Consider the following 286,479-nt stretch of genomic DNA (forward strand, 5'->3'; position numbering starts at 1 on the left):
CCCGTGCTCCGCAACGAGAAGCCACCGCAATGAGAAGCCCGTGCACCACAACAAAGAGTAGCCCCCGCTCGCCATAACTAGAGAAATCCCCGCGCACAGCAAGAAAGACCCAATGCAGCCATAAATAAACAAATAAATAAATAACTCTGTGCCTCTGTTTAAAAATTAATTAATTAATTAATTAATATATTTGTTGATGGACTGAAGATGTACATCCCAGTGAGGAGATGCTCAGAGATGGAGCACCTGAGCTACACATGTGTGGGGTGGGGAGATGCCCACTCATAAAGGCTCACGGCCTTTCAGAGATCAAACTGCTGGAGAAAGACCAGCACCACCAAGGAGGGGAAGCTGATCTGCTTTTTCTACAAAGTTGTCTTATTTTATCCTCTCCCTGGAACAGTGTGGCAGGACAGGTGAGGTAAATCTAGCTGTGACCCTCACAATAATATCGGGGGCTGAGGAAGGCGGGGCTTTGGGGCTGGGCAGGACGGCAGGTAGGCCTTTCCTCTCCCACCCTCTGCAGCTCAAGGCCTTTCCCATGGTTCTATTAGAACAGGAGGGAGAAGGAATTAGGCTTTGCACCTGACACTGAGGGTTTGTGGCTGAGGCTGGTTTATTTCTGGGCCTACCTCAGGAGTTGATATCAACTCTACAGTTGCATGGTAGAATTAGACAAGATTTGACAGGGGGTGCAATTAGACAAGATTTGACAGGGGGTGCAAAATCCAGGGCCTGGGTGGATAAAATTAAGCTAAATCAGCTCTATTCAAAGTCAGCAGAGAGTAATGAGGGCTGTGTCTGGACAGAGAATGAATGACCCATCAATAAGCATTCCAATGTAAAACAGTTTAAAAATATTAAAGGCAAACAAAATGGGGCTGGGGCTGAATTTGACCTACTAGTACTTTGCAACCTCTAATAAAGTAACAAGTCTGACCATGAGCAAGTCTCCAAAGGTCTCTCATTCTCAGGTTCCTCATTTATAAAACCAAGAAAGACGAACTTCCTCATGGGGTTGCTCTAAGAGGTACAGTGAGAACTTGTGGGGAAGCACTTGGATCTGTCAGATTCTGAACTGTGTCACAGTTCAAGACCGTCTGTTTATATTGTTTTAATTGTTTATATTATATCATTTATAGGATTTCTTTTAAACGACTGTGCAGTTGTCACTGGTGGAAATGAACAAAATAAGCCCCCAAACATCCCATGACATTTCATCTCTCCAAGCCAGTGGCTGGAGCCATACCTGAAGCAGGGAGTTGCAGGGGGTGACACTTCAGGTTGGTAAGCAGTTCAGAGACAGGGTTTTGGCTGCACAGTCAGGTACCCATCCCGAGGGGCCTGGGGTCTAGAGGAGAGATCAGACAGGCTCTATCAGAGGGCTTCCGTGTGGCCATGCAGGAATCCACACAGTACCAGTACAATTAACAACTCCTCTCTAAGTGAGTGTGAAACAGCCCACTGAGTAAAACTCACCCTGTCAAATCTGATTTTACAAAGGAATGTCAACTGAAGCAATAGTGAGGGGTATTTTTGGCTTATCAATTGAAAAAGACTAAAAAATTTAATATCTAGTGCTGGTGAAGACACTGGGGATAGAGGGTAAATCTGATACAGCAGCACAAGTGACGCTGTTAAACTGTAAGTGAGATCATGGCTCTCTATATTCCAAACTTTCCAGCGGCTTCTCACCTCAGAGGAAAAGCTCCAATGATGGTCTGCCAGCATCGCCTGTAAGGCAAAAACTGAAATCTATCTAAACATTGATGGAAAACTGGTAACATAAATGATATCACATCTTTCCAATAGTCAATTACATAGCAATTAAAAGGAATGAATATACACACTCACACACGCATAGGTAGAAACAACTTTGCAAAGACTACGTAAGAATAGCTGTACTTTTGTCACCAGTAGATATAGACTGAATAGAACCAACCAAACAAAAAAGACCTGGTACTTCATCTCTCAAACCCAGCGGCTGGAACCATACTTGAGGCAAGGAGATATATATGGTTACTTCTAGGAAAAAAACACTAATTTCTCACTTCATGTACTTTGAAACTGTTTGAATTTTTCCCATATAAATGAATTACTTTTATAACTTTTTTAAAACTAGTTTTGTTTTGCTTTATCTGCTTTTTCATTGAAATATACTACCAAAGTTTTAAGAGGGTGAGGAGTGAGCCTGGCAAGACAGATGCAGGCCCAGATCATGAGAGGCCTTTAAAAATTTAGAGTTTATAACATTTTTCAAAGGAGAGGGGGTCCTAAATAAAAAAGTTCAGTTCTACTTTCTTAGACAAATGTAGTACCCACCAAATTTTCTCTGTTTTCTCCCTTTGACCTTTCTTCTAATAACCTCTCTTCCTTCCCTCCTATCTTCTTTCCACAAATGCATATCGAGTGTCACGTGCCAGACCCTGAGGATCCAGTGGTGGATAAGATTCACCCTTATTTACAGAGCAGAGATGAAGTTAATTGAAACTGGAATTGTACAAAATCGCTTCTTTGTTCAATGAGTCTTTCCATTATTTTAGACTGGGGAAGCTCTGTGGTTTTCTCAAATGCTGTGGAAAAGACTGAAGGAGGATTGAGAGGGAGGTCAGAGTTTCTTCATCAAATACGTTGCAAATGAAGAAAGACATGGAGGAATAAACCTATAGATTAAGAGACTTCAGAGATATATCAAGAGATTGCAATGATACTTATGAGACAACTGGATATCTGAAAGCTGACTCGGTATTTGATGATATTCGGGATTTATCGTTATTTTAAATGTGACAATGGTAGTGTAATTGTTGTGGGTTTAAGTCTCTCTCTGTCAAGAGAATGAGAAGACAAGTCGGACTGGGAGAAAATATTTGCAAAATACATGTCTGATTAGGGACTGTTATCCAAAATATACAAACAACACTTAAAACTCAACAAGGGGGACTTCCCTGGTGGTCCAGTAGTTAAGAATCCACCTTCCACTGCAGGGGGCGTGGGTTCTATCCCTGGTCAGGGAACTAAGATCCCACATGCAGCCAAAAAATCAATCAATCAATTAATCAATCAATAAAAGATGTTTAAAAAAAAAAACTTAACAAGAAGAAAACAAACAACCTGATTAAATAATGGGCAAAAGACCTGAACAGACACTTTACCAAAGAAGATATACAGATGGCATGTAAGCATATGAAAAGATGTTCAACATCATGTATCACTAGGGAACTGCAAATTAAAACAACAATGAGATACCACTATACAGCTATTACAATAGTGAAAATCCAGAACACTGACAACATCAAATGCTGGTGAGAATGTAGAGCATCAGGAACTCTCATTCACTGCTGCTGGGAATATATAATGGTACAACCACTTTGAAAGACAGTTTGGCGGTTTCCTACAAAACTAAACATATGCTTACCATACAAGCCAGCAATCTCTCTCCATGGTATTTATTCAATTGAGTTGAAAAACCTATGCTTATACAAAGCCATGCACAAGGATGTTTATAGCAGCCTTACTGTTAACTGCCAAAACTTGGAAGCAACCAAGATATTCTTCAGCAAACTGTGGTACTTCCAAACAGTGGAATATTATATAGCACTAAAAAGAAATGAGCTATCAAGCCATGAACAGACATAAAGGAAACCTAAATGCATATTACTAAGCAAAAGAAGCCAATCTGAAAAGACTACTTACTGTATGATTCTAACTATATGACCTTCTGGAAAGGGCAAACCATGAAGACAGTAAAAGATCAGTGGTTCCTGGGAGTCATGGGAGAGGGAGGGATAAAAAGAGCACAAAGGATTTTTAGAGCAGTGAAAACTACTCTGTATGATACTAATGGTAGATACATGTCACTATACATCCGTCAAAACCCATAGAATGCACAACACCAAGAGTGAACCCTATCATAAACTATGGACTTTGGGTGATAATGATGTGTCAATGTAGGTTCATAGAGTATAACAAATGTATCACTCTGGTGCTGGGATGTTGATAGTGGAGGAGGCTGTGTGTGTGCGGACAGAGTATTTGGGAACTCTCTGTACTTTCCACTCCACTTTGCTGTTAACCTAAAAGTGCTCTAAAAATAAAGTTTATTAATTTAAAAAATCCTTCTCTTTTAGAGATACATAATGAAATACTTATGGACAAGATGTTATGCTATCTGTGACCTGTATCAAAACAATATGTTGGGGAGAAGTGGGTAGGGGTATAAATGGAACAAGACTGAGAATTGAGTTGACAGTAGAAATAGGGTGAAGGGTACATGGGGATTTATTATGCTATTCCCCTATCTTTGTTTATGTTTGAAAATCTTCAATAATAAAAAATTTTAAGAAGACAAAAGGGTCATATCTACAATTTCTTTGGACTTCCACTTTGGTGAAAATAGAGGAATGGGGTAGGATGATGAGGGAAAGAAGATAGCCTGGAGCTTGGAAGTATGGTTTGGAAGTAGACACGGTCCAGACTAGAGGAGGCAGGAAGGAAGACATAGGGCAAAGGACAGCACAGGAGATGGAAAGGGAGGGAAGAACAGAAAAGGAATGTGGGCTCACCGCCTTCCCCTAACCTCTCTCTTCCCCTTTTCCTCACTCACTCACTCCTTACCCTTCCTCTCTGTAGGTGAGGAAGGAAATCATCTTGGGAACTTAACAGTGAAGATTCCAGGCACCAACCCATGAAATTCCAATTCAGTCAGCATGGCCTGGGAATCTACATTTTCAACACGTGCTGTTGGAGAACTGGATGGGTATATGAACCTCCCTTGAACCCCAGTACCTGGCTTCTGTGAGCAGCTTGCTATTTCTGTCACTAACCTTTACTCTGCCAGACTGGAGACCAAATCACTCTGCCTTTCAAAGCCTCTGTGACAGCTGTCCACTGTTTCAAAGCAGGAAAAAATAAAGGGGATGATAGATTATGCAAAGGAGGTTGTTTACCGACTTCCTTTAATGTATGTGTGGAAACATGCAAATGCTAAGGGTCTCTTGACTGGGAAAAAGCAATTTATTAGCCAGCTATGGCTTGAAAGACCTCTCCTTTAAGACCTTCTAACTCTTTGTGCTAATGTTCTCTGATTTTATATTCACTGAACAACCTTTTGATTTTTAATGGGATTCTACTAAGAATTAAAAAACAAAAACAAAAGCACCTACCAGTTGCCCTAAGTGATGTGGTCCTCTTGGTAGTCCTACCTTTTATCATCAGTTTTAATCGATTGCCTTTTGCTTCCCTGGTCTCCTGAAAGCCTGTATTCAGAAGAACTAGAAGATGTGATCACCCATCAGCAAACTAATAAACTTAATCTTTAGGACTGGGTAAGGTAATGAATCAGTCCATGGAGCTGAGCTGGAACTACCAGGAGAACAGTGACCACAGGGCTAAGTCATCAGCACATTAGGGGTAGCTCGAAAACTCCCTTGCCCACACGTTCTTGGCCACATCCCTCCCACTAAGGAAAGAATTAGAAACTACAACGAAGTAATCAGGATGCAGCCTTACTTACCTAGATTCCAGTGCCTGCTCAAGCATAACAGGGTCTTGAGATGGTGAAACCAGCCAAGTTGGGGAGAGACGTTCTGAAGCAAATAGGGCAGTCTGCCTGCCCCTGGGCCCTGATGCTGACAGGGACATTCCCATGGAGTGATGCACCTTCCTCTGCCACCTCTGATATAAGGAGGGGACAGGAAAGAACTACAAGCAACTGAAGCCCACACTCTCCCACAGAACAAGCTGTGAAAAGTCAGACAGACTCAGTTGTTCGGTTCAAAGCATCCTCCCTCCTTGACCCACCTCCTACCTCGCCCCCTCCCACCAACCAAAAGAAAAGGAGGCAAAGGCCTAAAGCCTTCTAGAGGCCTTTCTGTTCCCACTTGTAACCTATGTGGTACAGCATTGTTTTTTGAACCATAACTACCCAGGGGCCTGCTGGCATCCATTCAGGCCTACCTCTAGCTGGCATTTGCTAGCTCTCTAAGAGGTTAGAAAGAAAGTCACTCCTTGTCCCCTCAAGGACCTCGCTGAGGCACAGGCTGCTATGGGGACACCAAGTGGCGAGAGGTGAGGTACGCGAGGGTCCATGATGACTCACAGGAAAGCCTAAGTGCAAATCCCTCAGCAGCGCACCTTGGCCAAGGCAGGGGAACTGACTGAACCCTCCCTCTACTTCCCTCAAAGGGGTCGGGGATAAAGTGAGCATCCGGGCTGAGGAGACCAAGAGGGAAAGTCTTGACGTGGAAACTGGCTCACGTCAGCTACGAAAAATACACAGCGTGCTCAGTATGAGCACTTCTCAGGCAGGAATTACAATTTAAAAAGAGTTGGAAGAGGATTCTGTCAAATAGTTCAGAGGATATGAGTAAGGGGTCTGAAGAGGGACGGGGAAGAGGGGCAAATATCAGTGAGGGTCAGGCTGGTGCACCAACGAGCCCAAGTGAGTGAGGAGACGAGTGTGAATTGGTCACGGGGTTACCCAGACAGGTGAGGCCCACGGGCCAACGAGAGGCAGGTGGGCAGGAGGCCAGAAACAAATACGGAAGAGCCCGAAAACGGGGAGGGAGCGAAGAGGCGAACACAGCCCGGGCCCGGCGCAGTTGGGGACTATGTGGGGAGTGGGGTCCTGGCGGCGGTCGCGGACAAAACGCTGCGAAGAGAAGCACTGACGAAGACGCACCGGGCAGCTCCTCTTCTGAGTCAACGCCCCGCCCACGACGTCCTTAAAGCCCCGCCCCAAGCGCCTCGCGCACCCCCGGCGCCGAGTTCCGTTTCGTCGCGCGGCTGTATACTTCCGGCTGCGGCGCGTAGACGGAAAGGTTTTGGTGACGGACTGTGCCGGTGAAGGGCGTGGGGTGAGTGGAGGAGGCTGGAGACCGTAGGCTGTCTTGGATTGCTTGTTGGAGCTGCAGGAGAAGGGGTCGGTGGCGGGGAACAACGCGGTGCCGACGCCCGGCCTTTCCGCCGCCGAGGTGGCCGCCCCGCGCCGTCTCTGCGGCGCCAGTTCCGGGGCACTGCCTTCGGCCTCCCTTCGCTCTGCCGCGCCAGAGCTCCGCACGAGCACCACGATGTCGGCCCCCTGCCCAGGCCCCCTTCGCCTCCTCTTCCCATAAGAGACTTCCAGATCTCAAAGATTTTTGACTGATTTTAAGGTAAAAATACATCCCCAGGCAGACGCGATCCAAATGCAGGAGTTCTGTATTTACAGGTTGGCACTTTAGAGGTGAAGTTGTAACTGAGAACGGTGGAGGGGACTCATCCGGGCAAGAGATGTGAGGCCAACAGACAAACTTAAGAGTAGGTTAGCGGATTCCTAGAAATTCGAGTGGAATCACGCTTTAAGAGCGATACTCCTCAGAATCAGTTCTTTATGAACGAGCTAATTGTCTCCTGGGAAGAATTATAAATGTGTAGCTGATGGAGATGACCAAATCAAGGGGCTAAGGGCTATTCTCAGGAGTAGACTGTTCTTGAGAAAAGAAGACCACTAGTTGTCTTAAGCATTGTATGTAAGCTGTACTTACGAGAAAGCTCTGGGGGTTGGGTGGAGGACCTTAGGGTAAGAATCAACCCAAGAGAGAAGTAACATGGTGTTTTCACAAAATTGCTGGACTGTGTGGGCAGGGATTTTTTTTTTTTTAATCAGGCCTAGGCTACTTGAGTGAACCATACTTCAAGAACATCCATCCATCTTTTACTTCTGTGCTGACAACCTGAGTTCTAAATTGGTTTCCCATGACTTTGCCATTGTTAGGGGGGTGTGTTTGGAGGTAGACACAAATGCATCAGTCTGAAGAAAGAGCCAGCTCCGTAAGTGTCTTGCCAGAATGCAAGCCTGCCAGCTATGGTCACCCATTCCAGTGTTACAGCAGATTTCATGAGCTGGAAATGCTTTCTTATATATGATCTAAATCTGTGTATCCTGATTCTCATTCTCCTAAGAGATGAGGCCAGTACTCCGCATCCCCAGCTTTCAGTAACGTAAAGACCTCTGTGCCTGAATGGGAATACCATAGGAGCTGGATAAAGTCTATATGTGGGCAGAGGTGTAGGAGTTCCTGATATCTCTGCTTGAACGAGGAGAGGAGGAAGTGTGTTTCTGGTGTCCAGAGTTAAAATTTGTAATGTGTTTTGCCAAAAAATTAATGTTACATCTGGTGCTGAGAGGTAGTTTACTAGTCATTATCAAGTATTTGTCAAGTACATACTGTGTGCCCACTGCTGTGATAGGTTCTGAGGAGACATTGGTGGGCAAAATCTCACACTGTCCCTGCTCTTGTTGAGTTTATGGTTTAATGTAGTGTAGTTGAACCAGTATTGCACAGGACCTCACTTCTTGAACAACACAGCGGAGACCCAGAAAGGGTCTGGAAAGACTGAGTAGATGAAATAGCACCAAGTTGATAACGCCTAAGCTCATGCACTTGACAGCAGAAGAAACTCACAGGCTCTCAGAGCCTGTTAACTTTGACTTCGGACACAGTTTTAGCAAGCTGGATTACCTGGCTTTCCAGCTCATAGTAGCCAAGAAGCAGCAAATCGGAAAGAGGGAGGATGATTACAGAGAAAAGTGGAATGCAAAATGATGGTCCAAAAATTAGTTATAAAGAGGAGGCACCAAAACAGAACACAACAGCCTGGATCCCTTGAGTACAAGGCAGTGTTTCTGGGTATGTTCTATATAATACTTGTTCCATGGCACCAACTAATGATCAGAGAAGGGTTAAATGGGAAACACAGAGTTAACAAATTAAACTGGATTCTTTGCTGTAGAGCTTCTCAGTGTCTTTAATAAGACCTGAGCTCATCTTTCTTGGAGCATCCCTCCAGGACAGTGTTCTGCAGCACACACTTGGGAGAATGCTGGTATAAATTAAAACATGAGGGCAGCAGCGTGCTGGGCAGTATTGGTGTTCAGAGTTGTGATGCTAAGTCAGAGTGAATTACGTTTAACATGCTGTGCTTAATGAGGCGCAGAATAAGGATGCACATTTTAGGTTTTTTTTTAATAAATTTATTTATTTTTGGCTGCATTGGGTCTTCGTTGCTGTGCGCGGGCTTTTCTCTGGTTGCGGAGAGTGCGGCCACTGGTTGCGGTGCACAGGCTTCTCATTCCGGTGGCTTCTCTTGTTGCGGAGCACGGGCTCTAGGTGCGCGGGCTTCAGTAGTTGTGGCACACGGGCTCAGTAGCTGTGGCTCACGAGCTCTAGAGCACAGGCTCAGTAGTTGTGGTGCACGGGCTTAGTTGCTCCGCGGCATGTGGGATCTTCCCAGACCAGGGCTCGAACCCGTGTCCCCTGCATTGGCAGGCGGATTCTTAACCACTGCGCCACCAGGGAATCCCACATTTTAGTTTTTTCTATCAAAATGGTTAAACATTTTGGAAAGGAGTCTGGAAGAGTAATTTATATATCTCCTTTAGTCTTTATTGATGTTGGATACATGAGGCATTTGTATTTGAAAGGCCATTATGTGGTAAAAAGGCTTTTCCTACTTGACATGAGTCCCTGATCCCCATTTATAACATTGTTTCCGTGAGGCAATATGCTCAGAGTTCCCAACAGCCTACTTACAAATGGAATTTTAGAATAGCACACGTTTGCAGTTGGACACTGTACTAAAACAAGCCCTCTGACCACTGTTAAGTGTTTTGAAGTAAGTTCCAAAAAAGAAATTAGTGAACATTAAATTTCTAACTTGTTTATGTCCATCCTGAGTGTTCTCTAGTTGTATATATGCAGAATTGTATATATGCAATATATGCAGTATGATTTTTATGAAGTTGTAATCGGTGTATACATACAGACCTGTGACCTGCTTTTCTCAGTTACTAATGTCTATATAAATATTTCTGATATCTGTATATGTATCATTTATTTGTAGCTATATGATATTTCATTGTGTGAGTAGACTATAGTTTGCTTAATAATAGAGTAGCAGTAGCAAGAGCAGATCTGTTTATCTGGGAACTTTTTTCTTTATTTTTGAGCACAGAAATGTTTTCTTCATGCTAATTCTCAATCCATAATTTTAAAAAGCTCTTTGTTTTCTCCATTTCTTCTACATTTTGACTTTTATACAGTTTCAAGAGATAATGCCAGCTGTCGTACATATTCTTTAATTTTGTTCTTTTCCTTCATAGTTAAAGAGCTGTTGCCTCATTTATCTGCAGTGAGTGCTACTGAGGCTAGCAGTTTGTTGTTTTTGTCATGCTTAATGATTTCCAGCTTTGTCTAATTTGGACTATGACTTTACTAGGCTTTTCTTTTTTAAAAAATTTATTTATTTTATTATTTTATTTTATTTTATTTATTTATTTATTGTTTTTGGCTGTGTTAGGTCTTTGTTGCTGCACGCGGGCTTTTCTCTCGTTTCGGCGAGTGGGAGCTACTCTTCGTTGCAGTGCACGGGCTTCTCATTGCGGTGGCTTCTCTTGTTGAGGAGCACGGGCTCTAGGCTCATGGGCTTCAGTAGTAGTGGCACCTCAGTATCTGTGGCTCGTGGGCTCTAGAGCGCAAACTCAGTAGTTGTGGCGCACGGGCTTAGTTGCTCCGTGGCATCTGGGATCTTCCCGGACCAGGGCTCGAACCTGTGTCCCCTGCATTGGCAGGCAGATTCGTAGCCACTCACTGTGCCACCAGGCAAGCCCGACTTTTTGTTTTTATATTTTGCGTTCATTTTAATATTTTTAAAAAGGACATCAAGCAACAAGATAATTCAGCAAACACTTGCCCAAATACTGCTGTATTGAGTAAGATAGTGAAGGTGCCCAAAAAGAATGGTTGATTGTCAAAAAGCACCACCATAAGACAACTAGAAATGTTCTTTAGTAAATTAAGTGTCAGAGAGGTGAAGTAGGAGTGTTTGTTATATTAAGTTGTGTAAGATTTGGAAGTATTCAACTGAAGGGCTCCCTGAATTTAATATTTTGTTTTATTTTGTTTTTACTAGAAACATTTAAGATGGTCCTTGATTTATGGCCATTTAGTGGGTGATTCTAGGAGTGGTCCTCACAGTGAACTAAGCTGCTTGCTTCCCTCCCACTGAATTCCCTGCAGATTTGTCCTCACCTCAACTTAAATGGGGTTTGCCTTCACTTAATTCTGGAAAGTTAGGTTAAAATTATGATTACAAAAATACTTTTTTCTCTCCATGACATGCAAGACCTAATCATATTTATTTTCTACAGCATTTCTCTATCTATAGCTATCTGTTTACATTCTGACTGGGAACATTGGGATCACTTTCATCATGCCTACAGTGGTGGTAATGGACGTATCCCTTTCCATGACCCGACCTGTGTCTATCGAGGGGTCCGAAGAATATCAGCGCAAGCACCTGGCAGCCCATGGTTTGACAATGCTGTTTGAACACATGGCCACAAATTACAAGCTTGAGTTTACAGCTCTGGTGGTTTTTTCATCACTCTGGGAATTGATGGTTCCCTTCACAAGAGATTATAACACCCTACAGGTACAAAAAGGAATGAGTTATTGTATGTACAGGGCCCAAATTTATAGGAAGGAAAACAGTATTATCATATTGCACTGAATATTTAGAACTGGAATTATTTAAAGATAAGTCTATGGGTATAATACCTGAGTATAACTGTAAAACAAGGATTCATAACCAGTAGGCCTTCTGCCTTTGGTAGAGCTATGAGTTAGAGCTGTGAGTTGTTGCTGCAGCCTCCTCTCTTGGTTTTCTGGAATTCTCTGTGGGAGGGGAGCATCTCAGGATGTAGTGCCCTGTCCCCTAAAGTTCAGGATCTTTAGGTTCAACACTTTACTCTTTTCTACTTTTCTATAAAACTTGAGATGAAAAACAGTCCTTCCAGGGACTTCCCTGGTGGCTCAGTGATTAAGAATCCACCTGCCAACGCAAGGGACACGGGTTTGAGCCCTGGTCCGAGAAGATCCCACATACCGCAGAGCAACTAAGCCCATGGGCCACAGCTACTGAGCCCATGCACCTAGAGCCTGTGCTATGCAATAAGAGAAGCCACTGCAAGGGGAAGCCCACGCACCACAATGAAGAGTAGCCACCGCTTGCTGCAACTAGAGAAAGCCTGTGCACAGCAACGAAGACCCAACGCAGCCAAAAATAAATAAATAAAAATTTTTTAAAATAAAGAAAATAAAAATAGGTTAATTATCTGTACCTTATAGCAGGGGTCCCCAACCCACCCCCCAGCCACACAGCAGGAGGTGAGTAGCGGGCAGCCAGCAAAGCTTCATCTGCCGCTCCCCATCGCTCACATCACCGCCTTAACCATCCCCTGCCCCGCCCCACCCACCCCTCGTCTGTGGAAAAATTGTCTTCCACAAAACTGGTCCCTGGTGCCAAAAAGGTTGGGGACCGCTGCGTTATAGGATGTTGTCATGATTAAATGCATGTAAAATGCCTAGAATGATGATAGTATACAGTAAATTTCGTCATTATTTTTGTGATGTCTTTAAACGTTTTTCATTTTAATTATGTCTTTCAAGGTCCACTTAATAAAATACGAACTTGATGGACAATTCACTCTCACCTGATGAGAAAACAGAATAAAGGGAAGCTCTTTTAATCATCCTTTATAGTTGAGGAAATCTGTTTTACCATTTTTCTTTAAGAACGTATGCTTTGGGCTCTCAGAAACACAAGGTCCCCTGTGTAACATTCATGCTTTGAACAGTTTATGTTTTTTTCTGGTAAATTAAAACAGTAAAGAATAATGAGCAATTTTATCTTTCATTCAATCAGGAAGCACTAAGTAATATGGATGATTATGATAAAACCTGCTTGGAGTCTGCATTAGTTGGTGTTTGCAATATCGTTCAGCAAGAATGGGGTGGTGCAATTCCTTGTCAGGTAATGATCAATTCTTTTTCTTTGCCCTAAGTTAAAAACATTAACCACTGAGGTGCTTCAATTTTGTTCAGGCTCTGACACAGCATACATTGTAATTTCTACAAACTATGTTATACGCTTTTGGTATCTTTTTAAAAGAAGGCACGAAATCAACACTAATATACTCAGAAAGCAGCACAAATATGCCTTAAGGAAAGCATCCTCCTAGTAAATTGACTTACTGCAAACTAGCATTGTTTGTATAAAACACAAAGGGCTCACAGTGGAATTTTAGAACACCCCCTAGAAGGGGCGATTATAATTTTGAGTGATATAATTGTAAACATCAGTACAATATAGTCTGTCTTCATTATTCCAGTGTAGCATTTATTCAGCAAACTTTTAACCTTCTCAACTACCTGGGTTGTCTAAAAAGTGAGGTGTATGTCATAAAATCTGTTGCCCTTTCCTTAAGAGTCCATAATAGGTCCACATATAGCATCCAATCAGAGCAGAGTTGTAGCAATTGGAAGTTTGCTATAAACAGGTGCTTTGAGAAGTGGTAGCATATTTTAAAGGAGAAAACAGAAAAGTTGCTAAAAGGAAAATCATAATAGTCTACAACAGGAATCAGCAAACTTTTTCCGTATTTTAGGCTTTGCAGGTGTCTGTGGCAACTCCTCAGCTCTGTTGTCATAGCACGAAAGCAGTCATAGATAATAAGTAAATAAATGGGCATGGCTCTGTTCCAGTAAAACTTTATTTACAGAAACAGGCAGTGGGCCATAGTATATGATTTTTTATTATAGGGTCAAATACGGGATTCCTCAGTAGTGTCAGTAGCATCACCGATATTTGTTTTTTAAATAAATATAAGATTGTGGCTGCCTTGGGGTGAGGAAAGGTTAGGGGCTGACCCAAATAAAACATGAGGGAATATGAGAAGTGATGGAACTGGTCTGTATCTTGATAGTAGAAGTGGTTACATCACTGAATGCATTTGTCGGAACTCATAGAACTAACTATATACTAAAAAGGGTGAATTTTATTGCGTATGAATTATATCTCAATAAACCCAGCTTTTTTTTTTTTAAGCTTTTTTGTTTTTTCTTACTGTTTTTTCTTACTCAGGTAGTTGAGTTGTTTTATACAGTATGAACTCATGGGTTAGTGAAGACCCTGAGCTACTACTAAAAGGTTAAAAATCAGATCACTTTAGTGGACACTTGCTTAAAAAGCCAAGTAAATACCTTTTGATCAATTTCCTTTCAGAAATAAAAACCTTTGGCACCTTGCTTCATAAACATTATTTATTTGGTAAAACCATGCATACAGACTGTCTAATTTCCTAGCAATATAATGAATAAGTGAAGTTTTGTTGTCAGTATCTTCTGAACTGGAAGCTAGCACAGTTTCATTTGCTACTTCTTCAGTGGTTTTAGAGAAGAAACTCAGAAAACACGTAAGAGCCAGACCTTGTGCACCATGCAGACTTCTGCCTTTTAATATTTTTTTCTTCCTTTGCAAAAAGGAGGAATCTGAATTTGAGATATACTGTACCCTGAGGGGAAGGAGCTGGGTCTGGATCCACTTAGACTTGCTTGGTGAGTTTTGGGGTGAACCAGGTCCAAAACACGGTGGACGTTATTAGTGATTGTTTTTGTAATCAGTTACTATCAAACGGATTTGTTTTAATGTGGAATATTTTTAACCAAGTTTTTAAAGAACTGGACTATGTTTTCATTATCTGAGTAAAGTCTGTCTCATTTTGACATTACAAGAAATATTTCATTATCACACAGCATCTGAAAAAGCTAGTGGCAGAAGTAAATCATTATGTAGCAATTGTTGGTACCTAGAAGAGGGATTTGCCTTGACTCTCTTCCTAAGAGATGACATCTCTCCAAGGGACCTCTATTAAGCATTCTTGGGCTTTAGAAGTAAGTGCCAGTCTTGGCACTTCACATGGTGCAACCACCTAATACTGCCTTACTGGTCTGTTATTGTCAAGGTACTAGGCTAGGCAAGGGAGAGCAAAAACAATCCTCCCCTGGATTGCTTGGGAAGTCCACCCAGGACTTCCCAAGGATTGCTTTAAACGGTGAGGAAAAGGAAAATGATTTGTAACTAATGTCTATTGTTGGTATGTTTTGAAGGCTTTTAAAAATTATAGGTTGATTAAGAATGCATTTTAAAGGTCTTGTCCATGTCTGGTTAAATGGCTTTTATAAATACATATTTAATGCAGTTGTCATTTTAGTTGACCAGGGGTAGGTAAAGTTTGTCATCTTTGAAAATAAAGTGTCAAGGTTCAGTCTTCAGACTTCTGTGCTGGTACTTCCTAGGGACACAGGTAAAATAGGTCCTTATGCCATTTTTTTTCTTTTTTTCTTTTTTTTTTTTTTCCGCTGCTTCAGGTCTTAGTTGCAGCATGCGGGATCTTTTTGTTGCAGCACGCGGGCCTTTCTCTAGTTGTGGCGTTCGAGTTTTCTCTCTCTCTTTGTGATGCGCAGGCTCCAGGGCACGTGAGCTTAGTTGCCCCAGGGCATGTGGGATCTTAGTTCCCCAACCAGGAATCGAACCCGTGTCCCCTGCATTGGAAGGCAGATTCTTTACCGCTAAACCACCAGGGAAGTACCCCTTATGCCATTTTTGACACCAGTGTCTTAGGTGCCAACTCCTTCTCTAAGAGATAGGGTTCTAGTTTTAATACAATTAAGTAAGAATTGGTTATGAATAGTTTTGTCTTTTTTTTAAGTGTTCATAGGTAGGTGCTTTTTTTAAAGGTTTAATAAGATAAAATACAGTAAAATGCATAGATCTTAAGTATACAGTTTACTGAGTTTTCACAAATGTATATACCTATGTAACCACTCCTCTAGTTAAGATATAGAACATTTCCATTACCCTACAGAGTTTTCTCATGCCCCTTTCTACTCAGTATCACCCCACAACCCCTATTTGATTTATCTTAGTTTTGTTTTACGTGGTCTGAACTTAATATATATGTGTAAAATCGTATCAATACAATGTGTCTGTCATCTTTCACTTGACAAATGTTGTTGAGATTTATTCACATCTTTGCTTGTATTCCTGCAGAGGTACATTTTTCAGTGTAAATGCAATTAGGGAGAAATGAAAACATTGCCAAATGAGACTGCTTTAAATAAATATGTTATTTCATGTACAAAACTCCTCTCACTTTTTGCAAACAGGTTGTTCTGGTGACAGATGGCTGTCTTGGCATTGGTAGAGGGTCACTGCGGCACTCCCTAGCTACTCACAGCCAACGCAGTGAGAGCAACAGGTTCCCACTACCTTTTCCTTTCCCATCTAAGTTATACATCATGTGCATGGCAAATCTGGAGGAGGTAATGCTTTTTACTAAGTTTTTTTAGTTTGATTAGATACATTTTAGGACTCAAAAATGGAATATGTTTTTTAGTATATTCCATTAATATTGTATTACATATACAGGCATGTCTCGGAGATATTGCAGGTTCCATTCCAGACCACCACAATAAAGCAGGGATCACAATAAAGCAAGTCACATTAATTTCTTGTTTTCCCAGTGCATATAAAAGTTTTGTTTGTACTATACTGTTGTCTATTAAGAGTGCAATAGCATTGTCTAAAGAAAACAATGTACATACCTTATTTTAAAAATAGTTTATTGCCAAAGAATGCTAACCGTCATCTGAGCCTTCAACAAGTTGTAATCTTTCTGCTGGTGGAGGGTTTGAAATATTGCGAGAATTACCAAAATGTGACACAGAGACAAAGTGAGTAAATCCTGTTGGAAAAATTGTGCCAATAAAATTGCTTGACACAGGTTTGCCACAGACCTTTAATTTGTTTAAAAAAAGGCAATATCTGCGAAACTCAATAAATGAGGCATGCCTGTACTATAACATTGAACTCCATTGTTTCAACTGAGACTAATTACTGATTATATTTCAAAAGACTCTATGTCTCAAATGCTCTCTGAAAGTAGAGTGTTGCCACATCTCAGGAAACATAGCTGGAGTTGTTATCCATCCTACTTCCCACAAAGATTCTTCAGATGCTACAGAGTCAGAATGTTCTTTTTGGTGTTAGATGTTTCCTTCACTTAGGAATTCTTATGTCCATCACACCAGAAATGTTGACAGAAGTGTGCTTTGATTTTTTTGTTGTTGTTGTTAAGTAACATTACTCTGATGTATGTTTTATTAAACTCTATCTCCTGGTTTTCCCATTTATTTTGGAAAGTTATTTAACTTTTCTTCACCTCAGTTTTTCTATCTTTAAAATGTAGATAATGATGGTTCTTACCAAAAGATGTTAGAAACACTTGGAAGGGAAGGTGCTATGTGAATACCAACTGTGGTCACCTCTGAATCTTTGCAAAACTACTTGGAGTGAAATAGCTCTACTGGTATAATTTTATATAACATTCCTCTTTGGTAACCTTGAGTCAAAATTGTTAGTTATTTTCCTTCTCACATTGTTAAAAAAAATCATCTTCATTCTGTGACCTTAGTGTACTGATAACAATCTGGCATTTTATGCCACTTTAAAAGAGTCATCTGTTTTGCTTTGTAGCTTCAGAGCACTGATTCCTTGGATTGCCTTGAACGTCTTATAGATTTGAACAACGGTGAAGGGCAGATTTTTACTATTGATGGCCCCCTGTGCTTGAAAAATGTACAGTCTATGTTTGGGTGAGTATATACTTTGAGCATTTTTGCCTTCTTACAATCCAGCATTATAATTTGATGTCAGACAATAATATCTATTTTACTGTTTCTAATTGTGTCATTTCATTTTCCCCAAGTTGCACATTTTTCAGATAAAGTGATTGGTAGTAGTGATTTTTAAGTGTTGACTCCTTTTTAAATTAAGCATGACTAAATCTATAATGTCTATAGGTATTGGCTTCCTTACAATGACAGCAATTTCAAAGATTAACTTGCTTTTGGGCTTTTCAGAACTGAAATTTCCTCACCAAAAATATCAGATTTTGTTCTCTTTCACAAATGGTCAGATCATAGCTTTGGAATCAACTTGAAGGGAAAACAAACTTGACATCTTAAAAAGATTACTTGAAAAAAATTATACGTATCATATTACTCTTTCTGTAACAAATAATCATCATATTCTAGAAAACTGATAGATCTGGCATATACACCTTTCCATGCCGTTCTCAAGTGTGGCCACCTAACTGCTGATGTGCAAGTCTTCCCCAGGCCAGAACCTTTTGTTGTAGACGAGGAAATCGATCCTATCCCTAAAGTCATTAACACAGGTAACTTTTTTTTATACTTCCTTATTAGTTCTTCTGTTATCCCTACTTTCTTCTAACTTCTGACTTTTACTCTCCTCTCTCCAGGAGGGTTGAAAAGAAATGTCAGTATACTTTGGATGGGAGGATGCATTGCCTAAGGGGTGGCAGATTAGTGGTCTTCCATGGTGAGGTCCTGAGTTAATCTCTATTCCTAGATGATTATAACCACAAATTACTAGAGTTGGAAACCAGGGCCAGATTCACTAGCATTGAAATCCTTGAGGTAGTTTTTAATAGAGATAGTAAGACTTTAGCATCATTATTAAGGTCATATATGAAGAGCTAGCTTTTACACGTGGCTGTGTGACTCTTCCTCTGTGACCCTGGACAAGTCACTTCCTCTAGTTCTTATTGGCTAGGTGAGTGGAATCTCTAGGAGAAATGATGGTCTCTCAGGTCTCGGCTCTGATATACTGTACCCCTCTAATCCTGCAGCTTGTATTATGACTAAAAGGAAGCAGTGTGTTATGGCTTCTACCATGTTGCCAGTGCTATGCTTAGGTTAAATTGGCAAAGCCAAGAATCAAAAGTAACAAGGGGTAGTAGAGAAAAGAGTTGTCTCATATTGGCAGGGGGACTCCTTGAGTGGTGGGTATATGTTGAACCATCACTGTTTCTGTCACCATTGCACCCTCAGTGCCTGGCGTAGTGTCTGATGTTTAGTAGATGTTCACTAGGTAATTGTTCAATCAACAAATGATTAAAATTGGACTTCCCTGGTGGTGCAGTGGTTAAGAATCCGCCTGCCAGTGCAGGGGACACGGGTTTGAGCCCTGGTCTGGGAAGATCCCACATGCTGTGGAGCAACCAAGCCCATGCGCCACAACTACTGAGCCTGCGCTCTGGAGCTCATGAGCTACAACTACTGAGCCCGCGTGCCACAACTACTGAAGCCCGCACGCCTAGAGCCCATGCTCCGCAACGAGAAGCCATCGCAGTGAGAAGCCCGCTCACCGCAACTAGAGAAAGCCCGCGTGCAGCAGCGAAGACCCAACGCAGCCAAAAAGTAATTAATTAATAATAAAAGGTATAATGAACATTTTTTAAAATGATTAAAATTAAGTACAGCTGGAAATTCATTTCATTCTTGGGTGTGTAGATTTTAAGGAGTTTTCGAGTGAAGGGCTGTGCACAGGCTTTTTTGTTTTGTGTGCTTTTATTTTCTGCTCCTGGCTGTCTGGAAGTAGGTCATCCATCTCTTTCATTGTGACTAGACAGCAGTGTGCCAAATGTTTTGTTGCCTTCAAACCAGGTAGATTCCACTTACTTCCCTCCTACCCTTTTTGGATGAGTAACTTCGAATAGATCTTTCCTTCCCAGAAGTACATTACTTTCTATGTACTAGATTTCACAAATGCAGTGTTTAGGTGGGGAATTCAAATATGATAACTAGGAAGGTTATTGGAAGTTCTCTGAATGACTCTAATACTTTGCATTTTAAGTAACTAAGAAAATAAGGATAATTGTCTTTTATTTAATGGACTAACTTATAAAAACTTTTAGTCCAAGATTTTTGTTATAGGTTATATTTAAACCACTAAAACGTAGGCCTTTTTCTACTCAGGTGAAAAATAAATAACTGCTTATGCTGATTCATTCGTTACTCAGCTAAAGAAGGTAATGATAGCAAAACTCCAGAGAAGCAGATTTCCTGATGTATAAGAAGTGTGGTATACTCACCATGATCCTGATTTTTTAAAACATTGTTTTGAGAATATGAGTGTGTATATGCCTAGAAGAAAGACTAAAAAGCAATTCAGTAAAATATTAATAGAGGTTTCCTTTGATGAGGAATGATGAGTGACTTTATTTTTCTTCTTTACAGTTTTTAGTGTTTTCTAAGTTTTTATACTACTTATATAATCAGAAAAAACTTCCAGAAAGTACTTTGGGTTACAAGTTTTTTTTTTTTTTAAACTTATTTTAGATTTTCAACAAATACTTTTGGTCTTTAATACAGTTTCTATAAAGCAAAGAAACCATTGTCATATGTAGACCGCTACCTTGGTTTTGTAGAGAATGTATTTCTTTCTCAGGGAAACAGTTTTAATGCAAAAGCCTTACCCTCCAAGCGTAGCTGCTTGCAGTTGTTGTGGAAGTATTTGACTACGACGCCTCGTGGTGACCTGAACATCCTGACTATTAGAGAGACTTAACCATTAAGCTTTTGCCTTGGCTGGGGACCTAGCCTCATAAAAATAGTCTAGCTGATTTGTCGTATAACTTAAGTCCCTTAAATAAAAGACAGTTGTCCTTATTTTCTTAGTTACTTAAAATGCAAAGTATTAGAGTCATTCAGAGAAACTTCTAATAACCTTCCTAGTCATCATATTTGAATTCCCGATCTAAACCTTGTGTTTATGAAATCTAGTACATAGAAAATAATGTACTTTCCCATAACACGAATTAATTCTTTGTTTTTAATTAATTTTTATTGGAGTATAGTTGCTTTACAATGTCGTGTTAGTTTCTGCTGTACAGCAAAGTGAATCAGTTATACATATACATATATCCACTCTTTTTTAGGTTTCCTTCCCATTTAGGTCACCACAGAGCATTGATTAGAGTTCCCTGTGCTATACAGTAGGTTCTCATTAGTTATCTATTTTATATACAGTACTGCATATATGTGAATCCCAATCTCCCAATTTATCCCATTCCCCCTTACCCCCTTGATAACCATAAGTTTGTTTTCTACATCTGTGTCTCTGTTTCTGCTTTGCAGGTAAGTTCATCTGTACCATTTTTCTTTTCTTTTTTTTTTTCTTTTTTTGGCTGCATTGGGTCTTCGTTGCTGGGCGTATGCTTTCTCTACTTGCAGCGAGCGGGGGCTACTCTTCGTTGCGGTGCGCGGGCTTCTCATTGCGGTGGCTTCTCTTATTTCAGAGCACAGGCTCTAGGTGTGCGGGCTTCAGTAGTTGCGGTGCACGGGCTTAGTTGCTCTGGGGTGTGTGGGATCTTCCCAGACCAGGGATCAAACCCATGTCCCCTGCATTGGCAGGTGGATTCTTAACCACTGTACCACCAGGGAAGTCCTGTACCATTTTTCTAGATTCCACATATGGGCGATATTTTACGATATTTGTCTTTCTCTTTCTGACTTACTTTACTCTGTATGACAATCTCTAGGTCCATCCATGTCACTGCAAATGGCATTATTTCGTTCCTTTTATGGCTGAGTAATATTCCATTGTATATATGTGCCACATCTTCTTTATCCATTCCTCTGTAGATGGACATTTAGGTAGCTTCCATGTCCTGGCTATTGTAAATAGTGCTGCAGTGAACATCGGGGTGCATGCATCCTTGTGAATTACAGGTTTCTCCGGATATATGCCCAGGAGTGGGATTGCTGGGTCATATGGTAGCTCAGTTTTTAGTTTTTTAAGGTACCTCCATACTGTTCTCTATAGTGGCTGTACCAGTTTATTGATACATTCCCACCAACCGTGTAGGACGGTTCCCTTTTCTCCACACCGTCTCCAGCATTTATTGTTTGTTATGAGTTAATTCCATGTTGATTCCTTCTTTTCAGATTTGGAAATAGTGGGATTTATTGATATAGCTGATATTTCAAGTCCCCCAGTTCTGTCTAGACATCTAGTCCTACCTATAGCACTTAACAAAGGTGAGTTCTCTTCCTATTCCAGTGATACATATGAAGTATCTTATTATCTAAAGTTATTCTTAAATGTTAGATAGTAGAATAGCCCATTTTGCAGAATTTGGGGGAAAGGAGTAGTTACTGGATTGGGTTTTTAAAAAATAATATGTTGCCTGATATATTAAAAAACTAATTCTGCTGCTTTATAACTATGGAAAGCATTTTGACACATATTTATTGTGTGCTGCTTCGTTAATTTACAGTGGAAATTCTCTTTAGAGATGACAATGCTTAGTCCCTCATCCTGGGCTCTGCCTTTCCCTGTGGGAGCATGCTGGGGAAACCAAAGTAGTTCTCAGAAGGTTGCCTGATAAATGTGGAATACAGCTTTATAAGGGGAGAAACCACACCTGTTCTCTACTGGTGCCTAGCACATAGTAGATACTCAGTAAATACTGTTGAATGAGTGAATGAATCCAGGTCCTTGTGAGGCCTCATTACTGCAGAATGTATTTCTCCAGCAACTATAAAGTCATATCTCCTACATTCAGCATCTCTGGAGAATGTTAGTCTCTAGCACTTTAAACTTCTCTTTTCTCTGTTTTAGGCTGACTGTCTCCTTTATATTCACCAGCTTTCTCCAAGAAGTATATACAATCAGGTTTCCACTCACTGAGTTATGACCACATTCCATTTACTCATGGTTATCTCAGTTGGAGTGTTAGGTATTCTATAACCCTCCATCACATATTCATAGACAGAATCTTTGATATGTTCTCACAGATGGCTGATTATGATCCTTTTGTTTATACTTTACCTTACTGTTATTGTTATTGATATTGATAACAACTGAGTTTACCTTATTCCTAAGGTCCTGGGAATTCTGTGTGCCCATATAAATTGCCAAGAAAGAAAGCGGGCAAAACAAAGAGTTTGTATAGGAAAACAGTGGAAAGAAAAGTATGGGAAGGCAAAATGGAGCCGTGTTGTAAGGGCTGTTGAATGTCAAACTAAACCAGGAAGATCTTTCTATTGAATTAGAAAGTCTTTGAATCAGCTTGAGTACACAGATAGTTCCAGAAGGAAGTTAATTGGAGGAAGATTCATTCATTTGTCAGCAGAGTGTATGAGAGAACCTGGAGTTGAAGAAGCGAGTCAAGAAACTTATGGAGTAGTCACTGTTCTTTGGGGTATCCCATCCACGTGCTGCCTGAAGGCTGTCAGTTGAGAACACTCCTGACATCTCTGAATCTCTGTTTCTGTTTCGATGGTGCCTAAAACCCCCAGAGAGCCTCTAGCTTAGTGTTCCAGTAGAAACTATGGAAAGCTGATTTTTTGTGTAGCAGCTTCACTGAAATATAATTCATATACCATACATTTCACCCATTTAAAGTGTACAATTCAGTAGTTTTTAGTGTATTTACAAAGTTATGCAACCATAACCACAATTTTCGAATCAGAATTTTAGAATTTTCACTACCTCAAAAAGAAACCTTTTAGCTATCAACCCATAACCTTCCATCTCTCTCAGCCTCAGGTAACTACTGATATCCTATCTGTATAGATTTGCCTATTCTGGATGTTTCATATAAATGGAATTCATCTAACATGTGAAAACTGATTTTTATTTGGACATAGGAAAACCAGAATATGAGTTTTTCTTACTTGTTATAATATTCCTTTATAATTCTGTATACTTTCCTTCCAAGGCTAGAAACAGCCAAGAGTACTACTGGAGTTTGGAGTTTTTGTAGCTAATCTCAGTCTGACTGGTTTTCTCTTCTTTTCATAGAAGGTGATGAGGTGGGTACTGGTATAACTGATGACAACGAAGATGAAAATTCAGCCAATCAGATTGCAGGCAAGATACCCAACTTTTGTGTCCTGCTCCATGGCAGCCTAAAAGTGGAAGGAATGGTGGCGATAGTTCAATTAGGGTAAGAAACTTTTTTACCTTTGGTTGAGTGAAAGGGAGAATCAATTTACAGTGAAGTATTCCCCAGACTTTTCTGAAAGAAAGAATAGAAAGAACCTCATCACTTTTTTTCTCTTTCTGCCATATCCTTCCCACCTACTATCACCTTCTACACTACTCTTTAAAGCATCCCCTAGAATAAGTACAGAGTGAGTCTTTTAATTATATTGCCTTTATATTATATCTTTTCTCAGTTTTCCTCTTTTCCATCCTATCTAGGAAACCTGGGGTCAGTTTAAGTAATGCTACTAACTTGTTATAGGATCTTATGCAGTATGCACTCAGTATAGACTCCTCAGCTATAAAATGAGGAGGTAAAACTAAATGAAAAAAGATGCTGATAACATTGAACATTTTACCATGTGCCAGGTACTTCTCTAGGCACTTTATATACCTCACTATACAGGAGGTATCAGTATTATCCCCATTCCTTAGATGAGGAAACTGAGGCTTAGAGAGCAAGTCATGGTACTTGCTCAAGGTCACACAGCTAGTAAATGAAAGAGCCAGGATCTTATCCATGTGTTGTGACTCCATAGCCCCTGCTCGTAACCACTCTGCTGTATTCCTTCCCTATGAGGAAAGCCCTTCTAGCTTTCACTTTTCGCTGTAGTCTCAAAATCTGCAAAACTCTCTGCTTCCCTTTCTATAATACCTGTTGTCAGAGAAGAAGAGGTCATCTTCTGGCCATCACCTGGGATTGACTGGTAGAGAAAATCAAGAGGTTAGGAATGCTCAGAGGAAGCATGGCTCCTTTTCTGCTTGAGTTAAAATTAGCTGATCCAGAAAGAAGAATGCAATTCTTATTAGGTATCAGTTTGCTATATTTCTTGGTACTCAGGCTACTTGTACTGTCTCTGCGTAGGCGAATCATCTGGGGCCCTTTGAGAAGTGAGAGCAGAGCTGGGTGATGGCTTTGTGCCCTTTGTTAGAAGGGCTTCTCTCTGTGGTACTGCTGTGAATGATTCGGAGGCGGCTGAAAAGACCTATAGGTCTCAGCCCTTACTCCTCACCACCCTTGCAGCTACTTGCTGCCCTTGCGATTTTTTTTTTTCTCTTTTAAGACTGCTTTTGATTTCCATATCTACATAATTGAATAATAATACCTGTCCCCAAGGAATGGTAGTATTAGGGGACATCAGTATGCATTTTTAGGTTTAGGATTTGACTTTAGTAAAAGTAATGCACCTAATTTCAAAGCTGAAAACCATGTCTCCCAAGAGAAAAACACAGGCTAGAGTTATTTTACTTGACAGTCCCAGGCTTGATGTTCTTCTGATCTTCCATCTTCTCTCCATCTAGTCCTGAATGGCACGGAATGCTCTACTCCCAAGCTGACAGCAAGAAGAAATCAAACCTCATGATGTCTCTCTTTGAGCCTGGCCCAGAACCTCTCCCATGGCTAGGGAAAATGGCACAGTTGGGTCCTATTTCAGGTATAACCCAGATTAGATTTTATTTATCCTGACTTTGTTTTCTCTCTGCTGTTCAGAATGGCTCTGTCTGTGCAGTCAGAGAGCTGCATGATTTCCCTTATGAGTGCCCTGTGGTTTCTGACACTGGATATGTACACGGAGAACCCCAAGAGAGTTTGATGTTTGCACTTTTAACTTTACAGCTCAGGGGAAACAAACATTTAGGTTGCTTCAAGTAAAAATAAATGCTCTAAATGCTTGGAGTGAAAAGCTATTCTCCATAAACTTTTTTTTCTTTAGTGTACTATTTTCAACCCAGGTACCCCTAGTCATTCTTAGATAATTTAATCCCATTCCTTCTTGAAACTATTTTCCCTTAGTTTTCCTAACATTGCATTCACCTAGTACTTATCTTTTTCCTTGGCAACTTCTCTTTCTTGTCATCTTGTCTTTTCTTCCTCTTGCCTCATGATTCCCAAGGTGTTGTTCTTTGCCTTCTTCTCTTGGGTTATTATTCTTTCTTGGTTATTTCATCAGCTGTTATAGCTTCAGAGTCCCAAAAATCTCTAACTCTGGTGCTGCTTGATCTCTCCCTGAAACTTGCATATTATATTTCCAGTTCCCCCTTGGACCTCTCCACCTGGATATTCTGTCACAATCCTAAGCTCAGCATGTTTGTTGCAGAAACGGTTGTCTCTCCCCGCTTCCCCCATGAACTGTTTCTTCTTCTGATTTTCCTGCTCCCTCTCACTGAGGCCTTTGTACTCCTAGGTACTCAGGCTCCAGCTGTAGTGTCACCCTTGACTTATTTGGGCCCATTTCAATTTTAGGAACATCTGCTATGCAGCCTATTCTGTGCCAGGTATGGGAGCTAAAAGAGTTAGCAGGAGTTACTCAAAGTCTAGCGGAGAGTGAAGTAATAAATATGAGCTGGCACAAGATCAGAGTTGGCCTGAAGGAGGGGATGGTCAGCTCTGCCTAGAGGACTCAGGAAAATCTGCACAGAGGAGAGACACCCTAGCTGAGTTTTGAAGAAAAAGAGGAATTTGCTGAGCTAGTGAAGGCAGAAAGGGCATCCTGCCCAAATGGAGCACAAAGTGTGAGGGAGGGGTGGGAAGGCCAGATGGTAGGTTAGAGGTTGGCAGTGGTACAGCAGGGCAGGCCTCATCTGAAATGGGAAGAGCTGAGACTTAATTCTGCAGATGCTGGGAAGCCACTGAAGGGAGTAATATGATCAGATCCTTCTGGCTGTAATGAGAACAGTGGAGATACCAGTTAGATGACTTTGTATTCTAGGTACTGGTACCCCCTGGAGTTGTGCAGTATGGCTGAAATCCAAGTGAAAGATCATAAATTTTGCATTTAGAAAAAGAACTCTGTGGAGTGTGGATTTGAAAAGGTAAGGGCATCTTGTAGTTAGAAGTCTACTGTGACAGTCCTGGAGTTGTGAAGATGAGAGGCAGAACAGGGGCAGTGGCTGGGGATAGAGACGATGGGATCCATGCAAAAGGTACTTAGGAGGTAGAAACAACAGTATTTAGATATGAGAATAGAGGAAAGAGAAGAGTTGAGAATGATCCCAGGTTTCTGACCAGAGCTATAGGGTGAAAGGTGGTACTATTAATTGAAACAGAACAGAGGAGGAAGAGTAGATTTGGGAAGAACATCTTTTGTGCATGTTAAGTTTATGCCTTTGAGATTTAGGTGGAGGTGCCTATAAACAATTCCTGTGAGAACCTGGAGTTCAGGAGAGAGGGCAGAGTTGAAAATATAATTTTTAGTTTTAAGCATATTGCTGATAGTTAAAATGATGATAATGAGGGAGATTGCTTAGGGCAATAGTTCACAAATTTGAGTTTTGGTATACAAAAGTGAAACTGGAGAACTTGTTTAAAAATTCTGTTTCCTGGGACTTCCCTGGTGGTCCAGTGGTAAAGAATCTGCCTTACAATGCAGGGGACGTAGGTTTGATCCCTGATCAGGGAACTAGGATCCCACATGCCACGGGGCACCTGGGCCCGCACACCACAACTACTGAGCTCACGCACCTCAACTAGAGAGCCTGCGTGCCACAAACTCCAGAGCCCTCGCACCCTGGAGCCTGTGCGCCATAACTAGAGAAGAGAAAACCCGCACACCACAACTAGAGAGAAGCCTGCGTGCCGCAACAAGGGAGCCTGCATGCCTCAATGAAGATCCCACGTCCCGCAACTAAGACCCGATGCAACCAAAAATAAATAAAATAAATTAAAAATAAATAAATATTTAAAAAAGAAATTCTGTTTCCTGGGCCCTACCTACAGAGATTCTGACTCATTTGGTCTGGATTCAAGCCAGGAACTTGCAGGGTTTTTTTCTTTTTTTTATAAATTAATTAATTAATTTATTTATTTATGGCTGCGCTGGGTCTTCGTTGCTGCGCGCGGGCTTTCTCTAGTTGTGGCGAGTGGGGGCTACTCTTCGTTGCGGTGCGCGGGCTTCTCATTGCGGTGGCTTCTCTTGTTGCAGAGCACGGGCTCTAGGCACGTGGGCTTCAGTAGTTGTGGCATCCGGGCTCTAGAGCACAGGCTCAGTAGTTGTGGTGCACAGGCTTAGTTGCTCTGTGGCATGTAGGATCTTCCCTGACCAGGGCTCGAACCCGTGTCCCCTGCATTGGAAGGCAGATTCTTAACCACTGCGCCACCAGCGAAGTCCCTGCAGTTTTAATATTACCCAAGTGATTACAGTCCAGGTCAATAACCGCACTTTAAGAAGCCGTAGCCTCAGGAAAGTATATACATTAAGGAAAAAAGAGAGCCAAGGACCAGACTCCTAAAAAGGACCAACTACTAGCGGCAGTGGAATTGGCACCAGTAAAGGAAGATGAGAAGAGGCAGATGAAAGAGAAAAAGTAGAAGAAAGGGATGTCACAGATGCCAAGAGAATAAAGGGATTCAAGAAAGAAGTACAGTGTCTCATGAGCACATATGAGACACGGCCTACAATGTCTTATACACATGTGCATACATGTTAGTTAAGGTCTGAAGGACGTCTTTTGCCATTGAAGCCTAAAGAAGATTTTGATGGAATATAGGCCCTAGAAGCTAGGCCAAGGGTCAGCAAACTTTTTCAGTAAAGGGCCATATAATAAATATTTTAGGTTTTACAGGCCATTATGGGTTTTGTCATAACCACTACACTGCCATTGTAGCACAATACATAAACCTTTTAAAAATATAAAAAACATTCTTAATTCAAATACAGGCAGCCAGCCATAGTTTGCCAACTCTTGAGCTAGGATCCAGGGGCTGGGCTTTTAAAGTTCACGCAGGAACAGGAGCCAAGACAAAGAGCTGAAATCTGAGTAAAGCTGGGAGTATGGAAGGTCTACCCTCTCAGTGAGAGGATGATAAGAAAAATTCTACCCATTGTTTCTACCTACTTTTCTACATATAAGGAAACATAAAAGTCTCCTATGAGAAGTTGAAGCCCAGGTCCTGCACCATGTGGATCGACATGACCCATTCCCAAACCAAACAGTGCAAAAAGTGGTCCTGAAGCAATGAAATCCATGGTGCATCCTCCAGAAGCTAATATAAATGGCTGTGTAGGAATTCCTCTGCAACCCAGGGCAAAAAGAGTGCTGCAGAAAAAACAATCCCCACTGGAAATGAGTTCATGATTTGAAAAAAAGTTTTAAAATCATGTGAGGATTTTCTCTTCTTTTAAGAAAGACCAGTAGGAGGAATAGCACCTTGAGGACTTAATCTGAAAGAGACTGTAGAATGAGTGTTTTAAATGATTAAAGAGTTTTAGAAAGGAATAGAAACCAAGAGGAAAGAAGAAGACACTATGAATCAAGAGTCATTTGATCTTGGGACTTCCCTGGTGGTGCAGTGGTTAAGAATCCGCCTGCCAATTCAGGGGACACGGGTTCGAGCCCTGGTCCGGGAAATCCCACATGCTGCGGAGCAACTAAGCCCACACGCCTAGAGCCCGTGCTCTGCAACAGGAGAAGCCACCGCAATGAGAAGCCCACGCACCGCAATGAAGAGTAGCCCCGGCTCGCCGCAACTAGAGAAGGCCTGCGCGCAGCAACAAAGACCCAATGCAGCCAAAAATAAAATAAATAAATTTTTTTAAAATCACATTTTAAAAAAAAAGTCATTTGATCTTAACAGATAGGCGATTTCTTGGTGGCTTTGTAAGAGTAGTTTCAGCAGATGATTAGCCAGGAGACAGGTTGAGGAATGAATTAGAGATGAGGAAATGGAAATGCCAGGTTTGACCACAAGAGGACAGAATTAGGACAGTAATTGGAGGAGAACCTGGGGGGGGGGTGTGTGTCTGTTGAAAGAGAGATTCTTCACCTCCTTTACCTGTTCTCTCTACAGCATTCCTACATTAATTCTGCCTTTTCATTCTCATGGCTCTTGCCTTGGTCTGGCTTTCTTTACCTTTCACTTAGATCAGAGGTCAGCTAACTAGGGCCTGCAGGTCAAACTAGCCCACCACTTGTTTTGTAAATATAGTTTTATTGTGCAGTTTTACTACACAGTCACACTCATGCATTTATATATGATCTATGGCTGCTTTCCTGCTTCAATGGCAGAATTGAGTAGTTACAACAAGAGACCGTATAACCCACAAAGCCTAAAATATTGCTGTCTGATCCTTTGCAAAAAAAGCTTGCTCAGGGCTTCCCTGGTGGTGCAGTGGTTGAGAATCTGCCTGCCAATGCAGGGGACACGGGTTCGAGCCCTGGTCTGGGAAGATCCCACATGCCACGGAGCAACTAGGCCCGTGAGCCACAATTACTGATCCTGCGCGTCTGGAGCCTGTGCTCCGCAACAAGAGAGGCCGCGATAATGAGGCCTGCGCACCGCGATGAAGAGTGGCCCCCACTTGCCGCAACTAGAGAAAGCCCTCGCACAGAAATGAAGACCCCACACAGCCATAAATAAATAAATAAATAAATAAATAAAAATTAAAAAAAAAAAAAAAAAAGCTTGCTCACCCCTAACATAGACTACTGTGAGAGTTTTCACCACAGCTGCCTGTCCATAATCTAAGGTAGTAACATTCACATTCCTTTCTGATCTGGCTGCCAACCTAGCAATGCTTGGCTGGTTAACGCGTATTCTTGTCAAGTGGAACTGCTCTTTACTCAGCCCTGTATTCATGTTGTTTTTTCCTCCCGCTGTCTGCTCTTCTTTTCCATGAGGATAATAAGAGCTAACATCTCTTGAATTTAACTTTGTGCCAGGCACTGTGCTAGACAAAATGAAATGTATCATCTCATTTAATTCTCCCAGCTGTCCTAGGAAATTGGGATTGTCATTATGGTAGCAAGTAATAAGTGATAATAAAACCTATCTTTGAGGGTTGTTGGGAGAATTTACTGAGGGAATGTGTATTGGCTACCTGACACAGAGTAGGCACATTTTAATGGTAGATCCTGCTGTTTTGTTTTGTTTTGTTTGTTTGTTTATTTATTTATGGCTGCGTTGGGTCTTCGTTGCTGCACGTGGGCTTTCTCTAGTTGTGGCGAGCAGGGGCTACTCTTCATTGCAGTGCGTGGGCTTCTCATTGTGGTGGCTTCTCTTGTTGCGGAGCATGGGCTCTAGGCACGCGGGCTTCAGTAGTTGTGGCTCACAGGCTCAGTAGTTGTGGCTCGTGGGCTCTAGAATGCAGGCTCAGTAGTTGTGGCGCACAGGCTTAGTTGGTCCACCACATATGGGATCTTCCCAGACCAGGGCTCCAAACCGTGTTCCCTGCATTGGCAGGCGGACTCCCAACCACTGTGCTACCAGGGAAACCTTGCTGTTTTAATTATGTTTTTTAATCAAAGGAAAGCTTGCAAAATAGTACTGTTTATACTTATCCCTTCTCCTAATTCTGTTCCTAGAGACAACCATTTTCAAATTTTAATTGTTTCTTTTGATGTTTACTTACATTTCTAAATAATATAAGTATACAGCTATTTCTTGACAAATTTTTTCTTTTAAAGGTCATTTTTTGACTTTTTAAGGAAAACTAGTTAGCTCTCTTACCGCTACCATCCCTCCCCACCCATCCACCCAAGAAGCACATTTTTCCCTTCCTCAATCCTTGCAGTGTGGTTATAGCGTTCTTTTTGGTTAAATCAGTATTCCGTCCTTGCTAAGTGAAGTCAGTTTTATTTACTACTAAGCTGTGTGGTGTACCACATCACATTTCCTTTGTTTTGCAGCTCTTTGTGGCCTACTCCAGATATTACTTTTTTTTTTAATTAGACTTTTCTAGCAGGTAAGATAAATGTATTCTAACTTCAATTAAAAGGAAAGCTCTCTTGGAAAGGCACTGATGTTCCTCAGAGGATGCAGGAAAGAGCTGGGCAGCCTGGCTATAGGGGAGCCAGCAGCAGATGAGCGCAGCCCTCACTCTAGGCTCTCTCAGCCTTCCTCTACTTCTCTTTTCTTTTCTTTTTTCTTGTTTTTCTTTGCTGTTTTCTTTCTACCTATCACTAATTCCTCCCTAAGTAAAATACATCCTTTACGTATTTTTTTGTCAGTTTCTTCCTTTTTTTTGCTTGGAGTCATCTCTCTCCCTCTTGTTTCATGAATGGACTGGTGGTTCTCTAGGCCGGTTGCATGGTTGTCATCCCGCGTCTTCCCTTCATAGCTCTTCCGTGGCTCTCCTGTTTCATGCATCCTCCTGAGAAAAGGGTACATGGGAAGTGAACATTTGAAATCTTGCATATGTGGAAATGTCTGTATTTCATCCCTTACACTTGATTGATAGTGTGGTTGAATATTGAGTTCTAGGTTGGGAATCATTTTCCTTTAGAGTTTCGAAGCATCACTCTGTTGTCTCTTCTGGCTTCCAGTGTTGCTACTGAGAGTCTAGTGCCATGCTGACTGCTGGGGCTTTGACCCTGATCTCTGTTTCCTCTGCACACCTTGAGGCTCTTTTAGTGTCCCTAGCGTTCTAGATTTTCAGAATCATGTACCTAGTTTTTGGTCTCTTCATTCATTGTGCTGGGGACTCAGTGGGCCCTTCCATCTGGGAATTCATGTTCTTCCTTCCTGGGAACACGAATATGTCTTTGATTTCTCCCCTGTTTGTATTCTCTGTTCTCCCTCTCTAGAACATATGTTTATGATTTGTGTGTGTGTGTGTGTGTGTGTGTAATTTTCTTATCATCTCCTACCCATTTTTTTCATTTTTTAAATTTTTTGTTCTACGTTCTGTAAAATATCTTCAACTTTATCTTGCAACTGATTTTTTTTAAATTTCTGCTATCATATTTATTATTTCTAAGATCTCTTGTTCTTTTTTCATAAATGTCTGCTAAGCCAGTTACCACATATAGGCTCCAAACAATTAGAGACAGTACAAGATAGGCTACAATTAGATGTTGAAATGTTTGGTACTGACACTGAGTGCTGTAGGATAAAAGGGACTAGAGAAATCACTGTCTACCAGAAAAATTTGGGACAACTCCATGGAGAAAGTAGGATAGGATCTGGACCTAGAATTTAAGTAACTTTGGAAAGGTGAGGAACAGCAGTGTTGAGTAGGGGAAGTGTTGTCTTCTAAACGAGGCCCAGCTGAGTCCCTGTGAAATCTGAGCCTCAGTTTCCTCATCTTTAATGAGACTAATAATATCTACCCTCTAGGGTTGCTGTAAGGAGAGAAGTTGTATATGTAAAGTATTTTGCACATAGTTGTAATTTAATAAATTACATTTAATAAATTCTATAAGTTCCTTGAGACCCGAACAATACCTTCTCTAGCCACACTTCCTAGCACAGTGCTTGCTGCATAGTGAGGTCTTACTATAGATGATGAATGAGTATGTGAGGGAGGGAATAAATAAATGAGGAAAGGAGAGCATTCCAGACAGGGGGATAACGGAAACAGTGGCAGGGAAGTTGGAAATAAGCATGTGGCATGGGAAACGACTGTTGGTATCTTGGCCTGACTAGAAAGGTTTATGTATTGACAAGTATTTGTGGAAATGTCTGGAAAGCTGAGCCACTACTTTTTGGAGAGGGTAGGAGGAGAGGGGATTGACAGAGATCGTATGGGGCCAGTATAAGGCATCTAAATTAATGACCAGATTGGGGTTAGAGAGCTTCTGGGTCAGTTAGAGAAGCTGGGCTAATTCCAGTTTTCAACATGAGCATTTGAGCAAGGGATTTAAGCTCCCCAGACTTGTTGGGAAAATGATTCCTGCTTTGTCTACCCCAAAAGATGATAATAAGGATAAAATGAGCCAGTAGATACAAGTATGCTTTGTAAGTTTGTGGCAAAGTTTCAGTGACTTAGGAAATAGGTAGAAAAACAAAAACCCTTGTTTACCTACATGACTATAAAACCAACATGGCTTTAAATCCTTGGAAGCAATAAACTAGTAAGCCATAAGATGAGGTATGTTTCACCAAAAAGGTATTTCTTCCCTTGCTTTTTTTTTTTTTTTGGCTGTGCAGGGTCTTCATTGCTGCGCGCGGGTTTTCATGGCTGTGCAGGCCCCCAAGCAGAAAGGCGACTGAGCACCTCCACCGCCCCAGCTCGCACCCGCCCACAGACTCAGGGCAGCACCAGAGGCCAACCCTGGGCCTTAAGCCCATCTCTGTCCTGCTTGACTTTTTGTTATTGTTGTTGGTTTTTTTAGTTGGTTTTCATTTTTCGTTTGTTTGGTCTTATTTTGTAAGAAACTATTTTATATATAGTAGCCCCTGCGCGCGCGCAGGGGCTACTCTTCGTTGAGGTGCGGGCTTCTCATTGTGGTGGCTTCTCTTGTTGCAGAGCACAGGCTCTAGGTGAATGGGCTTCAGTAGTTGTGGCATGCAGGCTCAGTAGTTGTGGCTCATGGGCTCTAGAGCGCAGGCCCAGTAGTTGTAGCACACAGGCTTAGTTGCCCCGCAGCATGTGGGATCTTCCCGGACCAGGGCTCGAACCCGTGTCCCCTGCATTGGCAGGCGGATTCTTAACCATTGGACCACTAGGGAGGTCCTTTCCCTTGCTCTTTTCCATAGTTTGGCTATACGTAATTTTACTTTTAAATTTTCTCAATGCCTAGACCTATGCTGTCTAATCCAGTAGCCACTCACCACATGAGGCTCTTTAAATTTAATTAAATAAAATTCAGTTCCTCTGTTACACTAGCCATGTGTCAAGGGTTCAGTGGTCACATGGGCTATGGCTACCATTCCTCATCACAGAAAGTTCTGTTGGAGAGTGCTGGGCTAGACTATATAGAATTGTAGTATGTATATATACATATATTTTTATATATACTTTAGTATTCTTGTATGTACAACAATTTTATCCTCTCTGACCTTAATTTATAAAGCAGATAAGTGAAGCTTTTATCCTCTCTGACCTTAATTTATAAAGTAGATAAGTGAAGCTTGTTTCTTTAAAAACATTAAGCTGTTTTTCACTTGTATGTGTCTCAGTTGATTGTTTAGTGTCGGATGTCACTATTGAGAACAGGTTCCCCAACCTGACTGAAGTTAATGGATTTTCTTAATTAGGGAAGTAACAGGATATAGGAGATTGAATGATTCAAAGAGCTTCTAGCCTAATTGGAAATGTAATTGATTGTGTTTTGCCAGATGTCATTTCAAGAATGTCTTTTTCTTTTAAGATGCTAAAGAAAACCCTTATGGTGAGGATGATAATAAGAGCCCATTCCCCCTGCAGCCCAAAAACAAACGCAGTTATGCCCAGAATGTGACGGTGTGGATCAAACCCAGTGGCCTGCAGGTAACATTACCATTCACATTGCTCTCCACTGGGGACAGGAAGAGGGATTCTGGCAGGCAGGCGGACATTTGATTTGATTTTCTTTTCCTTCGATACTTAGTAATTCATTTACTTCTAATGTTTGTCATTATTTCCAAAAAGGATTTGAGGTGGCCTACAGTAAAACACGTATATAGCAGAATCATTTTTTACAAAATTTAGAGCAATATGAAACCTAGAGGAAGAGGAGAGACAATTGTTTCAGGAAGCCAAGGCAAAATGATAATTGTATTTGAGCAATTTGGCTCTGAGCTTCCTGCTACCAAGGTCAAAAAAAAAAACATGTTGGTTATATGGTTCTTCTTGTCTGATAAAAGGAAGCATGTCAGTTCTTCTAGAGAGACACATTTTTCTGGCATTATATTTTAATGTAAAAGTTTTGACATGGTGAGTCATTGAATAACATTATGGGTGTTACCTTTAATAATAATTTTGAGAAATATGTAAAAATCTTCACGTGGTTATTTCTTCCATCCCCACGGGGTAAGCCAAAACATTACCCTGTAATGCCACAGAAACACTTTCATGGGAGGCTAAGATTATCTTGTTATCAATGTGTGCTGCTTTTAGTCAAGATACTCAGTGACTTTCTCATCCCATTAGTCATTTATACCTATTTTTTTTAACTCTTTATTTTATATTGGAGTATAGCTGATTAACAATGTTGTGCTAGTTTCAGGTGCACAGCAAAGGGACTCAGCCGTACATATACATGTATCTGTTCTCCCCCAAACTCCCCTCCCTTCCAGGCTGCCACATAACATTGAGCAGAGTTCCCTGTGCTATACAGTAGGTCCTCGTTGGTTTTCCATTTTAAATATAGCAGTGTTATACCTATTTTTAAAAATCACTTTTGGAGCCTTTTTTATCATTTGAGTGCCTTTTTTTTTTTTCCTTTGTTCTTCCAACGAGTCCAACCTAAGCCAAATGAGAAGAGGCAGTCAGGACACCTGACCACAGAATTAGCTTCTGTTGATGGCATAGTCTCTTCTAGCCCCCTTTTCAGGGAGACTGGACACATCCTGCCATGGCTAAGGGGCTTCTTCCCTTTGTTGGAAATTCAAGTTCTCCCTCCTTCTTGCCATCACTGACCCCAACACTTCCCTGTCAGAAAGAGAGCTGAATTTTTCTAAAATTATTTTTTAAATTTTGTTTTGATCTGGGTGTATTGTTTCATTATGGTGAGGTGCACATAACAAAATTTACCATTTCAAACATTTTAAAGTTACAATTCAGTGGCATTTAGTACAATCACAGTGTTACACAACCATCACCACTATCTAGTTCCAAAACATTTTCATCACCCCAAAAGGAAATCCTATGCCCACTAAACAAGTCACTCTTCCCCCAGCTCTTGTCAGCCACTAATCTGCTTTCTGTCTATAAGGATTTGCCTGTTCTGGATATTTCATGTAAACTGCATCATATTATATGTGGCCTTTTGTGTTTGACTTCTTTCAGTCAGCATAATGTTTTCAATGTTCATTCATGTTGTAGCATGTATCAGTACTTCTTTCCTTTTGATGGCTGAGTAATAGTCCATTGTATAAATAAACCATGTTTTGTTTATCCATTCATTCAGTTGGTGAACTTTTGAATTATTTCCACCTTTTGGCTATTATGAATAATGCTGCTATGAACATTTGCCAAATTTACTTTTTCTTTTGTTGCTCTACTGTTGTCATGAAAAGAATTTTATAGTTTTAGCTCTTACATTTAGGCCTCTGATCCATTTTGAGTCCATTTTTTGTATATGGTATGAAGTAAGAGTCCAACTTCATTTTTTTGCGGGTGGCTATCCAGTTATCCAAGCACCATTTGTTAAAGAGACTGTTCTTTGCCCCATTGGATGGTCTTGGTACCCTTGTCAAAAAGCAGGTTTACTGGGGGTGTTTTGTGACAAGTTCATTATTATCACCAAGGGATTTATCATCATCAAGCCTTTTGAAGGAGGGAGATGCTTTACTAATGTTGAACGATGACATTAACTCAGAAGGGATCCTCATCTTGACATTGTAACTCTTTTCTCATTTTCATTTTTTTAATTTAAAGCCGTCCTTTTGTATTCTTTCCCTCTTTACCGCAGAATTCTAATGTTGAATTCTTTTTACCCTCGATAGACAGATGTACAGAAGATTTTAAGAAATGCAAGGAAACTACCTGAAAAAACACAGACATTCTATAAGGTAAGACTATCAGAATTATAGGGAATGAGGGTGGGCCCCGGGATGTGTGCCAGAAATAAACAGTTCACAGTAATGTGGGGTAACGTTGAACATGGACAGGGATTAGAAATGTATGGTTTGTTTGTGCCTTAGTTTTTTCATCAGTAAAGTCAGTAGAAGTGATAAGTCTGTTGCTGCCCTAAAATCCAGGAATCAGAAGTGTTTAAATGGCCTGGTTCTGTGCAGCGGGTCTTCTCTGTGTTGGTGCTGTTGTGAATGGCTGAGGGAAGGAGCTGAAAGGACCTGTGGGTCATAGCCCTTAAACCTCCTCACTGCTCCCATATGGGTATCCAGTCTAACTCCAGGCAACCAGGGTATGTGACTTCCAGGGATGGTGATTGCTCAGAACATTCTTATTGTACCAGAGGATCTGCTTCCAGGAATGACTTCTAAAATTGCACATTTACGAATTGCAAAAGGATGGCCCTCCAGAATCATACCTAGCTAATGCAGAACCATTGGTGGAATGAAGTTACAAGGGATGGGATGGAGTTGAGGGGCATTTAAGGTCACTCCTTGCTTCTCCCCTGTCCTTCTGGTGTTTGGCTGAAATTAAATTAAGTGGCAGTGTGAGGTACGCTGTATTGGCAATTGTGTCCTAGCTTGCAAATCTTAAAATACGGTACACACAGCCAGCTCCAGGGTAGCATCTCTTCCAGAGAACATATGTGCTTTGTCTGGGTGTTATCTTATTACCTTTATGTCTTCAAACCTAATTATGTAGCGAGCTGGTGAAATCAAGCAGAGTTCAACCAGAGAGCTGCGCAGCCCGCCATGTCCCCCACTAACTGAAGCCCTAGGCCCTTGATGACCACTCCTTGGCTGTAGTCCCTGTCTCCCTGCAGAGCTGTCTATTCAGGGTGGCACACTTGTACTTCGGCCTTCTGAACTTTTCAGTTGTAAACAGATGATAGTAGAGAGGTGGTCAGAAAGTCCGTTTCTCTTTTCTGGTTTTATATAACCTACAGGAAAGGGCCTCTACCAGATGGCTGTGTCAGCTCCTCCAGTGGGCGTGGAAGAGGTTATCCTCATTTTGTAAATGAGGCCACTGACACCCAGAGAAGGCTACACAACTTGCCCAGATCACACTGCTAAGTGATAGATGGGGCATTTCATATTTCTGTGCTTCCATCCACTACTCAACCTTTTGTGGTAATCTTTGGGGTCAGACCTACTGACTCCTCCAGTGCCTCCTCCAAACATGTTCATCGTCATTCAGTCTAAGGCTCCAGCCAGAGAGGCACCAGAGGGTTAAGAGCCCTCTGAGGTTTGGGGCAAGCCTTTTCCGTACCTGAGTAACGGAGGAAAAGTATCCTCCATAGAGTTATGAGTACATGAAATGATGTATGCAAAGCACCTCACCATGTTTGGCCTAAGTGCTCATGCAGGAACGTAGAGAGACCTAGAGGGTATAATGCTAAACGAGATACCTCAGATCAGGAGGATGTCATTTCTATGCAGAATCTACAAAGTACCTCACCATGTTTGGCCTAAGTGCTCATGAACTGTGGTGAGGATGACCTGAGTTTCAGTCACCTGTGTCTTCCTTAGCTTTCTGATCACCTGCAGAGGAACCACTTCCCAGTCATGTCATCACCCTCTCGTTATTGGCATCTCTGTACAAGCATTTGGTCTCATATAAAAATGCTCATTTAAGATTGGGGATCAAGGAGAACTTATACTAAGCTGAGCACTTAGAAAGTATGTGATGAGGAGAACGCACTTCAGGAACATTGGTGTCTTTTATTGTTTTAGGAGCTGAACCGTTTACGAAAGGCTGCCTTGGCCTTTGGTTTCCTGGACCTGCTCAAAGGGGTGGCTGACATGCTAGAAAGGGAGTGCACGCTGCTGCCTGACACAGCTCACCCCGATGCTGCGTTCCAGCTGACTCACGCCGCCCAGCAGCTCAAGCTGGCCAGTACTGGCACCTCTGAGTACACCGGGTATGACCACAACATCACACCTTTGCAGACAGACTTCTCTGGGAGCAGCGCTGAAAGAATGTGAAGCTGACTTCATTCTTTTTTCAAGTGAAAATAATTTAGGGTAAAAACGTTTCTGGTCTGTTCACCTCTGCAACAGCTACCCAAAGACCTTCCCAAGGCTGCCTCAGAAGCACCACTTGCAGGTTTGACTCTGCTACTCTGAGAAGGGTTCTGCAGGGTGGGCAGCTGCTCGGGCTTTGACCTTAGCTTTCTGGAGCTCAGAGTCTTTAAAACCAAAAGACAGCTGTTGCTCCCACAATGGGCACGTCTCCTGAGAAGCCTGAAGGACTGACAAGCGTAGAGCCCTCTCCACCTTCCTCGGGCACCCTAACCACCTGGGTTCTCTGTTCCTGAAATGCCCTTCACTATTCTCCTCTCCCAGCCACAGGGACATTTTCAGGTACCTATGGTTGGGAAAGGAGACTTGCTAAGTACAAGCCCAACATCACTAAGTTTCAGAATTTCCTTAGAACTTGGGCAAAATGTCAGTGGTAACCCTTAGGTGCTTTTGGTATATCTTCAGATACAAACTTTTAAACAGCAACCATAAATGTATAAAATGATTCTTGTTTCTTCAAATTTTTTTTAATGAAAATATTTGATTTTCTATAAAATGGTTTCACTGGGAAATTAATGGGTCTTTGCCTTTTGCTCTGTCCTATAACCTAAGTATAATTTTAACTTCCTAAGTAGCATAGATTCATCAATCTTGAAGGTGCCTTGGGTTCCATACTGACTTCCTTGTTTGTGACACTGGTTAGGCCTCACTGCTTCACTGCCTAAGCCAGGTTCCATCCAGGTAGATTCTGACATCACTGTAGTCAGTTACGGTTCCAGTTCATGAGCTAGCTTCATGACCTTGGGCAAGTCGTCTAACTTCTCCAGGCTTTATTTACATCATCAGTGCTTTTCAGATTGTTCTGTAAACCTCCTAAGGAATGGCTGCTTCAACCCAAGCAACCATGTTTTATTTAACATGCTGAATTGCTATATAGGCATACCTCAGAGGTTTTGCAGGTTTGCCTCCAGGCCACCGCAGTGAAGCAAATATTTCACTAAAGTGAGTCACACGAATTTCTTGGTTTCCCAGTATATAAAAATGTTATGTTTACACTATACTGTCGTCTATTAAGTGTGCGATAGCATTCTGTCTAAAATAAAATGTATATACCTTGATTAAAAAATATTTACTGCTAAAAAATGCTATCCATCATCTGACAACACAGGGTTGCCACAGATCTTCAATTTCTAAAAAATGCAAGTATCTGTGAAGTGCAATAAAGCGAGGTATGCCTATATAATATTTTGTGTAAACAAAGGAATTTATCACTAACAATTTGGAAACCATTAGACTAAATGATCTTTAAACACAAGTTACTAAGATTTTAATTGTAAATGTTTAATAGAAATACACAATCTTTAGCTTTCTCAGACAGCAATAAAGGGGTTTATAACAATCACTAAGAATACAAGATTCTGCCACAAAGATACAGCATAATCTGCTGTAAAGCTGATCTGCCCAATTACACATAGAAAGTCAGTTGAAAGAACACCAGAAATTAATACAAACAAATGTTGACAGAAGTTGCAGACATGCAAAATATCCTTCGGTGCAATGAACTTGTAAAAATATCAGCCAGCCTATGCTAATCAGATGTTTTTACTTAGGTCAAACCAAGTTTCCATCTTGGGCTCAGAGAAACAGCATAACCCACTGAGTCCCCATTCCCCCAAGAACAATGGGAATGGCAGAACAGAAAGAGCCATCATACCTTAAATTCTTATATACAAACATTACTTGGTTTACTTGGAATGTATTAGGGAAAACTGATGTTTTCGACAATGGCCAAATCATAGTGTCTAGATTTTTTTCAGTTCTTCTGTTGGTGGATTTCCTGCCAGGAATTGTTAAAGGCTCAGCTGGTGGTTCTCCAGCCAAAGTTCTCACTCTGTTTTCACTGTCCTACTGCAGACAGGTGAAACAACAGCAAAATAAAAAGCAGGTGTTTTTGAGGCCTATTCAAAAACAGTTCCACCCACTCACTCTGACATAAGAAAATGGACTCAGTCAAAGCAGGGGAAGGAACACTGAGTTTTTTATGTCTGTGCACAGCCTAAGACAGTTTCATAGGTATTTTTACTTGGCCTACTCTGATGTTTCCAGTTTGCCACAGGCTGCATGGCCAGTTTGACCCTTTTGATCCCTGTAGCACCATTTGCATTTGGAACTCTTATAATCTCATTGTTTCCTAACTAATGTTTCATCTTTCTTTCCTGTTGAAAATAGTTCTGAGTTAGCTAGGAATGAAGTAAGTGATCATGGTGTTCCAAGGTTCTGACTGGTTTCTCTCAAATCACCCTGTGCCTCTCCAGTGCCCACGCAGGTTAAGATGTTGTTAGAGAGACCAAAAGATTCAGAGGTAATATGTGTCCTCCAGCCCTACTCAGACTCAGAAATGTTTTATCAATGACTGAGTAAAACTCGATTTCCAGAAAAATCAATGCCAACCCACTTAACAAGTAGCCCCTTGGGTACAGAATATATTAGGTCCTTGTCTGAGTCACTTTCACAGCCTCCTCTACAGCAACGTAGTCTTGCTTTTTTTTTTTTTCACAAGCAATAGCTGAAAAGAACAAATCCCAGCTATAAGAATGGCCAGTAGCTGGTAGCATCAGGGCACTGAAGAAGTATCTCTGGCCTGTGTGAAACAGACTGACTGGACATGGAGTGGGTGGGGGTAGGGCTGAGTCTTTTGCTGTCATTAACGGAATACACAGGAATGAACCTGTCAACAGGTATCAGGAATCCATGTCATGCAAGTACTACACTAAGATAATACAGTAAATTCAGGAATGTTACTGGGGAAAAAGGAAGATAGCCTCACTGAGAATTTAATCATTTAACTTTAAAAAAACTTTTACATCAGTACAAGAAGGTAAAACTGTAAGAATTATAGATTAGGCTCAAACTGGCAAGAAGTCATCTAAATCTCTTTTTAGTGGATCTTTTTCTTTTTTTGTCCAAAGCGCCGCCTGCGCTGTTTATAAAGATGACGGAAATTTATGTATAATCCTGAAAAAGAAAAGAGGCCAATTAGAAATGAGAATCTTTGTCTCTGTTTATAAGCAGAAGCTCTTGGGGCAGGACAGTCCCTAGTTGTCTGTTTTTCATATCCCACAGCCCTGTGCTTACTGCAGTTGCTCAGGAAGTACAACTTAGAACAAATATTAATAATGCACTAGAGACAATTCAATTTTTCCCCAGTGGGTTCTACAGTTTAATTTTCTCCCATATTTTACTATGAAAAATTTCAAATATACAGAAGATTAAACCATTGTACAGTGAATACCACCTAGATTTAAACTTTAACTTTTTTTTACATTTACTTTATCACATACCCATTCCCATCTCATTCTTTATGTATTTCAATGTAAACTGCAGACATCAGTACACTTCACCCCTAAAAATTTCATTAATTAGAGTTCAGTATTCTTTTTTTTCCTTTCTTTTAAGGTAGGATTTACATAAAATGAAATACACAAATCTGTAACAGAGAGAACCTAATTTTTAATTCAAGGCTATGCAATAATATGTATTAAGCAATAGCCTAAAAGGTATGAGACGCTTTTCTAGGAAGCACACAATTCAGTGTACTAGAAAAACACAGGATTTAAGAGCCAGAAGAAAATTTCAATCCTACGTGATCACTGAGTAGTTCTGCAGCTTAGTCTCACCTCAGTTTTCTCACTGTACAACAGGGTTAAAAACACTTATTTTACAGACATTATGAGAGAACGTATGTTTGATCCATACACAAATATAACTGGTTGTTATACTGCTTCTAAATTACGTAGATTTAGGATTTATTTCATTCTGAAGAATAAGAACTACATATTCATTGTAGGCAAACTAAATATGAATACAGAACCTTGTAAGTTAGAATATGCAATAGCTTAAACAACACAAGGAAAAGCCACTAGGGTTAGTGCACATTAAAATACATCTACCTGGGACTTCTCTGGTGGTCCAGTGGTTACAACTCTGCGCTCCCAATGCAGGGGGCCCAGGTTCGATCCCTGGTCAGGGAACTAGATCCTGCATGCCACAACTAAAATCATGCCGCAACTAAAGATCCCACATGCGGCAACAAAGATCCTGCATGCCGCAACTAAGACCCGGTGCAGCCAAATAAATAAAATATTTTTAAAAATACATAAATAAAATACGTCTACCCTTCTAGCTTTTTTAGTAAAATATTTTAAGGGTCTTTCCAACACTTATTCCTTTTTAACACTTTCAGTAGGCCCACCTCATGGAGCCTAATTACAGTAGTACTAGATTTATCCAGTAATAGAGGTAAAGAGCTCTTTTAATGAGTACGTTTTCCAAATTGAAGCTTACTCCCTTAAAGCGCCAAACGTTTTAACATTTTTGGTTTGAAATCTTTCTGAAATGGAGAAGAAGAACAAATGGAATAAAATTTAACCTTTGGCAGATGACCTGCCCCCATAATGTATATCATTTAACTGCACTTCTGCCATGTGCTGATTCCGAGGGGCTCCTCAAGGGTGTAGGTCTCTTCTCCCCCACTTCTAAATGACCAAGATCGGGAATTCCCTGGTGGTCCAGTGGTTAGGACTCCACGCTTTCACTGCCAAGGGCCCGGGTTCAATCCCTGGTTGGGGAACTAAGATCCCACAAGCCGCGCGGTGCGGATAAATAAATAAATAAATAACCAAGATCACTGGGCTTTCCAACTTCTTGGGTTTACTTTTTGTGGTCTCCCTCTCAGTCTGGGGAAGCCAGCCTCCAAGCTGGTCCCCAATAATCCCTACCTCCTGGTATTTCATACCCTTGTGTAGTCCCCTCCCACATTATGCAAGGTTGATCTGTGTAAGAAAGAGAATACAGCAAACGTGATACTATGTCGGGGCTTCCCTGGTGGCGCAGTGATTAAGAATCCACCTGCCAATGCAGGGGATGTGGGTTCGAGCCCTGGTCCGGGAAGATCCCACATGCTGCGGAGCAACTAAGCCCCCGTGTGCCACAACTACTGAGCCTGCACTCTAGAGCCCGGAAGCCACAATTACTGAAGCCCGCGCGCCTAGAGCCCATGCTCCGCAGCAAGAGAAGCCACCGCAATGAGAAGCCCGCGCACCACAACAAAGAGTAGCCCCCGCTCGCCACAACTAGAGAATGCCCGCGTGCAGCAACAAAGACCCAACACAGCCAACAAATAAATAATAAATTCTTTTTTAAAAAAAGTGATAGTATGTCACTTCTGAGTTTAGGTTATAAAAAGCAGTGTGGACATGATAGAAGTGCTAATTATCACTATAATGGCAATCTTATTACAATTGATAAATGTATCAAATCAACATGTTATACCTTAAAGTTATACAATGTTTTATGTCAAATATATTTCAATAATAAATAAATTTTTTAAAGGCAAAAAAAAAAGGCAGTGTGGCTTCTGCTTTCTTCCAGATCACTTGCTTTGGGGAGAAGCCATGTCATGAGCATCCACGTGGAGTACTATGGCAGGAAACTGAAGCCTCCTGTCCACAGCTACATAAGCGAGCTTGCAGCAGATCCTCCAGCCCCAGCCAAGTGTGCAGAAACTGTAGCCCCAGCTGAGCTGACAGCTTGACGAAACCTCATGAGTGTCCCTGAGCCAGGGCCACCCAGCTAGCCTATTTCCTGACTCTCAGAATACATGCGAGATAATAAATATTTTCTGTCTTAGGCTGCTAAGTTTTGGGGTAATTTATTACACAGAAAAAGATAACCAGTATACTATCTGCTGTCACATCCTTCTGTTGCCAGGAGACCATACAGCCATACTTTAAGGCCACCTCAAGACTTGTGAAATACAACAGGGAGAAATATATGTAAGTACATTAAAATGTGTTAGAACTTTATCTAAAGTAAACAATCCTCATAATTAGAAAGGCTTTTAAATCTCTCATATTTGCAATAATTTAGGTTTACTTCTCTTTCCCTTCTTTTAGTGCTTGGTTTTTATGAGTTAAGGCAAAACTTTCTGGTTTTACATAAAAGTAAACTAATAAATAAGCAACGCTTTACATGAGGAGTGGGGGGCTTTCCTATTGTTAGGTAGAAGCCTTCTGACGTCTCTTGGCTGCTCAGAGGCCTTTACTGCCTTCCCTCCTTGCTGCCAGCTGTTATCACCACCTCTGTAATAATTCCTCTGGATAAGGGATCTGCTACTGAAATTAGTAGAAGTAAAATGAGCTTTTTATTCATTTTTTATTCAGTTTTAAAAGAGCTGCATAAATTGTTTTAAACATGAAATATGGTGAAGTCCCAATGACCTAGAGCATTTCAAGAAGATAACTCAATCACTGGAGATGTGGGAAGAAATACTTCCACACATAGCATATTCTCCTAATGGGTCTGTTTTGCACAGTAATCGTTCTCTAACTTATTTCTACTCTTTTGAAAGTAAGAATACTAATAAGGATTTTTAAAACTCTGAATCATTTAACTCTACCTTCTAAGAAGTAACAGAAAAAAGGTCTATTACAGAGCCAATACTTACCTAAAAATAATATTATAAGATAAATCTGAAGAAAAAAGGAAAATCTAACTTTGATTTTCACTGGATATGGCAATGTGAAGCTGAATCTTCCTGTTTCATTAAATATTGGAATGGACTGGATCACTGAGACGGCTGAAAAGCAGAAACAAGAACGTTTTAGAAGCAAATGAAATACAGTAACATCTGTTGATAGAACCTTCTAACCCCTCAAAGTTTCTGGGTTTGTTGAAAATGCTTCTTCCGCCTCTTTGTACAATGGGCTCATGTCTCTTTTTTCTTCCCCCTAGCTTTCCTAGGAAATAAGCCTCCAAGCTGACAACAAGGATAAATGAGGAACAGTCACCTGATAGCACTGGACTTCCTATTCCATAAAATGAAGAGAAAAATCCCTGACTCACTCACTAGGTGTTTGTTGTAATAAAATCAAGTCATCAATAAGAACTTGCTTTGGAAAATTAAAAGTACCATATAAATAGGAAGCATGCAGTGCATGACCACCCAGCTTCCAAACCTTAACAAAATGAGCTACTTCCCTGGAACAGTCTGGATACCAGGAGTATTGTGGAAGGAAGCCACTAGAAAGAAATTCTTGAAAAGTTCAACACCCATATTTCAGACTAAGGCTGGCAGAGGGAGGAAGAAAGATCTGGCCACCCCTTGGAGCTAAGGTGTAAAACCTAGAGTTCCTGAGAGTACCTTCTGCCAAACATCCCAGAGGATATAGGGGAATCCACATAGTGTAACGAAGCCATGTGAGCACCTTCCAATCCATGTCAATGCAGGAAAGCATGTAGAAGGGGTACCTATTGAAAATAAGGAATTAACATGTTAAAAGCCACTGAATGCAACCCTAGAACATCATTCAACAATAATTTCACAATTAGCCACACATGGCTTCTTCTTAGCAGAATTATAAACTCCCATAATGCTCCTCCTCCAATCTTCAAAGGATATGAATTCTCAATAACGGCAGACTAAGTTTAGGTCTCAAAGGAACCCTCTATGAAAAGGTTCAGTATACAGAACAGATGCTCAGAAGCATTTTGGCTTTATTCCTAGTTGATCTACATTCCAAGTAGGTGAAGATGACAGATACTTTGACAGACACTTTATCTCTGCATAAATGAACATTACCAAAATTAAAGTATACAAAAGACCTCTAATCTATAATCAGGAATACTCTATTTAAAAAGAGATAACATAAAAAAAGAAAGTTGCTTCCTCCCAAACAGTAAAAGTTAATATTAAGTACCTATAATCTCTTTCACCTTTGTGTTAAGTAGATTAGAGGGTATACTGGGTGCCATGGGATACAGACTCCATTTAAACAGTCTAGGACTGCTGATGTCTTTTCTCCCTCTTAACTGTCAACTTTACCAAAATACCACCAAAGCTAGAGCTGAGGAGTCAATTTGCAAAACCAACCCTCCACTTGACTGAAAAGTGAAGAAGTATGGAATATGTATGGTCTGGTAAAGAAGAACACATCTACTTTAATTGGATCTTTTTATTTTTTTTAAGATATTTCTTCTACTGACAACTGAGAATGGAAGAATCAGATAAGAGGTCAATTCAAACTTCAGTAATCTTGTAGTAAAAGATTCATTTCTATCATCCCTTCTCGAAGGCTAGTCTTTACTGCTTCCATCCAACCTGGGATGCTCCTTCAGCCCCATGTTTCTTCAGCCCTTTCAAGAATTTTTCCATGTGAATGAGTCCTCTCTTTCTAACAAGACAGCAAGATCCTGAAGGGCAAGATCCTTTCATTTCTCTGGATCTCTCCCTCTGCTCTCCAGTTTCCAGGCTGGTATGATGATCCATTGACTGTTTAAAAAAAAAAAACTGCCTCACCTTTACAGAGCACACAGATGCAGGTAGAACTCTCCACACATAGAACCTTAATCTCAAATCAAATGAGACTCTGGATAAGACAGCAACTCCCTCAAGAAGAGAGGTGCTCCAGAGTGGGAGAAGCACTCAAACACCATCCTGGCATTTCTACCCACCTCAAAATTTCAGCTGTGCTCCATACATAAAACACAAAGAAAACCACAGCTTTGTTTTGCATTTCTTCCATGGTGCCAAAGACGATAAACAAAATGAAGTTTCTTCCAAGAAGCTATTAAAAGGACCCAAAAGAGAGAAAGAAGTTTTAAAATATATTTTTAAAAAACAACATATAAATGTATTATCTGAAACGTAACCCCACTAAATTCAAGGTAAATAGAAAAAGACTGAGAAAACTTAGAACAAGTTAAAGTGCCCAAGCCAGTATTTGTGGACAGACGTGTGTGTGTGTGTGTGTGTGTGTATTACACACGTTCAAACACAGTTTAAAGAATACTGCCAAGTGAACATCTGCGTCTGCATAACACAAGTTACGAAACAGAACGTTACCAGTGTGGCACACCCCCTCCCTCCCCGTAGTAACTATCTTTTTTTTTTTTTTTTTAAATATTTATTTATTTTTGGCTGCTTTGGGTCTTAGGTGCAGCATGCGGGATCTTTCGTTGAGGCATGCAGGCTTCTCTCTAGTTGTGGCGCGCGGGCTTAGTTGCCCCACGGCATGTGGGATCTTAGTTCCCCGACCAGGGATCGAAACTTCGTCCCCTGTATTGGAAGGCAGATTCTTAACCACTGGACCACCAGGGAAGTCCCAGTAACTACTATCTTGCGTTAACCATTCCACTGCTTGTCTTTATAGTTTTACTACTTATGTATGTATTCCTCAACAGTATATTGTTTCATTTTGCTTGATTTTAAACTTTCTGAAATCATACTCTATGTATTATACTCTGACTTGCTTCTTACTCAATGTGACATTCCCAAGATTCATCCATGTTGGCGCATGTGGTATTGCCCAACTCCAAAAGGCTTCACTCACATTGTATTCTACACGAATGGCATGCCCTGGAGGCATGTGATGTGATGACACCGAACTTATCTTGCCCTAGAAATTCTACCCTGATGCTTATTTGTACTAGTCTTTGACATAAAAAAATATTATTCCATATTAGTGGGTCACTCACTATCCGCTTTTATTTTTTTGAACTAAACAAAACAACCTCTTCCCAAGGACGGAAAACCAAGAAATAACAAGGCTACTGTATTAACACCCTTTACCATGCAACTGATACTATCAGAATGCCAGAGCTGATATGCCAGAAAAGGGTTGAACTATAAAAACAGCATCCAGAAGAGACTAGCCAACAGTCACCTGATTCCCCCTGAGTCTGGGTTGGTGGTATCTAACAATGTGTAACTGCATAGTTAGGGAACAAGGCAAGGAGGCTGAAAGACTTTGATGTCCCATTCCTAATAGCAATCTTCCAAATATTAGGAAACAACCTAGATGTACTGGGGGTGGGGGGGAAAACTCCCCACATGAGTCAGAAAAGCCACCTTCATACATGGAAGAAAGTCCAAAGTGAAGAGAGTTCCCAGGTATTACACCACCTTCATTGACCTGAGGTGGTAGGAGACCAGGCACACCCCTATCTAAGAAGAGGTTAGGGTTTTCCACTCCTGCCTGAGAATCAAGCTTCCCTAGTTTTAAAGCTCTTTTTATAACTTTGTGATATCACGAAGATATTATAAACAATAAAATAGACCTGAAATGGCAAAAGTCTATTTTAAAAAATATCCCTCAGGTTTCACATTTTCCAATTTGTTCAGATAAAACAATGCTATTCCTGTGCAAATAGGTATTTTTACTAACTGAGACTTCCCAGCAAAGTGTGGATACCTACTAAATAAACATTGAAACCTTTCATTCCCCACCCTCGAGCTCAACTGTTCAATACCTGGAAAAGAGAAGGTATCACTGATGACTTAGTGACTCCAATTGCTGCATTGATAGCTTCCACAACTGCCAGCATCTGGCAGAAATACATCATGTCAGCCACGGTGTGGAACGTGTCATAGCAGGACTCTATGGGACAAATACACATTAAGGGTAAATCAACTGGCAAATTCCAACAGAAGTATTTTGCAAACTAGATAACTCTTTACACGAAAGGAATTTTAGGAAAAGTATAATAAACATCCAGTCAGATTCAAGTTCACTATTCACCCCTCCATGGGCCTGAATAGTAAATTCTACTGTTTACCAGAAAGTTAACACATAAACCCTGTATGCCCTTCTCAGTTTTAAAAGGCAAGAAGAGACACATACCTAGACTTCAGTTATTATATGCTGAAAAATCTATGTATCAAGCACAATGATAATTCTTTTCAGATCCATTATCTCATTTAACTTAAAGCTAAAACTATATCACATATATCAACTGCAACCTAGCCTTTTAAAATCTCAAAAATTGTACAATCAAATAAATGCAGAAGTATAAAAGTACTGAATAAAATTTTCAAAAACCTTAATTGTATTTATATATTTAATCCTATTAATTCTTATTGAGAACCTATCCTAACTTAAAAATCTAAAATGAAAAAAGAACAAAAGTTTAGCAACAAGATTTTTCTCTGAAATATTACAGATTTCTAAGTGCATTAAAACAGAAATGAGGCTTCCCTGGTGGCGCAGTGGTTGAGGGTCTGCCTGCCAATGCAGGGGACACGGGTTCGAGCCCTGGTCTGGGAAGATCCCACATGCCGTGGAGCCACTGGGCCCGTGAGCCACAATTGCCGAGCCTGCGCGTCTGGAGCCTGTGCTCCGCAGCAAGAGAGGCCGCGATAGTGAGGGGCCCGCGCACCACGATGAAGAGTGGCCCCCGCTCGCCGCAACTAGAGAAAGCCCTCGCACAGAAACGGAGACCCAACACAGCCATAAATAAATAAATAAATAAAATTAAAAGACACAAAACCAAAACTGACTTAAAAAAAAAAAAAAAAACAAATGGTATAAACCTAAGAGTATGGAAAGTTTGAGTAAACCATAGTATATCTATTTCATGGAATATTATATAACAATTTAAATGACAGTTATTCCTTATATGAGGACAACAAATGTGGTATCAATTTGGAGTGGTCCATAATTTAATATCCTTCACTTTTCATACTGATCCTCACTTGACATCCTGCATTCCTACATTCCTCTTTGCAGTGTTTCTCAACCAGGGCACCACTGACATTTTGGGCAAGACAGTTCTTTGTCCTGCACATTGTAGAAGGTTGTAGGATTCTTGCCTCTCTGCCTATTAAAGTAGTGCCTCTAAGAAATGGCAGAGTTAGGCACCTTACCAACAAAGATGACACTGCAGGCACCTCAAAAGAATACAGTTTAAATATCAAATGAATAAAACAAGCCCCTTGCAAAAACTAAAAAAACTCTCTAATATTTTCGCGAAAATGATCCACTTTACAATCCTGCTACAAAGTCAAACGCAAAAAAATGAAGAATGGTATATAGTGTTATTGCATAATTTTGCCGGAAAAATTCCACCAATGTGTAAGTTCAAAATTTGACCAATTCTTTTCTTTGAAGAAGTAACACAAAATTACAATTTAAATTTTTCTATATATAAGATAAAAAATTTATTCATAATTTTAAATGTCCCTTGTCAAGACAAAATCCCAATCAAATCTTTCTGTTGCCATTTACAATGAAATTCTGGTATCCTTTTTCAGGGGATTCACTTATTAATTTCTTGGACAAATTATCTTTGAAAAATGAGGTTCTCCATTACTTTGAACTAGAAAGTTGTGACTTAAGATTCGGCATATGGTAAATAAAAATAAGATCTTGCTGATTTGCCTCTGATTTTATGGGAAATTCATCCTTGTTTCAATTCAGGAATAGAAATCTGATTTCTAAAATGACTGTTATAAAGAATATTAATAACATTAACACACTTATAATACTGTTTTAAAAACAAGATGCAAAATTGTACACACAGTATGACTATAATTTTTAACTGCAGGAGAAAATAAAGACTAAAAGGAAACATATGGAAATATTAACAGTGATGGACAATGGCTTATTCACCTCTCCTTCCATCCCACCGCACCTCCTCTCTGGTTTTCTCCCATTTTCCAAATGTTCTTGAATCAGCCCAATTACTTTTATGATTTGAAAAAACTTTTTAAAAGTTCTAAAAGGCACTCATATGTTAATGGATATAGATTTAAATAGTGGTAGTATAAAATAGTATACTCTTTCTGGGCAGTATAAATCAGAATCCTTAAAAACAATCTGCCCCTAACACATTGTAAAGCAACTATACTCCAATAAAAATTCATTTAAAATAAATAAATAAATAAAATAAGATAAAATAAAATAAAAATAAAAATAATCTATCCTTTAATCTCGTAATTCCACTTTAGGAACTGTTCCTAAGAAAGTTATATGGGTTTAGAAAAATATAGAACAAGGTGCCAAGAATCTGTTGCTCTGATAGATGGGATTATGGTAGAGCTTTTGTTTTGTTTTATTTAAGTCTTTAAGTAATAAACACATTTTTATAATTAGAAAAAATTTTTAATTTATTTAATAAAAAAGTATTAATAGAGAGACAAGAGTTTCTACATAAGCCTAAGAGTTTGCTATTTCCTTAGCATGAGAAGTTTAGCACATACATGTTTACGTGAAAAAAACAAGTACATGTGTAGAATTTGCCATTCACCAACATCCTTTATTCAAAAAGAGATAATTACAAAGGGCAAACTATGACCCTGGGTACCAGGCCCAGGTCCTTATTATACCTTTGAGGACAGATAAGAGAAGAATTACACCAGCAGCTCCATTCCAGTAGGTGGTTTAGGAAGGGGCTCAGAGCCAAAATAGAAATTACAAATCCAGGCAGCTTAAACACATGACCCAGATGACTTAGCAGCTTTTGGAGTGGATCACCTAACAGCTAGCAGGCTTGAACATTTAGAATCGATCCAACTATGTTAGGTTAAATAAATTATTTATGAATTTGAATGTACCTAGTCATTCCATGGGACTTGTGATAAATTCACACTAGTAAGAGCTACAGATCTGAGAACAACTGTCTGAGACTTCCTTTGTTTCTTTAAATAACTCATCTGTAGACCTCTGGTTACACATGACTATAAGATACTAGGCATTTGGGAAGTTGTTCACTAGCCTGCTACTGTGCTTTGCATAATTCCAAGGTATTAAGAAGGCTGGAAAAACAACGTGCACTTCTTTCGCAAGATTCTGGAGCTAACTGCAATTCACCTTTACAAAACTCAGATGGGAAAATTTAGGACTGAAGAGTAAAATAGTCTACAGGATTTTTTTCTCTTTTTAAATAGTTTATATTTTCCATTATGCTCATATTTTTCCTCATATTTACTTTATAAAATAAGGAAAAAATTTTAAATGATCCTTTCAAACCATTTGAAAATGGTGCCTTTTCTTCCAATCATTTCACATTTATTGGTTCAGTTTTTTTCTCCTTTTTATATTGGTGTGATCAAACTGGAAAAACAAATTTATATGTTACCTTTTTAGCCCATCATAAGTATTCTTCCATATTATTATAACCTCTTTAAATACTTTATATTTGCTTTACAACATTCCACTGAGTGAACAATCTAAACCAATCCTTCATTGATGGACATTTAGGTAGTTTGTAATTTGTCACTAATATAAATAATGCCATAATGTGTATCTTTTTGAAAAAGCTTTTCTTGTAGTTTCAATTATTTCTTTAGAACGTATTTCCAGAAATGAAATAACCAAGTTCAAGGATATGAACAGTTAAGGTTCTCAATGCACCTTGCAAAATGATTTTCCCAAAGAGTTGCTGTACTTATGGACCCTCCCAGTAGCCACTGTTGTGTTTGTTTTAGCATATGTTGTCTTGAATTAGGTGTCTTTTACAACTTTGCAAAATTGATACATAAAGAATAATATTTTTCATTTCCTTCACCATTACTGAGTTAAACATTTTCTTGTGTGCTGAATTAGTTTTATTTCCTCTTACGAACTGCCTGTATATGACCCTTATTTATCTATTGGGTGGAATTTTCACATTTTAAAATCAATTTGTACAAGTTCTTTATATGTAAAAAAAACAACCCTTGCCGATATTTGTTGCAATTTTCCACCAACCCTCCATCCCCATTTTGCTCAACTCAATATGCTTTTAATCTTTAATGTTGTTTTGGCTGGATGTTTTTACATATATAGAAATTTAGGTATTTTATGTAGTCAAATACATTGACCTTTTTCTTCATGATTTCTTCTATCACTTTTAAGGTTAGAAACTCCTAACCCTCCACATGTGATTTTATAAAAATTTACTTTATCTTCTATTATGACTTAACTTTTTGATATATGGCTCCTAAATCCTTTGGGGGGATTTATTTTTGGATACAGTGTGAGAAGAGTCAAACAGATTATCTGCCTCCCAAACCTAACCAGTTTTCCTTGGAAACATTATCCATCTAATAAAAAAAAAAATGATTGGAAAATATTTTCCCTTCCACTGATTCATGATTCCTTTTTTTTATCATATCCATAATCTGGAGATATATATATATATAAAATGTAAGACCTATTTCTGAGCCACCTAATCTGCTCTATTAATTAGTCTATTCTTATACTAGCACTATACTATTTTAATTACATTCTTTCATATCAGGTAGAGAAAGTCCTCTCCCATTACCCTTTCTTCCTTCAAATTTTATTATCTATTTATTGTTCACAATAAAATTTCAGAATACTTTAGACCACATTCTCAAAAATGTTCTGTTGTCATTTACTTTGGCCAGAATTCTGTTAAACATATAAATTAATTTAGCAAGAACTAATATCTTTTTTTTTAATATAAATTTTTATTTATTTTATTTATTTATTTTTGACTGAGTTGAGTCTTCGTTGCTGTGCGTGGGCTTTCTCTAGTTGCGGCGAGCGGGGGCTACTTTTCATTGCGGTGCGTGGGCTTCTCATTGCAGTGGCTTCTCTTGTTGCAGAGCACGGGCTCTAGGCGCGCAGGCCTCAGTAGTTGTGGCACGGGGGCTCAGTAGTTGCAGCTCACGGGCTCTAGAGCGCAGGCTCACTAGTTGTGGCACACGGGCTTAGTTGCTCTGTGGCATGTGGGATCTTCCCGGACCAGGGCTCGAACCTATGTCCCCTGCCTTGGCAGGCAGATTCTTAACCACTGCGCCACCAGGGAAGCCCCAAGAACTAATATCTTTATGATAGTCTTTTCATTCAGTTTTACAATAGTCCATTTAGTCTATTTAGGCTCCAAAGGGGTGAGATCCCTTAAGGACTTGTATAACTTTGACACTGTGAGTATCACATCAATTTATTTAGTTATAAATGAACTATCAAGCGTGAATAAGAAAGGGATGTCAGCCCAAGATGTACCCCTGGCTAGCTGTGTGGATGTGGATCATTTCTTTGACCATCTCCAAGTCTGTTTTCTCATCTATTAAATGGACAGAACATCCAGTCTGCCTGTTTCACAAGGCCAAGGGAAGTGAAAGATGTGAACATACAATGAAAGGCATGAAGTGCTACACAAATATGGTGGGGGGGTAGGGGGTGGGAGTGGTGGTATTGTTAATACCAAAGGTAGAGACTGTTACTTCTGGTGAATAGGGGGCCAAACTACTGAAAAAAGAAAACTAGCCTTGAAATTTTGCACTTGCCTTTTCCCAAGATAAGGAACCGCACAGTCATGTTGACAAATATCCAGGAGAATCCCAAGAACTGCACTAGATTATACATGAACAGGTATCCTTTCTTCAAGCTTGCAAGAGCTGAAAAGCAAAGCAAGGTGGTAAGCTGTTAAAAGCAGTAGTCACAGCAGGAGATGGGTACGTGGGGCATACTCGGATGACTTCATCCCTCTTTACTACTTGGGTGCGCTAAGCTCCCCCAAAAATACCTGGCCCAGGTCTGCACCAACCTGGGCTCCTGGTCCCATAGAAAAACAGATAAGGAAAAATTATAAGGAACATTGTAGTCCAAGGTATGTGTTCAGCAGTCTTTCCCCTCACAGCACTGAAGAGTAAATATACAGACTTAACAAATCCAAGAGGGAAAAAGAAAAATTACTTCTGGCAAAGAATGACTGACTAGCTAAGGAGGCATTAAAAGGAAATAAAGCTATACTCAGCTCTTGCTCTTGTCATCTTAATATAATCTACAGTTTCTTCTTTTCTAGAATTTTTTTAGGTCATGTAGGTCAAACTAGCTCAAAGAGATAGAAACTGTAATTTAAAAATTCTGATATTTGCTCATATATCCATCTAAACAAGCATTAACTGAATACCTACAATATACAAGATACTGTGAGTAGCACTACTGAGATTCAAGGATGGTTAAGACATGATGCTGCCCTCAAAGAGTTTACAATCTAAAAACCATATTACAAGATTGAGAGTGATAGGTAATGTCTTGTGAAAATTTCAAGGTGAGAAAAATGACTTTAGGCTGGAGAAGCATGTATCAGGCAAGTCTGCATGGATGAGATGGTATCTTATCTGGGCTTTGAAAGACGGTAGAATGAGGATATAACCAAAGGAGGAAAATTACAAACCAAGAGGCAGGAAGGAGAATAAGGGACATTAATTTTGTCTGCAGCCTGAGTTTGTGAAGACAGAGCCAACTATGGAATTAAGGAAGGAGTAAGGAGCTTAGACAGAGTCATGGTTGAGTCAAAGGAGTAGGGCAAAGGAAAGGATAATTCTTGAGAACTACAGAGTTCGGGTGTTGCTGCTACATATGTATTCCTACCTAAATATTTTTGTAGCCACATATCAATGTTGCTACAGAGATACTCTGCATAGACACTTGGTTGATGCTCAAATAATCACGATTAGTGTGGTCAATCAAAAACAGCCTTATCCTAAGGGGCCAAAAAAGTCAGACTTCTAGCAACATTTAACTAATTAAATTTTTTTACTTCAAAACTACAAAAATTTATTACACTTCCCCATATAAAGAACTTCTTTAATCAGGAAACTTTACAAATTTAGATAAAACTGTTAAAGCTTTTTCTAAGATCCTCAAAAATCCATATTTAAGAATTTTTACATATTTCAGATGCTTATTCCTCTAAAACACCAAAAAATTAATTCAAATCTCAAGGTGGCCTTTTTATGTTGTTATTCTTCACCTCCACTAATCCTCTCCCCTCCTCTGCTTCTCTAAAGCAGAAAATTCCTCTAAATTAGTGGTTATTCAATTTTTTAAAAAAGCAATAAAATGTCTTTTTCAAAGGAAACTTTATTCAGAACCCTAATACATAAAACACAAAAGCCAAGCTGCTCTGATTGAAGTAGACCTGCTTGCTTGGCCTATCCCTCCAAAGCATCTCTGGAAACCCCTGGGGTACCATGGAACATAGTTTGAAAACCACTGCTCTAAAACTTTCCCCTTTCTTACTTATGGCATGCCAAATAAGTGCCACTAAAACTGAAAAAGTTCAATTTAGGACATACGAGAAACCCTTATTTTATTCTACTTTTCAGCATTAGTTTTGTATAGACCTGCATGGTCCTCCTACTAGAACGGAAGCTCTTTGAGCACAGGTGCTCTGATGGAGTCACTGGCTCCACATCTCAAGGGCCTAGTGCAATGCTTTCCATATGCCACAAATTTAAGATAGCTGCTGAATTTAATCTACGATACCCAGACGATAATACACTTACAGAGCTTCTTGCTTGGGTAGAAACAGAAATAGAACTGGATTTTTAAAAGGTTAATGAACAGCAGGACTATACAGAATACTTTCCATCTTTAAGGTTGACAAACACAGCCATTATGATCTCAGTTGGGACAAAAACACCAGGCTGGAAGAAGTGCAATCATGGACCTATGCAGTAATCTCCACACCTCTGCAGGACTTGCTGCCACCTAGCACCCTACCTAGTACCCACCTATTAGGCCAGTCCAGGAGACTGAGGTTCTTCCATTCTGCTATACCAACCTTGGTGTACTCAGATGATGTTAGGCCCCCAACAGAAGGAAAACCTTAAAAGTAAGACTTCTGATGTGGGTGTGCACAGCTTAAGCATTGGACATTAAGGATTTCTCATAAACTCCCCTACACAATGCGAGCACTCCTGTCACATCACACTCATCTATACCCCCATCTCTGTCACAAGTTAACTGGTAACTACCACAGCAGCAAGGCCAACTTACTTTCAGGGGAGCCTTGGCTTTCAATTCTGAGTTTATTTAGGCGTTCTTCTTCCTAGAATTAGGACAGAAGTTTTCCAAGAACACAAGTTAGACTACTGTATAGCACAGGGAACTACATTCAGTATCCTGTGATAAACCGTAATGGAAAGGAATATGAAAAAGAATATATATATGTATAACTGAGTCACTCTACTATATAGCAGTAATTAACACAACATTGTATTTCAACTATACTTCAATAAAAAATAAATTTAAAAAAAAAGAACACAAGTTAGAATTTCCAGATGCTTGCAGAAGTCCACATGCTGGATAAGTGATCTGGCTCCCTCATAGCCACCTCCTTGCTTCCTTGGGGAAAATGTCCTAGCTCATGGTGCCAAAAAGCCTGACTCCTGACTGGGTAGCACTGGTATCACAGAATGCCCATCCAATGCTCACAGGATTAAACCAATCAGCTGGCTTCCAAACTACAAAGTGGGCAGCCTTAAAATCCTGGAGCTGGAAAAGACATCCAGAAAATTTGTCATGGTTGTAGAAACAAAATGGAAATTTAAGGCGGGAAATAGATTGCTATTTTATTTTTAAGACCTCTATAATATAATTTTCCAGAAGCTAAAATCACGTCTCCAACATCAGTGTGAACTTATACTAGGTTAATATAGATATAGATGGATATATATGGAAATATTTATAGATAAGTGTATATGCATGGGTTAGTATACACACATAGATTTCCTTGTTCTATCAGCTGAGAGGGCCTAAAAGCAATGACACCCCAGAGGCAATGAGCGCACCTAGCACCCAGATCTTGGTTTCCACTACCATTCTCCAATAAAAAGAACAGAGCAGGGAATATACGAGATAAACCTGGCGCAGCTTATAGTGCCAGAAATTAAGGATTAATTTCTTTAAAAAAAAAAAAAAAGGCCCATGATGATGGAGCTGTGTCAAAGGGACGCAAGAGCCAACTGCAAGAGCTTCCAGCGGCCAAAGCTAGAACAATTTGAGCAACAAAATAAATAACATAGTATTGGATTATAACCCAAACTATAAAACAAATATTCATGAGTCCATACTGATATATGACTGAATAAATAAATCATAGAGAACAGAAAAATCTCCCATGCAGAAGAATTCCAAATAAAGTATACAGATACTCCACCCTAAGAATGGGAAGTATAACTCCTGACTCCTTAAGTGTGGACTATGCATAGTGACTTCCTTCCAAAGAGAACAGTAAAGGAAGGAGAGGAGTTACATTACAGTAGAGAAACCTTACAGGGGAGAAACCTGCCAAAAATTACCTCAGCCAGATGATCAAGATTAATATCAACACTGATAGGTCATATTGATAGTACATATTCTTGATATGACATGATAAGAACGGCACTTTACCTCTGTGGGCTTCCTCCCCAAAACCCATCGCCCTAGGCTAATCATGAGAAGAACATCAAACAAATCCCAATTGAGGGACAGTCTACAAAATACATGACCAGTACTTCTATAAAACCACATCTCCAGGTCTTTCAGGGAATTTATAACTTTGTCCTTATTCTATCAGATTCTGATAGATATCTGAGGTGGCCCAAATAACTTGGGTTCCTCATGACTTCTGTCTAGATCCTAAGGTCCTTACTGACCTTGGCTCTGAGCTCCATTTCAGCATCAGACTCATCCAGCCAACGATCAAAGTCAGGGGCCAAAAACAGTGGGCGCTTCTCCTGCTTGGTGAGTCTCTCCCACCACTGGCTCACCTTCTTCTGTACCGTGATGTTCACCTGCCTCTGGGTCAGTTTGTAAACCAGCTAGGAGAGAAAGCAAGAACGTGAGAATGCCCTCCCACATCCCCCGCTCCTTCCCCTGAAACTGTACAAACCACTGTGGCCATACAAAGAAGCTGCACTGTATACTTACTCCCCTTCCTTCTTTGTTCCTAAAAGTCCTGAAGCAAAGAAAACATCCAGACCAAGGCTGGTACAAGGAAGAACTGGTAAAAACAGCCATGTCTTTCTCTGGTTCCCCCCGTGAATGACACAGGAGGAAAGCAAGATAAGAAAGGCAGATAGTTCCTGGTTATCCTAGCAGAAACTGGCATGAACGTCCTACCAGATCTACATCATGCAAGGCACTACATCCAATCACCTTCTCAAGTGCACCATTACCTTCCAAATTTTCCTCCCATGAAGATGTCTCAATTCAAATGGTCATTGGTTTCTGGCATTGTTTTAGAAAGGCCTGCCTCAAGGCCAGAACTGTACTGTATCAGTTACAACTTTTTCACAGGGAGTCTTTCACTACAGGGTCTTCTCAACTAAACTCAAATTCTTAGGGGCTGTTCCAGCTCATCATTCTTCTATATGGCCTCTCCCTTTGCCTCCAAAGCAAGCCCCAGACAGATTCTCTACCCCTTAAACCACTGCTGACTATTAAGAATCTCAGAGCTGGAAAGAACCATAGAGATCACTTAACCCAATCCTTCATGTAACACATGAGGAAACTGAAACTCAAAGAGGTGAGGAGAATTATTCACACCACTAATAAATGGCAGAGCCCGGATTCGACTCAGGTTCTCCAACTTTCCTCTTCCTCTGAAGCTAAAACCTGGGCTCTATTCCAAACAAAAGTACATTCTACTTTGTTTTATCTTCTTCTTCCCCAGAATCCTTGCTCCCCATTTCACAAAACTACGAGTATTTATTCCTTAAAATGTACAGGGAAGTGAGGAAGGAAAGAACATACCTCTGGCTTCACAAGGTCTAAGAACTCCAGGTGAAATCCATAAACATTGTCTCCTTTGGCACCATGCCCCTGAGCTATAAAGAAAGAAATGTGGGTTACTGTGAACTTGTGCAGAGCAAGGCCATTCAAATGTTAGCTTAGTGCAGTTCTTTCAGGGGTATGCAAATATTAATGGGTCCTGCAAATGAGTGGGGGCTTGTGAGCAGAGCTACTCAACAGCTAGATAAGCTAAATCCTGGACAAAAGTTTATCTCCTTATGTCTTTCTGGTGAGCAGTTCCAGAGTATTTACTTAATCTTCGAATGCGGCCTCAATGATGCCCAGTACAAATAACAGGCAGGAAAAAGAATACAGAAAGCAAAGCCAAAGGTAACACATAGATATAAATTTAACTTTCACATTTACTTTGGCTCTGAATCCACAGCAGAGAAAAATCAAGTAGGTGTATTATTATCTTGACTGCGGTTAAGGAAAGCCACAGGGTACATAGAAATGCTGGACTGTCTCAAAGAAAGCTGTAAATTTAACACCTTCCAACCAGGGATAGATGATGGAGCAGCTGACTTTTCCTTTAGCACATCCCAAATGGAACAAAAAAGAAAAATAACATTTTCTCAGCTCATTCCTGAGAGGACAAATGGAACTAGCAGGAAAGTCCTCAGGGTGACCATCATGCCATTCCTGTGCCTTGACATGGCTCCTTTCCCCAAAGCAAGCAGGTGCTGTGCCTAGGAGCCAGTGACTGTGGGACGTCCCTGCCCTCTAACTCTCTCACTTGGTTCCCTCCTGCGATTATCTTTCTTCATCTGGCCATACGTGGTATGACTTGCCTAATATGTGCTACAGGTGGCTATCGTTCTCTAAGACCATAAATTCCTTAAGGTAGGACAGTCTATAAGCTTCACGTGGCAAGATACACTTTTATCATTTTAACTTCCTTTCAAATGTTTAGCTCCCCCTCAAAATCTGAGCTGCCACCACCACTGCTCTCACCTGGAAAAGTAGATTCAAAAGCCAGGTTGTGCTTTCAGGCAAGTATATTAAGGTAGATGGAGTCTCATGTAAAGCAGAAACTCTTCAATCTCCCATAATCCCAGTCACTTACTAATGACATTCCAAGGAACCAGAACAGAGAGAGAGCAGGGAGAATCCCACCCTATTATCACTGTTACCCTACTGGGTAACAATGAATCCAGACCTACTCTCTTAGGCACAGCAGAAAATTTGCTGGTGAACTGAGGTGGAAGGAGATGGAGGCAGATTCACAGAATCAAAGACTGTCAGAGTTGGAAAGCTTTTAGATGTCATTGAGAGTGCAGTGCTCATTAAACTGGTCTGTAAGTATATCAGGGAGCCACAAAGTCTCATTAAGAAAATTTCTATTTGGGGGGTTTTGTTATAATATTTTTAAAAAGAATCATATTCTGGGTCATCTAGATGGCTACCTTATAATCAAGTAGTACCGCAGGAGTTCAGTGTTTGCGACTGTGTTCACAGCTGCAATGGAGCTAAATACCACTTAAAGTGACCATATTTAATCCATAACACGTTTCTTAATCTAGGGTCTATGGCCCTGGAGGATCCTGTGGATGTGTGTTCAGGTGTCCATGGATCCTCAAGTTTGAGAAACACAGATTATAACCCAATACCCTCCTTTTATAGGTCCAGAGAAGTGAATAAGTTGTCCAAGGTGGTCGCAGATTTAGAGCTAGAAGATATAAATCTATTTTCTAGCCCATGATACCTTTTCTCTATATCTACTGCCTCTCCCAGGGGAAAACAGGATATTAAACAAATTATTGACTTTTCTAATCATACATCTCAAAACATTCTAGCTTATCCCACAAGTATCAGAGTGGTGAGCATCAACAGAAAGTGAATAAAATAAACAGATAAAAATAAAAAGCAACCACCACTATGTCTCTTTAACTGTGTAGAGGACTGAGAACATTTGCCAGGATACTGACCTTTGAAATGCAGCACATTTTCAGTGATGCTGATGGCAGGATTCTGTGGAAAGAGACCAAGGATGCAAGAACGGCATTTTAATGAGAAAAATGGAATTAAAACCAGGGGCTTACTTCCCTCCATCCATCTGCCTTGGGCACTCGACCTCCTGCCCTGTGCTTCCCCCAGAGAATATATTTGGTCATTTATCCACATCTCTGTGTAGGGTTTCTCTATGTCTATCTGTACCCATCTGAGACTGCAGGCTCCTGCAAGAAGGACCCTAAACTGCTCTGCTGTGAAGAACAATCAGATACTGAGTCAGTCCATTCTGCTCATGGTAAATGGTACATGGTGCCGTGTGAGGTGCTACGGAGGAATACACAGATCTCTAAGACTCAGTCCCTCAGCTGTGGAGGCAGAGAATCTAGTAGAACAGATGAGTCATTTCCTGTGAGAAGAAATGATATAGTATCAAGTAACATATGCTCAAGACCAAAAGAGTAGTAAAAAGCAGTTAAGTGCTACAGTCATTAAGAAGAAAGTGAGCACAGTGGGAATAGAATGGTTGGGGACAGCCTCACCAAGGAGTGAGACCCATGCTGCAACATGAAAAATAAATTAATTCCTACAGGTTAAGGGAAGGGCTGCGGATTACAGGCGGTTGGATGAAAATGAAACATGCAGTGCTTCAGCCTCAGGCTCCACACTCTTAACCCCTATCCAAACCAAGACTAGAAGAGATGGAAATTCTCCAAATTGTTCATTTATTCCCAGAAGTTGCTACATGCCTTTTAGCAGCATAATCTAAAGTGAAACAACTGAACTCTTTTTTCAGTGAATGAGAAACAGTTCATCTCCTAACTCCCAGCTCAAAATTATAAGCAAGAAGCAGCCTGTTTCCAGTGCCACAGCTAGTTCATTCATTTTTCTCCTGTAGGCTCCACTCTCTGTGTTCCATCATGCATCAAAGGAAACCAACAAGACAGACAGAAGGTGAAGGGGGGGTTTATACTAAAAGGCAGTGGGAGCCTAGATGCTCTATTCATAGCCAAGAGCGTTAGGAGAAGGGGGAGCATGAAGGCTGGCTTGGGGGAGCATTTGAGCCAAGCTTTAGGTTAAGAACTTCCCCGGTGAGAGTACAGACTTCAGGCTGAGAAGCTTACCCAAAGGGGCTAACAATCTAGATGATCTTTTCTGTGCCAGGAAGATGGAATTACGGAACCTCATCAAAAAAGTCTACACTTTCAGGGGCATGATTCCTCTATAAGGGAAACAGGGTTTTGGTGTGAATATTATCATGAAAGCTAGAGTTCTGGGAAGTCTTGGTGGTATACTTCCTACCTAAGTCACTTCTTGCCCCACTCTGTGTTCCCCATATCTTAATTCACTTGGAAGGAAAAAAGGAGTCTGGGGGGGCCCAGTTTATTCTCCTCAGACATAGATGTGTGAAACCAAGGTTTAAGCATCTAGCCACAGCACAGGGCCTGGATTTCACTAAGCATTCTATGAGCCAGATTTCAGATGCTAACTCCTACCCAGCAGTACACTGGGCATGTCAGGTTCAGCTTCTCCAAAGGTGGTAGTAGTTAAGGAACACATTTCAGTAAAAAAAAAAAAAAAAAAAAGAAAGAAAGAAAGAAATAATATCAAGAGATTCCTTGTCCTCTTTGCCCACTTTCCCTCAATGGTAACATTTTACAAAACTATAGTATAATATCACAATCAGGATATTGACATTGATACAGTCAACCTATCTGGTTTGAATTTTCCCAGTTTGATTTGTATTCATTTGTGTGTGTCTGTGTAAGTTCTATACAATTTTATTACATGTATATGTTCGTCTACTCAACATCACAGTCAAGATACTGAACAGTTCCAGATCCCTTATGGTGCCCTTTTATAACCACACCCGCCTCCTGCCCCCCTCTCTCAGCCCCCAAACTGGTCGTCTTTATTTCTTTTTGACTATCATTATGGAGTTGTGGATTTCCTTTTTAATCCACACTGCCAAAATCTAATATTATTCTTATTCTTTTTGGTGTTCAAATTGTCACAAATTGTCACAAATTTAAAATCCCTTCAAACCAGCTCCTGTATTATTCTGATATGACCTTGCAGCCTTTGAGGATGTTGTACTTTCTCTGGCACAGACCTGGAATAATTGGCCATTTCTTCAAGGGGCTTCATAGTTCCTCTACTGCGGAATTGTAATTTAGAAGCCATGATCTGGGCACACTGAGGTATACTCAGTGCTCATCTTTAGTGTCTAGCTAGGACTTTAAAAAATCATGTTGTCATACCGAAATGCCCAATTCAAAATTATGGGACTTCCCTGGCGGTCCAGCGGTTAAGACTCCGTGCTTCCAACGCCGGGGACGCAGGTTCGATCCCTGGTCGGGGAACTAAGATCCCACATGCCGCATGGTGCAGCCAAAAAAAAAATAAAAAATTTACATTATAGGGTTTCTCCTTATCTTCTGTTATTTAATATTTGTATCTCCTTATGGTGAATATCTTGGTTCCTAATAACATTAACACATTTACTTCTTTGATCCTAAAGGTTTCAGAATTACATCAATATTTTTACTAACAATAAACTATAAATAAAGTACAATATTTATTTGCAGTTCTTTTTGTCCTTGGAGTATATCTACTAAAGAACCAGAGTACTGTGTTCAAACGTTACTTGTACTAAGTTATTTATCTGTATGGTTATGTTATCAATTTGATATACAGTTAGGTCCTTTTGATTGTATTTAATTTCAAGATTTTTCATTTTATCCTTTTTTATTGAATTTTAGTTTTGAATATGTAAAACATTTACATCATTCAAAAGTCAAACTTTACAGACAGGTATCTTCAGAAGTCCTATTTCCAAACCCATCCCCCTCCACCACATTCCCACTCACCACCCATAGGTAACCACTTCAGTGGCACCTGGTTTATCTTTCCTCTGTGTGTGTATATGTTTGGGAAAATAAATAAATATATTCAGACATTCTTATTTCCCCTTCTTTCTACACAAAAGATAGCACAGAATATACATTCTTAGGCACCTTGCTTTTTTCACCGAAATCAATCCTTACCAGTTCATAGAGATCTCACTCATTCTTTTTGGGTGTATATGACACTACATATTCTCTTTAATCCCCTTTTTGGATCCAAATTCTACTTATACTTAAAAACACAGCTCAAGGTCCACATCCTTGGCTATAGTGATCTCTCTATTCTCTGAACTCCAAGACCACTGATTTCTTTGCTCATCCCTTCCCTCCACCAAGAAAAACTTCTTCAAAAGTTATCTACAATCATCTGTTCTTCCCTACCACAAATACTCTGAAATCTACTCTGATCTAGCCTCCATCCTCACCACTCCACTGAAACCGTTATTACCAAGATCATCAATAACCTCCACATTGCCAAATCCAATAGACACACAATCTCGTCTTACTCAACCTCTAAGCAGCACTGGACACAGCGGACTACACCCCACTGAAATATCCCTCTTTCCTGGCTTCGAGGACACTACAGGACACTGCATTGGATTTTATGCCTCATAGGCTACTCCTTCTCAACCTCCTCTGCTGGTGCTTTCTGCTCGGCTCAACTTCTAAATGTTTAAGTGTCTCAGGACGCAGTCCTGGGCTGCTTCTTATCGCTATCAGTTTTGGGGGGTTTTTTTGTTTTTATTTAGGCTGCACTGGGTCTTAGTTGCGGCATGCAGGATCTTCATTGTGGCATGTGGACTCTTTGTTGCAGCATGCAGACTTCTTAGCTGCAGCATGCATGCGGGATCCAGTTCCCTGACCAGGGATCGAACCCAGGCCCCCTGTATTGGGAGCGCAGAGTCTAACCCACTGGACTGCCAGGGAAGTCCCTCTCTATCAGTTTTTAATATCTATCAGTTTTCTGACATAAATTGGCATCTTGGGCCAAACTGAACCCACAATATTTTATATGGCCTACAGAGAAGATTTTTTTATTTATTAATTTTTAATTTTAATTCACCACAAAGTACTTTGCACCTTGGAATTTTGCAGTAGCTGTTCCCTCTCCCTATAATGTTCAGTCCCCATAATTTTGCACGGCTTCTTAACATTTAGATATCTGCTCAAATGTCACCTCCTCCAAGAGACCTTCCCTGACTACCCAATCTGAAATAGTTCTCGTGATTCCTTCTCATATTTTTTTCTTGCTTTACTTTCTTCATAACATTCATGGTTATCTGAAACTATCTGATGAATTTATCTGCTTCTATTGCCAGTCTTCCTCCACCGCCACCGCCACTCAGTATATAAACTTCATGAGAGCAGGGACCTTGCCTGCCTTGCTCATGCCAAAGTCCCAGAGTCTAGGAGACTACCAAGCACACAGTAAGCATTTATATATTTATTGAATAAATATAAAACTATGAGGTTTTTTCATTTTAAAAACTCTGGATTTTCAGCTTCTTCTTCAAAAATTAGAAGAATTAGATGCCAACCTCAGATCTGCATTCTTGAATGACAATAGCTACCCCCTTAATATGAACCCTATCCTCTCCAATTAGCCACTTTCCTCACCCAGCTCATTTCACTAACATTCATTGAACACTCACTATAGGCCAATTATTTTTCAAAGTGTTCCACATTACTATCTCACACACATACAAAAACCCTATAAAATAGGTACTATTCATACAACAATTTTACATACAAGGAAACGGAGGCTTACAGAGATTATGTAACTAGTTTAGATTACAAAATCAGCAAGTGGCAAAACCAAGATTCAAACCAAGGCAAACAGCCCCAGGCTCCTAATCATGACATGTTTGGGGCATGATTTGGTAATCTCTGATCCATACTCTCTTCCTGGTGATCTCATCCTGCCTCAGGGGTTTAAATACTAAAACTTATTAATTGACAACTCCAAAATGAAATTAATATCTCATTAATTCTAAAATGTACATTTTTCTCAAATTTAATCTCTCTAAAATCAGGATACTTATTAAAGTTGACAGCAGCACCTTACACTTGCTTTGGCAAAGTAGCAACCATGACATGGTTGTCACTGTCTAGCATATGGGAGCTTGGCTGTTATTCCAGATGGCATGACTACACAGCTGCAACTCAATATTTCAGTCAATAAACCACTTAAAAGCCATTTAAGGAAGTAGTATGAGTCCTGGTTTGTGTTGCAAGAATGTGCCAGCATCAAAACTTATAAATAGGTATGGATGGCTTGAAAAAAAAATGAGATAACAGTAGAGCGTTCTTTCAGAAATGCTGCATTTAGTGCTCTTAATGGCACAGAGGATGATACTATATGGAAAAACATGGACAGTGACATCTCTGAGTAGAAATGTGATTCAGAAGAGTGGATTCTGTGACTTCCCTGGTGGTCCAGTGGGTAAGACTCTGAGCTCCCAATGAAGGGGGCCCAGGTTCGATCCCTGGTCGGGGAACTAGATCCCGCATGCATGCCACAACTAAGAAGTCCACATGCCGCAACTAAAGATCTTGCATGCCGCAACGAAGATCCTGCATGCCACAACTAAGACCTGGCGCAGCCAAAATAAACATTAAAAAAATAAATAAAAAGAGTGGATTCTGAAATATGAAGATGGTTTAGGAACACCTCCACCAATTTTTTTGCTTATATTTTCATATTTATGTGTACAAGAGTGAGATTATATAGATAAAATGATAGATTTTATGATTTTTTCTAATTTATTTATTTATTTTTGGCTGCGTTGGGTCTTCATTGCTGCACGCAGGCTTTCTCTAATTGCAGCAAGCAGGGGTTACTCTTCATTGCGGTGCACGGGCTTCTCATTGAGGTGGCTTCTCTTGTTGCAGAGCATGGGCTCTAGGCGCGCGGGCTTCAGTAGTTGTGGTGCACGGGCTTAGTTGCTCCATGGCATGTGAGATCTTCCCGGCCCAGGGCTCAACCCCATGTCCCCTGCATTGGCAGGCGGATTCTTAACCACTGCACCACCAGGGAAGCCCAACCACTATTCTAGAATTGGAGTTTATCATTCCCACTGTATTTCTTTACTCATGTACAACATGTTGGGTATTCATTACAATACAAACTTTTATCTTACACGTTACATAAATGGTTTCATATATATAATATGAATACATATAATTCTTCAACTTGCTTTTTATTTGATATATTTCTAAACTTTATCCATAGATACAGCTGGTTCTGTTTCATTTATTTTAGCTGTTGTACAGTGTGCTGTTGTATAAATATACCACAGTTTATCCATTCTCCTGTTGATAAGTACTGAGGTTGTTTTCAATTTTTTTTGCCGTAATGAACATACTGTCTCCTTGGGCAGATAAGGAAGAGCTCAGTGATATGTGCCACAAATATCTGCCTCAAGCTTGTCTTAAATCTAACATCTTTTTTTTTAGGGTTTATGTTCTTGTGTCTTGTTTAACACATTCTTCCCTGTTTCAGTATCATAAAGACAGTCTCCTGTATTTTCTTTTAGTAGTTTTGCTTTATGCATTTAGTTCATTAGCCCACCTGAAATTGACTTCTGTGCACGGCATAAGGCAAGATCTTACTTTATCTTTTTGCCATTTAGATTACCAATTGTCCCAATACAATCTCCTGAATGGTTCATCCTTTCGCTTATTAATTTGTAAAGCCACCACTGTTGTTCAATACGTTTTCATATATGGATAAATCTGCTAACAGCCTCTATTCTGTTGTATTGCTCTTTGTGCTTCTCTCTCTCATCTAAGGTTTAGTATCACAACAATAATCCCTTACACTTGAATAGCACACTAGAATTCACAAAGCACTTTCAAATCCATTATCCAATTTAAGCCTCAAAACAATCTTGTGAATTAGGTGTTATCATTCACATTTATTTGCATGAAAAGACTCAGGCTCATAAAGGTTAAGTGAATAATCCACGGACACCAGATATTAAGTGGAAGAGCAAGGACCCAATCTCATGCCTTCAGTTACCACTCTTTCCACCAGACTCTCTATTAGGTAAGGTCAAGAACAGTATCTTTCAAACAGCTCCCAAACAGAGCTGTGCACACTGCCCTCATATAACTGAAACAAACAAAAACCTTGATAAATGAACAAATGCTTTAATAACTATGGCTGTTGGCACAATCTGTCCTTCATGCTTATCCTGAAAACAAACTCTATTCTGAAAGTAACCCTGCCCTAGCCCCACTGTCTGCAGCTCCAAAGACAGAGTAGAGATGTGAAAACCTGATGGTTCTCTGTGTCTCAGAAAGGGAAAGGAGCAGGGCTGATGCCCCCAAACTGGAATTCAACATCCAAACTCACTTACACATATGCTATGAAGAGCAGGGGGCGATAGAGAGCTATCCAACAACCCAGCACCTAGCTTAAGGTGAGACAAAAGTAGGTGCTCCACAAACGGTTTTCATTAAACAAGTAAACGAATTGCTTCATCCCAAGCCAGAATCACCAGTTTCACAAGCCCTGCAGAGAACAATTAATTGGGAAATTTTTAAAAAGGAGCAGCCCCTGACATTCAAAAGCTGGCCTGGCACTCACAGCTAGAACACGTTATTCTGCTATTGGACATAATCTCACAGAATACCTTGATAAAATGAGACAAAAACCATTTCATAATTTTGTGTAAGCACAGATAAAAACATGGCCACAATGCCACCCACAAAATACCAGACACCCTTCTTCTCTTGGCCAAAATAAGTGACTGCCACTTCTCTACCAATTAGTTTTATTCTTGTTCTGGTCTCTCTTCCCTATATATAAGATTTATTCAGATACCCAACCATAGAATTGCCCGCTTTCTGACAGCATCTAATCTAAAGCGAATCCTTGCTTCCTTAGTCTGTCCCCCAATCACCAAAGTCCAAATTCTATAATCAATTTTGAGCAAACCCATGGAGTATGCTCGCCTTTGCTGATATGAGCAATAAACACAACTTGTTTAACTAGAGGTGTGTTCCTGGAGCTTTTTGGCTGTAGGGCATTGACACATACAACAAGTTGGACAATCTGAAAGTCTATGCCGTTCTCCTTCTGGGAAGTTCTCCCAGTCTCAGTTTGACAAGAATACTTCATCTTATTTCTGGAAGTCACCTCTAACTAATGAAAAGAGAGGTAACAAATTCCTTTAACACCAGGGACCTGGTTCAGTATTCAACTCTGACTCTACAAATAAACATACTCATGCACAAAACTTTTTGTTAGTATATAATATGCCTCTTCCTAGATAGAATGCCACTGGAAAGCTGAGTCTGACTCATTTTTGTAAATCTGTAGTATTTCACACATGGTAGGGTGTTTCTTTTATGAATGGTATTAACATGTTACTTTAAAACTAATGGTAGTTGAAATGGATGCCTCAGAATTACAGATGGGAAATCCGAGAAAAACCAAAAACTCAATTGGGGAAAAAGATTTATTTTTTCCCAAAGAATAAAAAAAGGATTTCTCTCTCCAAAAGAAAATTCCATTTTTCCCTCCACTGTTACATTTCTTTAACTATAATATATTCCAAACACATACCTTTATGTTTTAAAATATACCAAATATGATTAACACATGTGTTCATGTTTCTTAACTAAAAGGTTTAGATCTTTCAGGAAAAATTTAAGTATGATGCATTCTTTCATTTGCCCAACTAATTTCCATTTTTTTCCACCAACACCACCCCACTTCCCCTAAAAACATCTTTTCTGTTTGTAGCTTCAAAAGTATCCCAGAATATTCCATCCTTATTACAACTAGAGAGAGCCTAAGTTTATTTAATTGGTCTACACAATGTTTAACTGAATACTTAAGAGAGATTGCCATGACACAAGTTCCGTACTTTTCTTATTGACTGATGTTAGAATCCTCTCTAGAAGGACACTTTGATCCCCATCTACAAAGATTTTGTTTGTTTTTTCCTTTTTTATTAAAACACCCTGGAGCAGAGTAGAGGGACACAGCAAAGAACATTTATACATCCTCTGACGCAAAAGTATAATTCAGCCTGGTTTAACACGTTAAATGACACAGCCTATTTAAAGGCATTCTGGTCAGTATTGTCTTAAGTTTCAATTGGAAAACAGGTTTATATTCCAGAAGAAAAGATTAAATTCAACAAATTCAAGTCCACACTCAATGAGCACCTACACCTTCCAAGACAGTATACCAGATGGGCTGACAGATCCGAACATAAACACCTGACTCTGAGGCAGAGAGAGTTAAGGGGAGTGAAGGAGGTTACAAAGTGCCATAGATGTCAAGGAGAGTAGGGAGTAAGAATGTAGAAAGAACATTCCAGACTGAAAACTCCAGTTCCTCAAAAACGGGAATCCTGGATGGTTTGGACCGAGACAAAGGGGTACACAGGTCCTGAGAGCTCCACCATTTAGGAGGCCTCAGCCTGTTCTTATGAGAGCCAATGAGATCAAGCATAATTACTCAATGTAACTTAATTTTGTAGTTCTCTATGCAACTCAGCAAACCTGAGCTCACATCCTTAAGAACGGGGTGGGGGGGGGAATCACTTCTTCGGGGTCTTATGGACTTTAGAACTAAAATTAACAAGAATTATTTCCATCACTTAATGGTTGGGAGGTGGGTGTGACCCCTCCAAGGCAGCGGCGGGCCTCGTGAAGGTCCGAGGGGACCCGCCGGACCTCTCAGGCCAGCGCTAGACGTCCAGCCACGGCCCGGCAAGCCACTGTCACACTGCACCCCCGACCCAACGACATCCCACGCCTCGAAGAGCTTCGGCAAACACGAACTCCGACGGCCAGGCCTCCAGGGCCAGGCTCGGGCTCCACCAGGCCGCAGACTGCGAACAAAGAGGAGGCCCGGGGCAGCCTCCGAGGCCCGCGCGGGGCTCACGCAGCACCCGAGGTACCTGAAGCCTTCAGGGGATCGCGCCCAGGGTCTGCCTCCATGTGGGCCAGCTTTTGCTCGGGCCTGGATGCCGAGAGCGCACCGCGTCCTGGATCCCGTTGGCGCGCTACTGGCTCTCCGGTACACACCCGGACAAAGGGGACTGGGGTCCCAGCGGTTCCCAGGAGCCGAGACCCGCGCACGTCCCGCCGCCCTGCCTTTACCTGCACGTCACTCAGCTCCACGCGCAGATACAGCTCGCGGTGCCGCTGAGCCCAGTAGACGTGCGGCGTCAGCACCTGATTCTCCATGACCACACTGCCCAGGGCGCGGGGAGACTAGGCTCGCTGCCTCAGGCAGGTTGTGCGCGGCTGGAGCTGGCCGAACACAGGCCGCAAGACCACCTCGCTCCGGAGTGCTGGCAGCCCGCTGCCTCTATACGACCCACGCTCGCGGGCCGCGCCTGCGCAGTGGCGAGCAGGGGAAGCAGCGGCGCGGGCTCAGGGCTTCTGGCTTCTGGGCGAGCCGGGTGGGGGCGGGGCGGGGCGGAGGCGGGAGGGGGTGGGCCCAGGAGCGTGTGACGCCCTTGCTTGCTGCTGCCGCCTCCGGAGTCGACAGGTGCTCTGCAGTTACCTCTCTTCTTCTAGAGGACGGTTAAAAATAAGCGTAAAAATTAAAAAACGCTGGAGACTGATGAGGAAACGATCAGCATGGAGAACGGGCTTGGATTGGTGTATCTGGAAGGTTCCTCCCATTTGTCATTCATTAATTCAACATTTACTGAGCGCCTACTGTGTGCCCGGGCTTCAAAGCTAAGCACCGGAGCTTCAGGAGTAAGACACAGCACCTGCCGTCCTGGAACCCTTAGTCTATTAAAAGACACAAGCAATTACAGACATAATAAGGATGATAATGGTTATAGGGGAAGCGGTGTGGGAGAGGATGGAAGAGTGTTCTAAGAGGGGAGAGTAAGCGTAAAGGCCAGAGATTTCCAGCGCTATCCCATAGAACTTCATACGATGATGGAAATACTCCATTCTGCGCTGTCCATAACAGTAGCCACTAGCCATATGGGGCTTCTGAGTACGTGAAATGTGGCTAAAGAAACTGAGAAACTGAATTTTTTTTTCATTTACTTCTAATTAATTTAAATAGTCACAAATTAATAGCTATTCTATGGCACAGCACAAGAGACTTGTCTCTCTTGAAAAAGGAAACCCAAACTATAGACAACACTAATTTATGTCTAATTTAAACTATCTCGTCTGTATCCACTTTCATCCCCAAGTCTGCTTGCAGTGAAGAATTTAATAGGAAGCAACATTACTATGAAAACCAGAAATCTGGGACAAAAATGAACCTTATTATTCAGTTCTGTTAGCATCCATTTATTTAGCAAAGTTCTGAGCCCAGGGATCCAGAGATGAAATGATGCCAGTTCTCAGAAAATATTTAGCTCAGGGGGTAGGTCATATAAAATATAGAGGGTTTTAATATGGGGAATATACTGAGCTCAGAAAGAGGCAGGAAGGTAGGAGCTAAGGGTTGTAGGAACCAGTGGCAGACATTTGAGAGCAAATCCTTGAGAGCTGGACAGTGAAATGGAGGAGGAATTTGATAGAGGAAGAAGCAGAGGTAGGGCAGTGGATGCACAGGGCGGGAGACCAAAGACGAAGAGATATGAAATGTTCTGCATACTGGGGGTTAAGGGCATGGAGGGGAGAGGTTGCCCTGGGTCTGGTAAGACAGATAGGGAGTGGATTAGGAAAGTCTTTGTTTCAATGAGGTGTTTGTACTATATCCCACAGACACATAAGAGTCAAGGAAGTTTGTTACAGGAGATCAGCAAAATCAAATATGTGCCGGGCAAAACAACCTCTCAGTGAGGAGAAACTAGTAGTAGACAAACCAGTTGGAGGTGATGCAATCTGGCTGTTATGAGATAATGAAAACGGTAACCCTGATAGTCTTGAATTTTAAAAATAATAATTTTTTGAAATGATAAAATTATTTTTATTGCATTGCTTTTACTACAATGTAGATGCTATATAGGCACTTTAAAAAAATTGAAGTATAACTTATGTATAGGAACCAGGCAAACTTTAAATGTTCCACTTAAGCTGAATTTTTGCATGTTTATACCTGTGTAATTAATTACTATCTAGATCAAGATCCGGAACATTTCCAGCATCCTTCAGGTTCTCTCATGTCAGTGTACCTTTGCCTCCCATCTCCTACACCCCAATAATTACTATCCTGACTTCAATCACCATAAAGTAGTTTTTGTCTATTCTTGAATTTCATGTAAATGGAATCTACCAGTATGTACACTTTGTGTCTGGTTTCTTTCATTCAACATAATGTATTTGAGATTTATCTATATTGTGTGAATCACCAGTTCATTCTTTTTTGGGTTTTGTTTGTTTTATTTCACTGTATGAATGTATCACAAATTATCCATTCTCCTGATGATGGACATTGTTTTCAGTTTTTAGCTAGGAACATTTATGTACTTGTCTTTTGGTGGATATATGTACTTAATTCTCTTGGGTAAATACCTAGGAATGGAATTGCTAGGTCATAGAATATGTATGTTGAGCTTTTGTAGATACCGTTAGGCAGTTTTACAGAGTGTTTTGATCAATTTACACTCCCACAAGCAATGTTTAAAAGTTCTAGTTGCTCCATTTCCGTGGTATTTTCAGTCTTTTAAATTTTAGTCATCCTGGTGGCTGTATAATAAAGAAAAATAATTTCAGTTTAGCATATTTGAGCCCTGAGATTTATCAACTGACCTCTATCCAAGGCGAATTGAGTCCAAGTCTATTGGTAAGCAAGGAGACTGAATGACATTTTGCCTCATATGCTCCATAAGAAAAGTCCAATGGAAGGGGGTTTATCCAGCCTGGTTCAACCACCACTAACCTACTGGACGACTTCTCTGGGCCTGAGTTTCTATATCCATCAAATAAGAGAGTTAGACTCACTCCCCTCCAATGTTCTTATCAGCTATTCCTAAATTTTCCTGTGAGAAGGACAGCTATTGTGGACCTCTTTCTCCATGAGAAATCCAGTAAAAAAAAAAAAAAAAAAAAAGATATTGAAATGGAGAAGGGAAAGAGTAGCATCCAGGTAAACTATAAAACTAAAAGATGGCAGAGGGGCTAAAAAGGCAGAGCACAAGTAGCCCTGCCAAGCTGAAACAGGTAGGGCTGATGGTTTTATGATAATGCTAGTCAAATTAAAATGCAAATGAAGCACTGTCTTTGTGTTCTCCCTTCCAGATACAGCCTTTCCAGCCTCGTGTGGCCCAGGGTCACCTCTCCCTTCTCTGGCCATCAGAAGCATTTGCTGAGTGTTTCCTCTGGATGAAGCACATGCTCAGTGCATAAGTCTGTACTCCTGCCTTTGGCAAGTGATCATACACATTCTCCTTGTTCACCTTTTTACAGAATCTTTTATTCCTGGAAGAAGTTTTGGAAAATGAGCTGTAGAATTTGGCTGTTTTGTGCCTCACCCAGGATCACCCAGCCAGATATCCTTAACCGAAATCAGGTTACTCTATCTAGATGGCACAAAGCTGAGTGTGGAGAGAGACTGACAGATCAGCCCAGGCATCTACTGGGGAATTCGGGCAGCCAGCTCATATCCCTGTAACCTCCTAACTATGCCAGGAGAGTGGTGAGCATTGCAGCCAGTCATTGCCAGAAAAATCTTCCCCTCAGCCTGTCAATACACAGTTCAGAAGAATGTACAGAGATGGCCCTTTCCTTGAGTGTGGGGAGTAGCCTTTCCACCCTATCCAGTTTGACCTACCTGATAATTCTTGGCTTTCTGGGCTGCCTACATGGTTGCCAGGTACAGACAGTTGGTATGCTACCACTTATGTAAAAATAGTGGAGTAGTGGGAGGAATAATACATTTGTACATAAGCATTTGTTTATGTATCATAAAATATTACTGGACAGTATATGCAAGAAACCAATAACATCAGTTTCTTGTGGGGAAGGAAACTGGGTGACTGGAAGACCAGCATAGCAGAATATTTTTTACTATATACCCTTTTATTCAAAAACTTAAATATGAAAAAGAAAATTAGCTGAAAAGCTCTTTTTTGTTATGGCAGCTTGGTTTATACTATGCCTCCAAAAGGTATAAAATATGGAGGAAGTGGAAAAACAAACTCTAGCCCATCATACCCTGTAATCAACTGTTATTAGTGTGTACATTACATGCTTGTGATCTGTTTCCTCAACTAGATTATAAACCTCCTTGGAACACAGATTGCTTCCTTTTGGTATCCTGTAGCATCGAGTACAATGTTTCAGAAAGTAGATGCTTAAAATATGCATGTTGATGATAATGCCCAGCGCTAGAAAAGTTTTAGTGAAATTGGCACATTCATGCTGAATGTAACTAAGGGCAATATGAATTTGTGGAATCATTTTGGAATGCAGTTTTGCAATATGTAACAAGATAAATGGAGATGTTTATGCTGATTGACCTTGTAATTGGCCTTGTAAAGTTGATTACAACTTTATATAGTGCTAAGATACTGGGGAGTAACTTGTCTTTTTGTTTTCTTCCTTTATAACTCTTGATCCTTCCCTATATAGGGAGCTAGCATGAGGCAACCATGCTTTCTGGGAGTTATAACTCTGGGATTAGAAAACAGAGACATCTGATTCTTCTCTTTTAAGCTCAGTTGCACATTCAAGACAGAAAATATTTGGAATAATATGCAGACTAAATAAAAATTATCCGAGTATAGGAGGGAAGAAAAAGTCATTTTACAGATGAGAGAAATAAAACTTAGAGAGGCCCGATATTAATCTGTTAGTAAGGAGAGGAGCCAGGATGTGAACCCAGGTCTGCCTGACTCCAGGAATCCGTGCTCTGATCCATGAGTACCTGTGCAAAATTACCACTGCCTGAAGATCGTGGACTGGGAGACAGGTTGGTCTCTGATGAGGCTCCGTGTGAAAAGATGTCAGGTTCTCTAAAACATGAGGTCAGAACTGGATGAGGACCTGATTACTTCAAATAGGCACTGATTTCAAGATGCAGCCCAGGGTTCCCTGGGAAGAGTTCTCACTTGTCCACCCTAGCTTTCACTCACACTTACCTGCCTGCTGTCCATTATGTCAAAATATGATTGTTTCATGATGCTTTGCGATTTTTTTCAGTCTACAGCAGGGACGGATTTGTATCAACCCCAACATGCTATTTATTCAGACCACGTGTGCTAGATAACTTGCCTTTTCCTGAGGAGTTCCTAGAGTGTAGGGCAGCATAATATAGCTAAGTAGGCTTTGTCAAGCACACAGAAGTTTGGCAAGGCCCAGGCCTGACTGATTCAGCCAGTAAACATACAAGGAGCCAGTTTAGGGACTTCCATGCTGGTCCAGTGGTTAAGATTCTGCCCTTCTAATGCGGGGGTGAGGGTTCAATCCCTGGTTGGGGAATTAAGATCCCACATGCCACGAAAAACAAAAAACAAAAAACCCAAGGAGCCAGTTTAGCCTCAGACAGTTTATTACTTACATGTATAACAAAGGGAAGAATGCATCAAGGTGCCAGTGGTCCTTGTCCCATATATGAAAAAGGACACTACTGAAGCAAAAGAAGGGGCCAGGTGACTGCAATGTAAGTTCTGGGATAACTGGCTTCTGAGGAGCCAGTTCTAGGCTGCAGCCAGTTCTAGGTTTTTATATTCTCAGCTCTATTCTGACGGGGGTGGGGCAGAAAGCCCACACCTCATCAGAACCTGGGGGGGGGGATGAGAAGCTGTCCCAGGACAGCCTCCCAGGGGAGATTGCCTCAAGGTCTTCATAAGACTGTTCCTTTCCAGTTCTGGAAAGATCACAAAGCATTCTGCTACAACTCAGATAACCGTTGGTTCCAGCCTTTGCCTAGGAGGCCTATGGGGATACATGCAAGGTGGCCAGGGTGCGTGATGGAGATGTTCCCCCCACAGATTTCTCAGGGTTAGAGGCTTTTTAACCCTGCCATAGAAAGAGAAAATAACACTGAAAACCAAGAAATCTGAATTCAAATCTAGTTCAGTCTGTCATTAGACATATGACTTCAGCACATCCTTTACCTCTCTGGAGCTTGTTTTTTTTTTTTTTTTTTTTTTTTTTTTTGGTGTTTTGTTTTGTTTTCCCCTGAGGTTTACTGTTAATCTCTCTCTTTTTTTTTAATTTTAATTTTTTATTGGAGTATAGTTGATTAACAATGTTGTGTTCATTTCAGGTGTACAGCAAAGTGATTCAGTTATACATATACATGTTTCTATTCTTTTTCAAATTCTTTTCCCATTTAGGTTATTACAGAGTATTGAGCAGAGTTCCCTGTGCTATACAGTAGGTCCTTGTCGATTATCTATTGGAGCTTGTTTTTTTAAATCCATAAAATTATATATTTTTTCTTTGCTTTTGGGGAGGTCTTTTTCCTCTTATTCAAATATAAACTGCACAAAGTCAGGGATTTTCCTTACTTTATTCACTGTTGTGGCCCCAGTGCTTGGAACAGTGACAGGCACATGGCAGAGATTCAGTAAACATTTGGATGAATGAAATGAAGTGCAAGATGTTTCATTGTATTTTGTTAGCATGTGCATCTGCATTCAAAGCCTTAAAACCTACTTTCGGGTGTTTTTTTGTTTGGGGGTTTTTTTTTTTTTTTTCACAAAATTCATAGAGGAATCCCAGTGAAAACATGACTATACTTTTAGGGGAACTCAACTAAAAAAAAAAAAAGCCTGAGCAAAGACTCATTTAACCTCAGAGTGAATAATTGCATACTGAGGAGTAAAACATGGCACCCAGATGGATCTCTTATTACAATAAAGCCTAATGACACACACCTCTGACAAATGGTTCCTTGTAATAATAGAAAATAGGGAAGGCCCAGCTTGTCCACTGTTTTGTTCTACACCTTCCACTTTCCCAGTCATCTCCCGAGGCTCCCCTTTTCTCTTTCTCTCAGCCAATGTATGGTGTAGAATAGGAAATAACTTGTGGGTCAAGAGACCTGCCTCTGGTTCTGATAATAGCAAGCCACTCACTTCCCTGCCCTGGGCCCCAGTTTCTTCATCTTTATGTGTTTGTATGACACACGTGGTTTTCCTTAAGTGCAATTAAGTGACGTTATTACATCTGTTTCACAGATAAACCATGGCTCAAAGAGACTGACCTGCTGACGGTCATTAATTAGTACTAGAGCCAAGCTTTCTGACTCCAGGTTCAGGTTTCTTTCCACCATAACAATAAGACACCCAGAAAATCCCCAAGGTCCTGGTCCTTCCCTCTCCATGTCATCTCCATGAAGGGGCAGGGATTTTTGCCTGGCTTGCTCCGTGTTCTAATCTCAGCGTCTACAGCTCTGCCTGGCACATAGGAGGCACTCAATATATATTTGTTGAAGGAAAAAAATACATGACTACGGACATGCCACAGTTCGTCCTGTGATTTCCAGCAAGTTACTGCCCCTTTCTGGACTTCTTCTCTGTCCCCGACCCCCGCCCAGTTTCCTTCCCGCGCCTCGTTCGCTCCTCCGGCCACTAGACGGCACTGTCATAAGGGAACCCCGCCGAGCAGAGAGCTGCGCTTTTCTTGGCCCCGTTGCGCCTTCCCCCGTTGGAGGGCAGCGCGCAAGAAACCGGAAGTGCTGGAGCCACCGCCGCCGCCGCCTTTAAGTGCCGCGTTCACCGCATCGGTTACCGCCGGCGCCGTAGCCAAGGAGGCCGGTGCCCCCGGGTCGGGAGTGGAGGCCGCGCGGCATGAAGCGGCGCAGGCCCGGTCCTTAGCGCGCGTCAGGACGGTCCGGGCGGGGCCGGGGGGGGAAGGTGCAGTATCCGCCCCCTCTCCTTCCCCTTCGCCCGCTAGGCCTGCGCCCCAGCCCACTCGGGCCTCTCCGCCTCACGGAGGAACCGCCTGGCGCATTCTCCCGGTTAGCCCGCTCTGCGGTTTACCCGGCGCGCCGCCCTGCGCGGGCCACAGCCGGTGGCGGGGCCCCACTTGCCGGAAGAGGAAGCTCAGGCTCTCAGATTCCGAGTCAGCCAACGTTCACTGGGCGCCCCCTGAGCGCTGGGTGCTGGCCTCTGGACTTCCACGTCCGTTATCTTAATTGAGCCTTGCTGGGGTTGGGAGCCGGGTATTGCCCGGGCTTACAGATGAGAAACGGAAGCCCACAGAGGCGAAGGGATTTGCCTAAAGTCGGACTGTGGCAGATCGGATTCGGACTGAGATTTTCTGGTTTCCCAGCTGGTGTTCTTTCTACTGCCCCACTCTAGGTCGATTCCCTCCTTGTTTACTGGCCCCTTCTCATTCTGTTTCACCTACCCGGCACAGGATAGGTGCTTTCCTTCCTTTTTTTTTTTTTGTTTTTTCTCCAAACCTCTCCCCTCACACACTTTTCTTCTAAGACTTGGCATCCCCCCAGTCTCCCTTCTTAATATTCTCTGCTACACCTCTCCTCTTCTTCCGCATTCTAGCTTTCAAGATCTTTGCCCACTTTGTGATAATGAACCTCTCAACTAGCTGACGAGTGAAATAGCTAGGCTTCAACGAGGCTTGGGGTGTTTAAGTGGACAGACTGGCGCCTGGATTAAAAATTAAGGAATGACATTTGAGTGGGTCCAAATTCAAGAGTCCTGAGGCTATTTTCTAACCCTACATGCTCTTCTCTGAATGAGGGGCTTAGTGAATGGGAAGGTGTCTTGACATCGTAGTCCGTTGTTGCTGTGTTAGCACAACTTCACTTTTTTCCCTCCATTTGCCACTGAGCCACATCTCTCTCCATCACCTATCTGGGCTCCGAGAGCCCAGAATTTAAACCGATAACAAAGTGACAGGTATAATCACAGACCCTGCTTTTCTTCTTTTACTAAGCCAGAATTTCAACAAACTTAACACTTCCGTTTCTAGAGAAGTTACCTAGTTCAGTTATTTTCAGAGTATACGTGGAAAGGAAATAAGCAAAAATGGAATGCACTGAAAATGGGTAGTACATTCTTTATCTTGTGAAAATCTTGATGTTAACTGGAAGTTAGTTCTCTCCGCAAAAATGACCTGCTCTGTCATTCTTAGTGGTTATTCTGTTGAGTCTATTCTGTCTCCAGTCAGCTAAATATGTATTCTGTAAAATAATACAAATTGGTTATTATGTAAAAGGTAGAAGAACAGGACCAGGCACATAGAAATAAATTTTATTATTAATCAGCTGTCATTTTTGAAGATTTGCAGTAGGCACTGAGTAACCTCACATCTGTATGCCTTTTATACTTTTAAATGTTCTTCCATAATTTACCTTTTAATGTGTATCCGGATGTCAGGATTTACACTACCATTTGGATATTCTTTGGAGTAAATCGAGCTATACATTTCTGAAATAAAATCAGTTTATAATTTTCATAATTAAAATGCAGATACAAAGTAATTCAGGCATTGTATATTATATCAAAAAGAATATGCATCAGTTTCAAGTACTATTTGAGACTTTAGGTTTAATCTTTTTGGGCACGTACGATCCATTTTAATAATGATCAACAGCTTTATATCTTATTTCATTATCCTGGTGAGCAGGATTGGATGGTGAGAAAAGGAAAGACTCCTGTGAGAAGAGAGCAGGATGAGCAGAGGGATCTATGCTTGAAGTTGAGTCACTTCAAAAAGATCTCTTTGAATGTGGAAGAGATCTGAACAGATGAAAATACAATCAGGTAGGCACCAGGGAAGGGCCTTAAGTGAAGAGGTAGGTGGGGCAGTGAAATATATGCACTGTGCTAAGAACATGTACTGACCTATTTTCTAATTTTTGCAATTAGAAAACTCGGGTCACATATTTCGAGAATGTATTTGTATGTAAGGTGTTATGGAAATCTGGAAATTAAATCAGTCAGTTACACATTTGTGTAAATTACTAAAATTATGTAATATCAGGTCTAGCCTAGGAAATGCAGGATATACATTGACCATAAAATACAGAATAGTGTCATTTGAACTGTAAAGTGTGTGTGTGTGTGTGTATGTGTGTGTAGAGAATCAGAGAAATGGTGAGTCCAGGGACCTAGTACTATTTAGGAATACCAGATAGTTTTGCTTAAGTGCAAGGTAATGGCAACTTTTATGTAAGAGACATGTCAAAATAATGACTCAGAAAGCTGGGCAGTAAGCTTGGGAAGTCTGTCTGAGCTTCCCTGTTCCATCCCCAAGCTCTGTTGTTTCAAGCAGTGGTTTGGAGATGAAGTTCCAAGTTTAACACAAGGGGAGTTGAGAAGAATGAGCCCAGTTTGTATATCTCCTTGTCTCACCTATCCCTTACTCTGTTAGGAATCAAACTAGATCCATTGACACATTTGATAGAAAACAGACCTCCACCAGCTTTTAGATGGGCAAACAACCACTACTGTCATGTACTGCTACTTAATATCAATATGCTGAATACCAGTTGAGCTAAATGACTTTTCCTCTGTTGAGCTGTTTGGATTTTAATCATTGGAGGTAAATGCCCAGTTGTAATAATATTACAAGTTGTATACCTATAAAACTCTCCAGTAGATTTTCTGGCTGCTCTTGCTACTGTTATATTGAAAACGGTAGTGTAGTTCACTGTAGCCTGAAAAAAGACACAGTATCGTGACCGTGGCCTCACAGTCCTGTTCCTTTCGAATGCCGTACAGCACACCAGCACACCTGATGGACTAATTCACAACCCATACCTGCTAATGACTTTTTCTCTGTGGTTGGTAGTTTTTACCACGAACTCCTGTTAACCTGTGAAATTAAGGTTTAAAAAAGACATCATGTTAAATATACAGCCATGTATTGATTTTTGTTGTAGAAGTAGTTAATAATTATGTGAATTGGTTACACAAACGCAATCTAGTTTATCTCCTAAGTCCACATGTTTCGGACATTTATTAGTTCAAAAAGAGCAGGTTGCCCCAGAATTTTTGTTTATGTTGCTCCTTTTTGGTAGCGTTATGAATAATGCATGTCAGAGTATCATACAGTGGCTTATAATAACACTTCTTGTTATTTTCTCTGATACTTTGCACCTGTTACATTTAAATATTGAAATAGATAAAGGAAAAAATCATCCTCTTCTGGATTTGTAAAATGGAAGAAACATCATTAGTAGATGAAATCTTAATACTGTTTTGGGGTTGAAGTGGTAAATTGGGTTTGGACTTTTATCAAAATATTGATATTACAAACATTAAATGTTTTGTGCATAAACTACAACTAAAGCCACTTTTTTCTCATTTAATCATAAGAGTAAAAGTTTTATAATCTGTAGTAATAGTCGCATAAATTCCTTATAGTATAGAGTTACACAGGGGATCATCAGATAGTGATGTCTAGGCAAGAGCAAAAGACAAAGAAAAAATGTACCAGCCAGTTAGGTTTTGTTGTTTGGAGTCTCATTTAAAAGGAAACAGTATTTATATTATCTTGGGTAAGTGCCCTGGAAAGGTTATTAGAAGTACATTGTTTGCCACAATTTTATAACTGTTCTAATTGGTCGTGATTATTTCTGTTCTCTGAAGAAGTGCACATTTATCAAATGAGTTACTTTTTTTAAGTGCAAAAACACTTAACTCCCTTGGCACATTTAGCTTCACTATTGACATGCTCTTTGAAGGAGCATAACAGCCAACTGGCATATGGCCCGTTTCCTTCCAGTGTGGGAAAGAAAAAGGAGTTTTGGCAAGAGATACCTAAGGAGAGCCTTTTATAAAAGTTCCCCAAGAGATTTATAGTCAACTGTGAAATAGACATGACCTCAATTTTTTTTTTTTAATCTCATTTTTAAAGAAAAGGGGGAGCTATTGCTTTTCTTACTAAGTTTAATTGCAACTGTACTGAAAAGCATTTTTTCCCCTTTTTGGGGGGGTTGGGGGGCCCTATCAGACTGTCATTCTGATTAATATAAGAGAAGGCAGACCTGTGAACTTCATGTGCCTTATTTTTCTAGGAAAATGCAACATGGCAGCAGCGATGGAAACAGAACAGCTTGGTGTTGAGATCTTTGAAACTGCAGAGTGTGAGGAGAATATTGAATCACAGGATCGGCCTAAATTGGAGCCGTTTTATGTTGAGCGATATTCCTGGAGTCAGCTTAAAAAGCTGCTTGCTGATACCAGAAAATATCATGGCTACATGATGGCTAAGGCACCACATGATTTTATGTTTGTGAAGAGGAATGATCCAGATGGGCCTCATTCGGACAGGATCTATTACCTTGGTGAGTATGAAGTCATAGTTTCTGAAAGGAAATCCTTTCTTAATTCAAACAGAGGCTAGATGCAATTGGCACTCAAATTTTGGTGAATAAATAAGTGAATGAATCAGTGATGGTTCCACAAAAGGAAAAAAAAATAATTAGAAGAACTTCAGTTTTGGTGCTGTTTTCATTTTGTTTTGTCCCATTAACTTGATTTTTATTTGCACATAACAAATCATGAATTGATCATGATCTTACTTTCAAAGTAAAGATGCTAGATATTACTTCTTCCTAAAGCTAGTTCAAAATGCCTTTCCTTAGGAATGGTCAGATTAGGAACACAAATAATAAAACCAGTAGTTTGTTCCCACTCTCAACAGCTACTGCTTTCATTTTTGAAAACCAAGGCTGGTTTTGGTCTCTTCTTCCTGAGCCCATTCACTCCAGGTTTAAGGTCTGTCTTCATTAAATGTACGATACCACTGATTGACTTTTTTGTTTCTTTGTTTGTTTATGCACCTTAAATCCTTTACTAAGATGTTGTGGTAAAAGGAATAGGTAGTAAATCCTGAACAACTATCACGCTTAGGCACAGCTTAGTACTGAAAGAAATGACTAACCTAGCACATATATAGACACAGGGCAGTGGATAAAGAGCTAGTCTTGGAATCAGAAGCCTAGGCTCTGGTATCAGCTCTTTGCTGACTTGTTTACACTGTGGGTCTCAATTTCCTCATCTATCAAATGAGGGTTAATGTCTATCTCATAGGATTGTCTTAAGTATTAAACATTTTACATGAAAACATTTCCAACTTAAATATTAAGAAACACAATACTGTTCTTGTACAGCCAAACCAAGTTTTATTGTTTGGCTATGGCTAGTTTGAGGAAGGAAACTAAAAAGGGAAAGAAAAAAAATTTGTAGACCCCATTCCCATCCCCCAAGCAGCTGTCTTCATTACAGTATTATTTTTTAGGATTGGAAATAATAGTTGTAAATTATAGTATGCTGCCTAGCATTCACCAACTGGTAATTATTATTTGTATTAGCTTAAGTCCCAAAGGCCTATTCATTAATTGTCGCTCATTGAACACATTTATTGAGAGATGATGCTAAAATATTTAGGTAAGTCATCTGAGTAGGAAATATATATATATCTTTCTCAAGAAACTTATGCTATGTTTTTTTTCGGAGGCAGAAAGTCAGACTTTCCTCAGATTGGAGAAGCAGTATAAGAAAAGCCCATCCATACTTGCTAAATCAGGCAGCTTGGTTGGAAGAGAGTTTGGGCACAGTTAGGGGGGGAACCCTTACATTTAGTATAATAGTTAAAAATTATAGCAATACCATCCATAATTCTTAACTATAAACAAATGTCTCACAAAAATGTTTATGAATTAACCATTAAAACTGCTTAAAGAAAGGGATTTCACTCCCAGTACAATAGTTGAAATGGAATCACAAGCCCATAAATTTTGGAGTTTCCTTCCTGTAGTCACGCTATTTTATTTTCCTAACCCAGAGCCTGAAGGGAATGAATGGTTGTTAGAATAAGGAAGAAAGGATGTGAGAGACGGGAACACTGGAGGAACTGAGGCCTGAGTTGAGTCCCACAGCTAGGGGTTGGGTGGGAAAGGACGGCTGAATAGCCAGAGACGTGTCTGAGGGCCGACCTGCTAATGTGCCTTTGTTTATTAAGTTTTTAAAAATAGGTTTTCTCCCCTCCTCCAAAGCTGTTTGACATTTTTTTTTTTTAAAGAGATATTCTCTGCATGAGTCCGCATTAGTAATTATAGATTCATTTTTTTTAAGCAACTCCGGAGTATTCCATTATATAACTGTGCCATCTTTTACTTAACCAGCCCTCTAATAATGGGCATTTAGGTTTTTGCTATTTTGGTATTAACTAAAAATGAGGGAGCAGATATCACTGTATTAGATCATTTTTGTACATGTGTGAATTTACTTAATAGGACTAATTCCAAAGAGTGGAATTATTGGGGCAAAAGGTGTACAGATTCTGAATTTTTATTGATATTGCCAAATTGCCCCTCCATTGAGGTTATAGAGTTTACATGCCTGCCAGCATTGTCTCAGAGTATGTATTTCTCTACACCTATACCAATAGTGAGTAATAAAACTTCTTTTTATCTTTCCCAGTCTGATTGGTGAACAGCAGTTCCTCACTGTGATTTTTTAAAAAATTATTATTGTTTTTTTAATTGACATATTATATTAGTTTCATGTGTACAACATAATGATTCGATATTTATATACATTGTGAAGTGATCACTACAGTAAGTCTAGTTAACATCTGTCACCATACATACAGTTAATAAAAAATTTTCTTTTCTTGTGATGAGAACGTTTAAGATTTATTCTCTTAGCAACTTTCAAATATGCAATATAGTATTGCTGTACATTATATCCCCATATTTCATTGTAGTTTTAATTTTCTTATGAGTGAGGTTGAGCATCCTTTCCCATATTTACAAGGCGTTTGTATTTCTTTTTCTGTGACTGATGTGTTTGTAATCATTGTCTAATTTTTATTGGGTTGTGGGTGCTTTTCTTGTTGACATAAAGCACTTTTTTGTACAAGAAGGGAATTAACCCATTGTAGTATTTTTCCCTGAGATATAATGTCTTTTGCCTTTAGTGCCTTTTGCCCTTCTGTAGAAATCTGTGATTTTTTGTTTTTGGTAGTTAAATTTTTACTTTTTATGTAGTTTTGCATCACATCTAGAAAGGCTTTCTCAGCTCCAAATTATATTTTTTGAAATCTTTATTTACTTTGGACTTCATTTTGTTCCATAGGTCTGTCTGTCAAATCAAGTGCCAATGTTATGCTGCTGTTACTATTATTATTTTTATCGTAACTTTAGATGTTTTACTATTTTATAGTACTAGTCACCCTTCATCACTCTTTTTCATACTTTTCTTGATTATTTTTGTTTGCTTGTTTTTCTGTGAGAACTTAAAATTAGATTAGAGCTCCTTTCTCCCAATCCTATTTATGCTGTTTTAGGATTACATTATATTTATAGGTGAAGTTAGGAAAATTGACAATCTTTATAAAATATTGAGCTTTTCAAGAAAGTTGTATGCCATTTCATTTGCTCAAGTCTTTTATATCCATCTGAATATTAATATTTTTCCATGTAAATCTGTTGTTTCAGAAATTTTAATATATTTTGTACACCAATAAATAGTGTGTCAACAGGAAAGAAACAATGGGAAAAGGTCATTTTGTGTTTATACAGAACTGGTGTGTGTGTACATAGAATGCGTTGGAAATTTTTATTGGTCAAGGTTGAAGCCAAGGAAAGCATTATGGAACAAGGAGCAGTTTCAAGAGGAGCATTTGAAGTGATTGTGGATGGCTCTCATTTGAGGGTAGATGAGAACCAGCTTTTTCATATTTGGAGGTTGAAAGCTCTTAGAAGGAAAAGGCTTAAGGGGGATATGATCATATTTTGTAAGATTATGAATGGTATGGATAAGTGACTACAGTCTTAAGAATTATGTAAGAAAGTAACTCTGGAATGTACAAAATAGATCTAAGACAAAACTAAGTGCTGAAGTAAATATCAGCTGATACCTGACTTTTTACTCCAAAAGGCAACACAAACTAAGAAAGGTTTAAGAAAAGTTTAGGATAATAAAGGGATAAAGGAATCTGTGGGTATTTGGGGAGTCATCCCCCACCTTTGCAAGGGTTAGCATGGAAGTTACCATGCCCTTCCACAGACTGCCTTCTCTGCCATTATCAGAAACACAAGGCTGAGGATTTGTTCCACTAGAGAGGGAGTTTTTGTTCTTCCTGTGTGATTTATTTTCTCTTTCCTTCACTCTCCCCTAGCTTTTTTGGAAGTGATACCTTTCTAGCACCTTTTAGAGTAGAAGGACTTTGTTTTACTTTGAGTTTTCTTTGGTTCACCTCTTCATAACCATGTTGTATTTCTATTACTTCTCTTTCGTATGTAGTTTATTCTACACTGCTGTGATCTTCCCATTCAGTTATTGTATGATTTCACAGAATAGACCTATCTTCTACTTAGTGTAGACCTCTTTCTTTCACAATTCTCGAATAAAGGATAAAGAGACTTTTAACAAATCAGATATCAGATTCTGTGTTGTTTTAATATGAATGTACTTTAATTTGAAACTTATTAGTGATTATAGTGGTAGAACATCTATAGTGAAGAAAAACTCAAATTGTTAGACCTATGTATATTTCTAAGTAAATACTTTAAATGATTCATAAAAAGAAGAAGCTTGGTAGTCTGAAGTTGTCACAAAGTAGCCCCGTTTGGAATCTAATGAGTCTATTGCCAACTTGTAAGACACTAACAATTAAAAAAAAAAAAACAAAAAACTAAAAGTAACACTTATCCTTACATCATCTTATACACTTTTATGTTTGTTTTGAGAGGGACTAAAATTTGAATATCAAAAGGAAACCTGAGGATTTTTCTGGGAGCCTGGGTTTTATTGAAGAAAATTACTGTGGCATATGGCATGTGCATCTCCTACTTGTTAACATTCATTATAGGTCCCATAGAGTACAAAATTTTGCAGTATATAGAAGGCATTATATACTTACTACTACAATTGTGGTAGATTGCTATTTTTTAAAATAACAAAAAATGTTTGTTTTCTTTTGTAGCTATGTCTGGTGAGAACAGAGAAAATACACTGTTTTATTCTGAAATTCCCAAAACCATCAACAGAGCAGCAGTCTTAATGCTCTCTTGGAAGCCTCTTTTGGATCTTTTTCAGGTAGGGTTAAACATTGTTATTCCTATGATTTTGTGTATGTTTTTAGATATTGCGTTTGTTTAGGGACAGAAATTCAGTTGGGGTTTTATATTTGAAGTAGATATGAATCAAGAGGAATTAAAACATTTTTATGTTTTTGCATGTCTGACCCTGAAATTTCATTTAATTCTCAATATCTGAAACTAAGGATAGTAGATATTACAATTCAGATTTTTTTTTTTTTTTTTGGCCGCCCAGTATGGCGCGGCATGTGGGATCTTACTTAGTTCCCCGACCAGGGATCAACCTGTGTCCACTGCAGTGGAAGGGCGGGGTCTTAACCACTGGACCGCCAGGGAAGTCCCCAGATTTTTTTTTGGACTACCTTTCTCCCTGTTTAACCATCTTTCCCTTCTACAAACTTGTAGTTGTGTAGTATTCACATAAAAGAAGCAATGTATATTTCCAGAAAGCTTTTTATTCAAATCTATAAATTGAATTTGTAGTTCTAATATTTAGTAACAGTACTAATGTAAGGGTTAAATAAAGGTACTAAGTTCAGTTTTTGTTTCTAAATAGCATAATTCAATTTATGTAAAATCAAAGGTTAGGTTTTTTTTTTTTTCCCTTCAATATTTTGTCTTTAGACAATATGTAAATGGTTCAAAACATCCCAAGAACAAGATGATAGTTTGGGTGTGATTGTTTGCCTTTTTAGTTCTCATTTATTATTTTTACATTGAATATTGAATAGAATATTTGGACTAAATGAACTAAAATGTGATATTTCTCTTAGGAAGTAAAAAAAAAAAAAAAAAAAAACTTCCATGACAACTAATCATTTTGACTGCAACTATTTATCAGGGATGTTGTTTCTTACATTGGTTTGTGACTTTTCTTTAAAACAAAAAAATTCCTTATTCTAAGAACAGTGTGTTGAACTGAAATAATGGTGGTTTTCTCATGGAAAACGTTGCAAATTAGTGAGTCAGAGTTGTTTTTTTTTTTTAAAGCTTTATTATGGAAAATTTCAAACCATACAAAAGTAGAATCCTATGCAAACTAGTTTTGACAATTATCAGATCTTTGCCATCGGTGTTTCACTGTAGCCTTACCAGTCCTCCCTCACAATCCCTACCCCTACTTCTCAGATTATTATTATTTTTTTTTAGAGAGAGTTGGCATTCTTATTTATTTATTTATTTCATTGTGCCAGGTCTTAGTTGCAGCTCGCCAGCTCCTTAGTTGCAGCACATGGACTCCTTAGTTGTGGCAGGTGGGCTCCTTAGTTGTGGCTCCAGGACTCCTTAATTGCGGCTTGCTGGCTCCTTAGTTGTGGCATGAGAACTCTTAGTTGTGGCATGCATGTGGGATCTAGTTCCCTGACCAGGGATTGAACCCGGGCCCCCTGCATTAGGAGCGCAGAGTCTTATCCACTGCACCACCGGTGAAGTCCCACATCTCGGATTATTTTTAAAGAGTTCCCAAATATGTCATTTCACTCCTAAATAAGTCAGTATGTATCTCTAAAGTATATAGATTCTTTTTAGACATCATCACATCTTAAAAAATCATTGATCATTTCTTCATATAAAATATTCAAATTTCCCTGATTTTTAAATTTCTCTTTTTTTACACTTGATTTGTTAAATCAGAATCTAAGTAAGGTTCATATATTACAATTGATTGATAGGTTTCTTAAGTTTCTCTTACTTTTAATCTATTGCTTTCCTTTCCATCCTTTTTTTCCCACTGCAGTTTATCTATTGAAGAAAGAGGGTCTGTTTTGCTGATTGTATTCCTGTGGTGTTATTTGATATGTTCTTCAGTCTCCTGTATTCTCTGTAAATATAAATAGGTAGTCAGATCTCGAAGCTTCATCAGACCCAGGTTTCCTCTTTTTTTCTCCCCCAATAATACTTACAGATCAAAAGAATTGAAAGCAGGGTCTTGAACAAATAATTCTACACCCATATCCATAGCAGCATTATTCACAATAGGCAAAAGGTGGAAGTAACCCAAGTGTCCATGGACAGATGAATAAATAAACAAAATGTGGCATATGTTGGGTTGGCCAAAAAGTTCATTCAGGTTTTTCCAGAACATCTTTTTTTAAATAAATTTATTTATTTATTATTTATTTATTTTTGGCTGTGTTGGGTCTTCGTTGCTGTGTGCAGGCTTTCTCTAGTTGCAGTGAGTGGGGGCTACTCTTCGTTGCGGTGCGTGGGCTTCTCATTGCGGTGGCTTCTCTTGTTGCGGAGCATGGGCTCTAGGCGTGTGGGCTTCAGGAGTTGTGGCACGTGGGCTCAGTAGTTGTGGCTTGTGGGCTCTAGAGTGCAGGCTTGGTAGTTGTGGCTCATGGGCTTAGTTGCTCCGAGGCATGTGGGATCTTCCCGGACCAGGGCTCAAACCCATGTCCCCTGCAGTGGCAGGTGGATGCTTAATCACTGTGCCACCAGGGAAGTCCCTCCATAACATCTTATGGAAAAATCTGAACTAACTTTTTGGCCAACCCAATACATGTGATGGAATATTATATGGCCTTAAAAAAGAAGGAAATTGTGACACGTGTTGCAGCATTGTTGAACCATGAAGATATCATGATAAGTAAAATAAGCCAGTCACAAAAGGACAAATACTGTCTGATTCCACTTATATGGGGTGCCTAAAGTAGTCAAATAGACTACTAGAATGGTGGTTGCCAGAGGCTAGGGGAAGGAAAAATGAGGAGTTGCTGTTTAATGAGTTTAATGGGTATAGAGTTTCAGTTTTGCAAAATGGCAGAGTTCTGGAGATGGGTTGCACAGCAGTGTGAGTATAGTTAACAGTAGTGAATGGTACACTTAAAAATTGTTAAGATAGTAAGTTTTATGTTATATATATTTTACCACAATTAAAAAAATAATATTTCATAGACAACGTTGTATGCCTCCATCAAAAGTCATATAGAGCCTTATTTATCTTCTTGTGATGATAGCACCCTTTGATCATTACCTAGATCCATTATAAAACAGTGAAATTTTATCATTCCTTCTTCATTTATTAACTGAAAAACTTCTATAAAGAGAAAACTGCTATTCAACAACTATTCAGTTATTCTGAGTTCTAGATCACAATAGAAAGGCAGGATGTTTCTTTTCCTTTATTTCCCATTTTTCAAATAATCTATGTTCTACAATCTTATATACGTGATCAGTTAGGGGTTTTGGAGGGTATTTTGTTTTGTATCTTTATAAACTTACAGTGTAAGCCTGTTTGGTATCTTTTGATGCATTAACAGTTATTATTCTTATTGTACAAATGTCTTATTTTTGGCTGTTGGAATCCTTTTCAACTTGACATGTCAAATCCTTTTGACATGACCCTGGTAATAGTTGATAGCGCTCTTGCTTTCTGCTGTGAAGATGTGTCATGATCATCTTTCACATTGCTTATCCCATGCTTAGAATCAGCCATTTCTCTCTTGTTCCTTTAGGGGAAAGTGATGTTAAGAGACCATGATCTGGGTCTCTTAGAGATGCTTATTATTATTGTGTTGTTAATTGTTTCTAGGTCTTTTTATTGGGCAAACTAGGGAATACATACATTGTGTGTGTGTGTGTGTGTGTGTGTGTTTGAAATGTACAGATCACCATGAAGTCATATCAATTCAGATAAGATATAAGGTCAGACTGATATATCCAGTTAAGATATTGCACTACAGGATTTTTCTTTAACCTCATTTATCCTACATATGAATTTTCTTTCTCTGGTGCCAACGGTCCTGTTTTAAACAACAGTATAATTACTCATTTGCTTTACTCCATACTACACACAAAACAGTTTTAAAATAACAAATGAATCAGTGCTGATTACTTAACAGTAACTTGGAATTGGTCTTCTTTGTGTGGTCATGCTATCAGTTCTATACAATTAGATTCATTTGCTTCATTTTGTTTTCAAGTGTTAGGAATTCCTTTGTTTTTAATTTAATTTTGGTAGAAAATAGTTATATGATTCCAAAGTCAGATCTACAAAACCAGAAGTATTCAGAGAAGCTCTCCGTCTCCTCTACCCTATTTCTCCCCCCTCCTTCTAGATAATCTTTGTGTTTTTAAATGGCTTATCCTTCTTTTTTTAAAAATATAAGCGACTACATAGATATTCCTATCCCCCATTAGATAAATAGTAACATACAGTATACATTTTCTCCACCTTGCAATTTTCAAATAACAATGTATCCTTCAAATCACTCCGTAAAAATATATAGTCAGTCCTCCATAACAACAGGTTCAGCATCCTTGGATGCAGAGGGCCAGCTGTACTAAACCATTTTATAGTCTGAGGGACTTGAGCATCCACAGATTTTGGTATCCATGGGGGTGGGGGGTGTCCTAGAACCAATCCCCCGCAGATTCTGAGGGACAACTGTATACATAATCTTTATTTCTTTTTACATCTGTGTTGTGTTGTACAGACAAATCATGTTCAACCAGTTCCCTCTTGATGGACATTTTAGTTATTTTCAATCTTTGTATTACAGATAGTAGTGCAGTAAAATGGCTTGGGCTTTTTACATTTTTGCCAGTGTATCTTTAAGCTAGATTCTTAGAACTGAAATCACTGGACCAAAATGTATATGGTTTTGTAATTTTGCTAGATATTATCAAATTTTCTTCCATAGGAGCTGTGCCATTTTGAATTTCCATCAGTAAGGTATAAGTGTGCCAGTCTTCCCAGAGACTCTCCAACACAGTATGTGGTCAAACATTTGGATTTTTTGCCAATCTGATAGATAGAAATGGTATCCCAGTGTAGTTTAATTTGCTTTTCTTTTATAGGCAAAGTTGATGATCTCTTATCTCTAACCCATTTTTCTGTGGAGTGATTGGTCTTTTTCTTCATTTTTAGGAGCCTTTTATATACTGGAGATATTAACCCTTTGTCTGTGATATAGTTTCAGATATTTTCCTGAAGTTGTAATTCGTGTTTTTACTTTCTTTATGGTGTGTGCGTGTGTGTACACACGCCATGTGGAAGATTGTTGTGTAATAAAATTTATCCATCTTTTTGGTATTGCTTCAAGAATTTGTGTCTTCTGTCATAGGACAGATTTTCTACACCCAAGTTATAAAATAATTTACCCATGTTTTCATCCAGTGCTTTATATGGTTTCTTATATGGTTTCATGTTTTAAAGCTTTATTGAGGTATAATTGGCATATAAAAAGCTGCAAATATTAAAGTGTACAATTTGATAGATTTGGATGTACATATGATGTACCTGTGAAACCCTTACCTCAGTCATTACCCTCAAAAGTTTCCTTGTACTGGTTTGTATTCTCCCCTACCCACCCATTCAGTTGTACAGGCAACCAATGTACCAGTCTTGCACAGTCCTTCATAAGATTTATCTGTAAGTATTTCATATTTCTTTATTCTATTGTAAATGGCTTTGTTTTCTAATTTCAATTTCTGGTTGATCATTGCTAGTATTTTTCTTTAACTTTCTAAGTGCTTTCTCACTTTTTTTTTTTTTTTAATTGTAGTTGATTTACAATGTTGTGTTAGTTTCTGGTGTACAGCAGTGATATATATAAATATATATATATATTCTTTTTTAGATTCTTTTCCTTTAGAGTTTATTACAAGATACTGAATATAGTTCCCTGTGCTATACAGCAGGACCTTGTTGTTTATCTATTTTATATGTAGTAGTTTGTATCTGCTAATCCAAAACTCCTAATTTATCCCTCCCCCACCTTTCCCCTTTGGTAACCATAAGTTTGTTTTCTATGTCTGTGAGTCTGTTTCTGTTTTGTAAATAAGCTCATTTGTATCATTTTTTTTATATTCCATGTATAAGTGATATCATATGATATTTGTCTTTCTCTGTACTTCACTAGTGTGATCATCTCTCAGTCCATTCATGTTGCTGCAAGTGGCATTATTTCATTCTTTTTTTATGGCTGAGTGGTATTCCATTCTGTGATGTATGTATATCACATCTTCTTTATCCATTCATCTGTTAATGGACATTTAGGTTGCTTCTATGTCTTGGCTATTGTAAATAGTGCTGCTGTGAAAAGGGTTTTTCTTTTTTAATTTGTTAATATGGTAAAACAAAACATCACTTGATTTGTTGAGTCTTAAAACCAGTCTTGCATTCCTGGGATAAAGCCCACTTGGTTCTAATTTATTATCCTTTTAAATATTGTTGGATTCAATATGCTAATATTTTGTTTAGTTTTTTTATATCTATGTTCATGAGGAATATTGGTCTGTAGTGTTCTTTTCTTGTAATTTGTCTGATTTTGGAAATAGCGTTATGCTAGCCGCAGAATAAGTTGGGAGATATTTCCTCTTTTTTAATTTTCTAGAATTTGTTTGGTAGAATTCACCAGTGAAGCCATCTGGACCTGTAATTTTCTTTGTGGAAAGGTTTTTAACTACAAATTCAATTTCTTCCTTAGATGTAGTGCTATTCATATTATGTATTTCTTTTTGAGAAAACTTTGGCTGTTTGTGTCTATTAAGAAATGTTTCCATTTCATCTAAGTAATCAAATTTATTGGCATAAGTTTCATAATATTCCCTAATCTTTTCAATGTCTGTAAGAATCTTTGGTGATGTCCCTCTCTTATTCCTGATATTTTGTGTAATTTGTGTCTTCTCCACTCCCAGCCTTTTTTTTTTCTGATCAGTCTGGCTAAGGGTTTATCAGTTTGGTTTCATTTATTTTTCTCTGTCGTTTTGTTTTTTTCTATTTCATCATTTTATGCTCTAAACTTTATTAATTCTTTTCTTCTGCTTACTTTGGATTTTGTTTGTTCTCCTTTTTCTAGTTTCATAACGTGGTAGCTGAGGTCACTAGTCTGAGACCTTTCTTCTTTTCTTATATAGGCACTTAATGTTATAAATTTCCCTTTAAGTACCACATTAACTGTAGCACATACGTTTTGATATGTTGTGTTTCCATTTTCATTTAGTTCAAAACACTTCCTATTTCCCTTTAACCCATAAGTTATTTAGAAGTGTACTATATAGTTTCCAAATATTAGCATATTTTTCAGAAATTTGATTTCTAATTTAATTCCACTGTGATCCAAGAACATACTTTGTATGACTTAAATCTTTTCAATTTTTTAAGTCTTGTTTTATGGCCCTGAATGTGGTCCATCCTTGTACGTATTCTGTGTTCACTTGAAAGGAATATATGTTCTGTTTTTGTTGGGTCTATAAATGACCATTAGATCAAATTGGTTTATTGTATTGTTAAAGTCTTCTATGTCTTTACTGATTTTCTATTTGTTCTATCAGTTATTGAGAGAGAATGTTGAAATCTCCAACCATAATTGTAGATTTGACTGTTTCTCATTGCAGTTCTATTAGTTTTTCCTTTAGTATATATTTTGAAGCTATGTTATTAGGTGTATAAGTGGATAGGATTGTTATATCCTATTCGTAAATCTACTGCTTTCTTGGTTTGAAATGACCTTCTTTATTTCTAGCAATATTCTTTACTCTGAAGTTTACTTTGATGTTAATATAGTCCCTCTAGCTTCCTTTTGATTACTGTTAGCATAGAATAAGCTTTTCCATTAAAAAAATTTTTTTACTGGCTTTGTTGAGATATAATTCAAATACCATACAATTCACTCATTCAAAGTATACAATTCAATGGTTTTTAAGTGTATTCAAAGGGTTGTGTCACCATCATCACCATCTAATTTTAGAACTTTTTGTCATCTGCAAAAGAAACCCATTAGCAGTCATTCCCCATCCTTTCACCCTCTCTAGCCCCAGGCCAAGGCAACCACTAATCTACTTTGAGTCTCTATAGATTTGCCTATTCTGAACATTTCATATAAATGGAATTGTATAATATGTGGGCCTTCATGACTGGTTTCTTTCTCTTAGTATTTTCTGGATTCATTCACACTGTAGCAGATAATAGTGCTTCGTTTATTTTTATAACTGAATAATATTCCATTGTATGGCTAGACTACATCTTATTTATCCATCAGTTTATGGATAAAGTTGGGTTGTTTCAGCTTTGGGGCTTATATGAATAAGGCTGCTTTTAACATTCAAATGCAAGATTTTGTGTAGATTTGTTTTCAGTTCTCTTGGGTATATATCTAGGAGTGGAATTACTGGGTTATGTGGTAACTCTGTGTTTACATTTTTAAGGAACTACTAAATTGCTTTCCACAGCAGCTGCATCATTTTACATTCCCACCAGCTATGTATAAGGGTTCTAATTTCCTACATCCTCACCAACACTTGTTGTTGTCCATCATTTTGATTATAGCCATCCTAGTGGATGTGAAGTGATATCTCATTGTTATTTAATTCGCATTTCCCTAATGACCAGTAATGCTGACCATTTTTTCATGTGTTTATGGGCCATTTGTGTACCTTCTTTAAAGAAATGTCTGGGGAGGGCTTCCCTGGTGGCGTAGTGGTTAAGAATCCACCTGCCAGTGCAGGGGACACGGGTTCGAGCCCTGGTCCGGGAAGATCCCACATGCCGTGGAGCAGCTAAGCCCGTGCGCTGCAACAACTGAGCCTGCACTGTAGAACCCGCAAGCCACAACTACTGAGCCCATGTGCCACAACTACTGAAGCCCGCACACCTAGAGCCCATACTCCACAACAAGAGAAGGCACAACAGTGAGAAGCCCGAGCACCGCAACGAAGGGTAGCCCCAGCTTGCTGCAACTAGAAGGAAGCCCGCATGCAGCAACAAAGACCCAAAGCAGCCAAAAATAAATAAATAAAATTAATTAATTAATTTTAAAAAAAAGAAAAGAAATGTCTGGGGAATCCCTGGTGATCCAGTGGTTAGGACTCTGCACTTCCACTGCAGGGAGCCCGGGTTCTATCCCTGGTCGGGGAACTAAGGTTCGGCAAGCTGCATGACAAGGCCTTAAAAAAAAAAAAAAGGTCTGTGCAAGTCCTTTGCCGTTTTAAATTGGGTCTTTTTAATGTTGAATTGTAAGAGTTCTTTATGTATTCTTGATACTGGACTTTTCTTTTCTCCCATTCTGTGGGTTGTCTTTTTATCTTTTTCTTTAATTGCAGTAATCATTAATTTATTAGTAGAAAATCAGCCATAATTACCTTTAGCAAGTATTTAATACTATAATCATTAATTTAAATCTATACATTTTTTTTTTTTTTTTTTAATTTATTTATTTTTGACTGTGTCGGGTCTTCGTTTCTGTGCGAGGGCTTTGTCTAGTTGTGGCAAGCGGGGGCCACTCTTCATCGCGGTGCGCGTGCCTCTCACTATCTCGGCCTCTCCTGTTGCGGAGCACAGGCTCCAGACGCGCAGGCTCAGTAATTGTGGCTCACGGGCCCAGTTGCTCCGCGGCATGTGGGATCTTCCCAGACCAGGGCTCGAACCCGTGTCCCCTGCATTGGCAGGCAGATTCTCAACCACTGCGCCACCAGGGAAGCCCCCTAAATCTATACATTTAAACATATTTTGATCTCTCCTGTATCGAGATAAGACATTTTTGTGACTTACCCTTTTTTCTATTCTTCATTTACCTTACTCTGAATTTCTTATACCTTCATTTAAAAAAATTGTGGACATAATACACATAATATAAAATATATCATCTTAACCATTTTTGAGTGTACATTAGTACATCAGTGGCATTAAGTACATTCACATTGTCGCAAGCATCACCACCATCCATCCACAGAACTCTTTTTTGTCTCAAAACTGTAATACTGTACTCATTAAACAACAACTTCCCATTACCTCTCTGCCAAGCCCCTGGCAACCACCATTCTACTTTCTGTTCCTATGAGTATGACTACTCCACGTGCCTCATAGAAGTAGAATCATACAGTATTTGTCGTTTTGTGACTGGCTTATTTCACTTAGCATAATGTCCTTAAGGTTTATCCATGTTGTAGCATATGTCAGAATGCTAAATAATATTCTATTGTATGTATATACCACATCTTGTTTATGTATTCATCCATTAATAGACACTTGAATTGCTTCTACCTTTTGGCTATTATAAATAATGCTCCTATGAACATGGGTATACAAATATCTTTTCATGTCCCTGCTTTCGATTCTTTTAGGTATATACTCAGAGGTGGAATTGCTGGATCATATGATAATTACATTTTTATATTTTTGAGGAACTGCCATACTATTTTCCATGCACCATTTTACATTCGCACTAGCAGTGCACAAGAGTTCCAATTTCTCCACATCCTTGCCAACACTTACTATTTTCTGGCTTTTTGATAGGAGCCATCCTAATGAGTATGAGGTAGTATCTCATTGTGGTTCGATTTGCTTTTCCTTAATGATTAGTGATATTGAGCATCTTTTCATGTACTTATTGGCCACTTGTATATCTTCTTTGGAGAAATGTCTAGTCAAGTCTTTTGCCCACTTTGTTAATCAGGTTGTTTGCAGTTTTTGTTGTTTACTTTCTTGATAATGTCCTGTTGTTTGAATAGGGATCACCAAAAGGATATGTCCAAGTCCTAAAGGTGTCTGTGAATGTGATCTTGTTTAGAAATAGGGTCTTTGCAGATGTAATTAAGTATCTCAAGATGAAATAATTCTGGATTTAGGGTGGGCCCTAAATACAATCATTGATGTTCTTATAAGAGAAGGGAAAGGGAGATTTGAGACAGGAGGTGAAAGCCATGTGAAGAGTAGGCAGAGATTAGAGTTATAGTGCCATAAGCCAAGGAATCCCTGGAGCCACCAGAAGCTGGAAGAGGCAAGGAAGTATTCTCCCCTAGAGCCTTTGGAGGAAGTCTGGCCCTGCTGACACCTTAATTTTGGGCTTCTGCCTTCAAAACTGTGAGAGAATAAATGTCTTTTGTTTTCAGCCACCAAGTTTGTAGTAATTTGTTAACAACAGCCCTAGGAAACTAATACAAGTCCTTTGCCGCACAAAGTTTTTAAATTTTGATGAAGTCCAATCGATCTATTTTTTCATTGATTGCTTGTGCTTTTGGTGTCATACTTAAGGAACTTGCTTAATCCAATATCACACAGATTTCCATCTATGTTTTATTATATAAGACTTTTATAGTTTTAGCCCTTACATTTAGATCTTTGATCTATTTTGAGTTAATTTTTGTGTATAGTGTGAGATAGGAGGCCGAATTAATTCTTTTACGTGTGGAATCCAGTTGTCCTAGCACCATTTGTTGAAAGGCTATTCTTTCCCCTTGGAGTGGTCTTAGCACCTTTGTTGAAAATCAGTTGACCATAAATGTATGGGTCTATTCCTGGACTCTCAGTTCTATTCCACTGGCCTATTTATCTATTCATATGCCAGTATCATGCTCTCTTGATTAATGTGGCTACATTGTACTAACTTTTGAAATTGGAAAATGTGAGGGTTTTTTTCAAGATTATCTTGAAATTCCATATGAATATTATTAGCATCAGCTTATCCATATCTGGAAAGAAGGCAGTTGGAACTTTGATAGGCATTCTAATGAATCTCTAGCTTAATTTGGGGTCTACTGCCATCTTTATTATCTTCAGTCTGTGGACATGGGATGTCTTTCCATTTATTTAGATTTTTTAAAATTTCTTTAAATAGTATTTTACAGTGTTCTGTATACAAGTCTTGCACTTCTTTGGTTACATTTATTTCTAAGTACTTATTCTTTTTGATGAAGTTTTGAATGGAGTTGTTTTCTTAATTTCATTTTCCAACTGCTAGTTGATATTGCAATTGATACTCGTATATCAATCTTGTGTCCTGCAACTTTGCTGAACACATTTATTAGTTCTAATTATTTTTTGTAGATTTTTTAGGGTTTTCTATATATCACGTGTCATCTGTGAATAGAGATGGTTTTCCTTCTTCCTTTCCAACCCAGAAGCTTTCATTTCTTTCCTTACCTAATTGCCCTGGCTAGAACCGCTAGTACAATGTTGAATAGTAGTGGAGAGCAGACATCCTTTTTTCCCCCTGATCTTGATGGGAAAACTTTCAGGTTTTCACAATTAAGAATTATATTAGCTGTGGGTTTTTCATTGATGCCCTTTATCAGAATCAGATAGTTCCCCATTATTTCTTGTTTGTTGAGTGCTTTTATCATGAAAGGGTGTTGGTTTTTGTCAAATGACTTTTCTGGGTCTATTAAGAAGATCACATTTTTCCATTATTGTATTAATATGGTGTATTACATTGGTTGGTTTTTATGTGTTGAACCAAATTTGCATTCCTGGGATAAATCCCACTTGGTCACGTATAATCCTTTAATACGCTTCTGTATTCAGTTTGTCAGTATTTTTTGTTTGATGATGATGATTAAACCTAATTATTCCAGTAAATATGTTAAAAATTGAGTAAATATTCCAATTATCAAAGAAAAATTGTCAGAGTGAATTTTCTCTTTTTTTCCCATGGTTTGAGCAAATATTGCAGTTCTGCAACAATGCTGATCTTATTTGTCAAATTTAAATTTTCCTAAACATATAGCTCTAGAATGCTCTTCTGTTTAGGTTAGATATGGGCACCATATTTAACTGTCCAATTATATTTATATATATATATATATTTCTTTTTTTTACATCTTTATTGGAAGTTTGTCAGTATTTTATTGAGGATTTTTGTGTCTATAGTCATAAGAGATATTGATCTGTAGTTTTATTTCCTTGTTATGTCTTTGTCTGGTTTTGGTATCAGGGTGATGCTGACCTCATCAAATGTTAGAAAGTGTTTGCTCCTGTTCTTTTTCTTTTTTTTAAGAAGAGTTTGAGAAGGATGGGTCTTAATTCTTCTTTAAACATTTAGTAGAACTCATCAGTAAAGCCATCTAGTCCTGGACTTCTTTGTGGGAAGCTTTTCGATTACTAACTCAAATCTCTTTATTCATTATAGGTCAATTCAGATTTTCTGTTTCTTCTTGAGTCAATTTTGGTGGTTTGTGTGTTTCTGGGAATTTAACCATTTCATCTACATTATCTAATTTGTTGCTATTCACTTATTCATACCATTCCCTTATAATCCTTTTTAACCCCATAAGATCGTTAGTAGCAACTCTCTTTCATTCTTGATGTTAGTAAATTGAGTCTTCTCTCTTTTTGTATTTTTGGTCATTCTAGCTAAATCTGTCAAATTTGTTGATCTTTTTTTTTTTTTTAATTTATTTATTTTTGGCTGTGTTGGGTCTTCATTTCTGTGCGAGGGCTTTCTCTAGTTGCAGCAAGCGGGGGGCCACTCTTCATCGCGGTGCGCGGGCCTCTCACTGTTGCGGCCTCTCTTGTTGTGGAGCACAGGCTTCAGACGCGCAGGCTTAGTAGTTGTGGCTCACGGGCCTAGTTGCTCCGCGGCATGTGGGATCTTCCCAGACCAGGGCTTGAACCCGTGTCCCCTTCATTAGCAGGCAGATTCTCAATCTCTGTGCCACCAGGGAAGCCCAAAATTTGTTGATCTTTTTAAAGAACCAATTTTTGGTTTGTTAAGCTGTATTATTTTTCTGTTCTCTATTGTTTATTTCCAATTTGATGTGTATATTTCCTTACTTCTGCTTGCTTTGGATTTAGTTTGCTCTTTTATTCCAGTATCTTAAGGTGGAAGGTTTTGTTTGTTTGTTTGTTTTTTATGCCACGTGGCTTGCGGGATCTTAGTTCCCTGACTAGGGATAGAATCTGGGCCCCTAGCAGTGGAAGCACAGAGCCCTAACCATTGGACTGCCAGGGAACTCCCTTAAGGTGGAAGGTTATTGATTTGAGATCTCTTTTTTAATATAGGCACTTATAGTTATAAATTTCCTCCTGAGCACTGCTTTTGTTGCATCCCTTAAGTTTTGGTATATTATGTTTTCTTTTATCTCAAAGTATTTTTTGATTTCCTGTGATTTCTTCTTTGACCCATTGGCTTCCCCCTCCATGTACCAACATCTGGGACAACTGTAAGGCACACCTCATTTGGTTCCCATTTCTCAGGGATTGCTGTCCTTTGTTGTCTGATGTCCAGTGTCTTGAAAACATGATTTTATATATTTTGTCCATTTCTGAGTTGTTTCAGATATGAGAACATACCTGGTCCCTGTTACTCCATCTTGGCTAGAAGTGGAAGTTGGTTTCATTTTTAACATTTAAATCTCTGACCCTTTTGGAATATGTGGGAAGTGGATCCAGTGTTATCTTTTTGCATATGGCTATGCAGTAATTCCAACTGATAAAATTTAAATCAGTAATCACTGATTTTAACATTTCATCTTTTACCCACCACTTCTTTCTTATTAATTTCTATATTCAGCTTTCTATTTTGGATTTTCTGCTCTGTACCATTGTTCATTTTGTTTATTCATGTTTTAATTTTTTAATATCTGGTAAAGCTGACCTTGTTCCTCATAATAGATCTTTTTCAGGGTTCTTTTTATCATCTTGCTTGATACACTTTCAAATAATAAATTTTATAATCACAAAGTTATAAATGCAGAGTTCTCTTGTGAAAGTTAATTTCTTAGCTCTGAAATGTCTTGTGTTCTGATTATTAAACATTAAGACATGTTAAGGGGACTTCTCCGGTGGCACAGTGGTTAAGAATCCTCCTGCCAATGCAGGGGACACAGGTTCGATCCCTGGTCTGGGAAGATCCTGCATGCCACGGAGCAACTAAGCCCATGCGCCACAACTACTGAGCGCACACACCGCAACTATTGAAGCCCGTGAGCCGCAACTACTGAGCCCACATGCTGCAACTACTGAAGCCCACGTGCCTAGAGCCCATGCTCTGCAACAAGAGAAGCCACCTCAATGCGAAGCCTGCACATTGCCACAAAGAGTAGCCCCCGCTCACCGCAACTAGAGAAAGCCCTTGCGCAGCAACAAAGACCCAAAGCAGCCAAAAAAAAAAAAACAAACCTGAGACATATTAAGTATGGATCAAATCTGATGACGTTCAGGGAGAATAAGAGGGAGAAATTAAAATATAATTATATACTCAAAATTGCTCTTGGTGTCAATGGAAACAGTCTTAAAAGATATTTAAAACAAAAAGATTAGAATTAGGGCTTCCCTGGTGGCACAGTGGTTAAGAATCCGCCTGCCAATGCAGGGGACAAGGGTTCAAGCCCTGGTCCGGGAAGTTCCCACATGCCGCGGAGCAATGAAAGCCCGTGCGCCACAACTACTGAGCCTGCGCTCTAGAGCCCAAAAGCCACAACTACTGAGTCCTCGTGCCCCAACTACTGAAGCCCGCGCGCCTAGAGCCCGTGCTCCGCAACAAGAGAAGCCACCGCAATGAGAAGCCCACGCACCGCAACGAAGAGTAGCCCCCGCTCACTGCAACTGGAGAAAGCACGCATGCAGCAAGGAAGACCCAATGCAGCCAAAAATAAATTTAAAAAAAAGATTAGAATTAATAAAACATTGAATTTTCTAGTTTTTTCTTTTGGAGCCTAACACACACATACACGCATGTATATATACACATATATATGTATATATGTAATTAAACATTAATAAAAAAGTGATACAATGAATATAAAAAAACGAGGTAGATTTTTAGCAGGATTCCAAGGTTGTCTCATTTTTAACTTCACTTGACATTATTTTAAGTTTGCAAGTATACACATGTATTTGCCATCCTTGAACACCGTTTACTTTCAGTATGCTGGCTTAATTTTGGAGACATACATTTCTGCCAATGAACTTGGCTACTTTTATTTTATTTTTTAATTTTTTTGTTAGTGTATAGTTGATTTACAATGTTGTGTTAGTTTCAGGTGTACAGCAAAGTGAATCAGTTATACATATACATATATCCACTTTTTTTTAGATTCTTTTCCCATATAAGCCATTACAGAGTACTGAGTAGAGTTTCCTGTGCTATACAGTAGGTCCTTATTAGTTATCTGTTTTATATATAGTAGTGTGTATATGTCAATCCCAATCTCCCAGTTTATCCCTCCCCACCCCCCTTACCCCCGGTCACCATAAGTTTATTTTCTTTTTTTTTTTGTGTGATTTATTTATTTTATTTATTTTTGGCTCTGTTGGGTCTTTGTTGCTGTGCATGGGCTTTCTCTAGTTGTGGCGAGTGGGGGCTACTCTTCATTACTCTTTGTTGTGGTGCATGGGCTTCCCAGTGTGGTGGCTTCTCTTGTTGCGGAGCACGGGCTCTAGGCGCACAGGCTTCCGTAGTTGTGGCTCACGGGCTCAGTAGTTGTAGCTCGCAGGCTCAGTAGTTGTGGCTCGTGGCTCTAGAGCGCAGGCTCAGTAGTTGTGGCGCACAGGCTTAGTTGCTCTGCGGCATGTGGGATCTTCCCGGACCAGGGCTCGAACCCATGGCCCCTGCATTGGCAGGCAGATTCTTAACCACCGTGCCACCAGGGAAGCCCCATAAGTTTGTTTTCTACATCTGTAACTCTATTTCTGTTTTGTAGATAAGTTCATTTGTACCCCCTTTTTTTTTAGATTCCACATATAAGCGATACCATATATTTGCCTTTGACTTACTTCACTCAGTATAACAATCTCTAGGTCCATCCATGTTGCTGCAAATGGCATTATTTCGTTCTTTTTTATGGCTGAGTAATATTCCATTGTATATATGTACCACATCTTCTTTATCCATTCCTCTGTTGATGGACATTTAGGTTGCTTCCATGTCCTGGCTATTGTAAATAGTGCTGCAGTAAACACTGGGGTGCATGTATCTTTTCGAATTATGGTTTTTTCCGGATATATAAACTTGGCTACTTCTATTTTTTTTATTTTTAAAAAATTTATTTATTTATTTTTAACTTTGGCTGCACTGGGTCTTCGTTGCGACGTGCGGATGTGGGCTTAGTTGCCCCACGGCATATGTGGATCTTAGCTCCCTGACCAGAGATCTAACCTGCGTCCCCTGCATTGGAAGGCGGATTCTTAACCACTGGACCACGTGGGAAGTCCCTGAACTTGGCTACTTTTAAAGTATTAGTCCTTGGTAGTTCTCTGGCAGTCTACTGGTTGGGACTCTGCGCTTCCACTGTGGGGGGCCGGTGTTTGATCCCTGGTCAGGGAACTAAGATCCCGCAAGATATGGCATGGCCAAAGAAAATAAAATAACATAATATAACATAACATAAAATAGTATTAGTCCTTGGTAGCAGAAACCATGTCTGTTTCCCTTATTTACCATTCCTTTATTTATCCCCTTATTTATCATAAAGAGCTCTTAGTGAGGGAAGATGTGGATGTAAATTTTTAAAACTAGCACTTATTAGATTTTTTTATATATATATTTTTAAATTTTATATATGTGTCAAATAATATTTTTAGTTTGGGAAGGTCCCTCTTCATCATCAATCATTGATTACAAATATTCTTTGAGGGAGATTTTAACAGATGCTTTAGGTAGGAAAGCAAAAATCAGACAGATTCTGCTCTCAAGTTTTTGTTGTTTTTTTTTAATCTATTTCTAGTCAGAAATACTGAAAAAAAGTGAAAAACAAAACCATAGCCAAATGAGTAAAAGAGATAGTAACTCATATAAATTTCAAAGAAGAGATCACTGTACACCATAGTGGATCAGGAAACTTTCCTGGCCAACGTTGATTTAGGGCTAAGGTTTTGGGATATCAGTAAAACTTGGATGGATAGAAAGAAAAATGGCCTCGGTTGGGATGGGGGGTGATGGAACAAAGGCCAGGAGCAGAACACCGCATATTGGGTTTTACATCATTGGTGTGACAAGCCTGACCTAAGGTTTTATTAAAGCAGTATTAGTGAATTAGTGGAAAGGTACTAATGACAGCTGATATTTGAGAACTTTACTCTGTGCCAATCATTGTGCTAAACATTTTACATATTTTTATCTAAGTTAATCTTCACAAAGCTGAAGTAGATGATTTATTACTACTTTGAAAGTGAAGAAAATTACTTTTGAGGAAATTAAACTACTCGCCCAAAGTCACACTTCTAATGAGAGTCAAAGCCTAGATTCAAACTGCTTGACTTCAGAGTCTGCTCTTAAGTGCATGCAGAACTGCTATATTACATTTAAGTTGTAGAAGATCTTGAATGCCAAGCCAAGGTGATGAGACTTAATTCTTGCTCTCTAATGTATACAGTAATCGTCTAGGGACCCTTTACCAAGAAATTTTTCAGCAGACTTCCTGAAATTAATCTGTTTAAAGTTGCTGGCAAATTTTGGGATCACTCAAAATGTAAACTCAATAATATTGGAGATGCTAGAATTTCAGTGCTAAAAGCAAAAAGCCACCTTTCAGAAGACTGGAATGTGAGACTTTCTTTCTGTATTAGGCAACACTGGACTATGGAATGTATTCTCGAGAAGAAGAACTATTGAGAGAAAGAAAACGCATCGGAACAGTTGGAATTGCTTCTTATGATTATCACCAAGGAAGTGGAACATTTCTGTTTCAAGCTGGTAGTGGAATTTATCACGTAAAAGATGGAGGGCCACAAGGATTTACTGTAAGTTGATGTTACTACTTGATAAATCTGTTTTTGGGTCCTAAAGTTATTTGTGTCCAAATCAGAAAGGTAATTAAACAAACTAAAAAATTCTTTTCACCAATTGTTTACTACTGATTTAGTAGTAAAGAAAACAAGAAATATGGGTATTAATTTCCAATTTTAAGAGTTAATAATTTTTTCAGTGACATTAGTATACAATTTTTAAAATGCTAAAAATACTTGCTGTGTAGGAAGAATTAGTAAAGGGCATCAGTGCCATTTTTTGAGTAAGTGCTGAGGTGGATTTTCGAAGATAATGATATCACAGGGCAATCCCTCTTTGGTTCCCCTAAAAGCTTGATTCATCTCAGTAAATGGTTTTAAATGTTTGATTTTATTCTAGGCAATTTTAATGTGATATCAGAACTATTCTTCTGATAGAATTGTGATGATTCTAGCTTTCATTACATTTTTATGAGCAAATTATTTTATACTGGTAAAATTAATTAGAAATATTTAATAAGTGAAATAGTCAAATAAGTGTTTAATAAAAGCATGTAACAAACGATAATTACTCTGTTTAAACAGGTTTGGACAACAATTTATGAAGTGCTCTTATTTTGTCTTTATTTCTGCTCCTGTTATGCTTAGCTTATTAATTCATAGAAAAAAAATGAGTCCTTTCTTATAAGTTAAGGCATATGAAAGTACATTTTTCTGGAGAGCAGTTATTATAGTTGATATTGTACTTGGGATTATTATTCATTTTATAGGAAGGGTGCTGGTAAACAAATATGTATCAGCCTGATACTTGCCTTTAAATGTTGTTTACTTTTCTAGCAACAACCCTTACGGCCCAATTTAGTGGAGACTAGTTGTCCCAACATTCGGATGGATCCAAAATTATGCCCAGCTGATCCAGACTGGATTGCTTTTATACATAGCAATGATATATGGATATCCAACATTGTAACGAGAGAAGAAAGGAGGCTTACTTATGTGCACAATGGTAATTCAAGTTCTTCAAACCTACTTTCCTGAAAAGTATTTTTAAAATTTAATTTGCTTTTGCTTACATTTTCCAATTGAAGCATGCTGGGTGATCTTTATATTTTAAACTTAAATCTTTAAAATGAAAAAGGACAAAAGTACAGTGGATAACTGGTATGTGCCACCTATATAATGCTCCCTTGTTTTAAGGGTCATTTTCAGACAGCACAACAGTAGCACCTCTGACCTGATTGTTCTTTTAGCCTAATAAGACTACCAGAATTTCCCCCAAAACTGTTCTTTTTTTTTAATTTTTTTAATTTGTATTTTTGGTTGTGTAGAGTCTTAGTTGTGGCACACGGGATCTTCGTTGCAGCATGCGGGATCTTTCGTTGCGGTGCTCGGGCTCTTCGTTGCGGTGCACAGGCTTCTCTCTAGTTGTGGCGTGCGGGTTCTCTCTCTAGTTGTGGTGAGCAGGCTCCAAAGCGCATGGGGTCTGTAGTTTGCGGCTCACGGGCTCAGTTGCCCTGCGGCATGTGGGATCTTAATTCCCCGACCACGGATCGAACCTGCGTCTCCTGCATTGAAAGGCAGACTCTTTACCACTGGACCACCAGGGAAGTCCGAAAACTGTTCTGATTAAAATAAAATTTAATTTAAAAAATTAATCTTGTTTTTAGGAAAACAAACAGAAAAATCTAGTACACACTATAAGAACTACCTAAAAATTTGTCTCCCCTTTTTGCAGAGCCTGCTTAGTTATTTTGTCATAATAGGAAAAATAAAACTTTCTGTATTGTGGAAGTATTTAATTTTTATTGAAGTGACTATAATAATGCTAAGCAGTACTGAAAGCACAGAAAAGACGTGTATGTTTTTCTCCAAAGCTTTTATACAAATGAAAGATGGGAAATAGTGTACTGCTTCTTTTTTTTTTTTTTTGAACATGTGAAATATACCATTTTAAAAAATTTTTAATTAATTAACTTTTGGGGGGCTGCATTGGATCTTTGTTGCTGCGCGCGGGCTTTCTCTAGTTGTAGCGCGTGGACTTTCTCTAGTTGTAGTGAGCGGGGGCTACTCTTCATTGCCGTGCACAGGCTTCTCATTGCGGTGGCTTCTCGTTGCAGAGCACGGGCTCTAGGTGTGCAGGTTTCAGTAGTCGTGGCTCACGGGCTCTAGAGCGCAGGCTCAGTAGTTGTGGCACGCGGGCTTAGTTGCTCCGCAGCATGTGGGATCTTCCTGGACCAGGGATCGAACCCATGTCCCCTGCATTGGCAGGCGGATTCTTAACCACTGCGCCACCAGGGAAGCCCTAAGTGTGTGTTTAGAGAGAAAGGTAGGTAGAGAGTAAGCAACATTACTCTTACCCCTCTTATTCACAGTAGGTTTCCAAATGAAAGTCCCCTTTGGGGTAGGTGTAGTCAGTTGGCATGTGCATTTGTTTATTCTCTGCCTCCTATAATAGAGGAATTTAAAGGTAACTTAATACCAACCTCTACTCTCAAAGGACATATCTTATTGGGAGAACAAGATGATACCATTTATTCATCTAATTAATCTTAGTAATTGAGGTCTGTAGTAAGTGATAGGGAGATATAAATGAGCGATACATAGTCTCACATCTAAAGGAGAACAAAATATAAAGCAGTAAGAGGGCTTCCCTGGTGGCGCAGTGGTTGAGAATCTGCCTGCTAGTGCAGGGGACACGGGTTCGAGCCCTGGTCTGGGAGGATCCCGCATGCCGCGGAGCAGCTAGGCCCGTGAGCCACAGATACTGAGCCTGTGCGTCTGGAGCCTGTGCTCCGCAACAAGAGAGGCCGCGATAGTGAAGAGGCCCGCGCACCGCGATGAAGAGTGGCCCCCGCTTGCCGCAACTAGAGGAAGCCCTCGCACAGAAACGAAGACCCAGCACAGCCAAAAAATAAATAAATAAATAATAATTAAAAAAAAAAAAAAAAAATATAAAGCAGTATAGAAGGTATAACTTTGGAGTAGTTGAAAGATCCAAGAAAACTGAGTGCTGGTTTTGGCTATATCATTAATTCCAAAATTCAGAAACTCTGAAAACTGAGGTTAGTTTTCATTAGGTTGGTGCTAAAACTCATTTGGTGGCAAAACCTGACCTGAACTGACCTGAGGATATTTATAATCTTAATCTTACTTAGTGTGCCTATTCCTAAATTTGCTGCAGGAATATTAGTATATTTGATTACAGGGTATTTGATTACCCTGCTGGAGATGTGACATAATTATGCGTAGATGTATGAATATGAAAAAATCCCCCAAATTCTGAGTTCTAAGCACTTCTGGACTCAAAATTTTTGGATAAGGGGTTATTGGTTCATATTGCACATTTGTTTCAGACAACATACAGAAAATACAGATAAGAGAACATAATACAGTGAAACTTGCCTATAAAATTAAAATCACTGCAAAATATTACTACACACCCGTTAGAACACCAAATGTTGGAGAGGAATTTTCATACATTGCTAGTAAGAGTATAGAATAATACAGATACTTTGGAAAATTGTGTGGCAGTTTCTTACAAATTTAAAGATAAATTTTTTACAGTACCCAGCCATTCCAGTCCTAGGTACTTTATTCAAGAGAAAGGAAAACACATGTCCACATAGATTCTTATATAAGAATAATCATAGCATCTTTATTCATAATAGCAACTAGAAGCTGCTCAGATGTCCATTAACAGATGAATGGATAAAAGAACTGTGGTATACAATGAAATATCACTCAGCAACAAACATAAAGTGTATACTGTATGATTTCACTTACATGAAATTCTGGAATATTCAAAACTAGCCTATGGTGATAGAAATCAGATCAGTGGTTGCTTCTGAGGCAGGAATGGACATTGACTGGGAAGGGGCATGAGAAAACATTCTGGGGTGTTGGAAATATTCTGTGTCTTGATAGGATGTGGTTATACAAGTATATGCATTTTTCAAAGTAAACAGTACACTTAAGATGTTGTAAATTATAAAGCAATTCTTTTTTAAAAGGTTGTTCATAGTCTCACTATTTGGAGAGGACCACATTTTGATTTATATCCTGACACTTTAAAAAATATGTATTTGTATAACACTTTTATAAATGGAATCAGTATACATGTCATTTAGTAATATGCTTTTTTAAATTCAAGTATATTGTAAACATTTTCCCATGTCATGAAATCTTACGTAATTATGGCTTTGTGGTTTTTTAGATTGATTGACTGATTGATTTTGGCTGCATCGGGTCTTAGTTGAGACATGTGGACTCTTAGTTGCGGCGTGCGGGCTTCTTAGTTGCGGCATGCATGTGGGATCTAGTTCCCTGACCAGGGATCGAACCCAGGCCCCCTGCATTGGGAATGCGGAGCCCTACCCACTGGACCACCAGGGAAGTCCCTAGATTTTGTTTTTAAAGCAAGAGTTCCCTTCAGACTATTTGCTGGAAACCTAAGTGTAAAACAGATAAAAGCTCATCTGCTTTGGTTAAATAAGAGGAAGGGGAGGGAGGAGAAATGGTGAATTACATGATCTGTAAGACCCCATTCTCAGTCTAAAGATGTGCTTCTCTGTGTAGGAGAGTAAAAAGTCACCATGACCCTTTACATGTATTCTTTTTCCCATGGTCCTAGCTAAATGGGAAAATAATAACTAACATTTATGGAACACATACTATGGTTCAGGCTTTGTTCTAAGTACTTTATGTAAAATAACTCATTTAATCCTCATAACAACCATATAAGGTAGGTTCTTATTCCCATTTATAAATGGGTACTGCAGTGGAACGTGATCAGATGCTTTGCCCAGGGTCAGTCATTTAGTAAATGATGGAACCCAGATTTGAATTCAGTCCATTTGGCTCCACAGTTCACCACTATACTATAGCTGCCTTTCAGAATAAATGGAATCATTCTGCTTTGTACCTATGAAAAGATAGAGAACTTCTGTGATAATTTTGCCTTTATGTTTGTCTAGAGCTAGCCAACATGGAAGAGGATCCCAGATCAGCTGGAGTTGCTACCTTTGTTCTTCAAGAAGAATTTGATAGATATTCTGGTTATTGGTGGTGTCCAGAAGCTGAAACAAGTAAGAGGCTTCAAAATAATATATTATAGGTCAATTAAAGTATTATGAGATTCAACTACCAATTAGTTAACTGCACAGATTCTTAATTCTGAATAATAGATTCTGAAGTGATGAAGATTGGATCCCACCAGTAGTTATTTAGAATATTCAGGCTATATCTCACCATAATGAGTTCTCATAAAAAACAGGTGTATTGTGGTTCAGTACCCGAAGTCCTTCAACTCTCCTTGCCAGTTTTTCATCTGGAAGCTGGTTGGTGGCAACATTGGTGGCAAAATAAAAAATACCACCCCTTAATGGGAGTTGCTATAAAAAACATAGGATTGACTAGAGTCTGCATGAACAGATGGCCAAATTAGTGTATGAATGGATCAGAAAAAAAGAGCACGAATTCCTCCTTTTTCTTGGTGTATTCACAAGGATTTTACTAGCTGAGAAACAGCTCTCTAAAGCAGTAGCTTTCAAACTTTTTGACTGATCTGGTTAGAAATTTGTTTTACATTCTAGCCTAATACATTGTACATATACTCTATACATAAAAGGCAGCATGTTTTATGTATAAACTGCTTTTCACTATGGGAGATATAATACTAGAGGGAATGGTCAATTATGATTACTTTCTGGCATAATTCTCCTAAATTTTCAATATTTAATTTCCTTTTAAGCTCCCAGTGGCAGTAAAATTCTTAGAATTCTGTATGAAGAAAATGATGAATCCGAAGTGGAAATTATTCATGTTACGTCCCCTATGTTGGAAACAAGGAGGGCAGATTCATTCCGTTATCCTAAAACAGGTACTGTATTCCATTGGCATTTATATTCACTCATTCCTACTTTTCAAACAAGATTCTTTCTGCATTCATCCAAAGGTATGGTCAACGTGGATATTTTACAGATTTAGTAAGGATGGGTTGTTTAAGTGTCTCTGAAGTAGATTTTTTAATTACAGGCTGATCCTTTTTAATTATTTCAAAGGTGAGGAAGTGCACAAAACTGATTATTTCAAGAAATGAATAAAGAAGTACCTTTGCTTGGAAATAAAGATTTTTAAGGGATTATGTTCTTAATAAATTAGTAATTTTTTCCCATTTTGCTATTTACAGCATTTCAATTGTGAAATGATACGAATTCCCTTTCATTACGTACTAACTCTTGATGTTTTTCAGCTTCTTTTTTTTATAGCCATATTAAAAATTATGAATTGAAAAGGAGTTTTGAGATTCTTGTGCAATAAAGTCCTGTCTATATGCAACATTCCTCATTTGACTAAAGTATAAAAAGGATTGATCTGGCAAAATTCGTTTGAATAATTTTGGATATGCATTACTGTTCATTTATGTCTCTTTCTAAAGGCACAGCAAATCCAAAAGTCACTTTTAAGATGTCAGAAATACTGATTGATGCTGAAGGAAGGGTAAGTATAAAATGTTAACTTTTTGTATCATTTGACTAGTTTGTCAATAGAGATTTTAGATATGCTTTTTTTTTTTTTTAGCAGCTTTTTTTTTAAAAATTATTTATTTATTTATTTATGGCTGTGCTGGGTCTTCGTTTCTGTGCGAGGGCTTTCTCTAGTTGTGGCAAGCGGGGGCCACTCTTCATCGCGGTGCGCGGGCCTCTCACTATCGCGGCCTCTCTTGTTGCGGAGCAGAGGCTCCAGACGCGCAGGCTCAGTAATTGTGGCTCATGGGCCTAGTTGCTCCGCGGCATGTGGGATCTTCCCAGACCAGGGCTCGAACCCATGTCCCCTGCATTGGCAGGCAGAGTCTCAACCACTGCGCCACCAGGGAAGCCCTAGATATGCTTTTTTATTTTTTGGACTTGTTGAGCTTGCTGAGACATCTACAGATCATGATCTCAGGTTGACCTAATTTTCTACTTTGAAAACTTTCTGCTGGTTCCCAAGATAGGAATATGGGGATATGCATATTTACCACTCCTTTCCAGTATTTTTCCTCTTTGCCTGTGTTAATTCTCCAGATCAGTATTTCTTAAATAGTGGTTACTGACTGGTGAGTTACCTTCTGTGTTGACAGTAGATTAAATATCCCTCATTTCTTTTATACTGCTACTTTCCATTTGGACAGATGCTTATAAGCTAAATGCACACAAAATTAATTAAAAAACAGTCGTCTCTGCTAGACTTTTTTAACAACTTTATTGAAGTATAATTTTATATATATATATATATATATATATACACACACACAGTTTAAATATTTATTTATTTATTTGGCTGCACCAGTTCTTTTTAGTTGCAGCACGTGGGGTCTTCGTTGCCGCGTGCGGGATCTTTTATAGTTGTGGCATGTGGGATCTAGTTCCCTGACCAGGGATCGAACCTGGGCCCCCTGCACTATGAGTGCAGAGTCTTAACCACTGGACCGCCAGGGAAGTCCCTGAAATATAATTCACATACAATACAATTCACTCATTTAAAGTTTAAAATGGCCTTTAGTATATTCATGGAATTGTGCAGCCATCACCACAGTCAATTTTAGAACATTTTCACTACCCCTGAAAGAAACTCACATCCCTTAATCATCATCCCCAAACCTTTCCATGCCCCCCAACCCTGGGCAACCACTAATCTACTTTGTATCTATGTATTTGCCTATTCTGGACATTTCTTATAAATGAAATCATACAGTATCTAGTCTGAGTTCTTTCACTTAGCATCATGTTTTCAAGCACTAATCATGTTGGCACCACGTAACAGCATTTCACTACTTTTTATCGCCCAAAAATATTCCATTGTATGGATATACCACATTTTATTTATCCTAGCCATCCTAGTGGATTTGAAGTTGCACCTTACTGTGGTTTTGATTTACATTTTTCTGATGGCTAATGATGTTGAGCATCTTTTCATGTGCTTATTGGCCATTTGTATATCTTCTTTGGAGAACTGTCTATTCAGATCCTTTGTCCATTTTTTAAAAAGTATATTTAAAATTGTGTTAGTTAGACTATTAAGGGAAAAAAGTTTGCTCTCAGGACCATTTCACTAATATATTACAAAAATAGTATTTTAAGCTAAAATATAAGGAACTAGGGACTATTATTTTTCTTAGATACTAGAGTCTATAAAGTGATTAAAATCTGATTTTACCAGTTATTATCAAGAGTTCTGTTAGTATAAACTCACGGGAGAAGACTTTTAGACTATGCTAATTCCTGTAGTTAGAACTTGTTAGGTGTAAGAGCACCAGTATAGGTAACCCATGACTTACTGCTGGTTTTGTTAATCCTGTGTACCTAAGACTGAAAAAGTATGCTGTTAAAGATAGTGATTTAAGTAGACCAATAAGCTAGTTACTTATCTCAGTCTTCTATAACTAGATTCCTTTTTTCTTTTTTAATAGCTTATAGATGTCATAGATAAGGAACTAATTCAGCCTTTTGAGATTCTGTTTGAAGGAGTTGAATATATTGCCAGAGCTGGATGGACTCCAGAGGGAAAATAGTGCGTATGTTAAATTGCCACTTCTTTACAAATAATTTAGGACCCAGAACTGTCTGCTGTTAGATTTTCCTTTCCGTTGGAGCTGCCTTCACATGTAAATTTGAAGTGTAGATAGTTCTGCACAAAGAATTTTTCCTGAACTAAGTGGACTTGTAATCCTATAAGCATAGGTGCATTTTAATTCTGTCTCTTAGCCAGTCACAGTTTCACAGTGTTATTTGTGGTTAAATTGTATGACTTTTAGGCTCACTTATAAGTATGTATTTTTTTTATTGAATAATTAAGCAGAAATATTTGTAGAACCTTATGTGAAGATGATTACATGTAGTTCCTGTGTCTAATGTGGACAACAGGAGTTTCACGAGACATTTATCGACATTAAAGGGAGAAAACAATTTCAAAGGCCATCTGTGATTTTGGAAATTTAAAGAAAACTACTTTTAAAAACTCTACTCAAGCTTAACTTTTAAAAATAAGTGTAGAATAAGCTAATACTTTTAATTAGCCATTTGTAAGTGATAATTTAACATATACTAAAGCAATACTTTCATTGTGATTATAGAAATAACTGATGGGTGCTAGGGGAAAGATTAGTGGAATATTCATTTTCTGAAGAGTGTGCTTTATTTTGTGCTTTTCTTTTGTTTATTTAAATAGCGCGTGGGCTATCCTACTAGATCGCTCCCAAACTCGCCTACAGATAGTGTTGATCTCACCTGAATTATTTATCCCAGTAGAAGATGATGCCATGGAAAGACAGAGACTCATCGAGTCAGTGCCTGACTCTGTGACGCCACTGATTATCTATGAAGAAACAACAGACATCTGGATAAATGTATGCATGTTTTCTTGTACTTGGTTTGAATATTTTCTCAGAATGCTAAAGCACATGAAGCTCGATAGCAAACTATCAAAATGAATTTTTTGAGTTCAAAGTAACCTTGAATGTTATTTGCTTAGTTTGAACATTTTCAGATTGGAATGTTGGTTCCAGAATGGGTAATGGTTTGTACATAAAAGGTACAAACTGAAATGATATCTCCCTGGCTGCAGAATTGCCCTTGTTTCTGGACACATCAGATATTGAAAACACAGCCTCATTAGTGCCTCTGAGAGGACCACAAGAATCCTGTCTAGAAAAGACTTTCTCTTTTAAGTTGGCAAACTATACCAAAATATAACAGTTTGGGATTGAATTTTTCATTTTCCAGTTTAGTGGAAAAAACTTAAACAAGATACAAAATAAATAAAGCTAGCTCACTCCCTGGCTGAATATAGGCTTCATATGATTCACCTAAAACAGATGAACATCTGTTTTCCCTTGAACTGTTAGAATATTTCTCTCTGGAAAAGAAAAGTAAAAGACATGTTTCCTCGTCACTTCTGTAATAAGATTTATATCATTAAACAAACTTCGTGCCATGTTTCAAAGAATTTCAGAGATGGTGAGTAAGAAACAGCTTTTGGTCATATTTTTCTTTTTTCTCCATTTGGAAACATTTATTTCTCAGTAGATGAGATCTTTGACTAAAGTAAGAGAAACATGAAAGGCCCAGGCAAAATCTCTAATTGTACATATACCATACACCCTAGCCTGACAGTTATTTATATTTCAGAGTATGTTTATCAAGTAATTCTTCTTTCTCTGGCTTAATTGAATTGTTTATGTAGTATTTTCATTAATGTGTATAGTAAATTAAGCTATTCATTTTACAGATCCATGACATCTTTCATGTTTTTCCCCAAAGTCATGAAGATGAAATTGAATTTATTTTTGCCTCTGAATGCAAAACAGGTTTTCGACATTTATATAAAATCACATCCATTTTAAAGGAGAGCAAATACAAACGATCCAGTGGTGGGCTGCCTGCCCCAAGTAAGAAATCCTTTTTTATTTAAAAAGGGGAAAACGCTGGGGGCAGAAGGTGGGAGGGGCAGGGTAATGTAATGTCTTTTTTGTGTACTTTATAAGCATAGGACAAAGTTCTTGATGGATACATAATAAACTATTAATAGTGGGTAATCTCTGGGTATTGGGATTATTTATTTTTACTTTCTGTTTTTGCCTTAACTATACATTTTGTTTAAAGTGAGCGCATATAATTTTTGGATTAAAAAAGCTAGTTTTAAAACGTTACAAAATTATTAGATATTTGTGCATACAAGATTTTTTTTATACTGTCTGCATCTACACTGAAGTTGATTTATAGGTATAGCTCTTCAGATTGATGTAATTATGTTTCCCAAAGTGAAATTAAATATTATGTCAACTGAAGTTAGTTTCTTTTTAAAAAGTGATGCGTTTCCTTCTGGGAAATGTAATACAGAATGTGTAAGCCTAGGAAAAATGAAATGGTACATTGAATACTCCTGTGTTTTTAAAAAATTGAGTTATGGTTTTCTACTTTAATAATATAGAGTTCATTTTGGAATAGTAGGCATTTAATGATGTTATGTTATATGCTTTACTGCCATTTGTAACTTAACAGACTCAACATAGCCATTTTTTAAAAACTGTAGTAAAATATACAAACCAAAATTTATCATTTTAACTATTTTAAGTGTGCGGTTTCATGGCATTAAGTGTATTCATATTGTTCTGCAACCATCACCACCATCCATCTCCAGAACTTTTTTCATCTTCCAAAACTGAAACTATCCAATAAAGAATACCCAATTTAGTGGAAAATAAGTAACTTCTCATTCCTTCCTCCCCTCAGCCCCTGGCAGCCACTTTCTGTCTCTTTGAATTTGACTACTCTAGATACCTCATATAAGTGGAATCATACAGGTCTGTCCTTTTATGACTGGCTTATTTCATTTAGCATAGTGTCTTCAAGCTTCAGCCAGGTTGTAGCATGTGTCAAAATGTCCTTCCTTTTTAAGGTTGAGTAACATTCCGTTGTATATAGAAACACATTTTGTTTATCCATTCACCTATCCATGAACAGATGGGTTACTTCTACCTTTTGACTGTTGTGAATAATGCTGTAATGAGCATGGATGGATGGACAGACATCTGTTTCAGACCCTGCTTTCAATTCTTTTGGGTATATACCCAGAAGTGAAATTGCTGGATATGGTAACTCTTTTTGTGATTTTTTGAGGAACCACCATACTCTTTTCCATAGCAGCTGCACCTTAGTACATTCCCATTAGAAGTGCACAAAAGTTCCAATTTCTCCACATCCTTGCTAACACTTGTTATTTTCTGGGTGTAGTTTTTTTGTTTGTTTTGGTTTTGTTTTTGTTTTGTGGGGTTTTTTTGGTAAGAGCCATCCTAGTGGGTGTGGAATGGTATGTCATTGTGCTTTTGATTTGCATTTTCCTAATGATTAGTAACATTATCATGTTGCTTGGCCATTTGTATATCTTCTTTAGAGAAATGTCTATTTGAATCCTTTGCCGACTTTTTAGTTGGGTTGTTTGTTTTTTCAACATGGCCTTTTTTTATATATATATATAAATTTATTTATTTTTGGCTGCGTTGGGTCTTCATTGCTGCGCGCAGGCTTTCTCTAGTTGCGGTGAGCGAAGGCTACTCTTTGTTGCAGTGCACGGGCTTCTTACTGCAGTGGCTTCTCTTGTTGCAGAGCACGGGCTCTAGGCATGCGGACTAAAGTAGTTGGGGCATGCGGGCTCAGTAGTTGTGGCTCATGGGCTCTAGAGCGCAGGCTCAGTAGTTGTGGCGCACGGGCTTAGTTGTTCCGTGGCACATGGGATCTTCCCGGACCAGGGCTCGAACCCGTGTCCCCTGCATTGGCAGGCGGATTCTCAACCACTGCACCACCAGGGAAGCCCTCAACATGGCCTTTTAAATATCATTCTTACTTGGGAAACAGTGAGCTACATCTTAGGACAGCAAAGTAAATACTGCCTATGACTTTGCTCCTTCTCTTAGCCTAATTTTTTTTTAATCAGACAGGAGCTTATATATCCAAGATGGAGATTTCTTCCCTAAGAGCCTTAGTTTAATTTGGCTCTTAGCATGAAATTGCCCTTACCAGTTCCTCTGTTGTTCAGAAATTAAATCTACTTATGGAATTCTGGAAAGTTTAGTGATGAAGACTGGTCAAAGAGCTATGAATAGTAGTTAATTAACTAAAACAACATTCTTGGGACAGTGATAAAAAGATGATAACTTAAAATTTTATACTCCTGTTGAAGAATAAGAAGAGCTGTCACCTTAGCTAATGTTCTTCTCAGAACACCTAGCCTCTGTTCCCTCTCAGTGTCTGTTTCTGGGCCCCTCAGTTTGTCTACCTCTTCTTTCCATTTCCCTCCTTTATACTTAGTCTTTCTTGCTCCAGATCTTCCTCCTTTTCTTGATGTCCATTTTATTTTATTCTTCCCTCCTTTCTTCCATAAGTGTCTATAATGTGTAACAATTAGTATTTTTTAAAAATATTTATTTATTTATTTGGTTGTGCTGGGTCTTAATTGCGGCAGGTGGGCTCCTTAGTTGTGGCATGCATGTGGGATCTAGTTCCCTGAGCAGGGATCAAACATGGACCCCCTACATTGGGAGCACAGAGTCTGAACCACTGCGCCACCAAGGAAGTCCCAATTAGTATTTATTATATGTTAAATAATATTTATTTTCTGGTGATAAAATTTAAAATACTAAGTTGAATTTTTGTATCTAAGAAAAAGAAAAGGAGTCTATTTTTTTTTAACTTGAGTAGGACCCTACTTAAGATCCTGTATCATCTCACCATCTCAGCTTGTCCTCAGCTGTCACTCCCCAGAGCCAGAGCTGGTAGCAGCTAGGCATAGAGCAATGGTTCCATTTTTTTAACTTTCTCCTTAGGCCACTGAGAGAGCCTCATCTACCAAGACAGAATCTTATAACGATAAATGAGACATGTTGGTATTGACTATGGTAATACCCAATTTGTTTTTGGCAAATGAAAAACAATTGTATTAAAATTTTCCTTTTCTGGCTTTTTAAGTAGTTTGTTGCATTTCTAGAAGAAATGCCTTATTGACCCATTAGATTTTTTTATCTTTCTAACCAAAGGTCTAGGAATGCAAGTGCTTTTGAGTTGTTTTCTGTCTTTGCCATAAGCATCTATTTTGCTGTTTTCACTTTATTTACATGGATTATTCCATTATTATTATGAAGACTCATAACTTGGAATTTTTTTTAACTTTAGACTTTATTATAAGGTGAAATTCACATAACATTAACCATTTTAAAGTGAACATTTAAAATGAACTGTGGCATTTAGTACATTTACAGAGTTATGCAACTACCTACCACCTCTATCTAGTTCCAAAACATTTTCATTACTCCAGACGTAACTTTGAATTTTTCAGTGTTACCTTTTTGGAAAACGGAATTTAGAATACTATTTTTCATTGTTTCATTTGCTTGTAGTCTGGTATAGAGTGCTGAATTATGATTATGTTTATCTTCAGGTGATTTCAAGTGCCCTGTCAAAGAGGAAATAGCAATTACCAGCGGTGAATGGGAAGTTCTTGGCCGGCATGGATCTAATGTATGTTCTTTTATTCTACTGATATATTTAGTCAACATCGGCTGTGTGTATGCAGTACTAAAAATCAATAGTGCAACTTCATATGACCCCAGTATTTTGAAAATATTTTTAGGGCCTAAAAGAACCCAGTTTGTTGGAAAAGAAGAGTCTTAGTTTAAATTATAAATCTCACCCATTTTATAACCCTGGTATTAGATGTGACTAAAGGTCACCATTTTCAAATACAGTGTTAATACTTAATAAGGAAAGGGCTGGTCCATACTTTTCGAGTCTAGCAAAAGTGAGTTATGAAAAAAAAAAAAGTGAGTTATGATATAGTTTGAAAATTATTTCTAAATCTCTTATAGACTACTTGTGTCATTTCTACATTAGAAAATGCATTTACTACTTCTGAAGTAATGATGCTGTTTCATTCACCTGTTTATCTTATCTCACAAATTTGAAGTTTCATCTACCACCTGCAGAATTTGATGAACATTTGTACGGAGCATAGATTGATAAAGAAGAGGAGGGAAATCCACCCTCTGTTTCACTCTTGGCATACATATGGCTTTCTGTAGTAATTCAATGAATTCTAATTTTATTTCTTTTGCCTTTTATAGTACCTTGTGTTTGTTTCAACTTTCAGTTAGGTGGTCAGTTTCATGAGATATCTAAGAAAGCCATCCTTTATGTGTGATACTTACAGTTAAGATGATGTATGCTACCAGGATTTAGTGAAGGCCTGTGATTTCCTCAAATTGATTCAGAGATTTATTGAAGGATTATATATACTGGCTACTATAGAAGTCACTCGTAGTCCCCAAGGTGATTAAGGAGAAAGAATGAAGATCCAGGTCCCAGGTTTGTTTTTGTTGGTAAAAACTTTAGAATATAATAGGCGACCTTTACAGTCTCGTTTCCACTGAGAGTGTCACATGACCTTTTGGTTATATATTCAATATATTTTTTTCTCTTTGGGGACCTTGGATGTTATTGTCACCTGAGAAAAATCTTACAGTGTAATTCTAAGTTCTGATAATAAAAATTTACACTAATGTAAACTTCATGCTGTGTAATGGTTGGACAATACTGAGGGAATCCCCAAAATTGTATTTATGCAGATCTGAACCTTAATTGGGCAACCTAAGTGTCTTTCTACCACTTGCCATAATGTACATCAATTTTCTTCTTTATGTCATGCTTATTTATGTGATGTGCTTGTGTCTCTCTTTCTTACTCTTCTATTTTCTCTCTATTCTTGCTTTACTTTTTTTAAGTTACCTTTCCCTTCTTTACTTTTGCCAGTGACCTGTTCACACCCAAAGATTTCTAATGGCCATAATTGAGTAAATCTTTGAGGCTTTTAAACCCATGTGCCCCTTAGGGTTCTCAAAGTGTGTTCTCTGGACCACAGAGGACCGGCATCACCTGGGAACTTTTTAGAACTACAAATTCTTGGCCCCCCTCACCCCCCAGACCTCCTGAATCAAAAAGCCTGGGGGTAGGACCCAGCAATCTGTTTCACAAGCCCCTCAGGTGATTCTGATATTCATGCGATGCTGAAACCCTCAGGTGTTTCATGTAAAGTTGCTACATGAAACAAAGAAAAGGGGAGTGAGGAATTAACCAGTTATTTATGCAGTTTTGAGAGGCCTGACTTCCAACTGCTAGGTCAGGAGCAGAACCAGTCCTGACGTTTTGCACAGATTAACACATACCTGTGAAGCTTCATGAATGTTTGTTCTGCCACGTCTTATCCTTTGTATTCTTTCTGTCTGTGTCATATAGGTCTACTTAATGTCAACTGTGTTTATTTCTCTATCCGTGCATGCTAAGAAAATGTTTATAATGACTAAGAAGAAGCTTCTTGGAGAAAACGTGGCATTTAAAAATACTTGCTTTTAGAAATGTACTTGTGTTTTCTTTGCTGTATAAAACAGTTTGAATTTTTTTTTAATAAATTTATTTACTTTATTTATTTATTTTTGGCTGTGTTGGGTCTTCGTTGCTGCACGGGGGCTTTCTCTAGTTGCGGTGAGCGGGGGCTACTCTTTGTTGGGGTGCACGGGCTTCTCACTGGGGTGGCTTCTCTTGTTGCGGAGCACGGGCTCTAGGCGCGCGGGCTCAGTAGTTGTGGCTCGCGGGCTCTAGAACGCAGGCTCAGTAGTTGTGGCGCACAGGCTTAGTTGCTCCACGGCATATGGGATCTTCCTGGACCAGGGATCGAACCCGTGTCCCCTGCATTGGCAGGCGGATTCTTTTTTTTTTTTGACTGTTTATTTTTATTTTTATTTTTTTAACATCTTTATTGGAGTATAATTGCTTTACAATGGTGTGTTAGTTTCTGCTTTATAACAAAGTGAATCAGCTATACACATACCTATATCCCCATATCTCCTCCCTCTTGCGTCTCTCTTCCACCCTCCCTATCCCACCCCTCTAGGTGGTCACAAAGCACCAAGCTGATCTCCCTGCGCTATGCGGCTGCTTCCCACTAGCTGTCTGTTTTACATTTGGCAGTGTATTCATGTCCATGCCACTCTCTCACTTCATCCCAGCTTAGTCTTCCCCCTCCCTGTGTCCTCAAGTCTATTCTCTATGCCTGCGTCTCTATTCCTGTCCTGGCAGGTGGATTCTTAACCACTGCGCCACCATGGAAGCCCAAACAGTTTGAATTTTATTAAACATCATTTGAGTAGGCTGCTAGAAGATTTTGAAAAGGAACAATAAAAGCCATTTATTTAGAATCTTACTGTAATTTAGGAAGAATATTAAGTGAATTCAGCTATGAGTATACTTGCAGTTCTTTTGAGTTCTGAATGAAGACTTAAAAGATCCTTCATACTTATTTATAAACTATACCAGTATTGAAACTGATTGAGTGATTGAGTTCAGTTATTCCCCAGCCCAATAGATAAAAAATTTTTGCAAATTTGTACAAAAGACTAAAAAAGCACTGCCTAAGATAATGCTGCACTGAGAAATAGGATGCTAAAATTAAACTCTTTTAAGTGTGCGTGAATGATTGACCTGAGCTGTAATATAGGTATTTTTTTCTCTGTAAAGGATTGTCATTTTAATGAAATAATTTTTGTATTTTAAGAAAAGTACACATTCTAACCATATAGGAAACTACCAATAGCATGCAACTTGGACATCGTTTTACCTTCTGGACAGGATCTATTTTTAGCTATAAGACGTGAGCAAAACCAACTCAAGCTTATTAACATTGGTGACAAATTTTTAAAGAGGCACAAGGCAAAGGGTGACTCAAATGATTCTGAATAAAATTGGATATTGTTTGTTAAATCACTGGTCTTGCCAAGGTCATACTAGCACTGATTTTTTTGTTGTTATTTTGACAGATCCAGGTTGATGAAGTCAGAAAGCTGGTATATTTTGAAGGCACCAAAGACTCTCCTTTAGAACATCACCTGTACGTGGTCAGTTATGTAAATCCTGGAGAGGTGACAAGGCTGACCGACCGTGGCTATTCCCACTCTTGCTGCATCAGCCGGGTATTAAGTCCCTGTTTGAAAAGGGTTTCCTGTCATATAAAAAACCCTCTACTCATGTAATACTCCTTTTCAGTAATGTGAAGATTGGTGAAGTTGGCCTGCAAAAACCTTAGCCTTAACTTTAGAATTGTATATGTGTATAAATGGTCAGACTCTTACCATACTCCAGCTATAGCATCAGTGCAGATGTAGCAACAGATAACCTTTTTTACTTTTCCCTGGGGAAAAGTAATTGTTTTTCCTTTCTCTAGCATTGTGACTTCTTTATAAGTAAGTATAGTAACCAGAAGAATCCACACTGTGTGTCCCTTTACAAGCTCTCAAGTCCTGAAGATGACCCAACCTGCAAAACAAAGGAATTTTGGGCCACCATTTTGGATTCAGCAGGTACTCATTTCCCTGAGCCTGATCTTAAGTAGGATTAGTACATTAGGGCACTAAACCTGTGTCATATGTCCACATTTCCTGAACAGAGTATTCCCGTCTCTTATCACCACCTGTCCCTGAGCTGCTGGGTTCCTGATTGATCCCACCCCTCCTAGTCTATCAATTATCAAATAAGACTGGTTGCCTCCTACTCCAGGCAGGAGCAAGTCTGGAAGGCCTTTTTGAAAATAAAATTAAAATAGTCAAGATACCAGCTAGGAAGTGATTTATTCACATGTTTGGATAAGTTCCCAGATAAACAACTGAATTTGAAGGTAATATATACTGAACTAGTAAGACTCTTGAGCAGGGAAGCCGCAGCTTTAAGGAATACCCAGCTGGTCACTTTCTTAAACTTCTACAGCACTTGTAATGGCCATCTTAATAAAAGATAGAACACTCATTCTGTATGGGAGTGAAGAGCACTGTGAATTACCTATTTTTAAAATGCTTGACTTCTTAAACATGAAGAATGGGCTAATTTTTTATATCTTTTAATTTATTTTATCCCCAAATCCTTTTTTTCCTGTTAGGTATTTTCACTCATAAATATCTCCTAAGGGATTAAGAAATTAGTGCAAAACCACAAGGTATAAGTATGTTCTGATGTCCACAATCAGAATTTGTGATATGGTGATGATCTCTGCTTAGACTGTAACATCATCCAGTATGCACAGATTTAGTATAGGTCTATATCACTTTGGAAAACCAATTGATTAAGTTAATTTGTGGTTTCAGTTTCCCATCAGGTATATGGCTTAACCATCAATAAGTTACACAAACCGAGCACAAAGTATTTGTGTTCTGCATGTGAATACCTCCTGGGCTCCAAGGATTATTCATAATACTTTGTGTCTGCTTCTTAAATAGATAATTTGATATGTTCATTAGATTTCCTTTTTTAAAGATAACTTCGTGCTTGATTTCTTGCTTATCATCTGAAGGGGGGGATGGTTAGTTATTTGTGTATAGAGTGGTGGGTTTATGGTATCTTTTCCTTGCTCTCAGATTGCTGAGCTCCCATAAGAACTCCTTTTACAGACTGTGTTACCTCCTCTCAGGTCCTCTTCCTGACTATACCCCTCCAGAAATTTTTTCTTTTGAAAGCACTACTGGATTTACATTGTATGGGATGCTATACAAACCTCATGATCTACAACCTGGAAAGAAATACCCAACTGTGCTGTTTATATATGGTGGTCCTCAGGTGGGCATATTTATATACATATATGTGTGTGTGTGTATTTTTTCATTTTCTTTTTCTTTTTTTTAGGTGATTTGTTTTTTAAATGTCTGGTCAATTGTTTAAGTTAAGATTTGAGCATTGCTGAGCCTCTGCTATTATTGACTCTGGCTTATGCTCTAATTATCCAATTTAGGAGTTCAGGAAGCTGGGTTTTGTTAGATAGCTAACTCTAAAATCAGTGTCAATTTCTTCTTTTTTTTTTTTTGGCCGCACCACACGGTTTGTGGGATCTTAGTTCCCCGACTAGGGATCAAACCCAGGCCCTCGCCAGTGAAAGCACAGAGTCTTAACCACTGGACCGCCAAGGGAATTCCCTCAATGTCAATTTCTTAATTTACAGTGAGGACTGTAACTGGCATGGGGAATGTAATATGTCAGTAGGTAAATATGTTGTTTTGTGGGTAGAGAACTTGTTTTGGAAATGATATTAAATAATTAAATGTCTTGGTAAATAAAGAGTCTTAACAGATATTTTTGAAAGCCTTGGTAGCCTAATGAATTCCGTCTCTTCATTCTAAGGCCACATCTCTCAAGCAAGCTATAATACTTTTATCAGCTAGTTAAGGCAACTGCTATACTGCTATTCAGCACTGTAAGAAGTTTGCACCTTGATTTTCTTGTTTCCACCTTAAATATTAGCATGTGAATATTAAGCAAATTTTACTGACTGTCAGAGTAAAGTATTTTGGATAGGTGAATTGGTAAATTGGTAATTTTTTAAAATGTTTAATCTTGGTTATATATCTTACACTGAGACCCTGTAGAAATTAGAATATAATTACAATGTTTTTCTAATACAACTCTCTTGGACTCAGTAAATATCCTTTATAATTATACCCAGTTATTCAGATCTGGAAATGTATCTAGATGTAAAGTTATCCAAAAAATAAAAGTAACTACATAAGCCATAACATCTCAGCAATAACCATCATATATCAAGTTAAATCACTTTGCCATTGTTTAGTGTGTTTTACAAACAAAACGTGATTCACATTTGTATAATTGTCATCTACACATAAATTATGAAAGAATTAAATTAGACTTCTCTTAAAAACTTTGAGCCAAATCTTTGTAAACTTAAAAAAAGGTGTAATACAAAGAAATTCAGGAGAGAAATTACAGGACACTCTCAGAAGCTTTACATGTTTTGTTATACTATTTTGATATTATGACTAAGTAAGAAGGGTGTTTCTCCTTCCCAATGAAGAAATGATATATGAGATATGTGGAAAACACACTATAAAAACTAGCTGGTTATTTAGATTTTTAATACTAAAGGACTCCTTATATTAGTAATTAAGTTTTAAAAGTCTAAGCCATATGAAAAGGTAGTATCACTAATCATTAGGGAAATGCAAATCAAAACCACAATGAGATACCACCTCACACCCCTTAGGATAGCTATTATCAAGAAAAAAAAAGGAAAATAATAAATGTTGGTGAGGGTGTAGAAAAATTGGAACTCTAATACATTGCTGATGGGAATGTAAAATGATGCAGCTGCTATGGAAAACAATATGGCAGTACTTCAAAAAGTTAAACATAGAATTATAATCTGATCCAGCAATTCCATTTCAGGATGTATACCCAAAAGAATTCAAAGCAAAAACTCAAACAGATACTTGTGCACCAGTGTTGATTGCAACATTATTCACTGTAGCCAAAAGGTGGAAGCAACCCCAGCGTCCGTTGATAGATGAATGGGTAAACAAAATGTGGTATGTAGAGGAATGTTATGCAGCCTTTAAAAAAAAAGGAAATTCTGACTCATACTACAACATGGATGAACATTGAGGTCACTATGCTAAGTAAAATAAGCCAGGCACAGAAGGATAAATACTATATTTTTCCACTTGTATGAGGTACCTAGAAGAAGTAAATTCATAGAGACAGAAAGTAGAATAGAGGTTGTCAGGGACTGGGGAAGGGTTAGGGAATTATTGTTTAATAGGTTTGAAGTTTCTGTTTGGGATGATGAAAAAGTTCTGGAAATGGATAGTGATGATGGTTGCACAACAGTGTGTACTTAATACCACTGAATTATATACACTTAAAATGGTTAAAATGCATGTTTTACCATAATAAAGTCCTCGCCATGCAGTAAAAACAAAATTCTTTAATTGTTTGGAGTACCTTACGAATCCAACTGTATTTTTTTGCACTTATAGAACAGTTTCTTTCTCAAAGTGTTCTTTGGAAGCATTCATATTTGGTGAGGCCACAGGAGAATCTGCTATTCAGTTTGCAGGGAGATTTCCCCATAAGACTTTGCGTGATAGAATGCATTTGGCACTTCAACCCACTGGGGGATCATTCATCCTTGTGTTTGATGACCATGTGGATTAGTTACGAAGAGGCTCCTTAATGTAAGATCAGATCTTTCTAATAGCACACAATAACCTTGCAAAATTTGATTAAATCACATAAGTGGTCCAAACCTTTTTTTTTCTTGGTGTATATTCAGGTCAAAGTGGGAATCTTTTGAATAGCAACAGTGCCACAATTCATAACATGAGGTGAATTACTTCATCACTAAATGCAGCAATGTCTGTAGTCGGACAAAAGTGAAACCAAGGAAAGCAACAAATATTTCCCATTAAAGTCATCAAGGCTTAGTTCTTTAAACTTTTCATTGATAACAGTAGTGTGTTTAAAAATGTTTATTTAACAAATATTTATGATACTTCCTATGTGCCAGACACTGTTCTGCAAACATAAATGCACAAGAGAGCAAGTTAAAATAGCAGAACACAGGTTTTGAAGAATTGATACTGAAGAAAACTTCTGAATTCTTAGTGCTGAAGGGCATTATGTTTAAGTACCTCCTTCTAAGAAGAAGCAGGCCTGGAGGCTGCAAAGGCAGAAACACTGGCTCTGGGGGAGAATGTTCCTATCAGGCAATTGAGGCCACCTTCTGTGATTGACAGCAGGCAAAGAAGTGAGTTAGTTTTCTTTTATGTTCTTATATGTGTTCCTTGCCTAATACTTCTTTTTTCAGCTCCCTCCCTTTAAAAACAAGCACCTTTGCCCACCAGACCCCTCCTCCCAAGGTAGAAAGGGAAAACATCATTCTCCTATGTCTGTTTTTCATTCATTCAGCAAATAGTTATTGAGTTCCTATTATGTACCAGGCACTATTCTAGGCAGTGAGGATACCACAGTGAACAAGTCAGACTAATGTCCCACCCTCATGGAGATTAATGAGGAAAATAATAAACAAGCAGACATATAAATTACGCAACTTCATATAATGGAAGTGTTATGAATAATTGTTGGGAAAGAGGATGGCAGAGTGACTAAAATGAGGGTTCTGGCTGGAAGGTCAGGGAAGCTCTCTTAGGTTGCAGAGGATGAGAAGGAATGAGCCATGTTGAAGATCTGAGGGCAGAGCATTGTAGACAGAGGGAACAGTAAATGTCAATGTCCTGGGGTTAGAACCAACTTGATATAGTTGATAGTAAGGTTAGAGTACTGTGCTCAAGGGGGGAAATGGTATGAGATGAGGTCACAGAAATAGCCAAGGGCTAGATAATGTAGGGTCTCAAAGGCAGTGGTAAGGAGTTTAGATCTTACTCTGATCTAAACCCCCTGCCATTAGGAGGAGCTAAGCTATAAAGTCGTACCTGATTTACATTTTTAAACATCGTCCTGTTGCTGTGAGAACAGACTATACGGGGGACAAGTATAGAAACAGAAAGACCAGTTTGGCAGTTGTTGCAGTGGCGCTAAACATCTGAAAGTTCAAAAGGAGAAGGTTCTTTACACCACCACTGCCAGTCTAGCCCATTCAATGCTTAGTAGATATTTATTGAGTAAAGATAGCGTCGATGTTTATTTTAACTCCTGGCTGGCTTGGTTTTCCCATTGGTTTCAGCCAGAGAACACTTTCTCAATTTTGCCAGAACCGTTTTTTTGTTTGTTTATTATCTACCTTAGTATCCACCAAACCTTGAACTTCTGTAACTTTCTGCCCATTAATTAAAGTCTTCTTTTCACCAGAGAGTATATTTCTGGTGAAGCACCAAACTACATTTAATTTCTCAGTCATTTTGAAGTATAGTTTCTAGGGCAATAAAGATATTTAAGAATTATCTTACCTTTTGCACTAATTTGTGTAACAGGAAAAAAGAAGCTGACTGGTCATAGTAATTCATTAAAATACTTCAGTTTTCCCTCTACTGGTCAGAGACAATCCCAGAAAAGACAGCTAGGGAGAAAAAATGATCTTATTCTGTCATTTGAATGGTACCAATTCTTCCTCAGGGTAGAAGTAATCATTTTAGTAATTTTTTCTATGGGGTAGGTTAAATCACTTATCTTGTATGTAGTTAATATCTAGGTTATAATTTTAAAGTCTGTAGTTACTCAGTAATTCCTCAGAACTTTTGAGTGTGAAGTTAAGAAAGAAAAGAAGTAACATAAACATGAAAAGATTTAATTTAAAAGTAAATAAGGGGGCTTCCCTGGTGGTGCAGTGGTTAAGAATCCGCCTGCCAATGCAGGAGACACGGGTTCAAGTCTTGGTCCAGGAAGATCCCACATGCTGTGGAGCAACTAAGCCCATGCGCCACAACTACTGAGCCTGCGCTTTAGAGCCCACGAGCCACAACTACTGAACCCGCGTGCCACAACTAGTGAAGCCCACACGCCTAGAGCCCGTGCTCTGCAACGAGAAGACACTGCAGTGAGAAGCCCGCACGCCGCAACTAGAGAAAGCCGACGCACAGCAACAAAGACCCAACACAGCCAAAAATAAATAAAATAAATTAATTTAAAAAATAAAAATAAATAAAAATAAATCAGGGAGAGGGGGAGGAGGGGAATTGCTAATCAATGGGCATAAAAAATTCTTAATTATGCAAGATGAATAAATTCTAGAGACCTGCTGTCCAACATTGTCCTATGATTAACAATACTGTGTTGTACACTTAAAATTTTAAGAGGGTCCATTTCATGTTGTGTTCTTGCCACAAGAAAATAATTTCATTTTATAGGCAAAATAATGTTAAAAATTTAAGCTTTCTATTTTTTGCAGCATCCTGCCTCTCTTATGCTTTTGTATGCTACCATATAATAAATTTCACTGAAGTTGTATTTCTTTCTCAGGTGCAGTTGGTGAATAATCGGTTTAAAGGAATCAAGTATTTCCGATTGAATACCCTAGCCTCTCTGGGTTACGTGGTTGTAGTGATAGACAACAGGGGATCCTGTCACCGAGGGCTTAAATTTGAAGGCGCCTTTAAATATAAAATGGTGTGTGAGCATACAAACATTTTTCTTTTAAAGACATTTACAATTTTTGGTGCATTGTTTGGTGTGAAATCCCAGAGAAAGAGTTGGGGGAAGGCACTGTGAGTGTGTGTGCACATGTGTGCATGTGAGCATGTGTTATGGTTTGGGGGTGGGAGGGAAGGTACAACTTGATATTCACTAGGCTATTCATGTCTACCTATATGTAAATTTGGGGAGCTGAGATAGAACCACTTTTATATAGAAACCCCCTCTCTTTCTATTTTTTATGTCCAGTTTAGCCAGAAGCCATTTAGTCCATTTAGTTTTCAGCATCCTGTACACTATTAAGAGGAGTAATTGAGATTTGTTCTGTCCTCTGTGAAGAGAGAAACCAACTGGTTAGTGCCTTCCTTGTGACAAGCCTCTTTCTCTCTACAGGAAGCTTTAAATGCTACCTTTTAGAGATGCCCCATGTCCTTTCTGCTGCTTTGGGAAATGATGAGAATCCGATGTTCCTTTTGCACAGTAAGGCAGTTACTGTGTTTGCCAGTGTATTGGACATGCTGAGTAAGACATGGGGATTTTCTCCCACAGCCAGTTCTTTGACCTTATGTTGTATTCTCATGTAAGTTTTTGTTTTTATTTTTGTTTTTGGCTCAGTGAAGTGAGATCGTGTGCACTGGCAGGCCTAGTAATACAGACAGGGTGGTGGCGATAGGAATTAGGACTATACAGGACTTTAAAGAAATTGTATGTTCAGTTCCTAGAGGCAGGTGATGGGGAAATAGGAGGATAAGGCGTCAAGAGTGATTCCTTCTGCTTTACTGCATTAAGTTTTAAAAAGGAGAGGTAAAATTAGTCAACCATTTAAGGGGGCTAATTTTTTATCTTTGGGTATAGGAAGGCTTGTTACAAGGAAGATGCTGACCTCTTAGCAGACAACAGAACAAATGGAAATGGGAAATACCCATACGGCAAGGGACATTTTGGGTCACAGTAGGAAAGAACTTTATGACTAAGGGGTAACTAAACTCTAGGACAGGCTAGCAACAGAAGCTATAGGCTCCTATCTCTAGAGTTAAAAATTTTTTTTTCAAGCAACAGAATTTCCATTGATAATGAGTTCGTATCTAAAAAACTACAGGTATTTTTAGTAAGAACATCTATCAGCTTTAAAAGCACTCTTACAATAAGATTTTTATTTATCAGAATCAGTGAAATGCTCTCCCTTTTTTACAGGGTCAGATAGAAATTGACGATCAGGTGGAAGGACTCCAATATCTAGCCTCTCAATATGATTTCATTGACTTAGATCGTGTGGGCATCCATGGCTGGTCCTATGGAGGATACCTCTCCCTGATGGCATTAATGCAGAGGTCAGATATATTCAGGGTATGTGATTTCCTATGGTACTTCTTTTTGCAATAAAGGTGGAATTTTCTATAAATTGAGATATGAGGAAATGCCAATTTTCTGAAGGTTTACAAAGTTGACAGTACTGTGAAATGTTAGGGTTTGTGTGTTTAATAGCCGTGTGAAATAATAGATATATCTTGTCAACTCGTGAGATATATGTTTACGTATCTTTATCTACCTTTATCTATATAAAATAGTTGTCAACTTGATCAGTTACTGGCTATTTATAGACATATGCCAAAGATTGTGGGAGATAGTCATGATCAGTAAAACACACATTCATATTGGGTTGTTCTTATTTGTGTAATTGTTGGACTACAACCTCTGAGGGCAGGGATCTGTCTGCCCTACGCTGTATCCTCAGCAGCCAAGCACAATGCTTGGCACATAGTCGGTCCTAAGTAAATCTGTACTGAGTGAATAAACTATGAAATATATAAACAATGATTACAATTCTATAAACAACTTCTTAGAAAAATATGTTAGAAGAAAATATAAAATGATGCTAACAGTTGTTAAGGGAATGGGAATTATAAGTGGCATTTTTCTTTTTTGATATTTCAATAACATGATTTTATTTTACAGTGAAATTTTTTTATTTTTAAGAATAAAAACTATAGGGTTTTGTTCTTACATGTATATTCAGATAATCTTTATTTATAATAACCACAAAATGAACTCTGAATACTGCCATAATTTTCCCAGGCTTGCAGCTGTCAAGAAAGTAATTACAGTATTTAAATCAATATTTAAATATAAAACTGTGTGTGGGAGACTTAAAATGAGGCAAGTATTTAGTGCTTAAATATATTTCATTCATTGTTTTAAATTCTGTACTGCCAACAGAAGCTAAAAAAAAAAAAAAAAAAGACTGCTTTTTCCTATATAAAGCTGACACTTGTCCCATATTTTTTTCCCCAGGAGCAGGAATGAATTTACACTGAGGCATTCATATGTTCTAGTTCAACCTCCCCTTTTAACAGAGGCCCATGTTTATATTTCATCTAGCCCAGGTTAAGGATTTGGTGTGTGGCACATCTGTGGAACATGAAGCTAACTGACTCACAAAGTATCAAATTCTTGACCTTCGCACTCCCCTTTGATTTTCTGAGTTGCCTGAGACCATGTATGCTCCAGTCCTGGGGCTAAAGCCTAAGGATAATTTTAGCCTGTAAATTTGCAGTTACAGACTCTCAGTGCTAGCCATTCTTTTCTGGACCACACTTGACTGTCACTGTTATCTTATGCAGGTTGCTATTGCTGGGGCCCCAGTCACTCTGTGGATCTTCTATGATACAGGCTACACGGAACGTTATATGGGTCACCCTGACCAGAATGAACAGGGCTATTACCTAGGATCTGTGGCCATGCAAGCAGAAAAATTCCCCTCTGAGTAAGTTTAAGCTTTAAAATTAAAATTATAAATTTAAAATTGTATCTTTAAAAATTGTCTTTAATAATAAGGAAAACTATAAACATGACAAAACCAAAACTAATATTTTATAGAGTGCTAGAAGACATAGCTGTTTGTCAAAGCTGAATTATAGGCCAGTTCATATAATTTGGGTTTTTGTACAAGTTATATTTGAAGCAGTTGCTTAAGTGATAAAAGAAGCTTAATTAAGTACACAACTGTTTCAAGGTGGAAAAAATTCCATTTCTGCTTACATATATTTTGCAAGTAGCATATATGATTTTTCTTTTTCTAGGGACATGCTATAATTATTGATGTGTGCTAATATCTTAATAGGAAATAGAACACATGATTTAATTAAAAAAATTTTTTTTACATGTAGCATCTGGTTAATATATTACTAATTTAATATTGAAATGCTGAATCCTTTTTTTTAAAAATAAATTTATTTATTTATTTATTTTGGCTGCCTTGGGTCTTCGTTGATGGGCGCGGGCTTTCTCTAGTTGCGTGGAGCGGGGGCTACTCTTCATTGTGGTGCGCGGGCTTCTCATTGCGGTGGCTTCTCTTGTTGCGGAGCACGGGCTCTAGGCATGTGGCTTCAGTAGTTGTGGCACGTGGGCTCAGTAGTTGCGGCTTGCGGGCTCTAGAGCGCAGGCTCAGTAGTTGTGGCGCACGGGCTTAGTTGCTCCACGGCATGTGGGATCTTCCCGTACCAGGGCTCAAACCCGTGTCCCCTGCATTGGCAGGCGGATTCCTAACCACTGCGCCACCAGGGAAGTCCCAAAATGTTGAATCCTTATTCTAATATTACAGTATACGGAAGTTAATGTAGTTAGTTGTGATTAGTTTTAAGGAGTTAAGTGGTTTTCCCAAATATTCTTGTTTTGCCTAATCCTCTGATATTTCCATTTTTCCAGACCAAATCGTTTACTACTCTTACATGGGTTCTTGGATGAGAATGTCCATTTTGCACACACCAGTATATTACTGAGTTTTTTAGTGAGGGCTGGAAAGCCATATGATTTACAGGTGAGTTCTTTTACATTTTCTGATTAAAATAGCCATGATCAGTGATTGGTTACTTTGAAATATAATAAAGTATGGAGTAAGGTTGAATTTTCAGCTGTGGCCACGCTCTGCTTAAGAGAGCTAAAATAATAGGCATAGTTAGTAGTGCCTCTAGTTAGATAAAAATTAAGATCTTGTGGAAGTCAGGATGAAAATTGTCCTATCAGATTACATGACTTGTGTATCTGTATCTGCTTTCAGTTTGTAATCATGGACAAGATGACAGGAGTCCATTCACTATCCTCCTTTGCTTTTCTTCTTCCTCTTGGAAGGGTAAAGAAATGCTACTTGATTTCATTGTTATAAAGGATTTTTAGGACCTGATTACAAGGTCTTTTAATTTTCTTCTATTTTATATTGACATTGAAGCAGAAACCAACAAGTTACTTACCTCCATTGCTCCATTACTCAAAAAAAGGCTTTTAAGAGAAATTTTTCCTCCTTTCTTCCTCGTTTCTACTCCTTACACAGATTGTTCTCATAAGAAATGAAAAATATTACTTTTCCCTTTTTTGTGTTTCAGTTGATATTTATGTAGGTAAACTATGAGATATTTGTCTATAGCAGCAGTTTTCAAGCATTTTGGTCTCAGGACCCTTTTATATACCAAAAAGCTTTTGTTTATGTGAGTTATGTCTATCAGTATTTCTCATATAAGATATTAAGACTAAGAAAATTTTAAAATATTCATTTATTTATTTAAAATTAACAATGATAAACTATTACATGTTAACACAGATCACATTTTTAATGAGGGAGAAAATTTTTCAAAACAAAACAATTTACTGAGAAAGTTAGCACTGTTTTACATTTTTCTAAATCCCTTTAATCTCTGGCTTAATAAGAAATACATCTAGATTCTCGTATCTACTTCCACATACAATCTGTTGTGAAATGTTGTTTTGGCTAAAGTAAATGAAGAAATTTTGGCCTCAAAATATGTAATTAAGAAATGGGAGTAATATTTTAGCTTTTTCAGATAATCGTGGATATTCTTCTTTGTTGCTACACCAAAACTGAACAGATGGTAGTTTCTTAAAGGTTAGTCTTAGTGTGGAATCTGAAACCATATCTGTAAACTTTTCATACTCCGCTACACTACAATCTGTTGGACCTTGTACTTCAAATGGATCTTTTACGCATGCATTGGTCATCTGGAAAATATTGGTTCACTTCTAAGTGTTGACCCATTTCATCATACAATATTTTTTAAATCATATACATTGATATTACCACTGATCTCAACAGAAAATTCCCCAAGTATTGGGAAGCTCATGAGCTAGGAGTGGTAGATGCAAGTTTTCCAAAATTCTAATTTTCATTTAAAAGCTCAAAATTTATCATTGGCAACAAATACTGTCAATGCTGTCCTTGAAGTGACTGGCTCACATCATTTTTGAGAAAATGTTTGCCAGATAGCCAAGTCTGAATCACCATAGTTGTCATTCTTTCAAGTGAAAAATGGAGTTCCATTTAAAAACTCAGTTGTAGGGACTTCCCTGGCTATCTAGTGGTTAAGACTCCGTGCTTCCACTGCAGGGGGCGCGGGTTCGATACCTGGTCAGGGAATTAAGATCCCACATGCTGTTCGGCGGGGCCAAAAGAAAAACAAAACAAAACAAAACAAAACTCAGTTGTACAAGTCCTTTTCCTTGAGACATCGTGTAGCAGAAGTGCTTTATGCCTTCTTCCCATCTTATCACCACAGAATGTAAAAAGACCTCTGCTCAAGGGTTGCAACTTAATAAAATTCTAATTTTTACTACTACTTAAGTGAAACTGGCATTTTTTCTTGTTTACTACAAGTGTATGTCACTGCCTTGATTCATGCTAAGGCACCAGCACTTTTACCCACCATTGCCTTTCATTATCAGTGCAAATGCCAACACAGTGAATAAAGGCAAATAATGTCTTAGTTTTGATCTGAAAGTAGTTTTGACCTTGTGTATCCCTGGAAAGAGTTTATGAGGACTCCTGAAGTCTGCAAACCACACTTGGAGAACCATTGATCCTTCTGTAAGCTTAGTGGTACATAGGGAATTATAAAAAGAGAAGGCCCTTTAGATAGGATGTATGTGTATAATATCTTGGAGAAGCTCTGCTCCATGTTATTAATTCTGTTGAAAATCTCTGGAAAGCTTTGGAAGGAGATGTATTCCTAAATTCTTACTTTGTGTATTTTGATTTTGTTGTTGTTGTTTTTCAGATCTATCCTCAGGAGAGACACAGCATAAGAGTTCCTGAATCTGGAGAACATTATGAACTGCATCTTTTGCACTACCTTCAAGAAAACCTTGGATCACGTATTGCTGCTCTGAAAGTGATATAACTTTGACCTGTGTAGAACTCTGGTATACACTGGCTGTTTAACCAGATGAGGAGGTTTAATCAGTAGAGAATTGATCATCACATTTTGGTACCTGCCACATAACATCTACTTCTGAAAGTATATTTGGTGCCATGCAGGTGTTTACAGCTTGTAGATAGTAATCTAATACCTTAACCATACACAAAATTAAATGATGCATATTTCTAAGGGACCCAGCAATACCATGAGAATTACTGAAAGAAATAAGACATTAGCACCATGTATCCATACTACCTTATTTTCATTTTTAATAGCATTATGAAACCTCATGGACTTAATTAGTGTATTTTTACAGTATACTTCTGAGTTTGTTAAAATATGATATTAGTGATTGGTTTGGTTCAATTCCAGAATCTCTGACTAGTTACAGATTTGATAGCACTTAAATGTAATTGAATAGCTTATACTACATTGCTTGGGGTGTATCCAGCATGTTATGAACTAATCACTATTAAACCTATGGCTTAACTGGTCATTAATGATTTTTCAAGGATAACTTAGTAGCCTCCTAAAGACACTTAATTTTGTTTCATTCAGACTCTGACCAGTTTTTAACCAATTTAAACTGTATCTAGTATAAATAGTTCTCTTTGATGATATGACCGAGTGGGTTTTTCCTTTCACATAAAGGCAAGTAACTGTATATGTAGCATGGATTTAATTAGTCTTATAATATTGATAATTACAGGCAGGAAAATTTTAATCAAATGATTAGAGCTTAAATATTTGCAGGCAATTTCTTTCCCTTTAGGAAAAGAAAAAAGTACACATTCACTTGTATTTTTCAGAAAATTTAGTGGTGCCAGTTTCCATTGGGTATTTCCTCATTGAAATGTTCCAGAGTTTTAGGGCAATGGAGGGGAATTTTGGTGGGGTGGGGGAGACCAGAGTGTGGAGAACGGCAGGGAGAGGAGAAGGCAAGGGTCTGCTTAAGATCTAAGCAGAAGTATAATTTGACCAAAAATACTCATGAAAAAGTTTAGGAATTGAAATTTAAACTCCTAGAATATTAGTTAAGGAAACCAGATTAAGAAATCACACTCTTGCCAACACAGGTACAGACTAACATTATTCAGGGGAGGAAAAGTTCCTTAGAGTTACTTTTACAATTCTAATTCTAATTTTTTTTATTTTCTTCTTAATTTTGGAAACCTTACAAATTGAAACTTTCTTTAACCTTTTTAAATTATTTGAGTATTATTTAGATATTGTGAGCTTAAAGAGTTTCCAGACAACCTCTTTACCATAAACTGATCCCCAGCAAGGCATGGCTCTCTTTTACAATGTTCAAAGCTTATAAGTGATTTCTTGAATGACCATGACATTTTTCTGGTTTAGCCCTAGCATTTGACTATTAAGGGAGCTCGTAGTGCCGATTGGGATCTGCCATCTTAGAATCTTAGGGTGCTAGATGGGTCACATTGGAGCCAGTGGCAGAGAAGGCACCTATGAGTTTGACAAGCCTCAGTGTTTGGAAAGTACTTCTAAACAACACTGCAAAAAAAAAAATTACTCTTTTCTTTCTCACCACTACAGAGAGAGTAGATTGCTGCCCTAGAGAGCACAGCCTCCATTAGTAAGGATGGTGACTGTGCGTGAGATGTGGACTTCGTCACCGAGGGCCGCATGGGAGGTGGGGGAGGTCCAGAGATGGCAGGGTGACCTGGTGGTGCTGTCTGTGGAGGGGGATTGGGTTTTGCTGTTTTTGTATTTATACTGTATAATAGGTACCACACTTTTCCCTGTGTCTGTATATGTATTGATTTTCTTGTTATGATATTTTCCCATGCCAATATTTGTTTATATTTTTTTCAATGTTAAATTAAATTGATTTGGGTAACTTTTCTTCCCCAAGAAAGTATTTTCCCCCATGACTTTAAGTATGTATCTGATTACTGAAGATGGTTTTTGTCTGGGGACTAGTGATGTCTGACGATATAACCTTATATAATATGCAAAGTAGAAATGGTATACAGTGGCTTTTATACAGCTACTCATTTGAAACCTCTTACCCAATAAGGCTGTTTCTTCAAAATGGCATCTCATATTTTACCAAAACAAACCTTAAAGAACCTCATGGACTCTTGAATTCACAGGTGTTTTCCTTTTGCATCTTGCCTTCTGCTTTCCTCCCATCACAAGGAATGCGTCTGTTATAATTCCTAGTCAGTTAAATGCCATTCTTCCATAGGGGGAAAAATACCTGACTGAATTCGCTTACAGAAAGACAGCTCGACTGAATTTGATTTTAAAATCAGTGTGGAAAACATCATAGTCAATTCAAGCAATCAGTAGAAATCTCACTAAAACTATTTGTACCCTGTGTTTGGGTAACAAACTAAAAGGCAAGATTATGGCCACATTTTTAGTGAGAACCAAAAAGCACTGGCTTAAACATCAAAGGGGGGTTTTGCAGGTTTGCTAATTGGGTGCACTTGAACAACCATCAGTAGTTATGGTTGCTTCTGCGTTGTTGAGCAGTGGGGCTCAAAATCTAAGATTCATCTGGGATGCCTATGAAAAGAAATGCAGTCTTGAACCTCACTCTTAGAAATTTGGATTTCATTGATTTAAGTGGAGACCAGGAATCGCATTTCTAACAAGCTTCCCAGGTGACTCTAAAGCAAGTCATTTGTGGGCTACTTTAAGAAACTTCTGTAGAGAATGAGTTGGATTAAGAAAATAATAGGTGATTTCTACACTGGACTGATTTACAAGAACCTAAAACAATAGTCAAGATAGCTGCTCACCTGTGATGACTGTTGGCCCTTTTTTCACTCTGAAAAAAGCAGAAGGTATCATTAACTGTATATCCCCTTGGTCTGGAGATTAATTTTGGAATGAAGGTTTTTCTGTCTATGCCATTCCTGGCTTGTTTCCAAAGCCTCATACAAGAGGATGAAGCCACAATGCATGCATTATTTTTCAGAAGAATGAGATATAGATATTGATGCTTACTTTACTTGTTTTACTTCTTACAGAAGGTGTATCCCACCTCTCTGTAACATTGTTCTCTCTTTAGGTGGAATGATTCCTATGAGATCTCTCATTATTACAGAATTGTAAAATTTTCAAGCTGTTATATCTTTGATATAATCTGATGTTCTCATTATTTAGAGGAGGAACCTCCATATAGAGAGAGGAGAAAATATACCCATGGTCACGCAGCCAGTTAGTGTTTGGTTGGTGCTAGACTCCATCCAGATATCCTAACTCATGGTAGTTAAATGATATGTAGAAAAGGCAAATTTTTAAAGAAGTATTTATTAATATATTCCTATGAAACATTTTAAAGATAACATAAAATGGTTAATTTTTCCATTCTAAAGTAAATGCTAAGCATGCTTATTAATGAAGCAGTACTTCTAATTAGTATATGACATTCTGAAGTTAATTAAAATTGTTAACACTAAATGTGTCTTCCTTGGTGTAGTGGGGGGTTTGGGGATTGGGGTATAGAGTGCTTGCTTAAGCCTGGGAGCCCAAATTATAGCTGTTTAAAGTAAGCAAAGAGACATGGCCGTATCTAAACTAAGATATGTAAGGTGAGTGTCCATTCCCAGCAGACATAAAGGAATAAGGAAACTTTCCTGACTCCCACCTTCCCAACCCCACCCAGCCCCAACTAATCCATCTTGCAGCCTGAAATATGGAGACATGTTAGTGCAAGGTGCTGGCTCCTGCTTTTCTTATTTCGTCAAGAGACAGTTCTAGGTAATCATTTGAGAAGTCCCTCAGAGAGAGAAAAAGCAGTGTTCGTATGTTTGTTTTTACATAACCCAAATACAAATTTATGTTGTATTCAGCACAGTTGGAGTTCAGGTCTTTAATTTTAGAACATAAAGTGCCTGCTGTTTTAAGCATTGACTTATATAAAAAGAACTGCATGTCTCACTCCAGTAAGTTTATGGGTTTTCTCATTTTCAGCTACATGGCTTTTAATCATGTAAAATGAAACATTAGTTTTGTTGCATTTTATTACAGGTTCTTTGTTGCAATAAAGATGCTGCTAAAATTAATTGATGTAAATATCCCTTTTTCCCCCATTCCCCATTTGTACAATCTTTGCCTTGATTAGTGGCAACTGTGAGTGATTAATACACACGAACAAGGTCATGTGCTTGCAGTGGCGAGCAGAGACTGCAAGGTGATTACATGGGGTTTCTAGTATAAACACTAACTAAAAATGCATCCAAAGCCAGAGGGAGATGTGCGGAGACCTGCTTTGTACCTGTAAGTGGTTCCCGACAGGCAGCGTTGGTACTGCAAGGGTGGGTGATGCTTGGAGCCAATGATTAGCATAACCTCCCTGAGCAGCTAGGAGTTCCTCTGGAATGCCTCCTGGAGTTGACAGTGGTTTCTGCATGCTCCCCAGGAAATTTCAAGGGAGTTCAGTGTAATACTTTCTTCAGAGATTTCTTTGACAATTCTCTGGTCTTTTGAAGCTGTACTAGAGAAAGGGTAGGGGAAAGAAGCAGATGAACCCCTCTAAAATTAGTAAATTTGGGTTTGTCTAATAATCCTTCCAGAACAGACCCTCACTCTGGATTCTGTAATCCTCTAAAGTTGTATGCAAAATATTGCATGAATGAGTGGAGGTGCATTCTGGGGAGAAGGGCTTTGGCGTTATCAGATTCTCAAAGGAATAATGATTTTTTAAAAACCACTGCTATGTTATGTATTAGGGTCTTAAACTTTTAATTTGTATACAAAAATTTTTAGAAATAAAGATTATGTTTAAACAGGGTACTGCTATAGACCTATCGTTTTTACCTCATAACACATTAAAAAAAAAAGACATCTCTGTGACTCTGGGATAAACTGAGGTACACTGGGTTAACCTGTTGAGGTTGCTTGTCGCCAGAAGTAACCAGCCAGACTCACCCAAACTCTAAAGAGATTAATACCTCAGCACACATGTAATTCATTTATGGCACTCCAGATGGGAACATTTTATAGACTACTTTGGTGTCTTTAATTAAGCCAGGATTTATTGCTAATCAAAAATCAGCTTTCAACCTGGCCATAAGCATCCTACGAAGACTGTGCTGGCGGTACACACTTCCCAATGGCTCTCGGGCTCCAGAGCTCCAGAGTCCTGTCAGAGCAAGTGTATGGTCTCAAGGCCTCTGGACGTCCCTCTAGCCTGACCTTACCCACGCAGTGGTAATGAGAAACAGGGATTGATCCCTTGGTGCTTTGGAGGGGAGCAGCGTCGAAACAACTGTAGTATGAGGATCTCATAACCATAACTTTATTTGGGGCTTGGAGTGGTTTGGGGAATCACCAGGATTTAAATAAGTTAATCGGCCTAGTTCCATCCACGGATCTGGTACCCTGGCCCTGCCACCCTGAAGAGGTTGAACTCCCATTGAAATGGATTAGATGGGATTCAGCTCTGACATAGGCAATGAGATTTTTGAGTTTGTGTGTTCCTTACTGAAAGATAACACTCTCTAAATTGGCTCCCAAACTTAAGTTCTTGAAATAGAAGTTTGGGAACAATTAAGATAGTTGTCCTTAGCCAGTTTCAGGAATCCACCCCCCCACCCCACCCCCATCTTCACTAGAAAGGCACTCTGCAGAAGGGCACAGTTTAACATTCTACTCACAGGTGACAATTATTTGCAGGAAGGTCCTCTGGCCGGGTAGGTTCTGGAAAACAGTGCTCTTCTGTGAAATGGACTCTCCGTGTTGGCTTGGTTTCTGGGCATATGTATGGTCGTAGTTACATCCCTCAGCATGCGTGTGAGTGCCGCTGTCTGTAGTTCCTTGGGTACTTAATGATGTGTTGCCTAGCCAGTTAATTGTTTTTCGTTGTCTCAACCGTCCATTCCTCCTCATTCCTGTCGCTGCTCCTACCTCAGTCTAGGACCTGTAGTGTCATGCTGGGCTGGAGTAGAAGGTGAAGATTAAGAATTCCAAGTGACTTCAAAGAAGCAGTTCACAACTGGCATTCAGCAAATATTTAGTAACAATCATGTGCTAGGCCTGTGTAGGCCATGAAGAAACAAAGATGAAGAGGACACAGCCCTTGCCCTCAAGAGGTTCTCAGGACCAACTTCACCTCCCACCTCACTAGCACACCTGGTAGGACACCCACTTTCTTTCTTTTTTTTTTTTTTCTTTAATGCTTTCATTTTATTTATTTTTTTATACAGCAGGTTCTTATTAGTCATCCATTTTATACACATCAGTGTATACATGTCAATCCCAATCTCCCAGTTCATCACACCACCACCCCAACCCCCCACCACTTTCCCCCCTTGGTGTCCATACGTTTGTTCTCTACATCTGTGTCTCAATTTCTGCCCTGCAAACTGGTTCATCTGTACCATTTTTCTAGGTTCCACATATATGCATTAATATACGATATTTTTCTCTTTCTGACTTACTTCACTCTGTATGACAGTCTCTAGATCCATCCACGTTTCAACAAATGACCCAATTTCGTTCCTTTTTATGGCTGAGTAATATTCCATTGTATATATATACCACGTCTTCTTTATCCATTCGTCTGTCGATGGGCATTTAGGTTGCTTCCATGACCTGGCTATTGTAAATAGTGCTGCAATGAACATTGGGGTGCATGTGTCTTTTTGAATTATGGTTTTCTCTGGATATATACCCAGTAGTGGGATTGCTGGATCATATGGTAATTCTATTTTTAGTTTTTTAAGGAACCTCCATACTGTTCTCCATAGTGGCTATATCAATTTACATTCCCACCAACAGTGCAAGAGGGTTCCCTTTTCTCCACACCCTCTCCAGCATTTGTTGTTTGTAGATTTTCTGTTGATGCCCATTCTAGCCCCCACTTTCTTAAAGGCATGATAAATTCGCACTTTCCCATGCCAGTCCCTAATCAAATTCAAGTTGTACCCGACATTCAAGGCCCTGTGTCACCTGACCCAGCCTCACTTTCCCTCATCTGGGCTCTTCATTCACCCACAAGCATCCTGAAGTTTTCCTCTTTCAATTAGTAGAACTCATGCTTTGAGGCCAGACCCAGGTTCCTCTTGGCACCCTACAGAGCTTACATGGGAATCTTCCCCACCTGATGTAGGTGATATTGCAAAATGGTACCAGCATCAGGTTTGGAGCCTGGCTTCAACCCTTATGTCTGCTACTTGCTAGCTTTATGGGCTTGTGCATGTTTGTTTACATAACTCTCTGATCCTCCGTTTCCTTAGGTGAGAAATAGGAATAATAACAGAACCCTCCTCAGTGGGTTATTGTGAGGATGAAATTTGTTTAATATACTATAAGGCACTTGGTGCCTGGCATGCCATAAAAGTGCTCAATAAAGATTATCTTAGATTTAGCACTTTATTTTATACCATACTGTTTGCCACTGATTTTGTTTCTGCCATTAGATTACAGACTGTGAGAGTAGGCACTATATTATACTTGGTTAATTCTCCGCATCATACCTACTATAGTCAGATATGTAGGAATCACTTATTTGGTACTTGAATACCAAAAACACTTTTAAATGAAAAAAATATTTTGACCTCCCCCACTTAGGGTTATCTGATTGATAGGTTTAGGTTCCTGAGCACCCATCTACCGATTCACTTGTAAGACTGTGAAAGAAACGAAATTCTCCCCAGATTTAAGCTTTTAGGATTCCTTCTCTGAAATGTCATTGGAATTTTTATTCTTCGTTCCCCACTGAGGCTTTAGGTCTGGAGGAGTGGTGCTTCTCAGCCCTGGTTGCTGTCACCGTTGCCGGGAGAGCTTATAAAAACGCTAATGGGGACTTCCCTGGTGGTCCAGTGGGTAAGACTCCACACTCCCAATGCAGGAGGGCCGGGTTGAATCCCTGGTTGGGGAACTAGATCCCGCATGCATGCCGCAACTAAGAGTCCACACGCCACAACTAAAGATTCCGCATGCCACAACTAAGACCCGGTGCAACCAAAATAAATAAGTAAATATTTTTTAAAAATAAAAATAAAAACGCTGATGTCTGAGTCCTTCCTGGGATCAATTACATCAGCTTGGTGGGTGGGGAGGAGGTGGGCCATATTTTACTAATTTTTGATAAGCTCCTTAGGTGATTCTAATGTACAACCAGAGTAATGTACAACTTTGAGGTAGAGCAATGAAAGACTGCATTCATGGAATGTAAGGGCCAGAATGGACTCTTAGAAATCATCTCATCTACTGCTTTACTTCACAGATGGAAAGCTGAGGCCCAGAGCCTGTAAGTGATTATACTGGAGCCATCCCAGCTGCTTAAAGAGAATCCGCACTTGAGCCCAGGTCTTCTAGCTCTGTATTCACCTCCCAGAGCAATGTTCTCCCGAACCAGAGCTTAACAGAGAAATTTGCCAAAGTGAGGAAGCCAAGGCTGTGCTGCCAGGATGGCCCTGGCAGAGGTGGAGGGAGTAGAAGAGGCCATAGGGTCCCAGGCCCTCCCACCCTTCTTTCATCCAGAGCAGCAACTTAGGTTTTTACTTATATATGATTGGGGAAACTTGTTCTGCAGTTTAAAAGAAGAGGTCAAAAATCAGTGACCCCTCCCATCATTTTAGAGATGAGGAGACTGAATCCCAGAGAGGACCGCAAAGCCACATAGCTGTCAAGTGGCAGAGTTGGTACCAAAAATCAGACCAATTTCTTGAGGTACAGGCAGGTAAAGTGGCTTCCACAAAGGCACAGAACCAGTTGGTAGCTGAGCAGAGACACTTGAATGCAGTCTCTAGGACTCCTACTAAATTTCCTAAAATCTCTGGGACTTCCCTGGCGGTTCAGTGGTTAAGACTTTGCCTTCCAATGCAGGGGATGTGGGTTTGATCCCTGGTTGGGGAGCTAAGATCCCACATGCCTCGCAACTAAAAAGCAAAACATAAAACAGAAGCAATATTGTAACAGATTCAATAAAGGCTTTAAAAATGGTCCACTTCAAAAAAAATCTTTAAAAATAAAAAATAAATTTCCTAAAATCTCAGATATTACAGTTGTTAAGATCTTCATATCAGAAATATAAAACTGTGAATAAGAATACATCTTAAAATCAAGGAAATATGGTATTTGCCTGAAATCTGAGTTCCTTCAGGGACCAAGCTCATGCTGAGCTCAGAAAGCCTGTACTGGGTGGGTCTTGGATATGAATCTCCCTGAACTTGCCCAGAGAAAGAAGGGAGAGCATGAGAAAGACTAGAGTATTTGAAATCTGATAGACTTGGGTTCAAGTCCAGCAGTTGTGCTCTTGAGCAAGCCCTTTGCTTCTCTGACCTTAGACTCTAAAGTGGGGTTCTAATACCTTCTTCATAGAGTTGCGGTGAGGCCAATGTGTTGGAAGTGATTTATGAAGTCCTGATATTGATCTGACCTCATCTCCTCCAAGGAGTGCAGGGCTGTCAGTGGGAGCAGTCTGCTCTCCAAGACCTGAGCTGTTAGGCCCAAGCCCTGGGGAGAAGATAGATGCTGGGCGGGGAGAGGAACATGACTCAGCCCCAGGGATCTTGGGAGAATAGCAGGTTCTGGGACATGAGTAAGGAGGGGGGTGGGTACAGAAGCCTCCCATGGGGGTGACCAGACTCTGCCTTGACCTCAGATACTTCCCATCTGCCTGACCCAAGGCAGATCTTCCAGAATTACACATTACTTTGGATGAAGGTATAACTAACTGTAAGACTCTTGTTAGGATAACATGTTTTACCTGTGAACAGGTGGCACATTTCCCTCCGAATACCAGCTGCTAACATCTGTGTGGTGAGTGCCCCACTGCTTATACTATATTTCCTCATGACAGCATCATGTTCAATTTGATCTTCACAGTAAGCTACGAGACATCAGTTAGGCAGTGTTATTATTCCCCTATGGGTTTTTATTTTCTCCAGAGAAAGAAATGAGGGTTCAGAGAGGTTGTGTGCCTTGCCCAAGGTCGCAGTGCAGAAGCAGAATGCTAATCCTGGCTTCACTCATTCTTGAGCAAGCAACATGAGTTGAGCAGCTGCCATGGCCTGGCTCATGCTGAAGGATTCAGGGATCTGGGGATGCTCAGAGAAGTCAGACACATTCTCTACTCTCAGAGGGTTCTCAATCCAGAAGTGGAGATAGATGTGTAAACTAAAGAGGGTCAGTACAAAGAGAGAGATGTTGAGTGCTGAGTCCTGTGTGAGTCCCCAGGAGGCAGGGCAGGACAGCAGTTAGGGCTGTGGGCTTTGACCCGGAGAGTCTGTCCTCTTGACTCTCACTGAACCACTTCCTACTGTGTGACCTTGGGCAAGTTACTTACCTCTCTGTGCTTCAGTTTCCTCTTCTGGAACATAGAATTAATAATGGTACTACTTCATGGAGTTGCTGTGAGCTTCAATATGAAAAACGCATGCAAAACTCCTAATACCTGGCATACGGCACTCAACAAACATGAGCAGTTGTTTTCTCTGGGTAGTGGAAAAGCGGCTGGTCAGGGAAGGCAGCACAAAGGAGGCAGCTTTTGGATTAGGTGTTAAGGAATGAGTTTCTCCAGGTGGGGGGAAGTCATTCAAGGCAAAGAATACACACAGACATGAGGGGATAAAGGTGCGGAGCTGGCACACTGGGTGGCAGGAAACTGAGTGTGGGCTGGGCAGGGATATGAGAGGAAAAGTTGGGAGTGCTGGGATAGAGTGTGAGGGCCTTTTACGGTGAGAGTCGAAGCGGATATGCATCTGCCCTCCGCTCTTCTGCTGGCTTCACCTCAACAGGCCTAGTTTGTCTGAGAGTCCAGAGGAGAGGACGGGTCATGGAATAGATATACTTTCATGCGGAAAGTAAGGAGGAAAAAGGCTGTTGGGTAGGACAGGCCCAGGGGGAAGACTCTGGCCCCCAGCGCTGGGGGAGGACACAGTCTCCAGCAGGGAGGGTGCAGCTTCCAAAGATGGGTGGACAATGTGACCAGCATCACCTACCTTCAGTTCTCCTGAAGGCAGTGCTCCCATCCTGCCGTGGTCAGTGTGTCCAGCTTCAGGCAGAGCATCCAGAGACCTCGGGAGAGAGCAGGTCTCAGCCCACTGCGCCGGGTGTGCAGGGGCCCTCATAAAAGGGGACCAGAAAGAGCCATCCGAATCTCAGGCTTGCTGGGGCAAGGTGGCCTTGAGCAGAAGTGGGTGTCGAACAGCAGTGGTTCCAGCAGGAATTAGCTGTTGGGCTCAGCAAGGTGGGGTAGAGAGCTGTAGAGGAACGATGGTTCAGGGCTGGAGGGCATGCATCTGAACAATATAGAGACCTGCATCACCTTTTTTTTTTTTTTAAGTTTTAATTTTATCATGGTCACAGAGGCACATAGCTTAAGGAGTCAAGTTCTAAAACAAATCTCTAAGTAACATGTTTGTAGTATTACTCTATGATTTTTTTTCAGTTTTTATTCATTATCTAGTGGTATCCTACTGTGAAAGACTAGAATTTAGCTGTTTTCCCTCCCATTTCCACCAAACACACACACTCCCCACCCCCCTCATCTTTTCAATAGAGTAGTTCTATTGTAATTTTACTTAGATTAATATTCAGTGTTTACACCATTATAACTACGTAAATGTATTCAGAGATGAGTCATGTAATAAGTTTTGAATCATTTTCATTCATGCAGAACTTTCTGTTTTATCTAGTTAATTATCTTTTTTAAAAAAATATGTATTTATTTCAATCCCAAACAACCTTTCCACTGATTTTTCTGTTTTGTCTAATTGTTAGTATCTACAATGCTTTTATTAAGTACGTTTTCATTGCCAATATACATTCCAGATATTTAATGAGTTTAATAGTTCCCTGACCAGGGATCGAACACGCACCCCCTGCAGTGGAAGTGTGGAGTCTTAACCACTGGACCACGAGGAAAGTCCCTGTAGTGTTGATTCTTTAGGGAAATATATTCTGATTTCCAGGCAATTGGTTTATAAACGTACTGTAGGCATGACTCTCTGTGTAATTCCAGTTTCTGCCCTCAAGGAGCTTCCAGTGTCATCTGAGACACACGACTGAGACAAATGAATCATGTAAATGAAGAAACCACTGTACAAGGCAGAAATAATCCAGTGCCTTTTTTTTTTTTTTTTTTTTTTGGCCACACGGCATGCGGGATCTCGGTTCCCTGGTCCCACGCCCCCTGCAGTGGAAGCGCAGAGCCTTAACCACTGGACCACCAGGGAATTCCCTCCAGTGCCTATTGAGTGGTACAAACGGATTGGTGAGGACTGGAAGGTAACCTTGAAGGAGCTGAGACTCAAGTAGAGTTTTAAGGATTGTATATATTTTTCTATTGTGGTAAAATATACATAACATAAAATTTACCATTTCAGCCATTTTTAGGTGTACAGTTCAGTGGCATTCAGTGCATTCACATTGTTGTGCAACCATCACCATTTATTTCCAGAACTTTTTCATCATCCTTAACTGAAGTTTTTATGTATTTTTTTCCTAAGTTACATTTACTATTTCTGTTTACAAAAATAATATGTGTTTGATGTAGACAATTTTTTTTTGTACTTTATATTCTTTCCTTTATATACCCTTCCAGAGTCTCTCTTCCATTACCATTCTGTTTTGGTATGAGGAAGGGTTTTGTGGGTTTTTTTTGTTTTTGTTGTTGTTTTGTTTCATTTTATTTTATTTTTCGGCCATGCTACGTGGCTTGTGGGATCTTAGTTCCCTCACCAGGGATTGAACCTGCACCCTCGGCAGTGAAAGCACGGAGTCCTAACCACTGGACCACCAGGGAATTCCCTCAATGTAGACAATTTGGGGGAAAAAAAAAAAAAACACACAAAGAAGAAAATTTAAATATCCCATAATTCCACAAAACCATTAGCATTTGTTGATAAGAAAGGGGTGAAAAGTCATCTCAGGGTGAGAAAAGACCCATCCCCCTGGCTCAGAGGATTTGAGCAGCGGTATAGTGTGGGAGATGGTTTTGAATATGGAGGGTGAAAATATTCTAAACATATCTACCTTTTGTATCTTCCTCAAAGGGGGATGAATGACCAGGAAGAGGCAATAAATAAAAGCTAGGGAAACATAATAAATACATTTAAAAAAAAAAAGGGGGGGGGATGAATGAAAGAGGCAGCAAGTGGTTCCAGTAGTGAACAACCCAGTAAAGACTCTAGCAGCTGTTCTGGTTATCTAGTAATAAAAAACAAACACCCCCAAACTTAGTGGTGTAAAACAACAACAAAGCCATGCGTTCTTATTACTGTTGCTCACAGTGCTGGGGGTTAACTGGTGTCAGGGTCTCCTACGTGGCTGCAGTCAGACAGGGGCTGGGACTGTGCACTGGGAAGGTTTCCTCACACATTTGGCTCCTGGGCTGGAACAGCTGGGGCTCCTCCACCACCTCTGTCTCCACGGGGTCTCCCCACATGGTCCCTTCTCTCCAGCATGGCAGCGTTAAGGTGGCCAGACTTCTTACGTGGTGGCTCAGGGATCCAGAGGCATGTGTCTCCCAGAGAAAGCCAGGTGGGAGGTGCGGCTTCTTTCACGACACAGTCCCACCTCCATGACATTCAATCCTTTAGAAATGAGTCACTTACGCCAGCCTCTGTCCAAAGGGAGGGGAAATAGACTCTACTTGAAGGGAGGAATGTCAGAGAACCTGTGCACCCTCTGTATCTGTGGGCTCCGTATCTGCAGATTCAACCAACCACGGATGAAAATTAAAAAAAAAAAAAAAAAAATCCAGAAAGTTCCAAAAAGCAAAACTTCAATTTGCCATGCATTGGCAACTATTTACATAGCATTTACATTTTACTTAAAACTATTTTTAGGGTAATCCCTGGTGGTCCAGTGGTTAGGACTCTTGTGCTTTCACTGCCAAGGGTGCAGGTTCAATTCCTGGTCAGGGAACTAAGATCCTGCAAGCCGCGCGGCCAAAAAAAACAAAAACAAAAACAAAACAAAACAAAACAAAACTATTTATATAGCATTTACATTGTATTAGGTGTTATAAGTAATCTAGAAATATTTTAAAGTGTATGGGGAGGTTGTATGTACATTATATGCAAATACTACGCCATTTTATATGAGACTTGAGCATCCACAGATTTTGGTATCCGGGGGGGTCCTGGAACTGATACCCCACAGATACCGAGGGATGAGGGGTGGCTGTATTTTAAAATCACTACAGTGGTAGATTCTGATATCTTTTCTAGAATGATGTGAATGCCACAGATCCCCACAGCTCATCCTACAGAGCGAGTGGTTCATAAATTCTCGATTTAGGGTCATAGAGTCTACTGAGGTCTTAGAGATTACTCAGACAAACACTTGCCAACACTTTTTAATGCTCAAACCCCTTTCACAGTAATATGCTATTTGAGAACTCCCTTAGTGATTTAAAACACTCACCATTTTTGCACGGTATATGATAAAGGAGTAACTTTTTTAAAAAACATTCATTTAAAAAACATTCACTGGGCTCTTACTATATGCTGTGTGCTGTGCTGGATCCCAGGAAAACAAGAGTAAGCAAGATACACATGGTTCCTGCCACAAGGAACTTACTGTAGGGCAGTAGAGCCAGACAATTTAATGAAGTATATTATAATAAAGTGTGTTAGATGCTCTGATAGAAGTACCAACTCACTAAATAATTTCTCTGGTTCTGATCTCTCTGTTCAGATCAAAACGGCATTTCCAGGGTTTTAACATTTTTCACTTGGCTGCCAGGCCAGGCAGACACGTCACACTCAAGATGTTAAAAGAGCAAATTGTCTCCCCTCTCCTCTGTCTGGCTCTTCCCTCTGTTCTCTTTATTTGATAGCGTCCCATCCACCTGGTCAAACTAATAAAAACAGCAGTCTTCTAGCCTTTTCCCAGTTTCTAGACGCCTATGTTGACCTGTTCCCAAGATGTTACCTCTCTATTAGATTATCTCAAAGAAGTTATTTTAAGAAAAAAAATTATAACAGTATATTGTTAATTGAGGACAGTTTTAACATTTAATTAAACTGAGTTAAAAAACACTCTACCCTATTTAAGAAGTGATGGGTGCTGATTTTAGTCAGCAAACAAGACTAAATGAGGACCAAATGAAATTTCATCCTATGTTATAGGATAAAAAATAGACAAAAATTGCTTTAATTTTATGATTGTATTTTGTGCTAAAGTGAAAAAAAAACCTAAAAATTTTGAGTTTTATTTCTGAAATGTGAAATATAAGATTTTAGGATATATTGCAGGGGTCCCCAACCCCCGGACCGTGGACAGGTACCAGTCCGCAGCCTGTTAGGAACTGGGCCGCACAGCGGGAGCTGAGCAGCGGGCGAGCCGGCGAAGCTTCAATTGCTGCTCCCCATTGCTCCCCATTGCTCAAATTCGTCCATGGACAAATTTTCTTCCGTGAAACCGGTCCCTGGTGCCAAAAGGGTCGGGGACCACTGATCTATTGGGAGGTACTTGTCAACAAATAACATATTACAGATACTGTCGGTCTGACTTTCTGGTAAATAAAAAGCCAGATTAGATTGAATTATCATTAGATTTTATTTTTTTAAACACTGGCTTTTGACATATTAGTCACTAATGACTTTGTTGTTGTTTTTAATATTTATTTATTTGGATGCACCAGGTCTTAGTTGTGGCAGGCGGGCTCTTTAGTTGCGGCATGCGAACTCTTAGTTGCAGCAGGCATGTGGGATCTAGTTCCCTGACCAGGGATCGAAACCCAGGCCCCCTGCATGGGGAGCGCGGAGTCCTATCCACTGTTCCACCAGGGAGGTCCCTCACTAATGACTTTTGATTAGAAGACTGTAACATTCTCTTCCGATGATGATCAACCAGAGGTAAATTTGCAAAATTATCATTCTCTCCTCAGCATTAGAGTTTTGTAGTTTAGCCATCAGTACTCCTCATACTTCCTGTCATAGATCCCGTGGTCCAACGTGGCTATTAATTAAACAACCTATAAATAACTAAGATTGAAAACAATTTAAGCTGTTTAATGATAGAAACCGTGACAGTGTCCATCGGCCCTCCACCCATGAACACCCCCCCCGCACCACACACGCACCTGGAGGTGTTCCATGGTACCATTTGAAAGGGGAAAATAATAGAATACTTTATTTATTTATTTTTAATAAATTTGTTTATTTTATTTATTTGTTTTTGGCTGCGTTGGGTCTTCTTCGTTGCTGTGCGTGGGCTTTCTCTAGTTGTGGAGAGCGGGGGCTACTCTTCGTTGCGGTGCGCGGGCTTCTCATTGCGGTGGCTTCTCTTGTTGCGGAGCACGGGCTCTAGGCACGCGGGCTTCAGTAGTTGTGGCGCACGGGTTTAGTTGTTCCACGGCATGTGGGATCTTCCTGGACCAGGGCTCGAACCCATGTCCCCTGCATTGGCAGGTGGATTCTTAACCACTGTGCCACCAGGGAAGCCCTATTGATTGATTTAAAAAGAAAGAAATTAAGACCAGTGCCATATTCACTTTTAATGGTGTGAACTCTTTGGAACTCCTGGTTAGAAATGTGCATCATCCCCCAGCCCTCTTATTTTTCTCAGTGATGCAGCTGAGGCTCAGGGAGAGGAAGGAAGTTGTCCAAGGTCCCAGAGCAAGTCTGTAACAGAGGCAGGACGAGAACCATGGCTCTTCTTCCCTACACTGGGTTTGGCTGGCCTGAGCCTGTCACACCTCACACCTGCTCCCCGCCCATAGCCTGTGTGCTAAGATATGAATGCACAGAAATTAATTGGATTTGTGTGTGTGGCTTATGGAATTAGTGGCACTCTTTATGTGGTGACAGATTGTTTGTTCATTTATCCATTCGATTGATCAACTGCTTTCTAGGCAACATGCAAGGACTGCTCACCTAGCCCCGATCTCCCTGTTTGGCTTCATCTCCCACCCCTGCCCTCCTGCCCAGTTCACACCTCCTACATTCTGCTTATACTGGTTCGGGTATTTGTTTCCTCCAGAAGCTTTCTCTGGCTTCCCCAAGTTTGGCCTGGGTGCCCTTCCTCCCTGCACCCCATCCCAGCCTGTATCACACAGTATTATAGTTGCCTGTCTACTTATCTATAGGCTAAGTAGACTCACTTCTCAGACTAAGCACCATGCAGGCAAGAACCATCTTGTTCACCGCCCTGCTCCCAGTGCCCAGGGCCTGACCCATAACAGGTGACCCGTGAATATCAATGCAGTTAATTATTGGCTCTGCCATTTCCTGTGCCCTCATGCCACACACAGGACCTCTGCACAGAGTGTTTCTTCCCCCACCATCAGTTCTTCCCTCCTTAAATTGTCAAGACCTAGGTCAAACATGTAAAACAATCAACAATTCTGTGAAGACTTTTCCCTCAACAGTCCCCCACCACATACGGTTAGTCCTTCCTTCTCTTGCTCCCATTCTCCCTGCCACCGCATGCCACTTAGGACACAACTGTGCCTGTGAGCAGTGACTTGTACCTTTTATCCTGGCCCCCTGGCACCTACACAGTGTCAGATACTGGTCAAGATGCTTAGAATTCAGCAGTGAACCCAGCACACAAAAATCCCTGTCCTTACAAAGCCCACTTTCTGGTTGGGAGGACAGACTACAAATAAAATAAGTAAAAGGTAGAGCATGTTAGAAAGACGGGGGATAGGGACTTCCCTGGTGGCGCAGTAGTTAAGAATCCGCCTGCCAATGCAGGGCACGTGGGTTCGATCCCTGGTACGGGAAGATCCCACATGCCGCGGAGCAACTAAGCCCGTGTGTCACAACTACTGAGCCCGCGAGCCACAACTACTGAAGCCCGCACGCCTAGAGCCCGTGCTCTGCAATGAGAAGCCCTTGCACCGCAATGAAGAGTAGCCACCGCTCACCACAACTAGTGAAAGCCACTGCACAGCAATGAACACCCAAAAAAAAAAAAAAAAAGTCGAGATATAGGGAGAGTGGGGCGGGGAAGTTGTGAGGATATGAGGGGGGGAGGACAGAGCTCCAGACCTGCACTAGCTGGGCAAAGGTCTAGAGGCTGGAGGGAGGGGACTGACTGCTATCAAGTTACAGCAAAGAGGCTGGTGTGGCTGGAGAGGCAGTGAGCAAAGGGGATGGCATAGGAGGTGAGGTCAGAGAGGTAAAACAGCCCTCCAGATCACATAGGCTTTCCGGTCATAAGAAGGACTTTAGCTTTTGCTCAGAGCTAGGAGGCACTGGTGGGTTTTGAGCAGAGAAGTGGCATGATCTCGTTCCCATTTTAATAGGATCACTCGATGCTATATTGAGAAAAGACTGAAGGAGGAGAATGACATAAACAAGTGAGGGGCCTATTGTGACAATCCAGGTGAAAGGTGATGGTGCTTGGATCAAGGTGGTAGCAGGAATGTGAAGTGTGAAGGATGTGGAAGTGAAGAGTTAAGGATGGCTCCAATGTTTCTGACCTGAGCATCAGGAGGGATGGAGCTGCTAGGATCTGAGATGGGGGAGACTGTGGGAGAAGCAGGTTTAATAGGGAGGATCAGAGCTCAGCTTGGGACCTGTTAAATTTGTTTTTGTTTTTTAAAATTTTTTGGCCAAGCTGAGCGGCTTGCAGGGATTTTAGTTCCCCGGCAGTGAAAGCACGGAGTCCTAACCTCTGGACCACCAGGGAATTCCCTGGACAGGTTAAATTTGAGATGCCTATTAGCCAATGGAAATGTTGAGCAGGTAGATGGATACACAAGTCTGGAGTTCAGGGGAGATGGTCCAGGCTGAGATATAAATGTAGGCATCTTCAGCATAAAGATGTAATTTAAAGCCTTGATGACCAGATGAGACCACTAAGAGAAACAAGTAGGAGTGATGGGCTAAGTCAAATGCTGCTGATGGGCCTGGCAATGAATGAATAAATGCCAGATCCCGTTAGACCTGCAAAGTGCTGGTCATTATTGAGGGTTAGCTAGCAACAGATGGGTAAAGTACCTTCTGGGTACAGAGACAAAATGGCTCTAAGCCATGGGAACACTGGAGATAGAGGGGATGAAGAACCATGGCGTCTTGGTCTTGGAAAGGACATTAAATAGGTCATTCAATCTGTACTCCTCTCCCTACACTTTGCCTGATCATTGAATCCCTGGCTTTAGAAAAAGAACTGTTTGTGGGATACTGAGACAACCAGTCTGGCTAGGACAGAGAAAGCACAGTTGAAAAATGAGTGGGAAATGACCTTCTGGAGTCAGAAAATCAGGATTCAGGTCCTGCATCTGCTGCTCCCTAGCCTCGGGTCCTTAAGCAAGTCACTTCACCTCCTCCAGCCTCAGTTTCCCTGCATGTAAAGATGGGAGCAATCAAACCTTCCTTGTCTCTCCCAGGGTTGCAGAGAGGTCTGAGTGTGGCAGTGCTTGGGGTAGAGTAAATGCCCTCCTGGGGTTGGTTATTTCAAGAGCAAAAGAAGCAGGTCAAGAGAAGCCATCAGCTTGGAATGGCAATATAAATGGGGATGAGGAGGGAACCGCCATGTCCTCAGCGGGTCTGCCGGTGGAGAAGCTAATGAGGATTCAGGCCAGGAGCTGGGCTGGAATGGACTGGCTCAAGTGGCAAGATAGGGTCATCGGACAGAAACCCAGGCCTTGAATCTGCCTCCAGTGAGCTTGGAACCGAGATGTTGGAGACCCTGAGGCAGCGGCAGAGAAAAGAGACCCCGAGGCAGAAAGAGACCCCGAAACCCAGAGACAGAGAGACGAAGAGACAGACCCAGAAACAAGCTGCCCAAATGGAGGGGCCACGGCGACCCGGAGAGGGCGAGGCAGAGGGGCGCAGACCCCAGCAGAGCTGAGCCCCTGCGCGGCGCAGGTCACAGCGCGCGGGCCAGGGTCCCCTGCGGGGCCCGACCGGCCGCGCTCGCTGGGCGCCCCCGTCCGGGCTGCTCGCCCAAGATGGCGATGGAGGGGCGGGCGAGCCGGCAGCAGCCCGGGCCCCCGCGCCGGCCCCCGCTCGGGCCGGGGCCCCCGAGGCCGCGCCCCCGCCCGCGGCGCCGCGCCTCCCCGGGCCACTGAAGCCCGGCGCGCCCTCCCCCGGCAGCGGCGGCCGAGGCGCTGGGAGGAGGCGGCGGCGGCGGCGGCAGCCCGGGCCCGGCCCCATGGCGCGGGGGGACGCTGGCCGCGGCGGCGGGCTCATCGCGCTGACCTTCTGCCTGCTGGCCGCGCGCGGTAAGAGCGGGCGCCGAGGCAGTGGCGGGAGCGGCTGCGGGGTGACTATGCGTCGGCACACGGGGCTGCGCCGGCTGTGGGGTCGGCGCGTCCCGAGTCCCGAGCGAGCGCGGGGGCCGTGGGGCGCGGGCTGCGCGTCCCTGTGCCCGCGATGCCTGCGCTTTGGGGTCAGCGAGCCGCGGCCGGGGACGTTTGCGGCGCGTACTTGTCCACAGGGGGTGTGTGTCCTTGGTCTGCGGAGTCCGGAGTGAGTGTGTGACTGTGTGTGTGTGCGCGCGGGCGCGCGTGACCGCGTGCAAAGAGTGGGGAGGGGGCTTCTGCGGGGCGTACGTGCCCGCAGCGCGTGGCCGGTCGCGGCGTGGCATCGCGGGCCGTGGCTGAGGTGCCGGTGGTTTGTGCGGGGCGGGCTCTGCCTTTACCGCGCGTGTCTCCGGGTTGGGAGTGTAAAGAGGGGGGGTGTGGGGGGGTGTGTCTGCACCTCCATTTGTGTGTCGAGAGCGTGTGTAATTGTGTTTATGGGGCTGAGCTAATATTTGGCCTTGGCTTTCGGAGAGTGTCCATGCCCTTGGTGGGGGACAGAATCATGAGATTGCGGATTGACTGGGAATAGTGGTGATAAAATACTCAACTTTGTCCGGTGGGTGTGGTCCCTGAAGCTGGGTGGGGCTGGGCGGAGGGGGTGGGGAGCGCGGGAGTGTTGCCCCCTCCGAACCCGAGGCCGGGAGTGGGCTGGGGGAGGGCGCAGGAAACCAGTTGCTTTCGTGGACGTGTACGACACCCGCTCTCAGGATGGGACGCGTGTCACTCCTGCCCCACCCCCAGGGGCAGATCTGAGAAGCGTGGACGGGGTCAGCAAGGCCTCCTCCAACCCCCCACCTCAGTGCGAGGTGAGGGTGGGTAAGAGTCAGGGTTGTCCTCGCTGGAGAGAGGGCTGGGGATGGGGTGACGGAGTCCCAAGCGTCTCTGCCTAGGGAGCCTTCTTCCACCCCTAGCCCTCTCCCTTTCGGTCCTGTGTGCGTTTCGGGGCGGCCCAAGGGGAAGGTGGTTGGTAGGGCTGGGGAGGGGGATGGGCTGGCCGCTTTGTTCGCCTAGTTCTCGCCTTCCCAGCCGAGGGGGGAGCTGAGGATGTGTCCGGAGCCAGTCGGGGAGGGACTTGACGGTGGGGGTGGGGAGGGGGATTTCTCTCCAGCTGCTGTGGCTTTCCAGAGAGACTCAGCCAGGCCACGTGGGAGGGAGGCAGGGACGGCGTAGGGGGGAAGGAGCCTCCGCCTGGCCCGCCCCGGCCCATCTCCAGGAAGCCCAAACAGCGGGTGGGAAAGTCTCGGGAACTACTCGGACCCCTTCTCTGCCTACAAAGACACGCCCCTTTTCAGACCTGACTGCAGACCCGGCAGGAGGCCGCCTGGGGGCGGGGTCCCGGCGGTTAGTCTAGAGAAGTGGGGGGCCTGGGGTTGTCAGGTGGAGGGGGAGGGGAAGTGCCAGAGAGGCGTCTGTCCTGGAGGCCAGGGGATTAACGAATAGTTGGGCCCACCCTCTAATGCTCTTCTGAGAGCTCCGGACCGGGCTCGGGGTCATCTAGCAAAGCGGAATCAGGGCTGGGAACTGCACTCGCTCGGGCATTATGGAGTAACGGTAGGGCCTCCCTGCGAGGGGCTCAGTTTCCTCTCTGGGGCTCCCGAGTGCACAAGGCAGGGGCAGGGCCCGAGCTGGGGCTCCCTTGGCAGCAGTGTGCGTGGCTGAAGCAACAACTCTGCTCGCCCTCAGTCCTAAATCCTTTGAGTGTGCAAAGCTCGTCAGGCCTGGGGACACTCCTATAGAGTTCTGACTAGCCTCCCCGATCTGGACGGAGGCCATTTATTCATTCATTCAACAAATATTTACTGAGTACCCTTTTCGGCTAGCACGTGACTGGTGCCTGAAATATAGTAAATAAGGAGGAGACTGACAGGTAGTCTACAAAGGTCAGGAGAGGCTTCCTCCAGGAAGCGGTAAATAATAGAGCTCAGTGCAGAGGGTCAGTTGGCCCTGCAGGAGAGTGATGATGGGGAGAGTTTTTCAGAGAGATCAGCATGTGCAAACGCTCAGGGGTGACTTAGTTTAGACCACTGAATGAAGCTAAATCTGGCTGGAGTTTAGAGCACAAGGCAGGAGGGTGGGGCAGGTTAGAGAGGAATAGGACGGGGGCCACAGAGTGTCAAAAGAGAAGGCTGAAGATGGAGGCTGGACCCAACTCATGAAGGGGCTTGTAAGCCCCACCAAGGTTTCTGGCCTGAGAGTCTGCATGAGCCCTTGGAGGGTTTTAAGATCAGCTTTGCATCAGCTCACTCCAGCTGATGTGGAGAATGATTGGACAGAATGGAGGCAGGAAGCTGAAGCTTCTTGGGAGGCTGTGGTAGTAACCCAGAAGAGAGGGTGTTGCTGGCAACTAGAGTAGTGGCAATTGGGATGGCCACAGTGGATTCTAGAGATATTTAGGAAGTAGAATCGGCAGGATGTGAGGATAGATTGAGTTTGTAGAGAGTGAAGGAGAGAGAAGTAAAAAATAATAGACACTTCAGCAGCCTCGACATGGCAAAATGAAGGGCTGGTGTTGGAGTCAAGATAGTGACTGCCCGTCTCCCCCGAACACTACTCTTGGGTCAGAGCTTGGGAACTGGGGAGATGTATGCGAATGGGACTCGTGTCTGGGGGTGGTGGTGGGATGCCGAGTGCTCTGTTTTCACCACATGCAAGAAGTGGGTCTCTCCCTTCCACCCAGTCAGAATTTGGGGCGTGGTGATGCCAGATGTCAGTAGCAGGAGGGCTCTAAGAACAAGAGAGCTGCTTTCTCCTCACCAGGGAAACTCCCCCCTCCATCCCTTTCTCAGCCCAGAAGCTCAGAGACCAACTTCAGTTAGTTGGGGTGTTGGGGCCCTCTCTGACCTCATCTTGGAGGTTAGGAACCAGGTCAAATATATTGTGTTGGCCAAAAAGTTCATTCAGGTTTTTCTATAAGAAAAATGTTACAGAAAACCTGAACAAATTTTTTGGCCATCCCAATAGTTTCTCTTAATAGTGAATCTAAATAATCCAGAAGTTATCTAAACCTTCATTGATCCTGTACGTATTTTCATGGCCCAAGTAATCATACATTATGTGTAAATCAGCATTTCCTTTCTTTTCTCCTAAAGGTACGTTGTTTCAAGTTGAGTAATCCCACAATTAGCGTCATTGAATGTCAGTGCTGAGGGGAACTTAGAAATAACTTTAGCATGAACCCCTTTTACAGATGAGAAAACTGAGTGACTTCCCAGAGTTACATGGATGGGGACTGAACTGGGACTTGAACCAGTCTCCTGGCTCTTGGAGCAGCCATACTTTCCCGGGATTTGGTACACATGAACCCAAGTTCAGTCTCTCTTCACCCTCTCCCCCTCACATGAGAAGTTATCAACAACTTTGGGCTTGGCCCCCCTCAGGTGGTGTGTTTGGTTCTGGGCTCTGGAATCCACTCTGCTCCACCCATCCCCACCCACTGCATCCTGTTCTGCCTCCGCTGTTTCTGAGGTACAGAAACCAGACTTGACACAGAATTCCAGATGCAGAACAGATGTCATTGCCAAGCAGGCCTGGGGGTTCCCAGCTTCCCGGGTTGAGGGGAAGGAAGAGGAAGAGTGGCTCTGACGGGGGAGGATCCCAGCCCCAGCCTGGTCAGAGGCGGGTGACAGCACCTGGGGGGGAGAGAAGAAAACCAGAGAGAGGATGACCTGGGCCTGACATGCAGAGAAATGGAATCCTTGTCCTTGGGGCTGGCTGGGCTGCCAGCTACTAGTGCCTCACTGCTGAGGCTGAGGCATTCCTCTGTATTTAAGGGGCTGTGGGGTCACTGTGGTCCGGGAAGCAGAGGCTCAGTAAATTCTCTCTCAGGTGCAGACCTGAGCATGGAAGCTGGTGCAGAGCCAAGACTTCCAGATGGTTCGATAAGGGGCTCATTACCTTGTCACATAGTTTGGAGCTCTGGCAAATGAATGGAGCATAAGAGAGACAAGGTTGGGCACACAAGGAAGGTATCTTTTTTTTTAAACATCTTATTGGAGTATAATTGCTTTACAATGGTGTGTTAGTTTCTGCTTTATAACAAAGTGAATCAGCTATACATATACATATATCCCCATATCTCCTCCCTCTTGCGTCTAAGGAAGGTATTTTTAATCAGACTATCCATATAGCAGAAGAGGTGAGGTAGTGAGCTCCCCAGTCCTGGTAATGTTCAAGTACAAGAGTTTCTTTCAATGTGAGTTTGCTGTTGTGTCTCGGTGCTTTTTTTTTTAATTTATTTTTTGGCCGCGCCAGGCGGCTTGCAGGATCTTAGTCCTTAGTTCCCTGACCAGGGATGGAACTTGGGCCCACGACAGTGAAAACGCGGAGTCCTAACCACCAGACCACCAGGGAATTCCCTGTCTTGGTGCATTTTAAGCATTTTGTTACGTGTCTCATAGGTGCCACATAGTATGCTAGGCAGTTTCCACGTATATTATCCACATTATCCCGAGCCCTGAAGGGAGTTCCTATAATTTTTCCAGATAAGGAAGCTGAGGCTTGGAAAAGCACGAGGGGCTCTGTGTCTTATCTTTTTGAGTGTGTCTCCGCATGTCCACTCATCTGTTCAAGAACTGTTTATTGAGCGCCTACTATGTGCCAGACAGTGTTTTAGGTCCTAGGGAATTAGAATGCTGACTAGGACAATAATCTTGGGCTTGTTGCCTCACTGGCAGAAAGACAAGTCAAAAATCTAGAGTGCTAGTTGCAATGACCCAGGTGCCCAGGGTCCTATGGGGCAGAAAAAAAGGAGAGGCGTCTAAATCAGAACCCAGGATGGCACAGCTACTGAAGGAAGAGGGAGCAGCATAGGCAACGCATGGAACAGCAGTGTGCTTTCAGAGAACGGGAAGTGGTTTAGTCTGGCGGGGACCCAGGGTGACAGGGAACAGGAGGTAGGCAGGTCAAGCTGAGTGGCTTTGCTCTCAAGTCTGCTGAGGCTGAGCCTGTCTCCTGAGGATCACAGATGAAGGGAACGCTGCCTTCCCTGTGTCCCAGGCAACCGTCCCAAGCTCTCCTTCCAGCTGTTGTGGGAGGGGCTTAGTGTGTGGTAAGGGAGGTGGCCAAGGTGGGGGGCGGGGAAGGAGGTTTCTGGAAGAAACTGACTTGTGTCTCCTGGGAGAGGAGAGTGGTGATGGCGTCATGGAGAATTGCCCATGTGGACCGAAAACAAGCTGTAAATCTGGTGGGCCCTGAAATTCAAAAATGACAAGGCATTGATGTTTGTGGCAAGTTCTTGGCTTAATGAAGGAGGCATCTCGGCTTTGTCCCCCACCCCATGCCCCAGTCCCAGCCTCTCTCCTGAGAGTTCACTGAAGAATGGAACCCTGGCTTATGCCAGGCCTGCACTAGTCCCACGGAACAGCACTGAGCTGGCCCTGGGGCTCAGCAGCGAATCTCCTTTCTGTCTGGGTTCTAATTGGCCTCATAAAATCTAATTTATCCTGTAAATGGGTAAAATAATGTCAGAAGAAGGAGATTGAGAGATGGCCCTGGGGCTCCTAAGCATAGAAGCTCCATGTCTCTGGCAGGGTCCCACCGAGGAGACTGAGGAGAAGGGGTTGTGGGAGAGGGAGTTCCCCTCGAGGCAGAAAGCTGGCCAACAGCAAGTGTCCACTATGTCCACCCAGTACTTAGAGGGAGCACTGAGAAGTGCTCCTGGGAGGGGCTTGGTGGTCCTCCATGACAGGAGACTGGGGGGTGGCAGGAAAGGGGCAGCCACGAAACCACTGGACAAACAAGGTCCACTCCCCAGAGCATCACTTTTCCAAAAAGATTTGGTGGTGTAGGAACCACATTTACATTAAAACAAACACTGCTGTGTAATGGAATAGGATGCAAAATGTGCCAGAGGTTTAAAAATAAAAACATTTCAGGTAGTCAGCAAGCCTCCTGAGTACGTTCTCCTCTGCCGCTGGGAGAATTTTGGTGAAAATGAGAAATGTGGCAACTCTTCATTTTAAGACTGGGGAAACCGAGGCTGAAAGGAGGAAAGCGGACCCAATGTCATACAACCCATGATGGACCCAGAACTCTGACCCCAGGCCAAGGCTTGTCCCGCCACATCCCATGGTCCGCCTTAGGCAAGAAGGCAAGAGGAAGAATGGGTAAGGGACCTCCAAGTGGCTACATGATGTGAGACCCAGGAAAACCCTTCCCTGGGGAAGGCAGGGGCAGCTTCACGGAGGGATGTGGCACCTGAGGTGAGCCCCTAAGGATGCACGTCCTGGGCACAGAAGTTGGGTTGGGTGCTGGGGCAGAGAGAACCCTCTTATTTGGGAGCAACTGTCTCCTCAATGCTGGGTTCACGCCCAGGATGTCCAAGAAGAACAGTTTCCTCAGACTGTCTCCCAGAGAGGTGAGAACCTCCCCTTTTGGGCCTCGGTTTCCCCATCTATAAAATGAGCAATCTCAGGCTCTGCATACGTTTCCATCAACGTGGGCCGGCTTGGGCTCCTGGCACAGCCCTGTACCCCCCCAGGGATCCCGGGTTCTCCCCACATCTACATCCCTGTTGGTTTCCCATTCCGCCTCGCCTTGTTGGGTGCTGGGCTCCTCCGAGGTGGGGCAGCCAGACATCTGCTGATCCATGAATATTCAGGAAGGGAATCGGAGCCTCCTCTGGGCTCCCCAGCAAGCCCCGGCCCCTCTGGCCGCCGTCCTGCCCGCCGGAGCCCAGGCTGCTGACAGACCCAGCAGCTGCTCGGGCCCCAACTGTTCACATTGTTTGTTCAGCGCAGCGGGGGATTTTCCAAGCCCCGGACGTGCTTTGGGGGGTAGGGAGGCTGCCGGAGGGCTCAGGGATTCGTGTCATGTGGGGCTTTTCTCCCCTGAAACTCAAACCGACTGCTCAGCGGCTGGAATGGGGCAATTGGAAGCCACTGGGCTGAGAGCCCGGGCTGGCCTTCCCCCCACCGTGTTTGCATCAGAATCCAGGGCCTCAGATAGGGAAGGGACTGGATGTTAAGAATAGCAATTTGCATTCGTACATCCCTTTCCAGTTTACGAAGTGCCTTTAAAGAATGAGCTCCCATTCTTTGATTGATGCCCGTTAGGCTCTGGGCTGGAGACCTGACCTGCATCATCTTGTTTAATCCTCACAGGCTCCATAGTATTGCCTTCATTTTTACAGATGTGGAAACTGGGCCCCAGAGAGGTAAAGTGGCTCGTCACATAGCTGGTAGGTGGAGCAGCCAGACTGGAACCTTGATCTTCTGCCCCAAGGTCACATGCTCTTTCCACCCCAGCACATGGCCCTCAGTGATGCAAATGCCAGTTTGGCTTCCCCAGTTAGACTGGAAACTGGGTGAGGGCAAGGGCTGCCTTCTCCTCGCTGCCCCCACTAGTAGTACTGAGCCCAGTTGTGTAGCTGGAGGTGCCAGCGGAGCTTTTAAGAAAGGCAGAGGCCTGTTCAGACCCTGTCTGTCTGTCCTTCCCACTGTGGTGTCAGAGGCCTGGCTTCTGCCCTGGCCTCCTTATCTCAGCCAGTTAGGACCTCTCTTCTCCCCTCAGTCTTGATCCTCTTCAGGGATTTAAGTGTTGGCATATATGTGTGTCCAGGTGTTGATGAGTGTGGCAGAGATGGGGGGAGCACGTGTTTAGGGATGGCAGGTTGTGTCTATAGTTTTGTGGGTGTGTCTAGATGATGTTCTCTATCTGTTCAGGAGTAGGTGAGTCCAGTTCACTGAATAATCCTACCATCATAGAATCTTCGACATCACCCGCTACATTTGAGTAAACTAGAGCCCAGAGGTGGAAGTGACTGGCCCAAGGCCACACAGCTAGACTGTGACAGAGCTGGGTCTAGAACTGAGGGTCGCCGGAGTCCTTAGCCATTGTGCTTTCTGCATGCCCCTGACAGGGCTCTGTCAGCCCTGGCCTGCCTTGTAATGAGTATGGACCATTGTCCTCACCTCTGTCCCTGGCTCACTCTCAGATGCACCACTGTGCCTTTAAGCAAGGTGTCAGGCCAGAGGATAAGAGGGCACCTTGGGCCATTGAGCTTTTATGGGACAGGAAGGCAGCAGGTCAACCGTTTGGAAGATACAACTGGAAGAGAACCAGCTATTTCTCTATGAATAACGGTTACTGGGCCTTGCTGAGATGTTGGTTAAAATGATAAACATTGGCATTTGTGTGTTTTTGCCTTGACCCTGGGATGGCATTCCCTTCCTCCATTGTTCTCCTGCTCTTCCCTTTGCGGCCAGGGCAGTGTTGGAGCTGCAGGCTCCTCTGGGGCATCTGGAGCAGGTCAGGGGACTGGGTTCTGCACTGGCTTGCTGCGTGGCTTTGGGGGAATCAGCTGCAGGGAGGAGAGCTTACCTCTTCCAGTCACTGCGGCAGAAGTGGTTTGGGTAATAGTGGTCAAGACGATCTGTAGGATTCCAGGAGAGGGAATGACATTACTGAGCCCCAGTTCTGTGCCAGGCCAGCCACTGTGCTTGCTGTACTCCTTTACCACACAGCATCTCATTGACCGCTCACAACAGCCCTCTGAGGAAGGAATGACTATGTCTTTTTAAATTGAGACGCAATTCACATACCACAAAATTCACTGTTTAAAGTGTACAAATCAGTGGTTTTAAGTATATTCACAAGGTTGTGCAACCATCACCACTATCTAATTCTAGAACATTTTCATCACCTAAAAAAGAAACCTTCGATCCCTTAGCCATCTCTCCTCATTCTTCCCTCTCCCCAGTCCCTGGCAACCATTAATCTATGTTCTGTCTCTATGGATTTGCCTATTCTGGACATTTCACAGAAATGAGATCATACAATATGTGGCATTTCGTAACTGACTTCTTTCACTCTGAGGAAAGTTTTCAAGGTTTATTCATGTTGTAGCAAGTATCAGTACTTCATTTCTTTTGATGGCTGAGTAATATATTTATCTATTCATCAGGTGATCGGGCATTTGTGTTGCTTCTACTTTTTTGCTAAGAACTGTGTTATTTTGTGGATGAGGAAGTTGAGCAGCGGGGAAAGGATGGGAACGAAGTGCAGCCGTTGGCCCAAGATCACAGTTAGTCAGAGGCAGAGCCAGGATCCAGACACAGGTCTCTCCGTGAGACCTCTTTCTCTGAGGTTTGCCCTCCTCGACCCGGGGTGGGTGACTCGGGCTCTGGAGGCTGTGGGATGTAGGAGGACACACACTGATGACCCTGGTGCCCCCTCCTATACGCAGGGGAGCAGCCGTTGCCCCGGAAGACGACCGTGTCACTGAGCTGTGGAGCAGGGCCGCTGCAAGTGATCCTGGGCCCGGAGCAAGCCACGGTGCTGGACTGCGGTCTGGGGGCGGCTACTGCAGGACACCCCCCCAGCGTCACGTGGAGCAAGGATGGAGGCGTCCTGCCCGAGCACAACCACCTTCGCCTGCTACCCAATGGCTCCCTGTGGCTGTCCCAGCTGCCAGCTCCCGACGGCACTGACCCTGGGGCTTCAGAGGTCATTGAGGGCAGCTATTCCTGCCTGGCCCGCAGCCCCGTTGGAGTGGTGGCCAGCCAGGCTGCGGTGGTCAAGCTTGCCAGTAAGTGCTACATCTTGGACTGAGCTGAGGCCCATAAGACGTGGGGTGTGGGAAGTGGGGTCTGCAGTTAGATACTTGCACAAAGGTTGGTCTCTGAGCCACGCCCCCTTTCCCTGCCTCCTGTCCTGCTCAGTGGGTCCCTTCCTGGTATTGTCTGCCTCACTGTTCAATAGTCTCACTTCTTCCCTGTTCTTTTGCTCCTCCTCCTTTTCCTTCCCTGTGAGTTTGAGAGTCTAGACTTGTGCTCTCCTCCAGGAAGCCCGCCAGAGAGGTTTGTAAGCGGGTCAGGGGCACAGAGGTGCTCCCCACCCCCATAGCAGGTGGAGTGTGTAGAGCCGAGCTGTGTTGTCCAGCTCACTCACTCTTGGGGGGTTCTCGGGAGGCACAGATCACCATGAAACAATTTGGGGGCCAGAAGAAATGCACATCTTACTGTAGTCCAACCATATGGTGATGTAAGGCAGGGGGACTTTGGAATTCATTCTGCCTGCAGCATCTGACCAGTCATCACCACTTCTTATTCTCCGACTGCCTCTTTCCAACTGTGTCTCCGTCGGTCTGAATTTTTTTTGCATGTGTTTCTGTCAACCTGTGTCTCTCTGTGTCCGTGTGTGTGTATGTTTCCCGTCTCTGCTCGCTGTGGCCTCCTTTCCTGTGTTCCTCTCCTGTCCCTGCGTTTTCTCACTGTCCTCATCCCCAGCACTTGCAGGCTTCTCCCTGCACCCGCAGTCTCAGACGGTGGAGGAGAACGGGACCGCTCGGTTTCAGTGCCACATCAAAGGGCTGCCAGCACCTGTCATTACTTGGGAGAAGGACCAGGTGACGGTGCCTGAGGAGCCTCGGTGAGTGTCCTGTGGGCAAGAGGAGAGTGGGTCCCAGGGGGCAGCCAAGGAGGGCTCTGGGATGTGCTCAGGAACTGGGCTTCTTAGAGTCAGGGTGGCTCCGTTTGTCCAAACTGACTTAGGAGCCAACCACCACCTGACGCTCAGCCCATTTCTGGTCCCAAAGAGAAGTTGGGTCAGAAGTTTTTGCTCCTTGGGAGGAAAGCCACCCACCAAGCTATGGGGCTTGGGTAGAGAGCAGTTATCGAGTCCTTCAGAGCATATGTAGTCCAACCACTTGCCTTATTGAGAAGGAGACCAAGGGCCAGAGAAGAGCTGTGCTTTAACCAAGGCCACGCGGTGAGTCATTGGCAGAACGTTTGTTGTTCGTTCCGGGCCCAGAGGCTGCTGGGAGGGTTTCCCTTTGCAGGTTCCTCTGGAGTTTCTACCTTGGATGCATAACTTCTCTTCTTCTCTCAGTTCCGTTCAGTGGGGTGCAGCATCTGATAACCAGGTTGTAGAGGTCCTTCCTGTTTCACCCTCCTCTCTCCGCATAAAGGCAATGGAGCAATCCTAGGGAAGGGTTTCTAGGGCAGAAGAGAAGCAGAGGCTAGACCCAGGACCTGATCCCTACTGCGGCCTCCTGGGAAGGCCCAGATGTACACATAGCATGTCCAGAAAGCACGAGGCTCATTTGCATCTGTGGTCTTGGAATTGGACTCATGACTTGGCTGCCACCACATGGAGTCTTACACCTCTGGAAATGTGGCTCCAAAGGCCTTTCCCAGCCACCCTGCCGTCCTCTCCCTGCATCTCTCTAGCTGTAGTTACCAGCTCACCCTCTCCTCTCCCAGCAGAGGTGGGATTCCTTAGGCTCAGAAACACTGGTTTCCAGATCTCCCTGCCCTGAAACTAACCTGTCTTCAGTGTATTGAGTTGTGCCAGCTCCTTTGACTTTTGCCCATGTCTAGGTAGGGGTGAAAGTGTAAGAGAAACTTCTAGATAGAAAAGGCCCAGGCCACATCTCTGCAACAGTTGTAAGTGAGGAAGAAGGGTGAGAGGTCAAGATAAAAGTGATCCTGTTGACTTTGGTGATCAGTCAGCCCGACTGGTCCAGTGGGTTGGATTAGATCATGGTTTCCAAAGTGTGTTCTTTTTTAGAACGTTAGTCCCTAAAGATGATTCTTGAAAAAAAAGTACTCCGCGGTCAAATAAGATGAGGAAACTGCCTATAAATCTCCCTCTTGGAGTTGACAAGGCCCTGAGAAGCCCTGTACTGAGAAACCTGTTTAACTTGTTTAACCAAATGCTTCCTAGACTCATTTGCCCAGAGCCCCTCTTGCAGGAACCCTGTTAACATCCTAGGAATGAGCATTCCAGGGAGGAGACCTTGGGAATGCTAACCCAGCCTTCCTAGCACTGACATTTTAAGTTCTATGCCTCTTTTTTTTTTTTTCTGGCCGCGCCGCATGGCTTGTGGGACCTTAGTTCCCTGACCTAAGGGATCGAACCCGTGCCCCCTGCATTGGGAGCACAGAGTCTTAATCACTGGACCACCAAGGAAGTCCCAAGTTCTATGCCTTTTAAATGTGGAGCCTCTCACTGCTGTGACAGAGTTGTTGGGTGAGAACCAAGTGAGAGTCTACTCCTGGGACAGCCCCCAGAGAGGGTGGGAGAGAGCAGAAAACTCTCCCCGTGTTAAAAGTCACAAGAGGCTTCACTTAATTAGAGCTGTGTTTTCTCACTTAATCCTTCCCATGATCCTTCAAGGTAAGTGTTCCTTATTTTTCATATTTTCCTCTATTTACTTTTAGTTTATATTGCTATTAGATGCATTTTTCAAATTCATATAAACAAAAAAGAAGAAACAAAAGTGGCTCGTCCTCTTATCACCCATAGAAAGCCTCTGTTAGTTTTGATGTCTATCCTCTGGACTTTTCCCCTGTATGTTTGTAAATATTCTCTTTAAAATTTTGGATCATATTGTACATACTGGATTTTTTGTTCAATCACCTTTTTTTAGAAAACAAAAATGGGATTATATTGCAACTTCTTTTTTTTCACTTAACACATAAGGAACCCCCTTCCAGGTCTATCTGTATGGCTGTGGCAGATACTGTTATCTGAATTCTTAAATGAGGGAACTGAGGATCAGAGACAGAAGTCACTTGCCCCAGGTCACACAGCTAGTGCTGAGAGTATCTGACAGCGGAGCCCTGGGGTGGATGATTTGGTGGTTGGAGTGGGGAAGCCACAGGGTCTGAAGAAACTCCTGTTGCAGGCTGGCTGAGAGTTGGAGTGGTCCAGCTGTGCTCAGAGCAGAGAAGTTACTTCCCCAAAGTTTCTCAGCAAACAGAGGAGTTCCCTCACCTCCCAACATCTAGTTCAGGCCTCTCCCAGGAGGCTGGAGCTGCCAGTTCCTGGCCTCTGGGAGTGTTTGCCCCCAAGTCCTCTGAAAAGTGATCCTCATCTATAAATAAGCCAGGCTCACATGTCCCAGCACATTGTGTGTGTGGGGGAATAAAGAAATATCTAAAACAGCAACTTGATTATGCCCAAGGTATGTATTTTTACACATACCCAGATAGAGTTCACATAGAAATATGCTATTCATAAACTCAACCCAGTGATTTGAAGGAGACCATATGCCTTGGTGTAGGCTGTGCACATGTGCAGTTAATAAGCACACTCTGTCAGGGTCTATGTGCATATTTTGGGAACTGATGGTAAACACTAGACCCTGAGGCAATTCCCTGATACTTATACTAATTTCTAATGATAGGGGATAATTTTTCTTCCACGGGAACCAGTAATCAATGAGAGTAATGTTTCCCAAATCGCAGGCATTCACAAACCCCTGTCATATTTTTGGCCATCCCTCAACCATTTATACAACATTTAATACATTTCTTCAAATCGACTCTCTCTTTTGTAACTTTAATACATACTAAAAAGGAACATTATCTCACTGCAGTAAAATGGAAAACCAGCAGCACTGACCTTAAATAGAAGGTAGCCATAAAAATAAATATATAACCACTGGAATAAAAACCTGTGTCTAGATCCACTTGAAATCATTTTGTTATCACCATTCACTCACACTTTAAAACCATGGCACTAATGGATTTAATTATTGCAGGCTCCCTAGTCCAGTCCTCTGCCCTACCCATCTCCTAGGGCCCATCGTGTCTGTCAGCCTCATGTGACCCTCGGCTAGTGTCCCTTTTCCCTGGGTGGATCTCTGAACGGCTCAGGGTGGAGGCTCCTTGGCCCTCAGGAAATTCAGAGCAGCTGTCATTTCTCCTCTGTTCTTGAATCCCTGGGTCCAAGTAGCCTTTTGCGGGTACGGGCAGCAGGCTGAGGCTCAGGCTTGGAAAGAGAATGGTCCCTTCCTTTTAGCTAGAGGTTGCTTTTCATTCTATAAGTAGCTATTTTGTTTTATTTGAAATTTGAATTCATTTTAAAATGATAAAACATACTAACATAAAGGGAAAAAAGTCACCTACAAACTGAGCACAGATAGCTGTTACCATTATCTAATGAGAGCTTATGACACATTAACAGGGTCGGGGTTGTGAAGTAGGCAGGAATTATGAAACCCATTTTTCAGATGAGAAACCTGAGGCCTGGACATGTGATGTCACTTGCTAAAAATCACATATGTTGGAATCAATTCTCTCCTCTATGCCACAGCTGCTTTTATATTAGAGCCAGGAGTTACAAAACAAAGTGTATAAGGGCACATGCTTTTTTCCATTTAAATTTTTTTAAGTTTTATATTTCCAAACTAATAAATGTTCACTGTAACCAAGAAATTTAAAAACGCAACAAAAAAGAGCCCCACAGTAACCCCACTCCCAGAGAAAACCTCCACGAATGACGTGAGCGTTACCACCCTTGACTCTTTCCGCACACATCCTAGCATATCATTTATCTATTTTCCAAAAATAGAATTGCTTCATAAACACTGATTTGTGAATTCTTTCCCCCCACTAACCAATATGTCTTGGACATTCTTCCAAGGACAGAGCTTTTTAAAACACATTTTAACAAAGCAGAAGAGATTTTAAATGAACACTAAAAGTGGTTCCATTTCACTTGTGTTGGCTCTAGCAACAGCACCACACCCGCATTCATTCATTCAACACACGTAATTAAGGCAATGTTACTTGTCAAAGGAGGTATTAGCTCTTGGATACCTGGAGCATAATTTCCCTGGAAAGAGTGAGAAACTTTGGGGTTAGGAAGTGTGGACAGCTCCTGGCGTGAATCCTGCTGACAACAGCTATGGAGACTGAGGAAGGAGGAAGGGTCTTAGAGGCAGAGAATATTAGGTGGAGGAGACCTGGATGGGGATGGGGGCCTTGCTTCTGAGATGGGTCCTGCTTGTCCTTCCCCACTTGTCATTTCCCATCAAATTTTCCATGGCACAGGCTGGGTCCTGGCCCAGGATTTTCTCTCCAACCACCCTTCCCCTTCTGGTCCCCTCTCCCCTGTGGGTCCCAGCGCTGATGTGGGCAGCTCTTGGAGCTGAGGGTAAGACTCTGGGGCAGAGGTGGGTTTGCCTGTGGGCTGAGGGAAGGAGTGATACAGGTTTATGTTTTTTCTCTAAGTCTTTGGGCCACAGCAGATTTCTAGGCTCATGGCCAGAATTCTCTCCCAACACCCTTGAGCTAGTTCTTTTCTCCTGTGTTTAGATTTTTCTCATACCCTGCTTTCCCCACGAGCCAAGGGATCTTCACCAAGTGCACAGCTGCCCCATTCCCTCCCTGACCTTGGCCTAGGCTACGTCCACAGGCCACTTGCTCTAGTGAGAAATTAGAACTCTCATCCTCGAGCTGACCCTGCAGGGATCACAGCTAGAGGATTCAGGAAGACCCACTCCCTCCCTTCTTGGGCCAGAGCCCATTCTGCTTCCCACCACCCTGGCTCCCATGGGCACTTCCCTGCCTGGGATTGCACTGTCTCTCAAGCAAGGTCTCTGGGCCCTTCTAGCCCAAACTGCTTTCCAACCCTCACCAAAAGGGTGGAGAACACCACTCTCATCCATCCTGCCCCTCCTCAGTAGTGTACGTGTTGACTGGGACTTACTGGAGACCACGTCCCTTCCACTGGCATTCTCAGCCATCTAATGGCTGCTGAGACAAGCAAGTGAGAAGAACGTGGGATTTGGCACCAGAAGCCCTAGGTTCCAGTTTTAACTCTGCTCGAGCTGTGAGACCCTGTGAAAATACCCTACTCCCTCCAAGACTTAGTTTTGTCACCATTAAAATGAAGGCTGTGATCCCCTCTATCTCTTGGGCTTGTTTCGAGGTTCAGATGAGATAGTGTGAATAGAAGGGATTTTATCAGGGAGAGAGGAGGTAATACAGGCAGGGGGTAAACAAATTCAAACTATACAGAAGGTTATTTAATGAAAATTAAATCTCCCACTGACAGGTCCCAGAATCCCAGGTCCCCTCCCCAGAGATAGCCACTATTACCAGGGACATTCAGTGCAAAAGCATATAAGTGTACACGTCACACACACACTGTTCTGTACCATACATATTTTGGAGATGGTCTTATAGCAGTACACATGGAACTGTCTCCTTTTAACAGCTGCCTAGCATTCCATTGTGTGAATGTACCCAGACCGATTTAGCTAGTTCCCACCCTACAGATGGATATTTGGACTGTTGCCAGTCTTCTGCTATTACAGACAGGGCTGGAGTGAATATCGTTAGACATACATTTTTGTGTACATGTACGAGAATATCTGTGGGATGAAGTCCTTGAAGTGATGTTGCTGGTTCAAAAGGCACATGCAGGTTTGATCGTAAGATATCACCAGCTTGCCCTTGAAAGAGGGTGTATTGATTTGGCATGACCACCAAGACAGGACTGCCTTCCCCCATTCCCTCATCCACAAAGGGTGTTATTAAACCTTTTGACTGGACAAGCTATGTGGCCCAAAAGAAAAAAAGAAAAAACAAAAAGAAAATTAAAAAAACAAACACAAAAACTTTTGACCTTTGGGACTTCCCTGGTGGTGCAGTGGTTACGAATCCGCCTGCCAATGCAGGGGACACGGGTTTGAGCCCTGGTCCGGGAAGATCCCACATGCTGCGGAGCAACTGAACCCATGCGCCGAAACGACTGAACCTGTGCTCTAGAGCCCGCGAACCACAACTACTGAGCCTGCGTGCTACAACTACTGAAGCCCACACGCCTAGAGCCTGTGCTCCGCAACAAGAGAAGCCACCGCGATGAGAAGCCTGTGCACCGCAATGAAGAGTAGCCCCCGCTCGCCGCAACTGGAGAAAGCCCGGGCACAGCAATGAAGACTGCAACTCAGCCAATAAATAAATAAATAAATAAATTTTAAAAAAACTTTTGACCTTTGCTAATCTGATAAGTGAAAACGGTATCTTGTAGTTTTAATTTGCATTTCTTTTATTATGAGTGAAGCTTGAAAGTGAACTGCTCTAGGTATTTCAGGCCAGAGAGGAAGGTGGGTCCAGGACTGTTTGGGCATGCTACCCTCCTTGAGGAGCTCCTGCCCACCTCACAGGTGCCCTCTCTCTCTTCCCAAGGCTCATCACCCTTCCCAATGGGGTCCTCCAGATCCTGGACGTTCAGGAAGGTGACGCAGGCTCCTACCGCTGCGTGGCCACCAACTCAGCAAACCAGCGCTTCAGCCAGGAGGCCCTACTCCGCGTGGCCCACAGAGGTAAAGGGGCTGGCTGGGTGCGGAAACCTGGGGGTTTCTGGAGTCGGCCATTTTGGAGCTGGGAGGGGCCGCAAACAGTCCAAGGCCTGCCTTCAAATAAGTGACTGGCGAAGCGATAGAGCCCAGAGAAGGCAGGGCCACCCAACAAGTCAGAGATAGAACTGGGGCAGGAACCCAAGACTCCCAGTTCAGGGCTCTCTTCCTGCGAGGCTGTGTGTTCCCTTGAGTTGGGTGGAGCGTCCAGGGCTGGGGACGGGGCGGGGGGGGGGGGGGGGGGCGGGGGTGGAGGGGAGGGGAGGCGTCTGTGGAGGAGTGTCGGTGCCCCGTTGCCCTGGTCCCCGGCCCTCTGTGTGCCCTGAAGGGGATTCACCCTGCTGCTGCTTGCTGTGCATCTGGCTCCTGATGGTCTGGGGCTCGTGTTCTCTCCATTTCTCTGAAAATCTCCCGTCCCAGGGTGATGCAGTAGGAAGGACACAGGCTTTGGGGTCAGAACGACCTGTTTTGAATCCTGCCTTCTCTACTCACCATCTGCGTGACCCTGGGTTCCTTATCAAATGTCCAGCTCAGGGAGGTGGTGAGAATCGCTGAGATAAGATTGGGAAGTGCCTGGTGCCTAGCAGGTGCTCCGTAGATCTCACTCCGGGCCTCCCACAAGGGCCTCTCCCTTGCCTCCCTTTGCCATGGCATCTCCCCTCGACCCCCGCCCCTCCGTTCATCTCTTCCCATCCCCCTCCTCATGCCCTACACCTCCACTCCTACCCTGCTTCCTAGGGCTTAGCTGATGCGCTGAGTCTGGTTCGCTCTCCCTCCCGTGCCCGGGGTCTCTGCCTCCACCTGCTGGACAAACCGGGTATTCACCATGTTGACCCAGGGACCCAGTGTCACACTGAGAACTTGGCAGAGAATTAGTGCTCAGTGGGCTGCCAGGCTGGCAGAAACTCGAACCCATCCCCTGCCTTTCCCACGTGGGAATCGAGGCCCTCTGGAGAAAGGACTTGCTAGAACTAGAAACTATAACTGTTGACTCCAAGTCCAGACTCCAAGTCTACTCTTTTTTTTTCTTTTTTTTTAAATTGGGGTATAGTTGTTTCCAAGTCTACTCTTGACCCTGCTGGTTCTCTGCCTGGAGGGTGGGTTCAATCTGACAGGGAAGAATGGGGGTGGTGTGTCGGAAGTCAGGGTATTCCTCTCCTGGCTCCCAGAGAAAGAGCTCTGAGTTCCAGTCCCAGCTCTGCTGAACTATGCAGCTGCTTTCCCATCTGTCAGCCGGAACCCTGGCTGCTCCCTGCCCCACCTGCCTCACCAGGTGACTGTGAACATCAGGTGAGGTGCTGCATGTGAAGACGCCTGATGGTAAGGCTGCCTGCTGGCCTGCCCTCTCTCCAGGGTCCCTGGCATCCATCGGGGGGCAGGACGTGGTCATTGTGGCAGCCCCGGAGAACACCACCGTGGTGTCTGGCCAGAGTGTGGTGATGGAGTGTGTGGCCTCTGCTGACCCCACCCCTTTCGTGTCCTGGGTCCGACAGGGTAAGTGGAGGGAGGGGACCTGAGGGCATGGGAGAGGAAGGGTGTGGCATCTCACGCATCCCCAGGTCAAGGAGCTATAAGGGTGACCATGCAATGGTCACCGACCTTTGGTGTGGTAGGAACTAACTCCTGTCCCAGGGCTGAGTGTGGGTAGGGAGCCTGGACAAAATTAATCATCAGTCCATGTAGCAAGTTTCCTTTACGAAGCGCGCTAAGTCTGCCACTCACAAAATCACTCTTGAGACCTCACTTGGGGGGTGGGGCACTGGGCTCGGTTTTCCACGTTATGTTTCCATTCCTCACAACAGTGAATGTGTGAGAGCTGGAAAGGGGCCAGCGAGTCAGGTGGAACTTGGACCCTCTGCTGGTCTGTTTAACTACACAGCACCTCCTGGTCCACCTAGTGTGCAGCCACCTTTGTGTGCCTGGCTTCATACTGGGCACAATGAATAAAAAAGGGGGGGCCTGCCCTCTGAACTCACAGTCTGTGCGAGGGAGATAAGCACACATCCACGACGAGAGGCTTGACAGTATCAGGCAGCAAGTGATGAGTGCCAAGTGGGAATGTGTTACAGGAGATGCTATCGATGCTATCAGGGTAATGAGGGTGCCGGCCAAACGTCACCTTGCGGTCTACTGAGCATGCAACCTACTCTCCTGCTGGAGCCCTTGGAGGAGGGTAGGGGCCAGGGCTGTTATTCCCAGTGGGCAGATGAGGAACCTGAGGCTCAGAGAGGAAGGTGGAAAGCCAGGACCCAAACTTTAGAGCCTGTTCTCTTTCTGGTACACCACCCCTTACAGCCCTGTATGGAAGAAAAGCAAGGATTATTTTTGTTTCCATTTGAGATAAGAAGTGACTTGTGCCAAGTTGATGGCAGAAGTAAGTCTTAAACCCAGCTCTTTTTTTTTTAAATTTATTTATTTGGCTGCGCCGGGTCTTAGATGAGGCACGCGGCATCTTTGTTGCGGCCTACGGAATCTTTTAGTTGCGGCATGTGGGATCTAGTTCCCCGATCAGGGATCGAACCCAGGCCCTCTGCATTGGGAGCTCAGAATCTTACCCACTGGACCACCGGAAAGTCTCAAACCAAGCTCTTTTTACCCTTTTTCCCCTGGTTCAGTCTACGACCCCACACTGCCTCCTTTTTGTAAGTTTGTATCTCACATTCAAGACTATATTGTGATGAATACATAGAGTTTAAAGAAAAATAAAAACCCAAATGACTACATACCCCCACCAAGCTGATGAGAAAGAACAGTGCTGGTATCTGTGCCTCCCTGACCTGCCCGGCCTCCTTGGACTTGTGACACTTGCCTAGTTAGGGGGATCCTGGGGCCAGCAGGACCCTCATACTATTATTGCGGTAAGCCTGTGGTGTCACCCAGAAGTTCTATTATCAGTGTTTCTCAAATCCTGACCAGGCATCAAGATGACCAGGGAGCTTTTTTTTTTTTTTTTAGTTTTTAATTTTTTTAAAAATTTTTATTGGAGTATAGTTGATTTACAATGTTGTGTTAGTTTCAAGTGTACAGCAAAGTAAATCAATTATACATATACATATAGCCACTCTTTTTTAGGTTCTTTTCCCATATAAGTCATTACAGAGTATTAGGTAGAGTTCCCTGTGCTATACAATAGGTCCTTATTAGTTGTCTATTTTATATATAGTAGTGTGTACTATATGTCAATCCTAATCCCAGGGAGCATCTTAAAACTGCAGACTCCCTCCATTTATGCCTGGAGAGTCATGACCCAGGATTTTTAATGCCTAACAAGTGTCCGAGGTCCTTCTACAGAAAGTGTGGTCTTTGGACCTACCTCCTGGGCATAGTTAGAAATGCAGAATCTGGGGTGCCCTAGGCCTCTGCATCTTAACAAGGTCTCCTGAGATTCTGTGATTTGTGTACACAGTAAGGATTTGCAAATTGCTGTCCCAGAGGGTCCTGACACCTGTGGTTCTGGGATCTCACTTGGAGAAACTCTGCTAATAGCACTCCTGGACAGAGACTGGGAAGAGAGAAGCTGGAAATGGACTTCATTCCTGCCCCTGGGCACTGTTCCTTTTCTAGGAACTTACTCCACTAAGTCAGGGGAGGGGCATGGCTTTTTTGTTTTGTTTTGTTTTCTTCTGATGGCAAAAGTTGTACGTATTCATTGTAGAAAACTAGGGAAAAGGAGAAACAGAAAACATCCCACCAGAGATTAAAATTGTTAACATACGAGCATATTTCCTTCCAGATTTTTTTCTATGCACATGTACATTTTCCCCCCAAATTGAAAGCATGCTATATTTACAGTTCCAAGTCCTATTTTCATTCAACAGTATATCATAAACATCTCCCCATCTTTAAAACTTTTTCGAAAATAATTTTAATAACTATGATAGTCCATCATTTGAATGTCGCCATAATTTAAATTGCTAGTTCCTGCTATTGAATTTTTAAGTCCTTCCCAGTTGTCCACTATTACAGTTAACACTGCAGTGATCAGCCCCGTTCACAGCTCCCCACCACAGAGTGCCCACAAGTGGAATCCTGGCTTCAAGGTCAAGGTGGAGCCCCTGTTAGCCCTATCAGCATTTACCCTGTCTCAGGCATTGCAACATACCATTTTTTAAAACTTTCCCAATTTGATGGGTGAAAATGAACATCTGTGTCTTGATGTGCATTTCTTTGATTTTGTGAAGTTGAACACTTTTTTGTTTATTGGCCATTTGCATTTCTTCCCTGGATTTTCTGTTCAGGTCCATAAGGGAAGGGCTTTTAAAATGGTTTTCACTTCACATCAAGATAAAAGTCTGCACAGATTCAGATCTTTGGTTCTGGTCCAGACCTTTCCAGCCATATGTTCATCATAGCACTGGGCTAAGACCATATGGGAGGAGTGTCCTTCTTGAGAGAAATGAATTTAATAATAATGGTAATAGTAATAACTGACTGGTGTACCGAGCACCTCTTATGTGCCTGCATTATGCCAACCAGTCCCACAGACTTTATTCGTTACACTCTCAGAGCAGCCCTTCCAGCGAGGAACTATCTCCCCATTTTACAGAGAGACACTAAGGGCTCAGAGGAAGTCATCGGTCTAGCAAGTGGAGGAACTGAGATCCCAGCCAGAGACTGTTGTGTTCTCTTAACCCGGGTGTAGAGGGTCTCCTGAGGTCCGGAGAGTGGATGGAGGGGCAGCCCTCAGCTCCCCGCTCCAGCGCTCTCCCTCCTCCCGCAGATGGGAAGCCCATCTCCACCGATGTCATCGTCCTGGGCCGCACCAACCTACTAATCACCAGCGCGCAGCCCCGGCACTCTGGCGTCTACGTCTGCCGAGCTAACAAGCCCCGCACGCGCGACTTCGCAACCGCAGCCGCAGAGCTCCGCGTGCTGGGTGAGGAGGGGAGGAGGGTGAGGGAGGGCGAAGGACCGCGGAGTAGGTGTGGGGGAGACCGGACTGGGGCGGGTTAGCTAGGGCGAGGCCGGGAGGAGAAGGGAGGGGGGTAAAGGGGCGAGTGGGTGTGTCAGAGGGACTGAGGGGCGGTGCTGGAGGAGGAAAAAGGGATAGGGCGGGGGAAGGGGGAATGGGGGGGACAGACTAGGTAATTAGAGGAGAGGAAGTGGTGGAAAGAGATTGGAGGATGGAGTGGGGGCGAAGGGGAGGGGTGGTCTGGGTGGGACCCAGGTAATGTGGGGAGGGGTGGGACTGAGGTTACTGGGGGGAGATGGAGTGGTCTGGGTGGAGAAAACTGGGGGCAGGGTTGCTCAGGGCTGGCAGAGGGGTAAATCTGATAGGTAAGGGATACTGGGAGGTAGGGGAGAAGGAAATGGTAAGTGCGGGAGCAGGGTTAGATCCAGGAGGAACCAGGGTATTTAGGGGAGGCCGAGGAGGCCTGGGGACAACTTGGAGAGAGAAAGAGAATGGTCAGTGTGGGGCTGGGGTAAAAGGCGGAAGAGAGCTAGAGCTGCACTGCCGAGGGTATTTTGGGGGGACGGGTGAGTCAGGAAGAGGTTAGAATGAGTGGAGGGGATGCGGGAGTCCGTCGGGTATTGGGGGCGGGAGCCAGGGCCCCTAGTGGCCGGAGCGCGCGGTCAGCGTCCTCCTCCCCTCCCCCAGCCGCCCCTGTCATCTCGCAGGCGCCGGAGGCGCTGTCGCGGACGCGGGCGAGCACCGCGCGCTTCGTGTGCCGCGCGTCCGGGGAGCCGCGGCCCACGCTGCGCTGGCTGCACGACGGAGCGCCGCTGCGGCCCAACGGGCGCGTCAAGGTGCAGGGCGGCGGAGGCAGCCTGGTCATCACGCAGATCGGCCTGCAGGACGCCGGCTACTATCAGTGCGTGGCCGAGAATGGCGCGGGCACGGCGTGCGCCGCCGCGCCTCTGGCAGTAGTGGTGCGAGAGGGGCTGCCCAGCGCCCCCACGCGGGTCACCGCCACGCCGCTGAGCAGCTCCGCCGTTCTGGTGGCCTGGGAGCGGCCTGAGCTGCACAGCGAGCAGATCATCGGCTTCTCCCTCCACTACCAGAAGGCACGGGGTAAGTCTCCCCGGGGCTAAGAGGCCCCAGCAAAGACCTACGCGGGGGCTCTGGTGGGGGAGGGGGCAAGGGCGCGGCACAGGCTGGATGATTGAAGGGTTGCCTTTGGGGATAGGATAGAACGGGATGGGGTGGGAGCCCACAGGAGAGACCTGTGTAGAAATGGGTTAGTACATTTCTCCCTCAGCCACAGTTTGTTCTAAGAGAGGAGGGAGACGATGCTTCTCCTCGGAGGGAAAATGGCTTGGCATTCCTGGAGCCAGCTTGTTAATTGCAGCAGGAGTCACTTCGGTTAGAGGCTGGAAGAGACTTCCTAACCAGTGGAGGAATTAATACAGTGGGACTAGAAGTCAGGGGAGTTTATACTCTCCCACCGAGATTATCTGGAATGATTTAGCTATAAAGAGGCTATTCTAGGGACTGGGACGATATGAAGGGTCCCCAGACAGCTTCCAGCTGGCAAGCCCTCGGGGGTTGCCCTGTGACAGACCGTTTGTCCTCTAACCCTAACCCACTCAGGCATGGACAATGTGGAATACCAGTTTGCAGTGAACAATGACACCACTGAGCTACAGGTTCGGGACCTGGAACCCAACACAGACTACGAGTTCTACGTGGTGGCCTACTCGCAGCTGGGCGCCAGCCGCACCTCCACCCCAGCACTGGTCCACACACTGGATGATGGTAGGGCCTCTGCACCTGCAGTGGGCACCTTGGGGCCCAGAGAATTCCCTGGGGATGGTAGCTCAGCTTCTCTTTACTAGTGTTCGCCAAGGCACTTTTACCTGCCTTATGCCATCTTTTGTGCCCTGTAAGGGAGTGGGAGAGGGTTCTTCTCCCTAATTTACAGTTGGGAAAACTGAGGCCCAGAAAATTAGTGACTTGCCCAAGGTCAGTAGTACAGCTGGGACTTGAGCCCAGGTCTCATGATTGCCTGTATCAGACGGCCCTTTTCCCCGACACCCACGTACCATCCAGTCAGACAGGAGCCAGTGACAATCCACTGGATGTAGACGATTGTGCCCCCAACCTTATTCTGGCTTCAGGGTGGGAAGGATGTCCCCTCATCTCCAGCTTGGGGCTCCCCTGAGAGGCTCCCTTTCCTCCCTCAGATCCTGGTCCTGGGCCTACTTCTGACTTGCTGTGTGACCTGGGCAAGTCTCTGACCGCTCCTGGGCCTCACCTTCCACGTCGGTGGAGCAGAGCTCACGCTGATGTTCTTCTGTCTCAGTCCCCAGTGCAGCGCCCCAGCTCTCCCTGTCCAGCCCCAACCCCTCGGACGTCAGGGTGGTGTGGCTGCCCCTGCCCCCCAGCCTGAGCAATGGGCAGGTGGTGAAGTACAAGATAGAGTACGGTTTGGGAAAGGAAGGTGAGTGGGGGCAGGACACGGGGCTCCACCTGGCTGGGAATCATTGGTGTGAAGGGTTGATCAGAGTGGCTGGGGGCCTGAGCGGAGCTGTGGAGAAGGGCAAGGTGAACCTGGAAAAGGGGAAGGTGGGCTGGGGGTTGGGAGGGCAGGAGAGAAAGGGAAGACGAAGAGGGCTAGCTCAAGACAGGGGGAGGCCTGGGGTCTAGCCCCACCTCCTCTACGGCTGCTGCGGTGCGTAATCCTGTTGAGTCCCTGCCTCAGTCTCTTTGTCTGTGAAATGAGGCAGGTAACCTAGGTAATCCCTGGGGTCCCTTCCAGCTCAAAAAGCAGATGAGGGATAGGGAGGTGGAGGGTGTACTTGTGGGATTGAGAGAAATGAGGCATGGGGGTGTGTGTGTTAGGACAGATGTCAGGAATCTAGGGGAGGAGGTGTGAAAGGGATGGAGAGATTGGAGAAGGCGAGTGGCTGGGGGCCAGGATGAGGGTGGGGGGGGAGGGAGGGAGGGAAGGGTGAGGAAGGGGGCTTGGGTGGTTGTCAGGGCTCCGGAAGGTAGGCGGTGCTTGATGGCCTTCACAGCCAGTGCCTCGTTCCCGCGCCCTGGTGTGTGCGTGGGTGGTTACTGACAGCTCCTGGGGCGGTTGGGAGTGTGTGCCATGATTCTCCCCTCTCTGAGCCGAGGTTGATGGCTGTGTCAGCCAGAGTTGGAGGCCCAGGAGTCGGCCCTGGAGCATGGAGTCCATCCGGGCACTGAGGGTCTCAGGCTCCGATGGGCCCTGAGGAACCAGGACCTGAGGTGGAAAAGTCGGTGTAGGGGAGTTTAGGAGTCCTGGTCCTTAGGTGGCCACCCAGAGCCAGTCTCTTCTGTCCCAGCAGATCAGATTTTCTCCACCGAGGTGCCAGGGAACGAGACACAGTTTACACTGAACTCGCTTCAGCCCAACAAGGTGTATCGAGTGCGGATTTCGGCCGGCACAGGGACGGGCTACGGGGCCCCCTCCCAGTGGATGCAGCACAGGACGCCCAGTGTGCACAACCAGAGCCACGGTACGGGGTCAGAGGGGACAGTCGGGGTGATGCGTGTGCCTTTGTGGGTGTATGTTTGCCCTTGGAACCCAGACCCAGCCGCCTCCTCCATCAGAGACGTTCCACGGCTTCCCCTGCTCGATGGGCAAGGGAGGATGGGTGAAGAGGCGAAGGGCTGGCCTTTGCAGACACCCCTGAGCTCGTGTTTCCTTTCCATCTGCTGTGTGACTTTGCACAGACCATTCACAACTCTAAGACTTCATTTACTGCCAGGTGTGGCATGAGGATTAATTAATGTAAACAAAATGTTTAGTACATAATTAAAACTTGTTAAATAGTAGCTGCTTCCATGATTATGATTGTTGTGGGTTTGGTTGAGAGGCCCAATAGTAGAGTGGTTAAATACAGTCAAAACCTGGCGCACATACTATCTGTGTGACCTTGGGCAAGTTACTTTTATGAGCCTCAGTTTTCTTATCTGTAAAACAGGGATAATAGTATTTTTGTTATTTTATAGGGTTGTGAGAATAAAGTTAAAATACATGGTACAAAGTGCTTAGAACAGCATCAGACACATAGTGAGCTGCCCCACTCTTAAGCTTCCAAGTAGGGCTCCCCACTTCCAATGGCTCCATCCCTCCTTACCGGCTTTAGCAATCCCTGTGATCCCCTTACCTGCCAGTACTCATGCATTCATTCCTTCAGAAGAATTCTAGAGCCCTACTCTAAGCGAGGTACTGTCAGCCCTGCCCCAGAGGTGCTCCTTGCTAACCTCGTTGCAAATGCCCAGGAGACATCCCTGCATTCCCAGCACTTGTGGAAGAGTGAGTTGTCCTCTAGACCGAGCCTGGGCCTGGCCCTTAGGCTGGTGGCTGAATGGTGATGCATTGGGAGAAGGCTGGCAAGGCTCTCACTCAATGCTGTCTTCCTGCTTTTTGCTTCCTCGTGTCTCTTCCCTCCTCCCTTCCCTGGCCTCCTCCTCCTCCTCCCTTCCTGCTCCTCTGCCCCCAGTCCCTTTTGCCCCTGCAGAGCTGAAGGTACGGGCAAGGATGGAGTCCCTGGTCGTATCATGGCAGCCACCCCCTCACCCCGCTCAGATCTCTGGCTACAAACTGTACTGGCGAGAGGTGGGGACAGAGGAGGAGGAGGCAGATGGCGAGAGCCCTCCAGGGGGCCGTGGAGACCAGGCTTGGGATGTGGGGCCTGTCCGGCTCAAGAAGAAAGTGAAGCAGTATGAGCTGACCCAGCTAGGTGAGGAGGGCCAGGTGGGGAGGGATGAGATGGATGTAGCTCCAGTGGGAGACTGGACAAGCGGGGTCAGTGGCTGGAGATGGAATCTCCCTGGGGATGAGAGAACGACCCCAGAGGTTCCTCTAGCCAGTGAGTGACCCCCATGACCTTCCCCAGTCCCTGGCCAGCTGTACGAGGTGAAGCTCGTGGCATTCAACAAACACGAGGATGGCTATGCGGCAGTGTGGAAGGGCAAGACGGAAAAGGCTCCCACCCCAGGTGAGGGGGCTGGGGAAGCGGGGGAGGAGGTCTCAGTCAGCAGGTCTGTGTGTGGCCTCCTTTCCCTTTCCTCTGGGTCAGCTCTGGTGGTCAGGTTGTCTGGAAGCTTCAGCCACCCGCAAACCCATTCTACTAGGCTCGTCTAGGTTACAGAGAGAAGCTCCAGCTTGTGCACTGTCTTGTAGGTCTGCTTACCGTGTTTTCATTATCCATGAACAGTGCTAATATGGAAGGTTTGGACAGAGAAAAACCCCATGGTTCATCAGTGACTTCTGACTCCAAGTTTGACCTTTAAACAATTTTTAAAATACATCCACCTACATTGCACCGTCTATCAGATTATTCCTCTGCTCTAGGCAGGGAGGGTATCCCTTTGTGGCCCACCAGGAAACTGAGGCTCAGGATCTTAGCTGGGGCTGCTGCAACAAAACATTATAGACTGGGTGGCTTGAACAACCAGTTCTGGAGACCGGGAAGTCCAAGATTGAGACCCCAGCAGAGCCAGTGTCTGGTGAAGACCTGCTTCCTGGTTCATAGACCATAGGCCGTCTTCTCGCTGTGTCCTCACATGGCAGAAAGAGGGTTGGGGAGTTCCCTGGGGTCTCTTTTATAAGGGCACTGTTATGGACTGAAAATGTGTGTCACCCCAGAATTCATATGCTGAAACCCTCCACTCCGATGTGATGTAATAGGAGGTAATTAGGATTAGATGATGTCATAAGGGTGGAGCCTTCATGAATGGGATTAGCACCCTTATAAGAGTCACAAGAGAGCTTACTTCCCTTTTCTGCTCTGAAGATACAGTGAGAAGTCAATAGTCTATAACCCAGAAGAGGGCCTTCACCAGAACTTGACCATGCTGGCACCCTGATCTCAGACTCCAGAACTGTGAGAAATAAATTTCTGTTGTTTATAAGCCACCCAGTCTATGGTTGTTTGTCATAGTAGCCTGAACAGACAAAGACAGGCACTAATCCCTAAGACAGGACCCACCATATGTTCAAATTTCAACATATGAACTTTGGGGGGACACAAACATTCATTCCATAAAACTTTTCTACGTCCTTTACAAACATTAACTAATTTAATCCTCATAACAACCCTATGAGGTGTTGGTACTATTATCTGCCCCACTGACAGAATGGGGAATGGAGACACGGAGAGGTTAATTAACTTCTCCATAGTCACACAGCTACTAAGTGGCAGAGTTGGAATTTGAATCAGGGCAGCCTGGCTCCAGAATCTGTGCTCTTAATTGCCATGATTTGCTGTCTCTCTCTATTACATTCCTACATACTAGTGTTCCACAGTCTGCTATCTGTATGCTCTTGGCAAAAATCACTTAAATTCTTGGGAGCCTCAGTTTCCTCATCTGTGAAGTGGGAACGGTGCTACCCAACTCATAGGATCAAAAGAGACTGGGTAAAAGAAAGTGCCCTGGGAACTGCAAACCACTATACATATTAAGGGATGAGTATCCTCCCTCCATTCCCACACTCTAATTTTCACCCTCCAGACCTGCCCATCCAGAGAGGGCCACCCCTGCCCCCCGCCCATGTCCACGCGGAATCAAACAGCTCCACATCCATTTGGCTTCGGTGGAAAAAACCAGACTTCACCACAGTCAAGATTGTCAACTACACGGTGCGCTTCAGCCCCTGGGGGCTCAGGAATGCCTCCCTGGTCACCTATTACACCAGGTGGGAAGAAGGGGCTCATGCTGTGAAGGGGGAGGAAGAGCAGACGGTGGGGAAGAAGGCAGCAGGTGGTGATGAGGAGAGGGGACCTGGGGGTTCAGGGACATTTCATGACTCATGTGTTAAACTGGGGGCACATTGAGGGTCTGATGACCAGATGGTGACAGATGGAAAAGGGGAGTCCATCCAGTCCCATCCCCTCACAGGAGAGCCTTGTACTCAACCCTAGGAAACGTCACGCAGGACAGACCTATTTCTTCAACTTCACGTGATGGGGAAGAGACAGCCCAGCTGCTGTCCTGAGAGGTCCCCAGTTAGGTGGGGAGACAGAGACCCTGACCTGGGGAGCCGTTTGTTTGGCAGAGGAAACAAAGCATAAAAAGAAATAGATATATACAGTTGCAGCTGGAGTAAAATTAAGTCAAGGAAAAGAAGCATCAGAGATGGTCCCTTGGGTAGAGAATGATGTGGATTAATCCAGGAATGTTTCCTGGAAGAGGGGCCTGGCTTGGGGATTGGACATGGAGCCTGATACATACATACAGTACATCCAGACCTCTCTGCAGGTCCTCTGGATGGTGTTAGTGGCCCCCATGAGGCTGGGGTAGGGGAGTAGATTTGGAGGGGCCTGCCCTGCTAGGAGGGTGTGCCTGAGAGCCCTGGTCACGTTTCTTGCCTTGGCAGCTCTGGAGAAGACATCCTCATTGGCGGGCTGAAGCCATTCACCAAATACGAGTTTGCGGTACAGTCCCACGGCGTGGACATGGACGGGCCTTTCGGCTCCGTAGTGGAGCGCTCCACCCTGCCTGACCGTGAGTGGCCCCCAGTCCATCTTTCAGGGAACTCCTTCTTGCCCCAGCACCCCTCTTGTGAAGCGCCCCTCAGAACCCCATGAGTGTCCGTCATTTGCTCTGCATCTCTGTAGGCAGTCCTGTGCTGGTCTTAACCATATTTACTCACAGACATCATAACATAAGATTTAGAGGAGTGGTTTCTTTTAAGAGGCTGTGGGAAGACCTCAGCGAGCTGTGAGGGGGGCCAGGTCTGGAGGCAGGCATCCTGTGTTCTGCGTTTGGGTCCCCATCATCCCCCTGACACACACGGAGACTTAGGCAGTCCCCTTCCCCACGAAGGGCCTGTGGGTCCTCATCTGTCAAAAGAGAGGATGGGACCATGCGCTTTGCAGGTCTGTGACTCTGGAACCCTCTGGAAATGCATCTGAAGACAAGTGGATTTTTGTTCTCACAGCAGAGGCTCTTTGGTGCTTCCAGTCCTAAGACTGCTCACCTTTCTACTGACAGACCTTTGTCCCTGATCTGAAATAGGAAGACGCGTGTAGGGTAGGGTGGGGAGGCCCTCTACCCTCATGAATTCGCTTTTTAAAAAACTGCTTACAAGTTGTTCCTCACCCACGCATGACTTCAGTTCTTATGGTCTTAAACTGTGTGCGGAGTTTAGGGAGACCCCGGTGTTTTCTCCAAGGAGACTCTATGATACTGGATCCCCAGCACAACTGACCAGGCTACAGAGGGGGGAACGTTTTCTCCTTTCGCAGATCGGGAGATGAGCCTGAGAAGCAGAAAGTCACCTAGGATCAAGGAGGGTTCTGGCAGCCCATGGTGCTGTGGCTCCGTTATGCCTTAGAGCCCTGGGTCCCCATCCCACCCTCTGTTGGGCCTCGAAAACCTGAGCCCCCAAATCTCTGTCCCTTCCCAACACACCAGCCACCTTGTGTCCCTCCTTCTCCCCCTTCCTCATTCACTCCCGCCCCCCAGGATCAACTTCTTCTCTGAAAAAAAAAACACAAAGCCTTCCAAGGTGTTGCTTCTCCCACTGCGGTTCCCCTGACCCTGAGGACTTGTGCCAGGGGCAGGCGTAGACAGAGGCTACACAGGGCATCAACCAACTTTACTTGAAGATTTCAGGTGGCAAGGGGAGTTAGGAACTTTAAATGATAAAATATTTCAAACACTCTTTTTATATTAAATGTTACCACGGAATAGATGAATTTAAAAGAAAAGGTAAGCCTTCCGAAAACTTCTGAGCTCTGCCCCTAGGTCCCTAGAATACCAGACAGTGTCTTCAACCCTTGGAAGTATTTGGGTGTGGAAGTTTGAGGAGCTCTGCTCCAAGGAGTGGAAAAGAGTTTCTGAGAGGGGACGAATGGTGGTGAAGCCCCTTCCTCAACTGTATTCCAGAAATTCCCCAGTGAGAGACCAGACCTCATTCTGCTTTGTGGTTTGTTCCAGTGAAGGAGGAAGCAGGGAGGCTATGTCCTCATGCCCTGGCTCCCAGCTGCCCCCAGAGCTGGGGCTCTCAGTGACCCTGCCTCTCCCCGTCTCCCCTCCTGACCCCCAGGGCCCTCCACGCCCCCATCCGACCTGCGCCTGAGGCCCCTGACGCCATCCACCGTTCGGCTGCACTGGTGCCCCCCCTCGGAGCCCAACGGCGAGATTGTGGAGTATCTGATTCTCTACAGCGACAACCGCACCCAGCCTGAGCACCAGTGGACCCTGCTCACCACCGAGGGTGAGGGCTCGCGCCCCAGGCCATCTGAGCAAGAGTTTCCCCACCCCCTCCCCACTTTCCAGCCTCCCCAGTGGCTGGTTAGTAGTGAGCTCGCCGCTGAGGTTTGTTCTAGGAGGAGCAGGTAGAAGCGACCGCCTGAGTGGGAGAAGCAGATTCTCTCAGGGCCACTTCCCAGCCCATCCCTGCAGCCCACCCCGACCCAGTTCACCAACCCTGCTCTCCCTGCCTTCCCCACGCCCCCCCCCCACCCCAGGAAACATCTTCAGTGCTGAGGTCCACGGCCTCGAGAGCGACACTAGGTACTTCTTCAAGATGGGGGCGCGCACGGAGGTGGGGCCTGGGCCCTTCTCTGGCCTGCAGGATGTGATTACTCTCCAGGAAAAGCTCTCAGGTAAGAGGCAGGAAGGCAGGAAGGGGTGGGGTCCATCCTGGGGCAGCCCAAGCTCTCCAGAGCCCCCCCCCCACCCAGTTGACTTCTAACCCTCAAGCCATCTCTTCCAAGGTCCTGCCTCTGGGCATGACTACGCTTTCATTGTTTTGGACAAGTGCCCTCTTCATCTGGTGTGGAGAGGACAAATTTGAAGGGAAGATGGGTGTGGTTCGGTGGTGATTCATTTGAGAGGTTAGATTTGCGGGAGACTGGCTTGGTTTCTTTGGGAGATTGCTTTGATTGGAGGACTGGCTTGGAAAGGTGACGAGATTTATGGGGTGGAGGTCTTGGGCAATGGGACTGGCTATGTAATCTGCAGGGCCCGGTGTGAAAGGAAAATGTGGGGTCCCTTATTTAAAAAGGGGGAAGAATTTCCAGATGGTGACAGCAGAGCATTAAACCAAGGCCAGAGCCCTTCTAAGCATGGGCCACGTGCCCCTGCAGGTGTTGCACACCTGCAAAACCAGCCCTGTTAGGCAGGCAAGAGGTGTGTTTCACTGAAAGGCCAGGCTGATGGGGAGGAACCACAACTTCCGGATGCCCAGTGAGAGAGAGGTAGTGGTGGTCTCTGTGAGTCCATGGGGCCCTCCTGTCCTTGCATGAGAAGATTTCACGTGTCCAAAGGGTGAGACTCAGGCCAGGGGTCTCTGGAGGAAGCCGCAAGTCCTGGTCTATGAACCCTGGGTTCTCTCCTGTCCTCCACCTGTTGTGTTCCCTCCCTCTCCCTTGCCAGACTCTTTGGATGTGCACTCTGTCACGGGCATCATCGTGGGCGTCTGCCTGGGCCTCCTCTGCCTCCTGGCCTGCATGTGCGCTGGCCTGCGCCGTGGCCCCCACCGGTGGGTGAAGGAACCAGTCTGACCGCAAAGAGGAGAGGTTTCCAGAAGGGCTGCAGAGATGAGGGAGCAGGGAAAGTGGCCATGACTTGCTCTGGGCACTCCCAGGAGCCCCATTAAAGTTGACTCTGGGATGAAGGGGTTGGGAGTGATGACCTCATGAGAGTAGGGGGTGGGTTTAGGGAAGCCCCCCAGCATATCCCCTCAGCAAGGGCAGGCGTAGGTAGAGCTGCCTCTCTGCCGCTTCCTTGGTAGCTGAGAGCAAAGAGGGACCCCAAATCTCCAGATGCCTGGAGCCAAGGGAGGAAGGACCCCAGTGTAGTGTCACAGCTGTTTTGAACAATCACAGAATTTCTTATTCATTGCACAGACCGGGAAATTAAGTCTCAGAGATGTGTAGGAACCTGCCCAGGGGTACAGGCTGGACTAGATACCAGTCCCACGCCCACCCCTCTCTTTGACCACTGTGCTGTCCCCCATCTTCCCTTCCAGGGAAGCCCTCCCGGGCCTGTCCTCCACGGCCACTGCTGGGAACCCCACGCTGTACTCCCGAGCCCGCCTTGCCCCCCCCAGCCCCCCGGCTGCCCATGAACTGGAGTCCCTTGTGCACCCCCGTCCCCAGGATTGGTCCCCACCACCCTCAGACATCGAGGACAGGGCTGAAGTGCACAGCCTTATGGGTGGTGCCGGTCCTGACTGCCGGGGTCACTCCAAGAGAAAGGTGAGCCTGGGTAGGTCCAAGCCCCACACTGTGGCTCATGCCCAAATAGGACACCAGGGGGCACGAGAGCGCAATGTGTGACCCCGTGAGAGAGCCCCTTCCCTCCTCCCCCCTCCCCTTCCTGGGCCAGCTGCAGAAGAAAAGGCACACTCTCCCTCCTCCTTGAAAGGGTTGGGAGGGCAGGGAAGCAGATGGGCCTCCATCCCTGGCAGAATAGGTCAGCCTGGTTCTCAGGAAGGAGGGGAGGGCCCCCGATGGGCTGTTTGCAGTTGACTCGGGGTGGCCAGAACACCCAGATCCCTCCTCATCCTGGGATCTGGGGAGACCTCTAAGACCCGGCTCTCCCCAGTATGGGGGAAAGAGGCTGGTCAGTTTGGAGGTGGTCAAGTGGGACCGGGATCCGGATAAGGTGGGCCCACACAGGGCAGATCCCCTCCATCCTAGCCGTGGTGGCTCATCCTGCATTCTCTGACCAGCCAGCTCAAACCCCTGAGTCTTTCCTCATCCTTTCCCTGCCTCTGTGGTGAAGGAGACCCTGCCTGGCTCAGAAACCTCTGGGCTTTTCTGCAGGAGGATCTTTCTATCCTCAAATTCACCCCCAGACTCTCAGCCCATTCTGTGCTCCTCCCTACAGCCTTGGGGAGGGAGGTAGCAAGGGGGCCAAGAGAGTCCATGGAGGGAGCTCCATCCACTTCCTTCTCATACTTCACAGTCAAGCTCTCAATGCTCCCACTTCTCTTCCTGTGCAGATCTCCTGGGCTCAGCACGGTGGGCTGAGCTGGGCAGGTTCTTGGGCAGGCTGTGAGCTGCCCCAGGCAGGCCCCATGCCCTCTCTGACCCGGGCCCTGCTGCCCCCTGCTGGAACCGGGCAGACGCTGTTGCTGCAGGCTCTGGTGTATGACGCCATAAAGGTCAGTGTCCTGGGAGGAGCGGGGAGGGAAGGAGAGGAGGGTCCCCGCGTTTGTGCAGAGCAAGTAGTGAATCCTCTGGAGAGCCCTGGTGGTAACTTCCCTGGGGCTAAAAGTCTAGCCAGCAGATCCGTGGAGCCTCTAAAGGTGAGTGGATGGAGGGCAGGCCAGTTTGGGAGAACCTGTATTTCTCTGGGTTGGGGACAATCCCTCCTCTACCTAGACGTAAGTGGGCCACAGCAGAATTACATGGATCTGACGGTGCACCCGGCCTGAGTGTACTCAGCCCTTCCTCCTATTCACTGAGGCCCTGACTGAATCTGGTACTTCTGGAACTCCTCAGCAAGGGCAAATGCGTAGTATTTCCCTGCCTTCCCGTGGATCTGATCATTATCTCTTTTAGGACAGTCACTGTTCTTCCTTCACCAACTCCCATGTGATATATAACGGGCTCTGGGCTGGGGGTCAGTCTCTCTCCATCCCAAGAATGATGGTCATTCTTCTGATGGTCACTCTCAGCGATGGTTTTGTGTTCTCCTCTCTGACCAGGGCAATGGGAGGAAGAAGCCGCCCCCAGCCTGCAGGAACCAGGTGGAGGCCGAAGTCATTGTCCACTCTGACTTCAGTGCATCCAAAGGGAACCCTGACCTCCACCTCCAAGACCTGGAACCTGAGGATCCGCTGCCTTCAGAGGCTGCTGACCTCACTCTGGGTGTTATGGATCTCAGGCAAGGGGCAGACTGGCTGGACAGGGAGCTGGGAGGGTGTGAGCAGGCAAGCCCCGGGCCAGACAGACTTACCTGCCTGCCAGAGGCAGCCAGTGCCTCTTGCCCCTACCCGGACCTCCAGCCCAGTGAGGCTCTGGAGGAGGCCCCAGGGAACAGCTGCCAGCCAAAGGCCCCCTGCCCTCCAGCAGCCAGCCCAGGCCTGCCCAGAGCCCCAGTCTCCTCCTCTGCTTAGCTCCCTCGAGGGCACAGTTTGGGGCAGGCTGGTATGGATCATGGGACATGACACGTGTGGCCACACATGTACACGTGTCTGCCTGCAGGTACTGACCGTCATCAAGCCATTTGGAGCCTCCTACGGTGCTTTGGCTCAGGGGAGAGGAAGAAGTGGATTATTCGCTCTTCCCCACCCATGCTCTGTGACACGTGTGGTAGGCGAGAGACACGTGAAGCACAGCTATACGCGCTGTACACGTGTGAAGCGCATGTGCGTGTGCTGGTTGGTGAGCTGGGAAACCTTGGCCCGGGCAGTGGTCACTACGGCCTACTCTGTCCTCCAGGTCAGGACAGTGCCCCAGCGTGGTCCGTCCCCAGCCCTGTGGGCCCCCACCTCCGTCACCCAGCCTTTTATTACACACTCTGAGAGTGTCTCCAATGTCCTGTCTGAGAGAGGCAGCCCCAGCCCACTTCCTGTCTGGCTGGGCTGAGTGCAAGCAGGCTCTGAATGCCTAATGCTTTAGCTGCATCACCTCTGCCATGTCCCCGGTGCCCAAATTGAGAGGGTGACTCTGGCTCCCCTCAGAGCGACTCTGCATCTAGTGTTGTAATTGGGGAAGTGCCTGGTTCTGAAAATCTGCTTTCTCTTGCTCTCCCCTCCTTCCTCCCCGCTCACTCCTCTAGTGTCTGTCTCCCAGTCCCCCTGCTCTCCCAATCCTAGTGGCCTTCTCTTCCTCCCTGACACCCTTTCCTTTCCTCTCTGCGCTTTCTCTGTCTCCTCTTTCCGTCTGTCTCTGCTGTCTCTCCCACCTCTCCCACACTGTGTCATGTGGTTCTCCTGCCTGGGTTCAATCTCTGCATCCTTCCCTAACAACATGACTACCTCATGTCTGTTCAAGGCCAGAGCGTGACTCCTGTGTCTGCCATCCACTTCAGCCGTCATCCTCCCACCCCTTTCCCGTCTGTGCCTCCATAGGCCCCCTCCCCAGGCAAACTGCCTACCCCCAGTGCAGGTTTGGAAAAGACCTTTCAGCTTCCCTTGCATCTTTCTGCCTGTGATTGAGATCGGAGGGTTCTCCTTGGAGGGGATAATGCAAGTCATACAAGGGAGTTTTTGAGACAAGGAAAGGGGAACACGACCCAGAAGCTTGGGGTAAAATTACTCCCTCCCTTCTAGGCAGGCAGGCAGATTTGCTTGATGGAGGGGTTTGGGGACCTTCCTTCCCAGTTGAAGCTAGAAGGGTAGAAGGGAATGGAAATTAGGGGCTCCATGGCCCCACCGCTTCCCACTCTGTGCACCTTGAACATAAGCTGACGGCATGGAGGTGGGAGGAATCTCATCCTCTTGCGGTGCTGGAAGGGAGGGCTTCACACAGGACAAGGGTGATGGGCTCATTTCATTTTGTCTTTTCTTTAAATTCAATCCTGAAGTCATTTTCTGTTGACCCACCACACAGGGACAAGCTTGACTTCTGTTTCCTGTGGAGAGAAAACAAGGTCATTTATTTGATTTTGCACCTCAGCCTCTCATAGGAGCATCGAGTATGCGGTCTTTTCTCCCTGCATTCATCTTTTCTAACTGAGCAGCACATCAAGGGTTAACTCTGGCTTCTGGGCCAAATTAGAAATAACCAGTCTATCTTTCCTTTTTTTTTAAATGGTGAAATGTCTCTCAGCGGAGTTGCAGCTTTCTCAGACCCTTTCAGCATCTGTGTTTATTACACTCGGGTGTCACTCACGTTTGACATCCGCATCTACATTTCCTCCTCCTCCCCCTCCTTCAGGCAGCCTATGATAACACTAAAGATTATTAATGTTGGTTTTGTATCTCGTTAGGACAGAATTGTCACTTGTACTATTTCCGTAGCATTCAGCGTTGCTGTGGCTAACACTACTGTATATGTTTCATCACTGCTCTGAAGGTCAAAAGCCTCATTTTATTTTGCTGGTTTGATTTTTTTATTTTCTAAAGGAAAAAAAAACAAAAACTGCCCTGAATTAAATGGCTGTTTTAACAGTAGGCTCTTAGCATTACACCACATAGTCATTTTTCATGTTCTTGTTTAACAGGCAGTGAGGTTCTGGTTTAAATTAAATAGCTGCAAATGAGACAATTTATAACCCATTAGGTTGGGTGGAAAATTGTTTCTCAAAAGCAAATAAGTAATAAATCTGGTATCTGCCTATAACTCACAGTTGATAAGAAAGTGGCCATTACTCACTAGCATTATATATGATTTGGGCTCTGGGTAATTTGGAAGTGTTAGGTTTGTGTCTTTGCAACAGTATTTTTATTAGAAAAGAGTCCATTGGCCTTTTACAGGGTATTAATCCCTTTGTCATCTACCATCGATGCCTTACGGTTTTTGAGTCTCATTTAAAAATCTTTTCTTGATGCATGACAAGTGTAATCGGTACCTGCTCATTTATTTGTCTGTAGTTTTGCTGTATTATTTAATTATTTTTCCAGCGTTTTTTTCTCCTTACAAGTATGATATTCTTTAGTGTTAAGCCAAGGCATTGATCATGTATCTGTCCCTATAATGAGTTAATAAACTATTTTCCAAAAATGTTCTCTTTTGGAACCAAATGACTAGAATTTCCTCAGCCTTTCTGCACGAGAGAATGTATTTCCTACCAGGATGGGAAATGTTGGTTTTTGAGGGAAAGAGCAGGTGGTTATAAGAAAGAACTGATCTATATGTGAAAAAAAGGTAACCCTTGTACATTGCTGATGGGAATGTAAATTGGTACAGCCACTGTGGAAATCAGTATGGAGGCTTCTCACAAAACTAAAAATAGAACTACCGTATGACCCAGCAATCCCACTCCTGGGTATATATCAAAACAAAAACAAAAACGCTAATTTGAAAAGATGCATGCACCCTAGTGTTCATAGCAGCATTATTTACAATTGCCAAGATACGGAAGCAACCTAAGTGTTTCATCAACAGAAGAATGGGTAAAGAAGATGCGGTAAATATATACAATGGAATACTACTCAGCCATAAAAGAGAATGAAATTCTGCCATTTGCAGCAACATGGATGGACTTGGAGGGTATCATGCTAAGTGAAATAAGTCAGGGAAAGACAAATACTGTATGATATCACTTATATGTGGAATCTAAAAAATAAACGAATATAACAAAACAGAAACAGACCCATTAGACATAGAGAGTAAACTAGAGGTTACCAGTGGGGAGAGGAAGCGGAAGGGGCAAGATAGGGGTAGGAGGTTAACAGGTACTAACTGCTAGGTATAAAATAAATAAGCTACAAGGATATATTGTGCAACACAGGGAATACAGTTATTTTATAACTATAAATGGAGTATAACCTTTAAAAATTATGAATCACTGTATTGTACACCTGTAACATATAATATTGTACATCAAGTATACTTCAGTAAAATAAAATTTTAAAAGACAACAGGTTACTCAGAATCCTAGGATAGGAACCCTCCCCACCAAAAAATCAAAAACAAAAACAAAAACGAACTGAACCATCTCCCTCCCTCAACAGGCACTTCAGAAAAGCACCTAAACTTAGGAAAGATGCTTTCTTTGATGACACTCTTTTAGGCTCTTCGGGGACCTCTTTCCATCTGGACACACATTTTTTAACTTTCTTGGGTGCAAGGGAGGAGTGAACCACCAACTCCGGAGATTTGGGCTCAACAACTCTTCTTTGTTAACTCTGGTCTCCAAAATTGCCCATGCCTGCATGTTCACACATGTGGGCACTGTGCCTACAAGCTCAGAGACCCATACATGCACTCTCACCTTCACGAACACCCTTGTGTCCATTAACTCAAACCTAAGCACAAGAGTCACACAGCAAACTCCACACTTACACCCCAGACACATCTCAGGATCACAGTTGGCAGCTACTCTGTTAAGATCTTTACAGTGCCTGGAGTGTGGTTGCTTTTCTACTGCAGGGAACCAAGAGCCAGAGGCTGCCCTGCCCAGGACCACCCCCAAAGTGGCTAGTGAGCCAGCCCCAAGTTAATTGACAGATCATAGGGAGAGATACTGCACATTTTGCATGCAGGAGAATAGCCATTATTTGCATATCACTCTCAGAGCAAGCGTTGTGATAAAGAAGAATTAAACACTTGTCAAAATGAATTTAAAATGACAGCATCCCAGGACACCAATTTGACCTCTCCTGAGTCTAGGACAAGCCAAGAAGGGGTTGTTGAGAATTCAAGCCCTGCAGGAGGGAGTTCCAGGACTTTGGGCCCACGGGAGGGCCCCCCCCTCCCCTCCCTTTCCTATGGCCAATAGAAGCTCATCATTCCTGCCCTTCCTCATAATGAGATTGGTTTGGAGCTTCGGTGTGTGCCCGACCCTGAATTTCTCCATTGCCTCCTACTGGTCTCTCGTGTGTCTCAAGTCCTGCCTCTCAAGCTCACCTTCCAGTTGCTACTACAGAGTAAGGAGTCCCTGGGCTGCACAAACCCCATCACTAGTAAACTTATCTGATTTCTGGAGGCCTTTTCTTTACTCATCTGCACCAAAGTTAGTTTTATATATGGTTAACATTCCTGCTCCAAGATTCCGGTGTTGGTATGGAAAGAGAGATGTAATTACTCCTCTGCCAGACCAGTCCAATGCCAATAGCTGAGTGAGGCAGAGACTACTCTCTTTAAGCCTCCTGCTCCTTGAACTTAGTAGATGCTCAGTAATTTTGATGGACTAGCACATCATGCTGGACTCAACAGAAGATCATTTAATAGTGAGTGGCCAAGACTGAAGATCTCTGAGGGCGAGCATGGGGATGTATCTCCTAAGAGGCATGCCTATCTTCCATAACACTTCTTACCCGAGGCTGATGCTGTCTCCTTTTATGTTCTCTGACATGAAACCTTGAGTCTTCTTTGTGGCATAGAAATGTAACTGGAAATTTTAACTTTCAATATGCTTTCCCAGTTACCAGGCTATTTGTCATGACCTGTGTCCTTTAAATTTCCCTATGAGTGAGCAGGGGAGATATGATTATCTTTCAGATGAGTTCCAAGAGTGACTGCCTGGGTTTGCGGGGCTAAACAGCGGGCAGAACATCGGAACCGGGTCACTTTAGTGTTCTCATTGTCCTGTTGGTTCCGCTCTCCCAGGGCCCGGGATGAAGCTGCCTTCCCACTTCTCCTACCTCTGTCCACCCAAGCGCCAGAACTCTTCAGTCTGAAGAGGCCAGTCTTGCAGCTAAACGTCCTAGCCTTTGGCTGGAAGGACCGGAAACCAAAGGAAAACCGAATCTTTGACAACTTTGTGCAGCTTTTAGGGAATTATCTCGACAATATAGACTTGGACACGGTGCAGGAGGGCGCAGCAGGCAGAGTGGGTCAGAGGGAATCCCGCAGCTTTGCGGGTTTCTCCGCAGCCCAGACCCATTCGGCGGTCCGCTGGGTCTCCACTTCCCCAGTCGCCCCCAAGTCCGGGGCTGGCCCGCGGGGGAGGGGTACGGGGCTGCAGCTCGGGACGGCGCCCGCCGCTCCGGCCCCAGTTCAAAGCGCAGGGGGCGCGTCCGCCGCGCAGCCGGGAATGTCCGGCCGCTTAAAGCGCTCGCCGGCTCTTTTGTTCCCCAGACCGGGCCTCCGGGGAGAGGGGGCTGGGGGAGGGGACCGGGAGGGAAGGGGGGCGGCGGGCGGCGGGAAGAGGGAGGGGCGGGCGCGGGCGGTGCGAGTGCGGAGCGCGCACCCCGGGCGAGGCTGACAGATCGCCGGGGTGGGTGCAAGATGGCGCAAGCGGCCGCGCTCCCCCTGCGCCGCCGGCGCTCCTAGGCAGGCATGTGGCCCCAGCCCTCAGCCGCCCGGGCTCGGCCCCGGCCGGAGCCCCGGCCCCGGCCCCGGCGCCGGCCCCGCGGGACGCTGTGAGCCGCGAGAGGCCCCAGAGCCGCGCGTCGCCGAGCCGAGCGGACCGCGAGCCCCATGGCTGCTCCGCGCGCCGCGCCCCCGCGCTGCCGGCCCCGGCTCCTGCTGCCTCTGCTGCTGTTGCTGCTGTTGCCCGCGCCGAGCGACGGTGAGCTAGGGCGCCCGCGAGCCGGCGGCTGAGGACCGAGCCCCGGGAAGGGCGAGAAGGGAGTAAGCGGGCGCGAGGGGCGGACCCGGGGAGAGCGGCGCGGACCTGCGGGTCGGAGGGACTTGCCCGAGAAGGGGAGGCGAACGGGACGGGGCGCTGAGGCCGGGTTGCCGGGGGCGGCAGGGGGATGCTGAGGATGGAGCCCCCCGAAGAGAGACCGGCATTCCGTCCGCTGCGTCTCCAGGACTCAGGGCAGTACCCGAGCCCGGACCGAGGGGCAAGGAGCGCGGCAAAGCAGGAGCTCGGCGGGCAGGCTGGAGTTGGGGAGAGGGGGAAACGAGCCATAGGAGACCGCAGGGCTGAGGCCCGTCCGAGGGGGCGAGCTGGGGTGCTTGGGGCCCAGGGGTGGGCACAGAGTGGCCCGAGGCGGCCGAGGCAGGAGACGGCAGACCCCGGGGGCGGAGGCCGGGACCGAGCGGGCTGCGCTGGGCGGAAAGAGCACGTCGTGGATTTGGAGCCGGGACTGGGACACGGAGTGCGAGGGAGAGACTGAGGATGAGGAGGAGGAGGAAGATTCCCGGCGGGCCGCGCGTGGGGAGGGATAAACCCGAGAGACACCCCGCGAGCTGAGGAAGGGGGGAGAGAAGCCGACCGAGGGCTAGCGAGCGGCGGGGATGCTCACGTGCCCGCCCTGCCCCGGAGGGTGCACACGCAGAGCTCGGGGTTTGCCGGCTTTACCGCCCGGAGCTCCGTCACCACCATCCTGTTACCTCAGTGGCTGTAACGGGCCCATCTCACGGGAGAGGGGCGCAAATCTAGTCCCTTCCCTCCCACCCCAAGTTGTCAACAGACACTCCTCTGGGCAGTATTCTCTCCCCTCTTAGCTCGGGAGAAGCGGAATATCGCGGCCGCCTCTAGGAGAAACTTTATACCCCAGTTGCTGTACTGGGCTTGGGGTGGGGAGCTGAGGCTGCTGAAACGCAGTTCCTGGGAAGGATGGGTAGGGATTTGAAGGGGCGTGACCCTCAAATGTCTTAAAGTACGAATCACCTATCCCTGAGGGTGGGGGAGACGCCCCTAACCCCAGCCTTCCTCCTCCTTTCTCCCCACCCGCCGCCCCATCTCCCCCCAACCAGGGAGGGCGCTGGTCTGTTAGGGAGGGGCCAGCTCCCGGATCGCTAGTTCCTTGGAAATGTGAGGAGGGGTCTGTGGATGCCTTTTCAGCCCAGGTGGGTTCATTCCTCCTAGAGTGAAGTTGTAACTGGTCTGGTAAGTTGCTCGCTTGAGAAGTCGGAGACTCGGCATCATGCCTGGGATTGGAGCTCTTGTACTTCCTCTCCGGCTTCTTCTGATTCCCTGATCACCCTCTTCTCCCTTCTCTTCTTTCCCCTCCTCTTCCAGTTCTTTCCTCTTCTGCAGGAGTGAAGAGGTTGCTGGGAGTAAAGGTTCTAGGAACCTCCCTCTTTCTAAATTTTGGGAAATCTGAGTAGATGTTTGGTATCCCTCATCCTCCTTATGAAAAAGGCAACACAAGCAAAGCAACCAAAACCCAGAGCATCCTAGGGGTGGGGCAGTGGAGCTGGACCATCGCCTAGCCTGTACCCGGTACTGGGCCCACACACCCTTCTCCCTGCCAGGCATCGGACCAGGCCTCAGATGGTTTTGCCAGCAAAATGAAGCAGTGATTTATTACTATCTCACTTTATATTTGTTTAGAACTTTTAACTTTTCATAGTGCAGTGCCTTTGAGTCTGTTAGTCATATTTAACAACCCTACGACACAAGCCATATTGTTGTTCCTGATTTAAACAGACGAGGACCGAGAAGCCCGGAGAGGTTGAATACTTTACCTGAGGTCACACCCTGAAAGTCTGTGAGGCTTCAGTGCTTAACCAGGGTGACCACAGAAGTGGCAGTGGCTGTATTGGAATCAGTGTTGCTTTTAGATCCCAGATTTGCAGCTATTAACTCTGAGGCCTCGGACAAATTGCTTAACATCTCTGGGCTTCAGTTTCCTTTTCTGTAAAAGATACAAATAAAAAAAAAGATGGTAGGGACAATATCCATCTCTCTGAGATGGTCTGTTGATTAAGTAACTATACTGCATGAGATGCACAAAGGTCTGTATATTAATAGAGATTCCTATTAACATCACAGAATGATGGGGATGGGGTACACAGATTCAGAGAACTTGGAACACCTGTGTCTGCTCGTTCCACAATAACCTCTCCTTTTCCTCTCATCTCCCCCGCCTGATGCAGGTCTTGGCCACTCTGCCGAACTGGCATTTGCTGTGGAGCCAAGCGATGATGTTGCAGTCCCTGGGCAGCCTGTAGTGCTGGGCTGCAAGGTGGAGGGGACCCCTCCAGTGCGAATCACCTGGAGGAAGAATGGGGTGGAGCTGCCGGAGAGTACCCACTCCACCGTGCTGGCCAATGGGTCCTTGATGATCCGCCACTTCCTGCCGGATGGAGGAGGCGGCCCTTCAGACGAGGGGGACTATGAGTGTGTGGCTCAGAACCGCTTTGGGCTGGTGGTCAGCCGGAAGGCTCGAATCCAGGCTGCAAGTAAGTGGGTGCCCTTACTTTTTTTTTTCCAGGCCATGGGGGGATAGAGGGAGCAGTTCCATCTTATGCAGCTTCTGAAGCCCTAATTTCTCAGCATGGGTCAGTTGAGAGGGGCATAGCAGTAATTTGTGGTGGTGGAATTATATCATATACTCATTTAACTGATTGGAATGCAATTTGACAAGAATGTAGCCAAACACTGTTGTGGGAAGAGGGAGAGAGCGACAGCAAGCTTTATCCAGTTCTTAGATCAGTGTGTCTTAGTTTCCATATGCCTGTATGCTGTGAGCATCCCAGTCTATTGAGTATGATTTTTGTGTTTAAATATAAACAATTGTCATACTTCAGGGGTAATTTAAGAGATTTTTGTAGGGTAATTTTGGTTACGTGCAATTTTTCATTACGTGCTGACTTTCAAACCTTTTGGGTAGAATAAAACCTCACTGTACCAGGGATGACATTCTGAAGCTTGTCAACAATTTGCTTTACAAAAAATATGATAGAATAATTTCAGTGTTAACACAATGATGACATTACTCCCACTCACCTTCATGCTGGTGTACTTTCTAAAAAATTTCAGCTTTACTGAGGTGTAATTGACAATAAAATTATAAGATTTTTAAAGTGTACATTGTGGTGACTTGACATTTGGTGTGCTTTTTAGATTGGGAGAGAAGAGGTGTTTCAGCTCTAGACTTGTGCTTTGCTTGTGCTGATGGACCACCAGTAATTGTGATGAAATGATGGCCGTGCTTTACTGCCCTTTCCTGCAAAAAGTCTGTTGTTGTTGTTCTTGTTTAATCTGTATACACTCATTGTTACATAACAATGAATTTTTACATAAACCAAAATTATTTATGTATCTTGGGAAGGTAGGGTAGGAGGTCATGGTTGAGAACCACTGCTCTTGAGGAAGGGCAAAAGTTTTGCCAAGTGGAAAATGTTCTCCATCCCATATCTCTCTGCTCCTGTGGGGGGGTGTCCCTTAAAGGGGTTGCTTTAACTTTGGGTGGTAATCATTTTAGCTAATACTTATAAAGCAATTGCTGCATACTGGGCTCCCTGCCTAAGTGCTTTACATGAATTATCTTTTAGTCATCGTGATGACACTGGAAGATAGGCAGTTATCATCCCTCTTTTACAGATGAAAAAACTGAGATTTAGGGGGATTTGTGACATTCTGGTGAGCAGAGGAGCCAGGACTGCAGTCTAGGTATTCTGAACCCTGCACAGTCCCACTTAACTCCTGTGGCACGCTGCCTCTTCCCCATCTGATCGCTGACAAGTTTCTTCCTGGCTCTGAGGGCATTTGCACAGTTGCTCTGAACGGCTGGTGAGTGATGAATCATTCTGAGGCAGGAGCCCTCTAGTTGGGTTTAAGATGCCCCTTTGTTCTAAGGATGGCTCATCCAGGCCCCCATATGGAGCTCTCTGGGAGGCAGCCCTGGACCTTGAGACTGAATCACTTCTGGCTCAGCGACCCCTCATCCCCCGCTCCTCCTGGCGGTGTAGGGGAAGGCTGGTGCAGCTTCTGAGCAGATGGCTGGGTGTGAGGAAGAGAAGCGTGGATGGAGTGTAGGGACCCGAGGAAGATTTTCGGGCGGGGAAAAAGAGACTTCTCAGGGAGCTGCTCCCTGGCTTGTGTCACCACTGAAAGTTAGATGGCCCCTGCATCACCAGCCTAGAATTCTGGGAGATGAATCCCCAGGTGTTTATATATAGCTAATTGTAAATGTGCTTTTCTATAAATGGTAATACCTTCAAGATGTTTGGCTTCCTTAAACTCCTAACAGTATAAGAAAAGTGAGCTGTGGGCTCTGGCTGGGGGAAGGGCCAGTGGGCGAGGTCAGCTTGGTTAATCCTTTGGGGTCCTGGGGACAGCTGGGGGTTTGCCTCCAAACACTGGCAGTCTGATGCAGCCTCTCTCCCCAACAAGGCTCGTGGCCCCATGGGGAATGCTTGGATACCAAGCAACCGGGTGGCTGGATCCCCTTTTCTCACTTCATAGGCTGATGTCCCTAGGAACCTCCAAAGCTGATTAGCTGCCTGGGTTTTCTCCTTTGGTAATAACTCCCTGCCCGCATGCCCGCAGGCAGGGCAGATGTTGTGTGACGTGGGAGGGTGCCTTCTGAAAAGGTGTGAGGTGCCCTCCAGAGCCCCTGATTCTCCTGCCCGCTCCACAGGGGCTGATAGGGCGGGGGTATGCTAAGCACCCCTCACAGACACACAGTCCACCCAGTGGACTAACCCAGTGAGGCAGCTAGGGGTCCAGGTGAGTGTGGGCAGGTCTGCTGGGGCATCCAAGCTCTGGGCCAGAGGCCGATGGCTGGGAGTGCCCCCTCTCCCATCCCAGTGGGCTTGGATGCTGTCATTGAAAGATGGCCTGCCCAGGATGGGCTAGACTACAGGCTGATTCCTTGGGGGCTTTAGTTGCAAGTATCTCCTTTTTAGGACAGAGCGGCTCAGGGTCCTAGGAACACTCGTGCTTCCAGCACGTCTGGTTTCTCTGCCTTGCCGTTCCATGTGTTTATAGTTTGGGGGCTGAAAATTGAGACACTTGTTAAGGATGAGACCCTGGACAAGTTAATCTCTCCGTGGCCCAGTTTCCTCACCATTATGTGAAATATGCATATAATCCTACTTTTTAGGATGGTTGTGGGGACTAACACACCCCATGCTTTGCCTGGCACAGAGGAGGCGCTCGGTAATGGAGTCAATACCTTTTTCTTCATTTAAAGGTGATTCCACTGATGTTGCCAGCAATAGCAGACTGCCTGAATCCGCTCCCAGCCCCCCAGCTTTCTCCCGCACTGGGATTCAGTTAGGGAGTACTCTAGGGAAATCTCTCAAGGAGTAGAATTATTGGAGCCGGAGTACAACCTGTTCTGTTTTAACCCCTTCGTGGGAGGGCCTGGGGATTCTCCCAAGCCTCTGAGCATCGTCTGAAGCTTGGCTGGCCTGTGAGACCCTCTGCCATCCCTCTGGAGGGGCTCCAGGAAGGGCATGTGGGTCACCCGATCCAGTGGGAACATGCATTGACTCACACCTGTTGAGGTCTGTGTGCCTGGATGACTCCAAAGAGGGATGGGCTAGCTACAAGGAGGGGGGATGATTGGGAGGGAGACCCACCCCCAGCTCTCCTCAGGCAGATGCCCTCATTTGCTGCCTCTCACTTCCTGGCCTCAGTTCTTGGTCTCAAGCCCCTTGGGAAACTGGAGCTAGATGATCTAGATCAGGACTTCTCAGACTTTACTATGCCTGTGAGTTACCTGGGGATCTTGATACAATTCAGATTGTGAATCAGTAGGTCTAGGCCAAGGCCTGGGGTTCTGCAGGTCTAACGAGATCCCAGGTGATGCCAATGGTGCTGGCCCACAGGTGCGGAGGAGAGCCCCCTCCCACGTCAGAATCACTGGTGGGGGGTGGTCTGTGGGCAGCACAGTGAAGTCCATAGAATATGGGCTTCAGGGCCACACCTGGGTGGGTCTGAACCCCAGCTCTGCCACTCACTGATGATGTGTCCTTAGCAAGAGTTACTTTTAACTCTCTTGAGTCTTTGTGCTCTCATCTGAAAAAAATGAGCATAATCCCATCAGCCTATCAGGGCTGTTGGAGGATTAAATGAGGTGATGGATGGAAAGCACCTGGCACAGGACTTGGCCTCTAGGAAGTGCTCATTAAGTATTATTGTTAGTGCTAGGTATTGAGCGCTAATTTAGGATGAGGACCAGCCTGTTCCAATGCAGGCAGGGCTCTCAAAGAGCCAGGAATGCCTCCCCCGCAGCCTGGGGCCATCCTGACTGGGGTACCCAACAATGGTTATGAGGGTGGGCTGTGGAGGCAAACACACCCCCGGCTGGAGGGACTTGGGTAACTGGACTCTCTGAGTCTGTTTCCTCATCTTTAAATTGGAGGAAATAATACTTACCAAGGAGGAATGCTATGAGGATTACATACGAGAATACGCGTAAAGAACTTAGCACAGTGCAGGGTACGTAGAAAGTGTTCCTTAGATACTGTCATTATTCTGGGGAGGTAACAGAGGTGAGAAATGTGAAGTTCTAAGCTCCTTTAGATGTGGTGGTTCCAGGAAGGCACTGGTGAGCCCAGACTCCTAGAAAGAGGCAGCGGAGTATGGTGAGAGGAGTGGAAGTCCAATTCTAGTCCCCTGCTGTCTCCACCCCAGTAAGTCACCTACGTCTCAGGCCCTCAGTCACCCACTCCTAAAGGCTGAATCATTCTCAGCCTGTCTGAGGGAGGGCAGTTTAACTAGCTACTCTGGAATCTCTTTCAGCAGCAAGACCCATGCTTGTGTGGATCTGGGGGCAGGGTCTGGGCAGAGGTCTGTGGAACCAGGTCTGGGTGGGGGGGGGGGTGGGAAAACTTTGGGCTGGAGCTGCTGGGTGGTACAGCTTGTGTGAGGGGACCCCGGAGGGCCTCAGTGTAGACAGTGGGATGTGCAGGGAAGCGGTTCCTGGCGCAATGGCTGGTAACCCTGGAAGCCTTTGTCACCTGGAGGCCTTTGTCACCCAAGCTTTTTTTCCTCCTTGAGGGGCAGCTCAGCCAAAGTAACCCTGAGGAAGTCTTCCCCTCTGCCCCTTGCACGCGTCTGCCTACCCATTAGAGCAGGAAGCAGGCGCTGCAGCTGAGGTGCTGCCGGTGTGATGAGTGAGTGGCCGTGACAAGGCCTACTCTCACGCCAGGCGGGCCACCCGTAAGCATGCCGTGGCGCAGAGGTAGGTGCGAATGGGTGAGGGTCGGGGCCTTCTCCCTGCCAGTCAGTACTCCACAGACCAGCCCCATTTGGTGTTGCTGAGAAGCTGTGAGGTGTGATGGAAATGCCCTTGCCTGGACGCAAAGAGTCCTCTGTGGCTCTGGGCAAGTCACTCACCCTCTCTGGACTTTGCTTTTCTCATCGTAATATTGAGCAGTTGGACCGAGGTTCATCTCTGCTCTACCGTATTAAGGCTTCCTTTCCATCCAGTCAGTCCTTGGGACATGCCTGCCTTCCCTGAGCCTTTTCCCAGTCTATTCTGCTTGTCCCTTACCCGATCGCTCCCCAAAGACCACTTAGTTTAGAGTAATTTCTTCTTCCCGCTCCTAAGGCGGGGAGTACTTGTGGTCTGCGGCATTCAGGCTCAGCCCTCCTCTCAGTGAGGGCTGCTTGCATTGTTACGTAACTGTTTTGTGGCTGGATAGTCCATCTGTCTCCTCAACTAGATTTTAAGCTCCTAAGGGGCTTCTCTTCCTTTTGTATTTCTCACATCCCCTGCCTGTGGAGCTTGGTAAAAACTAAATGAACATGTGGCCTTCTGGGTGCAAAGCTCTGTCTCTCTCAGCTTCTCTTTTGCTTTCTCTCTGTTTCTCCCTACCTCGTAATTGATAGCATAGCTCATAGGAATAGAAGCTTGTGAACGGGGAGGATCGGCAGGGGAATATAACACACTCGGGGCAAAATTATGGGGTGGCGGCTGCCGTGTGTTTATCTCTAGAGGAGCTGAGACTCTCTCTTCCTCACCAGATGGGGTGCGAATCAGAGACCAAATTGCTTGGTAGCCCTCATGCCTGGGTCTTGGAATCTCCTGCCTTGGACTTTATTCCCTGGCTGGATGAAGGCTGTGTCCCCAGGCCCACTGGCCCCAACTGTGGGGGGAGGACCGCCCCTCACCCCACCAGCAGGACTTGAGTGTGGAAGTCGAAAGCTTCTGGTTCCCACACCTTGGCTCCACTGTCGCAGGCAGCCAGCTGGCCCCTTGAACACAATGTGCAAATCTTCTCTGTTCCTGTTCCGGCATTGTCCGTGGCCGGGCGCCTTGGCTGGGAATGTGGGCCGGTGAATAGGAGAGGCATTTGCAGCCTGCAAATGAAACAGGCCCCCAGCCCCCCTTAGCCCCCTATTCCCTCCCCACCCCCAGGGAGAAAGGACTTTTTCACTTCTGGCCTTCTTGTATTGCCTTTCCCTCTCCTCTCCAAAGTCCCTGCAGCCTTGTGTGTGTGTGTGTGTGTGTGTGTGTGTGTGTGTGTAAGAGACACTTTTCACAGCAGCTTGAAGGTTGTTCAACACAGCCTTCAATAAAAGTAGAATGGAACAGAAGGGCACCCAGGATGGAAAACCAAACAGCTCACTGCTGTCTTTGTTTAAATTGGACCAAGTGATTCCAAAAATGTCTGCCTGTGTAACTAACCTATGCCTCCCTAAGATCTCTGCCCGTAGCCTTGTTGCAACAAGAAATGTAGAGACCAGTAGTGCGTGTGTATATTGCCACGTGGGCCCCTGAGGGCACCTGAGCATACAGGTGTGTGCTGAAGGAGGTGCACGGGGCTTACGATTGGGGTCCAGCTCTCCTCAAAGGAGTCTCCTGTGGGAATCCCTCCTCCCTTGAGCAGTGTGACCAGGCTAGAGATCTAGAGTGGACAGAACTGGTGCAGGGCAAGAGGGAGTGGTAGATAATTCTATTAGGTCCTGCAGCTGAAGTGAGGGAGGAGGGAGGAAAAGCCTTAGGTCACTGGTGGAGGGTGGGGCTTACATGACAGCCCGGCCATAGTACCTCTGGGGAGTCTAGGCCATAGTTTTCTTACTCATTAGACGAGTGCCAGCAATCTGGCTGCAATCCGAGCCTGCTGGCCAGGGCTGCTCCATCCTCCATCCTCCCTCCCCCACCCCAAACCCCCCACCTCCCCACCAAAGGACCGTTCTTTGATTTCTGAGCTCGCTTCCCCTGCCCCCAACTTTGTTCACCCTGTTCCAAGAAAGGCTAACCCTTTGTGACTGCCTTCAAATGTAAGGGAGGAGCAGAAAAGAGAGTGACCTCTATGGATGGGAGCAGTCCCGGGGGCTTCCTAAAGAGGGGTGACTGGACAGATGACATTGTGACCCAGGGAAAGTGGAAAGGCAGGGGCCCAGCAAGGGCCTGAAGAGGGGCAAGCAAGGAGGAGCTTCAGGCCAGACCCCAGACCACAGGGAGATGGAGGGGGTGGGAGTATGGGCTTAATCCAGGCCAGCGCCACCTGATTCAGGCAGAGGGCTCCAGCCCACGCTCTCCATCTCTTCTCTGGATCTTAGTCTCGGGGCTCCTCAGTCTTTAACACTCCCACACTCTGCCCCACCTCTGCCTTCCTGTGAGGCCATGTTTAGGGTCTCTGTCTTTATCACTCCTCAGTCCTCGTTTCTCCGGCCCTACCATCTTCCTTTCTCCTGCTCTCTTTATTGTTCTGTCCTTCCTCCTGCCTCTTTCTCCAGTTGTAGCAATTCCAATTTCTGTGTCCACCATCCTCTGCTGCGCTTGGAGGGAGATACCTGTGTTTCAGGAGCAAAAGTAGGTGAGCTCAGGCTTCAGCATAGAGCAAAGAGATAGGAAGAGGAGAGTCTGAGAAGGTGAGCTTCGAAGAAGACCCCGAAGGAAGGGGTCTGGGGCCTCCCCAGCAAGTCGGAGTCTCCCTGGGGGCACACCTTCCCTGAGAGGAATCTGAGAACACTGGCCCCTGCTCGGGGGCCTGTCTCTGAGCCCGGACACTGACCACAGTGGGTGGGTGGGGGCAGCCCCCGGGCTGCTCTCTGGAATGCTGGTGTTGGGTTGCAGTGCAGATGCGAGCAGTGATAATGGGCAGGAACTGGACTTTCTGGTCTGGCTGCTGCCCCCAAGGCCATTGGAATGTGAGGGGGGGACTAGCAAGAGGCCCCAGGGACTTGGGGTGGGCAGATGGAGACCAGACCACCTAAATGGAGAGGAGGAGGAGAGAGAACCCAGTTCTAGCCCTTTCACTGAGTTGCAGGCTACAGCAAAAGAATCCTAAAATTCCTGGTTCGTCTAGGACCTTGGAGGTCTTCCCAGCCTCTAAGTAGAATCACAGGCATCCAGACTACAGGGGACACTTTGAAGCTCAGCTGGTCCCACCTTCTCATTTTACAGACTTGAAAACTGAGGCCCCAAGGGGGTAACCTGCCCAAGGATGTGATTGGTCCTCCAGCCTGGGCAGGTTAGAGAGTCCCTTGTGCCTCTTGCCTTGCCCAGTGCCTCACTGCTCTCTGGTTGGGGAAGGGGGAGATCTTTTTATATCCCCTCCAGGGCAGACTGGCACATATATTTCCATTTTTTGTGTGTGTCCTGCCCTACCCCAGGCTCTGTCTGTGGTTGTAGTTCTGGATGTGTTAGCCAGCAGATCTCGGGTATGGGCTTCTGACATCCATGGCATATTTCAGAAAGCCTCTGAGTTTCCAAAGCACCCCATATGCTGAGCTGAGTGGTTTGAGGGCTACCTAAGTGCTGGTGCTGGTGATGAACTAACCAGTAGTAGTGGGAGTGGTCCTAGTTATATGCGGCTGCACTGTCCTAAGCCCTCTGTGTGTTAATTTACTTAATTCCCACAGCATTTCCATTGGTAGTATTACTAGTCCTATTTTACTAGTCCTATTACTAGTCATTTTACAGGTGAGTAAACGGAAGCCCAGAATGGTGAATTAACTTGCCCAAGGGTACACAGTAAGTAGAGAAGCTGCGATTGAAACCCGGTCTGCCTGACCCCAAATTCAATGGCCTGAGTGTCCTTAGTGGGGGCGAGTCCCTTGAGAACATAATCAGTATATTTGCCTCAGAAATAGAGCCAGGTACCTGGGCACATGCAGGGTGGGTGTGCCGGAGCGTTGGGAACAGAGAACAGCTTAGAACCCTGGCCAAAGTGGGAGCCACTTCTGGGTGTGCCAGATGGGGCTACATGCCCCCAGCCCCAGCTGCTGCTGGAGGCCTGCGGAGAGTCTGGAGGGCAGTTAGGCTGGGATGCTCTGCAGAGAGACGTCTTGTCCTACCTGTGAGGCTGGGCAGAGTGGCTGGGTACGGGTTCCCAGCAGGAGAGGAAGCTGGGAGGGTACTGGGGAGCTTGAGATAGAGGTGGGAGTTACATCTTTCCAGGAGGAAAGACACGTTCCCCGCCCCCCGAGGCCCCCTCAGCTCCCTTTCCCTTTCTTGTTTCCCACATAATGACGCTGATTGCTCCACATCTGTCATAATTACTCTTTGTTTGAAAATTCAGAACAAATCACAGGAGAGGAACTGGTGTGGCTCGGGGAAGGATCCTTCTCCCCAGGGGTTCTGGAGGTGGGGGCCGGGTAGTAGGGAAGAGACATAATCAGCCTGGAGGATGCAGGAGCCAGGCTGCTGATTGTCCTTGTGCTGTCCCCTTGCCTGGGCAAGCTGGCCTAAGACCTCGTGGAGTTCTGTGGCCCCCACCGCGACCACAGTCCCTGCCTGCTGTGGTGGCTGGGAGATTCTGCCACCACCCCGACCTGGGTGAGGGGTCTGTGCGAGGCCCCTGCTCCCCTGGCCCCACTGAACAATGTATTGGATGGCGGGCTTCATGGTAAACCCAGCAGCACCGCGGGGAGGGCAGGCTGTGCCTGCTGGAGGGCACAGGGCCTTACTGGCAAGGGGAATGGGCAGTTGCGGCTGGGGTCCCTAGAGCAGGGCAGACTTTGGGTCTCTGGGTGAGAACCAGGAATGGGGGTGGGGGACGGAGCACCAGACCAGACCCTCTTGGGATCCAACAGCAGCCCTGGGTGCTCAGCGTTTCTTCACCCTCACTCTCCGCAACCTGACTTCTGGGGTAGGTCCTGGTTCCTGCCCCCATCCCTACCTGAAGGCCCTTGGTCTGGGGGCTGACAATTCCATGGGGCATATGCTCTGGCCTGTGGCCCTGCCTACCATGGACCTGCCTCCATGTCATCCTCCCCACCTAGCTCTTTCCCACCTGGGATGGTGTCTGCAAATTCGGTACTTGTGTGGGGAGAAATCAAGGACAACCTAGAATTCATCCCCAAACCCTGCCTGTAATAAAACCCCGCTTGCTCTTGCTGTGGGACTGTGGTGGGACTACAGACACCCTCAGGGAGCTGGAGCCAGTGTGAGATGCAGATAGACTTGCACTGACGACCGGCTCTGGGTTCAAGTTTCCCCCTTCCCTTAAAGCTGTTAGGCCTCAGTTTGTCTTGGTGGGAAATGGCAGGGAGCACTGCCCTGCCCGTCTTTCAAAGGGGAGAGGATGAGGAGGGTCCAGGCATTTGTAGAATGTAGGGTTATGCCCCCCATCCACCAGTGGAGGCACCCTTTATTCAGGCTTCAGAGGGCACTGGTGTCAGCAGGGCAGAGAAGCTAGGGGGAGGGCTGAGTCTTGGAGACCGGACTTTACGGGAGGTTCCTGACTTGGACTGGTTTGGAGGGGACATCTCCTCTGGCCTCACCATTATTGACTGAGGGTCATGGGAGGAGCCTGGACTTGACATGGACATCATCATTACTTCCGTGCCCTCCTTGGCTCCCACTTCAACAAGAAGCTGCTTTTAATATGTAAATATTCAACTCATCCCTGTGTGACTTGGGACCCACAAAATCCAAAGTTCACCTTCCTGGACCTCAGTTTCCCCATAGGTGGAAGGTAGTGTGGAGAGGACCAGATTACAAGGTTCCTAAAGTCCCTCCCCATGTCTAAAATGCTGAGACACTGAGTTGTTTTGTCTTGAACACAGTTCCCTCCTCCCCGACTCTCCTCTCTACCTGTCCCCAGGCTGGCTCTGGCTCTCTCCTCCACCTCCCTCTCCCACTCCTCTCTCTCCTGCGCTGGGCTTGGCCTCCTCCTTTTTGAAATATCGGGATCAGAGTTCTGCAGCAAAGCTCTCTTGTCATCCTCACCCTCTGTCGCTCCCCCAGCCCGGTCGCCGTCCGCCTGGCTCCCGGCAGCGCATGTGTCGGAAGTGGCCGGCAGGGTCCTCACAGCCCAGGAGGGGTGTGGCGGCGTGCTCGCCCATCCTGCGCGGGGACTGCCTCTCCGCCCTGGGGCGAGCATGGTGGGAAGAGAGTGGACCGGGGGACGCGGGGGAGAGGGGCGTGGGGGTAACCGCGCTCCGAAAAACGACCCTTCTCCCTTGCGTCGGGGAAGAGGGATGCCCCCCACCTCCAGCACCAAGCGAGGCTGCTTCTCCAGGAGGCCCGGCTGGCTCGGCTGGCCAGCACGCGGCAGAATCGATGCGCATTCAATTAACCTTACCGCGCTGCGCAGTCTCTGAGCTGTCAAGTCACCAAGCCCCGTGTGTCTGTGGGTGTGAGAACGTGTATGCGTGTGCAAGTGCGTATGAGTATCTGTGGTCTGCGAATGCGTGTGTGTCCTCGCTGGAGCTCCAGCATGGTGCCTCGGGGTCACTATTTCCCTGGCCTTCACCCGGTAACTCGGGAACTGGCTCCCACTAACTGGTGGCCTCCAGCTGGTCTTGGGGAGCAAAATGGAACCGGAGAGTGGAGGTCTCGGCTTCCCAGCCCCCTTCCTCCCAATTGGCTTGGGGTGTAGGCCAGGGATTTCTGACATGGGGCGGGAGCTGGACAAAAGTTTGTGGGCAAACCTTTGAACAGGCAAGCTCTACTAGGGGAAGGAAGCAGAGCAGGTCCCAGAGCCTTCATAGAATGGCGGACTGAACAGAGATGGGTGCTTGTCGCCCTGACAGTGCTTGGGAGTGCACTCACCCAGGGGCAGGCAGGAATGGGGAGAGGGGAGCTTTCCAGGTTTTGCTGATTCATCCTGACCCTACTCCCCCTCTCCCCCAGCCTCTTGCCCATGTTTCTCACATCACTGCTGTGGAAGCTGAGATCCAGAGAGAGGGCCTTGACCCAAGTCCTGGGTGTACAGAACTGGGACTGAAAGCGGTCAGATGCTCTTTCCAATGTGCTGATTGGCCAAATGGGATTTGGGCTTTAACTTCAGAGCCAGGATCTTAGAAAACTGAAACCCAGTATTTGGCTTGTGATAAACAATTCTTGGATCTTTTTCTGCCATCTTCACATCTGGCTTGTTTTTTCCTCACCTCGCCCCCCACCCCCTCGTGGGTTATCTTTGTTTAGCCTTTTATATCCCAGCTTATATGGAATGTCACCTTCTTTCTGCAGTAATTCCCCTCACCCTAATTGTTTTGAGGTCTCTTAAAATTGTATTCCAGACCTCTAGTACCTTAGAGAAACCCTGTCTAAATTAGTCCCACTTGAAGATTGGGTTGGAATATTCTTGATTCCACTATATCAGAAGACCAGTAATGATATTAACATAGAATGAGCAGGAATGATATTCCTGCTCTCCTGCGTTTCTGATTTTGCTTCTCAAATCAGTCATTTTCCCATCTAACTGTGACAAAAATCAAGATTATTACAAGCAAGGCTGGTAAGTGTAAGGTTGACGGGATCAAGGCTTTCCTGAAATAAAGCTATATAGCTTTTATTACATCAATTCAAGAAGGATTCATTGAGCTGTATGCCCAGCTTTGCTTTTTTGGGGTGGGGAGAACCAGAAGACACCGGTCTGTTCTGGGACAGTGAGTATATAGCTTGTTCCTCCCGCTGGTTTGCACATTCTTTGGCAGGAAGGGCTAGCTCCTCTGTGCATCCTCAGCGCTAAACACACGGCTTGGCCTGGAGTTGGTGCCAAGGTGGGGAGGGTGAGAATGGGGAGCTGTGGGCATATGAAAAGGAGGGTAGGAACACCCACCCTCTGGAGCTCAACAGCCTGGACTTGGGGAAGGGCAGGTAAAACTGAGTCAGATATTACTCAAGGGCTTACTGGGTGGTTTCACCTAAGCCAGTCTCCGAAGGCTTCCGAGTCCCTACTGTCAGGAGCTGAGAGCAGCCATGTCTGCATCTAACTGTATCCTGAGTCTCCTAATCCAGCTTCTTCTAGTCTTAAAAGGCACCCCTATCTCCCTATTCTGTTCCCTTCCAGGGTCCCACTGCCGACCACTTGGGGGAGGATTGGGACTGGACTGAGCTGCAGGTGCCATGACTGAGTGCTGAGTGGGAAGGGGTTGGCCTGGTGAGTTCAGATCCCGGTTTGCCACCCCAGGAGAGGTGGCTGCTGGTACTCAGTCACCTCAGGGTGGAACACCCTTCCAGGCACGCTATAGAAAGTCCCAGGATGCCAGACCATTGGCCTCACCCCCGGAATAGCTAACAGGCCAGTTCCATACTGGGAAGTGTCCCTCTTCCCTCGAGCTTCATGTGCATCCTCTTTGGAAGGACTATACCTGCATATACATGCCTACCTTCCTGTTATCTTGAAAAGTCATAACCATGATAACAGAGCATCCTGTGAATGCATGTTGCTGTGGGAATGGATAAGAGGAGAAAAAACACATTCTCATTATTATACTCATTATCTTATCAAAATAGTCACCCATGGAACATTATTTTTAAAGTTACTTATGGTCTTGGGTTTGGGGAAAGAAGAGATGTGAGGAGAAACAGGCTTCCTTTAAAAAAGGCACTTTTTTAGTTAAAAGTATTGAATTTGGGCCTGGAGGCTCCTCATGTTTTATGAACAGAGGATCATTTCCAAAGTATAATTTTCTGGGGATTAGACATTCAGGCACTCTTGTTGAAATCTGGACAAACCATAAAGACACACGTATAGTAATATATAATAACAATTATACTTGTAGTTTCTGTTTGAATGGTCATTTTAGTCTTGTAAAATGAAGCTAGTTGCCTGTATAGCATTAGAATGATCTCTGATCTACTACCAACTAGCTGTTGCTTCCTTGGATAAGCCCTTTCTTTTCTCTAGATGAGGGGACTTTAAGCATCATTCCTAAGGGTCCTTGGGTCTGTGGAGGGGGCTCAGGGGCTGGAGATGGGGAAAAGAGAAAAGTCAGATTGGTGGGGCTCCAGGCTTCCTACATCTACCACAGCCACAGCAGCTCTGCTTTATCTTTTTGTTTTGTTTTGGAGTTCTTTAAACCAACTAACTAGGCAGATCAACTAAGTAGGCAGAAGGGCCTAAGCAGGGGAGTAGTTCAGCAGCAGCAGGTGCTGGGACGCCAAGTGGGCTTAATATTCTAGAGCCTTAGGCAGAAGAAATATGACTCTAAGATGCAGATTTAGGAGAATTATAAAGAAAAACATTATGATCATATTGGAGGTTATGACCAGGGTTAAATTAAACCCTGATTCAGAGTTGGGTTAGAAAAACAATGACCTATACTTAGATTTTTCTCTCCTTTTAAAAAGCATGCTTTTCATGTATCACTGTTACAACTAGTGCTAAGTAATGTTAAATGTGGTTGATCAGTCAAAACAAGGAACCATTTTGGCTGCTGTTTAGTCTCTGAACAAGTGTTATCCATTCTTTAATTTTATTCTCTAATAAATGGATGGATGGATGGATGGTCCTGTTTCAGAGTCTAGTTATGGGCTGCCCACAAAGGGCTTATAATCTAGTTGTGGTAACATGGACATAAGAACATTAGAAAAGATTGCTGCCTCAGAAAGAGCTCTGTAATATGCGTCGTAAGCGGTGCTAGCTAAGGGCTACTGGGTCAGCCCAACAGCCTACTGTTGATCTGAGCAACAGACCTTTTTATCACTTGAGAAGCCTGATAGAACATTGGATCTTATGTATGACATTCCTCCTTTAGGCAGAAATAGTCTAAGAGCCCATCAGAAGGGATTAGGAAGTACGTGCTTCCAGGAAAAGGATACTGGAACTGAAGGATATTAAAGGATATTAAAGGTCAGTTCTCAAATCAGCACATCTCAAAGAGCATCTGTCCTATACCTACCTGCCTCTGAGCTGAGTACACTGAGGGATAGAAAGATAAGACACCTGATCTTGAAGGATGTAATCTCCTCTTCCCACCCCACCAAAAAGCAACCTTATTTGGTGGTGACTGTGAAGAGAAGGCAGCCTGATAAAGCACAGAAACTGTTGAATGCATAAACAGTGTGATCATCAGCTTGTCCATGTGCATCGTGATTTCCTTTAGTGCTGATTTCTAAGCTGAGCCCCTCACATCCTTATACAGGAAAAAAAGGAAATGCCTGAGGCTAGTCCGGTTCCTGATAATGAGTGGGCTTCCATAGGCAAGTGGTTGGAACTCCAATCTTACCTTTCCATCCACCGTTCTCATCGGGACCTTTCTTGGATCAAAACAATGGCCTTGGTGCTTCCGGCATTACCTCCGAATCCTGAAACCTGGCTCTGCAGACCTTGGATAATTTGGACCTCCCCTTTCCAACCATTTCCCTCTTCCTTCCAGAACGTGCCAGTCCCTTCCTCAGTCCAGGCTCCCCGCAGCTCCCCACAGCTCCCCATCTTCCTGCCCCTTCTTTTCAGAGTCCTGTTCCTCTCCTCACATCTCTCCCAGCCATTCTCTGAACTTCTCCAGCCCTTTCAGCTGGTGGCACACAGTTGAGCACTGAGGGATACAAATCCCCGACTCCTCCTATTGTTTCATGTGTTCCCAACGAAATCTAATTAGGCTGTCGAAGGCAGGGCCGTGCCTGTTTTTTTTGCTGGTTTTTTTTTTTTTTTTCTAAGTCGGGGACAGAACCGGGCGACCGCAGTAGGTGCCGCTAAGAATCTGCGGGTGGAGAGGGGAGCCCCGGGGCTGTCATGTGTCTGCCCGCCGGGCTTCCACGGGAGGCGGAGGGAGGGATTCTTCCCCGGGGAGACCGGACCTGCTTCCTCAGTTTCCCCGGGCCAGCCCGGTCCTCCCGGACCCGGGCCCAGCTGGGGAATTTGCCCCCGCCGGGGGGAGGGGGTGGCGGGAAATGGTGCCTCGCTCGCCCCAGCGACATCAAACCCTCGTTTGGCTTGCGAGGACAATGGCTGTCTTATTTTCTCCATTCGCCGCGCACAATGCCGGATTCTCTCATTCACCCGCGGCGGTGCGAGCGAGGTAATTAGCCAGCGCCATTCAGCGCGGACACTATTGCTATGCGGGGGGGCGAGGACGCCCGCGTCGGCGGGGATTAGCCGCGGGTCGGGGTGTGCAGCTGCGGCCACTTCAAAGGGGCCCGGCGGCCCGGCCGGCTGTGGGAACCGGCGCCGCCTCCCTCGGGAGCCGCGCCGCCGGCTCGGGCCCGGGCCCTGCGGACGGGACGCGGCCGGTCCTCCCCGTCCCGCAGCCGCCCGCCGCGCTCTCCTTCGGAGCAGGCCCGGCGCTGCGCGGGCCCCGAGCTCCGGCGGCCGTCGTCGCTCCCCATCACACTCCCACTTTCATCCGGACCTCAAGTGCTTTTTTCTTTGGAGTCCCGGGAGTCAAAGGGCAAAGAGGGGAAGGTGGGGGAGGAGCGGGGGGGGATGGGAGCTTGACACAAAGCGATGACCTCTGCGGAGTGGAGCAGATGGTCCCACTTACTCCTGCCGCCGAGCGAGCGGCTCTCAGGGCCCTGACCCAGCCCGGCAGCCGAATGCCTGCACTGGGGCCCCGCGGGGGCCGGGCTCCCACATGCTCCTCCACCCGCCCCGCCGCCCGCCGGGCTCCCACATGCTCCTCCACCCGCCCCGCCGCCCGCTCTGCGCCTGCTGGCATCGGAGTCACACTGCCTGGACTAGCCGGCCCCGTTGCTCGCGGGGGGTGTGGGGGGTGTCCGGGCGGGTGCTGGGCTGAGAATCTGCCCTCGTCGGATGCTGGAGCCCGAGGCGAGATCAGGGTTCTCGAGAACCTGCCAGGCCAGGAGTTACCAATTCTGGCCGTGCATTATGAGGCAGCCTCCTGCGCTTTCACAGAAATATAGGTTCCTGAGCACCACGCCAGACCAAGGGAGTGGAGTCCGGAAATCTGCATTGTTACCCAGCACCCTAGGTTATTCTGATACACAGTCAAGTTTGAGAAGGGGGTAGCGGGTGCCTAGTCCAAGTCCTTCATTTCATTGAAGAAGCTGAGACTCAAGGAGAGTCAGTAACTTGCCCACCATAGACAATGAATTGCGGCAGGGTGGGGACTTGGGTGGAAGAGAAGATAATGGGGAATGATCCCCAAGACCATATGATCCTTAAAGCCAGCATTCAGGACACAGTTAATGAGGACTTATTATTTACCTAGTATTTGTTCTAGGTGCTGGAGGTAGAAAGGTAAATTAGACTGTTCTATGCCGGTAAGGGACTCATCGTAGGCTACTAGTAGGCGATTGATGTGTGAGCAACTGATTCTAATAAAGTCTGGTAAGAGCTAGGAGAGAGGCACAAGGCAACACATTCGAGGCAGGAATTAATTCTGCCTCCTTTGGGGGATGTGGAAGGTGGGGTGCTAGTAGAGAAACTGGCAAAAGAGTTCCAGGCAAAGGGCACAGCAGAAGTAAAGGAATATAAGCATGAACATCTATGATATGTCTAGGGAAGGCAAACTTGTCTCACACGGTCAAAGTACAAATCACATGAAGAGAGAATTAGCTGCATTTGAAGCTGGAAATATGAATCAGGACCTAATAATGGAGACCTTGAATGCCATCCCAAGGAGAGTACCTTGATTCAAGGCAATGGAGAACCACCAAAGATGTTTAATGAGCATATTGGATATTCAGGAAGATAATTATGGCTTCAGGATGGAGGAAGAAGAGGAGGGAGAGAGCACTGGAAGTGGGCAGGCTGGAGGGGGGAGCTATTACAGAAACAGTTGAGAGTGATAAGAGCCTAAGCCAAGGCTTCCCTGGTGGCGCAGTGGTTGAGAATCTGCCTGCCAATGCAGGGGATACGGGTTCGAGCCCTGGTCTGGGAAGATCCCACATGCCGCAGAGCAACTAGGCCCGTGAGCCACAACTACTGAACCTGCGCGTCTGGAGCCTGTGCTCCGCAGCAAGAGAGGCCGCGAGAGTGAGAGGCCCGCGCACCACAATGAAGAGTGGCCCCTGCTTGCCACAACTAGAGAAAGCCCTCGCACAGAAACGAAGACCCAACACAGCCAAAAATTAATTAATTAATTAATTAATTTAAAATATATATATATATATATATTAAAAAAAAAAGAGCCTAAGCCAAGGCAATGGGAGGGAAAAGGGAGGTTAGACCAGGATTTGGTGACCAGTTAGCTGTGGGGGAGAGGGAGACGGTGAGGCAGTGACACCTTGGTTTGTTTTAGCTTGGGTAGTTGGTGCATGATGAGGCAGTTAATAAGAGACACAGGAAAAGGAAGAGGTTAGGAGTGGGTGTGGTGATTCCTTTGAATTTAAGGGAAAGCTCTTTTTTTAATTGGAGTATAATGGCTTTACAATGTTGTGTGAGTTTCTGCTGTACAATGAAGTGAATCAGCTATATGTATACCTATATCCCCTCCCTCTTGGACCTGCCTCCCCCCCCACTCCATCCCACCCATCTAGGTCATCACAGAGCACCGAGCTGAGCTCCCTGAGCTCTACAGCAGGTTCCCACTAGCTGTCTATTTTACACATGGTAGTGTATTTATGTCAAACCTAATCTCCCAATTCATCCCACCCTCTCCTTCCCCCGCTGTGTGTGTACAAAAGTCTGTTCTCTATATCTGCATCTCTATTCCTGCCCTGGAAATAGGTTCATCTGTACTATTTTTCTAGATTCCACATACATGTATTAATATGCAATATTTGTTTTTCTCTTTCTGACTTCACTCTGTATGACAGAATCTAGGTCCATCCACATCTCTACAAATGACCCAATTTCGTTCCTTTTTATGGCTAAGTCATAAATCACAGCAATATCTTTTATGACCCACCGCCTAGAGTAATGAAAATAAAAACAAAAATAAGCAAATGGGACCTAATTAAACTTAAAAGCTTTTGCACAGTGAAGGAAACCATAAACAGGACAAAAAGACAACCCTCAGAATGGGAGAAAATATTTGCAAACGAAGCAACGGACAAAGGATTAATCTCCAAAACACACAAACAGCTCAATATCAAAAAAAACCAAACAACCCAATCAAAAAATGGGAGGAAGACCCAAATAGACATTTCACCAAAGAAGACACACAGATGGCCAAGAGGCCCATGAAAAGATGTTCAACATCACTAATTACCAGAGAAATGCATATCAAAACTACAGTGAGGTATCACTTCACACCGGTCAGAAGGGCCATCATCAAAAAGTCTCAGGGAAAGCTTTTGAAACACTCTACAGACGATTCTTAGGGCTTTAGGAGACCTCCGCCAACTAGAAGGTAGCAGTGGAGTTTCCCAAATAAGTCTACTTCCAAGAGTTGGTAGCCCTAACCAACCAAGAAGGTTCATGATCCTCCCATGGAATGTAGGCCTCCCTCTTCCCCCAAACTGATAAGGCTTCTTCTGGAGTGCTGTTGGGGTGGAGGATCTGCAGGCCTTAAACTATCGGGGTTCAGTGCTGAGCTGCCAGAGGTCCTGTAGAGCCATGAGAGGTAAATACAGCATCAGATCAAGGTTTGAGAATAGGAGAGGGGCCTTTCATGGGTGGAGAGAGACCATTTTACCTAGTGTTATCCTAGACTCTTAACGGTATGGACCTTGGAGATTCTCTTGTCTGTCCTCCTCCGCTCCTCTATTTTACAGATGAGAAATCCAAGGTTGGAATTGAAAGATCACATAGAGAATCTGTGACAGAGCCAGGCATGATCCCAGGTCACCTCTCCATTACCTAATGCCTGCTATATTAGTCCCTACAAATCCTAATATATGGCTCTGGAAATTTGGGGGAAGTATCTGTTTTTGTTGAGTGGTCCTCATGGTCATGTGAAAGCAATTTACTTAATAGCTCCAGCCTGGGCCCCCTAACCAGACGCCCTTCCGGGAGGTGAGGGAGATCCGGTATCCTGACCAGAATGATGGAAGTTAAGGATGTTGTGGGCCTGGGCAGGTTTACATAAGGAAGATTGGTGACCTTGACATGGGCGGAGACATGCAGTCTATGGAGAGGGGCTCTGCTGGGCCTGGACATTTTCAAGTCTAAGACAGAGAGAGATTCCCAAGTCGACTCCCAGCCCCTGACCCTGCACCCTTGGCTGGTGCCTGGAAGCACATGTGTCTCAAAGGCTACAACCGGATGAGACTTTATAACTTTTCCAACTCAACTCCCCCATTTTACAGAGGAGGAAACAGAGGCCCAGAGAGGGGCTTTGGCTTTATCAAGATCCAGTTATTAAAAGGACTGAGTCAGTCACAGCTACCCTTCCCTTTAGCACATCCACCTTCCGTCTCCCCGCCCCCTACCCCCACTCACCCCATGGAAGCTGCTAGCATCTCACAATGCTTTGTCCTCCCCCTGCAAAACCAGGAAAATAAACTACTCCTCTATTTTATAAGGCCCAACAGGTGACAGGAGTAACCCTGCAGGCCCCATCCTTGCAGCTTGGTTTCCCGGTTTGCTGATTTGGAAATGCTCATGGAAGAGCTACCTGGGGACTAGCGTCTGGGTTGTTTATTTACCTGTGTTAATAGAATCTAGGAAACATGTGTGGGCTCAGTGACCACTAGTGGGCTAATAACACCATCTTATCATGGTGCTTATCTGCATTAGTTACGCTCTATGAAACCCACCTCAAAGCCTGGGGGAATTCAGTTAAAGTGAAGCCTGCTGTGTCACGGGTGTCTCTGAATGTGCGTAGGCATGGTACTTTTAAGGGTCTAGGATGTTGTGTGCCTCTGTGATTTTCTGTGCCAGTGTTTGCAGGTATGGTTAGTCATGTTTGAGGAGCATTTGAGTGTGTGTGTGTGTCTCACAGCTGTGATGCAGGGAAAGAGCACTGGATTTAGAGTTAGACCACTCTAAGTTCAAATGCCTGCTTTAGCATCATTAAATGTTAATGTGTGATCATCATTAAATGGCTGTGTGACCTTGGGCAAGTTACTTAACCTCTCTGCACCTCAGAAAAGCTAGTAATCCCTACCTCTCAGGGTTATACTGATATAATATCTTACCTTTGCCCATCAGTGGCTTCTGCAGGTTTCTGCTTTTCAGGACCACATTACTATGATAGTACCTAAGACCCTGGCTCTGGTGCTTTCACCTTTCTGATATTTCTAGGAGCTTGGGTAGAAAACCTAAGGACAGGGCCTGTGGGATGAAGGGAATTTACTCCAGGAGTGCCAGAACATTCTCTCGGACACATTAGCGGTCAGTAAGTATCTGTTGAATGAATGCTTAGAGTTGATTCAGTGGGTGTGCTGTGTAAATAGGACAGAGGACTGTATTTCCCAAACCAGGACACATCCTCTGACTCATTGCCTGATACGTGGGATGAAAAATAGGGCGAAATATTTGAAGTTGGGACTGCTTTTGAAAACCTAGCAGTGGGGGAGGTAGGGTGGTCACGTGGGGTGGGTGATACTCCTCCCCCTTTCCCCTCCCCTGAATGTGTAGGGTCCACACTGAAAGCAGCGAGGCACACCCACCCAGTGGCACATCCAGTATGCCGCCTCGGGCAGGCACACCACCTGTGTCCCACAGCACACTCTCCCCCAGGGACACTTCACCCCCTCCACGGTGGGCTGGAGGCAGGGGAGGGAAGGCGAGCACACGACTTGATCCGGAGGAAGAACTGGAGCCTCTGAATTGTGGGCTGAATAATTAAAAGTAGGGCTTTGAGAGGTTTTATTCTCCTTGGGTTGTAAAAGCCCAGCCCAGAGGCTGCGGAGAGCCCCAGATTGCCCCTCCTGCAGCTGTGCCTTGGGTCTTACCATCCGTTGGAATCGAAGATCAGACCATAAAGGTTCGATGCTCACCAGCCTACAGTGGGCCAACAGCTGGATGCAAGGACTTTCCCAAGTTAAGTCTGGCCCCCCACTGTCCCCCACCTCCCCCCCCATTTGTCAGAGGTGGCTGCCAGGAGGGAGGGGAGAGACATGGATTTATGGCTGCTGACTTGAAAGACAAAGTTGCCTTTTGTGTTAGAATTGGGGGGGGGCGGGGAGTGGTGAGCTGGTGGTGGTGTGGGAGGGTGGGAGGGAGGGGCTGGGGTTCGGAAGCCCGAGGCAGGGGGTAAGGGGCTTGAAGAGGCAGACAAAAGGTTCCAGAGACTTCTCAGAGCAGGGTCACCAGGCAAAGGCCCAGATGAATCAATCACCCCCAGCAAAGCTGAGCAGGGCCTCTGAGCCATCGCCGTCTTCTGGGGCTGTTTGTAAGCTCCAGACACTGTCCACCCACACCCATCCAACACCCAAACCCCACACAGTGCCTCCCTCCCGCCCCCCGCAAAAAACACCATACTCTTTGGATTCAGAACCTTAATTCAACTCTCAGACTTCCCTTTGGAGAGCCAGGGAAGTAAATACAGGTCTTCTAAGTTCATACTTTCCTCCACTCCAAATGTCATCAGCCAATCAATGTAGGGGATCTTCCCTAACAGAGCCAAAGTCATGGGCAAGGTGGGGACCCAGATACTGGGGAGACTGGGACAGAGTGTTGGAGAGGGTAAGCCTGGGCCAGAGAACCCTGATGACAAAGCCAATATCCCACCGGGACTGTGGCAAGTTGCCAGCCTCCCCAGGACTCAGGGTTCTCTGCCATCACCTCTCTCCTTCCCATGCGCATTTAGAGAGGACATTTACAAGTGCTTTGCGGAGTTTAAAGAGCATGTGGACTTGGCTGGCCTCCTCGCCCTCCAGGAGTCACTCTGCCTGGTGGGTCTGGGCGGAGGCCAGAGTAGCCACCGGGTGCCTGAGTTCAGCAGGTGCTTTAACTACACCTTGGAGAGCCACATCCATCCCCCGGAATGAGCCTGGCCAATAAAGGCATGAGTTTATGGGCTTCATAAACATTTTACTAGAGAAATCAAGGCCTCAATTACCCAATGGCTTCTTCCAACTGACAGCTCACCTACTGGGGCCTCTGTGAAGCCCCCAGGCAGAAGTGAAATAGAAGCCAAGCTCTGGTTTATACCGGGCTGCCCCCTTCCCCCTGCGCTGACCCTCTCACCATTCAGGCCTTGCAAATTCTGTCTTTACTCATTTCTCCGGAGGGCTCTGCCACTAGCTCTCTGAGCTTTTGCCTCTTCATGGGAATATGGCTACCCTCTTGGAGTAGATAGCCACCCACCCCCAATCCTACCATGCTCTTCCATAACCTCTCAGCACCTTTTAACTCAAGATTCTACTATTTTCCCTCAACAATCACTGGCAAGTATTTGCTATTTTTCAAGGACTGTGCCAAGCACTTTACAAATAAATCTCATTGATTCCCACCAGAGCAGCAGCTCTAGCAACATGAGCTATTGTCATCCCTATTTTATAAGTGAGAAAATAGAGGTTCTGAGAGACTAACTTGCCCAAGGTCACAGAGCTAAGAGTGGCGGAGGTGAGTTTTGTACCCAGTTCTGTCTGATTCCAGAGCCTGTACCATTAACCTCTTCACTGCATTGCTCCCTCAAAATGCTCTCAGCAAGTATTTCCCCACTAGAAGTAGAAATCGTGCTGTGTGAGGCCTTCTCTGCCATGCAGTGTGACAGCCTTAGGATGCGATCAAATGCGGGCCTTGTCAGCAGTCTCTGAGTCCACGTGGCCAGGAGAGGAGGGATCTGGCAGGGGCAAAGCTGGGCTAGTGATGAAGATGGAGAAGAAAGGGGGCTTTCTGGTGGGGCAGCAAGAGAGAGGGAGCAAGACAGAAAGCAGCTGTGGGTCTGAGGCCTTGCCTTGGGTGTGGACCAGTGCTGTCCAAAAGGATTTTCTGTGATGATGGAAGTATTTTATTGGTGCTGTCCCATAAGGTAGCCTATAGCCACTTGTGGCTATTGAACACTTGAAAGGTAGCTAGTGAGCCAGAGGAACTGAATTTTTAATTTAATTTTAATTTAAGTGGCCACATGTAGCTAGTGGCTGTCATATTGGACAACACAAGGATGCTCACTACAGATGATGGCTGAAATCTGCTCCACGTCCCCTGCTGGTGTAAGGCCCTTTGGGTTCATACCATCTGTAGTGTCTTCAGGCTCAAGGCATCTGAACATCATTTCACATCACAAGTGGCTGAAGGAATTAAGGCTGTTTCCCCTCAGAAGATGTTTCTCAGGGAACAACCCAGACCTCAAGTATTTGAAGATCTGTTGTGTGAAGAACAAAATTGGTTGTGTCTTCTAGAGCAGCAGTGTCCAATGGGAGTATAACGCAAACCACATAGGTAACTTTAAGTTTTCTAATAGTCACATTTACAAAAAAAGTAAAAAAAGAAACAGGTGAAGTTAATTTTAATAATAAACTTTATTTTACTTAATATATACAAAATATTATTCCAACATATAATCATTATTTTAAAATTATTAATACTTTTTTACATTTTTTGAACTGTCTTTAAAATCCAAAATATTATCATTTCAGCTTGTTATCAATATTTTAAATTATTAACTATTATTATCAATTAAAATTATTATTTTTCCAACTTTTAAAAAATATTTATTCATTTATTTATTTATTTTTTGCTGCATCGGGTCTTAGTTCCGGCACCAGGATCTTTCATTGCGGCGCACAGGCTCTTCCTTGCAGTGCGCAGACTTCTCTCTAGTTGTGGCGTGTGGGCTCCAGAGTGCGTGGGCTCTGTAGTTTGCGGCATGTGGGCTCTCTAGTTGTGGTGCGTGGGCTCAGTAGTTGCAGCGCACCGGCTCAGTTGCCCCGCGGCATGTGGGATCTTAGTTCCCTGACCAGGGATTGAACCTGCGTCCCCTGCATTGGAAGGCGGATTCTTAACCACTGGACCACCCGGGAAGTCCCTCCAACTTTTTAATTGTGGTAAAATAAACGTAACATAAAGTTTACTGTCTTAACAATTTTCTTTTTGTCTTAACCATTTTTAAGTGTGCAGTTCAGTGGCATTAAGTACCTTCATATTATTGTGCAAACCGTCACCACCATCCATCTCCAGAATTCTTTTCATCTCCCAAAAGTGAAACTCTATTCCCGTTAAACGGTAACTCCCTATTTCTCTCTCCCCTCCAGCCTGTGGCAACCACCATTCTATTTTATGTCTCTATGAATCTGCCTACTCTAGGTACCTCATATAAGTGGAATCATACAGTATTTGTCTGTCTGTGACTGGCTTATTTCACTTAGCATAATGTCCGTAAAGTTCATCCACATTGTAGCATGTGTCAGAATTTCCTTCCTTTTTAAGGCTGAGTAATATTCCATTGTATGTATAAACACATTTTATTTGTCCATTCACCTGTTGATGGACACTTGGACTGCTTTCACCTTTTAGCTATTGTGAATAAGGCTGCTATGAATGTGGCTGTACAAATATCTCTTTGAGACGCTTAATTCTTGTGGGTATATACCCAGAAGTGGAATTGCTGGATTGTATGGTAGTTCTATTTTTAAGTTTCTGAGGAACCTCCATACTGTTCTCCATAGTGGCTGCACCAATTTACATTCCCACCAACAGTACACAAGGGTTCGAATTTCTCCACATGCTTGTCCACACTTGCTATTTTCTGTTGTTTTTTGTTATTGCTCTGATAGTAGCCATCCCAATGGGTGTGAGGTGGCATCTCATTATGGTTTTGATTTGCATTTCCCCAATGCTTAGTGTCTTTTTATTTTGTACTAAATCTTCGAAATCCAGTGTGTATTTTACACTTACAGCCCAACTCAATATGGACTGGTCACATTTCAAGTGCTTAATAGCTGGCTACTTACTTTATTAAAAAAGATTCTCAAGGGGAAAGTTGCGGCATTGGGTGGAAGCATATGGGATTCAGCTGTGCCTCTAGTATAAGGAAAAACATTACAATCATCTGAGCTGCGTGAGGAGGAGCAGGGCATTCGGGGTGTCCCTGGTCCTTGGCAGGGATGGATACAAGGAAGGGGACTTTGGATGACCTTTGGAAGAGTCTGTAGGTCGTGGTTATTCCTCTTGAATGGCGGTACGAGTGGGGGCAGTCGGTGCCTCATACCCCCAGTGCCGCTGGCTTCTGCAAAGGCTGTGTTTTGAACTCTCCATCCCAACAAGCCCACTGATCTCTTTGTCATCACACACCAGATAGGAGTCTGGCTGTAGCCAAAGGGTTGGAGGCTGGGCTTGGGGTATGCTGCCGGCTTCCTTCCCAGCACTCTGCCCCGACCCTTCCTGCCCCCCCAGCGTCCCCTTGGAGCCTGTCTAATCAGATCCAGGCCTGACCTCGCCAGAGGTCATGGACCAGGAGGAAAGTCCCCCTCCCCTCCCTGAGCCGCTCTAGATCTGGCTCTCGGGAGACTCCCCTCCCCTCGGGTGATTTATAGGGGTGTCCAGGAGCCATTTCCTGCTGGTTTCTGCTCCCTTCCAGCCCGGTGGGTTGCTGGGCTGTCTCTGTGAACCCTCTTTCCCCACGGCCTAGCTGTACCCCTGGTGGGGACAGGGAGTGGCTGGGAGATTCCTTCTCAGACTGTTTGAGGACAGAGGTGCTTTCTTCTTCCTTTCTCCATAATGACCCCCAAGCAGGCCTCTGTCCTCCCTGTCACTCTCTCTGGTGCTCACACAGGAGGGGCGTCCCAACACGACCCCCTCCCATGACCCAGCTTGAAGTGAGGAACCCGAAACGGCGCCTACCTGACCAACAGGTGTGAGCAGGAAGATAAGGCATCGTTAGCCGCAAGCCACAGCACCACCTTCATGTCCACCAGCCCCATACACAGTGCTACCCACATCGGCCACAAATAGTGCCTCCACAGTGGTTAAGAACCCGCCTGCCAATGCAGGGGACATGGGTTCGAGCCCTGGTCCGGGAAGATCCCACATGCCACGGAGCAACTAAGCCCGTGCTCCACAACTACTGAGCCTGAGCTCTAGAGCCCGCGAGCCACAACTACTGAGCCTGCATGCCACAACTACTGAAGCCCACACGCCTAGAGCCCGTGCTCCGCAACAAGAGAAGCCACCGCAATGAGAAGCCCGCGCACCGCAACAAAGAGTAGCTCCCGCTCGCCGCAACTAGAGAAAGCCCGTGTGCAGCAACGAAGACTCAATGCAGCCAAAAATAAATAAATAAAATAAATAAATTTTAAAAATAATCTTAAAAAAACTATTAACAAATAGTGCCTCCAGCCACTGTGCCCACCACTGTCAACCACACGGTGGCCTCCAGGATGACTTGCTCAGGGGTCAGCGTTTTCTGAGGTCCAATCCTCAGCCCCACATCTTCGTGGTTGCCCAGGGACCCTCTCCCAGAGAGACACGATGAGGGACAGCTGGCTCCATGGCCTGCTCGTACAAGCCAGTGCAAAACAGACATGTAAACCAAACGTGTTCCCCCTCTGAGAGATCGGAGATCTAAGTGGCCCTGAGAAACTTTCTCCCCTGACTTCCTAAAGAAGTCAGCAGTGAACTCAGAGTGAGTGGACGATTCCAAGAGACCCCAGCTCAGGTGAGTGTGGACAAAGGCCTGTACAGGAAGGCGGCAGGAGTCTGAGGTGGCAGGCCCTGCAGAGTACCTGTTCACCCCTTCATCTGTGGAGGAAAGGACCAGCGCTCCTATTATGGAAGGCAGGGTTCCCAGAGATGGGCCATCATGTATACTTTAAGCTCTAGGCAACATCCCTTTAGCGATTAACTTGTAGCAAAAGCAATAGAATACAAAGGTTAAAGAAAAAGAAACAGATCCAACATGGAGTCAGGTTTGTTCTTCCCTTTTATACCCTGACACTGCCTGCCCACGGTCTCACTGCAATCCCCCAGGACACCGAAGGGATATACAGGGCTGACCCAAGGGTTGAGTAGGGGTGGGAAGAAGGGGAGGGAAGAAGGAGCCTCAGATAAAGAGGACCACACCCTCCTATTGCACCACCTCCCCCGACCACACTGCGTAACCAGCTGGGCTCCAAGGGATGGGACTGAGGAACCATCTCTGGGGCTCACTGTCGTCCCTGCAACTTGTAACACAGTGCCAACTCGCAGCCCGTGAGAAGAGGCTAGCCCAGCCTGCAGTCTGCCCTGGGGTCACCTGTCCTTGGAGAGTGAAAAATTTGCTGGGGACACCCCAGCAGAGGGCTTGGGGCATGGAACTTCTGATTTGGGGCCAGTAGAGCCATCAGCTGGGCCTAGGTCTCAGTTTCCCCTTCATAAAATGAATGTGTTGGCTTTGGATGAGTGGTTTTCAAGCACTTTTAAAAGCAAAGCTACCCTTCAAATGAAATGTTTGGCAGAACTGCAATTAAGTAAAGCTGATAGAGAGGTTTAGCAAGGTGCTGCTCTGATGGAGGGGAGATGTGAAGCCCTGGGTGGGGAGGGGCCCCAGCTGCATCTCAGAGGCCCCTGGGGACCCCTCGGACTCTGTTGTACAGTGTGAAGATGATCAGACTGGCTCCTTAACTACCACCCCTTCCTGCTCGAGCATTCCTCTGCAGCATCACATTCAACCCATGCTTTTTCATTGTTTAGTTTTAGGGGGAGAAAGAAGCTAGAGGCCAAACTTTCTCCATCCAGAGCGCCCTGATGAGAAGCAGCCCTTTCCCTTGCATCTCTCCTCAGGCCAGCTCCTAGCTCTAGGCGCCTCCAGGGAGCCCAGAATGGGGGCTAGAAACACAAAAGGATTCGGGTTCCTTAATGAGGAGGCATCTGTAGTCAGCAGAGCCATTAGTCCCCGCCCCAAGTCCCTGGGGGGCTGCAAGCTCCTCTCCAGCTGGAGTGAGGAGGGGGCAGGCAGCTCCCCAGCTCCTGAAGGGCAGGGCTGGGTGGGGGGGACATAGACAGCTGACCCAGGAGCCGGGGTGCCCTCTCCGCTCGCTAGGCCTGCCTCTAGCCCTGCCCTCCTAGAGGTTGAGGCCTGGAAGCAGTAGAGGGGCCCTACCAGTGCCTCAGCCCCCTCCCCCAAACCTCTGGGCTGACCTGCAGGCCCTTGGCCAAACAGCCTTTGGCCTGAGACTGGGCAGGCTGACCTCACAGTGCTCCCTGGGGATCATCTCACTGAGCCTGATGGGGACACCAGCTGGGGCACTTGCCCCCATCTCCCGCCCCTAGGGCCCCAAGGTGCCCTTTGTAAGGACTATACCTACTCAGGGACATGTGTGATTGATTACCTACACAGAACCAGAATCACACACCAGCCACAGGAGCTGAGGGATACAACCCCCCCCCATTCACATCCAGCCTTGGACACTCACACCACATACACAGAGGCAGCCATGTCCTCCTGGCGAGCACAGCTCTGCACACACGTGCAAGGAGGCGCTCACACCCATCAGCCGTACTCCCAGGAGGCCCTGAAAGAGGAGGAGGCTGGGCTGGGGATTTTTATGCATGTTTATATTTAATGAACCACATGCAAATGAGATGGAGAATGTGCCACAAAAGAGTCAGCCCCCAGAGACTCTGGGAAGAAGGGCACAAAGGCTCAGCCTTTCTGAGCTGCCCTGGAGTCCTGAACAGACCGGTGGATTGAGGGGGCCTGAGACAGGGTGTGCCCACCCACACCAGGGAGCCAGGAGCAGGAGCCAGGACAAGCTCCAGTGTCCCTGCTGCTGTGGGGAGAGGGAGGGCTCCTTCTGGGAGGGGACAACTGTCCCAGTTGATGGAGTGTTGGAGGGGAGGGGCTGCCTGCCTGGACAGATGGTGAGCCTCCTTCCCGCACTTGAAGCAAAGTGGATTTTAATGAAATCACAGCCCTGGTGCTGAAGCTGGGAACCCATGTGGGAGGGGCCCCTTCCCTGGGCTTTACAGGTTGGGGAGTAGGAATGGATGGGAGTGAGGGTGGGCAGGAACACTTCACCAGCCTAAAAGGGGGTGGGGGGCGTGCACCACGGCCCCTCCCATGATCAGAGCTCAAGCAGTTAGTCAGATCCCCAAAAGGTGGGGAGGCGGCCCCTGAATATTTATGACACATTGAAATGTAGATTGGTAGATCTGACTGTCTTCTGAGAGGCTTGTCACCTTGGATGGTACACCACCTTCTTGGGGTACATTGAGAAGCTGCAGAAGAACTGGGGATAAGGGAGTGATGATGAAGGGCAAAGAAAGCCACTGGGTGCTGGTAACCAGGGTCTAACGACCAGTGTCCCTGCTGGGTGACACTGGACTAATCGCTTCCCCTCTCTGTTTCCTATTCTGTAAAATGTACAGTATAATACTTAGCACTTGCATACCTTACAAGGAGTTTATAAAAATAAATCCGAAAGCAGCTGTAAAAGTGGGGAGCAGGCCTTGGGAGCAAGGCTTTCTCTGACTGGCCTTCGTGGGTCCGCAGCCCAAGATTTCCGTGTTAGAGGTTTATCATCCAAGAATTTGTCCAGACCTTTCTCAAAGTGTCCCAGCCCGGCCTATACCATCCCTTAGGGGGAGATGTTTCCCACAGGTAGGAGGCAGGGTAAGTGCTGATGTGGCCCCAGCAAGCTGTTGCCCTGCATCTGCCAGCTCAGCTCGGGGGAAGACACCCTGCCCCCTGAGCCGGGTGAGCTCCAGGGCTCCAGGACACAGGCCCGAGGCCCCCCATGCCCTCTCCCGTCCCCTCTGCACCTCAGCAGTGTGCCTTTCCCATACACATTTCCTTTTCTTTCTCCAGCCATGTCTGACTTCCACGTGCACCCCCAGGCCACCGTGGGTGAGGAGGGCGGTGTGGCCCGCTTCCAGTGCCAAATCCACGGGCTTCCCAAACCCCTGATCACCTGGGAGAAGAACAGGGTCCCCATTGACACAGACAATGAGAGGTGAGCCTCGGGTGGGGAAGGTGGAGGGATGACCAAGAGGCAGGCCAGTCCAGTGTCTGGGCCTTGAAGGAGGCCTGCCTGCAGCCTCCAGGGTGGTGTTTCTGCAACTTTGTTGAGACTGAGTATCTGTGTGGTTTGTGGGCCCAGATTCAACACTTGAATGCATGCGAAGATCTGTGTGTGATTGTTGTCAAGGCTGGAATCGCAGGTGCATCCACCTGTGAGAGTCCCGTAGTGTGTCTGTGATGACAAAAGTGACATTGGGATAGTGGCTGGGTCCTGGGCTATGTCCGTGATGCTGAGTGACCCTGTGGCCAGTGGTGCTGTGCTTGCTTATGGTTGACCGTGCCCTCCCGCCACAGGTACACACTGCTGCCCAAGGGGGTCCTGCAGATCACAGGCCTTCAGGCTGAGGACAGCGGCGTCTTCCACTGTGTGGCCTCAAACGTCGCCAGTGTCCGGGTCAGCCATGGGGCCAGCCTCACTGTGTCAGGTGAGGGTCCTTGGCCCTGTCTCGTTCTTCTCCCCACCCTCAAATCAATCCCTCTTCAACTGAGCCCCAGAGCCTGGCCAGCCAAGTGCATACAGAGCACCTTGTGAGCACAAAGCCCTGTGCTCTTCGGGGTGAGGGTTCAGGAGGCATCCGAGGCCCCTCCCTGGCTCAGTTCTCCTTGAGGAAGCCCACTCTCTGCTTATGGGTGGTTGGGTGAGGGTGGCTCTCCCACTGCTAGAGGCCCTGCGGGGCCTGACCAGGGAGATGAGTGTGAGCAACGTCCTGGGGCCGCTGGCTTCTCCTCTCTACGCATGGGACCCAGCTTCTGGGCTGGAGCTTGTCTCCCACCCCCCATATCCTAGGCTGTGTATTGGGGGTGGGTGGGTGTGGTGAGGAGGCGGGAAGGGTCCCAGATAAAGTGAAGAAATACGGCATCTTCCTCCCAGGCTCGGGCTCTGGGGCCTACAAGGAGCCTACGATCCTCGTGGGGCCTGAGAACCTCACCCTGACTGTGCACCAGACCGCCGTGCTCGAGTGTGTCGCCACGGGCAACCCGCGCCCCATTGTGTCCTGGAGCCGCCTGGGTGAGCCCCATCCTGCAGCCCCTGCCTCTCCCACCCCTGGGAGGGCCAGTCTCTTCACCCAGCTCTGGGAGGAACTTGGAATCCTGTTTGTTCTCCGTGGGGGTCCGTTCTCTTCGAGGCCTGGGGAGGGGGTGGGTTCCCCTCTCCTTGGCAGGACCAGGGAGGTCCGCCTGCCCACTGCATTCTCCCTCCCTCTGTGCAGATGGCTTAGCTCCCCAGGTTACCTCGTCCAGTCCCGGCAGTCCTGCGCCAGCTCCCCTCCCCCATGCTCCCCTCACTCTGGGCATCGCCACCGGGCCCTCCAGAACCTCTCTGCAGCTCTCAGCACCCCTAGACTCTTTCCTGTCCGGCTCATCTCTGCCCTCTACACCCTGGCCATCCTCCCCAGTGATGCAATCCCAAACCCCTCAATATCTCAGCCAGTTGTCACATCCTCTCTCTGGGCCCCCCAGTCTCTAACCTGGCCCCCTAAATCCCCAGCCTAAATCCCTAGGCAGCTGAAGGAGAGAAATGAAAGGGTGCAGATGGGCCCACATTGTCTGAGTGGAAAGGTCACTGGGGGAAGGAGAGTCTGGAGGGGATGGGGTGGGGTCGCATTCACAAGGAGACTGTGCCACATTGTAGCAGCTGAGTGATCCGGGAAGGAGGGGGCAGCAGGCAGGATAATGGAGTAGATTTCACCACTTCAGGGACTGAATGGGGAGCTGTCTCCTCACATTCTGACTGTGCTAATCTGATCCTGGGTGGGGGGAGGGCCCGGGGACTGGGAGAGGCTGGAAAGAGTGGCCTCACCATTAGGAGGAGCCCATAGGCCCTGCAAGGACCATCTGGTGCAACATTTCCCAAAGCGAAATCTGCAAGGGGAAAGAATGGCTTGGTGGTCTAACAAGTTTGGGAAACAGAGTAAACCGGATCCCTTTGCTAGGGGACTTCTCAGAGCCTGTATATTAATGCTCATTGTGACAGTCAAGGAGTGGAATGGATATCTGACCAAGGAACTTTTTTCAGGAGAGACAAATCAAGCTGGGAAATGTCCATGTAACCCAAACCCCTTACTTTCCTGTTTGAGAAACTGAGGGGAAGGGACTTGAAGGTCACCAGTGAGGCAGTGACAATGTTAGGATCAGGAGCCAGTTCTCTCCTGCTGGGTGAGAGTTTTCTGTGCTGCTCCAGCCGCCTCCACAATGCCATGATGCTCAGAGGGAAGAGTCAAAGACTGGGGCTCCCTGGAAGATTGATGGTGGCCGATTCCAAGTCTGGACGTTCCTGCACACCTACCTCCCTGACCCTCCCCTTCCTCTTCAGATGGTCGCCCCATTGGGGTGGAGGGCATCCAGGTGCTGGGCACGGGGAACCTCATCATCTCAGACGTGACCGTCCAGCACTCAGGCGTCTACGTCTGTGCAGCCAACAGGCCCGGCACCCGGGTGAGGAGGACGGCACAGGGCCGGCTGGTGGTGCAAGGTACGGACCTCCCCACCCCACATTCCCTGCCTCATCGACATCCCTGGCCCAAGCCCAGTGCCATGTACTCACCCACTTTCCTATCCTTGCCCTAACCTTGCCCCTGCCCCGTCTCCAGGGCCCCAGCCCAGGCCAAAGGCAGCAGCTCTCTCTCTCCCCCCCTCCCCCAGGAATGTGTATGTTGGGAATGCGAGGACATTCTTGGTCATCGGCCCCTCCAGGTGCCATCGCCATCCCCCCCAGTCATTTCCACTTTGTCATCTCAGCTGGTCTCCCCCACCTGTGTCACCCCCATGTGTCCCTCCCTCCACGTGCTGTTCTCATTCACACGTGTGGCACTTCCACGCTCACACCTGCCTGCACAGTCTCAGTGTTTGTCATTTCACACTCTCACACCCCAGCTCCTGCCACACACACACACACACACACACACACACACACAGAGCTGGCCTCCACTCCCATGGTATGTGGGGCCTCTGCAGCTGACCAGGTCATTCTGTCCATCCTCCTGCCCCGGGGCTCAACTGTCTCCATGAACAGGCTTGGAGTCCCATTCTCAGGTGTTTTCTGTGGTTGTTCCCTCCCAGAGAGCTGGGGAAGAGGTGGGAGAGAGGGGAATTAGGAACTTAAATGCCCATTTGTTTAGCATTCCATGTGCTGTTAATCTGTCCAAATGAAAGTGATGGAGCATTTCATTTGTCTGGTGTTAATGGAAGTTTGAGGCTTGGGATTGGAGGAGAGTGGAATTGAATGTAGGGGTGAGGGGGGCTGGTACTGAGGGCTCATCCATCTCCCCCATCATTACCGGCCTTCGAGGTGCAGCCAAACCTATTAGCACATTTATTTATTTAACAATTTCCTGAACAGGGAGCTCAGCTTGATTGCTTTCGGATACAAATGTCAGTATTTTAAATAGTCATTAAAATGGAGTCCTCTCTTGGGTCTGCCTCTTTGGGGTGGAGGGATGTGAGGGCCGCCACCATCTCCCAGAGGCTAGGCTGGGGGTAGAGGGTGGGCCCCACCTGGAGGATTCTCCCCAGGGCGGGGTGGGTGTGTATGTCCCCTACCCACTTGTTCCCTGCAGACCTCTGGCCCTACCCTCTTCCCCTTCCTCAGTCCTTCACTCACAGCTGTCCCCTCCCTGTCCACCTGACCCCTCGTGACCCTTATGCTTCTCTGTGCCCGCCCCCGCCCCAACCCCAGCCCCAGCAGAGTTTGTCCAGCACCCCCAGTCCATCTCCAGGCCGGCTGGGACCACAGCCATGTTCACCTGCCAAGCCCAGGGTGAGCCGCCCCCTCATGTGACGTGGTTGAAGAATGGACAGGTGCTGGGGCCAGGAGGCCACGTCAGGCTCAAGAATAACAACAGGCACGTGTGTGGTGGGTGTGCCGGAGTGAGGCCCGGACGGTAGGAGGCTGTGCACCTCCTACCAGGGAAGAACACTAAGCTGGGGGTCTGGAGACTTGGGTTTGAGTCCCAGGTCTGCCCCTAACTTGCTGAGAGATCTCAGACAAGCCTATTGTCTTCTGGAGGGGCTCAGTTTCTCCATCTTTCAAATGGGGAGATTTGGTCAACCTCCAGGGGATACTCCGCAAGGAGGAGGGGATCTGAGGCTCTCCCTCCCCCTGCAGCACCCTGACCATTTCTGGAATCGGCCCTGAAGACGAGGCCATCTACCAGTGTATGGCCGAGAACAGCGCTGGCTCCTCTCAGGCCAGCGCCAGGCTGACCGTGCTGTGGGCCGAGGGCCTGCCCGGGCCCCCCGTCAACGTGCAGGCGGTCTCTGTGTCATCCACTGAGGTCCGCGTGTCCTGGACCGAGCCCCTGGTCAACACCAAGGAGATCATCGGCTATGTCCTGCACATCAGGAAGGCTGCCGGTGGGTGGGGCCCAGGAGGGCAAGGCTGCCTCTGCATCCCCTTCCTCTTACTCACTGTTTCTGATCCCACACGTGCTGACCCAACACCTTGCCTCTTTCTCCCGGCTGCACCCTGGCTGCCCTCATTTCGCCAGTGTGGGTAGGATTCCCTCATGCCCCTTTAATCCCCTGCCCTACCCTTGGCCTCCCCAGACCCACCAGAGCTTGAGTATCAGGAAGCAGTCAGCAAGAGCACCTTTCAGCACCTGGTGAGCGACCTGGAGCCCTCCACTGCCTACAGCTTCTACATCAAAGCTTACACGCCCCGGGGGGCCAGCTCAGCCTCTGCCCCCACCCTGGCCAGCACTCTAGGTGAAGGTGAGGTCTGGGTGTGGAGCACAAAACCACAGACACTCAAGGTATTAGGGCAGAACCCCTGTGTACCGTTGTTCAGGTTGTGCACTTCACAGAGTGCTTCACTCTGAGGCTGAGTCGGGGCTAGGTCTACTTGGAGGAAGGGGTGTCCTTTTCTTTTTTCTTTTTTTATAAAACCTGGCAACACTTTATTTCTTATTTTTTCTTTTTGGTTGCACTGCGTCTTCATTGCTGTGCGTGGGCTTCAGTAGTTGTGGCATGCAGGCTCAGTAGTTGTGGCATACGGGCTTAGTTGCTCCATGGCATGTGGGATCTTCCCCGACTCGAACTCGTGTCCCCTGCATTGGCAGGCGGATTCTTAGCCACTGGACCACCAGGGAAGTCCCAGGGGTGTCGTTTTCTAATTCACGAAAGGTGCTATTTGAGCAAGCAGAGGCCCTGGGTTAGAGGTCAGAGAGCGGTCAGGCTCTGGGGGTGGGGGTGGGGTGTCTGGGTCATCGGTAGCAGGTGGAAGGGTAGAGCTTCAACCACCAAGTCCTCACATCTCGGCCTCCTTCTCTGCCCACAGCCCCCGCCCCACCCCCACTGTCAGTGCGGGTCCTGGGCAGCTCCACCCTGCAGCTGCTGTGGGAGCCCTGGCCCCGGCTGGCCCAGCACGAGGGCGGCTTCAAGCTGTTTTACCGCCCAGCAAGCAAGGCCTCCTTCACCGGCCCCATCCTGCTGCCTGGAACTGTCTCCTCTTACAACCTCAGCCAGCTCGGTGAGGCGGACACGGCTGGGGCTTGGGGAGCTGGGCAGGGGTGTGGTGCCTGGTGCCAGGAGGTGGTTCACAGAGGTCTCCTCCAGTTCAGCCTGGGGACAGCCGCCTGGTGGGGCCGGGGGCGGTCCCTCAGCATCCTGGCCTTCCCCCCAGACCCCACTGCAGTGTACGAGGTGAAGCTGCTCGCTTACAACCAGCATGGGGATGGCAATGCCACAGTCCGCTTCGTGTCTTTGAGGGGAGCATCTGAGAGGACAGGTGAGGGCTGGGGATGGGGTCTGGCTAAAGACTGGCCCTCAGGAAGAGAGGCTGAGGGAGGAGGGGAGCAGGCATCCAGGGAAAGCAAGAGGGTAGAACAGTACATGCAGCCCTGGAGAACATAGGCTTAGACCTGAGTTTGATGTTTGGCTGTGTGACCTTGGGCAAGTTACTTAACCTCTCTGAGCCCCAGTTTTCTCCTTCGTAAAACAGGGATAGTAATACCTGCTTTATAGAACTGTGTGGAGGATGAAATGGTCCATGTAAAGTGTTATTCCTAGTATTTGGCACAAAGTTAGTGCTCAGTAACTGGTAAAAAGAACCTAAAGGTTGGGCTGGGGTCCCATTGACAAGGGCAAATCGTATGTCGAGCAGCCGAGGGAGAAGGAACCCTCAAGGGCTGGGTGTCTGGGAGCCACAGCCCCCAACCTGCCGCTGCTTCCACCCCCAGCCCTGAGCCCACCATGTGACTGCCGGAAGGAGGAGGCCACCAACCAGACGTCTACCACAGGCATCGTCATCGGCATCCACATCGGGGTCACCTGCATCATCTTCTGTGTCCTCTTCCTCTTATTCGGCCAAAGGGGCAGGTGGGTCCTGGGCCAGGGAGAGGGCGCTGGGCCAGCATGGGGTGGGCAGGCCTGGAGCAGGAAAACCGCAGGGGAGGCAGGGTTTGGGGTCCCTTGTCTCCATCCTTTTGTTCTTGCTCCTCCCACATCCCTCCCCCTAACTGTTGGCTCACCCCCTAGGGTCCTCTTGTGTAAGGATGTAGAAAACCAGCTCTCCCCTCCTCAGGGCCCCCGGAGCCAGAGGGACCCTGGCGTCCTGGCACTGAATGGGGCGGGACGGGGAGAGCGGGGCCAGCTGGGCCGAGACGGGAAACGTGTGGACATGAAGGAACTGGAGCAGCTATTCCCCCGAGCGGGGGCCGTGGGGCAGCCCGACCCCAGACCCACGGTGAGTGCCCCCTCCCCGAGCCAACCCCCTCCTTCAGGCTCCACCCTCTTCACCTTGGTCACCGGCCTCCGCCAAGCTGCAGGGCTTCTCCAGGCACAAGACTGGTGGCTGGTGCTTCTCTCTGTGCCCCCGGGTCAGGCAGGGAAGCCTGGAGACTGAACCCCCGAGTGGGATTGGCTCCAGAGCCTGACCCTCTGGCTGGGGGCTCATGGGCCTGTGGCCCTCCTGCTGACGCCTGTGTGACTGGCCCTTTCCCCAGCAGGACCCCGAGGCCCCTGCCCTGTGTGAGGAGACCCAGTTCTCCATGCTGCCGCTTCAGGGGTTCGGGCTCCTGGAGGAGATGACGTCGGAGGCCAAGGCCCCCTGTGTAGGCCCCCTCGCTGCCCTGCCACCCCAGGACATAGGCCCCGGCCTCCTGAGTGAAGGACCAGCCGCCCTGCCAGCTCACTTGGGACAGTAGCCAGTGTCCGGGAGGCTCTGGAGGGAGCAACCCCCCATTCTCAGGTCAAAGGCAAGATTTCTCCTGTCATGTGGGATTCGGATGGGGGCTTCCCAGCATTTCTGTCCTGACTGCTCCTCTGATTGTCAAGACTTACAGTAGCCTTGGCAAGGGGCCCCCTGCAAGGACCCGGAGGGGTTCCTGCAGGAGCCCCTCCTTTGGGCCAAGGCCCCCCCCAACCTCTGCCTGGTACCCACATGACTTGGAACTGAACTAACGTTTTTCTTTTAAAAAAGAACAAACTTAAAATTAAAAAAAAAAAAAAAAAGAGAGAGGGAAAGAGAAGAGAGAGAAAGGTGAATTAGACTCCAAAAATGTGCCCCTGCTGTGGCTGGGCCCCTGACACTGTCACTCTCCACGACTTGTTTTCTCAGGATGGATTTTTGCTGTTTTGGCTCTCAGCACCTACCTCAGCCGGAATGAATGTCCTCAGGGGAGTGGGGCCGTGGCCTCAGCCCCCCCGCCCCACAGAGCCCCGAATGTACTCCTACCTCGAGCCCCTTTAGGGGCACCCCCTCTCCCTCCCCACATTGTTGTCCAGAGTTTAGAAAAAAAAAAAAAAAAGAAAGAAAAAAAAAAAAGCACTTCCCCATTTCCAGGTGTGAAAGAAAATGTCTACCTCGAGGCTCGCTGGCTCTCGGGCCTGTGCTGTATCATTGGACCCTCCCTCCTGACTCCTCACCAAGGGTGGGCTTCTCGGGGCCTGCAGAAAGAAAGATGGAATTGGTCAAAGAAAATGTGAAAAAAAAAAAAAAAAGCCAAAAATAAGAGGAGAATTTGTTCCTGGGAACAAAAACTAGCCACTTCCCAGCACGCTGCCAGCGCTCCGTCTTGTCTGCCCGTCCACTCCCATTTTGACCCTCTCCGCCAACTCATCCTTGACTGGGACCCCCAGGACCCTCTTTGCACGTGGGCCTTGGGAGGGTGGGCTGTCACCCCGCAGCCTGCCTCCTGTCCTGCCCACAGAGCCGCTGGAGCAGACTGGCCTCCGGAATGTACTGTGTGTGTGTGCAAAGGGGGGGTCCCCAGCCCACTGTCCCATGGGACGCTGCCAGCTGGACCCAGCCCCTGGACAGTGGAACAACCAATGTCAGCAGATGTGGCCGGAAGCTATTTTTCTATAAGGTGTGTTTAAGGATTTATGTTCTTGTGACTTCTTGTTTCTCTTTTCTGTTGTGTTGTTCTTTGAAAGACTTAAAGATGAAGAAAAAAAAAAAAAAAACCAAGGAAACAAATACCTATTTTTGGTTACACTCAGAAACATTTTTTAAATAGCAGAAAGAAAACTTTTTTTTAAAGGAAAAAAAATGTGCATTCCTTAAGTATGAGATTAGACCATAAAGTCCCTGACCCCCAACCCTCTAGGGACCCCCACCCCGAACTTTAGTGAATTAGCTGAAGAAGGTATACTTGGTGGTGTTTTCCTGGAAGACTGCAGTTTCATCTGTGTGGACTTGGGGAAGGTCATCGTCCCTTCTCCCCAGTACTGGGCCTGAGTCCAGGGCACCTCAAACCTCCCAGGCAGTGCCCCTTGGTCCCTGCAGTGACTTCTCTGCACCTCCCTTCATCCTGGAACCCCCTCTCCCAAGGGAAGGGTGGGTCTGGGGGAGGGGGGCCACCTGGCCTGTCTTGGGTTTTGTCACACTCATTTTGACTGAATAAAAGTCCTGTTGCCAAAGTGGATCTCGGGTGTTTTGGTGGCTGTGTCAGGTCCTGGGGGAGGGGTGGGAGTGCTGGGATTAGGGGAGCCAGGGTGGCGAGCCAGGCGTGGTGATAACAGCAGACCCCGGGGTACTACTTACAGGCACCGTGCATGCTGGGTCTTCTCCACAGGTGGGGAGGCTGCCTAGGTCCTCACAACCCCCTGGGAGGTCGATGTTCTAGTTATCATCATCTCCTCTTACAGATGATGAAACTGAGAAAGGTTAAGAGAAATGAAGGAAACATCCTAAATCTCACACTGCCAGTCTCAGCAGGATCAGAGTTTGTGTCCGGGCCAGGTCGCCAGGTTCCAGAGTCTGCATTCTGACCACTGCTTGTGCCTCCTTAGCTGGCAGTGAGGGATCCAAGACCAGTCCTTCGGCCCTATAGTGACCAACCACCAGTATTGAGCCAGCTGCTGGGCGGGGCTATATGCTTTTCATGCACTGTCTATGAGAAAGGACTGTTTTCCTCCCCATCCTGAAGTTGAGGAAACTGGGGCTCTGACTGGGTGGCTGTCTTCAGAGCACACAGCCAGACCCCTGGCCAGGCCTCTTTATTCCTCCCTGGCCTCCCTTCAGTCCAGGCTCCTGAAGCCAGGTATCTGGGGCTGCCAAGGCTGAGGATAGACCAAGAGAGACTTGGCTTAAAGGTGTTGTGCTGACAAAGATCAGGAGGTCTCAGCGGGCCTCAAGCTTAGTAAGAGGCAATGGTGTAATGCAACTGCTTAGACTGTCAGTGTCCCCTCTGCTGCTGAAATGGAAAGCCAGGGCTCACCCCTGCGAGGCTCTGCAAGTCTGGAGGGTTGGGTTCTATACCCAGAGGCATCTTTTGAGAGGATAGTGGTTTGCAAGCTGGGTTCTCCAGCTCTGGCTAGGGGCCTGGGGGAGCCTCCCTGCCCACCCTCACCTACAGCAGCTCTATTTTTACCTGTCTTACATGTTAGACTCCACATGAGGTTTCATTTGAAAACAGCGTACTGCTCCTAAAAGAAACATTTGAAAGCCTCTGGCCTGGCACTTCTGGAAGAGGCCAGAAGGGGTGGTTGGGGCCGATGTCAGACCAAAAACAGTGATGGTGCTGTGGATGCTGAGCTGAGAAAGAGAAGCCTGAGACTGCCATGGTACCTGTCCTGAGTCTTGGGGGAAGTGGTTGATTGATTTTCCCAGAGGAAAGAACTAAGTCCACATGTAGACATAATACCTCACCTTTCTTTACACAGAACTCCACAAACCCAGAAATTGTTCATCAACCTAAGCCATCCAAGGACCACCTGGGGAGGTGATGGGTTGTCATGTGGTGGAGCAGACAGTGAGGGGATGGGAGAGCAGACCAGGTAACTTCCAGTGCCCCTGTCCCTCCAGAGTCCAAGATGCTAGTACCTCCTCCAGGGAGGGACCCAGAAACCTTTAAAAACCACCTAATATGACTCATGTAGATGTATGCAAATTGCACACAAATCACATGCAAATACAGGAAGGGCCTATTCTAACAAGGCCCTGAACTAGGCTTCGGTAAAGGGAGAAGCAGGGTTCCAATTAGGAAGTTTAGCAGAAATTGGAATCAGCTGAGTGGCCCAGCTGGACTCTGGGTCCTGAGGTCTCAAACCGATCCAGCAGCCTCAGGCTGAATTCCGTGCTCCCCCCTCAACACGTGCACGTGCGCGCGCGCGCACACACACACACACACACACACACGAGTCTTTGGGCAGAAATCAGCAGCAGCCAGGGCTTGCAACCTGCTCCAATTACCTAATGCTCTGTAACAAAGCACCCCACAAGTCAGTGGTTTAACCTAACATCTCTTCTGCTCAGAAATCTGCAGTTTGGGCGGGGCCCAGCAGGAATAGCTGTCTCTGCTCCACTGAGGCAGCTTGAAGCCTGGGGGCTGGAATAATCTGAAGGCTCGCTGGTCTCACGTCTGGTGGCTGATGCTGGCCCTCGGCCCCGTCACCTACCTGTGGCCACTCCATGGGCCTGGGCTGCCTCACAGCCTGGTGGTGGCTGGGAGCCAGGGATCAGCGTCCTGAGAGAGAGAGAGCCAGGCGGAAATTGCATCATCATTTAGAACCTAGCCCTGGACGACCCACAGTGTCACTGCCATGTTCTGTTCTTGAGGAGCAAATCACTAAGGCCGGCAGATTCCAGGGAGGAGAGTTAGATTCCACCTTTTGATGGAAGTAGAGTCAAAGATGTTGTGGACATGTTTGACCCCGGGACCACTTTGGGGGGACGGGTGGAGAACAAATGTGAACTGGGAGGCTGGGCAGTGGGAAGGCTCCCCACGGTGGCCCTGGGGTGTGATGGGAGGGGCGCAGGATGACAAGGAGTGCTCCCAACTCCTAGCCAAGCCCTGTTTGTGGGTCTCATCCCTATGATTAGTGAAGATTGGTCTGGGGGGCGGGGGCAGTCCTGAGGTCACACGGAGGGAGGACCAGGCCCCTGTGAACACCTAGCAGGGGCCTTCTCCACGGCCAGCTCCCTCTCCTAGTGCAGTGAGGGGTGAGGGACCCAGGAGAGCTGGTGCTAACCTGAGATCCCCACCCACCAGGGACGGTAGACCCAGAATGACCCCAGAACGACACAGGCCGAAGGGACCACTGGCCCCCCTTGTGAGACAGACAAGGCAACTGAGAGCCATGAGGAGCAGGAGTTGCTCAAGATCACAGAGAAATTAGAGGCAGAGGCAGGGCTGGAAGACAGGACAGCCACACCCCGCCTGGAGCCCTGTGCATTCAACCCAGTCAGGCCACAGTAGGATGCTCGGTACTAGACTGAGCCCCAGAGCCCCGAGGGAGGGGAGAGGGAAAAGGATGGGGCTAGGGGTGTGTGAACATGGAGACTGGGGGGGGGCAGTGAGGAGAGTAGTCACCCTGCTCAGGACAGGGTTGGGGGAGGCTGGGCTGGCAGCAGGAATGGGGGAGTGGGAGCAACCAAGGATGGGGGGCCTGTCCTGAACTGAGTTCAGGCTAGAGTCAGGGAGTGGGACATCTAGACCCATGCGCCTCCCACAAAGAGGTATTACAGGGACTGCTCCCCTGGGCCCTCATGGAGCCACCTGGGTCAGGGAGGTGGGGGGAGGAGAGGCTGAGAGGAGGGCCCAGGGAGGAGCCAGGCTGACCAGGAAGGATAGGGCCTTGCTCCTTGAGCTCAAGAGGGGTGTAGTTGAAACTGGAGCTCCCAAGTTCACAGGTAGCCTGTTGGTCACCCTGTGCTCTGTGCCCATTGTCAAGATGCAGTGACTGGCCCTGCCATCACTCCAAAATGCCCACAGTCTGGCCCGACTCTGGATTAGGCAATAGTTTCTTTGATATGACGCCAAAAGAACAATCAACAAAAGAAAAAAATAAATTGAACACCATCAAAATGTAAAACTTTTGTGGTTTAAATGACACCATCAAGAAGACAAAAGACCACAGAATGGAGAAAATATTTGCAAATCACATCTCTGATAAGGGGCTTGTATCTAGAACGTATAAAGATGGAAATTCCCTGGCGGTCCAGTGGTTAGGTCTCGGTGCTCCCACTGCCAGGGACCCAGGTTCGATCCCTGGTTGGGGAACTAAGGTCCCACAAGCCGCACGACACAGTCAAAAAAAAAAAAAAAAAAGTGTAAAGAACCCTTATAACTCAATAATAAAGACAAGTATCCCAATGGACAAAGGATCTGAATAGACATTTCTCCAAAGATACACAAATGGCCAATAAGCACATGAAAGAAATAAAAAGTAAAACCACAATGAGACACCATGGTGATGTCTCAATGAAACATCATTGTACAATGACACCCTCACACACTGCTGGTGGGAATGGAAAATAGTACAGCTGCTGTGAAAAACAATCTGTCAGCTCCTCAAGAGGGTGAACATACAGTTACTATATGACCCAGAAATTCCATTTCTAGGTATATAAACAAGAAAAATGAAAACATATGTGTATACAAAAACTTGTACAGCAATGTTCATAGCTGCATTATCCATAATAGATAAAAAGTAGAAACAACCTAAATGTCCATCAGCTGATGAGTGCATAAACAAAATGTTATATAACCATACAATAGGATTTTATTTAGCAGTAAAATGGATAAACCTTGAAAACATTATGCTAAGTGAAAGAAGTCAGTTACAAAAGACCATATATTATATGATTCTATTTACATGAAATGTCCAGAATAGGCAAATCGATAGAGACAGAAAGATGATTAGTGGTTGCCTAGGTCTGGGGGCTAGGAATGGGGGGATGGGTAGTAACTGCCAATGGGTAACAGGGTTTCTTTTGGGGGTGATGAAAATGTTCTAAAATTGATTGTGGTGATGATCGCATAACTGTGGGTATATTAAAAGCCATTGAATTGCACATTTTAATGAGTGCATTGTATGGTATGTGAATTACAACTTGAAAAAGCTGTTGTAAAAAAAAAAAGAAAAAAGAGTGCCTGACAGGACTCAGTTCATGTAAGTGAAGAGTTCAGTTTGTGTTCAAATGATCCCATTGTTACAGGCAGAGAAACTGGGGTGGGCAGAGCAAAGTGACCCAAAGCGGAAGCGGCTGGTGAACGAGATAAGAAGTGAGCTTGAAGGGATCTGTACTCCTAGCCTGGCCTCCCTGGAGCTGGGGGGAGCCTCTGGATGCAGCATCCCAGCGTGCAATCTCTGCGCTCCTGGGACAAGGGCTGTGACTGGAGGATTTTGCTGCCACCCCGTGGAGTTAGCGAGGATTACAGCTACAGGAACGAAAGCCTGATCTCAACCCACGTCTGACTGAAGCTTGCAGTTAAGATGAGCTCAGCCCCACACAGGAGAGAGAGACCCAGCCCTCGGTGAGCTGACAATATGGGCTTGAATTTAAAAAACTGCAATTTATCCAAGTACTTGCTTGGATGGGTACCGGCAAGCTGTGGAAGCGGAAGAAAACGTGATTAATTGAAGGCCAGGATTAAGGAAGACTTCGAAGAAGAGTGGAGAAGGGGGAAAGGACACCCAAGGCTGAAGGCAGAGGGTAAGCAAAGCGCAGGTAAGATCACAGAGCAGCCAGGAGGCTATCATTTGCTGCATGGAGGCTGGCATTTAGTGGATACTCAATAAATGTATGAATGAACGATTACTAGATTTCCAGAGCATATGCTTTTTACATGTCTGATGTATCTGAGGAAAGCCTTATGTGGCTTTCCAGGTGGAAAGGGAAGTAGCAAGAAGGCCAAATAGCCTGCAGTTTCCTCAGGGAAGGGAAAGAGCCTCTATGGAGTCCTTGTGCCACAGTGATAATGATGATTCCTCTGTTATCACTTCTTGTGACGTTTAACAGAACACCTCCACATTACCTCCTGTGAGTCTTCTCACAGCCTTGTAGTAAGCAGGGCTGCACTTCCTGTCATCCTCCCATTTAACAGATGAGGAAACGGAGGCCCAGAGAGGTGAGGTGGTGGAACTGGGGCTTGAACCTGGACCTCCTTTTTCTAAGCCCATGCTGGCTGCTGACTGAGGACAAGGCAGGGTGGGGGAACATGGGAGGAGGAATGGTCTAAACTGGCTGATATGGAGATTTTCTTCTCAAACACTGAGGAGAGATCCAGGAATGTCAGACCCTGAAGAGGAGGGTTGAGGAGTTGGGGCATGTCCTAAAATGCATGTTGGGCCAGGAACCTGCCATAGCTCCCCAGTGCCCCTGGAGCGGTCCAATGCCTTTAGCTTGGCATTCAAGGCCCTCTCACAAGAGGTGATGTAACCCAATGGTTAACAGCATGGGTTAACTGATTTATGATCCCCACTCAGCCACTGACTGGCTGTGTGACCCAGAGGATGTCCCTTAACCTCTGGTGCATTGTTTCCTCTTCCATAAACTAAGGACAAGCGTAGCACATACTTCATAGGTTGTTGAGAGCAGTAAAGAAGTCAGTTATGAAAAGCAGTCAGGACTGTGCTTGCTATTATTATTATTATTAATTAGAACAGAGCCTAATTTTCTGTCCGTCATCCACACCAATCCTCCAAGCTGGGCTCCTGGCTTCTCCAGAGCACGCCAGGCAGTGGTGCCTCCAGGCCTTTCTACAAGCTGTTCCTTCAGCCTAGAATGAGACTGTTCGATCATCCTTCTTTCCAGATCCTTCCAAACATCACCTCCTCCCAATCCTCCCTGATCCTCTCTGACTAGAACCACCTCTCCTTCCTCTGCATCCTCTCATACAGAACTATTTCTTTCTGTAGCATAAAATGCACATGATGTGTGTCAGTCATGCCTGCTTGGAGAACTTAGGATATGAGCTTCCTAAGGACAGGTGTTGGTTTCTTATCTCTTTATGACCCTCCTGTGCTGCCATGGAGCAGCACTAAATACTCAGTAAATGCTTGAGTACTTAGAAAGCAGGAAAGCAAAGAGGGAGGGACGGAGAAAGAAAAGATGAAGAGAAAGAAGGAGAGAGAGAGATGAACGGTGGACTAGAGAGGAAACCGAGAGACACCTGAAGAGAAACCAGCTCCATTCACCTTCCAACCATTTCAGGGAAAAGAAGGCGGTGACTGGAGACTTTGGGTCATTTGCAACTCTTCCTTGGGTCTGCTTTTCATCCCTTGAGCCATGGCATTGGAACAGACTTCGAAAACCTCAGGGACTTCCCTGGTGGCGCAGTGATTAAGACTCTGCGTTCCTAAGGCAGGGGACCTGGGTTCCATCCCTGGTCAGGGAACTAGATCCCGCATGCCACAACTAAGGAGCCCGCCTGCCACAACTGAGACCCAGCACAACCAAATAAATAAATAAATATTAAAAACAAAAAACAAAAAAAACGAAAACCTCAAATTGGCTCTGGATTTGCTCTTCAGCCCCTCTGAAGCTCAATTTCCTCATCTGTAATAGAGATAATAATGGTACTTATCTAATTGGGTTGTTATGAGGATCAAATGAAAAAATAATGGGAAAATCCCTGGCACCTGGTCCATGGTAAGCACTCAATAAATGCTGTGTATTATGATGGTGATGGTTCGGTGATTCTAAGAATTCCAGACCTGTCGAATAAAGGGCCGAGCACTGCTGGGGAGGGGCCGTGCTTCCTAAGCTTGCAGAGATGCCTATTGTCCTAGAGCGGGGCCCAGTGGTCACATAGAGGTCACACCATGTCGTGTTTTCTCCCAGGCCTTCCCACGGGCGCCCCACCCCCCACTGCCCCCAACAAGACACACAATAAAGACTCCTGATTGCTTGATGAAAGGAAGCGGATACACAATTCATTTCAACTTTAGACCTAACCACCCCCCAACCTTTCAAAAAGAATTGCACACCCTATTCCAATTTACACACTGAACCCACATGGAATTTTCCAGCGGGTTCCGAAGCCTTTGAAGTGACCAGACCAGACTATTGATTTATTTCCAACTAACCTCTCTCTTTGAACCCAGAAGGGTCAAGGTTAATTATATAATAAAACACACTGTGCCCAGCTGCCCCCTCTGCGGGTGCAGGGAACCCCCAGACCTTTCCGAGGCGGCGAGAGGTGGATCGTGTTTCTGATCCCTTCCTAGCATTCATTTCCTTTATCAGGGCCCATTAAGAGGAAGAAAAATACCCCCTACCCCCTCATTTCCTCCCTGAGAGATAAATTTTAATTTGCTGGAAACCAACAAAAGGGATCTAAGCTAGGTTTCCAGGCTGCACCCTGCGGTTGATAAATCTTGCTGGGAGCACCTATTCTGGAGCCGGTTGGGAAAGGGGGTGGGGTAGGGGAGGGAAGCAAAGGGGTGCAGACCCCCGAGTCTGCCTCTCCCACACAGGGGGAAGGGAGCCCCAGAGGGCCTGACTCAGCGGATGCTTCCAGCATGGCCGCGTCCCCATGAAGCCTTCTTTGCCCGTTGAAGTGAGTTAACCCACCAGCCACGGCTTCTCCTGTGTGAGCTCAGTTCCCACTTTCCCAGATGATGGAACAGGCTCCGAGTGGTCTCAAAACTGGTCCCACTTATCACAGGTAGGAAGTGGCAGGGCCAGGACTGCAATCCAAGCTTTTGTTCTCCTTGTAAAATAATGGATTCTTCCCACCCACCCCTATCCTCCCACCCCAGGGAAACAATGTAAATGTTCTTTTCATTTCCATCGTTTAAAGAAAAAAGATTCAAAACTGTTATCTAATATACAGTCCATTAGCAAATGTCCCCAATTGTGCCAACAATGTCCCTCTCACCCGTGTTTTCCCCATCCAGGATCCAGAGACTTGCCCACTCCCTTGGTTATCCTGACTCTTTCCTCTCCCTTCTTCTAGAACAGCACGAGCCTTTCCTGTTTTTCCTGACACTGACGTTTCTGAAGAAACAAGGTCAGCTGTCTTGCAGAGTGACCCACATGTGGATTTATGTTTCCTCCTGACTATTTAGAGTGTCCTGTTGTTCTCAAACTCAGGTTCAGCCGCTCGTTGCTCAAGAATCCAATACTGAGAGACAAGTGTCAGGTAAAAAGGAAAGACGGCTTTACTGAGGAAGCCCGCAACCCTGGGGAGAAGGTGGACTCATGTCCCAGAGAACCAACTCCCCAGGTTTTGCTCAGAAATTATGTAGGGAAAAGAGGAAGGGGCTACATGCTGGGGAGAGGGCTGTGGGGTGTGTGATCAGCTCACGGACATTCTTCTGATTGCTTGGTGGTGAAGTAACTGAGAATCAACATCATCAACCTTCAGGTTCCAACCAGTCTAGGGTCTACGTGCTTGTGAACAGCAGACAGTTAACTTCTTCCACCTGGTGGGGATTTCAGTCTCTGTAAAACAGCTCAAAGGACGTGGCTCAGGATATTATCTCTAGCCCTATAGGAGGAACTAAAGGTCCTTGACTTTGTTTAATGGCTAAACTATTATTGTTTTGTCTTGTTTGACTGTTTTCCTTTGCTTCTGCATTTTCCTCACTTCTCTGATTAAATGTATTCTTTGGAACTGGGAGAAGGCCTGGAGGCTAAAGTTTTTCTACAGACAAGCGGCAGGCAGAGGACAGGGTGGAAGGGGAGGCCACATAGGCTCCAGCTCGGTTACAGTATGTAAGGCATCACATCTGGAGGCCCACAGGGCCAGCTGTTTTTGGCAAGGGACCCAGGATTTCCAGCTCCAAGGCCAGTGCTTATTCTCAGCCTCCTGGGGGCTTCCTGACGCGCAGGGAAGGAGTGTGAATGGTTCCACCTGGGGGCGCTGTCAGCACTGGCCACCAGAGAAGCTCATTCTCTGGGATTCTTCCAACCCCACAGGTTGCAACCTTGAACCTGGAGAAGAAGCCTACGCATCACGGCCAATTCTTCTCTCTGGAATGTTCCTAAGTTTGTGTCAAGGCTTCATACCTCCATGAGGCTGTCATGACTCTAAGGCAGAACCAATGCTCCCTCCTTTCTGCTTCCGCAGCCCTGTGTTTCTGCCTCATTGCATATCTTGTCTCAATGTAGCAGAGGTCACCATCGATGGGGCTTGCTGAACAGCCTGGAAGAGGTGCCGGAGGATCAATTATATTACATGCCATATTCTAAAGAATCCTGAATATTCTCTTTGACCATCTTCCTCCCTATTATCTCATGGCTTCACCTTCACCTCCAAACCTCTCTCTCTCCCCCCAGCTCCAGTCTATACTGGATTTTCTCTTATTCTTGCCCATATCCCTCCTCCCTCTGGATCAATTTGGTTCTTCTTCAAGTAGCTCTATGCCTTTCAGTTTTTCAAAATTAATTTAAGGGACTTCCCTGGTGGTCCAGTAGTTAAGAATCCACCTTCCAGTGCAGGGGATGCGGGTTCGATTCCTGCTCGGGGAACTGAGAACCCATATGCCGCGGGACAACTAAGCCTGCGCGCTCTAGAGCCCACGCGCCACAACTAGACAGCCCGCGTGCCACAACCACTGAGCCCATGTGCCGCAATGAAGATCCCGCAACTAAGACCCGATGCAGCCAAATAAATAAATAAATAAATATTTTAAAAAAACAAAAAACAAAAACTCAGGTCTCCCAACTTTCAGTCCCAAACATGTAGAAAACTATTGGCATAGAGATAATACCTGTAAGAATGTGAACTCCCTGGAACACCCATCAATATTTTTAATATAGAGTAGTTAACCTCTTAAAAATAAATAAATAAATAAAAATAATTTAAGTTAAATAAGCAATACACAAAAACATTCTCACTGTTAAAAAAAAAAAGTAAAATATTACGGAGGTCCCCCCTCCATTGCCCCAAGCCCAGTCCCCCCCCCCAGGGGTAATCATTGCTATTGCGTGGTATGGTATCCTCCCAGGCCTTTTTCCATGGAATTATAGATTTCCATATGCACTCAAGAAAGATATATGGTATACTAAATAATGCCATTTATATTTTCTGTTTCCAATTTTTGGTGCTGTAGTGGACACCCTTGTACCATCTCCCTGTATTCATCAGTGTGTGTTTCTCTAGAGTAGGAATGAGAGGATTTGCTGGATCCTGGGGCACAGGTCTGTGGAATGACCGCCCTGCGTGACTGTGTGTCCTTACTGTCTGCCTGCAGACCGTGAGAGGATTGGGCCTGTTTCTGTCTTGCACGGGCAACTTCCTTCCCTCCCAAAGCAGCTTTGCAGATCAGAGAGCATCCTGGGAACTTTGCCCATCAGTAAATGCCCAGTTCAGGCCCAACAAGCCCCATCTATCAATCTTAGCTGATTTAGAAAGGATTTACTCTCTAAGTATTGCAGCTGTTTTCAGGTTGGAATGATCTGTTTTTTGACCTGGCCTCCTTCTCCAGTTTCTCCGTGTCCTACCTTCTCTCTGTCCCCTGGTCCCTCTCCATTTCCCTGACCCCCCTTCCCCACATACTTGCCTCTCTGACCCTCCAATCCTCCTCAGCCAGGCTGGACAGTAGCCCCGGAGCCGGGGCTGGGAGTGGACGTGCAGCCCCCAGGCCAAGGCCCCACTCGAATCCCCACCCTTTGCTCCTGCCCAAAGTGGGCACAGGAGTCCCGCCCGCCTCTGCCGTCATGCCTCACAGCGACCCTGCAAATGTTGTGGCCTGTGTATGTATTATTTATTCAAGAACATTATATGTTTAAAAAAGTCTAAATCACAAAGCAAAAAGTAATGGCACCATAATGAAATTGTCATGTAATACAAATAAAACATCTGCATAAAAATACTTAGCATAGAAAAATTTCAATTAAAAATAAAACGTGTCTCTTTTCACATTCCTACTGTTCTCTTATCTGAGATCCTCTTTTTTTTTTTTCCCTTTTGTTTTGATTCAGATCAACGGAGAGGGCCAGTGCCTGATTTTAGTAATGGACGATAGCCTCCCTTGTATGGCACAGACTAGATGCCACACACCCATGTTGACACACTTAAAACTAAACTTATGCGGTAAATACTACTATCATTATGCCTGCTCATGGATGAAATATTTCAGGCACAGAGAAGTTAAGTGACTTGCTTGAGGTCACACAGCTAGGAAGTAGAAAAGCTGGGATCAGAACCCAGACAGGGTGGCTCCAGTGCTAGGATGGTAACCACTGTACCACACTGCCTCTCAGCCTTAATGTGGGCAACTCCCACCCCCCAATTAGGCACATATGTTTGTTTTCCAAAGCACTATTCTTATTCTGATATTTCACTTGAATCTCTCAATGACTCTATGAGGGAAGGGAAGACCCAGCTTATGGGCCAGCACAGTGCCCCGCACCCAGCCTCACAGACAGACCCCAAGAAATGGTAGCTTGTGACCAAGGGCAGAGATGTGGGTAGGTGCCCAGACTCGGCAGTGCTGTGTAGCATGCAGCACTTGACGGTGTGTGTGCGTGAAGTTGTGCATGAATGCGTGAATGTGTGAGCATGCGCACATGCATGTTTGTGCATGTGTATTTGCATGCACGTGCATGTTGTGTGTGTGTGTGGGCATGCACTGGTGTGTCCAGCCTGGCCGTCTCGGCATGACCATGTAGCCCTGCGTTGGCCCCGCTGCATCTTTCATCCCCGCAGGGAGCAGCGCCTCAGTCGGGCGTAGTGGGATCAGCTGTGTCACTGAAAGCAAGGGCTGTTCAGATCATGGGCAGTACTGTTTGTTTCTGTCACTCTTATCTTTACTCCCCTGAGCCCAGACCTTAGCATCATAAAATGTCAGAGCCTGGATGAAAATGTGGAGATTATCTAACTCAGGCTCTCCCTTGACAAATGGGGAGACTGAGCCCCAGAGAGGATATTGGTAACATTAAACACAAAATGGAGACCGGACTTGAGAATTCCCTGAGCAGATAAAACCGTGTAGGTCCTGAAAGCAAAATGAAATCCAGCTTATTTCATGAAGGTAAGTGAAAGTTAACTTAGGTTATTTCTTGTTAATGCCCCTGACAATCATAAGAGAAACTTTAGTCTTTTTCCTAAAAATGGTATGAGATGATCACTTTAAACCTGCCAGCTGAAACCCCATTGTAATCACGTCATTGTAAACGCTAATAACTTCCTCATTTTCACTTTATAAGCCATCCTATAACTTCATGCCCCTGAGCTTCGTATCAATCTTTGAATTTGGAAGCTCCCAGTTTGCGAACTGTTTTTATAGGCATGATAAACTCTTACTATTTACTGATTTGGTGGTCACCCAGCTAGTTAGGGGCGGGGCTGGGATGAGAACCCGCATCTCCCCACCCAGTTTCACGCTCTTGCCACAGTCCTGGACTTTTGTCTGCAAATAATAGACCAAAGCTTCCCAGGCTGCGGCTGAGGCTGCCTCAAGGCTGGAGAAGGTGGTCGGGAGTCGGAGCTGCTTTGATGTGTCCACTGCTGTGCCTTCTCCACCTTCTCCTCCGGGGCTGGCATACCACCCTCTCTGGGAGAGCTTTCTGTTCTCAGGCTGATCAGAACTCTAGTGGGTGAGCGACTATGCTTTTGATTAATTACAAATGGAAAATGAATAAATTCTTAGTTGATAAATGCAGTGAGAAGAAATAGTAAATTGTGTCTTTGATGAAGGTCTTGGGAATGTTTGTGGAATGAATGAATGAATGAAGCATGACAGGATAACAGGAGCCCTGGGAGAGACTGAACTTGAGGGGTTTTTGGTCTCTTCATCAAAAGAAAGGGTCAGAAAGTCCCTGTGTCACCTCAGGAGGTAAATTACCTTTGAGGAAATGAAGAGGCTTCTCTATGGTGGGGAAGGGGTTCCCCTAGACAATAACTCAATTGTTCTGGAAAGAGGGTGTAATTAGAATTCCTATGTGTTCTAGTGACCATCCTGGGGCTGCCCTTAGAAAGCCAGGATGGGAAAGGGGTCTTGAGGGGCAGCCTCTGAAAGGAGGGGCAGCTGGCACTTGTTGATTCGGGCTCTGAGGAAACAGAGAGGTGTGTGCTTGGGGCTGCCCTCTCAGCTATGTGGCAGGCTGAAAACAAGGAGGGGATCCCTTCATGCCATGAAGACACCCAAAGCAAGGCGCCATCACTGAGTGGAGGTCCCCATCTATATGATCAGGCCACTCAAGACGGCTGTTCTCTTGCTCTCTAGACATCCCCTGCTCAACCAGTCCCTGCCTCACCTACACCCAACTCACCTGACTGACCTTCCCTCTTAATCATAGAGTCTAATCAGTAAATGCCTACATACTTGCCCCCGGCCCCAGCTGGTGATTGTTCTAATCTTTAGATCAGGACATCTCCACCAAGATAGCTTATGAAAGGGGCAGTGAGGGGCATGCGCCTCTGCCGGTTTCCCTGGCAACCGATGAGCCAACCTGATGTCAATTCCCTCTGTAACTGAAACCTCCCTCTTTACCCAGGAGTAAAGACTGCTGGTGAGGTGTCCCTCCAGGATCTTACTTCAGCCATGTAAGCTCCCCCATCCATTAAACCACTGATATCTCTGTCGCTGACTTCGGGCTCTTGCTTCAGTCTTGAGGCTGGGCAAGTACAGGGCTTGCAGGCCTACGGGGTGAGCCCACCGCTGCCCTTAGCATCCATGAGGTGCTGTTTGCACGGTGACGTGGTGTGGGCAGAGCAGTTCTGGCTGCAGGGACTGGCTGGACAGTGGGGCTTCGGTGTGGAAGGCACCAGAGGCTCTCAAGCCTCCAGAGTTTGGAGCAAATGGTGTGTGTGTGTGTGTGTGTGTATATCCGACTGGTTTTATTTGCCTCTGTCTTTCTGGATCAGGTAGGTCATGCCTGTTACTGAACACATAGGGAGGGGCTCTGCAGGAAGCCTCTGAGTTACTGCCTAGTTTTGGAATATGAGAGCAATGTTTTATTTTGCATATCAGTTTTAAACATCTTTTTTTTAAAAATTTATTTTTATTTATTTATTTAGTTGGCTGCGTTGGGTCTTCGTTGCTGTGCGTGGGCTTTCTCTAGTTGTGGCGAGCGGGGGCTACTCTTCGTTGTGGTACACAGGCTTCTCATTGCTGTGGCTTCTCTTGTTGCAGAGCATGGTCTCTAGAGCGCAGGCTTCAGTAGTTGTGGCACATGGGCTTAGTTGCTCCGCGGCATGTGGGATCTTCCTGGACCAGGGCTCGAACCTGTGTCCCCTGCATTGGCAGGCAGATTCTTAACCACTGCGCCACCAGGGAAGTCCTAAACATCTCTCTTTTGTATCCATCTTCTCATTTGCTTCTCACCACACCCTGTGAGGCAGGCAGGGAGGTACTTACCTCCATTTTCTCACAGAGAGGATTGCCTCCTGTGGAGATCATTTAATGAGAGACTGTCTTTCTCCTGCTGCTTCCTTTCACATTTCCCGGGACCTACTATTTCCATGGTCCTGACCAGGGACTACAGGAAGGATGAGACTGAGGCTGTCGGGTGAAGCTTCTAGGCTGGGAGGAAAGCCAAGCCACAGGGCGACATCCAGCAGAACGCCTGAAACCAGGTGTGGTGACTTATAATATCACTGCGATAAGGGTTCAGAAAGGGAGTGTCTAGGTCTTTTCCTTTTCCAAGAGTATTAAAATCAGTTTGTTGAGTGCCATGAAAATTCCTCTTGAGGCAATAGAAAAATTTCAGAGAAAGTAAACAGAAAAGTATACTGAAAATATAAACAGAAATTAGTGAGGAAGAAAAAGATACACTGGAGAGAAATGTCAAACTCCAAATTTAGTTCTTTGAAAAAGAAAACTAATAAAATTGACAACTTTTCCTTTTTAATTTTTAATTTTATTTTATTTTTGGCTGAGTTGGGTCTTCGTTGCTGCGCACAGGCTTTCTCTAGTTGCAGCGAGCAGGGGCTACTCTTCGTTGCAGTGCATGGGCTTCTCATTGTGGTGGCTTCTCTTGTTGCAGAGCATGGGTTCTAGGGGTGCAGGCTCAGTAGTTATGGCGCACGGGCTTAGTTGCTCCGCATCATGTGGGATCTTCCCAGACCAGGGCTTGAACCCATGTCCCTTGCATTGGCAGGCAGATTCTTAACCACTGTGCCACCAGGGAAGCCCCAAAACTGACAACTTCTGACAAGATTTATCAGATCAAGAAAAAGAGAAGGCATAAATAAATAAATAATATTGGGAATGAGAAAAAGGGACATAACTGAAGAGATGGCAGAAACCTAAATAATAGATTATGAACAACTGTGTGGCAATAAATCTTAAAACTGCAGAAAAGGTATTATCTATGTATCTCTCTTAGAAAAACTGACTCAAGAAGAAATAGAAAAGTTAAATGTCTATAACTAATAAAGACAGGAATCACTAGCAAAGTGTCAGGTCTAGAATGACATTTTACCATTTGCAACAACATGGATGGACCTGGAGGGTATTATGCTAAGTGAAATGAGTCAGTCAGACAGAGAGAGACAAATACCTTATGCTATCACTTATATGTGGAATCTAAAAAGTAAACAAATGAACATAACAAAACAGATCCACAGACATAGAGAACAAACTAGTGGTAACCAGTAGGGAGAGGGAAGGGGGGTGGGGCAAGATAGGGGTAGGGGATTAAGAGGTACAAACTACTATGTATAAAATAAATAAGCAACAAGGATATATTGTACAGCATAGGGAATATAGCCAATATTTTATAATAACTTTAAATAGAGTATAATCTATAAAAATATTGAATAGCTATGTATACCTGAAACTAATATAATACTGTAAATTAACTATATCTTAATTAAAAAAAAAAGTAATAATATGACCAAGTTGGGCTTTCCAATGGACTGAATGTTTATGTCCCTTCCCACAAAATTCATATGTTGAAACCCTAATACCGGTGTGATGATCTAGGAGATGGGGCCTCTGGGAGTAACTAGGCCATGAGAGTGGAGCCCTCATGGATGGAATTAGTGCCCTTATAAGAGGAAGCCACAGTGCTAGCTAGTTCTCTTTCCTGCCCTGTGAGGATACAAGAAGTCAGCTGTCTGCAACTGGGAGGAGGGCCCTTACCAGAACTGGAACCATGCTGGCACCCTGATCTCAGACTTACAGCCTCTAGAACTGTGAGAAATAAATTTCTGTTGTTTGTCACCCACTTTACAGTATTTTGTCATAGCAGCCTGAGCTAAGACAAGTTTATCCTAGAAATGCAAGATTGGCTCAACATTTGGAAATAAATGTCATTCACCACATTAACAATTTAAAAGAGAAAAAGCACACGATCATCCTAACAGATGCAGCAAAAACTTTAAACAGAGAGTGTAAGCAAACATCTGATAAAAGGTGCCTAATACTTACAAGAAACATCCTACTCAATGGAAAAGCATTTCTTTTAAAATCAGGCATAAGATAAAGAGGATCACTATGATTTCTACTTCACTTTATACAAGATCAACATCGTATATGCTAACTGCTCAATAATGTAAGAAAAAATATCAGAAAAGAAGTTTTAAAAAAATGTGTAGGGGCAGAGTCAAGATGGCTTATTAGGAGGACATGGAATTCGCGTCTCCTCACAACTAGGGCACCTACCAGGCACCAGTGGGGGATCACGGACACCTAAGGGGACGGGAGGAACCCCCAGTGACCGGATAGGATGTGGGGCATGGGGGGAGTGAAGAGGGAGGAGAAGTGGAGGTGAGCCAGGACTGGCACCCCTGAGGGGAGGCTGATGGAGGGGAAGGGATTGGGAGGGCAGAGGATCAAAAGGGAGTGTGGCCATGTTTCCCCTGCCCACTTGGGCCCCCAGGAGCCTGCTGATATCCAGGGCCTGATCCTCTGCCCACCGAGGCCCCCTCCAGCCATGCGGGTCCTGAGGGAGTGGGAGGGAGGGAGGGAAGGGGGAACAAAAGTAAAGGCCGGACCTCTGGGACCGGCACCCCTGAGGGGCAGCTGGGAGAGGGAAGGAATTCCTACACCCAGCGGGACCCACCCACGGTTAGGGGTCCAGGGGCGAAGGTGGAGACCCTGGGGGATACGATGGGGGAGGGGTGCAAAGGGCCGGAAGGGAATGCAGCCGGTGCTTTCCCCGTCCACTTAGGCACCATGGGCTCCTGGGCCTAATCCTCTGCCCTAGGAGCCTCCCTCCTGCTGCACAGAGCCCAGGCCCCACCCACACACCCTCACTCAGGGCCCTACCGCCAAACTCCGGAACTCCACACTCCAGAGGCCTTCCTTTCCACGTGCTGCCTCTCCCCTTCTGCGCAGGTCCTAAGCAGAGGCCCCGCCCCACATTCAAACGTCACCCCGCGACCCGCCTAGGTCCCGCCTCACCCTAAACCCCGCCCCTGCCTAAGTTCCACCTCCGCTCCCGTAGCCACCGCCTTTTTTTTCTTTTCTCTTTTCCTCTTTTAGATTGGGGTTCTGTTTTACCTTGTTGATTCACTGTTGTTGATTCTTTTATATTTTTATGTTTCCTAATAAATGTTTTAGTTTTCTAATTTTATTTTATTCTTTATACTTTGTTAGTGATCTCTCCTTTTGGCTTGTTGCCCCTCCTCCCCCCTTTTTTTCTTTTTTTCTGCTGTGGTTTTATTTTACCTTGTTGCAGTTGTTTCAATTATAGTTTTATTTTTCCTAATATATTTTTTAATCTTTCAAATTTTATTTTGATTTTTATTCTTTGATATTGTACTGCTCCTTTTTTGTTCCTTTTTTTTTTTTTTTTTTTTACTGCGCCATGAAGCTTGCGGGATCTTGGTTCCCAGCCTGGAGGTTGGGCCCGAGCTCCTGTGGTGGGAGCTCTGAGTCCAAACCGCTGGACTAACAGAGAACCTCAGACCCCAGGGAATATCAGTTGGAGTGAGGCCTCCCAGAGGTCCTCATCTCAGCACCAAGACCCAGCTCTATCTAACTGCCTGCAAACTCCAGTGCTGGACGTCTCAGGACAAACAACCAGTAAGACAGGAATACAGCACCACCCATCAAAAAAAAAAAAAAGAAACGACAAAAAAATATGTTACAGACGAAGGAGCAAGGTAAAAACCTACAAGACCAAATAAATGAAGATGAAATAGGCAACCTACCTGAAAAATAATTTAGAGTAATGATAGTAAAGATGATCCAAAATCTCGGACACAGAATGGAGAAAATACAAGAAACATTTAACAAGGATCTAGAAGAACTAAAGAGCAAACAAACAATGATGAACAACACAATAAATGAGATTAAAAATACTCTAGAAGGAATCAATAACAGAATAACTGAGGCAGAAGAATGGATAAGTGAGCTGGAAGATAAAATGGTGGAAATAACTGCCAGGGATCAGTTTAAAGAAAGAAGAATGAAAAGAATTGAGGACAGTCTCAGAGACCTCTGGGACAACATTAAACACACCAACATTCAAATTATAGGGGTCCCAGAAGAAGAAGAGAAAAAAAAAGGGGTCTGAAAAAATATTTGAAGAGATTATAGTCAAAAACTTCCCTAACATGGGAAAGGAAATAGTTGATCAAGTCCAGGAAGCACAGAGAGTACCATACAGGATAAACCCAAAGACAAACACACCGAGATACATATTAATCAAACTATCAAAAATTAAATACAAAGAAGAAATATTAAAAGCAGTAAGGGAAAAGCAACACATAACATACAAGGGAATCCCCATAAGGTTAACAGCTGATTTTTCAGCAGAAATTCTGCAAGCCAGAAGGGAGTGGCATGACATATTTAAAGTGATGAAAGGGAAAAACCTACAACCAAGATTACTCTACCCGGCAAGGATCTCATTCAGATTCGATGGAGAAATTAAAACCTTTACAGATAAGCAAAAGTTAAGAGAATTCAGCACCACCAAACCAGTTTTACAACAAATGCTAAAGGAACTTCTCTAGGCAGGAAACACAAAAGAAGGAAAAGACCTACAAAAACAAACCCAAAACAATTAAGAAAATGGTAATAGGAACATACATATCGATAATTACCTTAAATGTAAATGGATTAAATGCTCCAACCAAAAGACACAGGCTCGCTGAATGGATACAAAAACAAGACCCATATATATGCTGTCTACAAGAGACCCACTTCAGACCTAGGGACACACACAGACTGAAAGTGAGGGGATGGAAAAAGATATTCCATGCAAATGGAAATCAAAAGAAAGCTGGAGTAGCAATTTTCATATCAGACAAAATAGACTTTAAAGACTATTACAAGAGGCAAAGAAGGACATTACATAATGATCAAGGGATTAATCAAAGAAGATGATATAACAATTGTAAATATTTATGCACCCAACATAGGAGCACCTCAATACATAAGGCAAATGCTAACAGCCATAAAAGAGGAAATCGACAGTAACACAATCATAGTAGGGGACTTTAACACCCCACTTTCACCAATGGACAGATCATCCAAAATGAAAATAAATGAGGAAACACAAGCTTTAACTGACACATTAAACAAGATGGACTTAATTGATATTGATAGGACATTCCATCCAAAAACAACAGAATACACTTTCTTCTCAAGTGCTCATGGAACATTCTCCAGGATAGACCATACCTTGGCTCACAAATCAAGCCTTGGTAAATTTAAGAAAATTGAAATCATATCAAGTATCTTTTCTGACCACAATGCTATGAGACTAGATATCAGTTACAGGAAAAAAACTGTAAAAAATACAAACACATGGAGGCTAAACAATACGCTACTAAATAACCAAAAGATCACTGAAGAAATCAAAGAGGAAATCAAAAAAATACCTAGAAACAAATGACAATGAAAACACGACAACCCAAAACCTATGGGATGCAGCAAAAGCAGTTCTAAGAGGGAAGTTTATAGCAATACAATCCTACCTCAAGAAACAAGAAACATCTCAAATAAACAACCTAACCTTACACCTAAAGCAATTAGAGAAAGAAGAACAAAAAACCTCAAAGTTAGCAGAAGGAAAGAAATCACAAAGATCAGATCAGAAATAAATGAAAAAGAAATGAAGGAAACAATAGCAAAGATCAATAAAACTAAAAGCTGATTCTTTGAGAAGATAAACAAAATTGATAAACCATTAGCCAGATTCATCAAGAAAAAAGGGAGAAGACTCAAATCAACAGAATTAGACATGAAAAAGGAGAAGTAACAACTGACACTGCAGAAATACAAAGGATCATGAGAGATTACTACAAGCAACTCTATGCCAATAAAATGGACAACCTGGAAGAAATGGACAAATTCTTAGAAAAGCACAACCTTCCAAGACTGAACCAGGAAGAAATAGAAAATATAAACAGACAAATTACAAGCACTGAAATTGAAACTGTGATTAAAAAATCTTCCAACAAACAAAAGCCCAGGAACAGATGGCTTCACAGGCAAATTCTATCAAACATTTAGAGAAGAGCAAACACCTATCCTTCTCAAACTCTTACAAAATATAGCAGAGGGAGGAACACTCCCAAACTCATTCTATGAGGCCACCATCACCCTGATACCAAAACCAGACAAAGATATCCCCAAAAAAGAAAACTGCAGGCCAATATCTCTGATGAACATAGATGCAAAAACCCTCAAGAAAATACTAGCAAACAGAATCCAACAACATATTAAAATGATCATACACCATGATCAAGTGGGGTTTATCCCAGGGATGCAAGGATTCTTCAATATACACAAGTCAATCAATGTGATACACCATGTTAACAAATTGAAGGATAAAAACCATTTAATCATCTCAATAGATGCAGAAGAAGCTTTCAACAAAATTCAACACCATTTATGATAAAAACTCTGCAGAAATTAGGCATAGAGAGAACCTACTTCAACATATGAAAGGCCATATGTGACAAACCCACAGCCAACATATTCTCTATGGTGAAAAACTGAAAGCATTTCCTCTAAGATCAGGAACAAGACAAGGATGTCCACTCTCACCACTATTACTCAACATAGTTTTGGAAGTCCTAGCCACGGCAATCAGAGAAGAAAAAGAAATAAAAGGAATCCAAATTGGAAAAGAAGAAGTAAAACTGTCACTGTTTGCAGATGACACGATACTATACATAGAGAATCCTAAGATGCTACCAGAAAACTACTAGATCTAATCAATGAATTTGGTAGAGTAGCAGGTTACAAAATTAATGCACAGAAATCTCTTGCATTCCTATACACTAATGATGAAAAATCTGAAAGAGAAATTAAGGAAACACTCCCATTTACCACTGCAACAAAAAGAATAAAATACCTAGGAATAAACCTACCTAAGGAGACAAAAGACCTGTATGAAGAAAACTATAAGACACTGATGAAAGAAATTAAAGATGATACAAACAGATGGAGAGATATACTATGTTCTTGGATTGGAAGAATCAACATTGTGAAAATGACTATACTACCCAAAGCACTCTACAGATTCATTGCAATCCCTATCAAACTACCAATGGCATTTTTCACAGAACTAGAACAAAAAATTGCACAATTTGTATGGAAACACAAAAGATCCCAAATAGCCAAAACAATCTTGAGAAAGAAAAACGGAGCTGGAGGAATCAGGCTCCCGGACTTCAGACTATACTAAAACTACAGTAATCAAGACAGTATGGTAGTGGCACAAAAACAGAAATATAGATCAATGGAACAGGATAGAAAGTCCAGAGATAAACCCATGCACATATGGTCACCTTATCTTTGATAAAGGAGGCAAGAGTATACAGTGAAGAAAAGACAGCCTCTTCAATAAGTGGTGCTGGGAAAACTGGACAGCTACATGTAAAAGAATGAAATTAGAACACTTCCAGGAATTCCCTGGTGGCGCAGTGGTTAGGAATCTGCCTGCCAATGCAGGGGACACAGGTTCGAGCTCTGGTCCAGGAAGATCCCACATGCTGTGGAGCAACTAAGCCTGTGCACCACAACTACTGAGTCTGTGCTCTAGAGCCCGTGAGCCACAACTACTGAACCTGCATGCTGCAACTACTGAAGTCCGTGCACCTAGAGCCCATGCTCCACAGCAAGAGAAGCCACCGCAATGAGAAGCCCACGCACTGCAATGAAGAGTAGCCCCCATTCTCCGCAACTAGAGAAAGCCTGTGCACTGAAACGAAGACCCAATGCACCCAAAAATAAATAAATAAATAAGATTTAATAAATAAATAAATCCCGTTAAAAGAAACAAAAAAGAACACTTCCTAACACCATACACAAAAATAAACTCAAAATGGATTAAAGACCTAAATGTAAGGCCAGACACTATAAAACTCTTAGAGGAAAACATAGGCAGAGCACTCTATGACATAAATCACAGCAAGATCCTTTTTGACCCACCTCCTAGAGAAATGGAAATAAAAACAAAAATAAACAAATGGGACCTAATGAAACTTAAAATCTTTTGCACAGCAAAGGAAACCATAAACAAGATGAAAAGACAACCCTCAGAATGAGAGAACATATTTGCAAACGAAGCAACTGACAAAGGTTTAATCTTCAAAATATACAAGCAGCTCATGCAGCTCAATATCAAAAAAACAAACAACCCAATCCAAAACTGGGCAGAAGAACTAAATAGACATTTCTCCAAAGAATATATACAGATTGCCAACAAACACATGAAAAGATGCTCAACTAATCATTAGAGAAATGCAAATCAAAACTACAATGAGGTATCACCTCACACCTGTCAGAATGGCCATCATCAAAAAAATCTACAAACAATAAATGCTGGAGAGGGTGTGGAGAAAAGGGAACCCTCTTGCATTGTTGGTGGGAATGTAAATTGATACAGCCACTATGGAGAACAGTATGGAAGTTCCTTAAAAAACTGAAAATAGAACTACCATATGACCCAGCAATCCTCCTACTGGGCATATACCCTGAGAAAACCATAATTCAAAAAGAGTCATGTACCACAATGTTCATTGCAGCACTATTTACAATAGCCAGGACATGGAAGCAACCTAAATGTCCATCGACAGATGAATGGGTAAAGAAGATGTGGCACATATATACAATGGAATATTACTCAGCCAGAAAAAGAAATGAAATTTATTAGTAGTGAGGTGGATGGACCTAGAGTCTGTCATACAGAGTGAAGTAAGTCAGAAAGAGAAAAACAAATACCGTATGCTAACACATATATATGGAATCTAAAAAAAATGGTTCTGAAGAACCTAGGGGCAGGACATGAATAAAGATGCAGACGTAGAGAATGGAGTTGAGGACAAGGGGAGGGGGAAGGGTAAGCTGGGACGAAGTGAGAGAGTAGCATTGACATATATACACTACCAAATGTAAAATAGATAGCTAGTGGGAAGCAGCTGCATGGCACAGGGAGATCAGCTCGGTGCTTTGCGACCACCTGGTGGGGTGGGATAAGGAGGGTGGAAGGGAGATGCAGAGGGAGGGGATATGGGGATATACGTATGCCTATAGCTGATTCACTTTGTTATACAGCAGAAACACAACACTGTAAAGCAGTTATACTCCAATAAAGATGTTTTTAAAAAATGTGTAGAGGGAATTCCCTGACAATCCAGTGAATCAGGACTCTGAGCTCTCACTGCCAAGGGCCCGGGTTTGATCCCTGGTGGGGGAACTAAGATTTCACATGCTGCATGGTGTGGCAAAAAAAAAAAAAAAAAAGTTAAAAAAAAACTGTGTAGGTAGAAAATTCAAAATAATCTACACACAATTATTAGAGTTAATGAGAGAGTCAAGTGAGGTTGCCAGATATAAGATCCTATAGAAGAGTCAATTGCATTTCTATAAAACGGGAATGCACAATTAGGAAATGCAATTTTAAAAATTAACAAAAGATACATCTTTAGTAGAAAAATGTAACACTTAATTGAAAAATAATAAAGAAGACCTAAACATATAGAGAGACAAATCATGTCTATGAGTAAGATGAAAATTCAATTCTCCCTCAATAATTTACGGATTAAATTCAGATCCAGTAGGGATTTTCATGGAAATCAACAAGGCAATTCTAAACATTTTTGGAAGGACAAAGGATAGCCAAGTTAGTTCTGGAAAGAAAACCAAAGAGGGGGATTAAGCCTACCAGTTTCAAGTATCGCTATAAACCCACAGGAATTAGGATATGTGATGTTAGCTCAGGGATAGATAATTTAGACCCATGGAATAGAATAGAGAGCCCAGAATGTTTATGGCATTGATTGTGGTAACAGTCTCATGGGTCTGTACTTAACTCCAAACTCATCAAGTTGTACACATTAAATATATGCAGCTTTTTGTATGTCAATCATACCTCAATAGAGTGATGTGAAAAAAGAAAATAGTGTAGAAACATTCCCATGCATGTGAGGAAAGCTGATGTATGTCAGAGTTGTCATTGCAGATCAGTGGGGAAAAAGACATCAATCAATAAATAGTGCTGGTGCATGGTACTAGTGATTTATTCAATAAATATTCCGTGACAACACCAAAAAAAAAAAAAAAAAATGGTGCTCTTGCCGTGGGACAACTAAGCCCAGGCGCCGCAACTACTCGGCCCATGTGCTCTGGAGCTCGTGCACCACAACTCGAGAGCCCGCACAGCTAGAGAGCCCGCGTGCCGCAACTAAGACCTAAAGCAGCCAAATAAATAAATATTTAAAAAAATAAAAACCATTACTCTGATATGAAAATAACCTTTAAAAAAACAAATCAATAGTGCTGGGCGATTGTCATCATTTTGGGGGGAGAAATAAAAATGATCCACACTTCACACTCTATACAAAAATTCAGCTCCTGGTGAATATGAAAGACATAACTTTAAAAAATATAGAATTGCTTTAATAACTTGAGATAATGAATTATTTATTAAATAAAACACACCACAAAAGCACAAATCACAATAAAAATTTTTTAAAGAGATCAATCTGACATTAAAATTTAGACCAGCTCACCAGGAGACACTATAAGAAAAATGGACAGGGGGCTTCCCTGGTGGCACAGTGGTTAAGAATCCTCCTGCTACTGCAGGGGACACGGGCTCCAGCCCTGCTCCGGGCAGATCCTACCTGCCAAGGAGCAATTAAGCCCGTGCGCCACAACTACTGAGCCTGTGCTCTAGAGCCCGTGAGCCACAACTACTGAGCCCACGTGGCATAAACTACTGAAGTCCACCCACCTAGAGCCCGTGCTCCACAGCAAGAGAAGCCACCGCAAGGACAAGCTCGCACACCGCAGCGAAGAGTAGGCCTCACTCGCTGCAACAACAGAAAGCCCGCGCTCAGAAACGCAGATCCAACGCAGCCAAAAATATATAAATTAATAAAAAAAGAACACCACTATAAAACAATTTCATGATTACCAGATGGACAAAACTTAAAGTCTGAGCATACCAAGGGCCAGTAAGGCTGAGAGGCAATGAGAATATACACAGGCCATTTGGTGGAAATGTAAATGGGTACACTCACTGTGGGGAAAAATTATTACACGTGCCTGCCCTAAGAACGTGCAACTCCGTTCCACACTCGAGGGACTCACCGGGAATAAAACTATTATTTTTAAAGCGCTCTTTACTCTTTTAAAGATTCACGTTTTTGAACTTATTTTTGACTGCGTAGAGCCTCCATCATGACACGCAGGATCTTCGTTGAAGGGTGCAGGATCCTTCGTTGTTGCAGACGGCATATGGGATTGCATGTCCGTGACCCGCGATCAAAGCTGTTTCCCTTGCATTGCAAGGCAGATTTCACTGGACCACCAGTGAACTCTCAGATGTAACATTCTTCTAATAATCAAAACGTGAAAGAAACAAAACAAACTAACCAACTCTAAACCCATAAAGGAAAACCGAAATCTATAGACTGTGTTTTGTTAATACATTATAATTCCACAGAGCTGAGCTGTCCAGTATTACCATTGGCCACAAATACCTCTTGCGCCCTTAAAAAGGTGACTGGTCTTAATTGAAATGTACTGAGTATAACACACGCATCACATTTCAGAAACTTAGTAAAACAAACAAAAAAAATGAAACAGTCTCCCAGCCTTCCAGTTTGATTACATGTTTCAACAGTAACTAGATGTACTGGACTAACCAAAACCTACTCCGTTGTTTTTTTACTTTATTCCACGTTTGAAAAAACGAAAACTTCATTTACGACTACTTCACACCGTTTAACAAAAAACAACAACAACAACAACACACTACCCGTACGTGCTTAACTGCTATAATCTTCCTCCAGCAATAATACAAAACTCACTGAAGCACCATTTTAGTTTGAACTCATGCTGGAGCACTTACAGTCCCAGCAAATCTAAAACACATAATAACGATTTAAAACTATAATTACTAAACTACAATTAAAACTACATTGGTTGTTAGATAATAGTCTTATCGTGAAACGTTATTAACACCCCAAAAACCGTACACAGAACGGAAAAACAAAAAAACGGGTACAATACAACGCTTAAGTAAAATTCGCCACCCCACCATAAATCTCACTTTACAACAGGTTTCAGTAGCCTTGCCGAAGCAAGGCCTCAAAAAATTGGGTTAAAACTCAGAGTTGTTCCTCTCCACGGAAATCTTTAGTAAAAGGCGAAAGATTTATACGATCTGAAGAGAAACCAGAGTATGACAAACGTTCTTGTAACTCACACCTGGGGTAAGAGAAACTCCTAGAACACTGATAGTGGCTAGTTAACACCAAGATCCAGTGCCTGAACAAAAATTTCTAGACTAGTCTGTAAATAAAGGGTCTACTCTTAGAAAATATAAGTAGAAGATAATTCAAAATTTTGCTATTTAAAACTTGTACTATGTGCAGTGCACTGTGGGTATGCAAATAAGGCAAGCCCGCGCCCTTTCCATTCGAGAAAGATCTTAGTATTCACACAGTGCCCCTGCGTCACCACTAGGGGGCGAAGCGGAGGATTGGCAGGCTGGCATCCACACGCCGGACTGATCAGAGACCCACGTTTTAGGTTTTGTACATTTGTACGTCTGAGTTTGATTTCTGTTAAAGACTTTGCTGTTAAATTGCAAAAGAAAAAAATAGCAAGTAAGTAATCGGCACAAAATTCAGGACCGTGGTTTCTCCCTTTGGTGGAGTGAGGGCATTCGGGAGTTTTAAAATTTGACAATTTCCTTTTTCTTAAAATGAGTGGTGGGCGCACAGGTGTTTTGTCTGTTTTGCACCGTGCACGTCCGGGATGTACACTCTAGAATATTATGCCATTTGTGAAAAATTCGTAGCAGTGTCTTCTTTAAAATTGCAGCTTGCGGAATTCCCTGGCGGTCCAGTGGTTAGGACTCGGCGCTTTCACTGCCTGGGCCCGGGTTCCATCCCTGGTGGGGGAACTAAGATCCCTTAAGCTGCGCAGCAAAAAAAAAAAAAAAAAAAAAAAATGGAGATTGCGCCCTCCGCTCGGTTTCAGGTTTCCTGCCTCCTCATCTGATGGTACTTATGGCGATGAAATCTTGTATTTCACTTTCAGACCTCGAGTCTCATCCTGTGTTTTTAAAATGAGCTGTACTCTCCTCAGCGGTGCTCAGATGCTGGGTCGCCCGGCCTACACAGACTCCTTAACTATTGTAGTAACTGAACCATCTTGGGAAAGGAAACTAAAGCTCCTTTTGTTTTTTTCTGGCAGCTTGTGTCAATGTTCCACTTCCCAACTTTGACACCTTCTCTGAGCTGTCATGTTTGTTTGCATTTCTTTTTGCTGGTTCTTTTGCTAACAAGTCGATCACATTTGACATATATTTGATTTAAATTTGTCTAATACATTTTAAAAACAGCTTTTTGGGGGATATAATCCACTTACCATAAAGTTCACCAATTTAACGTGTACAATTCAATGGTTTTTAGCATATTCACAGACTTGTGCGATCATCACAATCTAGTGGGTTTTTGTTTGTTTGTTTGTTTTTTTAGGTTTTTTTGGCCTTCCCCGCGGGGCATGTGGGATCTTAGTTCCCCCAGCAGGGATGGAACCTGCCCCTCCTGCAGTGGAAGCGCAGAGTCTTAACCACTGGACCAGCCAGGAAGTCCCCACAGTGTAGTTTTAGAACATCTTTATCAACCCAAAAAGAAACTGTACCCATTAGCAGTTATTCCCCATCTCCCCCATCCCCCAGCCTCTACCAAACACTAACCTACTTTCTGTCTGCACCTACTCTGGACGTTTCATATAAATGGAAGCATAAAACCTGTGGCTTTTTGTGACTGGCTTCTTTCACTTAGCATAACGTTTGTGAGATTCATTCACACCTACGTTTGTTTCGATACTCTTTTGCATTCTTGCTGTATTTCACAGAGTAATGGGGAGTTAAAGACCCATGGAGATGCAGAGTTCCAGCCCTACGATGATAGCTATTTACCTCACAGGGCTTGGCCTGGGGCTAAGGCACTGAGGGGACAGGAAAGGAGCAACTCTCTGAAGAGTGTTTCCCTGCTCCGAGATTGTAGGGGACCTTTGGTCTCCTTCATTCTAGAAGGTCCTGGGCAGCTTTCACTGGTTAGACGACCACAAGGAAGGTTAACTTTTTTTTTTTTTTTTTTTTTAAGTAAAGGAAAGGGCTACTTTTCACAGTGGGTATTCAATTAATAGGACTCATTACTTTTATTTATTTATTAATTAAATTTTTATTTATTCTTGGCTGCATTGGGTCTTCATTGCTGCGCGCTGGCTTTCTCTAGTTGCGACGATTTGGGGCTACTCTTTGTTGTGGTACATGGGCTTCTCATTGCAGTGGCTTCTCGTTGCGGAGCACGGGCTCTGGGCACACGGGCTTCAGTAGTCGTGGCACGCAGGCTCAGTAGTTGTGGCTCGCGGGCTCTAGAGCACAGGCTCAGCAGTTGTGGTGCACGGGCTTAGTTGCTCTGCGGCACGTGGGATCTTTGCGGACCAGGGCTCGAACCCGTGTCCCCTGCATTGGCAGGCAGATTCTTAACCACTGCACCACCAGGGAAGTCCCTAGCCTTGCCTGTTCTTGTGGATTGTTCTCTGGTTTCCATTTGTTGTGGCTGGATTCCAGAGGCCACAGCTACAATTGGCAGGTCTGAGAGTTGGAACGACACCTAACCCTTTCAGATTCTGCAGTGGAGAAGCGCGCTCCTGTGGAAGGTGAACTGAACCTCTAGGTCTCAGCTCTTGTCCTTTGCTCATTTCTGCTGCAACGTCTGTTTGCCACAAGGAGGTGCTGCTTCCCTTTTAGTGTTCAATTCCTGCCACAAGGCCCACCTCTTAAGGTCAGGGATTCCAACGTTTTGCTCTCAGACCTCAGTGAAAGAATTTTGAAACTATGTTTCTCTTGCACATTTTAAAGATCATATGTACAGTTTTCGTAAGATAACTTACAACATATGTTTAAATAGATGCAAAAGATGAATATTGTGCATTGTAAATATTGATACTCTAAATTGTTACATCACTTAATTTTTTTTTTTTACATCTTTATTGGAGCATAATTGCTTTACAATGTTGTGTTAGTTTCTGCTGTATAACAAAGTGAATCAGCTATACATATACATATATCCCCATATCTCCTCCCTCTTGCGTCTCTCTCCCACCCACCCTTTCCCACCCCTCTAGGTGGACACAAAGCACCAAGCTGATCTCCCTGTGCTATATGGCTGCTTCCCACTAGCTGTCTGTTTTACATTTGGCAGTGTATACATGTCCATGCCACTCTCTCACTTCATCCCAGCTTAACCTTCCCCCTCCCTGTGTCCTCAAGTCCATTCTCTACATCTGCGTCTTTATTCCTGTTCTGCCCCTGTTACATCACTTTAAATTGTAACCAGTGGAAGGTAAATATCCAAGAAATTTGATACCTACCGTCTGTAATTTTTTAAAAATAAATTTATTTATTTATTTATTGTCTGCATTGGGTCTTCATTGCTGCGCGAGGGCTTTCTCTAGTTACAGCGAGCGGGGGCTACTCTTCGTTGTGGTGCGTGGGCTTCTCATTGCGGTGGCTTCTCTTGTTTCGGAGCACAGGCGCTAAGCACGTGGGCTTCAGTAGTTGTGGCTCGTGGGCTCTAGAGCGCAAGCTCAGTAGTTGTGGCACACAGGCTTAGTTGCTCCGCGGCATGTGGGATCTTCCCAGACCAGGGCTTGAACCTGTGTCCCCTGCATTGGCAGGCAGATTCTTAACCACTGCACCACCAGTGAAGTACCTGTAATTTTTTTTTTTAAAGATTTTGCATAATTCCTTTTGATTCTTGAACTTTTTTTCCCACTTCCATTTCCCCAAGAATTTAATACAATTATATTTTTATGCCTGAAAGTATTTTATTGATCACCCAATCATATTCTTCTATGACAAAATAAGTACATTAATTGAATTTTAAAACTTTTTTCACATCCTTTAAACTTAAAATTTTTAAAAAATATTTATTTATTATTTAGGCTGCTCTGGGTCTTAGTTGCGGCACATGAGATCTTCGTTGTGGCATGTTTAGTTGCGGCATGTGGACTCTTAGTTGTGGCATGCAGACTCTTAATTGTGGCGTGCATGCGGGATCCAGTTCCCCACCCAGTGATCGAACCTGGGCCCCCTGCTTCGGGAGTGTGGATTCTTACCCACTGGACCATCAGGGAAGTCCCTGAACTTAAAATTTTATGCACTAATGTTTTTCTTCTGGATTGACTTATTACAGTTATTAGTACATGCTTGATCAATACAACATAAATATATTAAAACTTTTGATAATTATTAAACATAAAAGTGTCGGGACTTCCCTGGTGGTCCAGTGGGTAAGACTCTGCACTCCCAATGCAGGGGGCCCAGGTTCAATCCCTTGTCGGAGAACTAGATCCCGCATGCATGCCACAACTAAAGATCCCGCACGCTGCAATGAAGTTACCACATGCTGCAACTAAGACCCAGAGCAGCCAAAATAAATAAATATTTAAATAAATAAATAAAAATAAAGTTTCCAAGAGATACTTTCCACCTCTTACATTGGCAGAGAACAACAACAAAAAAAAATTTAAAAAAAAAAGTGTCATTTTGTTGGAACAGCATTTCTTAATTAGATGGATGCATAGTATTGGGTTGGCCAAAGAGTTAGTTCCGGTTTTAACATCTTACGGAAAAACCCGAATGAACTTTTTGGCCAACCCAATACTTATTGCTAGAGAAGACAGAGTTCAGTTCCAAGGCTTTCTCCCCCCCCACCCCCATTTTTATAGCTGTAACCTGAGAAAGCTTTTCCCCATAAATCAGTAGATGGAAGGAGTTTCAACAGTGTCACTACTGTGACCAAACAGAGCTTGGGTCTGCTTGCCCATGTGTCCAGTAAAGCCATTCCCCTGACACTGAGTTCTGGTGAAGGAAAGTGCAGCATTCATTGCAGGGTGCCAAGCAAGGAATCCAGATAGTTAAGGCCCAATGGTTTTCAGGAAAATGTTTCTAAAGACAGGGTGCAGGAGAGAGTTGTGGTGTGAGTAATCAGTTGTGGACATTCTTCTGATTGGTTGGTGGTGAAGTAATAGGAAATCAACATCATCAGTCTTCAGGCAGTTCCAACGCATCTGGGGTCTATGTGCTTGTGGTCAGCATACAGTTAACGTCTTTCTCCTGATGGGGATTTCAGTCTCAGCAAAACAGCTCAAAAAATATAGCTCAGAATATTATCTGTAGACCTTGAGGGGGAACTAAAAAGTCCTTGACTTCGTTTAATAGCTGAACAATTTTGTCTTGCTTGACTGTTTTCCTTTGTTTCTGCATTTTCTCACTTCTCTGCTTAAGTTTATTATTTGGAACTTGCAGAAAGCCTAGGAGGCTAAACTTTTTCTACAAACAGGAGGTAGGCAGAGGACACTGTGTGTGTGTGGGGGGGTTCTGACCTGGGAAGACCCCATACTGTCCTGCTTGGTTATACTACCGTATAATGAATTATCAGGTGACAGCTGAACGAAGTCCTCCTTGAGCTCTGTTGAAAGAAACGATTTGGAATTCTTTTATTTTATTTGTTTATTTTGGTTGCATGGCGTCTAAGTTGCAGCCTGCAGGCTCCTGCACTGGAAGATGGATTTTTTACCACTGGACCACCATAGAAGTCCCCCTCCATGATTATTTATATTATCCACACATAGAACATACAACGTTTTGGAAAAACCTGTTTGATTAAGTAAATTGTGTTATTAATATCAATTTTACCTGTTTCTCTTTGGTCAGGCTTCTTTTTTTTTAAATGATAATTTTTTCTTTTACTTCATTGTTTATTTAGGCTGCATTGGGTCTTGGTTGCAAAATGTGGGCTTATTTAAGTCTTCTTAGTTCTGGCATGTATGCATGCAAGATCCAGCTGGATTGAAACTGGGTATCCTGTACGGGGACCACAGAGTCTATCCACTGGACCACCAGGAAAGCCCCAATAGAGCTTTTATTTGCATATCATCTGCAAGACATATAACTCTGTAACCCCCACTAGAGATTAAAGAACAAAAAAACCCAGAAACACCTGAAACTACACCTAATGGAACACAGATTTCTAGAAAATTTTTTTCACTTTAATACACCCACATAAATAGCCAAACAAACACTTGCAAGTCATCTTGCTGTTACAGATGAAAATGTAGCAATTCTTTTGAGAAAAATAATAATTCTTTCATTCTTACCACAGTTGGGCAGCCTTGCCAAAACAAGGCCTCAAAAAATTATTGTAAGACTCAATTGTTTCTCTCCACGGAAATCTTTAGTAAAAGGCGAAAGATTTATGCGTTATGAAGAGAAACGAGAGTATGCCTAGCAGCCTTCGTAACTCATTTTTCCAGTAACTACAACTCCTAGTTCACTGATGGTGGCTATTTATCCCCGGAGTTACTGCCGGAATAAATTTATTCAAGGAATTCTGAAAATAATACTTTCATACTTAGAAAAGTTGAGTAAGAAAGAAATTTTTATTAACTTGAAAACAATTAAACTATTTGCAGTGTATTATGGGTATGCAAATGAACCTGAATAATCTCCCTTTACACTCCGGAAATATCTTAGTACAGTATTCAACCATTGCTCTGGGGCCACCTTTAAGGGGCAAAGCGGTGGCTTGGCTGCCTGGGATCTTAACTCCGTCCTTGTCTACTAGAGACATTATGATTTTATCTATTTGTACACTGGGACTATGATATCTTTTAAATAAAATAATTTTCTGATAGTTGGGGCGGGGGTGGGCCATGAGAATAGCAAAGTAATGGTTAATATGAAATCCAGGATAGTGGTTACCTGCAGTGTGGAGTGAGAGGTAAGATTGTGGAAAGGACCACAGAGGTTTCAAAGGTGTTGGCAATATCTTTTTTTTTGAACTGGGGGGGAGGCATCAAGTATTCATTTTATTACTTTAAAATTTTTATTTATATATCATATAACATTGTATATCATATTCATGAACATTATGAATCTTCCCCATCATTGAGGTCTACTTTTATGTCATTTCATACAGTTTTATAATTTTACCATAAAGATTTTTTTGGTTAGATTTACTTCACTCTTTTTTTTTCTTTTAAATTTTTTAACATCTTTATTGGAGTATAGTTGCTTTACAATGGTGTGTTAGTTTCTGCTTTATAACAAAGTGAATCAGCTATACATATACATATATCCCCATATCTCTTCCCTCTTGCATCTCCCTCCCACCCTCCCTATCCCACCCTTCTAGGTGGTCACAAAACAGGGGGCTGATCTCCCTCTGCTATGTGGCTGCTTCCCACTAGCTAGCTATTTTACATTTGGTAGTATATATAATTCCATGACACTCTCTCACTTAGTCCCAGCTTACCCTTCCCTCCCTGTGTCCTCAAGTCCATTCTCTATGTCTGCGTCTTTATTCCTGTCCTGCCCCTAGGTTCTTCAGAACCTTTTTTTTTTTTTTTTTTAGATTCCATATATGTGTGACAATACGGTATTTGTTTTTTTCTTTCTGACTTACTTCACTCTGTATGACAGACTCTAGGTCCATCCACCTCACTACAAATAACTCAATTTCATTTCTTTTTATGGCTGAGTAATATTCCATTGTATATATGTGCCACATCTTCTTTATCCATTCATCTGTCGATGGACACTTAGGTTGCTTCTATGTCCTGGTGATTGTAAATAGTGCTGCAATGAACTTTGTGGTACATGTCTCTTTTTGAATTATGGTTTTCTCAGGGTTTATGCCCAGTAGTGGGATTGCTGGGTTGTATGGTAGTTCTTTTTTTTAAAAAAAACTTTTTATTTATTTATTTTAAATTTATTTTAATTAATTAATTAATTAATTATTTTGGTGAAGGATGACTTTTTTTTGAATTTTTGAATTTTATTTAATTTATTTTTTTATACAGCAGATTCTTATTAGTCATCCATTTTATACACATCAGTGCATACATGTCAATCCCAGTCTCCCAATTCATCACACCACCACCACCCCCACCCCCCGCCGCTTTCCCCCTTTGGTGTCCATACGTTTGTTTTCTACATCTGTGTCTCAATTTCTGCAAACCAGTTCATCTGTACCATTTTTCTAGGTTCCACATATATGCGTTAATATACGATATTTGTTTTTCTCTTTCTGACTTATTTCACTCTGTATGACAGTCTCTAGATCCATCCACGTCTCTACAAATAACCCAATTTCATTCCTTTTTATGGCTGAGTAATATTCCATTATATATATGTACCACATCTTCTTTACACAGTTGTCTGTCGATGGGCATTTAGGTTGCTTCCATGACCTGGCTATTGTAAATAGTGCTGCAATGAACATTGGGGTGCATGTGTCTTTTTGAGTTATGGTTTTCTCTGGGTATATACCTGGTAGTGGGATTGCTGGGTTGTATGGGAGTTCTATTTTTAGTTTTTTAAGGAACCTCCATACTGTTCTCCATAGTGGCTGTATCGATTTACATTCCCACCAACAGTGCAAGAGGGTTCCCTTTTCTCCACACCCTCTCCAGCATTTGTCATTTGTAGATTTTCTGATGATACCCATTCTAACTGGTGTGAGGTGATACCTCACTGTAGTTTTGATTTGCATTTCTCTAATAATTAGTGATGTTGAGCAGCTTTTCATGTGTTTCTTGGCCATCTGTATGTCTTCTTTGGAGAAATGTCTGTTTAGGTCTTCTGCCCATTTTTGGATTGAGTTGTTTGTTTTTTTAATACTGAGCTGCATGAGCTGTTTATATATTTTGGAGATCAATCCTTTGTCCGTTGATTCGTTTGCAAATATTTTCTCCCATTCTGAGGGTTGTCTTTTCCTTTTCTTTATGGTTTCCTTTGCTGTGCAAAAGCTTTGAAGTTTCATTAGGTCCCATTTGTTTATTTTTGTTTTTATTTCCATTACTCTAGGAGGTGGATCAAAAAAGATCTTGCTGTGATTGATGTCAAAGAGTGTTCTTCCTATGTTTTCCTCTAAGAGTTTTATAGTGTCCGGTCTTACATTTAGGTCTCTAATCCATTTTGAGTTTATTTTTGTGTGTGGTGTTAGGGAGTGTTCTAATTTCATTTTTTTACATGTAGCTGTCCAGTTTTCCCAACACCACTTATTGAGGAGACTGTCTTTTCTCCATTGTGTATCCTTGCCTCCTTTGTCATAGACTAGTTGACCATAGGTGCGTGGGTTTATCTCTGGGCTTTCTATCTTGTTCCATTGATCTATATTTCTGTTTTTGTGCCAGTGCCATATTGTCTTCATGACTGTAGCTTTGTAGTATAGTCTGAAGTCAGGGAGTCTGATTCCTCCAGCTCCGTTTTTTTCCCTCAAGACTGCTTTCGCTATTCGGGGTCTTTTGTGTCTCCATACAAATTTTAAGATTTTTTGTTCTAGTTCTGTAAAAAATGCCATTGGTAATTTGATAGGGATTGCATTGAATCTGTAGATTGCTTTGGGTAGTATAGTCATTTTCACAATATTGATTCTTCCAATCCAAGAACATGGTATATCTCTCCATCTGTTTGTATCATCTTTAATTTCTTTCATCAGTGTCTTATAGTTTTCTGCATACAGGTCTTTTGTCTCCCTAGGTAGGTTTATTCCTAGGTATTTTATTCTTTTTGTTGCAGTGGTAAATGGGAGTATTTCCTTAATTTCTCTTTCAGATTTTTCATCATTAGTGTATAGGAATGCAAGAGATTTCTGTGCATTAATTTTGTATCCTGCAACTTTACCAAATTCATTGATGAGCTCTAGTAGTTTTCTGGTGGCATCTTTAGGATTCTCTAAGTATAGTATCATGCCATCTGCAAACAGTGACAGTTTTACTTCTTCTTTTCCAATTTGGATTCCTTTTATTTCTTTTTCTTCTCTGACTGCCGTGGCTAGGACTTCCAAAACTATGTTGAATAATAGTAGTGAGAGTGGACATCCTTGTCTTGTTCTTGATCTTAGAGGAAATGCTTTCAGTTTTTCACCATTGAGAATGATGTTTGCTGTGGGTTTGTCATATATGGCCTTTATTATGTTGAGGTAGGTTCCCTCTATGCCTACTTTCTGGAGAGTTTTTATCATAAATGGGTGTTGAATTTTGTCAAAAGCTTTTTCTGCATCTATTGAGATGATCATATGGTTTTTATTCTTCAATTTGTTAGTATGGTGTATCACATTGATTGATTTGCATATATTGAAGAATCCTTGCATCCCTGGGATAAATCCCACCTGATCATGGTGTATGATCCTTTTAATACGTTGTTGGATTCTGTTTGCTAGTATTTTCTTGAGAATTTTTGCATCTATGTTCATCAGTGATATAGGTGTGTAATTTTCTTTTTTTGTGTATCTTTGTCTGGTTTTGGTATCAGGGTGATGGTGGCCTCATAGAATGAGTTTGGGAGTGTTCCTTCCTCTGCAATTTTTTGGAAGAGTTTGAGAAGGATGGGTGTTAGCTCTTCTCTAAATGTTTGATAGAATTCACCTGTGAAGCCATCTGGTCCTGGACTTTTGTCTGTTGGAAGATTTTTAATCACAGTTTCAATTTCATTACTTGTGATTGGTCTGTTCATATTTTCTATTTCTTCCTGGTTCAGTCTTGGGAGGTTATACCTTTCTAAGAATTTGTCCGTTTCTTCCAGGTTGTCCATTTTATTGGCATAGTAGTAGTCTACTATGTAGTAGTAGTAGGCCACTACTACTATGTAGTAGTACTATGTAGTAGTGGCCTGTAGTAGTCTCTTAGGATGCTTTGTATTTCTGTGGTGTCTGTTGTAACTTCTCCTTTTTCATTTCTAATTTTATTGATTTGAGTCCTCTCCCTCTTTTTCCTGATGAGTCTGGCTAATGGTTTATCAATTTTGTTTATCTTCTCAGAGAACCAGCTTTTAGTTTTATTGATCTTTGCTATTGTTTTCTTTGTTTCTATTTCATGTATTTCTGCTTTGATCTTTATGATTTCTTTCCTTCTGCTAACTTTGGGTTTTGTTTGTTCTTCTTTCTCTAGTTCCTTTAGGAGTAAGGTTAGATTGTTTATTTGAGGTTTTTCTTATTTCTTGAGGTAGGCTTGTACTGCTATAAACTTCCCTCTTAGAACTGCTTTTGCTGCATCCCATAGGTTTTGGATCATCATGTTTTTGTTGTAATTTGTTTCTAGGTATTTTTTGATTTCCTCTTTGATCTCTTCAGTGATCTTTTGGTTATTTAGTAGCGTATTGTTTAGCTTCCATGTGTTTGTGTTTTTTACGTTTTTTCCCTGTAATTGATTTCTAATCTCATAGCGTTGTGGTCAGAAAAGATGCTTGATATGATTTCAATTTTCTTAAATTTACTGAGGCTTGATTTGTGACCCAAGATGTGATCTATCCTGGAGAACGTTCCATGTGCACTTGAGAAGAAAGTGTAATCTGCTGTTTTTGGATGGACTGTCCTATAAATATCAATGAAATCTATCTGGTCTATTGTGTCATTTAAAGCTTGTGTTTCCTTATTAATTTTCTGTTTGGATGATCTGTCCATTGGTGTAAGTGAGGTGTTAAAGTCCCCCACTATTATTGTGTTACTGTCGATTTCCTCTTTTATAGCTGTTAGCATTTGCCTTATGTATTGTGGTGTTCCTATGTTGGGTGCATATATATTTATAATTGTTATATAATCTTCTTGGGTTGAACACTTGATCATTATGTAATGTCCTTCTTTGTCTCTTGTAATAGTCTTTATTTTAAAGTCTATTTTGTCTGATATGAGAATTGCTACTCCAGCTTTCTTTTGATTTCCATTTGCATGGAATATCTTTTTCCATCCCCTCACTTTCAGTCTGTATGTGTCCCTAGGTCTGAAGTGGGTCTCTTGTAGACAGCATATATATGGGTCTTGTTTTTGTATCCATTCAGCGAGCCTGTGTCTTTTGGTTGGAGCATTTAATCCATTCATGTTTATGGTGATTATTGATGTGTATGTTCCTATTACCATTTTCTTAATTGCTATAGGTTTGTTTTTGTAGGTCCTTTTCTTCTCTTGTGTTTCCCACTTAGAGAAGTTCCTTTAGCATTTGTTGTAGAGCTGGTCTGGTGGTGCTGAATTCTCTTAGCTTTTGCTTGTCTGTAAAGTTTTTGATTTCTCCATCGAATCTGAATGAGATCCTTGCCAGGTAGAGTAATCTTGGTTTTAGGTTCTTCCCTTTCATCACTTTAAATTTTTTATTTATTTATTTATTTTTTATTTATGGCTGTGTTGGGTCTTCGTTTCTGTGCAAGGGCTTTCTCTAGTTGTGGCAAGCGGGGGCCACTCTTCATCGCGGTGCGCAGGCCTCTCACTATCGCGGCCTCTCTTGTTGCGGAGCACAGGCTCCAGACGCACAGGCTCAGTAATTGTGGCTCACGGGCCCAGTCGCTCCGTGGCATGTGGGATCTTCCCAGACCAGGGCACGAACCCGTTTCCCCTGCATTGGCAGGCAGATTCTCAACCACTGCGCCACCAGGGAAGCCCCTCCTTTCATCACTTTAAATATGTCATGCCACTCCCTTCTGGCTTGTAGAGTTTCTGCTGAGAAATCAGCTGTTAACCTTATGGGAGTTCCCTTGTATGTTATTTGTCGTTTTTCCCTTGTTGCTCTCAATAATTTTTCTTTGTCTTTACTTTTTGTCATGATTACTACGTGTCTCAGCGTGTTTCTCCTTGGGTTTATCCTGCCTGGGACTCTCTGTGCTTCCTGGACTTGGGTGACTATTTCCTTTCCCATATTATGGAAGTTTTTGACTATAATCTCTTCAAATATTTTCTCCTGTCCTTTCTCTCTCTCTTCTCCTTCTGGGACCCCTATAATGTGAATGTTGTTGCGTTTAATGTTCTGCCAGAGGTCTCTTAGGCTGTCTTCATTTCTTTTCATTCTTTTTTCTTTATTCTGTTCCACAGCAGTGAATTCCACCATACTGTTTTCCAGGTCACTTATCCGTTCTTCTGCGTCAGTTATTCTGCTATTGATTCCTTCTAGTGTATTTTTCATTTCAGTTATTGTATTGTTCATCTCTGTTTGTTTGTTCTTTAATTCTTCTATGTGTTTGTTCTTTAATGCTTCTAGGTCTTTGTTAAACATTTCTTGCATTTTCTCGATCTTTACCTCCATTTTTTTTCCGAGGTCCTGGATCATCTTCACTATCATTATTCTGAATTCTTTTTCTGGAAGGTTGCCTATCTCCACTTCATTTAGTTTTTTTTCTGGGGTTTTATCTTGTTCCTTCATCTGGTACAAAGTCCTCTGCCTTTTCATTTTGTCTATCTTGCTGTGAATGTGGTTTTCCTTCCACAGGCTGCAAAATTGTAGTTCTTCTTGCTTCTGGTGTCTGCCCTCTCCCTTCATGAAATTCTTAATAATTTTTGAGCAAAGGTTCTGCATCTTCATTTTGTACTGGGCCTCAAAATGTATCTGGTAGAAATTGTTTTGATTAAACTAATAGCATTCTCATCCTAGTATATTGCATTTTTTTTTTCTTCTTGTAGTGTAGGTGGATATTGATATAATCATAAGTTTTCCCTTTTAATATATGAATGTGGGAAATTACATTCATAGATTTTCCATCATAAATTATCTCTGCATTTATATACTAAACTCAACAATAATGGATTTTTAAGAAGACTTAATTTTTTAAGAAAAGTTTTGAACTTATTTTAAAATTTTAAAGTAAAATTATGAAGATAATGTGGAGTTTCTGTATACCCCACACCCAGTTACCCCAATCATTAACATGTTATTGTTAATATGGTACATTTGTTATAATTAATGAATCAATAGTCTGTAGTTTATTCAGATTTCCTTGGTTTTTATCTAGTGTCCTTTTTTCTGTTGAAGGATCCTACCCAGGATACTACACTGTATTTAGTTGTCTCCTTAGGTTCCTCTGGGCTGTGAGTTTCTTAGACTTTCCTTGTTTTGATGACTTTGACAGTTTTGAGGCATACTGATATTTTACAGAATCCTCCTCTGTTGGGATTTGTCTGATGTTTTTCTCATGATTAGACTGGGGTAATGTGTTTTTGAGAGGAAGACCACATAGGTATATTGCCATTTTCGTCATTTCATTTCAAAGGTACATACATCAACATGACTTATCACTGTTGATATGATGACATTAATCACCTCCAGAGAGGGGAGAGGGGATGGAGGTTGAATAAATCACCAGTGGCCAATGATTTAATCAACCATGCCTAAGTAATAAGGCCTCCATAAAAATCCAAAAAGGGTGGGGTTGAGAGAGCTTTGGGGTTGGTGAATATGTGGTGATGCAGGGAGAATGGTGTGCCTAGAAAGAGCATGGAAGTTCTGTGCCCCTTCCCACATACTTGCCCTGTCATCTCTTTCATCTGGCTATTCCTGTGTTCTATCTTTTTAGATAGTAAGTTAACTTTTATTCTGAATTCTGTGAGCCACTGCAGAAAATTAATCAAATCCAAGGAGGGGGACATGGGAACCTCTTATTTATAGCCAGTTGGTCAGAAGCACAGGTGACAACCTGGACTTGAGATTGCAGCAAAAAATTGTGAGACATGCAAAGATAGAGGAAAATGTGACCCATACACTGGGGAAAAAAAAAGTCAACAAAAACTGCCTGTGAAAGCAACCAGATGTTGGTTTAACAGGCAAAGCCTTCAAAGTAGCCATTATAAATATGTTCAAGGAATTAAAGGAAGTGATTAAAGAAGTAAAGGAAGGAATCAGGGCAATGTTATATCAAGTAGAGAATATCTTATTGATAGAAATAAGATACAAATTATTTAAAAAGAAACAAATGGAAATGCTGGAGTTGAAAAGTACAATAATTGAAATGAAAAATTCACTAGAAGGGACTTCCCTGGTGGCTCAGGGGTTAAGAATCTGCCTGCCAATGCAGGAGACACGGGTTCGAGCCCTGGTCCAGGAAGTTCCCACATGCCATGGAGCAACTAAGCCCGTGTGCCATGACTACTGAGCCTGCACTCTAGACCCTACGAGCCACAACTACTGAGCCTGTACACAACTACTGAGCCCACACGCCACAACTACTGAGCCTGTGTACTGCAACTATTGAAGCCCGCGTGCCTAGAGCCCATGCTCCGCAACAAGAGAAGCCACCATAGTGAGAAGCCCGTGGACCGCAACGAAGAGTAGCCCCTGCTCGCCGTAGCCAGAGAAAGCCCGCACGCAGCAACAAAGACCTAACACAGCCAAAAATAATAAATAAATAAATAAATAAATTCACTAGAGCGCTCAGCAGTAGATGTAAATTGACAGAAGAAAGAACCAGCGAATTTTTTTAAAAAATAAATTTATTTTATTTATTAATGTTTGGCTGTGTTGGGTCTTCGTTGCTGCATGTGGGCATTCTCTAGTTGTGGCGAGCGGGGGCTACTCTTCATGGTGGTTGTGTGGGCTTCTCATTGCAGTGGCTTCTCTTGTTGAGGAGCACGGGCTCTAGGCACGCGGGCTTCAGTAGTTGTGGCATGCAGGCTCAGTAGTTGTGGCTCACGGGCTCTAGAGCGCAGGCTTAGTAGTTGTGGCACACGGGCTTAGTTGCTCCATGGCATGTGAGATCTTCCTGGACCAGGGCTTGAACCCATCTCCCCTGCATTGGTAGGTGGATTCTTAACCACTGTGCCACCAGGGAAGTCCCAGAACCAGCAAATTTGAAGATAGATTGATAGAGATTATGTAATCCAAACAACAGAGAGGAAAACAATGAAGAAAAATTAACAGAGCCTCAGAGAAATGTCGGACACCATTAAACACATCAACATATGTGAAATGGTAGTACCGGAAGGAGAGAAGAGAGAAAGGAACAGAAAAAATATTTGAAGAAATAATAGCTGAAAACCTCCCAGATTATAGCAAAACAATCACTTTCATATCCAGGAATGCAATGAACTCCAAATAAAATACATTCAACAAGTTCCACAAACAGACACAGCATAGTAAAAATGCCTAAAGCCAAAGACAAGGAGTGAATCTTGAAAGCAGCAGGAGAATAATACCTCATTTCTTACTCATAAGAGCCAAAAGGTAGAAGCAATCCAAATGACCATTCACTCATGAATGGATAAATAAAAGGTGGTATAGCTACATAATGGAATACTATTCAGCCCTAAAAAGGAATGAAGTACTGATACATGCTAAAACATGGATGCACCTTGAAAACAAAAACATTATACTAAGTGAAAGAACAAGTCACAAAACACCACATGTTATATGATTCCATTTATATGAAGTGTCCAGAATAGGCAAATCTAAAGAGACAGAAACCAGATTAATGGTTGCTTAGGGCTGGGGTAGATGGGAGTATAGGGTGGTGATAGCCTAAGTATATAGGGTTTCTTTTTGATGTGATGAAAGTGTTTTTAAATTCACTGCAGTGATGGTGGCACATATCTGTGAATATACTAAAAACTATTAAGTTTTACACTTTAAATTGTTTGGGCTGTGGATTATATCTCAATAAAGTTGCTTTTAAAAAATAAAAAAAAAGAACCACAGTGACATGGAACTAGATAACCCAGCTTGCTCTCAAGAGCTCCCAGACCCTGAGAGTGGTATCCTCAGAGACCTTTCCACACCCCCTAGAACATGGGTATTATCACCACGATTCTCATTTCATATATGAGAAAACATACTCAGTGAAAACAAATTTCATGTATTCATCCAACAAACAATCCTTGAGGCCAATGAGGTGGCCCTGATACTGAGCAGGGCCTTGTGGGGCTCCTGGGCACAAAGCCTTTCTGTGTCCCCATTTCTTTGATTACAGGAAACAGCCTTCATTCAGCCTCCATGACCTTCCCTGATGTTCCAATGGGCAGATTCAAGCAGTTGTTAATTAGGGAAGGGAGGGGATGCAAGACCAGGGAGAAACAAACATTCAAGAGCAGCCTTGGGGCAAGGTCCTGTTTCCCCATCAACGGATACACAAAACAATATCTTTGAGCTATTTTGCAGATACTGAAACCCCTCCAGGTGGGAAAAGTTAACGATTAAGGATGGTATGCTGCCCACAAGCATGCAGACCCCAGACCAGTTGGACCTGAGGGTTGATGATGCTGACTTCTGAGGCAGGAGATAGATGGGCTCCAGGCTAGGCATTTATAACTGGCCTCCTATTCACACCTCCTGCAGTGAGAAGAAGATGAGCTGCAAGCCGGACATTCATTACCGGCCCGTTTACATTTCCTGAAGCAAGAGACAAACGGGCTCCAGGACTACATATTTATGACCGGACTCCTGTCTATATTTTGAGATCTGCACCTCAATATAAAAACCAGCAACAGGAATAGGGTAAATAACCAGACATTGGACACTTTTATGGCAGGGACAGAGAGGGGCTAAACCCTGTTAAAAGATCAAGAGGTCATACATTTCCCATCCTTGGGGCCAGGGAGACATTGCACATGCGCAGAAAGGCTCCTTGGGGTCAAAAAGGAGGGGGCACCACCCCATAATATGTGATACTAAGGCCATCCCACAGGCCTCAGGGCTGTAATCCATATTGGAAGAAAGTTGCGCACGCATGTTGGGGAGGGTCCTAGGGCAGGTCAGGTGTGGAAACAGAAACCAGATAATTGGCCAAAGGTAATCAAAGACCTGGAAGAACTGCCCTATATAAATGACTTAACCGCCTCTTTACTGCACTCCTCCTCATTAGGGAGGATGCCCACACCCTTACTCTCTGGGTGTGCATCTCTGCCTTGCTTCTTTTTTTTTTTTTTGAATTTTATTTTATTTATTTTTATACAGCAGGTTCTTATTAGTTATCTATTTTATACATATTAGTGTACATATGTCAGTCCCAATCTCCCAATTCATCCCACCACCCCTGCCACTTTCCCCCCTTCTGCCTTGCTTCTATCTTAACTAAACAAACTGTTTCTCTGTGTGCTCTCCCACTTGTTGTTGTGCTATGTCTCTAATAATAAACATTGTACCTGTTTTTACAGTTTTTGCCTCCGTGAGAAATGCATTTTTCACTGGGGGCAAAAGCCAGGGGGTGTGGTGGCTGGGATTCCTGGTTTTTATCCAGGCTACCCAGGTTCAATTCCTGGGCAGGGAATTAACATCTTGCTTCACGCCACCACTCACTGCTGCCTCTCCGAGATCACTCCTACTTACCTCACCACCAACCCATCAGAAGAATGTCCACAAGCTGATCACGCCCTCTTTGAACAATTACTATAAAACTTCTCACTATCTTCTCCAAGTGGGGGGATGCACGGTTTTGAAGGCATTAGCCCGTTGTGGCCCCCTTTGCCTGGGAAACCAATAAAGCTATTCTTTTCTACTTCACCCAAAA

The 286,479-nt window shown here is 43.9% G+C and overlaps 5 protein-coding genes and 3 non-coding genes across 22 annotated transcripts; 4 read left to right on the forward strand and 4 right to left on the reverse strand.

Annotated features, from left to right (window-relative positions):
- The first annotated feature begins 6,823 nt into the window (after positions 1-6,823).
- On the forward strand, positions 6,824-46,065 carry INTS14 (integrator complex subunit 14). 10 transcript variants are annotated; one of them, XM_061180179.1, is made up of 14 exons: positions 6,824-7,151; positions 11,189-11,472; positions 12,745-12,852; positions 16,047-16,202; positions 17,416-17,534; positions 17,976-18,118; positions 21,693-21,785; positions 23,554-23,698; positions 25,039-25,172; positions 34,768-34,886; positions 37,046-37,111; positions 38,906-39,093; positions 44,963-45,027; positions 45,986-46,065. In XM_061180179.1, the coding sequence occupies exons 2-13, from the start codon at positions 11,251-11,253 to the stop codon at positions 45,003-45,005; spliced, it is 1,536 nt and encodes a 511-aa protein (XP_061036162.1). In that variant the 5' UTR covers positions 6,824-7,151; positions 11,189-11,250; the 3' UTR covers positions 45,006-45,027; positions 45,986-46,065. The 10 variants fall into 10 exon arrangements, 9 of the variants coding, with proteins under 9 accessions (XP_061036162.1, XP_061036159.1, XP_061036160.1 ...); XR_009699381.1 differs by lacking the exons at positions 44,963-45,027; positions 45,986-46,065 and adding an exon at positions 44,624-44,679 and having other exon boundaries at positions 38,906-39,278; XM_061180176.1 differs by lacking the exons at positions 44,963-45,027; positions 45,986-46,065 and adding an exon at positions 44,624-44,853.
- Positions 40,551-72,618, reverse strand: HACD3 (3-hydroxyacyl-CoA dehydratase 3). The gene is made up of 11 exons (XM_061180186.1): positions 72,522-72,618; positions 62,472-62,514; positions 60,505-60,578; positions 59,406-59,570; positions 57,766-57,817; positions 55,266-55,376; positions 49,502-49,629; positions 47,705-47,817; positions 46,395-46,501; positions 45,699-45,830; positions 40,551-42,208 (listed from the first exon to the last, which is right to left on the reverse strand). The coding sequence occupies exons 1-11, from the start codon at positions 72,606-72,608 to the stop codon at positions 42,132-42,134; spliced, it is 1,089 nt and encodes a 362-aa protein (XP_061036169.1). The 5' UTR covers positions 72,609-72,618; the 3' UTR covers positions 40,551-42,131.
- A 7,342-nt stretch (positions 72,619-79,960) lies between these two features.
- On the forward strand, positions 79,961-138,783 carry DPP8 (dipeptidyl peptidase 8). 5 transcript variants are annotated; one of them, XM_061182007.1, is made up of 21 exons: positions 79,961-80,146; positions 81,885-82,021; positions 84,280-84,549; positions 89,199-89,311; positions 107,540-107,713; positions 108,536-108,704; positions 112,672-112,782; positions 113,448-113,576; positions 114,135-114,196; positions 116,148-116,248; positions 116,906-117,083; positions 117,965-118,124; positions 121,670-121,749; positions 125,097-125,249; positions 125,501-125,636; positions 126,737-126,882; positions 132,028-132,174; positions 133,393-133,545; positions 134,820-134,962; positions 135,904-136,015; positions 138,261-138,783. In XM_061182007.1, exons 2-21 carry the CDS (start codon positions 81,985-81,987, stop codon positions 138,381-138,383), a joined length of 2,697 nt encoding a protein of 898 aa, XP_061037990.1. In that variant the 5' UTR covers positions 79,961-80,146; positions 81,885-81,984; the 3' UTR covers positions 138,384-138,783. The 5 variants fall into 5 exon arrangements, with proteins under 5 accessions (XP_061037990.1, XP_061037992.1, XP_061037993.1 ...); XM_061182008.1 differs by lacking the exon at positions 79,961-80,146 and adding an exon at positions 81,001-81,154; XM_061182009.1 differs by lacking the exon at positions 81,885-82,021.
- On the reverse strand, positions 115,104-115,176 carry TRNAM-CAU (transfer RNA methionine (anticodon CAU)). The gene has a single exon. It is a non-coding gene; the product is annotated as a tRNA-Met (tRNA).
- Positions 138,784-158,434: 19,651 nt separating the features above from the next.
- On the forward strand, positions 158,435-194,554 carry IGDCC4 (immunoglobulin superfamily DCC subclass member 4). Its single transcript, XM_061182012.1, has 20 exons — positions 158,435-158,511; positions 167,777-168,118; positions 168,819-168,960; positions 175,515-175,651; positions 177,038-177,178; positions 180,405-180,560; positions 181,284-181,697; positions 182,217-182,381; positions 182,929-183,066; positions 183,941-184,111; positions 185,102-185,341; positions 185,498-185,599; positions 187,116-187,299; positions 187,981-188,108; positions 189,655-189,825; positions 190,079-190,216; positions 190,989-191,094; positions 191,584-191,812; positions 192,562-192,723; positions 193,270-194,554. The coding sequence occupies exons 1-20, from the start codon at positions 158,442-158,444 to the stop codon at positions 193,678-193,680; spliced, it is 3,747 nt and encodes a 1,248-aa protein (XP_061037995.1). The 5' UTR covers positions 158,435-158,441; the 3' UTR covers positions 193,681-194,554.
- A 5,005-nt stretch (positions 194,555-199,559) lies between these two features.
- Positions 199,560-240,737, forward strand: IGDCC3 (immunoglobulin superfamily DCC subclass member 3). 2 transcript variants are annotated; one of them, XM_061182014.1, is made up of 14 exons: positions 199,560-199,685; positions 201,947-202,252; positions 232,452-232,596; positions 232,959-233,089; positions 233,536-233,673; positions 234,979-235,137; positions 236,341-236,506; positions 236,770-237,017; positions 237,210-237,374; positions 237,940-238,131; positions 238,285-238,389; positions 238,841-238,979; positions 239,139-239,346; positions 240,445-240,737. In XM_061182014.1, the coding sequence occupies exons 1-14, from the start codon at positions 199,595-199,597 to the stop codon at positions 240,448-240,450; spliced, it is 2,199 nt and encodes a 732-aa protein (XP_061037997.1). In that variant the 5' UTR covers positions 199,560-199,594; the 3' UTR covers positions 240,451-240,737. The 2 variants fall into 2 exon arrangements, with proteins under 2 accessions (XP_061037997.1, XP_061037996.1); XM_061182013.1 differs by lacking the exon at positions 240,445-240,737 and adding an exon at positions 239,609-240,383.
- Positions 240,738-268,269: 27,532 nt separating this feature from the next.
- On the reverse strand, positions 268,270-268,385 carry LOC133086209 (U5 spliceosomal RNA). The gene has a single exon (XR_009699971.1). It is a non-coding gene; the product is annotated as a U5 spliceosomal RNA (small nuclear RNA).
- Positions 268,386-274,393: 6,008 nt separating this feature from the next.
- On the reverse strand, positions 274,394-274,507 carry LOC133086221 (U5 spliceosomal RNA). The gene has a single exon (XR_009699982.1). It is a non-coding gene; the product is annotated as a U5 spliceosomal RNA (small nuclear RNA).
- Positions 274,508-286,479: the final 11,972 nt, after the last annotated feature.

Source organism: Eubalaena glacialis, chromosome 2 (genome assembly GCF_028564815.1).
Source record: "Eubalaena glacialis isolate mEubGla1 chromosome 2, mEubGla1.1.hap2.+ XY, whole genome shotgun sequence".
In the NCBI taxonomy this organism is placed as follows: domain Eukaryota; kingdom Metazoa; phylum Chordata; class Mammalia; order Artiodactyla; family Balaenidae; genus Eubalaena; species Eubalaena glacialis.

Coding starts and splice junctions, on each gene's coding strand:
- INTS14 (XM_061180176.1), top strand. CDS start 11,251: ATGCCTACAGTGGTGGTAATGGACGTATCCCTTTCCATGACCCGACCT. Junction 11,473..12,744: donor GAGATTATAACACCCTACAG/GTACAAAAAGGA, acceptor TCATTCAATCAG/GAAGCACTAAGTAATATGGA. Junction 34,887..37,045: donor TCAAACCCAGTGGCCTGCAG/GTAACATTACCA, acceptor TACCCTCGATAG/ACAGATGTACAGAAGATTTT.
- HACD3 (XM_061180186.1), bottom strand. CDS start 72,608: ATGGAGAATCAGGTGCTGACGCCGCACGTCTACTGGGCTCAGCGGCAC. Junction 59,571..60,504: donor TAGACCTTGTGAAGCCAGAG/GTATGTTCTTTC, acceptor TTTCTCTCCTAG/CTGGTTTACAAACTGACCCA. Junction 47,818..49,501: donor TGATACCTTCTCTTTTCCAG/GTATTGAACAGT, acceptor TCCTTTTAATAG/CTTCTTGGAAGAAACTTCAT.
- DPP8 (XM_061182007.1), top strand. CDS start 81,985: ATGTGGAAGAGATCTGAACAGATGAAAATACAATCAG. Junction 108,705..112,671: donor GCTTACTTATGTGCACAATG/GTAATTCAAGTT, acceptor ATGTTTGTCTAG/AGCTAGCCAACATGGAAGAG. Junction 121,750..125,096: donor TTGGCCGGCATGGATCTAAT/GTATGTTCTTTT, acceptor TTATTTTGACAG/ATCCAGGTTGATGAAGTCAG.
- IGDCC4 (XM_061182012.1), top strand. CDS start 158,442: ATGGCGCGGGGGGACGCTGGCCGCGGCGGCGGGCTCATCGCGCTGACC. Junction 168,961..175,514: donor ACGGTGCCTGAGGAGCCTCG/GTGAGTGTCCTG, acceptor TCTCTTCCCAAG/GCTCATCACCCTTCCCAATG. Junction 183,067..183,940: donor GTACGGTTTGGGAAAGGAAG/GTGAGTGGGGGC, acceptor CTGTCCCAGCAG/ATCAGATTTTCTCCACCGAG.
- IGDCC3 (XM_061182013.1), top strand. CDS start 199,595: ATGGCTGCTCCGCGCGCCGCGCCCCCGCGCTGCCGGCCCCGGCTCCTG. Junction 235,138..236,340: donor GGGCCGGCTGGTGGTGCAAG/GTACGGACCTCC, acceptor CCCCAACCCCAG/CCCCAGCAGAGTTTGTCCAG. Junction 237,375..237,939: donor GGCCAGCACTCTAGGTGAAG/GTGAGGTCTGGG, acceptor CTCTGCCCACAG/CCCCCGCCCCACCCCCACTG.